This window comes from Lonchura striata, chromosome 4 (assembly GCF_050655825.1).
Source record: "Lonchura striata isolate lonStrDom1 chromosome 4, ASM5065582v1, whole genome shotgun sequence".
In the NCBI taxonomy this organism is placed as follows: Eukaryota; Metazoa; Chordata; class Aves; order Passeriformes; family Estrildidae; genus Lonchura; species Lonchura striata.
In genome coordinates, this window is record NC_140706.1 from 8303083 (window position 1) to 8591440 (window position 288358).

The following is a 288358-nucleotide window of genomic DNA, read 5'->3' on the forward strand; positions in this document are numbered from 1 at the left end:
CTGGGACCCTGGCAGGGGGTCAGGAACCCCCCTGTTCAGAGCTCCCAGAGACACTGTCTGTGATCTCTGTCCAGGGAAAAGAGTTTTCAATCTTACAGGATGAATTACAAGCTCTGAGTGTTTGATATAAGTAATAATTAAGTGTGGCATGGGTGCAAAAGTAAAATTTTAGGATTCTAGATTAGGGGTCCAAAGGGAACAAGATGGAGGAAATTGGATGTGTCTTGTCCTTTTTCTCCTTCTTCATGCCCTCCATGTTTCACTGTGGTGTTGGCATTTTTCTGTTGGTTCAGGCTGGGGACACACTGTCCAACGTAGGTGACAGATATTGGCACGTTCTTGTAAATGCAGCCCAGGGAGTTTCTGGTATTTAATGTTTGTAACATCCCACTGAGGGCAGAGCCCCACACGCTGCCCTGCAGGACAGAGCTGGGCAGGGCAGCAGAACATGTTAGAGATAAACAGAATAAACAACCTTGAAACCAGCACAGACCAATTATGGCTTCTTCTTTGGCAGCAGGGCAGAAAGACAGAGACTTTCTACAATCTCAGAATCATCAATACCACAGATTCTGACAGGCAAGAATCAAATTGAGCTGTACATTGTATTATGGACTTAAAACCAGCATTTTATAGGAACTGTGGAAGGTGAGAGCCTGGCAGAGGACAAACCTAGACGTAGCATTCCACATTTAATCCAATAGCTCCTGGTGTTAGGGGGCACAAAAAGAGATGTTTCACCAGAAATGCATTGTGGCTCCCAGGAATCCCAGACCTTTGGGGCTCCAGGGCACAGGTACAGGTGTAGCAGGGCACTGGGAATATCCTGCCCTGAAGCCCAGGATGTAACGTGAGATAAACATCACATAATCACAGTAATCCTGGGAATTTGTCCCAATTTACTCACATGAAGTGACTGGGCTGCACTTGCACTTGCTGCAATTCCCCATAGCAGTGGAGGATTTGCTGCACACCAGGGTTTGAGCTCTTGATGAAAGACTGACCCCAAGGCCAGCCTGGGAACACCATGGTCTGTTGGTCTTTAATTTGTACACAACCCAGAGCCACGCAGCACGAGGAAGGAGAGTGGATCCGAGTGGCTGCCTGCCCCCATGAGAAAGGTCTGCCTTCCTGAGGAATAATCACATGAATACTCTCAAATTTTTAACCAAATTCTAAACAGGATTCATCCTGTCTCCCTCACACGTATCTATCATTCCACTTAATTTTTACTGTTTTTTCCTCTGCAAAATATACAATAAGGCAAAAAAGTTATAGAAAGAAGTTTTTCTTAAGAGACCAATTCCTAGATTGCATTATTTTCTTTCTCTGTCCTATTTCAGGGAAAGCCACATTCTTATCCCCGCTGCTGCCAACCTCCTACTTACAAGAGAACAAATCCAAAATAAACTCATAAATTCCAGTGAAGATACATTGGAATTATTTCAATATAACTCCAAGAATAAATTTTCCCTGATACTCCTTAACCACTGCACGGATTCCTGTTATGTGCTCACATTTCAGTTTCAGCCTGTCCAGCACTCTTAGTAGCCCAATTTATGTCAAAAAACCTCAGTTATACTAGAATTTAAAGAAGGAACAAAGGCCTTGCACTGTCTTGTCTCAATTAACAGTGGGTATTTGCCTGAAAGAAAGTAAGAAAGTGTAAGGCTTTTCTTTCCTTCAATTTTTTAATTTAAAAAGAAACAGTCATTAATTCATTAAAAAACTCAAACAAAAAAAAAAAAATCCCAAAATTCCCTGAGGGAAACCAAACCAAAACAAACAAAGAAAGAAGATTCTCTAGAACAGCCTTAGATTTCAGCTTTATTTCCTAGCAAATGGCAGTGTGATGTGGGAAGATGCAGGCAACTGGACCAGGCTCATGTGAGGATAGTGAAAGAAACATTATTTTTTGAGATGTAAGTTCTACATTCTTGTATCCTCATTTTAAAATCATAGGTATAAAATAGAAATATTTCCATAAGAGTCATATTCCCAACTAAGAGAATGCTAATTAAAGGCTTTAATTTATTTGTTTTAACCTTTATCATGAAAATACATTTTTAAAAAATCAAAGGTAATAATCCACATGACCATTCAATCTAATATATTTAATTTATACTGCTCTAAAATTTCCTGTAAGAATATTCAAATATGTTGTTAACTCCTGTGTTGGCACAGGGCTCTGAAGCCCTCATTTATTTCTCTTGTGTAAAATGTTAGGTACTGAAATTTGTCCCACTTTTTATTTATGAGCACACTGCACTGCAAAGCACACAGGATACCAGCAACAGCTGCATTTCAGCCACATGTGATCCCTAAGGAAATTGGGATTGCTTAGAAGGACGTGTACCAACACACAAAGAGGATTTTTTCTTTCTAATTACCCACCCGCATGCGGGAAGGCAGGGTGTGTATATCAGTAAATCTCTGAAGTTTGGAGGAGAGGTAATACCCAGGATTAAAACTGTTACAGACACGTTATTTCTTGCCATACAATGTGGAAATATCAAAGTTCACACCCTGTTTTTTGGAAGATCAAACCAAGTGGATGGCAGAACCTGCCTGGCTAAAAAGTGCCAGTTTGGGATTCATGCTCACTCACATGCTCACTACGCTGAAGAACTTGAACTGCTTTTTTAACACAAATTTTTAATTCTTCCGTATTATCTCTAGGCCATGAGCTAAGAAAACCCAGTAACTGCAAGGACACTGCACCTCAGTGAGGATGAGGAAAGTGGAAACATCCCTCTGAACAAGTCACCATAGTGAGGATGAGGAAGATGGAAACATCCTTCTGAATGAGTGATGGGTATTTTGGGACATGCCCCCAAAGCTCATTCCTGATGCTCCATTTCCAGCCCTGCTCCACCCAAATCCCACCCAAAGCCTGTGGACAGCTGAGCATCACACACAGCATTTCTGCATTGCACTGTGCAACCTTTCCCCACTCTCAGAGAGTTTTATTTCCTCTTCTTCCCCCAGCTCAGGACAGAAGAGCAGGGAGCAAGAACATGTGATCAATGGCCTCTTACCTCAAAATCTGTAAGCTTATGTCATTGAGGCCTTGGTGCATAAAAAGGTTCTTTCCAAAAGACTGTGGAGCCTGACTGACCACCACAGTGTGTTCCCAGAGCCACTGCTAGTCCTCTTGTTTTGCATTCATCATGGTGGCACACGTGATGAGCAGCTACACACACAGCTTTGGCTGGTTCGTCTGTCACCTATATCCATTCTCCACACTTTCCCTAAGATCCTGTGGGGAAGGTGAGCTTTAGTCCATAACACATGGCTGTGCAGAGAAATCCACATCCATAGAAGTGCTGGGTGTGGTGGTGGGAACTCTCTGAAGCTCTCCTAAAGCACAGTCTCCCCACCTCGTTGTGACATGTCTCTGAAATATCTAAGAGCTTAGGTTGAGTGGGATGTCCAAATGTGAACATTAGTACTGATGCCTGTTTGAAACCATACTCCTGTCCCTGCCTGCTCTCACAATCTTGCCAGCTTTGCAGGAACACTGTGTCATGCAATCCGAATTCTAAGGGAGGCTCCCAATGCTGTCTGGGGTGAAGCTGTGGGATGGAGTTGCTCTGATGTGTCCAATCCTCCCAGGAAATAGACACCTTAATTTCTTTTAGTTTGGGGTATGTGTAGGGTTCTCTTGTCCTCCTCTTTCCCTTCCCAACCCACTGAACCTTCACTGGTGGGATAGGTCATGCTGCCACATCCCTTTTGTCTTCAGAGGTGTAGCAACCTTCTGGTGCTTCTGCATCTCCTGCATAGAACTGGATGTCTTTAAGGCGTTGGATAAACTGCTGTATCTAGGGTGGAAAAGAGAGATGGCAGAGCTTAGGGCAGGGATGGGAAAAGAAGTCACAGGGAGGCTTGTTGGCTCTTTCAGATGGCAAATATCAAACTGAGCAGCAGAAAAGGGCATTTGCCTTGCTGGATCTGCACCACCAGAATGGACTTTTGTGGGTGAGTCTGAGTTCAGGGCAAGGGTGAATAAAACCGGTGCTGGCCATGGCTTGATCTGCATCCCCTGCCTCAGCCTGCCTGGCTCCCACTCCTGCCAGGCAGGGACTCCTGCTCTACCTCCTCAGAAGAGAGGTTTTGTCTGGTGTGCCCTGCCCCTTCCCCCATGGCTGAGAGAGAGCCCCATTGAAAAGGAAGGTGTCTGTGGGGTCTGTGGGCTCTCCCCTCCCTTGGGGCAGTGGAGACTCCTTGATGCTCCTCCTTCTGGCTTGGCTCTACCATGCTCAGCTGTCTGCAGCTGCTACACTCCGACACGTCCCACTCTGCTTGCAGCTGTGTGTTGGTGGACTGGAAAAGGTTGTGGATGGCCAGCTTGATAGTCCACAGCTTCCTAGTTTTCTTGGAGGTCCTGTCCTGGATGTCAGACCAGTGAGCCTCCTGGAAGGAGAGAGAACATGCAGCATGGAGACATGCCCTAGAAAAGGTCATGCTTCAGCACCAGAGACCCTGACTTGGAGGCCCTAAGTTCCATACTCCAGACTGGTCTACCATTCTTCCTTCTCCAACCCCACGGAGGGAGATGAAATTAGGAATCTCTTCCAATCCCAGAGAAAGTTACTGGACTCTGCTGTGACCCCATTGCTGAAGGATGAGCCATCAGCCAGTCTTGACAGAGCCAAGCTTGGTGATCTTCCCCTGCCCACCACACAATTCCTTACCCAGAGGGGGAGGTCACTTTGAGCCTGATAAAAACGTAGTTTGAGCTGCACCAGCTCAGTTTTGTACTGAAGCATCTCAGCTTCTTTCTGTGCTTTGTACTGCTCCAGCAACACCTTGTCTTGATCACTCAGTTGCTTGTGACCCTGTTGTGACTGCAGAAGGTCCTTCCATGTCCTCACAAGCAACTTGTACTGTGAAGTGACTTCTGAGATGTCCTCAAACTGCAGCACAGGGTTCCTGGTGTTAGTGACTCTGCCTTTTCCTCACCAGCTTGCAGCTCTCATGTCATTTGGCACCCTGCCCTTACCTGGGCCAACGCCCCTCCCTCCTGAGAGATCTTCCCACCTTCCCCAGCCCTAACTGTTCTGAGATTCTGTCCTTCGCATGAGACTATTGCCCCAGCTGGCTCCTGAGCATTGCTGCATTCCCGGTGTGGTGGCCTCCACTGTGCCACACCCACAGCTGTCACTGCCATAAGCAAGGGGATGTACTGCACCTTTTCTCCAGGCAAGCAGTGCTCTGATAAAGCACAAAGAACAACTGCACTGTCCAGAGCCACATCCCCAGGACTTGGGAGGCCACAGCTGGGGTAGTTGGAGTATGAGTGATGTCCTGACATCCTCCAGAGAGAGCACAGCTTTTTGGCAACTGCCTGGGGACACCTTCTGAGCAGCTTTTCATTTCTCGCAAGCAATTAATCTGACCTGAAACAGTGACACAAAGGTGTCCCCATTCCCCCCAGCCCTAAAATTTTCTGCCTTCTTATAGTTTTTCTTTGCTTTTCTCAATCTTTCACTTGCTGTTCCAATTCTCCTACTGTAACTCTGCTCCCTGTGGCTCACCTTGGTTGCAGGTTGGTTTTTCCATCCCATCTGAGGTCTCTGGGTTTGAGCAAATGTCCAGTGTCCTGGACTTGCCCTATCTTCTCTAGTTTTAGCATTTATCTAAGGCTCTCCCCAAGGCCATGATCTGTCTCACTTATGTCCAAACTCACCTGTGAGACCTCCACCACATCCTCCAGGTATTTCTTGAAGATGGAGCACTTCTGCACTTTTTTGCAGAGTTTATGGTGGTTTTTTTTGAGGGTTTCCAGTTCCGCCTTGGCTCTCAAAAGCTCACCATCCTTTTTCATTTTCTCCTCTCTCTGTTTGCTGTTTATCTTCAGAGCTTGGATCCGTAACTCTTCATGTTTCTGGTGGTTTTCCCCAGCAGCACACATACAGAGAGAGGGGAAGGAAGGCTGGGTAAGATGGAGCTGGATTACTTACCAGCAGTGGTAGAACATATCTTCAGAGAGGAGAGATCAGTACTGGATCACCCTGGGAATATTTCCTCTCCCTGATTCACAGGGCCATCCCTCTTGCATTGACCCTTTAGTCCTGGAGACCAGTACCTGGGATGGCAGCCTGAATTTCATACCTGCTTGGATCTGCACCCTGGAGACATCTGGATATCAGCAGTGGGTGCAAGGCTAACACCCTTCCTGGGGGACATTTTGGGTCTGAAGGAGATCTCTCTGGTACAGGATAAGCTCTTTTCCACCCAAGACCTATCAGGGTTTTCCATATCTGTGATACAAAACCTTGTGCCCTGCCATTCCTGTTCCTCACAGCTCCAGTCTCAACAGAACAGGAGTGCAGGCCCAAGACCCCCTTCCCCAAGGGAGGGGAGGAGATGGTGGTGCAGCTCAAGGTCATTTGGTATACCTGTACAGCCCTTCCAGATCTCTCCACATGGGCTTTCAGCTGGGTCCTCTTGGCATGCAGGTCCCTCCACCGGTCAGCGATGACTTTCATCCTCTCCCTAAAGGCCTGGTAGCACCAGAGTGAGTGTGACATGGCTGTCTGCACCCAAAACCTGTCACCTGCCTCCCAAAAAAGCCTCCAAAAACCCACAAACCATCCCAACCATGCACCAGCACCCACCCATCTTTCTCACCTCTTCTTTCTCTGCCATGGCCTTTTCCATCTCTCGGGCTTCTTTCTTCTTCTTCAAGAGTTGAATAAGTGAAGACTGGGAGTCCTCCTCTGTCACTGTGAGTTCCCTGCCACAGGAGTTTTCCTTGAGGTTACACACTGAGTTGGGCTCCTTGGCAGGGTGCTGGGTTTCTCTGGATGTTGGACTGTGTCCCAGGTAGGGTGATGGGGCAGAGCCCCCCAGCACCATCTCAGATCACATCTGGCAGCATGGCATCCCCACCCTCCTTAGCAGGCATCCCCCTGGCAGAACAAGGAGGTGCTACAGGGAGGAACAGAGCTGGGGAAGAGGGTAGAAGAGGAGGCAGAAGTGATGGACATGATAAGGCATGGGAGTTTCCCATGGTGAGGGATGGGGGCATGGAGAAGGCAGGAGAAGAGAATGCAGGCTGGTGGATGAACCCCCTCACCTGAGGAAGGATGGGAGCTCCACCTTGCACATCCTGAGGAAATGGGCTGACATCTCCTCTTTTCTCCAGGTCTCCTCTTTGCTCCAGGTCTCCATCACTCCAACCACCAGCAGCAGAGAGCCCAGGTCCTGCTAGCCCTGCTTCCTTCCCAGCTCAGCTCAGGGGCTGCCCTCCAACCCTGGGGGCTCAGTGTGGGAGGCACCAGGCAGGGGATGAGCCCTGGCAGCCTCTTGCCTCCACTTTCCTGAGACCTTCCTTGACTTCTGCAGCCCCGTGGCTACCTCAGCCCTGGAGAGAGGCCCTAAGGCTACTGCAGCCACCATGAATGTTTACTGGGCAACTTAATAGTTGCTGGGCAACAGAACGTTTACTCTGAGTCAGGGGGACTGACCACTCTGTCCAGGACCAGGAGTTATTTCATTCCCTTCCTCACATTTTTTTGTGTTCTTCCTCTGCTAAAATTTGACCTCTGCTGGGTGTTTCAGTGCCCCTGACAGCCACATCCCACTGTCCCAGCCCTCAGAGCACTGGGCTTGTTCCTTCTCTTCCCAGCACCAGATGGAAACACCATTTACAGGCACATCCTTGGGGATGTTTGACCACTGTTCTGCCACGGTGCAGTGCCCTTCCCTTACAGCTCAGCTCACTGAGATCAGCTGCACAGCACTTCCCCTCTCCTAAGCAAAAACATCCTCTGGGCCCACCCTCTGTTGGGCCTGGCAGCTCCTGTGCACAGCTCTAAAAACACTGGCTGCTCACTTCATAAGACCAACAAATTTCTCCTGCCTGCTCCCAAATGGGTTATTTAAATCCTCCTAATCAAGCAGTGGCAAACTATCACTCCCTGAGGCTGGTTTTCACTTTCCTACTTCCCTTCTTCCCCTTCCTGAAGCCCAGGCCTTCCTGCAGGAGGGTGCCCAATGCTTGCCTGCCATGCATCAGGCACCAGGCACATTGATACAGCCAAATTAAACAGATTTAATGAGTCCTGCAGCCAAAGCACCAGGGCCATGTGCACGTGCTTCACTTCCAGAGTCTAACAAGGAGAATGTCTCTTCCATTCAAAAGGAATTCTTCCTCCTGTTATGTAAGATAAAAGCTCAAGCTGGAGATGAGCTACAGAGATTGGGCTGAATACTTGAAGGGCTGATAGTCAGATTAGAGAAGTTGCTTCAACAGGGAGGAACCTGGGAGGAACCAGCACAAACAGACTCTATTAGCCTGTCCTGCAAGCTCCTCTTGGTGGTTTTACTCTCACTCATCCCAGTGTAACATCTCTACAAATGTTAAGATTTGCTCCAGTGACAGGAAAAATGTATTTGAGAAGACATAGGAACAACCGTGGACATCATCTGGACTCCAACACTCTCTGCTAAAAGTGCAGTTTCTAGCCTTTTTTCGCACTAGGGTTAGAGAGACTGGAAGAGGAAAATTAAGTCTTGGAAATCTTCAGAAATATTACAGGCTAAAGACCACACACCATCATGGTGTAGCTCCAGCCTCAGCATGGATGACTGGTAGGAGTGGCTTCAAAAAATTTTGACCAGTGTCATGGTTTTTAAAATTTAGAAGTCTATAAATCTTCTGCCTCCAAAACACCACTTTTGTCTATCAAATCCTTGCAAGCAGTCAGCAAAATTAAAAGGCATTGAAGAGACACAGAACATGACTGAGCTGCTGGTGTGTTCACCTCCATGTGAACATGATGGTCACTGGAATGGGATGTCCCATGCTACCACTGGCTTTGCAAACTTCCCTAAACATCAGCTTGTCAGTTTGCTGATCCCACCTGTCCCACAGGTATTGGATCCAGGCACTTTCCCCTGAGCTAAAGAAGCTGCCCTGTGCAGCACCCCAGGGCACCCTCAAAGGACACTTTCCAATTTAAGAAGAAACTTACTCCTTAAAGCTAAAAGCAAGCAAACAGCATCCCACAAGGTGCCCACAGAACCTCAGCCTATTTTATTACCTTCCTGACAATTTTGTCTGTGCTGAATAAATAAAAGCTCTCCTGACAAGTGGAAAGGGATCTGGATGGAGAGAGCAGGTCATTCCAAGGACCAGCTGATCCTCCAAGTCCTGGTTTTCTCTCCCATGCCCTCCAGCATCTCACTGAGAAACTTCCCCAGGTGGGACACAGTCTGCTCTGCCAGGGGCTGCAGGAGAAGCTGCTCACTTGCAGGTGGAGGCATGTCAGGAAAAATGCTAGACAAGGCATTAAGCAATGACCCACAAGCAAACAAGAGTGCAAAATGCCCACCAGCTGCAGCAGGAGCAGTGTTGAGGAGCCAGCTAATATCCTACATCTGCTGTGTGTTGCAGTAACCCCAGCTCCTCCTCTGCTTTCCTCTGCCCACATCTTACACCTCCATGGGGCTGTGGCTGGGATTTGGAAATCCTAGAGGTAGGAGTTTTGTCTTGGTTTGCTCTGGTGTGCTATCACAGGCCCCTGGGAATATTTGGCCACAAGCAATGACCAGCTACCCTTGCCTGACCCAACCTGTGGCTGGCAGGCAGCATGACAGCACATCACCTGGAGTAGTTCTCACCATCACAGCCTCTTCCTGTAGCCAAAATCTCAGCACTGGCAGAAACAATGGATGGAAACCAAGCTTATACATCCCAGACACATGGTCAAACAGGCTGGGACACCACACCATGGAGATCCGGGCATGGGGACAGGATGAGTGGCCACAACTCTGCCCACAAGCTCATCCTCGTGCTGTGACCTCCAAAGAGCACCAGTCTGAAATGGGGCAAACCAGGCTCTTCTCTAGTTTGAGTTCTGCTAAAGAGCAGTTTGAGCCGGATTCAGTTGTTTCTGCCGTCTCTTCTCCACACCTTTTTTGGGAGGCACATGGACACTTCTAGGGCAGAGAGGAGACCATGGAGGTAGAGACTTGCTGTTACCATGCTTGGAGCTGAAAGTTAGAATGAAAAACTCCAGAGATCACTTCCAGCAGGTCCCCTAAATTATCCTACATTTCTAATAACTCCCCATTAGGTTTCCACCCCATACTGCCACCCTTGGCAGGAAAAGCCCAGCTCAGTGAGGACAGGGGCACGTGGCAGCCCTTTCCCCACAGTCTGGGCATATGAGGCAGGGCTTTCCTCTTAACCCCTGGTACTTCTAGAATTTCATGATTTTTTTTATCAAACTCTAATGATTTAATTCCTTCTCACATACATAGAAATCTTGCCATGAGTCTGAGCTTTTTGGGAGGGTTGTTTTGGTGTTTTTTTAACTTTATAATAATTTTAATTTTACAAGTTCATAAATCAGCTCTTCTTCCTTGCTCTGCTCTACACCTCCTGTCTAGGTGTGGCTCTAAACAAATGAGACCCTTGAATGAAAATTCACTTTTTTCTTTTTCTTTTTTTCTTCAAGAATTGCTCATGTCTCCTCAGCCTCAAATATTTAATGCAGGTTGTGCCATGTATTTCACAAGCTAAGCCAAGCAAAACACCGCCTTCCATATACACAGCAAAAAAAAATGTTTTTCAAGCTCAAAGCATTTCTGTCTTTGGCAGAATCTTTTCTCAAAGCATACCAAAGAAAAAGTATGGAAATGAAATACAAAGAGTGGTTAAAATAATATTTTGGGTAGAGATGAGCCCAAACCAAACCCCAGATTAGAGAGCCAGATACCCCCCTAGATACCATGCCTAAGATGAGGAGGTTTGTTGTGATACTTGAAGAACAACTGGAAAGCATTGCAGGACTCCCACTGAGTTTAATTTCCTAATTGAACTTATAAAAGACTTAACCCCTACCAGTCCTCACAGCTAACAGAGATCCTTTTATATTTATACCATAGATTATTTTTACCAGGCTGGTCCTGTTTGGATTAGATGTGGGTGGATGGGCTGTGGGGAGGCAGAGAGGGGTCTGGCATGGCAGAGAGGATCCACAAGGCCAAGGGGCTCTGCTGAACGTGGGCAGGGGACCCAAAGCTTCCCTGGATTTCAGTGTGGTTATTTCTGCTATTTGGATCCAGCCCGTCACTGACGTGGGCACAAACTGCGGTGTAATTTGGGGTTTCAGACCCAGCATTTAGGACTGGATCCAAAACTCAAATGGAAGAAATTTGGGAAAGAGGCTTTTAAGAGTTTAATTTGAAACAGAAAACCCATGAAACTATTTTTGCCCTGGTCTTTAATTGAACTATTTTTTTAATCCCCTAGTATGCCTGGGCTCTTCGGTCATCCAGCAGCAATGTCTCAGTATTAAATAGGACACTTTGTGCTGTAGGAGCAATGGATGACTGACAAACTCTGCTCCCTGTGAACCTGCTGTTCTTAGAAGTGAACAAACAGCATCTTACAGCTCCATGTGTGCACTCAGCAGCAGCCATAAGAAAAGCTGACTTTAAGGAAAGCCTATCTTAACAGCAGATTTCAAGAGGATAATTGTACCTACCAATCTATAAATTCTCTCAGAATCTGATAATGCCAGTCTTAGAGGCATCTTTACTTTCTGTATCTCAACAGAGACTCCAGGTATGTGACTGTAAATAGGACAGTTTAATAAAGTGTGTTTTACTCTCTAGCTTAATATTTTTATAAATCTTAAAATAACCTTAAAAATATTTGTCCTAGTACTCAACAGGATTTGGGCATGTTTTTCTATCAATTTAGTGGTTGTAACACAGGTCTTAAAATAGAGGAGGAGGGAGAGTGTTGTTTTGCTCCAGAAGCTGAGTGTGTACCCAGCACGTCAGCCCCATTGTACAGAGCTCCTGCCACCATGAGCCAAAAGGACATGCCCTGGGCTCTGCCCAGTGCTCTGTTCCATCCTGCACTGTGCCAGGGCTGCTCCTGTCTGGTACCCACAGCACAGGCTCGTGCCCAGCCAAATCCTCCCCCATCATCCATAAGCCAGGTAGCTGCACCTCTGTTCCTCCACCCTAAAACCAGCACAGGACTTGGCTAAAATGCTGAATAGTCAGTGAAGCACCTGCTGCTAGGCAAAATGAAGCCTCTTGGGCATGAAGGGTACACAGTGCAGGAGAAAAAACTTATTAAAAATCTTTTCTTTTTAATGTAAAATATCCTGTTTATAATGTTTCAGGCCGTTGAATCCTTGCCTGTCACAGCTTGACACTTGTTGTCTGCACACCCAGCACAGTCCCAGCTCTGCCCCAGCAGTGGTGCCAGCATCTCCCTACTCCCCTCACGAGATTCTTGCTGCCACTGATTCACAGGGACAGCTTCCTGTTCCTCTCTGCCTTCCCAAGCAGTTTTGGGAACTGCAGGCACCCAGGCAAACTCTGGAAGGTAGTTTAGTAGCAGAGAATGTTCCTGGACTCCATCAGCAACATCATCAGACTCAGTCACCTTTCAAAAAGACAAACTCCATGAACGCTGCTCTCATATACATACATGCACACACAAAAACAGTTATTAGCTTAATAGAGTGAGTATCAAAATGCAACAATAAATTATCTGACATCTTTATTGCTTAGAATGACAGATTCAAACAAAGCTAACCCTTTAATTATGTTTATATAATGTAATTTGGCAGAAGTCATAAAGCACTCCTTTGGCAATGCCAGATTAAATATTTTACATTTGCTTGGGCAGCACATTACAAGACTGGAAGCAGCATTTCTGCCCAATGCTCTGGAGCAGTGACTACAGTAGTGTGGATAAGAATAAGGGCACAGAGGTTCTGGTCCTGAGATCAAGGAACCCCAACCCCATATCCCACTTTGTAGAGCTCCCCTTCCCACCCTCACATCCAGGAGAATGGCACCACTGACATTTGCCAAGACTAAAACAAAAGGCACTGCTGATGCCAAGGGCACCAGGGGTGCCTCTGTTGTTGCTGGTGGGGTTTCCTTGGCCCCTCACCTTTCTGCCCACTGCAGCTTCTCTGAGTCCTCCTTCTGTGTACAACAGGAGAAGGAGTCCCACTTTATGCCACAAACATTTTGGCTAATGGTCCTTCGTACCTGGGATTTCAAAGAGAGGATGAAGTGTGTCAAGCACATTTCTCTCCCTCTCAGGATTTTTCACAGAGGTGCACAGAGAGAAATGAAAGAGAAAACAATTTCTATTTCTGCTCCTTGTTTTTCCTATGTGGAATGTGTTTGGAGAATTGTTTACCTGCAGTGAGTGCTTGATTGGATTCTGGTGAGGATTGTTTGAGCCTGATGGCCAATCCAATCCGCCTGGGGCTGGACTCTCGAGAGAGGGTCACGAGTTGTGTTAGAGTCAGAGAAAGTAATATGTAGCTTTAGTATCCTCCTTTTATATAGTATATTAATGTATTTTAGAATAGTTATAATAAAGAAATAATTCAGCCTTCTGAATTGAGTCAGACATTGTCATTTCTTCCCATTGGGTTCACCTGCGTTTACAATAATGAAGCACCATGAGCTGTTCTGCAACAGGGCAGGGAACAGAGAGCAGCCTCAATGTCCAGAACGCCAGAGCCCATTTTCCCATCACTCCTAAGTATCTTCCCAGGAAAAACTAGTTCCCACACCAGGCTTGGTGTCTGGGTTCCTCTGTAGGAAGCTCCCCAAGGATCTCACAGTTCAAGCTCCATGGCTCTGTTCTTCACTGTTGAACTAGAAATGTTTGTTGTCTGTTTCAAAAGGATGTAAATAAACACAGCCCTCACTCCCAGAACAGGTCCCATGAAACTGCCCCTCCATGGCCAGTACATCAGGAATGTAGATGGAGATGAAGGCAGAACAAAGCCCCTCGAGCTCCAGGATAGCCACTTTGCTGGCAACAGACTGGTTCCCCTTCCCAAGGGATTTTCCATGCGTCACCACCACCATGCTGGGAATCCCAGTTCACTCTCAGCCCTCTGAAATCCACATGCCTCCTCTGACTATGGCCACCTACTCCAACATATCTGAATCCTCCACTGCCAAGGACCACCCCGGCCTTGCAGGCCTAGAGAGGTTTCTCTGACTCGGTTCTGCTGCTACGGTGGTAGCACAAAATTGATTTTCATAAGCAATTACAGCACAGTAGAATTCAGTGCAGGGAGAAAGTGGTTGTATCTTTCTGCAGCCAATGGGATGGAAAGCTGCGTTCACAGTGTGCTGGAGCAGCCAGAATAACTTACTGTAGCCCTACTACTTTGTTTAAGTTCAGACCATTTCACACACACACTTGGCCCAGCATATTCTTTGTATAATGTAAAGCAGGTATCAGCTTCAACTGCTCACTATGAACATTAATTTGGATGCTGTAAGAGGTACCTAAACCTCTCTTCACAGTTAAAATGAGGTGATGTTTGTGAAGATATCAATAATGAATGAGGATACAGGATACAGCCAACAGGAACTTGAACTTCTTCAGTAACATGTAGAGCCAGATGGTATAGACTAAGATTCAAAATTAAAAAAAAAAAGTCAACTTAAAAATAATTAAAGTCGTCCACAAAACAATGCATAATATCCAATTCAGTGCAGAACTTTGACTAATGTAAAGAGACAAGACCTTTGGAGCACTAAGCAGAGCGGTTTACCATTTCTGGAGTATGTCATGTTTGCATCAAAGTTTTAATTACAGAATGAATAAATCCATGCAGACAAAATTTCTTTGGTTTCTTCAAAGACAGACTTGACTGTTTTGCCAAAGCGCTTTCCCTTTTTTACCTTCATATAAATTACGGTGAGCAAAAAAATAAGTCAATTAAGAGAGAATAGGCATTATGAAATACTTCCCTTTGCATAAGCACACAGGCTTGCAAATCTCATTGAAATTCTGTCAAGTTGCATTGCCCACACAACTTGCAATCTTAGCGAAAGCCACACAAAAGGCTTCCCTCCCCATTGTTTACAGGAGCGTTTTGGGAACGGGGCATATATTGCTACGCAGGAAGGGAAACAGAGACAGGAGTGAAATGTAATTTGTTGAGCTAATAAAACAGCAAGCCTTCCATTTGTTTCCTTAGTCCTATAGAGCCATTCCTGTCTAAGACTTACACACTCCACTGTTTGCAGGGCTGGTGACAAGCATTTTCACTGCTGACTGTTAAAGTTTCTGGGCTGGTCATGTTTTAACTATGAGAATGTTTCCCAGCCATTATTAGTGGCTTAATTCATGATTTAAGAGGTTGATATATGACAACAAAGGGACAGAAAGCCCTAAAGAGACCTGCTGTACCTAACTGGCTAAACTCCTCAAGAGATTACTGCAATCCCAGAAAAACATGAAATTCATCTGAATTCAGGGGATTCTGAAGTTTGCAAGGCATTTGGCCAAAAGCAACCCAAATATTTTCATAATCCTTTACATAAAGTTACCAGTACTGCCTAATTACATGAGTAATAAGAGACAACAAAGTCTCCTTCTCACACATTCAGAACACTCTTTCATGCAGCAAGAAATGGTATATATAAAATAATTAAGATGGACATCAATGAAAGCAAGAAGGGGCATGAGCCTGGAAAATCTGCCAAACCACTGGGGCTTCTGGCAGAACACCCTGAATGCCTGGGATCTGCTTTTTCAAATGTGGGCATCAAACTTTTCCAGGGAGACAGCCCATGCAGGTCAGCAGTCACACAGACCACAGGACAGCAGCTGCCTCCTGCTGCCCTTGCAGGTGAACTTCCCACTTCAGCTCCAAGGCAGCTATGGCAGAGAAACTGAGCACAGAGGAGACAAATTCTGTAACAAATAGCTCATAAAAAAAGGTATCAGAGATTTCCATGCTCATGTCCCAGGAACTGGGGTTGCTCCAGCTCCATCCTGCCATTTCTAGGGGGGGCTACAAATCATTTCTGAAGACACAGCTATATACAGATGGAAAGAAAAGCCCAGGTGTGCAGAGGTTTATTGTTTCCCCCTACTCCAAATATTCAGATGAAGTGAAAGAGGACAAATCTAACTTTACTTGTTTAGTGACCTCAGACCATCATGGCTGCAGCTGTGTAACACTGCTCCAACAATTTGCAATGCCAATTCTCTGAAGATTTTTGAAGGCAAAGGATACCTTCTGCTCAGCAGAAGGTCAGCTCCAAACTGCTTTTCTTGCCTTTTGGAAATGCTAGTTTAGTCCTTCACTTTTTTCAGTTTACTCCCTCACTTTGCTCCTGTTGAGGAGGAAAGAGAGAAGGGATAAAGAGATCAATCTAGACCTTCAGCTGATTTCAATAGGACAGTGATAATTTGCAAGAGGGGATAATGTCACCAACAGGTGAACTCTGGTTTTTCCCTGATTTACACTAGGGATGAGATTCAACATCAGCAGGTGCCCTACTCAATAACCAGGTGACTTCAGGGTAGTTTATTTCTGAACCCCACATTTACACCAGAGTAAGAGGAGAAGGTGTCCTCTTCTGCAAAACCTCATCTTTATGTTGCTGTGTACCTGGAGACTCAGTGAAGCTTCTTGAAGATTTTCAGGGGAAGACCTAAGAAAAGTTCTCCTTTCCACAGGAGCAAGACTTTGAACACAGCCCCAGGTAAGAGCAAGGCGTGTTGAATTCTGCAGCTGAGCTGGTGGAGGTCACAGGAGGAAACTGGGCCACTTCTTTGGGCTGTGCACTCACACACCAGCCTGGTCTTCCAATGCAGCCTCTGCAGAAAGACCTCCCATGCAGCAGTACTCAGAGCTCAGTGTCTGAACAAACTTATATTTTCTTTGTTCAGTCCTCAACTCGGTCAAACCTCCCTTCCCCTTCTTTTTCTTCACTAACTCCCACCGTGGGCCCAGCTGGTCTGGCTCAGGGCAGGCTCAGGTGGGTGGTCACCCTCTGCCTGAGGCTGTGGTTTGCTCCCATGCCTGCAGCCATGCCCAGCCCCAGCAGCTCTCTGACTATCAGGAAATCTGCAAACCAGAGGGATGAATTGTAGGACCTCTCCAGGGAAAGCATTTCTGGTGCACCCACATGCTCTTTATGCAGCTGGAATTAAAATCAGGTTTTATTTCCTCTCTGGGTCAAGCAGAGTAAATCATCAATTCCCTGGTAAGCACAGAGCCTGGGCCAGCAGTGCCCAGCAATGAGCCTAGTGACAGGGATTTGTACCCACAGCAGTGAAAGATCTCCTTTCACTCACAGTGTGTTTTAGCCTGTCCCTTCTTCCCCCACCCCTGCATGTTTTCTGCCTATAGCAATTAATTGCTTCATTGCTGAAGGCAGCATTTAATCCTGCAAGCATAAATTCTCACGTACAGCGATGTGATCAGTGAGGCTTGTGGGATTAAGTCCTTGGGTCCACCAAAAGTTTTCACAGGGGTGTAATTATAATCAGACATGCAGCTACATGAGTGTTTCAAGAGAAGCACATGTGCAATTGCTTGCAATCTGTTGCAGTTTTTAAAATCAGAAAAATTGTTCAGGATCAAGCTGAGTTGCCTGGGCAGACATGCACAGAATAAAACTGTTTAGAGAAATCATTTTTAGGGTCCTGTTGGTCCTCTGTGTGCCTTCAGACCCCAGATCCTTTCTGAAGAAGTGCCTTTTCTCCACCAGGCTTTGCCTTGTTGCTTTCCTGACCTGAGCCCCTCCTGTCACCTTCTACATTAGCCCCAAACTTGAAGTTTCAGCCAAAGATGCTAAGATTTCTATCTGCACATCTCACTGTCTTTTCCTTGCAGCCCAAAGGGCAAATAAGCACAAACATGAAATTAAGGGTTTATTAATGGCAAGTGTGTTCAACTGAGACAGCCCATCAATGCTGAAATTGGGAAGTAAATATCTTTACGTTATCTCTGAGATGTCCTGCCTGGGACAGTGTTTCCTGTGGCTCAAGAAACAACTTCTTGTCCTCTCCTGAGGGCACATATCTCCCACACTTTGTTCAGATACCTTCTGATCCCTCTGCAGCTCTGGTGATACCCCAACCTGAAGCAGCTCACTGCTAACTACAACCCAAACAAAAGGCAGTCATGGCAGGAGGGAATGCACGGGAGGAATTCCCACCAATGATCTAGAGCTTTTCATACCAAGACCATTGAAGAAACCACTCATGAAAGATGTGTTCCTCACAGCAGACCCTTTTGCAGAACCTCTTCAGCCAGCCACTGTCCCTTGTTGCCCTCTGCATCCCCAGGAGCTGCTCCTGACATGCTACCCAGCTCTGCCACCAAAAACTTCCACATTAAACTTCCTACATCACTGTCACAACTCCTGTACTTACAAGAACCTGGCAGTGCCAGCCCACGCTGTGCCTGGCTGGGTGCCTAATGCTCAAACAACCTCCCAGATGCTTTTGATCTGCATTTGCAGCTGCTTTAGAGCATTTCCCATAAGGGCTGCTCTGCAAGAAGCAGCCCTGACTGCACCCCTGGGGCTCTGGGGTTTGGAGCTGAGCTTTCTCCAGGCAATTCCTGGATGGATGAGGATGAGACATTCCAGCTGGGTAGAGCCCCACTCTCTCTCTGCTGCAGCTCTGGTGAACACTTCCTGAGACCTGTGACTATTGCTCTGGGTTCTTCTTCAGCTTCACAGCAGGAACCAGACCCTTGGGGTCATTCTTTCCCCCTAACCCTGGCATTGGACCATCAGATGTAAGCCATGGACTATGCAGTCTGTGTTCTGGTTCCCTGCACGAGGTCTCAAAAATAATCAGCTGTACCAAGTTATGCGAAAATCTCACTAATTGATGAGCTACTGCAAGTGGTGACTTCCAGGTAAGACAGACCTGAGAGGGGGTTGTAGTGAGATGGGTGTTGGTCTCTTCCCTCAGGTAACAAGTGACAGGATGAGAGAAAATGGCCTCAGGTTGTGCCAGGGGAGATTTAGATCAGATATTAGGAAAAACTTATTTACAGAAGCCTTGTGAAACATTGGAACAGGCTGTCCAGGGAGTCCTGGAATCACTGTCCCTGGAAGGGTTCAAAAAGCATTTGATGTGATACCTGGGAGCCTGTGTGAACAGCCAGCTGCAGATGGACTGAAACTATAATGGGAATAAGGGGAAACCTCCCTCCATCACACAGATTTTGCCCCCTCCTGGTGGTGTCACCATCAGCCTGTTTCATGGGCTATGGGTAAAATCTTTAAATCAGACAAGGAGCCAACTAAATTTGATTTAATAGCAAGCAATTTGCTTAATGAAACCGAGTGCCAAAGAAGGAAATATTAATTCTTCTTACAAGAAACACAATACTAATTAAAACTAGGGTAATGAAAGAGGGAAACATATATTTAATGTTTCTCCATCAGTCTAAAAAACACTTATTGTTTGGATGCTTTTAGAAATATTTGCTTCCTTCAGACCATGCTGGGTTTTAAATGAAAATGGACTGAGATAATCAGTATTTAAACATCTATATAGAAAGTTTAATTCCAAACCCACAAAAATACACTTAAATATCACCTCTCCAGTAATGCAGTGCATAAAATTTTTCCTTTCTTAAAAATGGAATTATTTATTTCTGTACTGAGTGGCAGCTGCTTGCATAGTTGATTCTACTGAGAATTTATGCCTGGTCCAGGCAGAGGAAAGGAGCCTGGAATTAACCTCTTGCTCCCTGCTACTGGTAATTACCTTTGCCAGAGTAGAGAGCACCAGGAGCAGAGAATCCAGGCAGGGCCCTGCCATCAGCAGCAATGAAATAAATCTAGCTGTGACAGCATGAAGGGACAAATAAATCACCAGGAGAGAGGTGGCATGGGGAAGAACAAGAGCTATAAGCCATACAAGCAGATGAGTTTGTGGCCAATGCCAGCTGTGCAGGAGCTGCTTTGGTTGGCATCAGTTGAACATCTGGAGCTGGGCTGGAATTGAGGGACAACCTGTGCTTTGAGGACAGGAAAAATGAGACACAGAGAAATAAGATCTAGTTCCCAAGACCTCTGAGGGAGCAGAACACCCTGTCCTTTGTCTAAGCAAAGTTCCCACAGAGAGTTAGTACCTGATCTAGAGACAGTTCAAAGGCATCCCAGATCTTCCTCTTCTGGCACAGGAATGCACTTCATCCTTTACCATTCAAATAGATCAGAAATGTTTATACAGAAAAAACTTATTGTTGACCTTCTGCTGCATTCTTTGAAGAGAAAAAGAAGCCTGTATTAAGATGCATTACAGATACTAATAAGGAAATGTCCTAAGAGAAACTACTTGCTTGGAAAGCAACATAGAGAAGGGCTCTTCCACCTTGGTGTGGGGAAATAAAGAGAAAATCTGCTTTTGTGACTTTTTTTTGATTGGTTGGTGGGTTGGGTTGGTTTGATTTTTGTTGTTGTTGTTGTTATTTTCTTTTATTTGGAGGAAGAGAGAAGGAGCAGCAGAGAGGGATTTGGCTGTCAGGGTACCTCATAGCAGTAGGTGGTAAAGATGCCTCAGTGCTCCCTTGTGACATTTTGGTGAGATGATGTGTTTGGAAGGAAAGTGAAATGAATGTAGCTGCTTCCCAGAAATAATCTCCCAAGGTTTTATCTTTAATCTCTTTCTGTCCATACAGCAACATGAACTACATGGAGAAAGCCCCAAGGTCAGCACAGCAGCCTTTGGCTGATGCCACAGTGTGCAACCACATCCCAGCCCCGCTCAGCAGAAGCATCTCCTTTCCTGCAGGGTCTGGAGCAGGCTCTGGCTTTACTCATGTCCTCCTTGCCATCAAGCCACAATGGAAACACCCACACTGGGCTGCAGGTTTCTCCAGCAGGGAGGACACAAGCCCAAGCCTGGGATATTTTAGCAGGAAGGGGCAGCTTGGTAGGTAGGGAAGAGAAATTCCTTCTTTTCTGGAAAAAGTGAACATGGGCTTGCTCAGCTCCTTTCCCCTTATCCCACCAAGGCAATGACTGGCTAGTTTTTTGTACCACCAAGATGTTTCTGGTTTGGTTTCTCATCAAGCACCTGAAGGCCAGGACACACCTGTGGTGAATAGCAAATACCAATGATCATGGCAAGGATAGAAGCCACATAAAACAGGGGAAGAAGAAACATGGCAGCAACTGAGTGAAGAAAACCCATTAAACATCTGGAGGACAACAGGGCCAGGATCCATTAAGAGGCCAACAGGGAGCCAACATAATGTAAAATATAAAACAAAAACAAATGAAACAACAACAAAAAACATTGAGTGTTTTGGGTAAGACTCTCACTTTAGTTTTGTGCCACAGGACTATTGAGATCAACAGCTCTTAAAGTCCTAAGCAGCATCCAATGATTTTGTCAGTATTAGGTCTTGAGAAGATTTTGTTAATCAGGAATGGGAGGAGAGGATGTTTTAAATTATTATTAGTTTTTTCTTGTAACTACTTTGAAGAACCCATCTCTAAGTCATAGAAGTCCCCTTGGAAGCTGGTATGAGCTAAGAACCTTAGGGCCAAAATCATAAGATGCTTCAGAAAACTGCCTGTGAGGGACACACACTTCCACACTGGAGAATACATCAGCCATTAATTATGGATAAAAGAGCATGCAGAAGTAAAGAAATCCATCTCACTGACCTGCTGCCCTGCTCCAGGAAAATATTTCTTACCCTCCCTCCAGCTGGCATTTTGGTTTTGTGGAATCAAAATCCTTCCAGACTCCAGCTTTCTATGCCCTTCCCCCTGGCTCTTTTGGAAAGAATTACAAAATGATGGGGTTAATAGAGCACAGAGCAGCTGCAGTCTATTTGGATTTCACTGAAGGGCTCAATACTGTCTCCTGAAATCTTATGCTCCAAATTAATTCAAGTTGGCTTGGGCAGGAAAGCACTGTCATGCTGGCCAGAAGCTGCCTGAGCAGACTGTAAACAGGGGCAGTGACAGGCAGCAATTCCCTCGCTGCAGCACCAAGGGGCTGAGAGCTGCCTGCTGCACTTCAGACATCCAGTGAAGGAAAAGGAGACTCCAAGGAGCACTGACAGAAAGTCCCAGATGCAGTTAAAAAAAAGGAGGTTGCATCCAATTGAGCAGAGGTCAAGGGAGTTAAGAAATGATGGTAAAACAAATCAACTTTTCCATGGGAAGAGGAGGGGGAGGAGGGTTGCATACCTGTGCTGGGATAGAACAGTGCATAAGTGTAACAGAGGGGAAAAAACCAGCAGGGAGCAGTGTTAATACCATTGCAGCCACCCAGCTGCCTGTCTTCCACAGTAATAGGCATTTTAGGGTGGAATAATTACTTCTCTCTTTCAGAGTGAAATAATTGCTCTGGAATACATTCCCTCAGTAGGGTTCAGAGAAGCAGAAACCCCAGAGCAGCTCTCTCAAAATAGAATATTCTGGGAAATTTTGGTAGACAAGACCCAAAATTCAAATACTCTTGATACACAGGCAGAAAATCCATGTGGGAACAAGGAAAAGGAGTTTTGTAGCTGATGCAATCAGTAGTCTGCTTTTCTTGGTGTCAAAATCTACTGATCCATTCCACTGCTCCTAAAGTCTAGGGAATTTTGCTGCTTTAATAGGAGGGGATTTGATTATGGCCAGTTGCATGGTTTTCAAGGGAAAGGAAGGCTTTTCATATGTTCTTATATGTTTTGTTTGTGTTCATCACACACAGCTTCCACATTCTCCAGCAGAAAATAAAACAACAAAAACTTCCCAGGCATAATCCGCACAATGTATTCCAGGCCATGTACAACAATCTCACCTTTGGATTTCCTGGTATTTCAGTTTTACAGTATCCCATGTGAAGTTCTTCATCTTCCTCCTACCCATCTTTTAGGAGAAAATCACTGCTGCTCTGGAGGAGCTGGTAACTTTTCCTGATCCTGATTTGAAATATTCACACAATGCAGTGACAGGCACTTCCCAAAGCACCCAGGTGGCTGAGGAAATCAATTGTTTAAACTGCTTTTTTTGTCAATCAGCCATTGGTGTTCTTCCAATAGGTTGTTAATAAATAAATTCTCAGCTCCATCACCTCCCTGGATTGAGCTGTGTGTCCTGGGAGGAGTTTTGGTCCCCTGTTCTGGGATACTGCTGCCATCATTATTTCAAAGACTGAGCTTAAGCCTGTTTGAATTAACTGTAGGAGTAATTCCAGTTTCTCTTTCCAAATCCAGAAGCCTTCTACTGATACCAAGGTAAGAAATTTGGATGAGGCAGAGCTGGGATGCAGGGCAGAGTGGATGGCCCCTGGTGGGAAAAAAGCAACCTTAAAAAGGGCCTGATTTTGAGTTAATGCCAGCTCCATAACCAGCCAGTCACTGGGAATGTGAGACTCAGCCTTCATCTCTTCCTGCCTAATATGAAGCAGATGTCTTCTGTTAACGAACCATTTGCTAATTAGTAACCACTTCATTTTCCTTCCATCAGTTTTCTTCTCCAGCTCAGACACAGAGAGGGCAGGCTGTGTAAATAAGGCAGTTCCCATAGAAATGTTCTGCATATAGAGCAATTCAAAGGCACTGAGATAGGGAGTGAGCAGGACAGCTCCTCTTAAAAGATGGGATGCTTGACAGGGATGTGGGACATGTCATTCACTCCTCTGTATGTCTTTTGACTCACCAAGCTGCTTTAGCCTCTGTATTTTGAACTCAAATCCTTGCTCATGCCTTATCTGTCCACATCATAAATGCCAAAAAAGGGGCATGTCTCCAATTTCAGTGTTTAGCAGAAACAAACTGATATTTTCTACCACCAGTGAGACTAATAGGGCAAAGCTTTACAGCAGTGACTTTACAATCCTGTGACTCTGGATATAGGTGGTAAAACTCAGGCTCCAGAGATGAAAAATTATTCCCAGTAAATGTCCTTTTTTCCTGGTGAGGGTTGCAGTGCATCTGGGACAACCCCCAGAACGACAGGCTGCAGCCCCTGATCCTTCTGGCACAGGATCCTCATCCCTTTGCTCCCGAGATGCTCGAGTGGGAGTGGAGAGCACCCAGCAGCTGGGACCCACCATCCAGGCCCCCTGAACTTGGGACCTCTGAATTCCAGTCCAAAATGTTGCATCCCAGTTCAATCAAGAGATATTATTCTCCTCCGGGCTCTGCGTTAAAAACACAATGATGCTTATTAATTATTTATAGGAAAGGGATGACATTTAAATTCTGTCTGGGTCCCAGCCATCACATTGCATCTTTCTAATAGTTTCCCAACAGAAACAGATTCCTGTTCTGGCTGCCTTTCTCTCCTTTCCCCTTTCCCCTTGATACTAAAGGGTCTTAAAAAGCTTAAAAAGCTATAGCCATGCTAATTTTGTAATACACTGGAACTCTCCTTTTGCATCATCCTCAGGGGGACTTACTCTAATGTGGTTCTTGGAAATAACTTCTCCCCTCATAAAACACCCCAAACTGTAAACCTTCCAACAAACTCCTTACATTAAGGCATTTTAAAGTTTTATTTCAGTAATCATCATAATAAACAACTCCAGTCTTTATAGAGCTTTTCAATCCCAAGGATCCCAGAGTGCTTCAAGCCACTTCACATCAACTACAGGCAGGGATGAATCCACTGCCCTGTGAAAAGGTGGCTGTTCCCAGGGCTCCAGCCAGCCCTGCTGTGAGAGAGAAGCTTTGATGCATCTCTGCAGCTCAGCTGGTGCAGAAGTCCTGTTTGGATGCTCAAACCTTGCCAAAGCAGGAATGGTGCATGTCCTCCAATTCTGCAGCATGAAATAGAACCAGAGTCCAGTAGCTGGTCACCAGGAAACAAGCTATTGATTGTGGGATGTAATAAGTAACAGCTGACAGTATTGACCACCCCGTGACAGGAGAGAGAAAGTGGACACAAGTTGCAATGTGGGAAGTTACAATTAAATACCATTTCTTTAAAGTCTCTATAAAAGTGGTTAAAAGAGTTGTCCAGAGGGCTTGTGCAATCTTCATCTTGGAGTTGAGTCTTTGAATTCAGCTGAAGCCTTGAGCAACCTGGTCTTGCTGGAACCTGCTCTGTGCAGGGCACTGGATGAGAGAGGTCCCCTGGCCTCATCCCAAATTCTTCTGTAGTGTAGCCTGGCTCAATAACTTAAAGCATGAGTGGTGTTGGTTTAAATGAACACATCAACTGCTGAGTTGCAGCAGCTGCCACAGCTGTGAGCTACAGCCCCAGCAACCTCCAGCCAGCACCAGAAACTGCAATGCCTCAAGGTGTGCTGGTGAGTCTGCGGAAGCCCCACTGTTCTGGCAATTTCATTGAAAATGAAGATGATTGCTCTTGTCTCATCCCAGCAGCTGTTGAGGCGAATGGAGCACTGGGCCCCGTGCAGCAAACATTTCCAAATGCGGGTGTTCCCTGCCTCCAGTCCTGTATTTTCCAGATTAAACCATTCAGTGCTATTCACTCTTCCTCACAGCAACCAACCATTTGTGATCCTCTTTAACCCAGGCCTGCTCCAGCTCACTGGGTCTGGGGCTGAGGAGCAATGCCCAAACCTGGCTTCAACACACTGTACTTCAGACCTCATCAACACCCAGTGTAGCCACCTGACGTTCCCCCCTTGCACAGCCCCCTAAATATCCTAGGCTAGCTCAGAGGTAAGCAGGCTGTGAGGGGAGGAATATCAGGAGATGGCAAAGATTTCCAAAAGAGGCTCTTACCCCAATATATGTTGGTTCAGCTCTCTTTATTCTGTGGTGTCCATGTGGAGAGCGGGGCAAAGAGGACAAACAGGAAATGTCAGGCATCTATATAGACTTTGGACAGGGTGGGCTTCCCTGGCTCTCCACTAATCCCATTGGGGCAGGAAGGAGGGGTCCAGGGTTATCTTGATCAGGGTCACAGGGTCCCAGGGAAGGGGAAATAGAGTGCCCATGAGCTCACTGTAACAGCCACTCCCTTATCTCATATCTAGCTTCCCCAGGATAGGCCCCAAAAGCTCTTTTGGGGCAGACAAAGAGCAGCACACGGTCCCACTTGGATTAGAGTCTACCACAGCTCCCAGATGTTTCCCCAGCATGCTGCAGCCTCACCAGCTGCTGCCTCCCCTAGGAATTTGTGTACTGGATCAAACCTTCTTGCTCACACCTTGCTGGTGGCAGGTTTGTGGTTAACTCCTGCACAGTAGCATTTCCTCCCCAGGGAGAGGAGGATTCCCCATGCAAGGAATGGCAGCTAGACCTCAGGTGGAAGACAGCAAGCAGGGAGACTCCACCTGGGGAGTCTGGGGGTTACTCCAATAGCTAACTTCCAGCTAAGCACTTTTCAGCTCACCCTGATACCCAGAAGGTTACAGCATGATGTAAGGGCTTGGTAGCCCGACAGCAGCTATGGGCAAAATCATTGCATAAACTGAGCCTTCCGGGGCTGGGAGCCAGGGAGTGTGGAACTCAATATGGAAGATATCATTGTATTTTTTGTTGATATCATTATGGTTTATATTCTGTTTCATTACAGTCTGAAAATACTTTTTAACCCACTGCTCTCACTGTGATCTGCAGTCACCCAGTTGCATTGTGAAATTGCATTGAAAGAAATCTTCACTAGGATCCAGGCTTGTACTGGACTTTGTTCAAGGGTTTAGTAATTTTTTTATAACCTTTAGGTATCACTGGGAAGCAAACAACCCAACAGTCCCTATGGCTGTGAGCCCTTTTTAGCAAACGGATGCTCTGAACTATTGAGGCAACATTTAAATCTCCTCTGTAGGACATAAACCTGAGGCAAACAGTGTTAAGTATCTATAGATCAAACAAAAACCCTGAAACCCACTGACTTTGGACAAAGGTCTGGCAAGTTCCAGCTCTGCTGCACAGCATTTTCTAAACTGAAGTTACCAGCTCTGATAAATACACTGAAAAATCTAGTTATAGTACACATCTAGAAAACAAGTAGGACAGAAATCAAAAGTGGAGAATTAATTGAAGAACAAGTCTTTTAGTCTTTTTTAAAGTTTCACTCCATGTAGTGTAAATAGGGAACAGGTAATTTTTAACTTGTAAGATCAGTATGTACAAAAATCACATAAACTTTTAAACTTAAAACATATCATGGTGATAGGAATGTCATTACTGTTAATCATCATAGCAACTGAACACACACTACTGCTTAACAGAAATGGGGGGTGAAAAATAAAATTTCCCACCAGAAAGTAATGAAAATAAAGTTAATACAGGACTTCCAAAAAATAGTTTTTGGACTTCAGCCAGAAAGCTTTTTGCTTGGACCTGATTAAGTCTTCCTAAGGGAAGCATTATTTTTTTGATGCAGAGGCTCGTCTCTATTTTTAGAGCACATCATAGTCGATGAATTTAGCACTTTCACATTTGAACTAACAGTTTATTAATATTTTTTCAGGCCTTCTGTAACACCACATGGTAATTTATTCACTTAATAATAATTTTGTAAATTGTCATGCCTGTCATTAAATGGGGTTTACCCCAAATAACCTCTTGGAATTGGCATGTAAGACTCAGTTATTCCACAGTGTGCATTAACTGTGTGACCTCCTTGTTTCCTTTCAAGCCTTCCTGTTCAGTGGAGTGTTCAGCTCTGTGATCACAGCAATCCTGGTGTGGGAGGGGAGGGAGAGCTGCGTGTAGAGGAGCTCAACAGGCTGGAGAACTGGCTAATGGGAGCATCATGAAGTGCCACAAAGGTGACTGCAAAGCCCATCAGATGGGAGGAATGACCCCATGCCCCAGTACATGATGATCATTGAGCAGCCAGGCAGAATCTCTGCAGAAAAGTCCTGGTGGAAGTGGCCATGAGCTGGCAGTGAGCTCTGGCAGCAGGGAAGGCCAGCAGGTCCTTCCCTCAGCACTGGTAAGGCACAGCCTGAGTGGTGGGTCCAGCCCTGGGCTCCCCAGCACCAGCCAGAGGTGAACACACCAGGATGGACCCAGCAGAGGCCACCAGGGCTGGAGCACATGGAGAGAGGCTGGGCCACATGGGCCTGCCAGCCTGGAGAGGGGAAGGACTCAGGGGGACAGCCTGGATAAGGGAAGGGAAGGCTTCAGTGGATCCTGCTGCAATCTGCAATGAGAAGTTGTGGAGAAGATGGAGACAAATTCTACCCCGAATTGCACAGAAATAGGACAAGATGCAGCAGACATAAGGTGCAACATAGAACACACCCACCAGCTTTTAGGAAAAAATCATCTCCCTGTAGGTAGTCAGACACAGGGTCCATAAATCTGTGTCATTGTCATCCCCAGAGACAAGCAAAACATGGCTGGACAAGGCAGGAGAAACCTGATCTAAATTTGGTCCTGCTCTGAGCAGAAAGTTCAATGACCTCAGGGATCTCTTCCACCCTGAATTATTCTGATTCTCTGATTCACACCTCTTCACCAAGCTATGGGTTTTTAACACATACCCAAGCCACTTGGAGCATTGCATCCAAGCCCCTGAATCACATCTGTGTAACCTACTCTAACCTGACTTATCATTTGATCCTAAAAGTGCCTTGTAGCAAAGAAAATAGAGTGGATTTTCAGTTTTTGCTGAATATTTATGGCCTTTGCACAGGAGTGCTCACCAGCACTGCTGCTTTTACAGCAATGGGAAGGTGCCAAGCTCTGTGGGGAGATGCATATCCAGATTAACACTTTAATCCATCACAAATGGGATGGGTGTCTTCCTTGGGACTTAGATGTCACCACTCTATGTGGTGCTCTGCAGTCTGCTCTGCAGTCAGGGCAGACAAAACCCCACCAGGTACAAGTGAGCGCTTGGCTCTCAGGACCAAAGGGTTAATAAGCAAATGTTATGCACTACCAGCACCGAGGGAAGGGCTCTGGGGAGGGCAGGACACAGGTCACTGATGACAGGGTCAGGAAAGTTTTGGAAGAGCTGAGCAGCTCTGGAGTTACCCACGGTAATACAGCCCATAGCAGCCCCACAAAGAAAACATTGTCAGGAGCTTTTCCACCAGCCAGATGAAGCCAATATAGAAATATTGAATAGAAACCAGTGTTAGACAAATTCACTAGAGACAGCTTGGCTTTTTGTTATTTGATTTTCCAAGGGTGGGGAGTCAATTTATTTTTATATTTTTAAAGACTTTTTCCCCTCCACAAGAAAACTTCCACAAACCACAGAGTGATAGCAATAGCAATACATAAGCACAAGAGCTCCCCAATGGTTTGTGGTGGATTCCCTTTCACTGTCAGATTTTAAACTGAGTTTGGAGAATTTAGAACTGATGCTGTGTTTTAAAGAGGGGTTAATTCTGGGAAGTCCAGTGCCTGATTATACCAGGTCATTTGATCAGATAGCAAAGATTTATTCTGGTTCACAAGAAAAGGTTAGCTTGTTGACAGAGAGATGAAACATGGGAAGAGGGAGTGTGGGGGCACCAAGCACTGAGGCAGAAACAGCCACACACCCCCTTGAGAAAACAGAATCCTCAAGGGGAGGAATGAAGGATTTGAGAAACAAGACCTGGTATTTACAGCCAGAGAGCAAATCATGTGCTGGGCTGCAGCAGAAGTGGTGTGGCCAGCAGAAAAGGGAGCTGGTCCTGCCCCTCTACTCTGCTCTCATGAGCCCCCACCTGCAGTGTCCAGCTCCAGGGTCCTCGCCACAGGAAAGCCACGGACCTGCTGGAGCCCACAGGGACCACAGAGATGCTCGGAAGGCTGGAGCACCTCTGCTGTGGAGACAGACTAGAGAGCTGGGGTGTTCAGCCTGGAAAAGAGAAAGCTCCAGGGAGACTTTGGAGCACCTTCCAGTATCCAAATGAAGCTTATGAGAAAGAGTGAGACAGAATTTTCAGCAAGGCCTGTAGTGATGAGGGAAGGTGTAATAATTTTCAATTAAAAGAGAGTAGATTTCAATTAGACATAAAGTAGATTTTTAGCACTTATTGCTATGGTCTTGTTGAGAAGGTGATGAGTGGTTAAAGGTTGTACTTGAGGATCCTGTAAGTCTTTTCCTACATAAATGACTCTGATTCTGTGATACCAGGAGCATGGTGAAGCCCTGGAATGGGTTAACCAGGATGCTCCATCCCTGGAAGCGGTCAGGGCCAGGCTGGATGGGTGAGGCTGATCCTGCTCATGCAGGGGGGTTGGAATGAGGTGATCTTCAAGGTCCCTTCCAGCAAAACCATCCTGAGAGTGTGTGAAGCAGAGCCCGTGAGGGTCGGACAGGATCCTGGGGACGAAGGAGATGCGGGATCCGGGCAGGATGAGACGGATGGGATTAGACGGGCGGGATGTGGGGGGATGAGATAGGACCCGGGGACAGATCCGGGTGGGATCAGACAGGATCAGGGCAAGGATCCGGGCAGGATCAGATGGGATCCGGGCAGGGACCCAGGGGGGATCAGATGGGATCAGGGCAGGGAGCCGGGTGGGATCAGACGGGATCGGGATCTGGGCGGGGATCTGAGTGGGATCAGATGGGACCCGGGTGGGATTGAACGGGATCCGGGCAAGGACCCGGGTGGGATCGGACGGGATCGGGGGTCCAGGCAGGGACCCGGGGGGGATCGGCCGGGATCGGGGATCCGGGCGGGGACCCGGGGGGGATCGGTGGGATCGGTGGGATCAGTGGAATCGGTGGGATCGGGGGCCGGGTGGGGACCCAGGGGGGATCGGTGGGACCGATGGGATCGGTGGGATCGGTGGGACCGGTGGGGTCGGTGGGATCGGTGGGACCGGTGGGGTCGGTGGGATCGGTGGGGTCGGTGGGATCGGTGGGACCGGTGGGGTCGGTGGGATCGGTGGGGTCGGTGGGATCGGTGGGGTCGGTGGGATCGGTGGGGTTGGTGGATCTGCCGGGGTCGGTGGGATCTGCCGGGGTCGGTGGATCTGCCGGGGTCGGTGGGATCGGTGGGATCGGTAGGGTCGGTGGGACCGGTGGGGTCGGTGGGATCGGTGGGATCGGTAGGGTCGGTGGGATCGGTGGGGTCGGTGGGGTCGGTGGATCTGCCGGGGTCGGTGGGATCGGTGGGGTCGGTGGGGTCGGTGGATCTGCCGGGGTCGGTGGATCTGCCGGGGTCGGTGGGATCTGCCGGGGTCGGTGGATCTGCCGGGGTCGGTGGGATCGGTGGGATCGGTGGGGTCGGTGGGGTCGGTGGATCTGCCGGGGTCGGTGGGATCGGTGGGATCGGTGGGGTCGGTGGGATCTGCGGGATCTGCCGGGGTCGGTGGATCTGCCGGGGTCGGTGGGATCGGTGGGGTCGGTGGGATCTGCGGGATCTGCCGGGGTCGGGCGCCGGGCGGGGACGCGCGGGGCACTCCCGGCGGGCGGCGGGCGCCCCCCAGCGGCGCGGCGGGCGCGGCGGTCCCGGCGGGACGCTGCTCCCGGGGTGAATTGAAATTGAAAGCCCAAACTTTAGATAGCCAAAAGGGTCTCGTTTTCAGAGTACAAAGGATTTTCTGGGAAGAAGATCCCAAGTGGTTCAGGTAAAATTCAACTTAAATCACACTGAACCACTTAGGGATGGCAGTGTTAGTTTAATCACAGAATTTGATGGTTGCAGAAGGCAGGTCTAAAAATAGTCACGCACATGGCTTCCTCTCAGTGTCACTCTTGATCTTGAAGACTCATCCTAGGAACGTATTGTGGCTTACACAGCTCCTGATGATAAGAGCAATGCAGGATTCAAAGGGAAGGATAAAAGCATCCTCCTCTTAGGAGCAGAGACTGCACAGGACCCATAGAGGAGCTGGCGTAGTTCTGACTGAGGAAGGTGAGAGCAGAGCTTGATGAAGGCTGCTGGTTACTGGAGTTTGCACAGACCAAGCTCTGAACGCCACCCAGTGAGGAAGGTGTTCATTGGAATAATTAACATTTCAACTCCACTTCCACCAGGGCAAAGCCAGGTTCTGAGGAACTGATGTGCAGCTCCATATATCTTTTCTAATTGGTCCTGCATATTAAGTAAAGGATAGAGAAAAGGAAAAGGTTGGGGGATGGGAAGGATGGAGAAGAAACACATGCTGATTTGTTCACTACTTTGGGATTACATCTGTGGAAGAAAACACAAGTCTAGAGTAGGCTGCTAAGATTCCCAGGTTTTCTGCACAACAGGTTGTTACTTCCCATCTTTAGTAAAACTATTGAGACTTCTCTCTCTCTCTTTTTTTTTTTTTTTTTGGATTTATCTTTTGTTGCTCATCTCCCAGTTGCCCTTCATCTCCTTGCTGAAGCTCTCTTTACAACAGAGTCTGAAAATCTTGCTTCATCAAGAACCTGAAAATGCAGTTAGAAAACACTATGAAAAAGCTTGGATGGCTTTTGGGCTGGAGCTAAGACAAAACAAGGGATGGAGAATCCAACATGCATGGAAGAGCTGACATCTCAAATTGCTGGCTGCAGCATTCCCTGGGACATAAATCAGGCCATTCATGAAGGGGCTGCTCTGCCAATATACATAGAGAGAAATACTAGACAGAAAGCAGCAAATCTGCATTAGATCCATCTCTAGCACAGCAGAAATCCTTTATGCCAGTTAGATGAGAGAAACTGATGTTTGCAAACCACAGAAGGTTTGGCAAGGGTAAAATTGTACATGTTAATGAGCCCCCAAAGAATTTTGACCTGTGAAGGATATTTAACTACTGAGAAAGATTTATATCCAATAACACACAAAAGTGGAAGTGAACACAGTGTATAGGGAACTAGAAACATCCTCCTGCTCACATCAGCATTGAGAAATAATTCAAGAAAATACCAAATATATAAGCAGTGAGAAAAGTGAGAATCCTTAGCCAGAGAAACTCCTTAGTATAACCTGTCACTGTCTGTATGTGGTATTTAAAATCCTTATTGCTACAAAATGCTGTACTAGGTCCTTGCACAGACTCTGCTCTGGAGAACTTGTCTGCCCAGTCACTATCAAGGAGGTTTTATGTTACAGTGGCACAAGAGCCAAGTGATGTATTATTGATAGACTGGGCATTAACTGAACACAGATTTCTCAAGCCTCAGGTCGATGAAACAACCACAAGGCCATCAATCTCTCACCACCACTATGCAGATGTGTTCACCCTCTAAATGACATTTCACCAAAATAGTTTGCAATCAACCTTTCATATTAATCCTTTTCAGACAGCAATGTCATGAAGCCAAGAGGTTTTCCCAACCAGTTTTCCACCTGCCTGCAACACCAGCCTGGTGCAAAAGGAGATTCCATCCAGTGAAGTCACAGCAGTATGTTCATTACCCGCCATTAGAGCAGGCAGTTGCTGTTGCCTCTGTGCATATTTACAGACAATGCACAAATCCACATCTGTAATTGCATTGAGTCTGGCTGAGCTGGCCTTCACAGTGCTGTGCTTTGCCCTGCAAGCTGGAAAGGTGTTGCTAGCACACCCATGTTTTGGCTGCTGCTGAGCAGGGCTGGCACAGCACCAGCGCTGTCTCACCATTCCCCCCATCAATGGGCTGGGAATGGGCAAGGTCCTGGGAGGCTACAGCAATTAGCAAAGAAAATACCATTGTTCCAGAGCACACAATGTCAGCTCAGCTATACAGCCAAGGAAAGGAGGAGGGAGGAAGGACATTTGTTATTTACAATGTTTGCCTTCCAGAGCAACCCCCTCACCTGCTCAAGCCCTGCTTTACAGGAAGTGGCTGAACATCGCTTGATGATGGAGAGCAGAGAATAAATTTTTATTTTCCTCTTTGCTTGTGCATGCACAAACTTTTGCTGTTGCCTTAGTAAACTGCCTTATCTCAATCTACAAGCTGTCTTCATTTCCCCCTTAGATTTTAAGTTACACACAATTGTTATAAAAATGTCATAAATATTAATTAAAGAGTATCATAACCAATCTATCTCAGCAAAGAGAACAGTGGATCCAGAAGTCAGCCTCTTTCCTGGGAGTTCAGTAAATATGATCAAGGACACTTGCCAGAGTCCACATTTAATTCACAAACTCAAACCCCAATTCCTCTGCTAGTCAGTTCGACCAGTGCTGCACACCACACCTGTTCACCCTAAATTAAGGGTCATTTAAGGAAATTCTTAAAGCAAAAGCTAAAAAGGAACAAGTTCTGCCACTTTTAAATCTTTTTATTTTGTATTTGGCTTTAAGCAGAAGGAAAAATTTGCAACACAACCTTGCTCATTGATTATTATTTTAAAAGTATGTCAAGGCAGAAGGTTGTCTTCAGCCACCTGTTGAAACACTTGACACTAGACAGCAGATTCAGCATTGGCATGTTCCCAAATCCTGTTCTAAAGCAGACAGGAGATTACTTTCATGGACACAGCTCATCAGCATCCAGCCCTGTGCCTGGCATCTCAACTGAAGAGCAATAAATTAATACTAAATAATCCAAACCAACAGAAAAATAATGGAGATATTAGGTTTAAAAATTATACTTTTATTGTAACTAAACAAAGGACACAAACTCCAATTAACATAAAAATTTTATACTGAGCTATGGCAAACACAGGACCAGTATGCTCAGAGCACAGACAAATGATTTTCAACTTAAATTTATAACACAGGCTGAAATTCATCAACTGAAAGGCAAAATTTGGAATACATACGAAGAACAGAATATGGGATTATTATTTTAATTAAGTATATCCAATTATTTGATATTAACAATTTAAAAGTATTTAAATACATGCTGAAGTAGCTAAAGTTAAAATTATTAGCAAGGTATGCAGATATAAAGTTACAAGAAGTATTTTGGAGTTGTATAAAAGATGTAACTTTTTCCCCCTGGACAAAGCCTACATTAGTGTAAGGTACTATCCTGGCAAAAGATATTCTCTACCTGCATGCAGTCCTGCTGACAAACTCCAGCTTGAACCAGCTTCCTGGCACTTAACCTGCAGGCAGATTGACTCTCACAGTATGCAGTCAGTGATGAAAATCTCTGTGAAAACCATCTTTTGGGCTAAGATGAAAAAGAAAAGTGTTTCAATAAAACAGCTCCTATAACAAGCTTGTTTTGAAGGGGGAAAAGAAATCACATCCTACTCTACTTCTCTTCCCTGTTGCTAAATGGATTTTTAAAAAAGCTTTTTGCATGTTTTACATTTTCCCCCTGAACAGTTTATAGTCAAAATTTATTTGAATCTGTAACAACCCCATCAATGCTCTTACCAGTCACCTAAGTCTGAGCTCAGAGGCTTTGCCTGTGTAAGTCACAAAGTCATCGAAATTTCACATATTCTTTAAATTATTTAAAGAAATATTTACATCTCCTGATTAAATATTCACTCAGGAATAAGTTCTGACCAGTTAATGTACATTTGTACACTCATCCTTCTCTGAATGTACTGCAGCTTCTGGTTTTTTTGGTCAACACCAAAGGCAACCAAGCACATTAGCTGGAGCCATTCCACTCTGCTGCAGTTGCCTGTATCACCAGTACAGAGCTGCTTATGAGGTTCAAAGTTGGGTAAAAGTGGATCTCCAAGGGCCTCCTAATCCTTTAAAGCTTGCAGAACATGTGTTGTTCAAGTCCAGCTGTCATGGGTTTGCCTGCTTTCAACAGAAGGAAGGCATTCCCCATGAAAGTCCTTTCTGTGGTTGGTGTGCACGTCCTGTCATTGCTTTAGGTCACAGCAAAAAGTTGGCATTTCTGACTGGCATTTAAAAGAATTTAATGTAATCTGTAAAGAGGTCACAATATGCCCTATTTCATGCAAATACAAATGTATCCAGATTACTTAAATCAGAATATTCTTCATAAAACAAACAAAAAAAAAATCTGCTGTTTTTGGCTCCCTTCTTATTTAATCCACAGAAAATTTAAGTGAACAGTAAACACAGAACAGCAGCAAAGTGTTTTAAACTCCCAAATACTGCAATCAGTCAATTTACTTTCAGGACAGTTAAAGCTCTGTAAAACTTTAATCAATAAATATTTGAAAACAGATTTTTCTGCTACTTCCCTGGTTTAAATCTGCATGCATTCAAGTGCACACAATTCTTAGGTTTTTGATATTACATGAAAGGTAGCAGGCAATTTTAGAGTATCTTTACCATGTTTCAGGAATGTCAAGTAATATTCTTATACATTGTTTTAAAATTGAAAATATGCCACTGTAAAAACTGAGCGTACTTCAAAGCCCATAAATTCTAGCTGTAGATTATAAAATGGAAAATTAGTTTCTAGATTGTATTCTTGTGAAATCAGTTTTATTTTTGAATTTTCATCTAACACAAGCGTTGGTCTAAAAAAAAAAAAAAGCACAGTGAAGTCGGATCTTCAAAAATCTATAAAGTGACTTCCTTGCCGAAATCTCCAAGGTAATCTTGATTTATGAGGAAGAGAACAGCCCCCTTGTTTTGGGATACATGAACCATAAAAATTGTACTGATTTGAAATTCCAGCTTCACCACCAGCAATTTTGCACTTCAGCTACAATTACAGTAATTCTCAGGAGGATCTTGCTGTAAGCAGCTTTCTTTGCAAACTGTACAGAATATGAACTCAATAGTTGAACTAGACACTGACTTTTTCTAGAACTGTACATCTCACTGTACATATTGCTTTGGAAACAACTAAATACAATGGTCCATATCATGCAAGCCATGAGACTGTCAAACTTCTTTTGTTCCACTAACTGCAAATAAGTTTGTACAAATAATTTAGCCAATCTAGATAAATACTGCACATGGAATTATGCTGAAATATGCTCAGGAGTTGGTATTTTCTACAAAATTATGCTACTATTACTAAAAGCATTATGTACTAACTGCCCACCTCAATACCATCATGTACAGTGCCATTGTCAGATGTGCTCTGTAATGTACACAAAATCAAGAATGGTCATACGTTTTATAATACTGGGTGAAAAAAAAACCAACAGAATAAAAACCCCAAACCGCAACCCTGCTGGTTCAAGCCACACTACATGTATTTCATAATAGATTTTAAGAAAAGTGTAAAATTTAGGCTACCATGGATTATGGGACATCCCAGAGTTAGTACTTTAGTTTTAAAACTTTAAAATTTACTGCTAAGAAGAAATATTATTGAGAAAACCTTGACCTACTGCCAGTCACACGTTTAAAGACAGTGACTATAAACCAATAATGTAATCAAAGCACTGGCAATACCAAAAATGACTTGTTGACTGCACAGTAAACAAAGCCATGAGATGAACATATTTATGTACTCTGACTATACTTGGTTAATTACTTTATACCTGAGATGAAAATTGAGAAGTAAGAGAACTAGTTATGGTGTAAATAATTATCAGATGAGAAACAAGCACACAAAGGTAGCTACATTTTTAAAAATGTATATGCAAAAAGATCACAACTAACATTTTTCCCCTTTTGATTATTTTCATCCTGCTATTCAAACACTTTAACTCACTTTACCATGTGATATATTGTGTTCTGAAACTATTTTAAAGGCTCCTGTGATTCCAATGCTTCAATAATTCATGGAGTTTTGAGTAGAAGCCACATACTCTACTCTGTAGTCCTATGAAATTTAAGGCACCCATAAGAAGCAAACTTCATGCCAAGTTTCCATTCTAAGGAAAAATAAAACTGATTTTTTCCCTTCAACAGAAAATAATAACCAGGTATTCATAAAAGTGATCAGAATGCCACATTCTCTGTCAGTGAGGCAACAGCTTAGTGATATTTAGCTTAAAAACCCCTAAATCTATAGAGCTACTACTAGAAGCCATGGAATCTCTACTAGCAGATTAGAAAATGTGTAATATTGTGATGGAACAGAAAGATCGTATTAAATTTTGAAAAAGCTAAAAGGTAGAAGCAGAGCAAGTTTGGGCCCCATGTAATGATGGAATAAATGAGAAACATTTCTCCATGATAGATACTCTTAATTTATACAGCAAGCTTCCAAGTTTAATGGATCACTGTACCACAACGAGTGCAAATACATGTTTTTGTGGGCAGGAGCACTGCTACAGAAGCCTATTCTGTTTTCATCAGTATGGAATGATACTAAATCACTTCTTTGATGAACGGAAATTTCATTCCATATGTCAGAAAACTTATCTACGATTTATTACCAGAATCAGCTCAAAACACTTCCCATAATCACAAAGCTCAAGTAATATGTAGCCATTAGACACAGAAAAATATACAGGATTTTGGTTACAAATGTGATTAGCTTCAGATTCTGAAGCTTAATTCTTTGCTTCTGCAGCTTCCTTATCATGCTTTTCCTTTGCTTTCTCTTTTTCCTCCAGTTTTTCTTCTTTTTGAAGCAGTGACATAATCTCAGCAACCTGGCTGGTGCCAATATCAATATCTTCTTTGTCAATCAATTCTACAACCTACATGAACACAAAAAGAAATTGAGAGTGCATTTAGGTTTTACATGATAGAGGTCTTTTCCTATAATAAATTTTGTTAAGATAACAAAATATTCAGTTCTCGTGTTCAAGAAAAACAGTATTTTTTCCTTACATGGAAGACAAATTCAAACCACAACCAGCATCTCAAACACATCCAGAGTACCAAAAAAACCCTAAAATGTACACTAAAAGACTTAGAATATTTTACCCTTGTGTGTGCAGCACACAAAGATACTTTAAAGCATTAGTAAAACAGACCCATGTATTTTATCTGTTTCAATGGAAAGCTGAGATTCAGTACCTGTTGAAAAAGTATTTAAGACAGTAATATAGTCTTAATAGGCTTTATAGACTTAATTTTATTTTAATATTATTTAAGATGACCTACTGTACCACTCAGACACAAATTTAGAAAAACTTAAAAGTAGAGGGGGTGGGCTTTTCAAAAAGCAAATTAAAAAAAAGTCTAGTAAATGATTCCAAATTCCTTTAAATAGCTTTTTGTACAAATGTATTCTTGGCATATCTGCTCAAGTTCCTAGACTTATTGTGCAATATATGCAGAATTTACAAGTACATTTTATCTGTGTTGCTAAATGTGCAACGGCTGTTTAGAGTAACATGGAAGATAATCACTGCTGCGGCAGCAGAGAGGAAAAATGTGTTTCAAAAGGCTGATACTGTATTTTCTACTTGGCCAGAGTTTAAATGCTATTTCTGTATCCAGTAGCAGAATGACTTGAGGGAACTAACTTTCAGGACAAATCTAAATTTACCAAGTGAAAAAGAAACAAGAAAATGAGGGTGAAAGGGAGGTAAAACCTGAGAATGTTCAGCAAAATGAGAAAAAGGACAAATCAGGCAGCAAACGTAACTTGTCTTTCAAGCACAGGAAATACAGATCTCAATTAAACATCTAAAGTATACAAATAGGCAAGAGAAGCTACTATTTTGTACTGATATGAAATATATCTATGGATGTTATGTCGAGACTTTCCCTAAGAGTGGTAGTTTTATCCCTCCCATTTTTAAGTAATGACAAAATTACTATATTTTGCAGAACTTGACAGAGACCTAGAGAAAACCCTACAGCTTTAAATGTAATCTAGTAACGGACATGGATTTACCCCTCTCCGCCCCTGCCAAAAAAAAAACCTCCCAGTCATACAGATTCTCAAGATGATGTTATATAAGATCTATTTACAATACAAACCAAAAACCTCTCTGGCATCAAGTAAAGACCCTTGCAAAAGACTGCACTATGAATTTATTCCCAAACAGGTGCAATGTTTGAGGGATGCTTAGCCTTATTTTCTTTAAGAAGTCCCTTGACTTACCTTAACAACATTATCTATATCAACTTGGCCATCCTTGTTTTCATCTAGTGCCTCTGCAATCTTTGTTAGCTTCTCCTCTGGAATCTTCTGAATTTGTTTCATTGCATTAATTAGCTCAGCAATGCTGATGAGATTCTTCCTGAAGAGAAAGCACAAACTCTACATGACAAGCAGTTACTCCAAAGGAATAAGGCTGACAAAAGGCAGAACTGGAAAATACTATACTGTAGGATGCTTGTAAAATTATAAATAAATTAATTAATTAATTATAATCCTGAACAGAATGCAAAAAAAACAAAAAGGAGTTACTGATCAGAAAGCAGATTTTTATCTTACCATTGAATCTCATTTTTCTAGTTTCCACATGTTTTACTGAACCAATATAAGTACCCAGAAGCATTTGAAATAAAGTTTTCTGTGCTTCCCAGACTGTTTATCTAATGCCCTTTGTCCCTTCACTCCCTATTTACCAAACATATAGTGCCATGTTTCTGGCATCCTTTTACATATAGAGGCTAGCTGACAGAAAATCAATGAGTCACAGGAAAACAAAAGCTGAGAACTAATCACTTGAGCGATTGAGCTGTTTTGTTAAATCAGCTTCACTTGCTCCTGACAAGGACCAGACTCTGGGGGAGGAAGGACTACCAGGTTTCAGATGTTACTCCCTGCTCACTGATCCCATGATGTTCAAGTTGTCTGCTGCAACCTAAAGCCCTTCCTTGCCTATGTATTTTGCTACTTTGAAGAAACATCTTCCAGCACAGATCCAGCTGAAATGCAGGAGACAGTGAAGCCAATAAATACTAAACAGAAGGGCTTTATCAGTGTAGTCATAGCTCTTTTGGGCACAGACAGACTTTTATGCAAGGAGCATTTCTCATGCTGCTGCTAAATATCCTGGACATGGCTTGATAATGATTGCACCATCCTGAAGGTTAAAATACAAGCCTTTGACAACTAAGCAATATTTAAACTAGTAATTTTCCAATCGTCCACAATCACCTACAAAATTATCCAGAAAACCATCCATTACAAAGTATAATTACATTCAGTACAAGCAGATTCTACATTGTATTGTTAGTTTACAAATTCAGATGGTTTTGATCAACAACTTTTCTGTAGCACCATTCATATGGCTGCCTTATTGCACAAAATTTGCCACAAATGACCGTTTGGCCTGGGGACTGGAAAACACAGAGCTCAGAAGCAACAAAAGCAGAATACTTATTTCTGTTTAGTTATGCTCTTTGGGAGCTGGCATACTCTCTTAATGAATCACATAAAATGGTGCAAGCATAAGCCAGATTAATACAGCATTCATGATAACAAACTATGAGAGTTTGTGTCACAGTTTCCAGGTATTTCAGTGTGTGCAACAAACAGTGTATAACCATTTAACATGGGATTGCCTGAAAGACTCTACAATAATATTAAGACCTGGATAAGTGTTGATAAATTAATTTTGTAACGAAACTATCAGGAAAGATCTTTCATAGAAAATCTGTGTGTTAAAAAATTGAAATTAAGTAAATCTCTTGGAAAGGGAGTGTGTAAAATGATCTCCTCACTTCCATTAGCCACATTTTCTCACTTGTCTCAAGACACCATAGATCCTTGCAATTTTTTTCCTCACTAACATCTTTGTTATGAAATAACATAAAATATGGACACGCTTACACTGTTGTGCACCTTTTCAGTCAATGGCACCGGGCAAAATTACTGTGTGAGGAACATGACTAAGGGGATGATTTCACCTGCAATCCTGTTGGAGCCAAAGACATGGACAAGATGGTAAGATTCTAATCAACAATTTGACTTTCAGAACACCCTCAGGATCTGGGGAATTATACATCCTTTTTTCCTTCACCAGTTCAACCATATTTAGCCTTAGAAGAGAGAAAATCTGCAGCACAATTTTGTTAGTTTTAATGTTTTAAAATCAATTATATCAATTCTAAGCAACAAGTTATTCACCAATTCTTTTCTAACCACACATCAGATAAAAGCAAGAATGAAGGTGAACAGCCAGAGACACATCCAGTGCTCCCAGTCACTTACCCAGCAGGAGTATCCTCACCATCCAGCTTTGCATCTACTGCCTTTTGACTGGTTTCTAATTCTACAATAATTTTGTCTATCTGACCAATCATTCGGTTCACTCTCTTTGTCAGTCGCTTGCTTGCCTTTGACTCTTCCACTGCCTCTTCCTCACCAGTTTTAGAAAGCTCCTTTATCTCTTGCAAATCCTAGAAGAAGTGGTCAAGAGAGAGAAAAGCTTTTACTGGTGTGAATTTGCAACAGACACTACTGACTTCAACCAGCACTTCAAGACAGGAGCCATTTGTAGATGAAATACAAGTGAAGAGACATACAAAGGCAGATGGAATTAGAACAATAAATTCTAACACTGCTGCCTTTTTCATGCACCCCTTAAATGTTATTTCCTACACCTTTTATAAGACTGGATAAGGTTAATTTTACTTATCTTGGAAATTTCTGTAATACTGACACCTATACTTGCTGAGAAAGAACTGCAGCATGCAGCAGTGAGCTCCTGTTACCCCAGTCCCCTGGGAACAAGAGCAGGAGCAGGAATCTCATCTACTGGGAACTACTCTAGTGATAACAATTAGGCTAACAATTAGGATTTGAACATGTTACACAAATGAGGCTCTGCATTGTCACAGAAAAGTTCATTCACTCAGCTTCCAACTTCAGACAAACAGACAACCAAGAAATATAATCTTTAAACTTGTGCATCACTGTTAAAACTAAACATGAACAGAAAAAGAACTTCCATGACTCATTTTTCACCTCATTATACTCCTGGATATCATCCTTCAATTCCTCAAGCTCCTCCTTTTCCTTTGTTAGTGCTTTTTTCTGTTCCTGTAGCTTGGTGCAAGCATCACTCAGCACATCAATCTCCTCCTTGGTGATTTCCTCACCCTGTAACAGAAAACACAGACAAATTAGTCTTCTAGCAGAAAAAGCCTCAAGATTCTTTTTACATGTTTGGAATCACTACTATCACAGTGATTTTGAGACTAATACAAATATTTTAAATGGCAAGGCAATTAACTTGCTATGGTACTGTTTTTTGAAGTGCATCAGTAGTAAGTTCAGCTAATGTGATTGACACGTGAGTTTTTTAAATTCCATACCAAATCATTTAATTTAAGAATGCTTAACTTCATTACTGGGCTAAGCAATTAAAACCACTGAGAAACAATTCATTATGTAAGGAAAAGATAAATTACACCCCAAAAAAAGGTAAAGTTTGGGAAGTTGAGCTGCAGAAAAGTTATCTTCACTAAACTTTGTGAGAATGAGGATGAACATCCATAGGTTGTCAAGTACACCTGTCTCCTGAAAAACTGAGAATAAAATATGCACAGGCCCATTCCATCTACAGACAGTGCAAATGCCCCCCAAAACAGGTATATTAACTTCAGTAATGCAGATAAAGGATTATTTGTTCTGACTTCAGCTTCTGCATTGGTGAATTTTCAATCCACTAAGTGGTTGCTTTTAGCTGATAGAATATGATGAGAGGGTTAAAAGTGAAGGGCAGACAAGCAATTTATCTTGGTTCTCACATGAATGCTCTGAATCTTTACATTCAAAATTATGAAAATGTGTGGTTTACCTTAATGCCTTCCAGCACTGGTGCTGTATCTATCAGTGCCTCTGAATGCACTGCTGCACCTGCCCGTGCCAGTTCTGGTTCAGTGTCCATCACCACCTGGCTTTTTTTAGCTTGCAGAGCAGTTGCTTCAAGATCTGTTGCTGGTTCTGCTGCTTTCTAAATTTAAAACACCTCATTAGGTTGCATTTAAAAAAACCAAAACATTAGATATATTAGCATCAGTAAAGAATGACTTGTCAAAATAGAAATAGTTGCCAAAGTAGAAACACATTTTTATGAAAAGAGGTTAAAAAACTGCAATATATTAAGTGGTTTCACATTAACATACCCTCTTGTATTTAAAGAAATACTTCTGTGAGCTCCTGAGGCTTAATTTACTAATGAAGCAGGCCAGCAGCTTTTATAGTCAAATATTATAAAGCAATGTTATCAGCTTAATGACAAATAGAAAGAGCCAAAGATGAGAACATTTAAAGTGTGGGGTGCAGAAAATTAAGAAAAAACAAACAAAACCACCACCTTTACTAGAGAAAAAGAGGTCTTCTCTTACTGCTTTAATTAAGAAGGAAGAGAAATCAAAGATAAGTAAGACTGAGCCAACATTTTACAGTAAACTTTTGTGTTGCAGGCAGTTTAAACATTCTCTCACATCTTCCATACATGGATTTAAAGTCCAGTTTCTTGCAGACAATACCCAGAGCAGAGGCAATAACTCATAACATGCTAGTTTTCACATCACTTGACATTTACTGCTCAGTAGTTGTGAGCAGAACTTACCATGGCTGCAATTTCAAGGGTTTCTTTGGCCTTCTCTGCAGCTTCAGACATTTTCTTTTCTTCATTTTCTTTTCTGATGGCTTCCTCTTCCTGAAGTGTTGCTTCCAGCCGCACTTTGTTATCTATTTTTTCACCTTCAACTTCTGCCACTTTCACTTGAGCCTCTTTGGCCTAAAAATAACAGAAGCAGTATAACGGAAGTGTGTATATCTACATACATAATGTAAGTTTAGATAGCCTGATTGAGATAGGTAGTACAGGTATGCTAATGAATAAAGTCAAAGCTCTCAAGTGTTACCCTATTTTTGCATTTCTCAGAAAAAGATGACCCTCTTTCCTGAGAAAGTTTTCCGTTTTGGTGGAAACATGAACTCTTCACCCTGAAATCATACATTCTCTTTCGCTCAAGACTACCAACAATTTACTCTGATAATTTCTCTGGCTGCATAACATCATTTATTTTAAAGTATTAATGTCTTTCTGTGGCCCAAAGCATTCACTGTTTTTTTTGTATATGAAAGGTGTATTCTAAATCTTCTTATGCTATTACTGTCTGCAGTCATGTAATCCAATATTGCCCTGTATTTGCTTTATCCTCATATCTCTCCACATACAACACAACTTCTGTGTTTGAAGGTCACTCAAATAAACCTATCTGTGATTTAGTTTTTCAAGGAAAAGCAAGGAACTGAGAAGAACATCTACTTGTCTGGATGGATTTTCAGTCATGACACTGAAAGTTAGTTACACACTATGTCCATCAATACTTACAACACTGTCTGGTAGCGTCTGAAGGGTTGTTTTGAGCTGATCAGCTGGAGAAAGGGTATCTGGAAGATACATGGCTCTGGATAAAATAAGCAATGAAGTAGGAATTTCCTGGTTCAGGTGCAGATCTAACCACTGTAAGTGCAATACAAAAAAATGAGTCTTTAATTTCAGGGTGTTTTATTCTTTCTTACAAATAAAATCAAGCAAAAGTAAATACAATTTTTTTTTAGTACTACTTATCAGTCAATATCCTAACATAGGAACTACAGACTATAAAAAGCTAAGAATTACAGCCATTGCAACGAAATATAGGAAGATGTATTTTGTTTGAAGAAGTATTTCAAGAAATACAAAATGACTATTTGAACAAGTGGTTTGTTTCCCATGCATCTTAAAATCACAGAAACATTTGGGTTGTGTTAAAGATTGTCCATCTAGTTCCACCTCTGCCATGGGCAGGGACACCTTCCACTGAACTGTTACTCAGAGCTCCATTCAACCTGGCCTTCAACATCTCCAGGGATGGGGAGTCCACATCTCTGGGCAACCTGGTTGCCAGTGTCACACCACCCTCACAGAAAATAATATCTTCCTAATATCTAATCTAAACCTGCCCTCCTTCATCTTAAGGCCATTCCCCCTTGTCCTATCACTACATGTCCTTGTGAAAAGTCCTCTCCAGCTTTCCTTGTAAGGCCCCTTTAGGTACTGAAGGTGCTAGAAGATGTCCCTTGAGCTTTCTCTTTCTAGGCTGAACAACCCCAACTCTCTCAGTCCATCTTCATACAGGTGCTCCAAGCCCCTGTAATCAACTTAGTGGCCTCCTCTAGACACGTTCTAATAGAGCTTCCCCTAAACCAGGCAACAGCAGAGACAACTGATCTACTATGTGAAAACTTCCTTTAAGCAAGATAATAACTGACAAGACAAACTTTCAAAATTGCAAACATATTATGGATACGTTAAATGTGAAGTATCTATTTGGATCATCAAAGCATCATGGTCAAAAGGCAGCAATCCACAGCTACTGCATACTTACAAAGTACATGTGACAAAAGCTTATTAAGAAGGAGGACTGTTTTAACCAAGCCTTTAATGTGAACAGAATCAAAATGACTTCTTGGATTCATAACAAAAACCAGAGCATCAGAGCTAACAACTGGAATTAGGGCTGTGTATTCAGTCTTGCCAAACCATACCTGTTTAAGCTGTTCCTTGAGACGCTCTTCTGTCACACCAAGAGCTCTCATCCCTCGGGCACGACAAGCTGCCTGCAGTTCTTTAACAGTCAGGGTATCAACTCCCTCTTCAGCAATCATCTGCACAATGGAAAGGAAATCTGACCGTGTTAGAGCTCAAAACAGAGGCACAGCCAGCACAGCACAGCCACGTGTTACAACAGCCACTAGAGGCTGCTGCGCTAACACAAAACAGCCTCAGTTGCTCCCACAGCTCCAGCATGGCCACCCAACCCCTGCTACTTCTATTAGCTCCCTTACAGTTTCATACAAATGTTTTTGTTTGTGATAAAATTATTTTCATTTCAATTAATGGTAGATTAAAAAAATATCAGTTTTTTCTTAACAAATAAGGACATTTCTGATTTTAAGCTCTTCAAGCCTTTTTGTTAGAAGTTCTCAAAAACGAGACAATTAAAACAAAAAAGGGAAATGCCTAGAAAAACAAACATACATATATCCACACACACTCGTTACTGTTATGTGTCAAAATTATTACCCAGTGCCTATTCAGAATGACTCACCTTGTCATCTGCTTTTATGCTCCTCAACCTCATTGTCAGCTGGAAGCGGAGAAAGTTGTTTGTCCCAATTGACTGAAGTTCCAACAATTTACAAAGTGCCACCAGCTGAGGCCTGGTCAGATTGTCCAGGGTCAACTCATCTTCAAACAGTTTAGAGAACCTCAAGATCTCCTCATTACTGGGTCTTTCACCAGTTTCCCTGATCTGTGAGAAAAAAACAAACACACACCAAGCTTTTAAAAACAAATGTTATGGTTGGGCATTATTTTGAATACAAACACTCTCCTCGTTTGTCAAGCTCTTTGCAACAGTTTTGGGATAAGAAATAGCACATAAGGAAGGAATGAAAAAACCTTTTAAATAAAGAAACAACTTACTTACTTTGGGCAAAAGAATTTATAGTGCTGACAGTTTCCAACAACACTGCATAATGTATTTAAGACAAAACTAGCAAAACAAAAATTAGATGTACCTGTACACTAAGAAGCAGGTCTAGCTGAATTGCACTGCCATGAGATACCTCAAGAAATACATATATATACCTCCGAGTTAATAAATAGTTGCTACAGGAGTCACGCTGGCAGATACTTGTATTGGTCCCATATTTACTAAACACAGAAACACGTAAGATAAGGACGGGAAGATAAAGTAAGAAGTTCACCCAATGGCAAAAATTTTGCAATACTAGTGTCTCTGTGAAACACAGATTAATACACTTAACTACCTACTTCTCTCCACCACCACATTTGTTACAATAGCCTTGCTTTCAATTCTGAGATGTTCTGCAGCATCTCAGTGCAAATGTTTTTGTACTTGAAGCTATTCCAAAGTATAGAGCACTGTTTGGAAAAGGACTCCTGCATCCTTTGTGATGGCAGGTTCTATGTAACTGCTTGCACAAATGCAAAGTTAAGCTCTTTAGTGACATGCTACTTCCCAATCATTAAATTAATGACTTCCCAATCATTAAATCCAATTGCTGGAAGCTGAAATAACAGTTCAAAATAGGAGAAAAATTTCCTAGTCTCATCAGGTCACAGATCAGGTCACAGTAAAGCATTATCACCTGTATAGATGTTGATTTTTTTTATTTTCAGTATGCCACCAAAAGCAACAAAAATCTACAGAACTTACAATTACATACTCCCAGTCTTAGTAAAGAAAACATAAAACTAGGTGATATCAAGTACAGTTTGAAAACCTAACATTATCTGTACTGCATGATTTATCATGCCTACCTGTTCTACCTGCAAACTCAAATATTTTAGTGAACAGCTACTGAGTACAGGAAAAGGTAAAAATCAAGAGACGAGATGGCCTTGAGACCATTAACATCCAAGATACTTTTGTAGCAGAGAAACCATCTTGAAGAAAGAAAGGTCAAAGGCCCTGTTGTTCCACTTTGCCAGTGCCTTCACCACAGGAGCCAAAAATGGCACTTCAGAAACACAGGAAGTATTTTCTCCCTTGTTTAAAGATGAATTTTGACAGAGCCAAGCATGTGTTTCTTGAAAGTACCATCTGAAGCTTTCTGGTATATCTCTAGCTACAAAGCAACAGAGACAAATTCTGGAATTATGCAGCAGACATATTAAGCCTGTAATCAATGCTTCTTGCCGCATCAAATACTTCACCACAGAAGCTGCTGTTAAAGAATAGCAAAAAGGTGAGAACCATTGAAGCTGCTTCTTGTTCTGACATTTATTAGCCGGTGCAGCAAAATGAGATCAATGAAGTTTGTCTCTGTGGCACAAATGAGAAATATAAAGCTGTAAAAAGCACACCCACACACATGAAATACAGGGCTTGAAACTTCTTTTTTAGTCATCAGAGGAACTTGGGACTTCCTCCAGCAAATGTGGAGTGAAACATAATTTATTTCCATGAAAATTAACGGCCAAATGTCAATTCTCAGTAGCAGTTCTAGAGGAAAATGAAATGTTCTGAACATGAAGCAAGAGTGGGAAACTTCCCAGAGCCTGCAGGGCAGTGCCTCAGCCACTAACTGCTACACTAACCACTTAAAATGTTCTGCAGATTCAGAAGAACAGAAACAGATGACTGCAAAGAGGCTTCAAAGTAAAAGGACTTTGCAAGAAGTTACTGACCAGCAAAATTTGCCACTATGATTATGTGAGGTAATCTATGTGGCACTATCAATATCATCTTATCATCCCACACTTTATTCTTAGCCCTGACATGCAGGAAAATCTTAAGTTATTTGACAGGGCTTGTATGAAACTGCTGGATTTAAATGCAAATACACATTCTCTCCAAAGGAGACCACTGCCTTTCTCTCAACAAAGCACTTGGTGATGTTGTTGGCTCCACCTCTTATTCAACAGCCCCACAGTTAAGAGAAATCAGAGGTAAGTACTGTCCGGAGAAGACTTAAGAATGCAATTTTCATCTCTCCAAGGAGTATCTTACTCTCACCTACAGTTTGATGAAAGGAAATTCTTGGTGAAACCTAAAGGCCATTAATGTAGGAGGCAGATGTCTGACACTTAAGCCTCTGTCAGCCACTGAACTTAAATAGAAAAATTTTGCACAGCAACCACATTCTAGCTAAACCTCAGATTATACCACATTCTAGTCAGTATAGCAACTGTGCACTTAAAAACTGTTTTTACAAGCAGAATTAAATTTGACTAAAAGAATTTACTTCTCCCCCCATTAAGTTTCAATCAGTTAATTGGGAAGGAAGTCCTCTCACAGTATTCATACCCCATGTTGAAAAAAAAAAGAGGTCAAAACCAATATGAATAACCACTGAGCACACAATGTTTCATGTTAGAGTTAACTTATTAACAAACAACTTAACGAGAAACAAATGAGCAGAAATACAGTGCTTCTAGAATTAGAAAGCAAAAGCACCAGCTAGAACACCAAAGTTAGTAATAGGAAAATTTCATCACTGACAAAAAAGAAACTTATTCTAAAAAAACTACTACATTCTGATTCTTCCAGTTCAAAAAAATAAAGGTATGTGATAATTACCATAGACCAAAAAAAAAAAAACCAACACCAAAGTCTTTTTTTTTGTGTAGGAAGAGAAAAAATATATTCCAAATTTTTTACCTTTTGAAAGAATGTTGAAAAATCTTTTGTAACATTTCCCTTGGCTGCTTTATTTTTTAAGGCCATCTCCTCAATGGTGTCTTGAAGGAATTTAGCCAATTCAAGCTTTACTCTCAATTCTTTCTTCAATCTTTCCTCCTGTTAAAAAAGTATTTGTTTTTAAAAGTTCCTGCCTGAAATACATGGACTAAACATCACTTCTGCCCCTAGACAAATTATATGGAGTAATTCTGGACTTCTGCTATAATACACACATTCCAAAGGGCAATTCACTCTTTACACTGAACAAGCTGAAGAACTCACTGTGTGCTCTGAAAGCAAAAACCTGTGGGACTCTTTTGGTGGATTTTTACAAAGCTCTAACAATTCTGAGAAAACATAACTAGTAGAAATACAGTTTAAGCTAAAAAAAGTGTAAGAAGCTATTTTAAAAATTAAGTATACATATGAAAAACCTTGTATCAAGGTTTAAGACTACAAATGTTACAATGTCTATTTCATACAAGCAGAAAAATAAAATAGCTTTATTTCTCCTTTGTAGGAGTCATAGCAAATAGAAATGAGGATGGCAGAAAAGACATGAAAGGCTTTCAACCCTGATAACTTGGCACCTGCACATACAAAAACCAGGATGGCACTGGTTCATTATTATATGTTAAAAAGCAACACCTTCAAAATAAGGAAGATAAAAGCATTACCCCAACACTGAAAAAAATTCCAACGTTTTTAGACTTTTTCTAATTTTTTACCAAGAAGTTTCTAATTTTTTAAAAAATACCACTGGATTACAAATTCAGACTTGCTTACCTTTTTAGACTTTGTCTCAAATGTAGAGGGAAGCATATTAGGGAACAACTTAAGAGCTACTGGTAGTAAAAACTCCATAAATGGGACAACAAGAAAAACCAAGAAAGGGACCAGGCGAAAAAGATCAGCACATATTCGAAGAAACTGGAAGGGAAAAAATATATCCATTAGCTAATATTTAAATACTTATTTTAAAAATACTTTATTTGATCACCTAATTGTCACTTAGACTCACATATATATATATTCACTATGAAGAAATTTTAAAATAAGAAAATAAAAAGATGTGACAAAGTCAGGTTTTAAGCTTTTTTTTTTCAAGTTGCTACATACTAGAGTGCTGGAGTTTCCACCAGTTTTCAACACTACAGAAAGTATTTCAAAAGCCTCACTGTGTCTCAATAGGATTATTGAACAAGTATCTCATTTAAACCTCTTAAAAGCACCTGAAAACAGGAGGTGGTCATTTGTTGTCATTAAAGCTGCTTAACTTCTTTTATGCATCTTTATTTGTGCTCCACCACTTCTTACATGCATGAGCTACTATGGAATAAGTAATCAAGAACCAAATGAAAGATCCCTCCCCCTCTGCCTTACAACAATTGTAATGTACATTTAAATCCAGGGTAATGAGCCCAGCTTGGCAGATTTTTTTTTTTAAACCACTGCTTTTCCAGAGTAGTAATCCTCTGAAGCAGGCGGTGTTCATTACTGAATGAAATAAATACTGCATGAAATAAATACTGTCTCTGTCATTTCTGTACATTCACAAGTATATATATTAGGCTATTATCAAATCTTTCAGTGATTGTTGAAAGCTTCATAACTCGGTTTTTATTGGGGAATGAAGATCTTGCTTGACTCTACCTCCTCCTACAAAGGAAAAAAATTGGTTGTTGGGAATCCCATCAGTTCCTTAATCAGAGATACACTCTGATACTCCACTGCCACTGCACTGTCATTCCACATCGAGATTAGATAAACACAGCTCTGAGTGGCAAAACCTGGCAACATCAACGCTACTACAACAGGAAACCCACGCTGCCCACTCCAGCCCCTCCCCACAATTCATGGCAACAAGGGGAACAGCAGCAACAACCAGCACAGATCCCATGTCCTCAGGGCTGATTTGCTAGAATACAAAACCTGTAAAACTTCATTCAGAACTTTCCTACCATAAAACCAGCCAAAATCTTAAGCACTACTGTATGTGGAAGGTATATGCTCTACAGATTCAAAGTCTGGCATTTTTCTTTGATTATAAAAAAATTCAGTTTCCCAGAAGAGATGCTTTGGTCCATTGTTTACAGGCTCAAGGATTTTTCCATTCATTCCAACAATAGAAGGCAAATGACTACCATAGAGTTAAACAACAAAAAAGAGTAAGAAAGTTTGAAAGAAAATTTCAAAACTCAGAAGAAAAGTACATTTTCCCTAAAAGAAAAAAAAAAAAAACCTCAAAAATTTCTGTAGACTACAGTGTTCCCATTTTTCCCCAGTCTCTACTCTCATACAGTGAGGGCAAGTATTTCTACAAAATCCATATCCAAGGAAGCAGTTTTACCACCAGATTAAGCCAGCTTGATGCTAACCTGAGACAAGGTATAAGGAGCCATGAAGGTGCACTGGCAGCCACACCACTGATCCAGCTGAAACTGACCCATAAATACATATACAGACAAGGGAAAAAGGATCACTACAAACCAAGCGGGGGTGATGTGTGTCACTATTGGACACAAAATGAGTACACAGAAGTTTGGTAAGGTCAAAAAAGAAAAAGAGCTAATTTTATTTCTGACCTCACAATATATAGAATTTTAAAAGTGACAGTGGATTGAAGGATGAAATTGCTACCTCTCTAACTACACTGGTCAAACTAACAACCATTAATTCTCTCCTCCCACAAAGAAGAATGCAAAACAATCATTGTTATCATGAACAAAGCATGAGAACTCTAGCAGAAATATGTAAACATCAGAAGGTATAGAAAACTTTTTTAAATAACTTTAAAACTTTGAAAATAACTATAAAAGAAAACAATTTTAAAAATCAGGGCAACAGGGAAACTTGATTAAGGGAAAACTTGATTTAAAGCACCAAGCTTTTTACAGCAGCACTGTCCTGGATCAGCTTTCACAAATCATGGAACTGCACCCTCGGCTACCTCAAGGAAAACAGCTTTATGCAGGAACCTAATACAATGGTGTACGATTACACACACAGTATTTGGCAGCACAGCACCAGAACCTTGTGACTACCCTGTATCTGCTACTACAGCTGGGTATTCCACTGTTCCCTCCTCTGCAGGGAACCGTTTGTAAAGCTGGTGGACTTGCCACAAACTCCCTTGAGTTTGCCACCTCACCATCACGTCCTGAACCACCCTGCTGCAGGAGCCAGCACTAGAGCAGTTAGTTTTTTAAAGTCAGTATCATGTTTTACTTCTTCCTGCCTTCTCTCTTAAGCGTAGATATGTGACCCTGCTGAATCCAAACCCTGCCAGCAACTGTAGGAGCAGAATTTTGGAATTGACTTTTAGTTTACATAAGCAATAGGTCCCTTTGCATTAGACATGCTGCAATTGCTTGTTCATGTGGTTAGATTACTTGGATAGCTTTCCATTATTGCCTCCAAAGAGGAAGGAAAGGGCAGGCAGAAATAACTCATTTGTCAGTCTGCATGAAGATAAGATTTCTCTAGGACTGTCAGCTCATGTGCAGCTTAATACTTTTAAAGCAGTATATACATCAATTTTTATTTTCTATTTTTTGAAGTTCAGGAGGTAATCACCACCAAAATGTTAGGACTTCTTTAAATCAGTCAGTATACTACAATTTAAGGTTGAACTGATAAAAAAACTGAGCTGTGTTGAAACAAACTTGAACTAAGGTTTAAAAAAAAACCCAAAAGGGTTTTTTCAGCTGCAGCCTGGTTTGCTTTCCAACTACCCCAGGTTCTGAGCCTACCATGCCCTCAACTCCAGAGACACAATGTCTTCTTCCTCCAAATACAGAAAACATAAAACCTAGATTGACAAACTAATATTACTGTAGTTATTAAAACTATTTTCTCTGCATCTCCTACACTGGATTTGCATGCATATAAACACATACATACATCATTAGATGAGAGACAGGCTACACCAATGTAAACATTAATTTATATCTTAAATCAAATAAGTGGCCATTTCATTTAAAAAGAGAATTAATACTGAAAATTAACATTTGCACAAAAAAACAAATCTAGGAAGGCCAAATGCTAGATCACTACTTAAACATGAGCAAGACAGCTCTATCATCACTAGATTACAAAATCAAAAAGTAATCAAATGAATAAATCCATCAATTGATTGAATATTATTTCTGTTTATATAATTTCTCAGAAATATGGCTCAGTAAACATGAAAGAGGCAGGAAAATCAATGGTTCCAATCTTCCCCCTGGAGAATTTCCCATTCTGTTTTAAACCATAAATTAATCTATCTCGCTCAGCTTTCCAAGTTCTCCAAAGCTCTCAATAACCCAGCATAAGCCAGAACTGCTACTTCAAGAAGTCCTGCAGTCCTCACCTTCCCCTATCCTCAGTTACCCTTTCTGGCACTACATAATCCCCTCTCACGTCAGCACAGACTGTTTTATTTATTGCTCAGGCCCATCTCAGCTGCCAAGCATTCTCTTGTAGCAGCCAAGGAAGATGGCAAAACTACAGGAGCCCGAAGATGCTGAGACCATCAAGCAGAGGAGTCTGACAGGAAACCACACCTACCCAGAGACAGTAACTGCTACACGTGCCTGTAACAATTTTTGTTACTTGTCTAACCTTGTGAATCTAGGAAGAATTTTCATACTGCATTTAAGATGTGATGGGTGAGGTTTTAACTACACACCAAATTGTTCAAATGTGACCAACTTTTATCAGGAAATTTTAAAAATGAGCAGATACTTGTATTTTTGATCATTTACTGGAAGTTTTGAGGGCAGAGATGCACATTGTGTGTGCAGTTGTACAGACTGCAGAGAGCCACACAGCCCACAGGCAGCACTGTGCACTCCTGCCCCAGAGCACAAACACCTTCTGCTCTCCAGCTCTTCTTCTAGAACATCTTTCCAGCAACAGCTGAAATGCTTTCTTTTTATAAAGGCAGGAAGACAGACTAGAATCTTTAATCTCTTATAAACTGCTTAAACAGCTAGTCCTTGAAAACAGTAAAAATGAGAACTGTCAAATCATCATGTTTGATATTTTGCCAGTGAACTGAAGTTGAATATCAATGCATTCTTTACAAAAAAAAAATTAAGTATACCAGCTTATCTTTTCATACATGAACTCACACCTAATGTATTTAAATACCCATATAATTTTCCATTCTAATTAAATATGCCTATTTCATCCAAAACCTGAAATTACTATTGAAATACATATATATTATCCAAATTTGAAAGCACTCACATTTTGCACTCCAGATTTCATTTCCCTTTTCTTTAAAATTATCAGTTGCATTTTTAGTTTCATAAATGTAAGTAACATGCCATAAATAAAGGAAATATATCTGGGATAAAATTATTTCAGATATATTAATAACTGAGATAGTACATCATCAAGCATGCATTTCAGCCTGCAGCTTTTATCCCATTCAAAAGAATCCCATTAAGCAACAAATGGGAACTGAACTGGCACAGATACAACCTTTATTAGCAGTATTTACTAGCAGTGTTTCCTGTTACTTTTCCAGCTGGAGTGAAAAAGCAGAGAAAATGACTGTACATGGCACATGGCTGGGAACTTGAGAACAAACCCCAATTGCTGCCCATGTGACAAAGCAGAAGAATCCTCTGCTGCTTCAACAAGAAAATAACAAATATATCTTCAATAATGGGGACCACAGGAAAAAAGTGCTGGGGTAATACCCAAAAATTTTAGCATCCATGTAGTGAGGAGGAAGGAAGCACACTGAGGAATTTTAATTCTAGGAACAGAAGACAACAGAAACAACTAACTCAGTTCTAATAAAACAGAGCACTCACTGAGGACACCCAGAGGAAATTGGTCTTTACTCAGTACCTGTCTCCGTTCCCGACGAGACAAAGTGTTTCCGTGCAGGATTCTCCAGAGCATCCTCGCAGCTATTTTTGTGTCAATCCACAGCAATCGAAACCCGTGGTAATAGTGCTTCAGTTCATCCACAATCCTCTGCCCAATAGATTTTTTTACAACTTCCACTTCTGTTGGACTATATACAGGACCTCCTTCTTCCAGCTTCTTGTTTTTGTCCTTTAAGGACTTGAGTGACTTTTCAACTATGGAGTCATCTTGAAGGGGACGTGAAGAATGCCACCACCTAACTGGAAGATACTGGGGACCTAAAACACCCACGGTTGCTAGTGGCGTCCATGAGCCAGAAGAGCTCGTAAGAGTGAAGTGTATTTGCTCAGATCCTTTAGTCCAACAACAATAATGAGCTTTTTTGGAGTAGGCGTAAACAGGAGGGACACTAGTGCAATATTTAAAGTGTACAGTCCTTCAAAAGAAAAAAACATTTAAGAATTAGCAGCAGATCATTGGCTATTTATATATATATATTTACACAGATATTTATGTATTTATAAACCACAAAATTTGAGAAATACCAACTGCATATTTAAGGGGAAAAATAATTTTTGATTATTAAAACCAATGTCTACATGAAAGGAACATTTGGTTTTACTTTATGACAAAAAAAAAAAAAAATAACCTGCAGGGAATTTTCCATTATACGACTTTGAAAAGGTAGTTTACTCCAATTAAATAAAAAGCACCCACCACATGTGCTTTCCATTTAGAAAGCTACACTTGAAAACTAATATGTAAATTCATAAGTAACATGAAGTCTCTTCTATTACTTCTCCTGTTTGTGCAAAACACTCGAGACAAAAAAAATGTAAGTTGTATACTTGGGGATAGCTGCTGAGTCAGAGATTTAGTACCAGAGGAATCCAATTTCATTAGAGTTCCTCTCTCACTATCTCCATGCATCCAGTTTTCCTTATTCAGCAGAACCTTTTGTAAACCTTCCATCACGGTACTGAGCTGAGACAGAGAGAACCAACACTCTTCTACCTTGCTCAGAACTTTGTTCTTTTCTTTAATTAAATGTAAGCTGAAGTTAGCAGGGAAGCACTGCTCAAACACCACTAGCACTCCTTATATACACCAAAGAACCACTTGTTACACAAAAGTAGGATTGTACATGCTTTTAATAAAAGATGGGACAAAAATAAAACAGTAGATAAAATATTTCATATAAATGAGGTCCATTAGTGTCCCTCAAACTGAAATACAAGTAGTAAGACATTTACAGGACAGAACTGACTGAGGTGTTTTTTTCATGGATACAGTGTACTACCAAAACAAACTCAGAATGTATTTTTGTCTTCAATGAACAGAAAATAGGTGCAAGTGGCTTTATGGGTCTTAGTAACATTTTAAGGAAAAAAAGGTTTATCATACACTTAAAAATTATAGCCTCACTCAATTTTCAGACAGAAACACTTTTTAAATTTAATTTTTACATGCTCAAATGAGTTTTAATTTACTTAAATGGTTCTGTCTACCCAATGTTATTCAAATAGAGCTTTGTATAAAAAAAAAAAGATGGAAGTTATTACTTTTTAAAGACACACTATTTTCTAGTTTAAACTGAAGTTTTAGCATCTGACCATTCAGTGGTCAGAGAACTGCTGGGACATATATAATTACACAAAACAGTCTCCTGGCTAGCTAGAAAACTACAGCTTTGCACAGATATTAACTAATAAGAATTGCAGTTTAATTACTTTATGAAAAAAATTTTATCTTCAAAACCAGATTAAAACATCTGCATAAATCAATCCAGCCTGACTCCAAGGCATCTCCCAAAAGGAGAGTTCCAGGCCTACAAGCCAAGTTCCACCTACATACATTGACACTCTTCTGCATGCAGAGAGGAAGAAAGCTCTGACAGCAGAACTGGTTCTGAGTCTGCAGGGAATAAAAATATTGCAAGAAATGTGCCTCTCCAAACATACTTTCATAAGAAGGATGTCAGACACACAACTCCTATCCCACCTGTCCTCAGTACTTATCACTAGAATCCCCTGCATTCAGATCTGTGTCATGTGGAGTGTGGGCATTAGTTTGTTATATTTTAAGCCTCAACATTATATTAATAGCAACTTTGGTTAGGGAAAAAAAAACAAAAACAAAAAAACCCTAAACCAAAACAAACAAAAAATCCCACCCCAAACTTTCTCAATAGAATAAGACTTTCTGTCCCAATATTCTGCTGCTCATACCATCAAAGAATCATAGAATGCTTTGGGTTGGAAGGGTCCTAAAGACCACACAGTTCCAAGTCCCCTGCCCCAAGGCAGGGACACCTTGCACTTTACCAGGTTGCTCAGAGCCTTGCTCAGAGCCCCATCCAGGCTGGCCTTGAACACTTCCATGGATGGAGCATCCACAAATTCTCTCAGCAACCTGTTTCAGTGCCTCACCAGCACAGAGCAAAGAATTTTTTCCTTATATCTAATCTAAACCTACTTTCTTTCATTTAAAGCTGTTCCCCCTTGCCTTGTCACTCCATTCCATTGACTAAAGTCCCTCTTCAGCTCCCTTGGAACCCATTTAGTACTGGAAGGTGCTGCAAGGCTTCTCTGGAGCCTTCTCTTCTCCATGCTGAAGAACCCCAAATTTCTCAGTCTGCCTTCATTGGAGAGGTGCTCTAGCCTAACAGGTTTTAAACCATAATTTTCCAGCTTCCTAAAAAAGGTCTTATACACTAACATGCTAAAAATAGATACTTGAAAAGGTTTTATGTATTAAAAATTAATCATCATTAATTCTACAGGAAGTGATATGGAACTAACATGTCTAAAAAAGAATTGGTTTGTTTTGTATTAGAGGGTTGTGTCTAGAGACACATCCTTATGTTAAAATGAAAACTCAGGAAATCAAAGAATAGTCCCTGTATCCTGAGCAGTTAGTTTATAAATGAACTACAGAACAGTATTGTAACATTCCAAGGAAAGGTGTTAGAAAATTCTTATCTACAAGTATGTCTCGTGAGCCAAGTCAGGAACAGAGAATGGATTCTGCCAACATTCAACTCCTTCAGCTCCATAAGGAGACACAACAGTTGGATTTGTTTTCAGAAGAGGATGCCATCATCCAAGGCTGCAACATACAATAAACTCCTTTCTTTGGTTTAACAGAGATCCCACACAGATGCTCTACATTCTTATCTGTCAGCTGTGATTTTCAACTAGCTGCAATTGAATGTTTCCTCTATGCAACTCCATGGAGAAAGTGTGCAAGAAGCTTATCAGATCCTGTTATGACACCTGGAATCACCTAAGATAGACATTAATATTCTACTGCTTTCACAACAGAAGTAAAACAAAACAGAGGAAGTGGGCAAAAAGGGGAAGATTTCACTTTCTTTCTCCCACACACAGCCAACCAGGTGAAACAAGTAAGACTCAAGCTTCCTTTAATCTGTCATTAACACAAGATGGAGCTAACATTTTAGCACTTTGTCTAGATTTAAACCTACATTCTATGACATTATACTAACTGATAGCTCAGAAAAATGTTCATATTTACTCACAGTTTGTTTGCCAGCCTCAGGGATGTACAGCTAAGACACACCCGATCTCCCAGGTTACCTAGAAAAATACCAATAATTAGCAGCAATTCTGAAATTCAGGAGAACATTTATCCATTTAGTGAACTGCACACAAATATAAGAGTGAGAAGACTGATCTTTACATAGAAATGGCTACTTCTGAATGCACAGAAAAGATGTTGCTTAACACAGAGTTGAACTCTGTGGATGTGTGAGGTTGGTTTGCTTTTCTTCAACTATCTGAAGGTTTCCAAGTCACTCAGGCAAGAAACTATATTGCAGAGGAAATTCACTGAAAGCAAATGTAATTTTTTAACAGCTCTATAAAAACAGAGTATCAGATTATCCAAATGGAGCCCCTGCCAAGTGTTTAGGATTAAAATGGCTTTTTGTTTTGTTTTAAGCTAAACAAATAAAACACAAGCAAGAAACTGAAGAGGCTTCACTAGAGAGATGGAACCATGACACTGTTTCAATATATTGCTGCCCATTTTGATTAGCACCTGGTAAAAATAGCTCTACCCCATGATCTCTCTGCAAAGGATACAAATTGTCTTGAAGGGAGGGGTGAGAGCCTGATCCAAAACATGTGGAAAGTTAACTTTCCAGAAAACACTGTATCCCTCAACATTAATTTACTTGAAACACTATATCAGAATCAGTCCTAATAAAGCCCAAAAGAAGGGCTGACACCTATATACAAGCACCCTCTATCCAAGTACACAAGACAAACAGCATCCATTCTGGAAATAAATTGAGAAATCATCAAATCATAAATCATCTAAGTCACATGCTTCAGTAAAGGGCTGTGTCTGAAAGTCTTCCAACCACAGAAGAAGCATAAACAACATAAAATGCTACCAATCTACAATCACTGAAAGTTATCCCTGATCCCACTAGAAAGGAATTAATCTTCCTAAAGCAACTTAAAAAAATAAATCTTGTATTCACACCTTGCTACAGTAACTCAATAGGTACCTACTGCCAAGAGCAAAAAGACTTCTGGACAGATCATAAAAAAAAAATCACACAAGCAAGACTTCAAACATGTTGACTCTTTTTGGCCAATCTTTTCAGAATTCACTGCAACCAAAATAAAATTCGAAGGCTGGATGGAGTAGGCATACTGTAGTTTGTTTCTCCCACCTGGAACCTAGCACTTCTGGTGAATCCTAAGAGACAGCAGGATACAAAGGTCATTTGAGTGGTCCATGGTACCCCTTCCTACCACCAAAACCAAGACAGGGCCTATGACAGAACCTAAAATAGACACCTGTATCATCTATGAGATGTATCACCTGTATGACACAGGTGAGAAAACACAGCATCCAATGCTGATGTCCAAAAGCCCTCCCCAACAAAATACCCTAATTATTTGGGGAAAATAGATGCTGCCAAAATCAGATGGGACAATCGGAAGGTATACAAGATAAGTTAACTTATCCGAGGAAAATCTTGATAATCAAGTCATGTCCCAGGCTCTGAAGAAATTACAACAAAAGCTGTGGCATTATCAAGTCAAAGGATTTACCAACGTCAAGTTGTATCAAATTCTAACACTCACTGCCATGGCAAATGGAGCCAGGGAAAACTTGTCTCTGGCTCAAAAAGCAAGTCCTGAGAATTTGTGATACTCTCCAATATTTACAGAAAGAACAGTAGCTAAATTACTTAACCCAAGAGGCCATGCCAGAAGGACATCCCTGACCTCAAGGAGCAGCTGAGCAAAGCAGAGAAGTACTGGAGAGATAAGTCACAGCACAGTAATCTGTCTCATCCAAGTGCCAGGAAGCCCATAAAGCCTTACATGCTTAAAGCAAGGGTCCTAACTAGGAGAGCACATTGCCTGCTATGGACAGTGTCCCTAGAACTAGGAGGGATGAAACTGGCTTGGAGTTTCTTAGATAAAACTTTATAGCAGCAAGTCACTTTCACTTCACTTACCTTCTTCCCAACCAGGCTCATTAAATGTTAAGGAAGGGGTCAAAGAACAAAATTCCAAGGTCACCATATGAAAACATGCTAAGCTCATTGTTGTACAGCATGTTCAGAGTGTGAACAGGCTAACAGAAAATGTTAATTCCAGCTCTGCCAGTTCTGATAAGAGCTCTTTAGGTTTTGAAGTGTTTCTTATAACCATGTACCTAGGAGTAAACCAGACCTGAAATAAAATATATACTTCCTTCAAAAAGGGGCAAAGTCCATAAACCTTGCTTCTGGGATAATACAGATATCCAAAAGCATCTGAACAAGGTGAATGTTGCTGAACCATACTCACTACTGCTTCTTAAGAAACCTACATTGGCTTAAAGAAAAGAAGGGCAGTAGTGCTCGAGAAGCTGTATGTCAATATGTTCTCAATGGAAAAGTAGTCATGGGAAACTTTATGCTTGAACTTAATGAAGCATCAAACCCAAAGTTTTTAATGTAGAATAGCCATACTGTTACTAAGTTTAGAATTTTTAAAAATAAAATGCTATCATGAAGTAAGTCCCTAGAGAAGTGTAAGCTTGCAGTACTTAACAGTCTGATCTTCACAGGAATAACATTTAGGATTCTTAGAAGCACTTAGCTTTAACTTAATCTTAGACTACTTACACGCACAGCAAAGAAGATGAGCTAAGTAAAGCAAAACAATACAAAAAAATACAACATATAAGAATGTGTTAATAATAGATTAACACCCCAAATGTAAGTATTAGTTGTATCATAACCACAGTGCACCACAGCACACTAATTATTAGATTCTATCACAGCATTTCAGCCTAGGTTGTCTAAGATTTATAACAACCAAAATTGCAGCGATCATTAGCAGTACTTTTTACGCTATGCCACAAGAATAATCAAAGCTCCCATCTAATTTGAAGGTACAAGGATGTGCTTTTCCCCCATTTTAAACAAATTGGGTGGTTAGGATACCCCAGTTTTTGTTCAGGACACTGTCCAGGCTTAACCTAAATAATGACTCTGCAACAGTAGCTCACAAAACCCATCAGTGAGAGGAAGATTCCACACTTGAGTGACTATTGGTAAGCAAGAGGACAGCTGTTCTTTGCAATGAACAAGCATCCCTACAGCTCATCATGGATGTGAGCGTGCAGCTGCCTTGCTCTCAGTGACAGCACTCCCATGACAAGTCGAGGCCCTGTGTCAGGGACAGCAATTCCTCCTTCGCCCCCTGCCATTCCAGCTCAGGGCCCTGTGTCAGGGACAGCAATTCCTCCTTCGCCCCTGCCATTCCAGCTCAGGGCCCTGTGTCAGGGACAGCAATTCCTCCTTCGCCCCCTGCCATTCCAGCTCAGGGCCCTGTGTCAGGGACAGCAATTCCTCCTTCGCCCCCTGCCATTCCAGCTCAGGGCCCTGTGTCAGGGACAGCAATTCCTCCTTCGCCCCTGCCATTCCAACTCAGGATGTAAAGAGCAGCCACAGGCCTCGCGTACCTCACAAGTTATCAATTGTTTCATATCACAAACCTTCAGCAATCAGAGATATTTAAACTGCCAAATTATCTTCACTATTAATCATTATCACACAATGTGCTTCCTTTTCATCTTCACAAGTTTTCAAAGCCACTTGGAAAAAGGCAAATTCATGTTTTGTCCCTAACATAAGACTATGAAAACACCCCCTTGTGCTTTCATAGAGAGAATAAGCACATGCCTAGTGACAACCCCACTTCGCAGCCAAGCCACGCCGAGATCAAGGCAGTCAGGACCGAGACGTAGTAACGCGTTCCTGCACTTTAACAAAAAACACGTGTTCCTCCGTTGCCCAGCCAGCCGGCATCCAGGAGACACGCGTGTCCCACCGCCCCTAGGGTAAGCCATCCCCTCCAGCCAGGCTGCCGCGGAAGCACATGGAGGAGGCCGCAGCCGCCGGCGCCCAGCGTGGGCCGGGCCGGGAGCAGCGCCAGCCCCGGCAGACGGAGCGGCGGGGACTCGGCCGCGGCCCTCCCCTCCCGCAGCGGCCTCTCCGCCCCCGCCCGGAGCCCCCGGCCGCCCCCGGCCGCCCTCCCTCCCTGCTGCCCTCCCGGCCAGGCCCGCGGGCCGCAGCCGGCGGGCGGCCCGCGGGGAGCCTCACCGGGCTGCGGCGGGCGGCGCAGCGCTCGGGGCAGGCGGCAGGCGCGCCGCCCGCAGCTCTGCAGCAGCATGGACGCCATAGCGGCGCTCGGTGGGCCGGCGGGCGGCTCCGGCCCCGCTCCTGTCCCGCCGCCCGGGCCGCGGCGATCCCCAGACGCCCAGCAGCGCCCGGAGCCGCGTTCGCCCGGCACCGCCCCGCAGCGCCGGGCACGCCGGGAGCCGTAGTCCGGGAGCGCACGGTGAGAGCGGCGGTGGCGGCGGGGATGGCGTCACCACGGGGCGGGCGCGGCTGCGGCTCTTGCCCACAGCCGCCCGAGGGGAGCGGCAGGAGCTGCGGTGGCGCTGGGGGCTGTGCCTGTGCTGGGGTTTCTTTCTCCGAGCGTGGCTCGCTTGCAGCCCCCGGTCCCCGCCCCGCCGGGAAGGCCACGGGCCGTGCCCGCTGTGGAGGGCGGGCGCCGGTGCCGCACGGAGCCGCCCCGAGCGCCGTGGCCACACATAACCCCGGCGCAAAGTACAGCGCTCCAGCGGCGCACGGTGCCTTCCTCCTTGGCAGAGGTTGGGTTGGATGATGCCCAGAGGTCCCTTCTAGCCATGAGGACCCGACCCGGTGATCCTGCGGTGGGTGCGGCCGTGCTCCCGCACGCCAAGGTTGGCGGCAGGCGTTCTGCTGCACACACGTGTTTGCTTGTGGATCTCGGGATGTGACAGAAAAAAATGGCTTTCTGGTGGAGCTGCGATGGTTTTGATAGGAAATAGCACATAAATCGGTCGTTGGTTAGATGTGCCACACTAGTGCTGGTTGATAGTTGGACTATAAACTGCATGATATTCTTCACATGCTAGCAGAGTCCTGGCCAGCAGTAGGATCTCTTATCAAATACTTCAGTACTCAGTTAATGCAGTATTATGTGGTACTTTCTTTATTTTTAACTGTATTGACAGATGCAGTGAAAAATGAGAATCAAACTGCAGAAATTATTAATTTAATCCGAGAACAGTGACAATTTTACAAACTGCGTACGTGAGGTTTGGGTGTTAATGCCTTCCTTGTTCCAGAAAAAATGGGGGAAGAGCTGCTGGGACTGTCTGTGGACAAGATGGCTGCCAGCCCTGCCAACAAGATGGCTGCCCCAAGGACAGGGCTCCAGGGGCATGAGGGAGCTGTGGCATCAGACCTCTCGGACTCACAGGTAACTCACAACACCAGGCACTTGCTCACCTCTACACCTGCCTCAACCCCAAAGAAAATACATGTTACTTAACATGATATATATAAGGGGTAGCAGAAGCGTTCAGGTTTGACCCAAAACGTGACTGAAAACAGTGCCTCATAGCAATAAAAAGCAAGTGAGTTTGCAGTTTATCTCTTCATGCTTAGGACTAGGCAAATGCAGGAAATTAGTTGGTAATTTTATGGAGTTCTTTTATTTATTTAAAGAAAATGTTCAGGGTTTCTCCAAAGTACAAAAAATTTTAGATAAAATTTGTATTACTTATATTTTAAATTCAAAAGTATTCGTGAAGATGGAATATGTGATTGTCTGAACATTAAAAAAATCACAACACTTTTCTCACTATGGCTAAAGAAATGCTAGTGTTGTTTACATGTAGTGATAATTAACAAATTAATGGGTATTACTATTTATATCCTTATTAGAGCTGCTTTAAAATGTTAGGCTCTCAAATGGACTGCAAGATTTTTTAGCCAGCTATGTTTTTTTACAAGTATTTAAATACGTACTGCATTTAAATGGTTAAAATTATTTAAAATGTGCAACTTGACAATAGTGCTTTACATTAATGGCATGAAAAAAACCAACCAAACAACATCTTCCCAATCTACACATCTCTCACTAGACTGCGTTTGTATCTTTCTCTTGTTATTCTTTTTTTCTTTCTGGTTGGCTGATAACAAAACCAAATGAAATGGAGCAATTAATGGCAGTTCCTCTAACAAAGCTGCTTAATTATGTAGAAACATTATATGAAGCCTATACAAGAAGAATAATATGCTCTGAAGTCATTAAACTATTGACAAGAGGTTTCAGACAGCAAACAGATGATTACAGAGGTCTCAATACATTTATGCAGACAAGTAAGCAGCCTTTCAATAGTTTCATTAAATTCATTAGTATTCAGGGTGGCAGACAATGTAGATGCATGGGTCTTTTCAGAGCTGAATTCGTTATGTTTTTGTACAGTCTTTTGTTCCAGATTTGTTTATACCTGGAAGTTACAGGGTTTGCTACTGTATATGAAAAGGATTGATTATACACTCTGTGAAAATTTCCCAAATAGATACAGTTTAAAAATACTAATTTATTGTGTTCCTTTAGCAAGTATTGTGAAGTAATGCTTAAGACAACACTAAGAATTTAAAATCTTCAAGTATTTGTACAAATTGCTCCCACAGAAAAAAACTGAGTGACTATAGGAGGCACATGGGGTTTCCACAGGAGTCAGTTTTTGTTTTAAAGAAAAACATCTTCTACTCCAGCCAGAGCAACAGCCCGTGAGCTCACAGAGAAAACACTCATCCCCAGAATATAACACAATACACATAGTTACTAGGGTTTTGGGGTTTTGTAAAAAAAAAAAAAAAAATGAACTGCTACATAGCCATTTTAGATCTGGTTCTTAAAGCAACCATGTTGTCTGGAAAAGTTGTCAGCCATCTTGCTGAAAAATCTGTTTTCCAGCAGGAATAGGATAAGAGAGACTAAAAGGAAGAAATACAAAGCCTTCTTTCTAGATGGATATAATAGGGATCTGAGAATCATTAAAATAAATGCAATATTTGAACAAAACGAAGATTATTATTTCATGTTAAATGTCTCTTTTTTCCCCTGGATATTAAATAGAAGCAAAAGCAAGGCAGGAGTTGTCTAAGCCAATTCAAAACGACCTCCAAATAAAAAGAAAATGTTCGTGGTTGTTACAGGATGTGTGAATACTGAAATATGTATTTTATTGCTGTATGAGCAGAGCCCAGTGATATCACAAAGCCAGGACTGTTTCACTTGTCTGAAGGAGGTATGGTGCATAAGACCTATAAAAGCACAGAACAACCCTAGGGCTCTGCACTGATTGCACAGACATGACAAAGGAGCAGATGAATCTATAATTCTTATTGAGGAAGTTTAGAAATCTAGAAATTAGGGGGCAAATGTTTATATGAACAAGGAGGAGAACTGTAAGTCAGTCACCCCTCCCCTGAAGACATGGCCCGGGAAGCTCTCCTGCATCCCACTGATGTTTTTGAGGATTCATAGCAGCTCCCCCCACTCCCAGCCTGAGGTGCCCTGTAGCTTGTGACAGTGGCTGTGTGACAGGACCAAATCTGTGACACTCGTGCCAGAGACACAGACACGGCCTGGGTTCCCCAGTACGCCCTGAGGACAAACGGAGCTGGCAGGAAGGGCCGGGAAGATGGGATTCAGGACATGGAGGGGGAGGGGTGCAGTGTTTGGTGCTCTGGGCTCTAAGTGGGAGGAGGTGGGGGCGTAATTAACATCTGATGAGCTGGGAGTTACCTTTGCCATTTCACTGCTGCAACATCGTGTTTGTGTACACAGTGTGACTCGATAAGCTACGTATCAGTACAGGTCCATTGCCAGTCCCTAAGAGTAGAATTATGCTTTTAGGCTGTAGAATCTGTTTCCATGGAAACCTCCAGGTTGTCTCCTTGAATAGGTTGAACAAAAAGGGATTAACCTCATCTTTATTCACCAGTGTTAAGCGTAAATGTGAAGAAAAAGGGGGAAAAAAAAGACGTTACTGTGTAGCAAGTTACATTAAGTTTCTACTCCAGGGAGAAAACCAACGGATTATTAGTAGTTTTTTTTTTTAAAATACTTCCATTCATTATCAGGGATTTTTAGGAGAGATTCATGGGACACTGAAGCCTGTTGCTCTGTCAATGTTACACCCAAAGGTAAAAGTTCAAGTGGTGGCTGGATTACAGATTTGCTGCATGTACGTCCAGGTCACAAGTTCACTTCTGTCTGTAAATGTGCCAAAAATAAGCAGCACTGGCTACACATTAGCACAGAAACAGGCTGCCCTGGGTGCCTATTCAAACACTGCCCTGAAAAACCATGCAGAGAGTGCCTGGATGGCAATAATGTGCTGCAAACAGTCATTCCCCATCCAAGGATAATTAGCTACCTGCTCAAATTCAAGTAAAAAAGTGGTATTTTAAAAGATTGCATAGGCTTGACCCAAATTAGCAGCACAAAATGCCATACAAATAACATATTAGGTTGTCATTAGTTAAATTTGGCATGCAGGTGGGCAAGAGCACAGCCAGGGGAGCAGAAACAGGTAATTTTGAAAATCTTTCCAAATTGAGGGAAAAGCATTTGCAGTTCAGAATGAAAACCACCGAGGTTCTCCCTTTTCCCAGCAGATGGAGCTTATGTGAAACAGGAGAAGCTGCACAAAGAGAGATTGGGGCACTGGAGGAACACATGGGGATAAATCCACAAGGTTCTGGCCAAGGCAGGATCAAGCAGAGGGAGGGCAAGCAGTGTTCAGGCTATGTGCACAACCAAAAAAATAGGTGAATGTAGCTATAAAAAGCAAATTGATTTAGACTTTGAGAACTGCAGAGAGAGGGGGGAAAAAAAAGGAGTCTCTAGTGTTACAAACACACCTGTTAGCTCCAGCTGATATGAGAAAGACTGAGATTTTGCTGCAGAATCATCAGTGCTGTATTTAAGTAACCTGTCGTGTCTCCAAATGAATCAGTTTGATTTTATGAATGACAGGCTCTAAAACTATGCATTTAGAGTTATTATTGGTCTCCAGGATTTTTTAGGCTGTAGTGTTTGCAAGTTCCTGTCTGTAATCAGAAATGCAGAAAGCCAACAATCTTATGTCATTATCTGCCTCTCAGAGTTAGGTCTTTAAGAAAACACTAAATGTTGTGTTACCATCAATAAAAGCCCTAAATCTGCCACCACTGCTTTTATGTACCCATCAGAAAGCAAGACAGGAAATGCATGCAAGAGGCTCTCTTCCACCCCATCCCAGATTTTGTAGACCTGTTCCTGCATTTCTTGTATATCACAAAATTCTTGGTGAAGTCAAGCAGTGTTATAGGAGTACTGGAAAGACAGGAGGTCCCTGCAAAACAGATACCTTTCAGTCTGTGTCCATTAAAGAAACAGCAGAAGGTTAGCACACCATTTTAAGAGAATTTTTACCTTTGTATTCTAAAAAGGAGAAAAATGTGCTACTTCCAAGGACCATTTTAATGGCAGCAATGTAACTTTAGCAATTTTGCAAGGCTGAGGCTTTTTATGGTAAGTACTGGTTTGGAGGGGAGCAGGTTACAGCCAGCACATGCACACAGCTGTATATGACTTGGTGCAGGCAAAATGCAGCATTGTCCCATTATCCCCATGGCATATTTGTGTTTTCTCAGCCTTAGAGGAGGTGAGCAGAGCTAAGCATTTCTGTTAAAAGAGAAAATGAAAAATATTGAAGATGGATATGTTCGTTTGCTGAAGCCTGATGCTTAAAATTCCTGTGTAGAATTTAGCCCCCTTGGGCCTCTGCTGTCATTACCTCTTTCTTGCTGGTTTTGCTGATGATCTTATCAGTCCTGGCTCATATTTTCCCTTACATTCAGCCTGAATAACCCTACCAGAATGTGTCTTTCCAACCTTTGAATTCACTCTCTCTTACTTACCTTTCAGCTTTAAACCTTCTACCTCTCATAATCCAGACCAAGCCTGTAACACAGATCTCACACTTTTTCATCCTGTTCTCCTTGACCTGACTGACACTCCTATCTTCTGTGCTGCTGTACAATGACCTCCCCATTCCAGCATGCAAGCCCACAGACCCTCCTTTATTCAAGTCAAAGAGCTGCTTTTCTCAAGAGGCCTCCCCACAGAGATAATGAAAAGCAGATTAAGAGATTTTAAAAAGGAGTTGGTTCCTTTGGAATGGTCAGTGCACTTTCTCTTTCTACAACCATCCTCTATACTGTAAATTTTCCAAATCAGTGTTTGTCTGGATCTCTGCACCTTGACCTCAGCAGGACCTAAGCTGTTGGGCCCCAATTCTAACAGGCATATGCATGCCATGTCCCTTTACTATCAGAGGCATTCACACAGAGTGGTAAAGGATCAGTGCAGTTATGTACTTGTAACATCAAATCCTATTTCGTGCCAGATAGCATCATAAAAGTCTTGGACAGAGATAAAAATTAACATTTTCATCTTTATTTTTGTGAGACAGAAAGAATGGTAATCTCCAAGTCAAGTGAAATGGCAGATCTGTTGACAACACTTGATTTGTAGCTATATGAGAATCTTGAGGGGAAATACCTGTTAAAATGTGATGTGAAGCTATAGAAAAACAACAAAGAGCCATCAGCACAAGTACATCCCAGTGGTGCTTTGCCAGTATCCTGCCTTTTTCTTGTGCGGCTGAATTTCAGGCACCAGAAACAGAAGATGCTTTGTCTGGGCTTTCCCATGTAATCAGCAACCTCTCTCCAGCCTGTCTTAGGCCTCTATTCACTTTATTATTATTATAGTATCCCCTAGAGACAGACTTGGGAGGCATTCACCCCAAAACATCCTGTTACCTTCAAGCAATTAGATATTTTCTCAGTAACACGTTATATGCTTTAATCCAGGTTGCATGTGTGTATAAAGCGTGGCTAACAAGTCATGTATGTAAGAAAATACAAAGTTGACATAAAAGAGCTTTACCATTGCATTTGATCAGTATCCAGGGGAAGTGCAGTCCCCCAGAGCAGGCGCTCTCCTCTGAAAACAATTTCAAGAGGGAGTTTTGTGTACAAACAAGTCTTAGCTGGGGTCTACAGATACCTAGCAGTTCATCAGCTGGATAGAGCGAGAGCAGCTCATTGAGACTAATCTGCAGCAGGTAAAAGTGAGCCATCCAGCCTGCTCATCAGTCAGGGCGGCAAGCCTCACACTCATTCCTATATGACACACATCAGTCATTTTCTTTTCTAATCACTAATCCAACAGTTGAAAAAGGAAATATGCCCAACAGATATCAACAATAAGGTGGCTTAGCCAGCAGAGCTTCCCTGTTGTGCCAAGGGAACAACGTTCTCCCCTCTGCGAGGCCTCTCCTCCCAGGAACAGACATCTAACTCTCCCTGAGCGGGAAGCCTCTTTCAGCATGCCAGCTGGGAATCAGGGCCCTGGGCACAATCCCAGCACCTGTGCCTAGTTTTCTTATAGAGCACAGCCAGCTGCTCTGCTAGGTCTGCAAATGTCCTATATACCCTATTTCTTTTCTTTGGATTGCTTTGGATAAGCAACGCAAATGTCTTTCTTTTATTTGGATTTTTGCAAATTCATTGCTTTACATTTACCTTTACCTGATTTGTTTAAGGATCATATCAGGCCACTGCTAACTGAAGTCATGCCATGTTTTTAATAATTATTAAACCAGGGTTATTGAATCAGTAGTACCCAGAACCCCCTGTATTTTTGAGGGAATTTGAAGGTAAGCAGGATGTAATCACAGGCCACTTAGGAAACTGTGACATGGAGTCTGGGAGGAAGAGGTGTTTTTGATGGCTGGTGTTTGTCAGCAAACTTTTCTGGCATTGCACATGGTAGCAGAGACTATATTTGACCCCGAGGGTTCACAGGCATTAGATAATTGTTTTGGCTCTTACTTAGTTCATGGTATTTTAGACTAGTCATTTCTATCTGTGACACCAAACTATCAACTGCAAACTTCCTGTGTGGAAATAATTATGCATCTTTTCCAAGTTCACATTATGTTCTCCTGTATACAACAGTTCTTAAGCACAAAGGCAAGGTTAGGCTTAAGACCACTTTCACTGCTCAGAGCTTGATTCTGAAAAGACTTCATATTATTCAAAAATCCTAGTATAAGTGGAGCCAGAGTGGGGTTAGAATTCTGCACTGCAACAGGAAGGGGATATACAGAGGTCTGGAAAATAATGAAGGTGGGAGGAAAGTGAATAACAAATGGTTTTTATTGCTGCTCATAAATGCCGTATTAATTAAACCAGTTTATCTGGGAGCAGGGTTTAAAAAAGAACAGAAGGAAATATATTTTCATATAAACTCATTGCCACAGGATGTTCTCAAAATATAAAGAAATAGGCTCAACAAGAAACTAGATACACTCAAGGGAGCTGGGCTTAATGAAGTCCCTGACACATGCTTGTCTAGCTGCAGTGTCCTCTTTGGAAATTAGGAAATCCCTGAACTACTGATTTTCAGAAGCAGGAATGACACAAATGGGTAGGAGCTACTTTTCCTATGATCTGTTTCCAATTCTAAGCATCCATTACTACTTCCTTTCTTGGTTTCCCTTGAGGAAAGGACATGCCTAAGCCTGCTTTGAATGTTAAAAGCTTCCTCTCTTCTGCACAAATAGAGGTGAGAGTAAGAGGCCATAAATGATTACCCATGGGCAGCCAATAAAAGCTGTGAGATGGAAGTCCTAACCTGGAACCAAGGAGGTGTTTGAGGTGGACCAAAGGGTCCTTTCAGGGCTCTCAAGGCACTTGACTGAGTCATGCATGGCTCACCCCATGCTGGGGGCCTATGGCAGTGTAGTCCTAACAAGCACTACAGCACTACACTGTTTCTGCCACCCTTAAACTCCACGTGTTCCTCTCACCAACAGAACAAACAGGTTAATAAGGGTGGGGATTTTTTGTGTAGGAATATAATGAAAGCCAGGTCAGAAAGAGAAGCGATCTCAGTCCGCTTGGTAACTTACACAGAGCAAAACTCCACCAAGGAAAGGAACCTCTATCTTCTCTTGCTTTCTTACCACAGGGTTTCCTCTTTGCACTTTATGAAGTCTAACTTCTGCCATAATCCACCTGGCAACAAGTTACAGTCAATCTCCCTCTAGTGGGTAATTAATTACCCATAAAAGCCACAGCAAGACTGAGATGTGTTAAAAATCTGCCTTGCACTTACCTTCCTTCATCTCCTTTTTTCAGCTGGCTTTCTTCTTCCTTCATCTGTGATCCTTCTCACACATGCATTACGTGTTTTCTTCATACCCTCCCTGAACTTTGTATCTGCTCTGTCTCCATTCTTGTGCTCTGTGAAGAGTTGGGCTGTTTGAGGGGTTTCTGTTTGACTTTGATGTAAGTGGAAATGAAAGTAAAGAAGCGCCAAAGAATGAATTTAAAGTGAAATATTCTAGAGATTAGTGGTATTTGCACAGAGGCACAGGGTATGCAACCTTCAATATGCCAAAGGTGTAGACTACCTCAAGTTTGTAATTTTTTTTTTATCAGGAGAAAGTCAAAGGAAATTTGCATTTGGGGTTTCTTATGCTTAAAGTTGATTTATTTGGGTTGAAAATCTTCTGATTTCTGCTTAGTAGTTTGCTCCCCTTGCATTTGTTGTTCCATTACCAAAACTATTAACAAAACACATAAGCCAGCTGTGTTCAATCTGAAGTTAGCTCTCTAACAGCAACAGTTAATTACCAAAGAGTATTCCCAGAACAGAGCTGACGTTAATTGAGAAGAATAGTGCTCTGAAATATGTGGAGACAAGATGCTATAGAAATTGATTTAACCAGACCATGCCTTTTGTGTATGGAACTGTATTTCTCTCCTTGCAGAGCATATAGGCTGGATACTATGGCTGTTACTCCATTTAGATTAATGGAAATATATTAGGGATGATTCTCAAAGGTATCTCCTTTCTCTGACTACTCTGGCATTTTTTTTGTGTGTGTGTGTGGTAAAGCACATTTCAAACAAAAAGATGAACAAGTCAGTATTGTCCAAATGAAAAATGACAGATCTGGTTGAAAGAAAATTTTAGGACAGGCTTTGATAATATATTCCTTCAGTGATAGAAGGCATCAGATTAATCATTATATGTTACCTTTTTGTTTAAATCTTTGAATTATCTAAATAAACCAACATGAAATACATTGTGCACAAATCCAAGTATTTTCCAGGTTCCTGGAGGCACTAACCTTTATCTCAAATCACTGTGGTAAATGGTGTTCCAGAAAAATCACTAATTAGAACCCCAAGAGTCTTTATTATGGCAAACTTAGGTATCACAAAGCAAATGAATAAAATGAAGATAAACTGGAATTTTACTGAAACAAAATAAGATCACAGCTCATTTATTGTGAGCAAATTCTGTGCCTAGAAACACCTATGCAATTCATATATTTACATTATTTTGTGAAACAGTATCATACAAAAATAATTTTTCTATGCAGCATATCAGGATTATCAAGTTATTTTACTAACGGGTATAAAAATATTGCAGCTTTTGCTCCCTTCAAAACTGAGTTGTCAATATAACTAATTTCATTTCACTGTAATAACAATGAAATTAATTCCAATCTTTCTCCTATATCAGTTACAATATAATTTTATTCAGCTGAACATTTCATAAACCTGCTGAAGGTAGGAATTGCAGACGGTGCTGAGGCAGGGAAGAGCTACTGCAGAAGAAATTTACAGGTTTTGTCTCCAAAGCTTTCTTTGCATTGATGTGCAGGACAAAAAGAATTCAGTGACTATCAGTTTTCAAGACCAGCTTGTAGAGCTGACAGTGAGAGAATGTTCTTTTGCATCCAAATTGAGTACATTTGTTCTAGAATTTATTAAGACACTGTAAACAAAGAAACTAACAGTGCCACATCCTGTTCTTTATTTAGGTTAGATGAAGGCTTCATTTGGCATCATGGAAACTAGAATGACTACACTGGGCTAAACCAAAAGCCTGTGAGTCCCTTTATCCAATCTCTGGTCATAGTCAGAAATGAGTGCCTAAGGAAGGAGTATGAGGAGTAGGGTGAGCACAGAGCGTTGCTGCCTGCAGCAGTGACTTGTATTTCATCGCTGCTGATAAACACACAGAGAACGGAGTCTGGGGGTCTGAGCACAGAGCAGGGAGCTGTGAATTCGCTGTTTCAGTCCTTCCTCTGTCACCAAGGTTACTTGTGCATCGCTGTGTCCCAGCTCCTGTGTGCTGGTGGCAAACCTGCCTTCAAGCCTCTGCACTGCAGAGACACACGCAACCCATGCTCAGATAGCCACACTCACATTCAGGCTGATTTTGATCAAGTCTTGTATTATGGAGAGATTTGTTCCTTCCTAATGAGCTGCTTAACATCTGTGATTGTTTCCTGAAGAGCTGCATAATATCCCAGTACACTTCTTATTGTGCCCCTTTATTTCTTCCCTATTCCTTCTGGCTCCTCTGTTTTTCACATGGCTATCATCACTGGCCTTTGTGGTCCTTGTGCTTTGTCCTAAGCTTGTCATCCCTCAGTTCCTATAATCAGGAACAGCAGGCTCGGTGCAAGGTAAAAACTGCAAATATTTTCCCTGTGTAGCCCAAGTCCAGGACAAGGTAGCACAGAGAAGCCAACTCTTTCAAATGTTCCTGCTGAAGCTGCTAGTTAAAAGGTGATGCTGTTAGATTTCCAGTAAAACCAGAAAGATAACATTGAAGACACCTCCTTAAAAACTCCTGTTAAAAATGTTGTTTAAAAGCTATGTTTCACATTGCTTCAGGGCTACCTGCAATTCCCAGCATGATGGATGATCCTGAATGGATCCTCAGAAATTGAATCCATCAGCTGCAGGCCCCCTTCTGGTGAGTTCACAGTTTCATCATTGATCCTGGAAGTCTGTCACCTCCTCCTCCACAACCATCGTTCCCACCTCCATTGATGGTGTTTCCATCTCTTCAGAAACACCAAGTGGAGGAGGACTGCAAGCTCCACACTCAGGGCACTACTCAGAACATCACAATTCATGCAGGTAAATAAGGAATTGTCAGAATTCCCTTTTCCATTTTTAACCTTGCAATGCAGAACCTTTACCAGTGTGGTACTATTGGGGGTTTCTACAAGCTGACTCAAGCTGCTGGATTGAAGGCCAGGTTTGAGGAACTTCTCCCCAGATCCTTGCATCTCAGGTTGAGCAGAACCCTGGAGAGCTCCTACTCCTCCTCCTCCTCCTCCTCCTCCTCCTCCTCCTCCTCCTCCTCCTCCTCCTCCCTGTGGCCTCCAGCTGCACTTCTGCACAGGGCAGGGGTGCACAGGAACTGGAGGAAGCCACATGGAAGTCAGGGCTGAGTGGTAACCAAATATGTCTAACCCAGGGGGAAGCTGGTGGGAGTGCAAAGCTAGTCAAAGGGAAGGGAGCAAATAGACTGGAACATACAAGCCCTGGAATATTGGCATGTCAGTGGAGGGCTGTGTATAGTAAATAAATAGACATATGCATATTTTAACAATTTCCCCAGGGTAAAGTGAGTGGGAGTGTGTTCAAAGAGTAGTATTTGCTTTATACTATCCCGTGAGCACAGATTCATATATACATTAGGAAGTACATATAGGGTGTATGTTTGATCAAGGAATTTAGACAATAACCTGAGTAATTGGCAGCATACAGCGAATTCCATCAGTCTGATTCCAACGCCAAGTTCTTTCTCAGTATTTCAATTCTGCAAGCAATTAAAATGGCTACATAGCTACATTATGTTATTAGAAGCAACATCACTTGTCAATATTTTAAGCAGGAAAAGTGATGTTAGTTATTGTGCATTATTACCCAGGTAAAAAACACACCCCCGTGTTAAGCATGCACAACAATATACCATCAACCTGTTTATCATGATAAAAGAGTGGTGTATTTTGCTTTTACATTTCTACTACAAGTCCTCTGTTATTACTTTGCACATTAAATTTTTTTCTGCTATACAGAGGATTCAATGATTTTGTAAACCAGTCTCATCCCTAGAATGCTATAATTTGACAATTTCAAGGCTTTTCAACTCAGACCCTTGCATATATGTCATATATCGCATTGCAGATTTCATCCAATGGTTGAAAATGTACTCTGAATGCAGTATCATCTTATCAGCATTCCAGCACCATAAGCTTTCTCACTGCAAGCAGGGGACTGTTCATTACAATGAAACTGAAAATGGAATAACTGAAGGATTGATTTATATGACCTTCACTCAGGAATGTTCTAATTCTGACATAATCCCTCTGACTGAAATACTAAACACTGTATAATTTTGATTTATTACCCTTAGAAGAAGGAGCCTGGATCTATAGATAACAGAATACCTGGTATGAAAAAGAATGGTGCAAAAGCTCAGGAAGACTGCAAGAAAATGCAGATTGATCATGTGACTTTACTCCAAACACTGTCTCAGCCAGCAAATCCATGAACGGAGCTGAAAGCAAGTGGAAAAACATTATGCGGATGTTTTCACAAATCCACTCTGTCACTCGGAAATCTCTCATGATTATATACATTTTATAGCAAAGATAAGAGCATGTTAGTAAGTTCAAGCATGAAACAGTCTGTTTACTGAAGGCTGCCGGGAATGTTTATTAAACCAGCTAATTTATGGCAAAACAGGGCCAGAACTTGATATACTCCACAAAAAGCAGCTTTACCAGGCAGCTGTTTCCCTCCCACACCGACAGTATAACCCACTCCATGCTACTCTGTCCTCACATCCGCTGCCATGGGAGCCAGGAGAAGGCTTGTATGAGGGCACGCTGGACCTGACTGCTCACAGGTGAAAGCTAGAGCAACCCTTCAGTGTGCTGCTTAAATTTAACAGCTGATATCTTTAAAGCAAAGCAGCTGGATCCAAATCAGGTAGAATCTTCTTATATTGAAAGGTGAATCAGGCTGGTTGTAACTTGGGTTTTTTTGGTGAGGTAAAGAGAGTAGTTAGAAGGAAGAACAGATAGTAACTATTCACAACAGGCTGGTTGATAAATTAAGCCCACTGAACACAGTCTTAATGCCCTGCAGGAACTGAAATCAACAGGTCAATTTAAAGCAGAGTAACAAAAAGAAACCTGCTCTCCACCCATGCCTTTTTTCTGTTCTTAATGTTTGGTGAAATGAATGCTTGCCTCCTTTCCTCCCACACACTCAGCTCACAGTTCCCACTTAGCCATTTCCCAGTCCTATTTTAGACAAATCTTTATCTTATCATGCTTCTCCTGCAAATCCTTCTCCTCTAGAGCACTTACATCCTCTTCTTTCATAAAATTTACCTTTTACAAGTGATACCTAATCAGTCTTATTTTATCCTAGCCAGAAAAAGGAGGGGTTTATTTTGGAAAAAATTATTGTTATTCAGTGAATTTTGTGGCTAGTATGAATGGTTTTATTCTACCAGATGGTAGTCTCCTCTATGCAGGAACATTTGTCTGCTTCACTGTACTGCACAATGCATATTATTCTCACCTATGAATGGGCCTGTTCCTTATTACTTCCAAAGATCAAACATTACACAATTCCTCCAGTATGGAGCTACAATCTGAGCTACAGCTACTGCAGCCACTGTAAAAACACTACAGCCTCAGAAAGATTATTCCTTCCTTCCTGAATACGTTAGAGTTGCTATACCAGGAACTAAATTTGTGCTTAGGGATAGCAGGAAGTGCTTGATTCTTTTTATGTACTTGCAGAAAGGGAGGGGAAAAAAGGAGAAAAAAAAGGGGGAAAGGAGGAGATAAAAAAAGAAGATAAAATAATAAAAAATAAAAAGAGAGGCTTGGGTGGAATAATATTTAGGACATTTATTCCCTGAACTATATATGGACAATTTTCAAAGTAAAACAATAAAGTATTTGTATCAAAAACTCTGTTCTATTAGAATGACATAAAGCCTTGTAAGTGGAAGACAAAAGAGAAAAAAAATAAATATTATATCTGTTATCAATTAGCATATCAACATGTAGTAATACAAGGCAGATAATATTTGATTCTTTGGACTAGAAAACTTAACTTAAAGCCCAGTTCTGCAAACCAGTCCTGGCATACTTTATTTTCAGCATGAGCCGTTTATTGAATTCTCAAATGAATGTATTTATCATTAGGAAAATCAAAATAGCAGAGGAAGTAATATAGTCTTAGATTTCCCAATGGTGAATTAATTAGCGGAGTCAATTCTGCCCTCAGCCTGGTATCTCATCCACCAGACAACACTCACTTCCCACTGTAATGACAGATGATTGTAAAAGCTTAACAGTGTTTTGCCAGTGCTGGTAAAGCTGATAGGGATGGGAGTGAAGGACAGTTTGGTATCTTCCTCAACCAATAGCAAACTATTCAGTATGAGAGGTTAAGAACTACTTTATTAGGATGATTATCATTACCCTCAACAACAACTATAAAAAGCTCCAAGTCAAATGGTTCTGACTCACTTGTTGAAGGATAATACCATCTGTGGAGGAAATTCTGGGTATGGGCTGTCACCAGTGGCTAATCCCCCTGGAACAGGTGCACAGCAGTTTGCCAGTCCCACATCACAGCAGGGCTGGGAGCCAGGGCATCCAGCTCACAAAGTGGATGCCCATTGGAAAGGAGGTGGAACAAAAGAAGAAAAGGCCTGTCTTCATGTTTCTCCCAAGTGGCTTCCTCTTGTAAAGTTTCGGTGACTAGAAAAATTTGGGAGCCATTCTCCATCCAGTGTTCATCATCACTGATACCCTACTGCATTAGTAGGGTATTGTGCATCACCACTAATACCTTACTTCTTCACTAGCAAGCTCTCCTGGGCCACTGCAGCAGCTCTAGAGTGAAATACTTTTGCAAACATGTATGTTTGCAATTGGAAATTCAGCAGGTTCTAAACTGGTGACTGTTAATATAAAATATTTTACAATAAAATGCCTAAGTACCACATCAGTCCATCCTGGCTAAGGTCAAAAAACATTTGTTGAGTCCTATCAGGACAAAAGGCAGAAATATTCCAAAATTTCCTTTTAAATGAATGAGCAAGGAATACAGACTCAAAAGCTCAACTCTGGCAGACCCTGAAGTCGGTGTCATTTGATCTGCAGTAGCACTTGGGTGTCTGAGTAGGTCTGCTGAAACAGAAGGAAACCTTTCCCAAAAAGATTGTTCAGCTAGTGCAAACTGGTTGCTTTTGAGTAAAAGGAAGACATTTTCTTACATTATAAGGAATGTAAGAAATAAAATAACATAGTCTTTTCAGTGAATAAGATACACCTATTAAAAATTACATATTGGAAAGTTAGAAAGGACCCTATAATAAGACCTGCACTAGACAGACAAAAGGACTTCTTAAAGGGATATTTTTTTCAATCAGTAATACAACACACCTTTCAATATAATAATTCCGTCCAATTAAAATTATTCTATTAATGATTAGTCGATCATAGTTTTATGATCATTACAATTTATTGTAAATTTATTGTATTCATTACTAACCTGAGCTGTAAAAAATGTAAATACTAGTAATTATTAAATTTGAAAACAATGCAAAAAAAGAAAAAAAATAGCAAAAAAGAGGGAAATTAAGCTGATTAAATGTCTGGTTCCCATTGATTGCCAGTAGCTGCTAGTGTTAAATTAAGAGGTTATTTTATTGTCCCCTACAGCCAAGCTCAGCCATGTTTCATTCAATAACCAATAATTTATGTCTTTGAGTTAATAATAATTACAATAAAAATATTCCCCATTTTCTAGCATGCTGTGTTTATTTTAGGATATTAACACAGCAATCCAAATACAACACATAAAACTCCCTCAGGGTTTTCTGTCTCACATCCCAGACCTTCTGTTTCTTTATAAGCTTTAACAGCCACAGTTAGAAGAGATATAAATAGTCTGAAGCACAAGAGAATCTCTCTTCCCTGACAGAATCTTTATTTACAAGCTGTACAAACCCAAGCAGGTCAAACAGTCCCTTGCTGGCAGGTTAATAAGGCCCACCTGCCAAAGAAACCCACCAGTGAACTCCACAGGGCCTACATAAATCCAAAGCGCTTGCAACAAGATTTTCTCCCTAGGAATCATACTGAGATGGGAGGCTTATAGTTCAAAAGGGCTCATCTTTCAAACTCCAGAGTGTTTGTCTGCCTGGCATATGCACATGAGTGTTCAAAAGGTTTGCAAAAACCACAGCTCTTACCTTCAGAAGGTATCATTATTTAACATTTATATGTTAATATTGCTTACAGGACACCCACATGCTGAGGTCTCCTCTGCTCATTCCATATGAACATGTAAAGGCTTGTAAGTCTCTGCCCTTTGGACTTTTTTTAAAGGGCAAGTATAGTTGGGTCATAAATTAAATCTTTAAAATTATCCAAGACTTAACATACAATGCAATGAAAATATAATTAATAAATATGGTAACTGGTTATTTAAATGAACCTAGAAAGTAATTCTCAGATGCCAAAATAAGTTTTTTAATGAATATTGACAATTGTCAAAGTGGAATTCCGTTCTGAGACCTAAGCTGCTCAAACACAACTCTTGGGTAAATGTTTCCCATTGAATCAATGACTTCTTTATGTTCTTTCCTGAATCAGCTAGGCCCAGCAACTATCCAAGTGTGGGCATATCCACAGACTTCTGAAGAGGCCCTCTCACTGTGTTTATATTGCATTGCAAAAAGCATCTCCAAAGCATCCTTCAGATTTCTGCTTCCTGTTCATACAGTCAGCAAAACGGTAAATTCTGAGCACGTGCCTCACAACTTATTAGGATGGCCCCAGGCAGATGAATGCAGACAATGGATCATAGCTGGCCAACAGAAGCTCTCTGGTTCAAAACACTAGAGCAGAACTCATGATCCACTCATGAAGGGAACTGGTTTTCCTTTGCACACCTGGCTGTGAACTGCAGGAATGCCTGAAATGATTTACTAACAGATATATGCCCCAGCCTTAGAGGTGGCAAAGGTAATCAGGAAGGGCAATATGCCACTGGAGAGGCAGCATGTGTGTCCTGGGCAGGGATAACAGGTCCCACTCTAATGAGCCATTGAACATCTGACAAAGTTCTTTAGTTTACTGTGAGGGACATGTCCATATCAGGTCTACGGGCTGCTTGCCTGTAAAAATCCTTGAGGACAGGTTACAGACAGATCAGGGAAAGCATAAAAAGCCTTGCAGCTCTTGGTTTCTGCGCTAGATCAGAGTCCCCACAGGCACTGGGTATTACAGCTGTGTCAGAGCATACATGATTGGGGCTGCAGATTAGTTATTGATAAGTACAGCTATTTGCCAGAGTCATTCCAATACAAGTCAAATGTAACAGTTTTACAAGCATAGGTGGAGTAAGGAACACATGTAGAACATATATTTAAGACAGTATGTTGTGGCAAAGCACTTGGTGGCACTTTGAAGGCTTAGAATGTCAGATTACCAGAGGGAATGCTCAGTTTCAGGAACCTGGTACTGCTGCTCTTGGTGATGTTATCAGTGGTGTACTTTTACTAAGAGGCAAAAGTACCTCTTCTGGGGGTACTTTTGGGGTGAGACAGAAGTTGGGGCTTTGAATCACAGACCTCTTGATTCTGAATGCCATTCAAGTGCCTATCACATCCTGTGGAACCAGTGCAAACAGCTTTGAAGAACCAGCTCAGACCCAGCAGATGCATGTAACATCAGCCCTTCAGCAAGCACTACATGCCCAGTTGCTGTAGCAATTGCAAAAGGAGTGTTCAACTCCCAGTGGTTTGTGTCCATGGGAATGATGCTATTCTTAACACAGTGGTACCACAGCCATGCCCAGTTTCAGCATGAGACAACAGAGAGTGAGTGAATCTTCATGTAGGCAGTGTCCTACACCCTGGCCAAGCCCAGCACCTTTCTTCTCTGCTGGCTACATTCTTCATTTAAATCATGGTTTAATTCAGTTGCTGTAAATGCAGCTGAGACAGCTCAGTGTTGTCCTGCTATTTGTGAGCTGGATGCAGATTTGGCACTGGAGGCAGACGTGCCTCTGCGGGGTCAGTGCTGTGTGCAGGGTTGAGCTGCTGTCACTGGAGCAGTGTGACTGCTGCAGACAGCCCAGCAGCCCCTGCTCCCTCCAGGGCTGCCTCACCAAGCAGGAGCCTCTCAGTGCTGCACGCCTGGCACTGCACACGCTCTGGCTCATTAGCAGTGACTGACACAAGCAAACAGAGCTTACAGCAGTGAGCACATCCAGCTCGAGTGCAAGAACATTGTAAAACGTGCAAGAAACACATCCCACACCTTTCAGTTTTCACAGCACTGACAGCATAGGTGGTAATTTAGCAGATAGGCCTGCATTTGCAAACCTGCTCATCCTGGCCTTACATCCTCATTCGTCAAGTACTTTTCCATATACTGTACACCAATGTAAAACAAGTGCTAAGCATCTTCTATAAAGTGTCCAACCAGATCTTGAAATTAGTGGCAATTTCTGAAAATGCCTGTCAGTGAGCATTTTTCTTAAGGCATATACTCAGAGTAAATAGGATATGACCACAACTACAATTTCTCAGTACAGGAAATTGCCAGTCACCAAAGTAATTAGAAACAGTTCATGTGATCAAATTAATCATTCAAAAAAGAGCAATTACTGTTAACAGAATAATGGTATGCCTTAGAAAAGAATGAAATTACCCTTTAGGACCAACATAGTTACCCTCACCACTCTGTACTGAGGCAGCAAAGATCAATACATATGCAAAATAAAACACTGCATTAGCATCTGCTGAAAACAGTAGTAGCATTATCTATCTGGCCTATTCAACCCTTAACAAACTTTATTCTTCAGCCCTGGCAGAGAGTGAAAATATCAATAGTCACTTCTCTGCCAAAATGAAAAAAACCCCACTCTTCAAGGTTTCCATTGCTATACAACTTACCACATTGTGATTATCGCTAACCAATAATTACATGAAGATTAAACGTAAGTCAGCAATTTGAAATGAAGAAGAATTTAATGTTCAAACCTACATTACAGCTCCTCAAAAGCTAAGACTTGGCTGGTTAAGGCTAAAGCTTAAATCTGTAAATCTTAAATATGCCAAACATATTGCAAAAGACTATATTTTTGCTCTGTTGTGCTAAACATGAATTCTGATTATAAATGTATTTTGAAATTTATACTTCTAAGTGAGATTAAGTTTATGTTTAAAAACACAGAAATACTATAATATCAATAGATAGCAGAGTTAATAGGTTTGGAATCCTCCAGCTGTGTGTTTCTACATAGATTAGATTTATTTTATTCTGAATGTCAGCAATGTTTAAATTAAGTCATACTGATGGGGAAGATAATTAGAGACATATAACTTATATAGATAAATTTATTGATTCACTGAAGTTACTTATACCAAGCTGAAGCACATTAGCTGCTGAGAATTGGTATACAGCTGGTTTTTATCATCCCAACACTGGAAAACAGCAGGGACATGATTCTCAATTTTCCTTTCTCATGGCCTCTGTCTTGCCCTGAAGATGTATCTTACTCCCTCATGTGTTCAACTTTCCTCTTCCTTTTGCTCCCTCAATTACACTTCCCTTTATTCTGCTCAACACAAATGATGCAAACACAAATAAGTATTTGCAACAAAAGTGACATTTACTCCATTCTTCTCCTATCTGAAAATGTACCTGGTAAGCAGGCTGGTGTAACTTGTAGTATGAAGAAGATTTACATTTAACTATTTTTCATCAGGTAATCATATTTTACTCTGATCAGTATTTAAGCCCTAATTTAGACAGAGACTAATTCTATTTAAAATTCTTTAAGTAGATTATTTTTTCTCAAGGAATCAACTTTTTATTAAAAAATACCATTACTCCATTTTTATATATCAGTGCAAAGGTGATGCCAGCATGAAAGTGTCATGGTAATAGTAGGGATAACACTAAACAGGTATCTCTGCATCAGTGCTACATCAAATCAGGACAATGGGCAGCATTAACTTTACCAGTGTATTTATGGTTTGAACTGTTAATGCCTTCAGTGTTCATCCCTAATACATGGAAAAGTCTGTGAAACAAGAAAAAACTACATCTGCAGATTCTATATGGCCTATTACAGTACTTATTCAACACCTTAGTACAATAAACACTGCAAACATGCTGTGCTGTTCTGCTAATTTGGGAATATCTGATTAACACATGGACTAAACTCATGTAACTTCACCTTAGCACTACTTTGAGTTAACATTGCCAGCAAGAAAACCTGCATGCAGGAAAATATACACTAGACAGGTTCTTATATAAAATCCTAAAACAAAAGCAAAAATGGGTACAAGAAAGGATTTTAGAAAGCAATCCTTAGCATCCACATAGAAGAGAAACATAGACAGAAGGCTCCTGCCATGGAGATCTACCTACAAGATTAAACATGCTCATGAACTGCACTGTCTTTGTTATTTGCCTTTGCCAGGGGAATGGCAAAGCTTCAGCACAGGGACTGCTGGTCCCCATCACATCTAATGGCAACAAGTACCCCAAAATGTGCCCCATCCCCTTATCAACAGCACTGACCCAGCTCTCCAAGAAGGGAGCTCTGCACTGAGTAATGCCACACACGCTGCCTGCTCCTGACCTCTGTCTAACACAGTGGAACTCCAGCAAATGCAGCACAAGGCCTCGGCTTGTCCAGCACTCACTGTCCCAGCTGCAGCAACAAATAAAACTTCCTTCACCTTCACAATTCCAGCACATGCCTAAAGCCAGGGGCACTGAATTCAGTTACTGCTGAATAAGTGATCTTGAAAAAGTGCCTGAAATGAAATTATCTTTTGGCCGAGTAACTAATTGATAATATCCAAAATATTTAAATCTTTCTAGGACAGCATGCTACCACTACATCTATTAAATGCCTTTGAGTTGAAAGAGGGATATTAATTGTGATACTGTGTTACACAATAAGTAACAAGTAATAAAATTTTAGACACCAAATGAAGCAGGAATCACTAATAAATGAATACTTTTATTTGCTCTAGTTGTGCATATTTGATATTTCTTTGATAGGCCATTGAAACCAAAACTGCTAAAAAATATTGACTAATTAAAAAACACAAGGAAATACAATGAAAGAACAAAATCTCCAAGACGTTCAGCCTGGGAAATTGTAGCTACTAGAAAGTGATTAGAGGATGTTTCCTTCAACTCCTTCAAAGCTATTGCTCAAGTGTAATGCAGCATGCCTGTGATTTGTCAGCACAAGCTTACTCTGCACTGCATATGCATTTACACCTTGAGAAGTTACAGCTTTTTTGAACTCAGTTTTCAGAAGTGTCACGTAACTATACCCCCTTGCAAAGGACCAACCTCTTTGTGTACTTCAGTGGAAAAATGAGGTATCCACAATAACAGCTCAAGGAAATGTCCGATTGTTTTGAAAATTAAAAAGCCTGCAAGCACAATTTTTATTTAAAGGGTCAAGACATTGGACAAGTTTGCACCATTGCCTATCTACAATATAAACTGGTAGTATTCCAGTTAAAGGTGTTAAGTCCCAGCATAAGCTTTCCTGGAAATCTGCATGGTGGGTTTATCAGGAGGTAATTACATGGTTGCAAATCTTGATCTCGCAGACAAGGCCAGTGATCTACAGGAATTGTAAGGACTAAGGAAGATTTGTCACCTTGACCATGATAACAAAATCCTTCCACTTACACCTTAAAGACCTGGCACCGATGTCAAACATAGGAACTGTGTTATCTGTAGGATATTATGCATTAGTGATAAGTACAAAATGAAAATATTTTTCTCTTTTTAAGTCATGCATAAAGATAAATTTATAGCATTGGGCCTGCACAAAGTTTATTCCTAAGAGAAAGTAGATAAAGTATTTGTATCATGCAAATTTTTGATAATGTTTTTTTATGGAAGTTGGGGTGGGTTTTGGGGGAGGAGAACAGAAGACACTCCCAAATACATGGTATGCTTTGTACTTTTAGTATGTTATTGTTCGACTATGAAGAAAAGCAAGCCTGTCTATTCCCTTAAACAACAGGATTCATATCCTTGCACTTCTATTTATTTGTATTGATACTGGTGTCTCTATTTTTAATTAGAAAAGATCTTTAGCTTCTCTGTGACTGCATTTAACTGAACTTCAGAAAGGAAGCTGGATAAAATTTTCACGACTCCTAATCCAAATTAGCTATTTTAAAATGCAATGGCACTTTATCTTTAGTGCTGTAAACATTGACATTCTGAAACTAAATCTTGTTTGTCTAACACCTTAAAGATAATGTATTTTCTTTTTCACAGAAAGGTTGTAAAACAAGTTAAAGTACCTTTATCACTGCAGACAGATCTCCTCCAGCCACCTTCAGCCAAAGGTTTTAATCAGCTAATGATTAAGATTTTCACTACTAAGTACTTAGCACTAAATTTGCACTGTTCAACTGCTAACTGCCGTGCAGCCACCATTAAACACTCACGTAAAAACATCAACAAACTTTAACATATGAAAGTAAAATAACGATCACGTAAAAAAATAAACAGTCTGAGCCTTTCTGTAACAGATGGCCTAATTTCACCATTATCCATGAAGTATGATGCTGGTGTGTTCCCCTCCCTCAATTATCATCTGTTTACCTTTGGCAGGAGTTGCGACAGGTCGTTAGCTGCCAGGTTAATACAGTATCCATAGCACCGAGGATCTCTATTCTCTGCCTGGTACACAAACACAGCTTCTCAGTGCTCCATAAATCCTTTATTAAACCACTGAAAGCTTGAAAAACCTGGCCATTACCTGCTTTATATTATCTGGCGCAACGGTTCATGAGAATATTTGTTCCTATTGTAACATGATGGCTATTTAACGATTTGACCTTAAAAAAAAAAAAAAAAAAAGAAAAAAAAGCTGTGTTTTCGATTGACAAATTACAAGCACATGCACTTATTTTGATGCAAGCTTATAAAAAAAAAAGCAACCCAGTCCATACTTCCAGAAGAGGCAGCCCGGATAATTCGCAGCCAGGCACACTCCGGCTCTTACAACCATTCGACAGCCTCTAAATTGTGTGCAGTTGTACGGAAAGTCAAAACATTTGGCTTAAATCAGGATTTTCAGAAAGCGCACGTGTACGGTGGCTCAGGCCAGCGGTGAGGAGAGCACTTTTCAGCCGGCCAGGAGAGAAATAATAATATAAAGATATTTAAAAGTAAACCTTTTTCACCAACCCCTGTATATTCCCTTCCGTGAGGGAAGGGTGGGTTCAACACGTTCTTGCGCACCTGGGGACGGCTCACGGCCACATCCCCGTATCCCAGGGAAGAGAAATAATAACAACAAAAAGATGTTTTTAAAGAAAGCGTTTCCCACCGGGGTGGGCGGGCTCTGAACGCGCTCTCGCCCACCTGGGGGCGGCGAGCCAGGCTCCCCCGAGCGGGTCTGGCTCCCCCGAGCGGGTCTGGCTCCCCCGAGCGGGTCTGGCCCCACCTCGCCCCGTGGCCTCCCCTCCCCTGGCAGCCGGCCCGGCCTCCCCACTCTGCCGGGCGGCCCCGCTCCCGGCCCCGCTCCCGGCCCCGCTCCCGGCCCCGCTCCCGGCCCCGCTCCCGGCCCCGCTCCCGGCCCCGCTCCCGGCGGGCGCCGCTCCCGGCGGCCGCGCGTGCGGGCGGCTCCGCGCGGGGGGATTTGAAACGGCCGCTCCGGGGGCCGCGCGGCGGCGGCGGCCAATCAGCGCCGCCGATTTTTCGCGCTGGTTCTGGCCGGAGGAGGGGGCGGGGCCGCCGCGCAGGACCCGCCGGAGCCGCCGCCGCCGCTGTGTCGCCTCGGCTCCCGCCGCTCCCCGGCACCGTGATACCGCCGCCGCCTCGCCCGGCTTCCCGGGGAGAAGGATGCGCTAGGGCACAGGTCGGTAGGCCGGCAGCGCGGCTGGCTCTCCCCCGCGGGAAGGGAGGAGGCACCCGGGGCACGTTCCCGCAGGCCCCGGGCGGGAGGCGGGAGCGGCGGCGAGGCTCGCCCGCCCGCCCGCTCGCGAGGATGCTGCCGCCCGGCCGCGCGCCTTGCCGCGGGCACCGCGAGCCCCCTCCCGGGCCGGGACCGCGAGCCCTGCCCGGCAGAAACGTAGCGGAGGCGGCGTGGGGGACGGGGGGTTCCGTGGCGGGGCATCCGCGGCCCCCCTCCCGCCCCGGCGCTTCTCCCGGGGACTCCCCCTCCGCCGAGACTCCGCTCCCTTCAAACTTACCGTCTCCATCTGCCCGGGCAGCCCGCAGCTCCCGTTTCCCCCTTCCCTGGAGGAGGGCTTTTTGTTCGCTCCCCCCTCCTCCCCCCGCTACCTGGCCCTCGCTGCGGGGCCGCGGGTCCCCCGCCTGCCCCTCGTCCCCCCCCAGGCTGCCGCAGGATTTGTGCCGCTGCCTGGGCCTGACTCCTGGGTGGCGGAGGAGCGGAAAGGAGCGATGCCTAGCCGGAGTCCCGGCTGTTGCAGCTTCATCCTTTCCCCCCGACCGCCTCCTCCTCCTCGTCGGCGCTGCGGGAGGTCGGGGGCAGCATAAAGGGGTAAAGGAGAGGTGTCCACCCGTCCCACCTTCCTCCCGGGCAATGGGGGATCAATCAGTGCAAATCAGAAAGAAAACCGGAGCGGGGGGCACGACCGATGGGAAGGGAGAAAAAAACCCTCCCCAGGATTTAAACCGCCCCCTTAAGGGGTAGTGAGGCTGCAAATGTCCCCCCGTGGCGGTGGGGGGAGGTGGAGGCTGCTCCTGCCCCTTCCCGCCGGGTAGGACTGAGATTGTACGGCAGCAGGAGTGAATGTAACTCTGGAAATGTATGGAGGGGGAAGCCATGTTTGATTTATTCCTCCACTAAACACTGGTGTGATGATCCTTCTACTTACACCCTTCTGCAGTCCATCCTGGACCGGCATGGGAGGAGAGCCTTGTTAGGAAAATGGAAAGAAAACATTCCTGCGAAGGCGTGCGGGCTCATTGGCTCAATATTCATTAAGTATAAGGGGACAGGGCTCTTGTAACTTGAATTGATATTTGTGTGGTAAAAGAGCCTGGGGAACTTGTATTCCCAAGGCCATAGTTACAGCTCATCTGCTGTGGCTTTACCGCTCTGGGGGTGGAGAAGGGAATTTGCCATACTTCTTGAACGTATTTATACTTGCTTTTTGGTTTTGGCTTTTTTTAAATATGTCGGCTGAAAGGAGGAGTAAACACTAGTAGAAGTACAGAGACAGTAAACACCATATTTAAACACATTTCAGAGAAAAATGGGCTTCTTGCTAACAGACATAAGGCAAGTAAGAGGCTGGTACCAGTCATTGCCCGTGTATTTTATGTGTGAGTATTTTCATATTGGCATTTACATTAAAATTGGTTTGTAATGGTTGTTAAATTTAGGAGCTAGTGTACCCCACACTGAGTAAGCTAAATAGGTCTGCTTAAAAAAAAAAGAAAAAGGAAGATATGTTTGGCTTTTAGCCTTTGCATACATTCAAGGAAGGTAAACACTGGGGTGGAAGTGAAGTTTGTAATATATTTTGCCAAGAGTCCTTGCTAGTGACTTAAGCAGACATATATTTATATATATATATATATATATATATATATACACATATATATAAGGTTACTAACATTCCTTACACATGGAATGTGTGGCTTCAGCTGCAAGAATAAATTGGTTCTTCACCGAAATGTTGGTATGTTAGTTGAATATCTGCAAACTTATTGCTGAAGCTATTATTTGCTTGTTTGCTGTGGGAATTTCGCTTGGGAAATGCAGCGTATCAACGTTAATAAACTCCTCAGTTTCACAGTGTGGTGAATTTGACTGTGGATTATTTGACTGTTGGATGAAATAATTGAATTAAACCACTGTTTTGCAGGGCTACTCAGGGCTCAGTACTTAAAGTATATGCAATTTTTGGTTGCTTCAGTAACTATCTATATCCTGTATATTAAATCATACAGTGATTTTTGTCCAGTATGCAACCATCAGAAAATCTGACCCTTTTTTTTCTGTATGTGATAAAAAATGCTCTTAAATATTACTGGAGACAGTGTGAAGGTTATAGGACTGTCCACCCTCATGCATGCTTGGAAAAATCCAGATATTAAAAGTACAGTAAAACCTACTACTTTATTAACTATTATTTTAAAATGCCCAAAGAAACTGGGTCATTATACTTTAAGGGTCTAGATTTAAAGTAGTTTAGAAGATGGAAAATAAAAATAAAATACATTTTTTTTTAGCTCAATATGAATCCAACAAATGGCTGGTAGGAATTAAAAAAAAAGTGTTTTATTGTCTGTAGAGCTATGTGCCTTTTCTGAAGCCAGTGGTAGTTTTGCAGGTGAGATTATTGCATGTAAATTACTGCCTGCATGCAATAGACTGGATATTACAGCAAAACCAACCCTGCTTGGGTTTAGACTGGAAGCAAAAATGACTGTTGATGGGTGGCTTTCTAATATTTGGGTGGTGCATGTACACATATATGTGGATTTGTGTCCAAAACACTGCACTAATAAAATAGCAAAGGAGTGGCAAGAAGAGATTCCTTTTCAGTGTCCTGTTGTTTGTGGCCCTTTCACCTCTCACTGTTGCACTGAGCCTGCTTTTTGTTCCACCAGTGTCAGTGCATTTCCCCAGCGAGGTCTTGTTTCTGCAGCCTGATAAATGTGAGTGTTTCCTTGTGGTCGATCCAAGCCTATTGACTGCATTGGGGCTCCATGTGCATAAATGTTCACCTGCTCTGCTCCAGATTCCTGTGTCAAGGATCTGGTGTGTGATGAGTAGAAGATGCAAAACAAGAATTCTCACAGTGATTTGGTTACTGCTGGTCATCCCTGCTTATATAACCACACACCATTTCTTAGGTTTTAAGCATAGAAGATGGTTTAATGCATGAAAATTATTTCCTGTACAGAGCAAGGTGAAGGGCCAGGCCTTTTCTAGGAAAAAAAAATTAAACCTCTCCTCGAGCGCAGTGTGCTGCACAGTGAGAAGCATCCATTAAGTGGAATTGCTGAAAACAACAGATTCCCTAACAGTCAGTAATCAGGCATGATAAAGAACTGCTTGGGTGGGACTAATAATAATGCTGTGGATGATGACTGCATGTTTTAGTGCTGTGTTTGTGGCTATACTATTTGAGTTCTTTCATTACTTTCCTGCTAAGAGAATTGAAATGGTCTTATGACTGAGTAGATGTGATAGATCTGGTATAATTATCAAATCCGGCCTTGGGATGAAGCAAGAATGGAGATCAGAGAATGGTGTAGGTAAGAAAGAACCTTAAAGATCATCTAGTTTCACCCCCCTGCCATGGGCAGAGACACCTTTTACTAGGGCAGGTTGCTCAGAGCCCCTTCTCAAGTGGATCAGTAAGTCCCATGTTTCTAAGGAACATCACTTCCCAGTTGCTGTAGCTTTGAGAAATGGCTTCACTTAGGATGTACTAGAATCTTGGTGGTAAATGAGAAGTGGAGATGGAACATGGCACCAGGATAAGTGCTCAGGTGGTGAAGAGAGAAAATAATTTCTCATCAGAGCTTGACATGTGAGTCCAAATTTGCTTTGGTGCATAATTGCAGAGAACTTGGGAGAAGAGTGGGCTAGTAAGGACAGCCTTGTTGATGTGCCAGTAGAATGGGTCAGTCAGCTATTTTATACAGTTAATACAGTCCCCTGGAAGGTTTTGATTCTGAGAACATTTCTGAAGGAAGAGAGAGGAACTTCTCTCTACTTTAGAGGAACCTAAATTTTCTACCTTCATTGCACCTTGAAATTAGCTTCTCTATGACCTGCAGTCACTGGAGGTAGCTGTATAAATGTATTTGCCTTTTTCCTGTCACTGACAGAAATTATTAAAATGACACATCAGGTGTTTTTTTTTTAATATTTTAGCCAAGTTTGTTAACATCTCTAATAGTTAATTTATATTTTCTAGCATCAGCAGGAAGAGAAGTTTTTGGAATCTGTAGAAGGAAAATGTAGACCATATTCCTTTCTGGTGCCCTTTTGATTGAATAGCAAGCTACAAAAATACTCAAAGTTCATGGTGAGCAGGAATATATACTACTGTATATTCATACCTTGTGATGATAAGTAGTGCATGATGGACTATGCATTAACCTTCCTGACAAGCAACTCTAAACTTTAGCACCAGGTAATCTGTTGACTCTCTGGTACATTCAACAAGCAACTTCTGTCCAAAGCATATAGTAGATTATAACATAAATGGAATTTTTAAAAATGCATGTTGTGTGCAATAAACAAATACCTGTGAATCATGGTTGAACTAAAAGCAAGATTTGTACTATCCTTGCTAATAAGAAAGGAAATTTCATATTAAGAAATTATACCATTAAGAAATAATACCATTGCATGGAAGTTGTTCTTAGGGTACCATGGTGTGGAAATCAGGTGTTTGAAAATGTATTTGAATGTTTCACAGCAATCAGATTGCACTTAGTGAGTATGGAAGAGTGAAGTACTAACCTAATGTACTTCACACTTTTCATATGTTGGGCAAAATGCCTTTGCCCTGGGGCACCACTGATCTCGTATATGACTTATTGTGAAACTAGTGAAGTATATAAGAGACTTAAAGCATGTTTTAAATTGCAAGGATTGCTCAACAGGTGATGGCTCTGTTTCTAGTTTTGTTCCCATTCTTTTAGCTTGTCCTTTTTTCATCTTGGTGCAAGATAGGAATTTGATCTTCTTTTGAACTTTGGTATTCAGCTCCCCAGCACAAATTGGAGCTATTTGGGCTGAGGATACATAAGTGGCAAATGACTGGAAAACTGCAGTATGATGTGCTATTGAACTTGATTTTCATGGAAGCTTTACCATTTTTCCTCTGCTGTCTGTGAAGGATACTGTGTCTCTTTGGAGAAGCACAAGGATGTCTTGTTTGTTGGCTGACAGAGAACACCATTTAACTGTCTTTGTGACATCTCTTTGGCATGTGGCTTATACAAAATATTAAAATACTAGCATCTCTTTAACACATCCATGCTAAAATACACATTTAAAATGCATTTTATATAGAATCATAGAGTATTCTGAGTTGGAAGGGACCCCCAAGGACCATTGAGTCTAGCACTGAAGTGAGTGGCCTGTACAGGGACTGATGTTAATAACCCCACGATGCTGGGATTATTAACACCGTGCTCCAACCAGCTGATCCAGACTCAGGGTATACAAATCATCTTCAAACGTATTTGGCCTTGAGGGCTAAGATCAGAATTCCATGTTTTCTTTGCCAAAGTCAAAGAACATAACAGGAATGAGTTCTGTTCTCTGAGTTCTGCCATAGTAAACAAGAGATACACAAAGGAGCAGATGAGATATTCTGTGAAAAAAATATCTTTAAGAGAAAAGGAAGGCTGAGGTTAGGGAAGATCTCGTTAGAAATGTGATTTAAATGGAATTTGAAATATTTTGAAAAGCTACTGATTAAAGAATAAAAGAAACATTAGAAAGAATATGTAGTAATGCAGCCTTCTGTCATGGTGTTTGGGAACCATTTCACATATTTACTCATTCTCATAAGCAGAAGTGCAAATGTTCATGCTGTGGCATGGGTTAGTCTCCAGAGCTAAGGTTCCCAAGATCACATATCAGATAAATTAATTGTGCAACTTGCCAATCTTTTGGTGGGAGATTCCATTGGAGCAGAGATCCTGACTGCACTGGCATGAAACATCTGAACTGGGGAGTTAGTTATCTCTGCAATAAAGAATACCTAGATTCTAGTCTGATGATAAAGTCAGAGGGATTTAAGCCAAAGTATGAACCTTGTAGAACAATGTAGGGTAAAAGATGTGAATATGGATCATTTCCCTATATGAAGTGGTTGCCACCAACTTTCAAGGAAATACTTCAGAATGAAATTAATGTTGTGATTTTTCTGTGAGTGCAGAATGCAGGCTATCAAATGCTGGTTTGTAGTAGCACTCCTGAGCAAACTAGAAACAAATGCTGGGATTAAATGTGGAATGTGACTGAAATTCAGCAGCAAAAAAACAAGTTCCAGTCATAAAATGTGTAGCTGAAAGTGCATGTGCAGTATTTATTCATCAGGTGAAAGCCTGGCTCAAAATGGTAGTGATAGCTGAGCCTTCAGAAACTGCAAGTAAGGAGAACAACTACAATTTCTTAACACTAATTTCTACAGTCAGAACTCGATTTTCCCATGAGAAGTATGTACAACAGAATTTGTCCAACGAACTAAATTTGATAAGACAGTGAAGTAATGCACAAAGCTAGTACTGTGCTGAAAGGAAAGCAAAAAATTGCAGGAGATACCCACTGCAAACCTCTACACAGAAGTTTTGGAAAGTGGACAGGAAGGAATTGGTTTGTTAGACAGGGAAGTGTTATATCTTTCTGTCTTCAAGTGGAATGGATGAGGTACACTATATCTACAGAAACTTAAAGCTCAAATTCCAGACCTTTTACCTCTAACAGTTACATTAATAAATTGCTGAGAGATTTTTGATGTAGATGTAGCAAAAGAAATAAAAAAGGAATTAAGAACTCTGAGAATTATGGTAATGCATTTTGACAGGAGCATGGTAAAGCTCCAGCACAGGGAAATAGTTCAAGTAATGTCCAAACCAGAAAGGCCACTTCATAGGAAGTATTTGGATTTGTTTGAAGAGTGTCTAATGTTTGAAGTCTCAGGCCTTGCTTGAGTGTTCCTGGCATACATCTGCCAGTTCCCTCTGTGTGTTTTGCCCCAAGGTAATACATTGATAGAATTATTAATGTAGTTGCATGTAAATGGTTATGGTCTGTGTTAAGTAGATCAGAATTAGCACAGTATGGCCAGGATCACATTATAGTCAGTTATGTTCAGATGTGGGTATGTGCAGTTTTTAGTGAATGGTGCATAACTGTGAGTTAAACTCCAGCTGTGGAGTCAGGATTAATTACCTGTGACCTCCACCCTCCAGATCTTTTCCTAATGCTATGAGATGTGAAGCTGAATGTACTGGGTGAAAGAGATCAGCTATTTGTACACATTACCTGTCCACATCAGAGAGGTGCATTATGAGTGCAATGTGTTGCTGCTTCTGTAAACAGAAGATGTGGCCAAATGCTGCTCTAGGATTATTTTACCCTCTCTACAGCTGGGCCTTCGTAGTGTTGGCAAAGCCTCACATATCTCCAGTGTCACTGCCACTTCCTAGAATGATTCCAGTGCATCAAGTGTGCTTCTGGCATTTAAATGCACCCACTTGGATGAACAAGTTTTAATGCTGTGATAGACAGAGATAGCACACTTGTCAGGGTCTAAACAAAATGGTTGTAGCCTCTGGATTAGAGTTAGCTGCTGTCTGGTCAGATCTGGGAAACACTGATTTCTGTAGAGGTGTAGCAGATAACATCTTGTTAACGTTGGCGTTTGATTCACTGCCTTTAATATTTTGTGGTGTTATCCCAGGTTTGATCTTCCCTTCCTTGAATTCCCTCAGAATTCGAATGATTAGAAATTTTCATGATTCTCTTGGTGAAGCTTCAGGCAATTGCAGTGCTGTCACAATTACATATGGGAGTAAGAGCAGAATCACTGGCCACAGTAAAGAGGAAGCAGATTATAGTGTGTTTATCTGCTGCAGTGAATATTATGTAAGCCAGAGGATCCAGATCCTGAAAGTGTGGTGCAAGGAGTAGAGGTGGGATGCTGACAAAATAAAGGCAGTGGGATGGGATTAAAAAAGGTATGGGAAATTAAAGTAATGTTAGACCAGGTGAAAAAGCAGTATAAATAAGGAACTCTGCACTGAAGTGCTGTGCTATTTGAGATTGATTGATTGTATTTGGTTCTTTGTTCCCAAGCTATGTAGATGCCAGATGCACAACTTTGGCCTACCTGAAAGATAGGAAAAGACATTATTTCATTAGTGAGCAAAGATATAAACTGAGCAAGTACTAAATTGTTGAGTCCTATTTTGCTAGAGAGGGACCATTCCCTTTGGAGCTCTCCAGGACACAGAAGAGTCTTCGGTTTGGGAGCTGCCTTTTTGTATTTATTAAATATTGCTGGTATATTCACTAGTTCCTACCATTTTAGGCACCAGTGTTCCTCCCTGCTTATGTGCAGAGGAGAAGCCTTTCTTTTCTGTTTGATCTGTGGTCCCACCACAGTGGTATGTGTAGTCTCTCTTCAGACAGAATTACAACATCTTAGAAGAATTTGATTTTACTCAAATATATCTCATTGCTTCACCCACCTCCAGCAGCATGAGTGGAACTGACAACATTAAATTTCTGCAGCAGTGGAAAAGAATATTTCTGTAATTTTATGTAAAGGAACTCATGCAGAGGAATCCCCTTAGAGGATCTTCTAGCCTTGTCCACAAAAAAGGGTTGGTTGCAAAAGCTTTTCCCAAGGAAGAACAAGAAAGCAAGTCCATCCATTTTGTAAGCTTGCTTTCTGCAGTAGAAAGTGACATTTAATGGGAAGAAATTTCTTTCTATTCTACAGCTGCTAATTGTACTTGATAAAAAGGCAGTAAATACTTGTTTTGGTTCATGAAAATAGCCTGTGACATTGAATTTAGAAATTTTATCCATCAGGGGAAAAAAAGCAAATCCAAAACAAATTTTAAAAGATGGATACTTTCTTTTTCCCCCTCAAAAAATTTGGTGACAAGTAGTATTAGGTAGTAAGTGCAATTGTAAGTACACTAACTTCTTTCACAGAGTTTTCAAAATGTACTTTTTCTTGTTATATCTACTGCAAGATTAATAAAGTCTTCAGGTGCTTTTACATTAAAAATAATCTCCTTTGGATAAACGGTTTTTTTTCAGAAATTTTCCTAAGACTCATAAATTTTTAGAACAGTTTGGTATATTTATTTTCAATTTTATCTCAGCTACTACAGTAGTACAGAAAACCTACTACTACTATAGGTTTTCTTCATGAGTGATGCTGCTTTTAAATTTTCTGGCTAGAACTGTTTGTGACAACTTTTGGCCAATCCTGCAGTGCAATTTTTAGTTGTGTTTTCTTCTAAAATAAAATTCTGTTTAGATCCTGTATTAATTTTTCATTGTTTTAATGCAGGGAAGAACAGTTAACAGTGTACTACACTACAGTAAATATTCATCTACTCCTATTTGATATTTTAGGAGTTTTATACAAGATAATATGAATAAGTATACTCAAGTTTTCAAATGTATTAGCAAAAAAGTTTTGTAACATGTTTAATCTCATTAAATATTTTCTCTGATTCTGATCTGAAAATACCAATAACCTTTTGTCTTAAAATTGATGAGACAATGGAGAACACTTCTCAGAAAGCAATCTTAATGCAAAAAAGCAGCAGCCATCTATTAGCTTATTAGTGCCAGCTGAAAGCCTGATTTGTAGGTAATAAAAATAGCTTTTGTGGATAAAGTTCTCTTACTGTGAATTTGTATTGAGGTGTGTCATTCTCCCCTTCTTTCTCCCACCTTCCTGTGCCTTCCCCAAGTAATTCACCAGAGTAAAAACGCTTGGATGAAACAAAAGTGATATTTAATAGAGATACTTGTTGATAATTACTTACTCAGTTCCCTCCCTTTGGCAGAATTGAAAGGAATGGAGTACTCCATTCTTTCTGACACACCAGAAAAGCATCTCTGAAATTACAGCAGATGTGGAAGAAATAGCTAATAAATATCACATAAAAGGTAGTGGCTTGGACAGTGGAGGAGGAATCTGACATGCACAGTAACTGTATTTGACTCATGACTCCTGTCAGATGATGAAGTTTCAAGTAATTAATGCATGATTTAAAATGTCTGCAAGATAGTTTGCCTTATATAGAACCTGTTATTTTAGTATGAAAATGTGTACAAAGCCATTGCAAGGATTGTCTAGTTGACATTGTTTAAATTAAAAATTCTAGAGACCGTCATCTGATAAAAAATCTTCTCTTCCATACTGAAAGCTATTTGTTCACAAGACAAAATACCATGTTTATTCAGCAGACTCCTGGTTATAATTTTTTTCCCCTTTGTTAGTGAAAATGGTACTTGTTGGGTCACCAGACATTCAGTATGGGACGATACTGGCTTAAGCTCATTAGCTGCTACTAGCGTGAGATGCTTTTGTCCCCTTCTTTTCCCTGCCCTCCCCCTACTTTCCTTTTCAATAGATACAGAGTCATCTAGAAAAAGATAGGGGATTGCTTTTGCTTCTGTGTGATGCTGTGGTCCAGCATGAATGCACTTGATTTTAGCTACCAAATCTAATTGTATGCTCAGCTGCTTCAGGACCTTATTCTTACAACCTGAATCAACCAGATCTTGTCTGTGATCTATCTTATTTCATTCTTTCATGTCTTCTAGATCTCCTTGCATTAATTCTAAACTCACAGCAGCACTGCTTGGTTGGTGGTTATTTTCTCCTTGCCCCTTCTTTTCTGCTCTGTGTCCTCCTCTCACAAAGGGCCTGGTCCTTTTTCTTCTTTTTCTTATAGTGTTACTGTGAAGTTATGTATAGTTAAGGTGGTGCAAAATGTACCTGGCTTCAATTTTGATCTTTCCTGAAACCCTTTTTGGTACTCCCATGTGTAGATTTTTCTAACTTCTTTATTTTACCCAGACCCCACAATGTAGCTTATTTTTTGCAAGGAGGACTGAGATGTGTATCACTGATACCCATCCCACTGGTTGTCCTAGAGATGGTGACTAACCTGCAAATTGCTGTCTACATGTCTCATCTCCCCATGGGATTATATTTTCTGTTCAGTAATCACATCTGTTATCTTAGCCTATTATTCTGCCTCTTACTTTAAGCCTCTACTTATTTGGTTCCATTAAATCTTTGTACAAACATGGTCTATTTTCCATGTTTTATAATCTGTATCTCCTTGTTCTGATACCTTACAGTTTCAAATTACTGCCTTTGTCTTCATTTCCCCATTTACGATTGTTGTGGGAACATTAACTTCCTTTTACCAGTATTACTCCTGGATTTGTTGTCTCTAGGCTCCAGTGATTTGAGGAGCCTTTTTCAGTACTTTCAGCTGTTTTTAGTGACCTGTATTAGTGAGAATCATTAACTGAACCTTCACTCACTGAAGTTCTTGAAATCTGTATTTTCAGATGGATCGGGCAAATCAAGGTAGCTGCTAAAAGGTTCAGGGTCTTTAATTTATTGTTCTTTTTGTTTTGAGGTGGTTTTTTTTGTTTGGTTGGTTTGGTTTGGCTTTTTTGTTGGTTGGCTTGGTTTGGTTTTGTTTTTTGTGATATGGAGCGCATACTATTAGTTGTATTAGCTAGAAAGAGAATAGCACATTTTTTTTTTTAGCTGTAGCTTTTAACTTGGTTATCTATGAGTCATTGTTCAGATGAAGCTTTGAGAAGTTTGATCTGTAAGAGGTTGGAATAGATGATCTGAGGAAATCCCTTCCAGCTTAAGTTATTCTGTGGCTATGGCGACTTTTATGTTTTGACGTTCTTAAGATACCCATCCTAATTCATCAGTGTCCTGAAATTGAGTGCACCAGTAACACAGACTAACTGATTATCTACTGCTTTTTGGAGGTGTGCCTCCAGCTTGATGGCTTTGTACCTTCCAGACGTATGCGACGAGAGTAAGAGTTGTAATTCAGCAGCACAGAACGCGGCGGATGAGGAAATGCAGAGATCCTCGCCCTGCGCCGCGCAGGTCGCGGAGCCGGCCCAGAACCGCGCCTGGGCCGGGGCGGCCGCGCCGAGCCCGGCGCCCGCTGGAGGGCGCTGCGGCCGCGCGGGCCGCTCTGCCCAGCGGGACCCGGGAGCCTCCGTGCCCGAATCCAGCTCTGCTTCTTTGCTCCGTGCGCAGTCCCTGCTAGGAGCTGCGCACTCAGCAGCAGCGCGCTGTTTTGGTTGCTCTGTTCTTGGTTTTGGCGGTTTTTCTAAGGAATTTTGCACTAAGTAACTGTGTGAAATGCTTCCCAGCAGGTTTGCCTTTTGCCCAGGGATTTATAGAATTTGTTACTAGTTGTTGCTTAAGAGAAATATGATTTCAGTTAAATCTGCTGAATCACAGCTTAAAACACTCTCATGTTATTAATTGGGTTGAGAGTTTGTCTCATGTCCATGTTTTCAGAGAAGGTATTGTGAAAGGTTCTCTTTAGGTTTAGTCATTTATTCTGTTCTTGTTGAGTTTTGAGTTTCCTTTTATCTCTGATTCCTCTTAAGAAGAGTTAATATAGTTGGCTGCTTTCTACTAATTTTATCAGAGACTTTATTAGTCATTCAGACTTCATCTGGCTAAAGAAAAATTAGAAATTTTATTCTTGCAGATTCACTTGGAGTTCAGGTACATTTGCTGTCCCTGCCTTGTTTAATGCCAGATTTTCAGCCTGGAGTGAAAAAGGTTTTCATCTCTCAAATGAGTTTATACAGCTTGTGTAGAAGGATACCGTTTTATCTTGTAGATATTTTAGAGCAGGCTGTTGGGGAGATGGGAGCATTTGCTAAGGAGTGATGGAGTTATGATTTGTAATTTTTTTTCCTGCATCTTTGTAAATGAAAAGGTTTCATGTTCGTCAGCTGCTTTGAATTCAAGCTTGACATCCTTAAGAAGCTTTGCCAGGCTACAGCAGTGCTCAGTTATGAACGTGTTTACGTTGCCACTCCTGATATTGAGCTATCAAAAATGCAAGTTGGAGGAATATGCCAGGTGTAAGCATTGTAACCGTGTGCTTTAATAAACAAAGTGGGATTCAGAAATTATTTCTACCATAGCAACTGATAATTCAATAGTTATTCATCATGGTTTTTACTGCACTTTTTTGGAAGCACATGAGACTAGATTTGATGAAATTTTGATTCGATGTGTTAGTCCTTGGACTTAATCATATATGAAATTGGTTACCTTGAGCATGGATATGATGATTATTGTGCTGAGCTTTCATAATATTTATGATAGTGTATTTTTCTATATCATGTATATACCGGACCTGGTAATATGAAGAATATATGCATGTGAATTGTAAAAATTGAAACCATCATATTGCCTGGTCTAGGAGCACAAAGGAATCATTCTGCCAGATTGATTTGTTTGCTACAGTGATATGATGCTGAAATAGGCAGGGTTAGTTTTTAGAATCCTTGGAGAAGCTGTTAAAGGCAGAAAATAGTGCAGTTTTAGCTTGTTGCATATTTGCAAATTTCTGTATGAAAAGTGGGTGTAAGAGGATATTGTTGCCATGAAAAATCTAAAATTCCAGGAGTTGCTTTGATTATTTAAATTTGTCCAGTATGGTCACTGGCCTGGAGCATTAGCTGTTTCCCAGTGGGCTGGTGGCTGACCCAAAAGACTCACTCTTTAGTCATTCTTACAGCCAGAATGCTTTGGGAAATGTGTGGAGACTGTCTGAGCTGTAGTGTTTCTGCAGGGGGTGTGTTCTGATGGATGACTGGAGGTCTGTTTGTAGAGTGAGGAGGGGAAGTTTGTGATGCTGCTGTCCTTAGTGTAGGTGCTATAGGAACACAGCTGTGGGGTTTCTGTGCTGGCACAGCCTCTTGGAGAGAAACTCATCTGGTTTATGTTGTTACTAATGGTATTATCTTAGGTCTAATCTCTTACTTGTTTTATATAGTGCAATACCTTTGTGTAATTATTGTAGGCAACACTCATGCTATAGATGGTTAACAAATGGTTAAAAAGAAAGCTGTGATTTTGCTTTCCACTTTCGCTTTAATAAAATTGATGATTCATAGATCTGTTTTTCTCGAATTTTTTTTGTAATGCATATTAACAGATACTGAGGCATTTTGCCTCTGAAGATTGTAAACAAAGCTTTTTTTAGTAAAACTAATGAAGTACATTGAGTTTTACATTAGTGCTGATGTCTATCTGAATACTTAATAGCTTTTGACATTTCTTATTAAAAATATTTTTTGTCTTAATATAGCAGTGTAAGACTGGAAACATCTGGGCTGAATGGACTTTAGCATCAAAAGAAGTTCTCAACTGTTAACTCAAAAAATTAACTGCATCAAAATGAAGCAGGTACCAGAGATCCTTGGAAATACCAATGGGAAACCTCAGAATTGTGAAGTGAATCGTGAATGTTCTGTCTACTTGGGCAAAGCACAACTTTCTGCCACTCTACAGGAAGGTGTCATGCAAAAATATAATGGCCACGAGACTCTTCCATTTATTCCAGCTGATAAATTGAAAGATCTGACCTCTCGGGTGTTTAATGGCGAGTCCGGGGCCCAAGATGCCAAGCTGCGCTTTGAACCTCAGGAAATAAAGGGAGTTGGAACACCCCCCAACACTACTCCTATCAAGAATGGCTCTCCAGAAATAAAGCTGAAAATCACTAAAACCTACATGAATGGGAAACCTCTATTTGAATCCTCCATTTGTGGAGACAATGGTGCAGATGTGTCTCAGTCGGAGGAAAATGAACAAAAGCCAGTAAACAAGGAGAGGAGAAGCAGAAAAAGAAGCATAAAATATGACTCCTTACTTGAGCAGGGTCTTGTTGAAACAGCGTTAGTATCAAAGACTTCAAGCACCACTGAAAAGAAGGTAGTACCTTTTAAATGTTTTCTGTGTTTTGTGAAATTGGTTAATCATACAGTAATTTCAGTGTTTGCTCATCTTCAGGCGTTTAGTAGGTGCCCTCACAAACAGGAGTAATTTTCTATGCCTCTCTTTGTCTCAACAAAGGACAGATGCACTCTAGTTCTGGTACCTGTTTCTTCCCCAGGATAGGAATACCCCATAAATTCAGCTTCCATATCAGTAAATTAAGTCTCCAGAGCAAATCAGGGCATGTGGAAGTGCAGGATGCATGAAACAGAAACTTCCTCTAGACATGTAGCCTAGACCAAGTCAGGATGTGCATCCGAGCAAGGGAGCTCAGGACACCTCTACATTTAGAGATTGTCTTTAACTCCTGGAGAATGAGGTATTTTGGCTTCTTAATGAGCAGATGTTTCAGAAAAAAAAAAACCAAAACCCTACCTTTTTTTTCTATTTCTGGTTCTGAACTAAAACAAAAATGTACTCAGCAGTCAGTTGGCTGATCAGCCAGCCTCTTTGCCATCAGATTTTGGTGATTGGAATGTAGTCCCTATGCCTATTTGTCATCTGAAAAGAGCTGTTTTTGCTTGCTATAATCCAGTGACTTGTTTTAATTTAAAATATCTTGGTCTTGTATTTGGTGTCATTAATTTTGTGGTCAAGCTCTTTGGTTTTTTACTTCTTTTAAACATTGACATAAATGTTAATTTTTTTTTTTTTAATTTGCCTTACCAAGCTGTAAATAAGAATGCTGCTGGGAGCCCTTTCCCCCCTTTATTTAGCTTTTGTTGCTAGACTCCATTTAAAGGAATGTGGTTTGCAATAACTTTATCTCAGAGGAAAAACCCTACATAGCAGGCATACTTCTATGTATATTAAGTTTCTCAGTGAATAATTCAGAATGGTGTTGTATAACAATGGTGAATGTTGATGAATGCTTTGGATTGTTAAAAGGTCCTGGTTTTGCACACCTTAAACACGGAACGTATGTTACGGTTTTCTGTCAGCTGCAATTAATCATGGAATCGTGGGCTGAAAAATACCTCCGAGACCATCCAGTCCTACCATTAACACAGCCCTGTTGATTGTTACTTTCTTTCAAGGTTGCAGGTACAGAGAAGAAACACAGCGTCTGTATTGCTGATTTTATTTACAGTTCTTTTCAATAGAACTAATAAATGAGTACACAGAACTGTGTAAATGTGTTTCTGGGTATCAGAAATATTTATCATTTGTTTATGGTTTGAATGTATAATTTATCCTAAAATTATCAATACTCAGGTGTCAGGAATGTTGTTCAAGAGTTTGTTTTCCTTAATTTAGTTAAGGAGAATGTTTTAATGCTAACTGGTTCAGGCTTTTCTGAATCATTACTCAGAGGTAAAAGGTATGGCCAGCGTCAATATTTCGAGTAATTCTTTGTCCAGCTCATTGTTAATAAGGACAAATTGGACTAAAAGGTGGCATGTTTAATAGCATTGACAACTGGAGCATATTTGTGTGAGTTTGTTAGTTTGTTTTTTTTTGTTGGTTTTTTTGTTGGTTTTTTTCAGAAAGAGGAGGTGATATTTAATGTGTCCACCAATGCATTTGTTCTGAAGCCTTTTACACTGGTTGTCCATTGACAGTGGCCTTTAATTTTTCCTACTGCGCAGTTAATTTAAAATGAAAAGAAAGGTTTGTCTGGCTTCTTTGAGTTGTCTTTTGGGCAGAAATGATCAAGAGAAAACCACATCAACACTGTTTCCCAGAGTGGTTGGGGCTCAGTGGCTGCTGAGTGATAGGGTTATTTTCTCCTGTGCCAAACCCCTGAGTTACCAAACCACCTGCTTGATCTCAGACCTTGCAGTATTGCAGCCCTGTTCTTTTCAGAGGGTTTGAAACAGAGAGTCACATTTCTGCCTTCTTTTTTTCCTAGCATGGTGCACTGTAAAGCACAAAGGTCAAAAGGAGAAGCATTTAAAGGTTGCAAGATGTTATAAAATAACTCCTTGATTGTAAAAAACCCGGGGCTTTTCTTTCTCGCATAGGAAGGGTTTTGCAACTGTGCAGGTTTAAAATAAGGAAAAACAAATACGAGGGAGCATGTGAAGGAGATTTTTCAAATGTTTGTCCACATGTACTTGTCAGGCTTGTGACATACATGTGTTTTCTGTGATAATAACTGTAATGTCTTAGTATCAGTGTTCTTTGGTTTCAGGCTCTAGCTGTTACTCCATGGCCAGCATCCAAAGCCTTACTGTTAGCGCATCATACTGTGGTTTCATGTAGCTGATTGTGGCTGCAAAGTGGAAGTTGGGTAGATATCCTTTGAGTAAAAGCTGATTAATTTTGCTCTCAGGTACCTGTTTATTGTAGGTTACAAGTTAATGCAGAACCTGTTTGGTTTTATTTTTCAGCTGGTTTCTCTCTCAATTTCATGTTGTCCAGCCTATTACCCTTTTGATTTAGCAAAAATCACCATGTTTCAAATGCTGCCTTTTGTGTAGGGTAATTATATCTCTCTCTGGTGGACACAGCAGATTACTATTGCACTGAGGTGAGAGGCATATCATGTAACAAATGTTCCAGTGCTCTGCTGTTGGTGTTCTTCTCATTTGGGCATTTTTTGTTAACAGAAGTGAAAGCTATTTAAAACACTGTCTGCGAGTCAGTTTTCAGCTGGGGATAAATGCGATCTGCCCAGCTCTGACGTGAGTTAGATTTCTGTTGATAACCACCCGCTTTTCCAGGCCTCTGAGGAACAGCTGTAATGCTTTCATTTTCCCAAGGTGAAGGAGATGAAGTGGGAAAACCTGTGCCTCTTCCCTCCTCCCCTCCCTCTTTTCACCCTTCTTCCCTCCACCCCAGTATCTCTCCCCCTGAGGAGTTTACTTTAAAATCCAGGCCTCTGGTGATAAGGCTTGGTTTCACAGCTTTAAAGCCAAGGCAGTGCACCCCTGGCTGTTCTATGTTATGGGTGGTGGGTATCCCATGTTAGAGGTTCGAATCAGTGCCAGAATTCTGGGCTCCTGTAGCTGCTCATGTGCCAGGGTGCCCTGGGACTGGGATTTGTTCTGACTGCTTTTCCAGTCAGTTTCCACTACCAGTAAGGAATGAGATTTTCTTACTCATTGCTTGTATTAGAAGTGAAGCAATCCTGTTTGCATTGCAGAGGTTTATTTCATATATTAATGTGAAGTAATCCCAGTATGATCCCTCGAGCAATGCAGAGTTTCTGTACAGGACACAGAGAGTACATACATGTGCAGCTCTCATGCTGGGGGTCCCAGGGTAGGTCAATGCTCTCTGTCCATGGGAGCAGCCCAGTCTGTGATCCTGGCACATCTGAGCTTGTTCTGCAGAAGCTGGGATGGGCCTACAAGTGGCAGTTTGCCCTTTTGGCTGGGCTTCCTGGCCTGGCTTCCCAGCACGGGTGCAGTAGTTCACAAAAGCAGCAGCACTATGTCCAGGACAAACCTGGAAGTCCACACTCTGCTCTGCTTGCTAGTTTGAGGTTTCCAGCTGTGTGATACATGTACATGATTCAGAAACTATACCTTCCACATAGCTTCCTATCCACTTTTCTTGTAGTTCTTTTCTAGTATTGTACCAGAAACTTGGCAGGTTTTTGCTCTCTCTCTGCAGGATATGGCCTATAACGACCTTGCAGTAGCTACATGGGGAGAAATTGCAAATTGCTGGAGAAATTCCACTAGTCCTTGTCATATGTTTATGTTGCCATTTCATCTTCATAGAGAAAAACTTTCTGGCTAGCTGCATTATATCCAATACCTACATACTGGCAAAGATTTAAAAACCCAGTAAGGGTAGAACTGAAACAGTTTGAGGATGATCTAATTGTGTCTGTGGTAACTAAATACAGGAAGTTGGGGACCAATGAAGGTGATGATATTTCTCTGATGTTTGCATCTAAGCAGTAGAGGCCAGCACAAAGCAACAAGTTCCCTTTGTTATATTAGAGAATGGAATTCATTGAATGTTTTATTATCCCATTGCAGATGGTACAGATAGATCCCAAGATTGCTCATTTTGTCTTAATTTAAAAAATAAAAAGAAAACCAAGTAAAATAAGTATGTGTTTTCAGGGGAAGGACTTGATTGTTTCTTATCATCAGTTGTTAGGAATTCCAGGTAAATTACAGTTACTGTACTTGTTACAGAATGTGCAGCTAAGCTACCACAGGAGTCAGGATCTGTAGTTGTAGGATAAAATGAACTCAGTTATGTTTTCCTTTTTAATAGACTGTCTTGGGGTATCAGATCCTGACTTCAGGCGAGTGATAACACAGGCTGTCTGGCTGATGTCACCAGGATCCTAAAGGAGAAGGAGTAATTGTAAAAAATCTCTTCTGGGTGATCCCTTCAGGAACAAGAAAAATAACTTCTCATCCTTTTTGGAAGAGTTTCTGAAACACTGTTTTGCATTAGCCCTTAGTAAAGGATTAAATTTAGCTAAGCCTTGAGAACTTGTTAGTGCTAAGCAGCTCATGATGTGCAACAGTAATTGTTACTTCAGTACTTTAAATTGTTTTTTTCTTAATGCCTCATTGGAAAAGTATCTTAAAGAACCACTTGTTCTTTAAGAAGCATTAAAAAGCATCCAGCATTATAGTGGTTTGAGGGGAGATTAGAAGCTGTGAGTATTCCCAGAGTAGCTACAAAATTAATTGCAGAAAACCTGAGTATTTGTTCAAGCTTTCCATACCAGACTTCCTGTTCTTGTGTGTAAAAGTGGCCGAATTAAGTGCACTTTTTACGTAAAACTGTTGTCTCAATCAGTGTTACCTAAATAGTTTTTGTGCTCTCTCTTCATAAACATACTGGTGGGAGAATCCAAATCGAGTATGAAATAATACCTTGAAGTGTTGACAAAAATACTATCTAAGAAGAGCACTACCAGGTTGGATCAAGGAGCCATTTAATTCAGCACCTCAGCTCGGGGTAGGGTTCAGTGGGGGAGGCATAATGGAGAGTACAGATATCACAAATCATAGAGGGATGCTCCTTTTGGATATACTCAGCCTCCAGCAGTTTGTGACTCAGAAGTTTCTGGAATTGGTCATTTTGTATTTAATGGCTGTGGGTGGCTAAATTCATGGAAGGAGACCTCGGGTTCTTTTTGAACCAGTGTGAGCTTTTTGCATCCTGTACATGAAGTAACAGGGCAATAAGGCACCTCTTTCACCTTTTCAATTTGCTACCTACTTATTTTGCTAGATTCTCTCATATTAATAGAAACAGGGGTCATGGGCTTCTGTTACTGGTCATTGTGTAGTTTTCTCACAAACCTGCTCTGTTTTGAATTCCAGCTTGTCCAGTACTAGTGTGTAGTTCCATATATTATAGAAACAATTCCAGAATGCTGCTTTGTGTTATCCTTTTTCTGCACTGTGCTGCCCTTTGGGTTCTGCTGTCTTGTGGTGTTTGTTTAGAATAAGGAACCAGAACAGTAGAGGACATTCAAAATATAAATGTCGTGTGAATGCATACAGTGGCATGTTAATGATTTTCTATATTGTTCTCAATTTCATTATTTTTCATTATGAATGACACTTAGGATATGATTGATTTCTGACTGCTGCTGAACATTGAGCCAGCTTGAAAAGAGCTGTGGAAAAGAGCTGACCAAGTCAAATTGAAAGAATGTCAGCATCTCTTGCATTTTTTCACATTTATCATTGGTTTGTGCATTCCAGATATTTTTCTATTTTATTTTGGTCTTTTGGGCATTATGGTGGACATGACAGATGAAGTAAAGTGGTGAGTAAGCCACCTTTTGAAGAACTAACTTCCCTTTACATGTCAGCAGCAGATGGTGTTGAGAGATTAATGGCAGTTTCTGGTTTTATAAGCTGACCAGATTTATTCTCAGTTGTTGCACAGGTAATATCATTATTTAAATGATTTAAAATCTCGGCTTTTCCTTTTCCTCCAGCTGTATTGACCACTATGGGTTTGTTTGGCAAGGAATTTGCTGCTTGTTTCACAGTTTTTGTTGTTTTTTTTTTTTTTGTCTGAGATATGGCAGAGCCTTTCTGTTGCTCTGCTCAGTGTTCTGCTTAACCAAAATAATGCATGTCTAAGTCTCACATGTAGCAAGGAGTTAGATCTGCAGTTCAGGGTTATGTTATTTGGATGGATTTACAGGCAGATATTTGGGAAACATTAGTGATCTGTACCAGATGTAATTTCTGGCCCTTACAGCCCCCCTTCTGTCAAGAAAGAAAGATATTTTGTAGTAACCCTTAGGCAAAGTAGCAAAAGCAAAATATTTTGATCTGTCTTGGAGCAGTGGATTCAAACTCCTTTACAAGTTTCCTTGTTTTAGAGTAGATTTTATGTAGGGCAGATGAACTTTAGGTTCTCCAAAAGTGGTCTTTGTCCACAGACACTAATTTTATGTATGTCTGTTACCATCTTTCATCATCTATATTATAAATAAAGAGATCCAACTGGGCTAACTTATATTTTTGCTTTTTGTGAATACCTAAAGAACCTACAGGAGTTGTGCTCCCATGCATCATAAAATACTAGTAGCTAAAAATGTATGTTATCAATAATCAGAAATTAATTCCCTTTTCAGAAGGACTGTTTTTAGAAATTACTATTTTGAAAGCTTACTGGAAGAGGGAAAACTGAGTCTTGTATATATTTTTGTTAAACAAGCCCTGCTGTGCTTGTGTGAGGAAGGGAATTTGTGACCTCATAGCAGCAACTAATGCTATAAAAGCTTGATTTTGTTTATTTTTTGCTGTTTTGTTTGTTTGGTAAATAAATGCCAGCTTAAGTGTATGTTGTGAATGCTTGTGATAAAATGAAACTGTTTGAGATCTTAGTTCTGGTGGAATTGGCAGCACTTTGGTTACATGCATCATGATTTTGCACTGCAAAGATTGCCCTGTTTTAATATTCATATGGGGTTGGGGTTTCCCAGGTTTTCTGTACATTTTTACTGCTGCAAATAAGGGATGTTTCAGAAATAAGCTTCAGCATTGCCAAGTTAAGGTAACATCTGTTCAGGATTTTCTTGGTTGTCTTCCCCCACCTCTCTTAGTCTTAGAAGAGCAGGACCTGCCAGGTGAATCTAAGAGCAGAATTTGTGAAACTTCTTGTGCCTGCCTTTAGGTATGGGAATTCATTTGAAAGGTCTGATCTCTAAAGCAAGGTAATACTTGGATTATGTCAAAATATTAGTTAACTAACAGAGTCCTTTTATGCCAAGTAATTGTTCTGTTTAAGCTTAATCAGCTGCCTTCAGAAGTGTTCTTGTTTAAAACAAACAAAAAAAAAAGATAGAGATAAGTCTCTGCCTTCATCAGAAAACAGTGTCCTGTAAATCTAGTGGCCTTTTGGCAGTGCTGTCTGGACTTGGGTTTTTCATTATTTTAGCAATATTAGGATTCAGAGTATATACCCATGCTGTCCTGGATGTTTGTGAGCTGCCAAGAGGAGGGATACCTGTTCAGAAAGTGTCTTGGAAAAACTGTAAGGGTGTAGAAGAGTGCTAAAGTCCTGTTACAGATTCTTAAAGAATGTGAAACATGGTACATACAGATAACAAGCTACATATGGATATGGCATTCTGAAAATCTGTAGGTATGCTGAGATGATTTAGCTTTCACTCTGTTATCCTGTGTGAAGTTCATATGGAAATTGTTCAGAAATAATCATTTCTCATGCCAGAGTTCCTCATGGCTCTACAGTTATGTTTTTACAGGTTTCTGTAGCATCTTGTATCCACACTGTCTTATATACCCAGATACCACATCAAAAGTTTAAACCTGTGAGGGTGAGTGAAGGTTAGATACACAGGATATAGACAAAAATCTTTTTCTAATACTCAGTATAAAAGGTGGGCACACTCATTATGATCAAACATTATCTAGTTTAAATTTCTGAAACATGGAACCTTTCATTAATAAGCCAGTAACTTAAAATTTAGGAGGTCATCTAAATGAAAATGCAGAAATTCTGTAAAACAGCTGAAAGAAACTAATCTCCATATTTTTAAGAAAGACCGAGGATTGGGAAGTGCTCCAGATCTCACATTTTATTGAATCTGTGAGCGATTGAATCTGTTTCTCTTCAGCTCCTTACTCTGAAAGAAGAGTTGTGTTCTAGTTACTAAAATACCATGTTAAGTTTATGTCTGAAATACTTGCTTATGTAGTGTTTGGGTAAAGGAAGACTGCTGATTTGAGTAGACAGATTTGCTTTTAAATGAAATTTTCTCATCTGCTAAAGATTTGCTAATGAGGGAACCAAAGCCAGAAAAAAAAGAAAAAGCTGAAATGGAACCAGGAGTTTACTGCTTGATTTGAAAGACAAATTTGAACTTCTGTCTTGTTTTAAAATCCACAACCTACATTCTGAATCCCTGTCTAAATTTATATGAATTTTATTGTCTTTTGTTTGCTTTCCCTCCTGGAGAGAAGGGTCCTGCATGGTGATACTCAACCTGCTGTTCACAAACTGCTTTAGATGAGACAGTGGAAAGAAACTGAGGAAACAAACCCATTGTGATAAAACTTAATATGTGCTTCAAACAGCCTCAGCCAGCACAGAAGAGTTTTCAGATCTGTAATGGTTTTCTTCAGCTTGTTTGACAGTATTTTATAGCTTGGCATCTAAGCATGTTGAGGGGGAAAAAGTAATCTGGGTTGTGGCAGGAAGATAAGAATATACTGTCTTCTGCAAACATAATTTTTCACACTGTCAGATTTGACCCCCTTTTAGTGATAGAAGAAATTAAGTGGTTAGTAATAGAAGAAAGTGAAAGATAACTTGATGAAATACATTTAATGTCATTGTTCTCAAAATTTAATTTCGAAGATTTTAGTTAAATCTCTAGTTCAGTATAAAACAATTACAAATCTGAAACACTTAACAAGCCAATTCAGAATAGAGTTTGTTTGCTTTTCTGTTTAATGTAGTCATTTCATGTCCTTTTCCCCCTCAGTAGTCTTTACCTCCCTGTATATTTTATGAGGTTGTTGCAGATTTAATTGTGCAGATATGGATGCAATGGCCTTTTGGGAGCTGCAGTCTTCTGAAAGTTCTGTTGTAGTGTCCTCTTCTGTTTTACTGAAGATGGAACATAAAACTTTGCCAGTTCACGGCATCTTTTTTTGTTTCCTCATCCTTCTCCATTTTGTAGTAATAATTCCACGTTTTTTCCTTAATCATGTGAGGTTCTGGTTTACTCTTTACTCTTCTGCCTGAAACATTCTCTCTGTAGGCAGTGGTTTGCAAGTGTGTAATTGCACAGCATTCTTCCAATACAAATTGAACACAATATAACAAGTGAAAAGCACTTCAGTTTTATTCTTAATGTGTTCAGTTATTTGTCATTTACTATTTAAATATATTCCTCTACATCCTAGAAGGTGGGAGATACTTGGACAAACTTAGGGCCTCTCAGGCCCTTTGGGGATAAACAGATTCACTATAGTGTCTGAATTATAATCTTAAAAAAATTAAAACCACTTAGGCAGCTAGGGTTGTGAGGCTACTGTATTTTTATAGGCAGAATCACATAGAATGAGCTCTGGCCATTTCTTAACAGACTTAAGTGGCCACTTTCTATTTGAAGCAATAGTACATAGAGGGGAGTTTGCACTGCTTTTGATCAGCTGTAGTTGTAGTTTTGGGTTTTGAAGTGATTTGATTTAATGAGACTTTTGTCACGAGAAGCAGCCATTTCTCTGTGGAATGACAGGGCATCACTCTTGGGGACAGTACCTGCATCCCTGGGTGCCTTTGGCTGAAGACTGAATGTGGATTTGTCTTTTGGCATATAAAATTACTGAATTTTTCACAGAACAAGAGCTCTTCTAAGAACATAATTATTCTAGTGGTTTTCTGAGGAAGGAAGGCATGGGGTTGTTATCCTGTTACTTTGTTTTTTCGTGTTTTTAGGTCATGATGTCCTTTGTCATTGGGGAATTCAAGCTGTAAAATATTACAAAAATAATATTTTCTGTTCTGTTGCTCCCTTCTCCAGACACACCAACCACATCTCCTAAATCTCTGAAAGGAATGAAGTTTTTTCTACTACCATTTCCTTAGCTCTCTATCTGTGCTGATAGACAGGGAAAACAAAACAAAACATTTTCACTTTTATTTTCATTACACAGGTCCATGAGGGACAATAGGAGTTTAGCTGACAAAGCACAGCACAAGTAGATAGCAGGAAGAGAAAAATAATGTGTGTTTGGTCAGCAACCAATCTTAGCTTTTTCCATAGGAAATAAATAGGTTTGACTTAAGTTTGTGTGTTCTAACTTCAATTCAAAATACATTTTAATTGTGTATATTCTGTTTAGGGGCCTTGATTATTTTGGCTTAGTTTCTTTGTAATGTGAGGAGCTTGGTTTTTATCCTGGTTTGCAGCTGGACCTCCAGCAGTCTGTGTTTGTAGCAGGGCCTTCTGTTATAGTGAAAGTGGAAGTTGTTTGGAACAGAGTGAAACTCAGTTGAAAATGAAAATGGAAATACCAGATATATGCAGCGTAAGCTGTTCAATATGTACTTCCTAGTTAACATTACACAGAAAAGAACATTTACTGTCTTCACTTGTCTTAATGGTTCATACTTTTTTTGTTCAATATTAAATTCTTATGATGTTGTGAAGAGTTGAGAACTTCACCAGTTATCAACATTGTTCTTTGTATAATCCCATTGTGACAATTAGCAATGTTTTTTTATTGTTATTGTTATTTCTATAGCTTTTCACATTTATAGTGAAATAGTAGCTCTTTGATGCTCAAGGTAATTTGCAATAATTTTGAAGGGTTATAATTCCTTGCATATGTGTGCACATGAGCATATACACACAAAATAGTTGAAATACAGACAAAACATCACTGTGTCTTTCAAAAGAGTTAAAGTAATCTCAATCTGACACCACCTAATACGCCTTCTAGGTATTTTTTAAAAAATTACCTTACTCATCATGGTGTCTTCATAGCAGAGTCTACAACAAACCTAAAGCTCTCAATGGAGTAAAGATGCTGTCCTTAAATGAGTTTGGTTTTGGTCAATTTAAGATACTTTTAAGCTTTGAAATTACATATTATTCATTATGTGTTCTTGTCTCATCATAGTCATGCAGATTAGAACTAAACAAAAGTTGACTGAATTCTTTAGAGCAAGTGTAGCCAAAGTTAATTAAATAGTAGTGTTTTCTATGGCCAAGCCACTTCTTTGGGCTGGTAGAATGCTGACAGCAGTGTTGTGAATTCTTGTCAATCTGCCTGTCACTCATTGCATGTGAAAGTGCTGAGAGAATGACAAACAAATCTGTCATATGTTAAGGAAATAGGAAAGGCATGTTAAATTTTATTTTATTTTTCACTCCTTCTCAGCCTATTGCAGCTGCTGGCCCAGATGAGTTTTTGAGGATGCTGCTTCTCCGCAAGTTATAATTTCTCAAAGGAAAACTCAGTTGCTGTAAAGAAATTACTCAATTTTCACACTCCACATCCTCCTGGACAAAATTAATTTGAAATTCATCTAGCTGCCTTTCCAAGCAATTGTTTCATTACTCCAGAAAGTCAGGAATTTCAGTGTCTGCCATCCTGAGTAGTGCAAAGCCAGTGGAATGGTTTGTGTATCCAGTGTTAGGATTAGTCTGCGTGGCGTCATCACCTCCCCCTCAGCACTGCCCATCTTTGTAAATTCTCTGCAGTCTCATGTTTGAAAGGGGAACAAAATCCTCAAATTCCTTAAAGCAGAAAAGTAATCTGATCCCAAGTTGTTTCCTTGTGATGTTTAGTGTGACTGGTTTCATGTTTGGAGCTATGGTGACTGAGTTGGGAGTTCCTCAGGCTGCAGCGCTTGCCTATAATTAAAGATGGAGAGGTGAAGGAAATTGTATAATTAAATGGTTTTAATTCTGGGAAAACTGCAGTTAAAGGTAATGGGATGCTGCATGTGTAGGGCAGTCCAGACTTAGCAGTGGCAGAACCAGAGGGTGTTCTGTGCTCCTCTGCAGCACAGGAAGCCTGTTGACATTAATGGATAGGAGATCTAATTACAAGTGAGAACAATTTCAAGAAAAGAGAAGTCATGAAAAAGACACAAAGGAGCCACAATTTAAGGGGAAGGTATTTTAAAACAGTTTGATTTTGTGTGGTCTTCCCTTTCTTTACAGTTGGGCTCTAAACCAGGAGTTTCCCATCTTAATTTGTTTGCTTAAGTATCATCTCAGGAAGAACTGGTCAGGCTTGGCAGGAGATGTTCCCTGCATTCACACAGCCCACAGGACTGTGCTTCTAGTCCTGCCTCTCCATCTTCATGGGTGCAGTCAGATGCCCTGTGCTGACTGACCACATATTGTTATGAGTTCAGACTTCCCTAATCAACAATTTCTGTTTCCTTTGGGAGGAAAAAGAAACTGTAGGACGAATTACTTTTCTTCTATATCATTTTGTAACTTGAGATTGATCTCCTGTTCTTTAAAAATGCGGAGAATACAAGTGTCTTATAAAGGAGCTTCAGTCCTCAGAGGAGATAGCATGAGGGGATTGGGTGGCAAATTTGTTTGGAAATTATTTCTTTCCCCCCCCTCGTATTAGTAATTAAAATAACCCTACCTGGATACTGAAGTAAAATCTATACATGTAACTGCATTTGTTTTGCAAAAATGTTTCTGAGAGGAAGTATTGAATAAGCTGCATGTCCAGGAATTGCACCTCATTGTTTTCTGTTGAGATACCTATTTAACACATCAGGGCAATTCCCAGAATAAGAAAATCAAACTAAAGCAGAATGGTGCAGGAAAGTAAGATGGAAGTGAGAAAGTGGTGATATTTTCTATAGACTTCTTAAAAATCTAATATGAGAGCTCCATGGATATAAAATGCTGTGCTGTATTTTGCCATTCTTTTCAAGTATGAATGTTTTATCAATAGAAAAAAAAACATAAGTACTTCAAGCCCACTACAGATAAATCTAGCAGGTTTTGTCAGAGTCTGTCATATTCAAGTTTTTTATCATGATCCAGTATAGTAAGAGAATTCTGGACATTTCTAAAATTTTGTGAAGTGCTTGTAGACACATTGGAATGCAAAATTCACCCCTGTACTTGCCACCCTTTTATATTATACTGCAGTTAGAAGCACTGCTAGAGCCTTTTCATTATTCCAGCCAGCTCCCTCTCAGACTAGAGTCATAAATCTTTGTAGCTTACTTGCACTTTCTGAAGAATGCAGGGAGTCATAAATTAAAAGTGAATTTCAGGCTTCTGATTAACTTTCACATTTCTGAAAAGTTGACTTATTGAAAAAAGATTCCAATGTATCTCTTCAGCTGAAATGCTGAAGTTGGTTTGTTGTGCTAGGATTAATGTTTTTCCAGACCTGCCCCTGACATATGGGCTTCTTAATTTTTGCCTTTTAAGCATAACTTTTCACATCATGTTTAATTGCCAGAAAGAGCATTTGATTTTTCACAGCTGCTTGGAATCTTTTAGGTCTGTTAAGAGTGATGGACTTGTGGCAAGCTTGCAGGAAGGGTTCTCTGACAGTCTTAGATCCTTAGAGAGCCAAAAACCTTGAGACATGAGAATGTAGCTCCTCCTGGAGTCACATGAACCAAGTCTGTATTCATCAGAAAAGTTGAATCACTACATGAGTAATTGTCCCTAGCAATAAGAGGACATGCCTTCATGTATATTTACCAAGTAGAGTTTTAAAAGCTTTGAGAATGGATTTCTGAGTACATTGAGTTTTAGGGATTTTGACTGGTTGTGCCTCTCTGTGTTTGCAAGTAAATCTCTATGCAGTTGCAGCACATGAAAGATTTTAGTTGTTTGTGTTTGGAATATAATGTGTAATTATTTATGGGAGCATTTTCTGGATTTGTAAATCTATACAATGTGAAGGGACTTACTCTGACTCAGTGTAATGCTCCAAGTACTTGTTTCTAAAATATCGATTTCTACTTTCTTAACTGTCTCCTTTCTTTCTTTCCTCTTGCCTCTTGTCATTAATTTTAAGTGCCTTCTGAATGATGAGCTGGTACTGTACAAGATGAATGACAAATGTTGCATATAAATTTAGTACTAGAAAATCAAAAAGGAGGTTCAGAATGCGTGATTTTATAAAATACGTGATATGTCTTTAATAAGACACCTTCTGTGCTTTTTTACAGTTAGTGCTTACCTAGATAAAGGTGCACTCTATTTATATTAAATAGAACAGATGAAGCCAAAGAGACAAAATGCAGCTAACTCTGTGAAATGGTTTAATGGTTTTATTTGGTAAATAGATGTCTGTGTTGCTGAACTTTGTTATGATGTAGTAAAAATATGTCTGTCATAGGGAAACATGAAACACCCTTGTAGCTAAATCTGTCCCTTGAAGTGGAAATAGTTCTGTAATCATTTTCCAATAGCTAAAATAGCTTTACAGCATCAATGGAGCACTCACAAACTTTTACTGATAGAGCTGGAACATAAAAAAAATCTCAGAAAAGTTATGTGGGGAATGGTTCATGTTTACAAGTTCTCTGTATGTGAAAAAACAGCTGAAAGATGGAGGGCTTGGGGTTTTAAAACTGTTTATTTTTGTAGTTTCTATTCAGACATAAAGACAGTATTTCAGTCTGTTCTAGTCTGGAGATTTTGTTTGGTTTTGGTTTTTTATGTTGTTGGGTTTTTTTTTTAATCTGATAGTACATTTGTGTGTATAGCACTTAACTGGATTAATAATACTCAATACAGAGGGAGGTTGACTTTTCCACATCTACATCCAGTGCTCAGGTAATGTATTTGAAATCAAATTAAGCCTTCCTGATGGTCTCTCAGAAGTTATTTGAAAAGATAAAGGTAAACCACAGCTTACTTGCTAATATTTCAGATTAAAACAAAACTGTAACTGCAGTGTGGATTTTTTTCACTGTTAGAGAACAAAAGCTATGACTTAAAGTTTGAAGTTTTCATGACACATGAAATGCAATTATTGTTTGCAAACATGACAGCATTTTATTCTTATGTACTATTTCTTATTTTCCTCCTTCTATTACCACTGGTGCATATCTGAATAAAAGATGATGATCAGTTTGGCTTTTCTTTTTTTCTTTTTAAGGCTCCTGCTAAGAGAGATCCAGCTCAAAGTACCATCAAAGAGGAAAAAGTCCATCTGTTGAAGTATAATATAGGAGATCTAGTTTGGTCAAAAGTGTCTGGCTTCCCATGGTGGCCGTGTATGGTTTCTGCTGATCCTGTTCTCCATGCCTACACTAAACTAAAAGGTATGTCATTCAGATTTCTTCAGGTGATAATAATAATAATAAATAATAAATAATAATGATAATAGGATTCTGTGGGCCAAAAAATTAAGTTTCCTTATGTAACAACCAATAATGAATGCCATTATTTTATCAAGGAGCACTGGTACAAATTGAGCTCTCAGAGGATACCTGAAGATTCACCACTAGGTTCAGTGACTCTAGTGGCAGCACTAAGTCTCCTTAATTAGGCAATTACAGCTGTCCAGCAGCACAGTGCAGAAGGAGCACAGTGCCTGTCTGCTTGGCAAATGGGCTCTTGGCAGATCTTTAAGGAGGTTGGAAATGTAGGCTCTGGCATCTCTGTATGCAGCCAGGCATCCTGGTAAAATAGATTAAGTCAGAGATTAAGTCAGAAGAGCTCTGTAGTCACTACTTAAACATTTTCTTGATGAGCCCAAAGTAATTGCTGAGCAAGAGAATTGATCCTGGCTACACAACACTGGAACATATGTTAGACTACAGATTGGATGTGTGATGGTTACAATCCCAAGACTTTCCCTCTGCCCTTCCTCTAGATTCTCATATCTGATCTCAGATGAGTCATTATAGTTCTTTCAGCTCTCATAGATGTTATTATATATAGTGTAAGTTTGTAATTGTTACAAAACATTACATGTATATGTTAAAATTTTTGCCCATACCTTTAATTAGGTTGATTTCATATTACCCTTCCAGAAGCCATATTTTACAACAAGATTAATCCCCCTATTAAAGTAATCACCATTATTGGCTGAATCACCATGAAAAGAAAGTTCTTTCTAACTCTAGAAACTCCAAAAATGGAGTATGAAGCCATCAGCTAGATCTGTTTGGTGACTAAGTCTAAGATATGCAGTGTATTAATAACCTAATGGAATCTAGACCTAGTTTGAAGTCACCTGTAACAGAATTGTGGCTGTTATTTGTACCTGCTGGGTGTCCATCCTGACCTGAGTTTGTCCAGTCTATGTGTTGGACAAAGTGGTGTGGTGACACTGGGGGGGAACCACAGGTACTGTAGGGAGCATATTTGATCTAGCAGGATTGAATTGGCAAACACAGAAGTGCAGGTTAAAACCTTTCCTGTTTCTAAACAAGACCATAATTTGAACACTTAGCAAACCTACAAGTTCATTGAACAAGGTGTTGGAGGACATCTTAAGTGTGATCTCTTACCCTCTACCTTTTAGAAATTCATTGTTAACTATGAACCCTTTGAGTTTTGAAAGTGGTTTCTATCTCCATCTCTGTCGAATAGCTGAGACCTTTGGAAGGCAAAGGTTATATGCCTGTATTGTGCCACAGTGAGACAATATTCCTCCTGTTTTTCTAGGGGAAAAAAGGGAATATTTTTAGTTTTAGAAGAAAAAGATGTTTCATATTTAGATGTCAAAATGGTAGTCTTCATTCCATTCTCCCTTCTGCCAGACAAATCCTTTAGTGATTTCTTTGATTCCTGAAAAATCTTGATTACTATGAAGCTTTGAATGCAGAGGTTAAAACCAGATGAAGTATGAGTCTCTGTTTAAGAATATTAAAAATAAAGTTTAGGAGACTTAGAGAGGAAGCTGAGTGCAAAAGCTCTCCCAGCTGTGGAACTTTCTCAGTGTTCATTGAGAAATTAATACTAAATTCATTTTCAGAAACACCCAGACCTACATGTAAAGTTAATATACTTGGAAAACTGGCAGGTGATTGTAACCTCGAATTAATTTAGCCAAACATGTTCTTGCTGGGAATGAAACCATTGAGATTTTGGGTCAGACTTCATACATTATATCTTAGAGACTTTCAGGCTGGTTTAAGTGGGTTTTTGAAAGGTTATCTAGTTTTATTGTGCTTTTGTTATGGCAACTGTAGCAGCTTACAGACTTCAAGTCTGAAAGTGCAGAGGCTTACCAGAGTCTGCATCTTAAATACATGTGGTTTTTTTAATTTTCAGGACAGAAAAAGAGTTTTCGTCAGTATCACGTTCAGTTTTTCGGAGATGCCCCAGAGCGAGCCTGGATATTTGAGAAGAGCCTGGTGCCCTTCAAAGAAAAAGACCAGTTTGAACAATTATGCCAAGATAGTGCAAGACAAGCCCTCAATAAAGCAGAGAAAATAAAGGTAAGAGGTTATCAAATCAGACAAGATTTGGAGCTTTTTATTTTAACATTACGGTATCTACAGCTTTAACAGATATAAACAGGTATTATAAAAAGCTTAAAAACAGCTTGTTTTACAGGGGTCTTACATTTCATTTGCAGATGCAAAGGATGGGGTGATTTACCACTGGTTGTTATTCAGCAAACATTAGTACTCTTCTGCTTTGTCTTGGATTCATCTGTGGTATTAGAGTTATCAAATACAGCTCCATTTGAACTCTGAATTACAGATCTGCATGACAATTAGTCTCCTGGGGGTTTGTTTGATGTTACTGTCAACATTTTGAAATCACAAGTGGGCAGATTGTTCACGGAGCTGTCTCCTCTTGCAGATGCTGAAGCCGGTGTCGGGGAAGCTGCGGCCGCAGTGGGAGATGGGTGTGAAGCAAGCCAGTGAAGCGGTGGCCATGCCAGTGGAGGAGCGCAAGGCCAAGTACACCTTCATCTATGTCAGGGACAGGCCTCATCTGAATCCTCGAGTGGCAAAGGAGGTTGGCATTGCTGTGGAACCCTTGGAGGAGATGGATGAGTCGTGCTATTCAAGTGAAGAAACCACTCCCAGTCTGAAATCAATGAAGGAGTCTGGCATTCCTAGCAAGAGGAGGAGAAGGACATCAAAACTCTCTGCTGCTGATGATACGCAAGAGAGCAGTCAGTTGCAGGATAAGAATACTACTCCTCAAAAGTCATCTGAACAGGCAGAATCCAAAAGAGGGATAGGCTCCCCTCTCAATAGAAAGAAAACGCCAGCATCTACTCCACGAAGCAGAAAGGGCGATGCAGTATCTCAGTTTTTGGTCTTTTGTCAGAAGTACAGAGATGAGGTTAGTCTCTTTTAGCTGTTACTATTGTTGATTGCCTCTTCTCATTTCTGTACTTGAAGAAACTACTTTACTTTGGTAAACAAAAATTAAGTATTACTGCACAATCCATAATATTCTGGGTCTGACTAGTTAAGCCTGCATCAAATCTTACTCTAGACAGAAATGGAGAAAGAAGGGAATGCAAGTGAGCAATATAAACAAGATGGTGATAACTGCCTTTGTATTTCAAGCGAAAGTTATGTTAGTATCTTCCCACATAAACCAGTAGTCCTTTGTATTAGCCATATTTTGTCTTTAATGTATGTACAATATAATACATACACATACATATATGCTCAGGCAAATATAACAAAGATTATGCTGTTCATGGCAATCTGCTTGTAGGTAGCTTTTACATTCTTTCCGAGGACATGGCTCAGTTGATTCTGTGTGTTTCCTTATCTTTGAACACCTCAAAACTTAATTTACTTATCCAGAACCTTTTGCTGAGCTTCGAAAGAAGCTGCTTACCAAAGCTTGTAAAAATCACTGTCAGTGTGTACAATCTTCTGGGACAAAAACTAGGTCCTCTTGAGGCACTTATACTCCAATACAATATAGAATAAATAAATATCTTATTATCAACACTTTCTAGGAAGACTTAAAAGTGTAAAAGCACTACTGCTTGTGTAGCTCATTACTTTAAAATCAGGACTTACCATTTTTCTTCCTTACAACCTTTTGCTCCATTTACAGTACTGTTCCATGATCTGAAACTAGTTTGATAGCTTATGTTTTCTTGTACTTGTACTATTACACATTGTTCAGAGAAGGATCAGGAAGTTAGTGCTGACTTTGTCATACTCTTTAGCTACTGAATGGTTGACATCATTGTAGCATATTTGTATTAGAAAAGAATTGATAGATGTAAACTTTATGAAGAAATACTGGAAAGCAGATTCTGTTGGATGGAGGTCAATTAGTTGTGGTTCAACTTGGGATCTTATTAGATCATTGAAACTTAAGGTAATATTGAGAATGAAAATGAGCACAGTGTTAAATAAACCTTTTAGTGGCTTTGGAGAAAAGTATAGGTGTTGCAGTTTGCTGGCTATGGAAAGGAAATAGTTTTGTAGCCATACCATTAAATACAGGTTTTGACATATTAATTATGAAAAGCTGTGTGGGTAAATCATCTGTCTCATGTTGGAGACACGTGAGTTCTATTCACAGTTCCTCTGTAAGTGACATTGCAAGGAGGAATTTCCTTGGCCTTCAATGTAAGTAGCAAGAAGTCTTTTGCAATATTTAGGGAGGTACAATTGCTTCTCTGGAAGAAATGAGATTATGATGGCTGGCTTTATGGACTCTTAGCCAAACACACCTGGCAGAGAAGAGATATGCTGAATCTCTGATATTTCTATTTTCTGTGCCAGTTGTCAGGCTTTGTTCCCTACTGTGGTTATACTGTAATTCTCAAATTAATAGCTGGAAAATATGAAGACTATTCAAATATATGAAATTGAGGAAATACTTTTTCTTTAGTGTAATTTCAGGAAATTGAAAAACTTTCTTAAACTTGAAATTCTCACTGATGATAGTGGCCAATGTTGCACAAAGTTTAAGTAGAACGGAATAAGTTTAAAAATATTACATATTTTTAGAGAGGGGTCATCCTACCATTTCTGCCTAGAATACCTTTTAATAAGATCTGTCATGAAAACCCAAATCTGCCTGAATGTGTGATCCATTCTAACAGGTACAGAAACACTTCTGTGGGTAGAACAGAACTAGGTTGTGAAAGCTGCAGATAACTCTAACTGATCATGAGAAGAAACTGTCTTCCCTTTGTCTTAATTGGAACTTGACTGGCAAAGTGAAGAAATATCAACTTAGATATTTATGCTTTTGGCCTTTCGTGTTGTTTTTAAAATGGCAGGTTCATGCCATTGGTGGAAGGTGGAGATTGTATCCAATCTAGTATTTGGAGTGCCCCTTCCTTTAGGCTTATCTGGTTCAACTTGCATGACTTTCACCAAGAGTTTGTTTTGCTGTCTTGTAGATGTTCTGATGCTTTGGAAAGAGTGAAAATGTTGGCTAAAAAACAAGCCTGGTTTTGAGCTGCTTGTAGTGGTAGCATTGGAGAGTTTAGTGTATGGCTTTCTTAGGATATGCATGTAGAGACTGGGAAAAAAGGAACATTACAGATCCAGAAGAGGCTCTTTGTCCCCAGCCTTGGGAAGGGATGGAAGTGAAGGGGGTGGCTGAAGACTCACTCCTCTTGTGGGGCCTCTAATAATAACAATCTCTCTTAAAAGTAGAGCCATTTCTGTAGTGTTTTGCTTGGAGTCTTGCTTTGTGTGGTAGTGATATTCATATATTTTGATTTTATTATTATTTAACTGGATAATGTTTTTAATTATTTAAGAGACACACTTCCCACATCCCTGAGGGAGGTGCTGAAAGCTTGGAGCACTTTAGTGGTTGTAGTGATGCATTAAGTATTTTGTGCTGTTACCAAAGGAGTAAAGATGTATTTTGTACTATTGTATTGTGTGCTTCCCCTGTGAAAAAATACAAGGCTAGTAAGCATTGGAAGGAAGTGTCTGAGTGGAGATAAAAGTATCATTCAAATGAGAGGCAGAGAGCTACACTGTTTACATTAATTGATTTGGGCCTTGAGTCTGTTGTGAGGAAAATTAAAGAATAATTTCATTAACATGGAGACTGGAAAAGATTGCTGAGCATTTTTCTTGGAGGCCTTACTTTCAAGGGTCCCTTCACCATTAAGAATTCTGAGTGTCTTTTCCTTGTCATTTCACAGTACTGCTAGTCAGCTGAAAGTTATTTTTATTCTTATTTTGTTGAGACTGGAGGTTATGATAATGTGTATCTCATTTCTCCAAATAAATCTAGTTATTTCTTGGAGAATTAAATGGCTCTGTGCCCTTATTGAGCACAATGACCTGTACATTTGTGACAACAGTGAAAATTTATGCTAATTTCATGTTCTGAAGAAGTGAGATTTGTGGAAGGGAGGTGTCTTGTGGGTTTATGTTCCTCCCTTTCATTAATGTGAATCCAGTTGTTGAATTTTAATCAAATTTTGAGTAGAGGCTTTTAAAGCTAGTTGTACTCCTCAAGCTTTATGCAGATGGATTATGCCAGATAGAAGAAGCAAGACAATTCTTAGTACTCCGCATGGATTTCCATACTAAACACTGACCAATGGAAGGGAGATACTGCAACTATTTTAACACCTGGGAAAGCAACAGTCACACTTGCATCCTGTTTGATAACAGGAAATGTAATTTCAATACCCTAAATTCTATGAAATTAGGTTTAATCATTTCACCTTACCAGAAAAATTGTTTTTGTGTTCTGTTGAATGGTGTTACTCTTTGAACAAATGGCTTTCTTGACTTACTTCTTACTTTGCTCTGTGTTTTTGTGGTATCAGTTGCATCACTTAGATAGGATTCTGGAGAATGCTCGTAATGAGATGAGGACTGTTTTTAAACTTACCGTTTCACTTCTGTAAAAGCGTAGATTTTTTTTTTTACTTGTATGATTAATCAAATCTGATTTCCTTTAAGTAGAAGTCAGAGTATGCTGAAGGAGTTTGGGAGGATTTTTTCTTTCTTTTTAATACTGGATTTTTTTGTTGTTGTTGTTGAATATACTCCTAGAAACTCAATTATAAACTCCATGTTGATGGATATTATGTGTCCTCCTTATAACATTAAAAAAGATGCACAGCTTGTGTGTTCCTAGTGTTCATATGCCTAATACAAAAATGATGAATCAATACAGGAAAATGTTGCATCAGATGCTAACTTTGTAAATCTCTCTGCTGAGTTAGGTGTACTGAGTTCTATGATTAATGAGTTTTGCTCTGAATTGATGGGGCAAACGTATATTCCAGTATTGCTAACCTGTTGTTTGTGGGTCTATATTTAAACTTCATTGAGAAACAATACCTGGGTTTTTTTAGTGACCACAGGACAAGATTTATACTTACTCCACTTACTCCATTTTTTGAATGGTAAAAGGCAAATAGATACTTCCAAAATTAGTCTTAATACCTCTGAATAAGCTAGTTAATTTTTTTTAAAGACACAGAGAGAGAAGTGGTTATTCAAAGCAAAACTGGATGCAGTAGGTTTTATTCTAGTTCTGTCTACAGCAGAAATACTAGATATCATATCACTTTCCAAAATGATGGAAGTGTGTACACCATTCTTTCCAATGGTCACTCTTTTTTAATTGAACCCTATTTCTGCATGTATAGGTGGTTGCTGAACATCCAGATGCTTCAAGTGAGGAGATTGAAGAGCTGCTCGAATCGCAGTGGAACATGCTTAGTGAAAAACAGAAAGCTCGCTATAACACAAAGTTTGCCATAGTGACCTCTCCCAAATCTGAAGAAGACTCTGGTAAACGTAAAACTGTGCTAGTGTACTCTAACTAAATTTGATATACATAGTGGCGTTAAACTAAGCACATATTTGAGACCCTGTAGGGAAAACAGCTTTCACTGTTTTCCAGTTTTAATTCTTGGTGTTTGTGCCAATAGCAAAGGAATGCCAATGGTTACAATAAACGCAACCCACGAAGTCTACATTTCTTGCTCATTGTTCTGAAAAGTTGTTATATGTAAACCTTCTGCTGTTTAGACATTGCTGATTTCTCATTCTTCTTCTGCCCATAAGCAGCTGCCATTGCATCCACTGCTTGTTACAAGTGGATGGTGGGAAGGGAAGATGAAATGTTAACTGCTAGTAAAATTTGAGATGTTGTTTTTATAGAACAGTTAGAAATGGTTTAAAAAATTTAATCAGTGCTACACCTTTTCTTCATATAAGCCTAAAGTGTATTACTTCACATCATCATGAACTCAGGAAGAACTATTCCAAACTTTATTCTGTACCCTTCAGCCATTTGGCATTTTACTGTGCTACTCAAAGTTTTTAGGACTTTGTGAAAGTTTGCAGATACTTTATTTTTTTCTCCTTGTATTTTTGTTGCTTTTTTCTGGTGTTTGTTTTTGATGAACAGTCTCAATTATTTTCCAAAATATATGAGAGGATTTGGAGTCGCTTACTTGAGAAAGGAGGAGGAAGAAGATAGTTTTCCATTTGCATGAACTTTATCAAATTTAACTAGCTATCATTTTTCAAATTTAAATAGCTTTACAGCACTGTAAGAGGACTTACTATGGAAGTATTAGAAGCCAACAGGTGCTGCTTTGGGCAATGACAAGAATGAGAGGGAGTGTTTGAAAGTTTGTGAGATCTGGAAAAACTTGTATAAAATGGCAGTCAGTTTTGTTAACTATCTCTGTGTGTGTGTGTGTGTGAAATAACATCATTTTGTGGAAAATTGAAAAGTTTTTAACTTTAAAATTTAAGTGTTAAATATTTGGATATCAGTTTAAAAAAAAACCACGTTCTGTATCTCTCAAGGTTCATCATTGAAGAATATTGGAGAGGCCAAACGTAAAGTGTTTCAAGACTCACCTAAAAGGAGATCAAGATCCAGAAGTAATTGAAATTTGTGTTCTGTGCAAATAGCTCATCATTATAAGTAGCTGTTGAGTGTATTTTTTTATGTAATCGCCCACGTATCATAATCTCTTTATTTTATCTCAGATGTTGTCTTCCTTGACGTTAGAACTTCAATGGATCCCAAATTAAATATCTTAACACTGTAGTGCTGAATTTTGTTCACCTTCCTCAGTGTCATATTGCAAGAAATGTAATTGAAATTGTACCTGTACCAGGTGTTTCTAGTACATATATTGTGTAAATTTATAGTTACCTACAGATGAAAATATGTCAGTTCACTTGTTCCCCATCTCAAATCCTCTTGTCTTAAACTTGGAAGAATGTTGTGGGATTTCTTTTGCTGGCTTTTTGTAAATAGCAGGTTCTCCTGGAGCCATTTCAGTCTCCTTTGTGGATTTAGTTGGTTCATAGAATATTTCTTAGATTGTTTAGATAAGAACATTAATTTGAAAATTATTCATATTTTCAAGTTTCTTTATTTTTGATATTTACAGACATTTTTTCCCATTGGAAGAGAATGCTTGTAGATGTAGGGCAATTTTCAGTTAACATATTTGTGCCCATGGAGCTTGCAGTTTTCATACTAATAATACTCTGTAGCTTCATAAACTAGAGAGTACTGGAGAGTCTAATTATGTTGTCAATTCATCTTGATGAAACAGACCACTTCCCAAACCCTCATCTATCTTTTTGAGGTGCAGACAATAGTGGAACATGTGGCAGGGTTATGTAGATTACTCACTGACCTTTTGTATTTAGCAGCTGCTTGAACTTTACAGTGAACAGCCATCTAAATACATGAATAACTTTGTTGTCTAAAATGGCCAGTGTGGTTCTGTTCATAGGATTCTGGTCCATAAAGGCAAGGGATCTTATGGTCTCATGTAAAATAAAATCAGCTTGTTAGAGTCTGGAATTGCCATACCAGAAAGAGAATTAATCTGTACAGTTGGTGATATCTTTTTAGAGGCCCCTTAATAGATGTCACCACTTAAAGTAGGCTTTAGGAGCAGACTTAGAAAGTAATTTTAGTGGTAAGAACTGTCACAAAGTGGCAGGAGAGTTAAAAGCTGCATAGCTCAGTCACATGCAGTCTGATGATACATAATAAATGTTGGGCAGTAGCATTCAGATCTTAAACTAGTGTTCCTATAGGTAGACTCATCTTTGTAAAATAACTTGAGTATGAAGCAGTTGATTTAGATTTGTTCTAGACTTAGTCTTCAGCATCAGAAACCGGACCCTAAGCATTAAGAGGTCATCAAACTGTGTTAATGTTTAACCATGTTTTAAAAATAATGACTGAAAGAAAAGTACCTTAAATAACTAGATCAGTTCAAATAATTTCAAAATGGGTTTTAGATTATTTTTCATATGAGTTTCCCCCATCCCCCATCCCAAGGTAATTTACATGGAAATAAAAGAAACCAAAAAAAGAGGACAAAGGAGCCTACAGAAGATTTTGAAGTTCAGGAGGCACCTAGGAAAAGACTCAGGATGGATAAACAGAATAATCGGAAGGTAATTATGTCGTTGGTTTGTTGGGGTCGATTTATAGCAGCACCAGTCACATTGCTGTAGTTAAGTTTGTCAGCATTTCCATTTTCAGGATTAAAAAAGAAATGTCCATATATCATACCAAACTGTTGTCAGTATTCAGAGATCCATGTGAGCTTACCACTGTGGTATTTTTTCCTTTGATTCTGAGGATGGAGGTATGACAAGTTCCACTTGCTACTTAAACTATTTCCCAAAGGAATGTGCAGAGGGAGGCATGACCTCTCTGCATTGTTATGCTCTGTAGTTATTTTTCTTTCCTCCTGATGTGGAGTTAGTTTTGCCAGACTGTGAAAGAAATACCTTTAGTCAATAGTTACTTTAGACAAAAGTCAGAAGAGAGGAAAGCAATTAAAACAAATCAGAAAAACTACTTTCCACAAACAGGAAGGCTATAGGACGCGTTAGAGTGGCATGCTGACCATTTTCTTGGGTTAGGAGACTGCAGTATATTTATATTTCTGCAGTAAAAGTATGTTTATCACACAAATTGCAGGCTCCTTTTCTGGTTAGCTTGCTTGTGAGAATGAGAATTGCCCTTACATACGTCACTGTGTATGCAGACACAGCACAAACCTTGTGGAGACTCGGGCACAGGTTTATGGTCATGCATGTAGAGCAGAGAATTTCATGGGTTTTACTTGTGTAAAGCTTAGCTCACACATGTGTTCAGATGTGTTAGTTGAGTACCATACTGTAGTGTGAGTACCATAGATCTAAGCTCAGAACTTCAGTGGTGCAGTAATCAAAAGAAACAACCTAATAGAATGAAAGGTAGTAGATTTATATTTTAAATAAGTTGTGGAGGACTTATTTGTAAGTGTCAGTTTGTTTGGTGGGCTGGTTATTTTGCTACTTCTGTTGATATTGTAGATATTAAGATAACTTTTTGTCTTAGAGTTTAATATTTAAAAAAAACCCCAGAATTTCAGATAGGCTTAATGAGCTGATTAGCAAGGGACAGAAATAATTCTTAATGTTGTTACCTCTGCAGACAGAAGGGCCAAAACTGGTTTTTGCACTTCTTGCTGGAATGGGTTAGTCATTGCATATTCATGTGCAGTTTTTCAAACATTTTAAAACTTGTCTAATTGATCTGAATATATTATAATACACTAGATGCATGGAATAATGAAGTTTACTTATAATTAATTTCTCCTATAAAGTCCTTGATTTGACTGTTCTGAAGGTACTTTCCTGTCCCACCAGCATTTGCACACTACAGTTAGCCTACATTCTCAGAAGTAGGATGAAAGGTGGTTGCAGTATAGTTCATGCTTGAGAGGTTCTGGTATCTTTGGTGCTGTGACTCAATGTGACTATACCAGCAGGAAAATAAATAACTAAATGAGATTAATGATCCCCATAATATTTATGGCACTAATGGTGCTGACTTTATAATGTGCATTTTAAAAATGTTGTTCTCTCCCTGGTCAGTTTATCAGAACTTCTTACAAGGGGTTTGTTGAGTGTATATATTAGGTAGTTTGGAAACTCCTAATTGCATATAGCAGGGTTGTGCTCCACCGAAAGGTCACACTTTGGTGTGACCTTTATGGTTTACACTTTGTTTTAGGAATTCTTTCTTAGTCTTTTTCCTGCCTTCAAAATCCCAAGGCACTTCCAGGTATATATGCTGCTGCTTAGTAGAACATTCAGTGAATGACAGTGAAAATATCTATGTAATGATTCAAAAAGGCAAACACTAACCAGACATCTTCTTTCTGCTGTTCCCAGTTACCTGCAGGTTTTTGTTACAATCATTTGGATAGGAGGAGCTTTAATTTCATGACATTTTAATTCTTGCACAAGAGTTGTGGGTTATACTCCCTTTGTCCTTAATTGTTATTTACAAGATCAGAATGTTTTCATATTAAGTAACCAAGCCATAAGTACCCATATGGAAGTTTTGAAAAACTAATTTATTCGTTGTTGCTTTGATGATGTATATAAAATGCACATTAACAAAATGGGGGTTCTGTAAAGTGTGCTTTAAGAATGAACTATCCTGTACATTTTCACAGAATCACAGAATCCTTAGGATTGGAAGGGGCCTCTGGAAATCATCCAGTCCAATCCCCCTGCCAAGACAGGGTCATCTAGAGCAGGTTACACAGGAATGTGTCCAGGTGGGTTTGGAATGTCTCCAGAGATGGAGACTCCACGACCTCTGTGGGCAACTGTTCCAATGCTCTGCCACCCCAAAGTAAAGAAATCTTCTCATGTTGAGGTGGAGCTTTGTGTGTTTTAGTTTATGGCCATTGCTCCTTGTCTTGTCACTGGGCACCACAGAAAAGAGTCTGGCACCATCCTCTTGACATCCTCTTTTCTTTCATTTCTGCCCAGAAGTGTAACAGCAATCTTAGCAAACCCATACTGGTGGCATTGGTGGTAGGGCAGCTTAGAGCTCAGTAAAAGCACAGCATGGCACATCTGTAGCCATTTGTGTTTATTTTTACAAAGGAAATCAGTTCCCTGGCCTTTGAGGTGTTCACCTGCACATCTTTGGTAAAATTGATTGTCAGATGAAGACTGTGAAAAAGCATGTAAAGCATTGGAAATGTGTGTAAAGCTTTCTGTTCAGTAGAGTTGTGCTTATTAATCAGGTGAGCATGTGTCAGGGTTAAGTATTCTAAGCTACAGTTTTAGTAATTTGAATGAATTTGTAATGTAAGAAATGGAAAAAAGTGGCATGTGTAAGGAGCAGCGTTTTAATTTTGACAAAGATTTGATGAAAGCTTCCCCAGTTTTTTGCCTTAACTTTTAATAATGAATTCTCAATCTGGAGCAAATTTAGGTGCTGTTCATTCTCCCTTGAAAATAGTGGTTTTATTTTGGAAATGCTGAAACAATCTTAACCATAGTAATTTAAAAAATGGCACTGCTATAAGCTGTAGAGTTGGAAGCAAGCCTCTTTGAGACTTAGATTTCTGCACAGGGTTTGCTATCAAATTTCTATACTAATTCTGCAATTTACCTTTAGTAATTAAAGGTTTTAATTTGACCAGTTTGTACAAAGAGCAGTAAGGATAATTTACAAGTTTTGTGTTTAGCACGCCCCCTTTTGATATGCTGAATTTGGGATGGATAAGTGGGATGCTGAAGTACTGTGTTCTTTAATATTTCTAATTTGTTTATGGGTTTGTACCCTGTGCTGTAAATGAGTTTAACTAAATTACCATTCAGATATTTGTAGAAACACTTTCTTTTTAATAACATAAATCCAGAACTAATTGCCAGTTGTATCCAACCACTCATAAATTAGGAGTTTTTTTATTTTTTCATATTTTTTTTTGTGACAGAGGGAGACAAGCAATGACAAAACAGCAAAAACAAACTCTTCTAAGGTCACAGAAACCTCCTCTTCACAAAAGAACCAGTCAGGTAATGTGGTCAGAATAAGTTTTAATGTAACTTTCAATTAAATAATTTTAAAATGCCCAGGTTGTCTGAGGCAGACAGCTAAATTCTGCTGACTCAGTGAGCAGCTGCAGGCACTGTGCCACAGCTGGGGGGGAGCCCTGTTCTGCACTGCCCTCCTGCAGCTCCTGGACTGAAGTTGTGCATTGCTGGCTGGGAGCAGCAGTTCACAAGTTCCCCGTGGGATGGCACCAGATTAAAGCTGGTGCCCAGAGATCTTGGTGAGCAGGGAACGAACCCTGCTGCTCCTGCTTGCCCACTGCACTGCCCCAGTAAAACAAGTGCAGTGGCCATCAGTGTCATCTGGTACTTTGGGGTTTTAGTCCTTCGAAATGGTGCTTGATGGGAGGCAGTGTGGAGCATGAGAGGGAATTCTGTAGAACCTTGGATCAAAACACCAAAGTCAGACTTGTTAATGATGCTCAAGTTGAAGGTAACTGCTATCAGAGCATGTCTCTGCAGGTGTTACAGTGATTTGCCAAAGATAAGCGAGCTTCAGCAAGTCCTGCACGGTGTAGAAGTGGTGATGTGCTACAGCTCATGTGTGGTACTTGGCTCCTGCATATAAATTTTCTCTTAAAAAGTGTTAGTGCTACTCAGATTGTGATGAGCTCACGTAGGCCTTCTCATATAACTGCTACCTCTGCTTTAAAGAGGTCTTAAGTCACAAGATACTTTGATTTTAATAGAAATGAGACTATAAAAAATGGGAAAACATTTCTTAGCACATACTTGATTAATGAAAACCTTTATTTTTAAAATCAAGCCAAAATACATGGCTTCAGAAGCTTCATGTTCACTCAGTCCTATGTAGGTGCCCAGAAGATGTACCTAAATAATTCCTTCCTTATCCGAAGGAATATTTTAAATGGCTTCAGGGAGATAACATTTTAAAGATCCAAACTTCACTTTGTAAACCAAAATTATTTTACAGCAACGAAAAATCTGTCTGATGCATGTAAACCTCTGAAGAAGCGAAATCGGGCTTCAGCAGCAGAATCTTCAACTCTTGCTTTTAGCAAGAGTTCATCTCCTTCAGCTTCCTTAACTGAGAATGAGGTAAAAAAAAAGTGGTGTTTGCACACAGCCATTTAATTACCGAAATTATCAGGTGTGAATCTTGTTTAAAAAAAAAAACAAAAAAGCAAAAATCAAAGGCGAATTCTCTAACGTTGGTGCTCTAGACAAGTTACAGTTTTGGCCTCTGTGAAACCTGTTACCATGTGCATTGCAATCATTTATTGTAACACAAACGTCTGATTTGGGGACGTCGAGATATTATTGTGGTTTTTAATGTATTTACCAACAACGTTTTAGAATTGTAACCTTCTATTAGAGGCAAAGTAAAATGCCAGTGTGTTCTGTATATTCTTCTACAGACTTTTATGTAAGTGTACTACATTAGTTACATTATGTAACTCAATATTGTCATGTTGCCATAGCTTTTATATCGAAGCAAATTTCCTAATCCTCTGTTTGATCTAGAACTGGACAGTTTTCTGAGCAGAGCCCCTTTTAACTCAGTTTTCAGGCTGTTTTAGTGCTATTTCTCTGTGATGCAAATAGCTCCAACCCCAGTAGAGTTAAACAGGCAGTGAAAGATGGATCTTTTTGATACTTGCTAATCATAGTCTTAGCTCTGCATATTTGGAACTGTAATTCTTCTCAGTTGACATACAATAAATGAAATGTAGGTACCAGAAGTGCATTCATACAATCCATTAAACCATTCCCCAAGTCATCTACACTGTTAAAACCAATCAGCCAAAGAGTGGCAGCATGAGGGTGAAGTATGCATGCTGTTTTGCAGGTGGGTTTGGATCCATAGTTGGTAGGATTTAGTAAAATAGCCATAGACGAACAGCTTCACCCAATCTGTGTTACAAAAACTGTAGAGAAAATACTTGCCTGCTAACAAGGGATTAGGGCTTCCAGCTCTCCTAGAGACTTTCATCTCCCCTAACAAATGCATGAGGTGCTGTAATGAATGCAGTTAAAATATCTAGGCAATGTTCAGTAAACAGTTTACCTTTGGGTAGGGGAAAAAGATTGCATGTTAATGGCTGTATATCTTAACTGTAACTGGAAAAACATTTTAACTAAAAAACCTCAATAAATACTCCCTCCTGTACCCCAATAAAACAAGCAAAGGAGGTCCTACAGGAAATAATGTCCATAGCAGCAGCCAAATAAAGTAATGCTTACTTTGTTTTCTCAATTGAGAGACTCCCATCTTTTGGCTTACCAGCTTCTGCTGGATTGCTTTTGCTGGTAGGACTTGCTGTGTAATGGTCTATTTGGGACTCTCTATTCAACCAGAGTAGTTTAAGGAAAAATCAGGGGGGTTTTGACTCAAAATATGCATCTCTATATATTGTGCACTCAGGAGAAAGATTCTTCTCTTTCTCGAGATTGTGATTATAAAATGAATTATCCAGAAGTCTTTCTTAACAAAAGACTGTTTTTTCTAGGATTGTGGGTTGTAACATAATGGTTCATATGTAAGCAAGGATATGGTTGTATCTTACATATGGCTGAGATGGAAATTCTAAAACTTAGCACTAATTTACCCAGCTACTGCTGAACAGTAAAAGGTCTGAGAAAAATTACCTTTATACACTGCTTGCAGAACACAGATAAACAAACTAGAAAGTGAATTTAATTGTTTTCAAAGGGTTAAAATTAAAAAAAAAAAAAAAAACAAGTCCCAAACAGCATAACAGAAAATACACCTTGTTAAATAATTTTTGGGGACTGGGTGCAGGGGGAAGTAGATTAATGGACTAAATCCTTGGATTGGTTAAAGCTACACTGACCTGAACTTGGACCAGCTAAGGATTGGGCCCAGTTTGTTTCCTATATTAGCTATATTTTTGCTGTTAAATAAAACAAAAATGTCAGGCATGTGTTTCAGAAATTAATATTGACCTGCTCTACAAAGCAAGGAAAGACAGGAATTCTGGATTGTGTGGGTGGCTCTTAAAAGTTTTTTTTCCCTTTTGTATTTTTATTTAGCACTTGTCTAAACAGCTAAATATGTGTGTGTCCTGAGAGCATTCATCTGGAGAGAAACTTTCCCAGTACTAAGGGGAAGTTTTTTAAAAATAAACACAGTCAGGTAATGATGAAAGCCTTGCACAGCTGATTGAGTAGGATGTAATTCTTCTCAACTTTAAATAGATTTAATGATTAACTTTCACATTTCTGTGTTCACTATAATACATCTAAGTGTTGGTTTAGGTGCTCTCTTAACAAGTATAGGAAAAATTCTCTGTATTCTTCATGAACATACATCTCCATAAGGTGTATATATGAGGATCCTGGTCTTTTTTTTCCCCTTCTCCTTTCTTTTTCTTCCATACTCTTTGTGAACAGCTTGTTCCAGAATGGAACCTGGATGTGACTGTTATTTGGCAAGAACTGTTGTTAGCTACACATCTCTTAAATGTCTGTCCTTTACAACCAGGTTCTAGGAAAGATGTGCTCAGTTCTTTCTTGTTTGAAAGATGCATCTTATTTGACATTTTAAAAAATATTTTTAACAATTTTTGTTGTTATAAGGGGATATTTTTAAAATGGAGTTTATTTGAAATACTATAAAATCAGACAAGGCCAAATTTTCAGTTGATAAATTACTTTGGGAAGGGAGATAAGAGTGGGAGTGTGGACTTGTTCAAACAGATTTATAGATGTGACATATTAGAGATTAAAGGTTCACTCCCTTAAAAAAATTGGGCTTTGAAGTTGTTTTAAGAGGGGTGGACAGAAGCAGTGAAGTGTTTATACAGGAATAAATGAATTTCATACGTACATTTAATTTTGAAACAAAATAATTTACTTCTAGGCACTTGACTCAAATCAGTTATGTGAAATATGATTTTGTTGAAATATAATTCTTAATGAGAAACTGGTAGGGCCAGATGTGAAAAAGATACTCAACACTTTGGAGTCTGCAAAAGCTGGGAGTAGTTTTTTACTGGCTATGTAAGACTTGATGTAAGCATCCAAAAGCACATATTTGTGAGAAGAGATGCAGGTGGTGTATTTTAATTTCTTTTTTAACCTTGGCCCTCCACCCCCCCAATAATGTAGTAGGTGCCAGTAAGAGTGTCACCAGTATTTTTTTAATAAATAAAAAAGACTTTACATTACCATTACTCCTGGATTATTGGCACACTTGGTGTGTTTGCATGAAACATATCTGCTTTAGCTTTTCAATCAATTTTTGTGATTATTGTCTGGCTTCATTAAACTGGATGAATCTGTTGACAGCAGATAAGTGTCAAAGTATAGTGCAGACCGTAGGTGCTGCTTACAAACTTTGTCAAAGAAACTGTAATCTTTTCCTAAGAGAGGACAAAATAAAGCACATGTAATACTCTCTAAGTTAGCCAGCCTGTCGTTCATCACACCCTAGAGTCTGAGCTGACCAGCAGATGGCAGCTTAAAGAAGCCTGGGAAAGATTTGAAGAGGTGCTTTTATTTTAATTTCATCACATCTTCCTTAGAGGAATTCTTTCTTCCTTCTGTAACAACCAGTGTCAAAACAAGCTCAGTTCCTGGTTATAGCTACAAATTCTTGTGTTTCCAAGGCCTAACAATGCAAATTACAATAATGCAAGCCTTTATGCTCTTTTTCTGCACATTAAACAGTGGATTTTTTTCTCATTAGTGATTTGAGACAGATTTCATTTATCTGCATTTTTAATGGACATTAGTATGTATACACAAAGGAGAAAACACGTACAGCTCTTAAAAGGTAAGGTGTTTGCTTGAGGAGGCAGTCATGAGACATACACAGCTTGCAACTCAAAAAGTTCATCAGCTCCATTTGTCAGCCCTGGAGTCTAGTTGTCCTAGAATATGCAGCTAAAAACTCCTACTGAAGGTGAAAATAACTGACTTTTTGGTCCTAAGAACAGGAAGGAAGGAAGAAGGGAATTCATGTTATTTTAAGCAAACTATTGATCTAAAGAAAAAGCAGTTGCTGTTGACCTTGCAAGTTGTTAAACAAAATCACTGTGCTTCTAGCATTTCATTCAAGCTTCCTGCAAATATAATTCTCTTTTCTAACCATTGCTTAAGGATAACTTAATATATAGTGCCACCTTACATCCTGTGACTTAGCAGACAGTTGTTTCCTGTGTTTGTTTCTGTATGCGTATGATTTTTTCCCCCTTTTTTTGAAAGCACCAGTAAGCAGTCAGGTGTACATTTTTATGGAACACTGCAAGTAGTTGGACTTGTTACTTGCTAAACCTCTGCTAAAGCCTCTGCCATTTTACATGACCTGCATCACCCACCAGACCATACAGTTTTGTTACAATGGTTCTATTTTCACATGGAAAAAAGTTCAAAGCTTCACTTTTGTTCTTTGACAGCACATTCTGTGTAGAAAATTAATTTTCTTGTGTTATTCTCCTCTTGTGTGTTACTTAGGCTTCAGAGTGCAGAGAATCTGTTAACTGAATGTTTACATGATTTAGGTTTTTATTCTGCATCCCCTACCAAAATATCATGAGTATCTGTAGGCCATTTTATACTGTTTTAAAATGTTCTCATAGTTTTAATTAACTTTCCAGGCAAATTCAGAAATGCTTAATATCCTTATCTGAAACGTCTAACTCCTGCTAATAATAAAAATGAAACTTGTCCCAGGCTGTCTTTTTTTTGCTATTATAGTACTGTGTACACTGTGGCACCGCATACTTAAAGAATTTATCTAGTCTAGCAGTATGGGCCAAAATATCACTCTTCATTCAGTTCAGGAATTCTTATATGAAATAAAGGAAATGTTAACTGTAACTCAATTGGCTCTGTCAGTTTTTCTGTCTCTGTGTGGGTGCACGATAGATTGTCTTTTGAATACAGCCTGACCTGTTTGTATGTTGCTTATTGACTTACTCTTACATAAGTTGTTCTTAGGGTAAAAAAAAAAAAAAAAGAAAACAAGAAAAACCCAACCCTCTAGCTGTTCAGCTTTTGTTAATAAGAAAAAAATACGTAGTTGGGTTTTATCTGTTGGAAAGGTGGAAAAGTTTATTTATCAGAACATATATAATCCAAGCTTTATAGAGAGAGCTCTTAGCCAGCCCAGCCCACTTCCTTCTGGGTGACTGTGGTGTAGAAATCACTGACTCTAAAGCCTTGTCAGGAAGTCTGAGATTGTAGCTGTGTCCTGAGTATTAAGGAAAGTGAAACTTAGTGGGCAAGAGCATTCAGAGCTCATGAAGATGTGCCTCTTTAATTGCCTGTGAAAAGATGCTGTGTATCTTTTGCATATGATATGTTAATATCATATGATGGTAATATATATAATGGCAAGTGACCTGAGATAGGATGCTGCTTAAGACATCCCTGTAAAAGGTGCAGGTCACTCTTTGTGGGCCCTTTCTTTTATGGATCCTGCTGCTCCTGCACTGGAGGAGACTTGCCTGCCAAGCAAGCATGAGGAAATAATTTCCTGCCATGCTTTGTTTTCATTTTATATACCCCTAGCTTTAAGATGAGTGTACATAGTGGGGTGTGTTTCCTTTTGATGTCCTACAGCCTGCATTATAAAGCAAGTGATGCTCAAGTAAACCAGTGGGAAGTGGGAGGGTCTTTGGATCTCAGAAAATTTGCCCTTTAGTTGTTTTTGTTACTGCTTAAACAGAACGTGACAGAAGAACATCGTTGTCTTGAATGACTAAGACCAAAGCTTGTATTCTTAAGGCTTAAGAAGGCTGCTGCACAAGCATATGTGAGTAATACAAGAAGGGCTTTTATTAGACAGAATGAATTGATAAAGTGAGTTTTCTGAAGAAGAAATATTTTTGAACAAAAATTACACTTTGGTAGCTGGAAAAGTCTAAAGAGGCGTGTGACTAGTGGGGTAGCAACTGTTGAAGTCTGTTCCAGTGTAGGCACCATAGATGCTCAAATGGTAACAACTTCTTCAATCTAAATTTCCAAATTCATTTTGAGCCTTCAAGCATGGCAGGAAAGCCTTGTCAGAATTGGATCTAGGAGAGGGGAAGTCCCAGGGAAGCTGATGAGCACAGAAGTGTTGTTGTTCATTCTGCAATTGCCAACACACAGTGAATAATATTTGGGACTTGATTCTGCTCCATGAGACAGAAGTTTTTGCCTTAGCAAATACTGATGCTGGTCCTTGAGGACAGCCTTTAGCTAGGAAGTAAGTACTTCAAGGGAAGGAAAAAAGACACACCATGACCCCCTCCCCACCTCCTAGGATAACACTGAGCCAGTAAGGATGCTTTCTTTGATCAGCTATTTAAAATGAAGACTTAATCCGAAATCTAAAACAAAAGGCACATTTAATAGCCATGTCACCAGCTGATCAAGCAGAATGTTTGAATTCTTTTGTTCTTACTGTCATAACTTCTTAAATTCCCAGGCTCCAGATTGCATGAGTACAGACATTTTATTTTCAGACCTAGAATTTCTGAACCTTTTTTCTTTGAAATTACAGAGCAGTGATTTTGCTGGCTCTGGTGTTTACTCTGATTTTGGAGCTGTCGGAAAGAAGGAGACAACTATAAGTGGAAAAAAAAAATATTCAAGTGGGTGGAGCAAATGTCTACATGAGTATTTGACTTCATCTGCTTCTTTGAACCACAGCATGATTTAATTTTTAAATTCTAGTCTATCCTTTCACAGCTTATATCATGTATCAATATGATTGGATGCCAGCTGAGAATATATCACTTAGCTTTTTTTTTTTTTCCTAAATAAGTGACATTTCAGCCACCCAGATATGGAAGGAACAATGCCACTTGCAAAGTTCACCCACGTGGTTTTAGAAATATGCAAGCTGTGTGTACATACCAGCTAGCATTTAACTCTTCCTTGTAAAAAGCCAGAGAGAACGAAGAATTGCCTTGCATTTTTGCTGAGGTGTGTGGCTGAGACTGGAATCAGGTACCTGGTTGTAAAAAATGCTTTAAAAATTATAGTGGAACTGGATTCAGTATTTAGAGGTACTGTGAGAAATGTTTCCCTATGTCAGTGCTTGTCCTTTCACCTTTAGTTGGTGGTGCAGTGAGCTGTGCAGTTAACTCAGACTCAGTGTTGCAGCTGCAGGACTCGTGTCACAGCTGGAGGAAGTCTTGCAGGAGAAAAACATTGAGAAGTGATTTTGTACACAAAATTAGTGTATAGAGTCTTCTGTCAAATTGACTTCCTGCCTGCCCCCCCGTAATCATTTTATAGTGCTTCAGACAAAAGATAAAATTAAGAATATAAACATATAAACTCAGAAAATGCACATAGCTGACTCAGTTTAATTCCTTTCAGTGCTCTAGTGTGTTTTCTTATTGTAACTATTGTGTAGAGTTGCAGACATTTCCTCCTCTAAGCCTGCTTGGCAACCTGTGTGAAAACCAAACACTTATTTACTCTATATAATCATGCCAAGGAAACTCCATTATTCCACCAACAGTCCTTGCATCCGTATGCACATGTAGGTCCCTTTTGCACATAACAGGTAAAAGTAGTCCAGGAAGCAGGAAGAAAAAGTAAATCTCATCCTTGTGTTTAGCAATTAAACAGTTACCCAGTGTTCAGCAACGCTTGCTGATGTAATCTGGCTTTGTACAGCAAATATTGCAGTATGCAAAGCATGTTCACTCAGTTATGAATTAATGCTGAAGATGGCTTTTGCAAGCATTGTTACATAGTCTTTCTAAAAATAGGTTGACATTTGTCAGAAAGAATCCTTTGAGCACTTCTTTTGGTTATTGTGAACAAGGAATTTTAGCATATAGTTCAAAAGAAAATTAAAAATACTTTAGGGGATTTGAAGTCCTTAGATGCTGATCCCTGTACTGTTGTGGACCTGAGTAACTGTTCCAGAAATACAGTAGTAGTATAAAATGCATGCTCAAAATGGCTTGAGTTGAGTAAACCCAGTTGTTTAATGACCCATTGCTACAATTTCTGTCTTTTGATGGGTAAAAATACAATACTGAACACAAAGAATTTACAGAGATGCCAAAACTTTGTCCCGGTTTGACTCAGTAGTTAAGTATTTTTTTCAATAATAAAGCTATGGGGAACTTGGAACAATGCAGTAATGTGTCCCTACATGTTCCCTTTTGAGTTTTATATGTGTAAGTAGTGAATAATGACTGAGACACATGGGAAAGGAAGGATTGCCTTGGGAGCCTGATGGGAAATTGGTCATTTCTGTGAGTGGTAATGCTATTTGGAACCTCACTAACCCCTGAAGTCAGTTCTGGCCTGCCCCACGTGAAGAGCATTAATTGGTTTTTAGGCTGTTCTCCTCCCTTTTTCTCACTTGTGTATGCAGGCGCAGAGTTTCCAGTAGAAAGAGCTGCATTTGATTTCTAAAATACCACTCTGCTCAGTGTTCAGGCAGTGAAGTGTGAAAGCCTCTGCAGGTGAGTCCTCACAAAATCATGTTGGTGTTCAGTAACTGAAGGAAGTGAGAAGGAAAGCCTGACTGATGTGCAGTGATGGCTGATGGTGCTTGCACTGATCCTCACTTCAGCAGAGGCAGGGTGGCTTCCATGTCACAGCAGCAGTAACTGCTAAAGAGGAGATGGTGGCATAGTTCAGGTACAATTTCAGTTGTACAAGTACAATTGACACTTGCTAAACGTCTGAAGTGAATAGCCTTGGCTTTTTTCCCTGCCTAAATTTATGCTCTTTAAAACAGTCCTTTGCCTTTATGAGAAATAAGAAATTACTCCAAATGTAAAGCAGGATAAAATGGCTACAGATTGCCAATTAATACATTTTGCCACTATTCCAAAGGTTGATTACTTTGAACTTCAGCCTGAATTTCAGAAGAGTTAATTATATACCATTTTCTTTGCTAGGAGGATTATATTACAAAAATAAGGACAAGACAAGCTCTGGTATGATTACAAGGGAAAGATGTATATTTGTAACTTAACAAGAAAAGTAACAAGCCCCCCAAACCTGTCCAGATTTGTATTGAAGGCTGTTTTGGGCTCTGGTATGTGAACTGTTAAAAACTTCCACAGAAGTGTTATGTTTCATTGCAGAGGTGGCTGTGTCACGTCAGCATGAGCTGATTTCTAGCAATCTTCTTGTAAATCATCTTTCCTTAGTGACTGTTTCAATCGACACGTATTTTAATTGCCAAACTCAGCCCCCCAGATGAATCAGAACCTGTTAGGGCTGCTACAGCTTGCTGGGGGTACAAATACAGTTTTCCCAACCACCTCGTGCTGTTCCTCTCTTAGGTTCTGGGTCATTTCTGAGGAACACTGGCTGAAGGGTTGTCTCAGCCTCTTCTCCACAGGCCTCAAGGAACAGATGCTCTTTTACTTCCCTGATATTTCCATTGGCTGCTCTGGGATTACTGCAGGAGCTGAGGTGTTGAATTCCAGTTCTCTTCATAGAGGGAGCTTTACTTAAAGATGCCTGCTAGACAGCGTGCCACCTTCTGCAAGATACAAATAAGGGTATCCTAAAGAAATGCATCCCTTTCTTACGACAGGAAATCTGCTAGTCTTCCCTTTCATTAGGGCCCTAAGCTGTGAAATGAGCTGGTGGAGTGTGTGTGAGCTGTGTGTGGATTCTGCCTGGTGGAGAGGATGGTAAAACCTCTGGTCATGGTGGCAGGGATGAAGAGGTTCTGCAGCCTGCACCAGCCCACAGGGCTGTATCACTGAGCTGCTTGTGCATGGAGTGACTCACAGGAGTAGAGAGAGCCAGGAGCAGGTATCTGGTCTTATCTGTGTAATACAAAACTGGTGCTTGATAGAGCATTTGATTTGTAAAGTGTGTGAGACTCCGACAGCTGTAAAGGAGAGATTTTGAGAGATACTCTCAGCCTGGTAGCCATTCAGTTGATGAACTGAGGGTACTTTGTTCATGCTCCATGTGTCGGTATTTGTGCTTGAAACCTGGCAATAATCTCTAGGTGGAAGTAAATTGCCAAGTTTTCTCTTGAAATGGGCTGATAGAATTTGGCTTTTGTGGTTGCATTTGTGATGTCGGGTTTGATTCTTGCCAGCACTGCTCCTTTTTTTGGCTCAGCAACCATTTAATTTAAATAAAGGGCTGATGCATTCATTCTGAGGCAGTAAAATCTCCATTCTGTAGGAAAATTGATATCAGCCTGAGGTTCACAAAGGCTGAGATTTTGTCAGCCATATCTAGGGGGATTCTGAAAAACTGCCTTCTGCCAATAGGGTTCCCTTTCCATATAGAGGCCTGCGTCTTTTGGTTGAATAGAGTGTACAAACCAAGGAAAATCTTGGGATACATTGCTTTGACTCATTCTCTTAACTAAATATATTTATCACTGGGTATGTTCTGTTTCTCTGCTCTGTTTCCAAAAGCAGTGAGCAGAGGGAAGAGGAGCACCTTCCTCAAGGGCCAGGCTCTGCAGCTCTTGCTGCTGGAATACTGTGTTAACTCAAGAGGTGCTGCACAAATGGCCTTTCTCTGGGTTTAGGTATTTTTTAGGGGAAAGGTGGGAAGCTCAGTGTCAGGCTACAGCAACACTGCTTGTTTTGCTTTGCTTTGTTTTGTTCTGTTTTGTTTTTAAGTGGAAAACAAATGCAGATCTAAGACCTTCCAGCTTATTTTTCCTCTTTTCTTTTCTAACCATGACTAATTCTGGCTAGTTCAAACAAGAATATAATGAGGTACTAAAAATGTTAGAGCAGTGCGCTGCTTCCACTAATTAATGTTTCTGTGGGAATAGTTTAAACAGAAATGAACATGTGTGTAAGTTTACTTAAACCATGAGGGAAATTGGGTTTGTCTTTCTGCCATGCTCCCACACTGCCTTCCTTTATCTGCCCCTCTCCAGCAAGAATTTTGCAGTTCCCTATTTCACAGCTCCTTCCAGGAGACAGAGATTTCCTGGTACCTAAACAAAGCAATGATTTTACCTGCAGTTTCTTTTAACCACTTATGGAATGGTCAGGCAGAATCTCCAAATCACTCCAGTTGTAGAAATTTTCATAGGTGAAGTGGGGGTATGAATTTTCACAGAGGAAATGAATTTATACCTTTGCAAGTAATGTGGGGAAAAAAACCCACCAACCAACCAACTACTGTCTGATTCTATTTATAAAATATTTTTAGACATGATCAAGGAAAGCAAATGTTAAATGGAGGAATGCAAGTTAGCTGGCAGCAGCAGTGAGAATTAATCACTCAAAACCAGTGTTTCTAAAGGGGTTTTATAAAAACTAAATCTAGACCTGGTTTGGTCTTACATTTTTCTTTCTGATTTCAAAATAATCATCTCTAATAAATTTGCACATTACATGGATTGGTTGATAAGGAGATTGCATGTAGCTGTCTCCAGCATGTAGCTGAGCCATTTTTAGGAAAAGGTAGTTTACTGTAGATAAATATGAGATTCTGTGTCTGAAAATAGAGAGTAAATTCTTCATATAAAGTGAGGTGTCTGTGTCCTGACAGATGGCTATTGGCAAAAATGATCTCTAAATAGCACAGCAAGTCAGAGTGACTTTCAGTGCCGTATTGAAGAGGCTTGGGGAGATTCTTGCACAGCAGAAGTGGAGAAGAGTGGTATCATGTTGGCTTGCTTTGGATATGGTACTTACAAGGCTTGTAATGGGTTATTGCCTCCAGTTCTCATGCTTGATTTTTCAACAACCTTTTTAAAGCACAGGAAAGGTTTAGAGAAACCCCACTAAAATGCTCTAGATGCTGGAAAAAGTCCCCTAGGGAGAAAATTAGAGGGCGGAACAAAAAGGATTGAAACAGGCTTAATTGCAGCATGCTTCCACAGGAGGAAAATGTTGGCTTCCAAGGGGCTTTTAATGTAGCTGAAATGCCTGGAGAAGGCATCATCCACTGTGAGCTGCAGTTAGACAGCCCAGAAGGGACAGGAGGCAGTATTTTTGATGGTATGTGTGAATAACCATTAGAATGAGCTCAGTGAGAAATGAAGGCATCCTTTTGCCATTCCAAATTGTGATCCTCTCCTGGAGAATGTATTTAGTGAGGCACAAGTCACTGAGTATCATCTGGGGGCAACAGCATGAAATTCTGCATCTTCTGGTGTAATGTGAGATGAGACAAATGACTTGGTTGTCCATTAACCTCCTTAAATTCTATTGAACTGAAAACTACCCTGTATTTTCTTTTAAATATGTTACTTAGGATGGGTTTTCTTAAAGTAAATTACAACTATTTTTAAAAACACCCCATGTTTACTACGTCTAGATCTGTTATATGAGATTTATCCCTAACAGGACTATCTTCTGTAGTATTTTGAGTTTATTGTTGACTGTAATGTTCCTTAAACATATTGTGAGCTGCTTGTTCTTTTCTTCCTCTCTTCTATACGCTGTTCACATTTCCTTGGAGAATATTTGGGTCAGAGACTTTTATATACAGCTTGGAATTTACCAAGTTTCTTTTTAAAAATTGACTGTTACTCTCTCATAAATCACACGCTCAGACTTTAATCAAGGGATTTGAAGATATCCCTGTGTTATGGCTAGGAACTTCTTGCTAACTGTATTCTAGAACTGAGTATAAATAAAATGCCATATTGCAAAGTTTTGGTGTTCTGTTTTGGCTGCCGGTGAGGGGGATTGTTGTATAATCCTTTTGATGAGACTTCCACAAATGCATATTCTGGTTTTAATCAAGGTGGTTTTTTTGAAGGTGGGGGAAACGAAACCAGAAGAGCGTGCCTAAATCTGCTAGTCTGAGTTGCAGTGTGTGTACTTCCATCAGTTCTGATGCTGTGCAAAAATCTGTGCCTGCTTTCTCTAACACCTGTGTTTAATCTCCAGATCTCTGATGGCCAAGGAGATGAACGCTCAGAGTCCCCCTATGAAAGTGCTGATGAGGCTCAGACTGAAGTGTCTATATCATCCAAAAAATCTGAGCGAGGAGTGGGAACAAAAAAAGAATATGTGTGTCAGGTGAGAGACGTTAGCTGGGCTGTGTTTCCCGAGCTTTCCTAGGAAAGGTCTTTTTAAATATGAAAATGACAATATTAGGCCAGAAACAGGTTTGTCATGTGTGTCTGAGATGTCTGTTAGTGATGAGGTTGCCATGGCAGTAAATGGGATTCTTAATACCTAATTATTTTTTCTTGACCTCCAGTAAATGACTTAGCCTTTCTGCTTGAGTTTCCAGGTCTGTAAGATAAGCATAATTTGTAGCTCAGAAGAAGCACAGGAGTGTTGCCAGGTGACTGGCCGGGTGATGCAGAAGAGCTGCTGGTTTCTGTGTTAGCACAGAGGAGAAGCCCAGCCCAGTGGGGTTTGTGCTCTGTGTACAGCAGAGATGGCAGCACTGCCCTGCTGTGGTGTGTGGCCAGGGAGCCACTGAAAGCAGAAGCCTTTCCTCAAACTGTTCTAGAAGGGCTCTCAGGCTATGAAATAACACAGTCCGGATCAAATTTGTTTCTATGAGAACAAGCAAGCAGTTACATTTCCATTTTTTGTATATAGTAGGAATAAGGTTGTATCTGTCTATAAATATTGGGTAATCCTCAAATTCTGCCAGCACTGTTGTTCAGTTCATTTTTAGTTATGCATGTGTCACTGCTAACCACTCAGACACAGAGGCATCATTGTGCCAACTGGTCTGATTGCCTTTTGCCAAAGAAAAGGAAAGGAAGGATGCTTTTTAACCCTACTCAGATGCATCAGTGTGCTCAGGGAATATTTCTTACAGCTTTTTTTCTATTCCTTTTTTTCTGTCAGATTGTATTTACTCCTGAAGCATGGTCTGAGAGGAATATTTCTTGTAGGTTAATGATTCTGTTACCTGTTTCAGCTTGAAGCTAGGGCATGTGACGATGCTTGTAAAATTATCTTTCACTTGATAAATTTGATTTCAACACTGGGAAAAGATATTTTGAGAAGCAGTATATGAAAAGGAATAAAGAAAACAGGTTTTTTCCACGTATGAACTTTTCTTTAACATTCAATGCCTTTGTGTTGTAAAAGCTGTGTGAAAAAACAGGTGATCTCCTGCTGTGTGAAGGACTTTGCTATCGAGCTTTTCATGTAAGCTGCCTTGGGCTCTCTGGAAGACCAGCAGGAAAATTCATTTGTAGTGAATGTACATCAGGCAAGTTTGTCCCTTTCTATTAATTTTAAAAAAAAGTTATGCTTTTTACACACATTGTTCTAGGACATCCTCCTGGACAGAGTATGTATCCTCAGAGAACCCTTTCTTATCCCTTGGGACATGACAGGGTGGGAGTCCATGGAGTACCGCTAAGTGTGCCACGTTTTACAGAGTTCACTCTTGTTTTCAGTGAGAACTCTCTTGCAACATGGCTAATTTAATCAGAATTCCATTGCCTTGATAACTGCAGATTATTTGCTTTCTGAGTGCAATTAGAGATGAGGTTTAAAGTCTATCACAATGACTTAAGAATTGTAGAAAAAAGAGCAGCGAGTGGAACATTTTAAGTTCTTTTTCAGTCTTTTGTGTGTCTGTATCAGTCTTTTGCTTTTCCTGTTAAAAGACTACCTTATTGCTATTAATTTCATTTGCTTTTAATCCTGTAATAACTTCTTCGAAGTTCTTAATTTCAAAACTTTACATAAGGTTTGTGTTCTTGCTCATAAGCTAATTTCAGTACATGCAGTAAACCTTGTTGGAACTGCTGTTTCAAAATGAAGCTTTTCCAACTAGTCCAGAAAAAAGATTAGAAGATGGTCGTCTTTGGTTTGTGGTCCTGCTTCAAATTTCAGAGGACCACAGACAAGACAATCATTCTGTTCCATTGGTTTAAAAAAATTTGAAAATTAAAAATTCCTACTTGTCCTGGCATACTGAGGCTTATAAATAAGAACATAAAATCAGATTGGTGAGGCTTTGGGTGTTGTTGTGTATGCTTCAGCTGCAAATGGGTTTGCTTTATTTTATGTGTATCTGAGCAGATCAGTATTTAATACTAAAGAGCTAAAGTAAATAGATTGCTGCATCAAGTAATGCAATTGAGTTGTTGAAAAAAACCTCCTCCACACTACAAAAGCAATTCCCTCATACATAACATAAATGCATGAGAGAGGTGTTTTAAATTCATGTGTTTGCATATTACATTCTGTTTATCATTTTGCCACTAGGTGTGCACACCTGTTTCGTGTGTAAGGAGAGAAAGGCAGATGTGAAACGCTGTGTTGTGTCTCACTGTGGCAAATTCTACCACGAAGCTTGTGTGAAAAAATTTCATCTCACTGTGTTTGAGAACAGGGGGTTTCGATGTCCTCTCCACAGCTGCCTCAGTTGTCATGTTAGTAACCCCTCACATCCACGAATTTCAAAAGGTAGTTTCATTTTATGTTTTTATGACTGATGAATTCATTTTATTTATGGTATGTTAAGGTAAAGAATGTGTCCATTTGAGAGCTGCTAGCTGCATTTTTGTTAGGCAGAAATGGACTATCAATTCAGAATTTTTAATTTAAAAAGTTGTAATAGAGTAGGTTTTAGTCAGCTTTAATATTTACCTTGTTTGTGCTCTTTTTTTAACTAGCTTTCAGTTAACCGTAGTTAACCATGTTTTCTTCTCAAGAGAGAATGAAATCTAGAATGTATAGGTGATGAGGAGAGAGGCAAAGCAGTGAGGGCAGGACCTGAGAATGTAAAAACACTGCAGCAAGGCTTGATGAACACGGAGACACTTTGATTCTGTGTGCAGTTTTTAGCTTTGGGCAACATTTGCAGACAAAATCGCATGACTCAGGAAGACCTGATCTACCCTGATGTGCATAATTAAAGCTTTAAATTGGGCGTAGGACTCTCTAAAAACCTTTATAAATTCAGTATTGTTGCAAACACAATGGCTGGGGTTTTGTGTGCGTGCATGTAGGGTGTCTCAGCATTTTTTTGCCCAAATGAGGAGTCAGTTTTGTGGCAGAGCAGCTGAGCAGCGCTGTGCTGGGCCAGCTGTGGCCCAGGGTGACGTGTGAGCCGTCTTTGCAGGGAAGATGATGCGCTGCGTGCGCTGCCCCGTCGCGTACCACACCGGCGACGTCTGCATCGCCGCGGGATGCGCCGTCATCGCCTCCAACAGCATCGTGTGCACCAACCACTTCACTGCCATGAAGGGGAAAAGCCACCACGCCCACGTCAATGTCAGCTGGTGCTTTGTGTGCTCCAAAGGTAAACGGCCGGGGAGGGAACTCCTGCAGAAGTGCGGCGTCAAAGCGCTTCGTTCCTCAGCCCAAGTGTTGTTTTCCTAACCTGTTCATAGCAAATAGTCACAAACGTGGCACGTTAAGTTAGGCTTTGTTAGGTTATGCTATAATGTGAAGTTGGCTTATGCTGCTTCAGGGTTTTAAATATCCTTTTTTTTCAGAAATAATTTATTAAAGTATGTTTTTACTTGGGCTTTACCCAACACCAGAAGCCCAATTAATTTTTACAAGAGACACCTAGTAAGTATTTTTCTGTTCTTTCCCCTGTGTTCAATGTACTAAAATGCTTTTTGTGTTTCTTTATTGCTAATATGTAATATTACACCATAAATATTTGAAGAGTTGCTTTTAGTTTAACAGCAGACTGCAAATTGAATCAGTATTAGTTGTTGCTGCATTTGCCACTAATTAAGAGTGTTTTGTTTTATCTTGTACAATAAATCTGTTCCTTATTGACAGCCACAAAATTCATAGTGCTGATTAAACTTGTAGCAGTGAAACTACCTGATTTGTTAACAAATTAGCATGCAGCATAGCAGCTTTTAAGCTGCAGCCAACTTTCCATTTGATAATTCATGGAACAAACTAACAGCCTTATTCCTTCTGCCCCCTGAGGGGGGGCAAAAAAAACCCCAAAATCATAAGAGAAATCTGTTGTGGTTACAAATTTTCTTACATATAAATGTTAATATATATTAAAACTATGTTAAACATATTTTAGTCATTAAAGTACAGCAGAGTAATTATAATTTGTGCATTATTCTGGCATTTTTATCACTAGCTTGCTTGTTACTTTGCATGTGTTACTAACCTGAGCCTGCCAGGCATTCAGATTAGTGAGGACCTTTTGGCTGGTGTACCCAACTAAGTGATGCGTGTGTTAGTTGCTGAGGGTCAGTGTGTTTTAACCATTTATTTTCTAATTGAACCTACCACGTGTATCATTTCTAAGCTGTCTGGAATGCCAAATTTACACTCTGATCTTGATGTTTTCCAACCTTTTTTCCTTTTTCTGTGTCTGTGCAGGTGGAAGTTTGCTGTGCTGCGAGTCCTGCCCAGCAGCCTTTCACCCTGACTGCTTAAATATCGAAATGCCAGATGGGAGCTGGTACTGCAATGACTGCAGGGCGGGCAAGAAGCTCCATTTCCAGGATATTATTTGGGTTAAGCTGGGAAATTACAGGTCTGATTGAAGGAATTTGTGTTGTTTTACAGTACTGCCATGTTTAACTAAGGATCGTACAACTGGTTGCTCCCGTAGGCCAGCTGCACACTGATTTCTGACTCCCCTCTGAATGCACCTTGCTGCATATTGATTTCTGACTCCCCACCTCCTTGCAATATTCATATTCAAAGCTTGCAGCTTTGCTGTTGCTCCTGGCCAAGGCATTACCCACACAGGACCCTTCGAGTCTTCTGACTTCTGCCTCCAGTGTATGAAACTTCAACCCCTGTTTGTGTCAGAGATGTCTGCCAATAAATTGGTATAGCTGGTAACTGGCTAAATTACTCCCTGGCAGGCTGAGACATCAGTCACTCAGGTTGTTGGTGTTTCACACTTGGATGGGATTTAAGTGAGATAGAGGTAGCTGGGGGTTATCCTTGAAACATTAATAGGAGTTATCAGCCTTTGCTTGATCTTTGACAATTGCAAGATTGGCAGGTCTTATAAAGAGGATGGTTTTGCTACCCAGGCACAGGGAGTCCTGTGTTTGTGATTACCTTGCAGGCAGGTGAAGTCCCACAGATCTGAGTGTCAGGCTTTACTTGTCTAGTCTTCTCTCACTCTCTACTAAGAGAGGGGACAAAAGGATTTTAAATCCTCTTGGATCCTGGAAATAATTATCAGTTACTGCTGTTTCAAGTGATTTTGTTAAACCGTCTCTTGCAGAAAAAGCTTGACTAAAATGCTGTATTTTTTTATTTGTACTTCTGTGCTAGATGGTGGCCTGCAGAAGTTTGCCATCCGAAAAACGTTCCCCCAAATATCCAGAAAATGAAGCATGAAATCGGAGAATTTCCTGTGTTTTTCTTTGGTTCTAAGGATTACTATTGGACGCACCAAGCACGGGTGTTCCCTTACATGGAGGGAGACAGAGGGAGTAGATACCAAGGGATCAAAGGAATTGGAAAAGTCTTCAAAAATGGTACACAGCTAAAAGTAAACAAATTTAATCCTGGGATATGCATGCTTTGTTTCTTCACACATAGCCTTGGTTTTGAAATTCTGTTTTATAATATTGAATTAACGAAATTTGTGGTGTCCTGGGCAACAGTCACTATTACTGTCTTTGCATGAAAACATTATTTTAATGTCTTGTAAAAGGCTGGCATCAACCTGAAATTTGATGTGATGATTTTTACTTTCTGGAAAGCTAAAAAAAAAAGGACTAAGAGAGTAAATTGTTTCAGACTAGGAGACTGAAAGAGTAGAATTAATAGATCTATTAAGAACAGTAACATTCCAGAAGCATTGTTTGGAAGAAAATTAAATGGTGGGACTAAGAAGTAGACAATGCTTTGTTTTAACAAACATGGGAATGAGCAAGTGAGTTTGAGGGGAGTAATCCTCTTTCTGGCATTTCTGTTGATTCTGCAATCTTTTTCAGCATTGCAAGAAGCTGAAACTCGATTTCGAGAAATAAAACTACAGCGAGAAGCCAAAGAAACCCAGGAGAGTGAACGTAAACCTCCCCCATACAAGCATATTAAGGTAAAGTTTGAAGAAGTGGGTACACAAAGGTTTGAGCTGAACAGTGAGATAGGATCAGGTTGTAATGATGATGGGAACTGCTTTTACAGTTATCAGATGGTAAAATTTTGCTTTCGTTGGAGCATCTAGTAGTGCAAAACCAAATCAGCCACCACTGTGTAGCACTTGCAGTAACACTAACTGTTCTAAAGTCACATTTGCTCTATTTTAATGTATTCGTCAGGTGAATAAACCTTGTGGCAAAGTGCAGATATACACTGCTGACATATCTGAGATCCCCAAGTGCAACTGCAAGCCCACGGATGAAAACCCCTGTGGCTTTGACTCGGAGTGCCTCAATCGGATGCTGATGTACGAGTGCCACCCGCAGGTGTGCCCGGCGGGGGAGCGCTGCCAGAACCAGTGCTTCACCAAGCGCCAGTACCCCGAGACAAAGATCATCAAAACTGATGGCAAGGGCTGGGGACTGGTTGCCAAGAGGGACATTAAAAAGGTAGGAATTGTCCTTACCCTGCAGAGAGTCGGTGATCTGCCATGCCGTTTGTGGGTTTGGGATATACTTCACTAGTGATCCTTGGTGTCTTGCAGGGGGAGTTTGTCAATGAGTATGTGGGAGAGCTGATTGATGAAGAGGAGTGTATGGCAAGAATCAAATATGCACATGAAAATGACATCACCCACTTCTATATGCTTACTATTGATAAGGTAGAGTACTTGATGGTTTTTGCCATAATTTACTTACAGCCTTATTTTGATCTCTTCTTCTGTTGAGCACCTTGGCAGGGCACTCTGCTACCTTTGACAGTCTGCAGTTTCACATATTCACAGGGTTGCATCTTCTGTGCCTGCTCTCTCCATTCTACATGTTCATAATTAATCTCCTTAGTTCTGTGTTATGTAATAAATTACATATTAAGGTTTATAAGGTTGTGCTTTGTTGCTTGAAATAAAGTACAGTGCTTACCTGTACCTGTAAGTACAAAGTACTTACCTGCCTAGTCTTAAAATGAAGGAAAATTTTAAACATATGGGAGAAAAGTAGTGATACAGTGGAAGGAATTGCTGTTAACAATCCTATTACTAAAATTTCAGCAACAAACAATAAGATTCTCACTTGAGAGAATTTGGAATAGAATTGTGAGGCTGTGTTCTATATAGAGCATTTTTTTTTTGCAGCCATCTGTCCCTAGCATTGTTTATGGCAAAACTAGGCTTGTGCTTTTGTAGAAACTCTTTTCCAAAAGCACTCTCTGTTAGTAGCCAGCCAACCCTCCACAGATTGATTCACAGCAAATTATTACAGCACATTAATGAACGCACCAAAGTAATTCAGCACCTGTGCCTCTGTGCACACCTCTGAGTATTTTCTTCCTCAGGAGAAGAAGAAAGTGAAGAACCTGGACAGCAGGAGTTAAAGATTTTCTATATTATATTGCTTCAGTCCCCAGACAGCTAGTTAGGAGAAAAACAAGAGCTGGCTGCCAGTCCTGCAATTTTTTCATCCCAACCATCATTCTTTTTCCCAAGGCTCTTGCTCTGTATTTCCACAGCTACTGTTTTCATGAGTCCTGTAACTGAGGAGTTCCTGCACAGGATGCACCACCACAGAATGGTGAAACCACATTCTCTCCTCTACTAGATTGACATACAACATCAGTGTGTTAAATATCTGAACTGAACATGTATTTGACTCTATTGTCATGAATAAATGCTCATTGTGGGTCTGTCTTGCCAAAACTGCCATTACTGGCTGAGCTGGCCATGCAGTGAAATGTGTGCACATAGGCATGACAGTCACACATGTGCATTATAAAAATGAGCTAGAAGGAAACTGAAATAATACTTCATAAATAAGCAAAGCCTTCTCAAGCAGCTCTGCAAAGAAACAGCTCTGGCAGTTTCAAGCTTTGTCTTGTTTTGTTAATGTCTGGTATATTTGGTGGAGATAGAAATTTAAGAGCAGTTGTTAGTAGGAATGGGATGTTTTTAGCTTACCAAGAGCTTGTTTTCATTTAAACTAGGCTGATTTGGGGAAAGAAATCTGGTGAGAAACTGCTAATCCCTGCAAGTAATCATGCATTTGGTAAATACCATAAAGTACTTGCAGATTCCTCACAGCTCCATGAATGCAGAGTAAATGGTGAAGGACTGAGGCTGAGTTTTGAAACTTCCTGGGGAAGGGGGTTCCTTAACATGCCCACCAGGATGCTCACAAGAACACTTGTCCTGCCCTGTGGCTGTGGTGGGTGCTGGAAAAACGTGAGCTAGAGCATGAGTATTGCTTTGGGAGTGTCACACTCCAGGCCATGTGGGACACTACAGTTTCCAATACAACATGTACCAGCAGTTGGCTGTGTGCTCTGAATGCAACTATTGAAATCAATCAGTTATGGATGATTTTAATATTTTTTTTGTGAGGAGGGAGAGAAAAGCCCTTCATCCTGTTGCTGGTTTGTTCTCCAGGACCGTATTATTGATGCTGGCCCCAAAGGAAACTACTCCCGGTTTATGAATCACAGCTGCCAACCAAATTGTGAAACTCTGAAGTGGACAGTGAATGGAGACACTCGTGTTGGGCTCTTTGCTGTGTGTGACATTCCTGCAGGTACCTCAGCTCGGGCTGGCTTTGGTTTCATTCTCTAAGTTAAACCTTTTGTGCATTTGTTGGTGGGACAGTCATGGTTTAACTGATCCAGTACAAATATTTTTGTAGAGGACTCGGCACACAGAGGAGATGTTTGGTGATTTGCCTTTTACTTTAGTGTTTCTTAATTGTGAATCTCATGACTGCTTCTTGTTATTTGCTTCTAGGGCAAGTATCCCTAGTAAGTTTTTGTTTTGGAGCTCTCAAATGTATCTTTTCCGAGAACATAATAAGCAGGAGGGGTGAATGTAGGAGGCTGTTCAGAAATATCTGTTTTCTGGTTTGTGCCACGCACATGCTCACACACATACCTATCTATCTATAGCTGTATCTAGCTGGATAGATGGATGGATATAATACGTGTGAAGGTCAGACACAAGCACAGTTTTGTGAAATCAAACAAATTTATTTTAAAATGTAATTGCAAAAGACATCATGATATATTGGCATCTAGTTAATCATTGTCAGTGCTTATAAGCAGTAAAGAGAGGGAACATCCTGTGACAATGCACCAACAAGCAGGTCCCAAACCAGCAGGCAGATAGCAACAGCTGGATTTGTTTGCAATCATTTTGATAGAAGTTGTTACCTTGTCCTTTTTACACCAGGGACAGAGCTGACTTTTAATTACAACCTTGACTGTCTGGGCAATGAAAAAACAGTCTGCAAATGTGGTGCCCCAAACTGCAGTGGATTTCTTGGGGACAGACCAAAGGTAAGTAATATATCAAGTAATACATCAAGAGATTTTGACAGTCTTGTCAGGGGAAGGGTTGTAGAAGGTTCAAACTGACTAAGAATGTGCCTGACTGTGGTCAATGAGATTATTCTGACATTCTAGTTCATGCTTCCCCATTTAAACCTTACAGTATGATTATTTTGCTAAGATTAATTTTAAAAAAAGAGTTGAACTGAAGAATAAAAAATGTGAGTTTTGAATGTGGAAAAGAATCATAGTATATCAAGAAATGATCTGTATGATTCCTGTCCAGGTTAGTTTGGAACTTGTAATCTAGCAGAAGTTGATGGAGCTTCCTGAAGGGCTGGCACAGGAGTGTGGGGGAAGGCACAAGTACCACCTGTGGATGTTGAAAAGCTGCACTTTCCTCTGGTCCTTCACACTGCTCAGTACCAGCCACTTCAGAGGCTGGACTGGGAATCTTCAGAACCCACACAGCTGGTGTTTGTTAAGAGATGAACTTAAATGAGGTTTCACATAAGCTTGTGAACATTTACACAGACAACCATGAAGAAATTAAATGTTTCAGTTTCGTTTTTTGGAGCTGTCTGCATTGGTAGAAAGAATGGGCTAATTTAAAATAAAATAGATAGTGATTACTGGGGTTAGAGGGAGGGAGTGATGGTAGGGACGTTGAAAAATCATCCAAAATTTTTATATTATTTGGTGAAGAAGAGTTAAAGTGCATGCAGAATTTGAAAGCTGCTTCTGTGCATACAGCACAGAATTTAAGTCAGTTTAAAATAGGGATAAAGTTTGGTATATTCTTTCTGTCGTTAACTACACTTCCTGAAGTACTGCTGTTTGTTCCTCAAAGAAAAATGGGGGCAGGTTTTAGTAATTCCAGCTTGAGTATTCACAACTGGAAGACAAAAATGGATATTGAAGTGATTGGTGGTGCAAGTACATAATGAGGGTAAATTAGCCACAAGTAGATTAGACTGGATATTGGAAGGCCTTTTGTCAGTGACAAGAAAATGAAGGGTTTTTTTAGTAGGAAGGTCCTGCAGGGAGAAATTCTGGTTTCAGGATAACTTTTCTCAAGGGTCAGTGTGGGTTTTTTCTCAACACAGATCAGTACAGTGAAGCACTGGGCAGGTCTGCCCCGAGTCAGGTTCTTGGCTCCATGCACGGTCTGCCAGGTGTGCCAACAGCTTGGCAGGGTTGTGTAACATTTTTCCTTTGCAAAACTGGCATTTACAGATTTATATCTTACTCTTTTAGAATTCTTCCACTAATGCCTCAGAAGAAAAAGGCAAAAAGACCAAAAAGAGAACACGGAGACGCAGAACGAAAAATGAAGGGAAGAAAGAATCTGAAGATGATTGTTTCCGTTGTGGTGATGGAGGCCAGCTGGTGTTGTGTGACAGGAAATCTTGTACTAAAGCCTATCATCTCTCCTGCCTTGGTTTGGTGAAACGTCCTTTTGGTGAGTCAGCCATGTCTTACACTGGTATAAATAACTTGTGCAGGTACCTCACTTATTGCACTGAAACTCGTCTGGGGTGTCATCCTGAAAACACTGGGTTTGCATGGCATGAATTTTATTTGTGCATCATGTGGGAGCAGCTCCTCTTGGATTTGAAGATAAAATGGTGGCCTCCTCCTGCCTCTCTGGCAAAATTAGTCATTTGTTTTACAGATGTAGGTAATTGAGCACATCACCTGGTGGGAGCACCATGGCCCTGCCACAGGAAAGTTGATTATATCTAAGACATGCATGAAGCCCTTTGAGTTCAAGCCAGAAGAACAGCAGCAGCTTCTGAAAAAAGGCAAGTAGGGAAATTAGGAGCAGCAGACATCAGGTTGCAGTTCCAGATATCACAGGAGTTACCTGGTTGCAGTCAGCCATGTCAGGTGAGATGTGAGGAAGGGAAGCAGGCAAAGCCTGTTATCCCAGAAACAAGTAAAACAAGGACTGGTAAAGCATGCTGGGGCAAAAGAGCAGCTGTAAGTGAAGCACACCAGATATTCCTGAGCAAGACTGGCAACAGAGAGGACAGCTGACCGGATGTTTGGATGCTCTGCCAGCCTGCAAGTTCTGTAAAATGCTATTGAGTGAAGCCTGAGTCATTTCTTCTAGCTGGAGCTGAGTGCTGTATTTGAATGAGAAGTGTCAAGTCTGCTCCTTGCAGCTGCCAGCTGAGCTTTAGAAGTATGATGTAGCATTCTGAGTGTTGAGAACAGCCCCGGTAGTTGCTGTCATTTGCTTTGTCAGGAAACTTGTGCCTTGTTCAGCTGCTACAACACAAAGCTCCTTTAGGAGATGATGCTGTGTTTTACTCCCCACTAATGGGCTCTTTGGTTTTGATTGCAGGGAAGTGGGAGTGTCCTTGGCACCACTGTGATGTTTGTGGCAAACCTTCTGTTTCTTTCTGCCACTTCTGCCCAAACTCTTTCTGCAAGGAGCACCAAGACAGGACAGTGCTAAATTCCACGTTGAACGGACAGTTGTGCTGCTCTGAACATGTTCTCGGGGTGGATTCTGTTGAAACTCAGAAGACTGAGAAACCCCGCAAAAAACTGAACAAGTTCAAGCCCAGGAGAAAGAGGAACAGATGGATGAGAGCTGAATGCAAATAGTCATGGACTGCAGTTTCTACTGCTAACACTATCTTGTAGATAAGTTGTGAATATGACCAGGGAAGGACACAATTTTACATATATTCTGTAAAGGTTACAATGTGGGGGGGGGGATTTTTTTGTTTTGTTTTTTATAAATCCACTGAGCCAACTACAGCAGTCTTCTGCTGCTTCTGCACTGATAACGAACTGCATAGTTCAGCAAACTTCAGGACAAACCAAACTTATTACTCAGCATTACAGTTACACTTGAATTGTTACGAATGTAAAATGTTCCCTCCAAAATACTTGCAGGTTGGAGGTAGGTTAAAATCAAACCAGGTAGGCGTAAACATAGTTTTTTGAGCTAGTGTTTGTCAACCAACAGATGTTTAAAATAGTATATCCTTGAAAGAAGTTGTTAGTTCTCAAGTCCTTTTGAGTAAGAAATGGCTTGGTCTGTGGTCCCAATGAGATTTGCTTGCCTTGTGTGTTTTTGAGCAAGTGCTTGAATGCCAATCATGACCCAGGTGTGTCTCTCACTACAGCCACACACACAGCAATTGGTTTGTGCTCTTCAAAAATTGTTCTTAAACAATCATGATCATAAATATCCTTCCACCAAGAAATGTGGTGCATGCTGGGAAAGGCACGCCCTGTACCAGAGAGGAGGAATCTGACTTTGTAGATTTTTTTCTATACTGTTTTTTCCTGTATTTCATCCCATATGAAATTATTTGATCTTGCAGAGCTGTACAGGTCAGGACTTAAAGGGATATTGTCTTGCAATCTAGGCCAAATACTTTAGGATTTTTATGTCTTAATAAAAAGAAATCTTTCAAAAGCTATTACTTGGAAAAAATTACTTGGGTTATTTTTTTATTTTTTCAATGGCAGGTAAAATGCAGAGGAAAACTTTCCTTTGGAATGCTTGGAGTCCAAGCATTTCAACTTTGTGATAATGTAAGAAATGCCCAACAAGGAGCAAAACCACCCCCATGAATGAAACAGAAAGTGAAATTTGATTGGAGTGCAAAAAGTAAATTCAAAACAAGTAAAAGTGAAATGGGTTTTTGAAGCAGCATGCAAGAATTTTGATGTGAAATTTAGCCTTGCTCTGTTCCTTTGCACAAAGTTTGTATAAAACTGGCTACTTGGTTTTCTTTGTTACATTTCTAGGAGCTCTGCTCTTGACTATCCTGTCACCACTGTGTTGTGTCAGCAAAGCTCTTTTGAATTCCTCATCCCCATTAGCATTAGGTCCTCACTAATTCACAGTCAGGTGAATATACAAGACTTAGTATTGACAGAAATAATACTAGAACTAGGAAAAAACTGTAAAGAAAAACATCTGTGGCAGTTTTCTTCCCAGTGCACATCCTTGGTGTGTGATTAGGCAGCGTTCCAAGCACATTTGGATTTTTGCCATTGTGACCCACCCTCCGTAAGCACCATGTGCACCTCCATGTCCACTGAGCCATTTCTGAATGTTCTAGCTTAGTTTGCCCTTAATAGTGCAGGAATTCTGTGTATCCCTTTTGAAAATGAAGCCTTGCTATATCATGGTTTTTCCCCAAAGTGTTTCTTCAGGATTTGATTTAGTTCATGGAATTGCCAAAACCCCCATTCATTCCCAGCACGTAAAAAGTTTGGTTTTATTAGAAGATACTAATTGAAAGAGGTTATAAATGTTGCATTGCCCTATGCTGAACACTTTGGTTTCTGTTTTGTGACCAAAATGCTTTGTTTTTTATATCAGTTTTTATAAACACTGTTGGAAGATTAATTTTTTTTTCCATATAATTTTGAAGAAATAGCAGAGTTCAAATCAGGGGAAGTGTTACATGTTTGCATTGTTTAAAATGGTATGCCAAGCCTTGCACTCAAGTTAAAATTCAAGATTCTTTAATTGATTTTGAGGGAAATTTTTCTCTGCCATGGGGCTGAAGAACAGTCCTGTGCATAAAATCAAAACTAAAAAATGGTATTATGAATGTTTCTTTAATATTGGGTTTCAAGGGAAGGAAAATGAGTTCAGGTAGTTAAACAGAAATAGTTTCCTCATTGCTTTAAAACAAAATGAAGGAATTTGATGTCATTGGGACCAGTCTTTGAATACTAAACCGTGTAAGGAAGGCTTTGTAAGAATACCTTTAAATAAGTTATTATAAAATTTTTCCTTTACATTCCATTGCTTTCATAATTTGTTCTTTATTTTTGGGGGGGGGGGTGTTTTGTTTTTTTTTAGTTGTTTTGTTGCCTTTTCCTCTTCACGTGTAACAGCTCTGTCCCTGTGGATGCCCCAGGTCCCGAGGCAGATCCCAGCTGAGCAGGCGCCGTGTGTCCTGGCAGGCAGCGCTGCAGTGCCAGCGCCCCGGCTTTGGGCACGGCAGCTGCAGGCCAGGCACAGGGGGACCCTTTGTTCACACAGCAGATTTGAGCTTCTGCTTCCTTCTGCCTCTCCCTGCCATTCCCTGCTCCTGCTGAGGCTCCCTGGGAATCCCCTCCTGCTGCTGGGCACGGCTGCACTGAGCTGAGCAGTGTGGATCAAGCTCCCCTTGCTGCCTGCGTGAGCCCAGCCCAGGCACTCAGCTGTGATGTGGGAGAATTTTTGGTTTCTGTGCCAGGACAGGTGGGGTTTAGGTGCTCTGTGATGAAGGCTTCTGTACCTTGCTCTGCAGCCTGGGAAAACAGGCTAAAGTTTTGTTTAGAAAAGAAGACAGAAGAGTTGTGACATTGTTTTCCTTCTCCCACTGTTCAAATACAAGGTAAAACAATCCTTAAGACTTGAGCTTTCTCATGATGCAACTCAATACCTTTTAGCATTCAGCAACTTGAAGGATTTTCTGTTATAAATTAATCTAAACAACATTAACTGTGGCATATTATGTGGCCTTAAATGATGTTCTTTGTGTCTTGCCCATCAAAGTAGCAAAATGTCTTTCCTTTTCTAACAAAAAGCTGATACATGACTGCCAGTTTCAGAATTTGTTGTTCTTTTATCACATGAGCAAGCATGGAAACAATTTTCATTTGAGTATGTTAGATGTATTTTCATACAACCTAGGAAAAATAATCAGAGTAAATGTCTGTTTTGTTCAATAGCTTTGTATTTATGGTCAGGTTTTAGGAGGCTTTTTATTTGAATTACTTGGAAAAGCAAAATATCTTGAAAGACATATTAATGGGGTTTTTCCACATTGTTGAGTCTCATTATTCCATGTCTGACTGCTTGAGAAACTTCAATGTCTTATTAAATGTTGAATTTTATTCCTAGTTATTTAAGAAGTTGCTAAGTCTCTTTTGTAAAACAGCTCTATATATTTACTTTGGCACCTTTTTTTTTTCTTTCTTTAAAGAAAAAAGTGGAATTGATACATACTAAGCAAGCATGGTTTAGCAGTGAGGGAACAGGGTTTTTTCTCTCATAGGGAAAACTTAACTTCAGGCCTTCCTAGAGATGCCCTGGAAATACTGTTTTATGTTTCCACAGAGGAGATAATAATTCTGCTGTGGCTTGTTTTCACACTGTAGCTTATCACAGAACTTCTGACATTTCTTGCAGTCCAGTTTTTCCAGTGCTGCTCTCTTGCTCATAATTTTACAGTCATTTGTGACACTGAGCTGGGGCTACCCAGCCCAGCTCCCTCAGGGTCCTTTTGGTGTTTTCACAATGCTGGTCCTGCTTGGTCAGGTCTGAGTTTGACTGACTTTTTCAGACAGGTTTTCTGAGTCTGGTTTGGCTTCATGTGTGAAGTCTCCCACATGTGACAGCAGCTACGTTTTTTAAAAAAGCATTTCAGAGATTTGCTTTTATACTGGTGGCTGATACTTCTGCTGAGGTCAGCTGGTGCTGTGCATCAGGATTGTGTCCCTCTCCTCCCTGAGAAAAACCACAGCCTTGGGCCAGAGAGAAACTTCATGTCTCTCCTAAATCAGCAGTGGGAGAGACTGCACGGAGCTCTGGCCATGCTGGTAGGTAACATCCCTGCTGCTGCTGATCCAAATTAGAATCACAGATGGTTTGGAGTGGAAGGGACCTTAAAGACCATCCACTTCCATTCCCCTGCCATGGGCAGGGACACCTTCCCCTAGACCAGGCTGCTGCAAGCCCCATCCCACCTGGCCTTGAAAACTGCCAGGGATGAGGCAGCCACAGCTTCTCTGGGCAACCTGTGTGCCCAGTGGCTGATGTACCACTCCTGCACCCAGTTACTCATCTGACAGAGCTGAGACACATCAGAGAACTGATTTATTTTATTAATCCTTTTAAACACTTTCAACACCTTCCCTGGGGAGAGGAGAATGAGCAGGAACCACTTAACCCCCCCCCAGCTGGGTTCCTTCAGCCATCTCTGCTGCTGCAAGATTAAGTGAGAGGAGGCAACACCTGCTACCACCTCTGTGCAGAGTCATTTAAAATCATGGCTCTTTTGATAGAGATTGTGTTTTTACTGGCCACTGAGAGCTGGTGAAGCACAGCACTGACACAAAGGGTCACAGCTGGCTGGGCTGGGTTTACACAGCACCTGTGTGGGAATGTCACTGCAGGAGGAAAAGGAAACCAAGGTGGGAAGGTTAAGAGGCCACAGGTATTGGTTTCATGGAGCAATTGACACTGGCTCCAGTACAGGTGATGGGCATTTCTAACTGCCTGGAATGCTGGCTAAGCATTGCCCAGAGAAAAACATAATGGGGGACATAGAGCAAACAACAAAAGTCAACCAGGCACACACAGGAATCATCTCTGGAAAATACAAATCCCATTAGTTTAACGAGATGGTTAAACTGGGCTGGGTGCACAGAAGAGGGCTTGGAGTGCCACAGCAAATGGATACAAACCACTTGTGCTGCTCTCCTGGATGGGGGGTGCAGTGTCCAGCATCAGGGGTCAGTGTCCAGGATCAGGGACAGAACTTTGCCCAGGCATTTAGGCAGTGGGTCTCCTATAGCCCCTCTCCCCAGCATCAGAAAGGTGCAAGGCATCTTCTGTGCCTGCACCATGCTGCTCCCTTGTAGCTCCACTCTGAAACACCACCTGACAGCAGGAAACAAAAGGGACATTTGTCCAGGAATCAACCATTCCTTTAGTTGCAAATGTTTGCCCACAGCTGAAAGGAAGGGGAGAGTTTTAGGATCCCTTCCTTTGATTTGTGCTTATGCTAAAACTTTGAGAATGGGGGAACAAAATCAAAAATTGCATATTATTAAAAGGAGGTATATTCATGTTAGTTTGTGCTTGGGTGGAAGTGAGTGTAGTATCAGAGGGACCTCAATAACTGGAGCAGTCACTCCCACTCTGTTGAGCGGACTACTAAAATTGAGAAACAGATAGGATTGATTGCTTTTTGGAGGGTTTTATTCCCCCTGAATAAAGGAGAAAAGTATTTACTTGTGAAGGAAGACAAGAACTGGAAGGGGAAGACTTCTCCCATCAGCCCAGTGCAGCAGAGCAAGGAGCTGGGTTGGTTTGCACAAGTAGCCACAACTCAAAAACTGGATTTTATTCCCCACCTGATTTTAGCTATACAGAAATAAGTTGCTCATGGTTAAAGACCTTGCCCAGAGCCACATCTGTGTTGCCCCAGGGGAAGAGAGGCTGCTGGCCATGGCCTGTGCTACCAGCCAGCATAGACTGGCTCTGTGTGCTCCGTGCCCCCGTAGGTGGCGTGTCCCGAGCCCCGGGGCAGCAACAGCGACTTCAAGGATTTCGTGCCATGTTCTTGTCGCCTTCTCAGAATTATTAGAAAGACAACAAAGATTCCACCTGGAAGGAAAAGAATGGTAGTTATTCCCAGAGGGGAAGGTAAAGTGTCAGGTGATGTTTAAGGCTTCTCAACTCAGGTATTCTCTTCTGATAAAATAAGGGGCTTTTTCTCCTACATATTCTGTCCCTCTCCAAAATAGAGGGGGGAAAAAAGGTTCCACTAGCACTAATAACACTCAGCTTCAGCAGTTCAGCTTAACTCTGCAAGGAATAACAAGTTTTAATGAAATCATTCAGTAACTTGCTTTCCTATTCCCATTTACACTCTACTCTCTGGAACTGTTTTTCACTTGGCGTCTTATTCACTGCAGACCCCACCAAAAGTATCTTGTTGAGAAATTAGTTTCCTCTGTGCAGCACTCACACTGAAGCACAAGATGTAACTAAACTAGATTAACTCTGAGTCTAGACTGAGAGCTGTCAGGAAAAATTACTTTTGGATTGGGCATAGACTTGGAAGTAATTGGCAAATCTCAAGTAGTGCGACATTCTGTTCGTTTGTTTCTGGCAGAAGCACCATCAGAGAAAATTGATCTGAACAGAAGAGCACAAATCTGTCGCTGTGATGCAATATGGCCAGACAAATACACCCAAATTTCAGTTGTGTGAGCAGACAGCCTCATGGTAAACACTTCATCTGTGAGACCAGCCGTGAAAAACTCACGGGTTCCTGCATGGGCTGTTTCCTTTCCCCCTCTTTGCAGCAAGCTCTGGGAGAGGCAGCAATGCTGTTCCCTGACCCTCAGACTTGTTTATCACAAATGCTGGTTAATGGGCCATTGTCCCTTCTCTGGGCAGTCTTTTCATACCCTTCAGTTTAATCTACTTTTTCAAATTAATACTCGCTTCAGATGGCATCTGTTTTGGCAGATTTTTGGACAACAGCCTGGCACGAGGGGATGGGGGTCAGTGGAGGACCTTTCTCATGGCTTCAAGCCACAGTTTGTGAGAACAACCCTCATCTGCTCCCCCCAGGCACTCCAGCCCCATGGAGACAGCAGTCAGAGTGCTGCTAGAGCTCCTGCAGACCCTGCTGTCCTTGTCCCCTCCTCAGCTGCCAGGACACAAGTGTGATGAGAACACTGCTTCTTGCTGGAGAAGCAGCTTTGCTGTCTCTTGTTCACTGTGGGGAGTAACACATGCATTTAATCTTTCCTCCCTCTCCTTTTAACAGCAGCCAGCCAAGTGGAGAATGGGTCTTCAGGAAGTACTTAAAATACACTTGAAACACAGCAACTGTGAATATGAGCCTTGTTGGATATTCTTTATCCTCTGATGGCTTACTCATCTCTATGACTTAGCTCTCTTGACACAAGATTCTCATCTCAGGTAGTGTAAGTGGCACTTAGGGATTTCTCTTCATCTCTCTGGGCACAGGAGACAGATTCCTCCTCCCAGCTTCCTCATCTGCCCTTTTTGCAATCCACAGCACCAATAGTTGCTCATTTTCATCATAACTCTCTGATTAAACCTCCCCCCAACTTTGATTAAAAATGAAGTAACTCTGTTTTTCCCTTTCCTAAGACTAAAAATGCATATTCATTGTTTTGGAATGATTATTCATGGTGCAGCTTCCCAGTTGAAAAGCTCATCCACTCATTAGTTACCCTAGTGAGCTAATTTACAGCAGGTGGCATCTGGAGGGATGCTCCCCACACTCAGCAGCTCCTGACTCTCGGATACAAGGAACATTTGGCATCAATGCCACCAACACTGCATGAGCCAGCAGCTCCCCATTCTGCTGTGGCATGACTTAAGGCAGGAATGCTTTCAGGAAACAAAATCTCATAGCAAAAGGAAATTGTCCTTTTTCTTACTTCTGTGCAGCCAAGGACTCCCTGTTTGAGGGTCCATACACATCCCTGCTTCCCAGGGACAAACAAGAAGCATTCAGCACTGTGCCACCTTCCTTCAGAGCAGGGAAAGGACTGTCACTGGCAATGAAAGCAGCCAGAAGGACTTTCATTAGAAATCCTGCTTTCCAGAAACACAGAATACACCACCCAGAGAGTGCTTGGTTCAACACAGCTGCAGAGGGGTTTTAGCAGAGGACAGAGAGGAGCCAGACTGACCTGCTGAGAAGGTGGCCAGGACAATGACGGTGGCAGGGGTCAGCTGGCAGGACTCCCCTGCCTTGTACAGGAAGAGCTCCATGCAGTAGGAGGGCTCCACGCTGCCCCTGGGGCAGAAGGCATCAGGAGGGCACTTCACTGGCTTCACATCTGGGCTCTGCCCAAGAGAAGAAGTAATTCAGCACCAGCAAAATGCAGAAGGCAACCAGGGCAAAGGGAGGTAACAATTCATCATTAGGGGGGGAAAAATAAATAAAGGAATGAGCCTGCCATTATTAAATACAGCCTCATCCACCCCTGCAGTGTTAGAGGGTGGGGAAGAGCAGAAGGTGTTACACAGCAAGTCCCTACCTCAAACCCCCTCATTAATGCACAGACCATCCCCTCGTGCCCCAGTCAGAGTAGGCAGAAACCACAACCCAGGCACAAAGCCACACTCCTGGAGTCATTTTAATCATCTCCCTGCATCACAGCCCTGCCTATGTTTAAGAGAAAGGAAGCTCAGATTACAAGAAAAAATAAAGCGTTAATTGAAGTGTATTTGGCTTGTCATGGGACAGCTCTGGCTAGCACAGGCTGTCCCTAGCTGGTGGGGACTCACAGGGCAGTAGTGGTTTTCTGGGCACAGCTCACAGCTCTCCTTGCCCCGCTGTAGCTGGTACTCTCCTGTCCTGCAGGCCTTGCATCTGTTGTCACTGGGGCCTTTGAATGTACCTAAATAGAAATAAGCACAATTTAGTCTGAGACTAAACCCCAGGATTGTTGCAATTGTATATGGATGGATCAGCTTTCAAAGCCACGGGGAGAAAGAGCATCAAGTGCTCATGTGCATAACAAAAGCTGAGCCTGGACTTTGGTCCTGGTTCGGTGGCAAAGGGTCAGAACAGAACAAACAGGGATAGAGGGACTAAAGAACATTTGGGGTCAGACCGTGGCATAAAGAGTAGTGTGAGTAGGAGTACGTGGGAGAGGGGTGTAGCAGTGAGTTCTGACTTCAATGTAGGGGAAAATGGGAGCTGGAGGTCAGCAGTGTTTCATCCTCTCCAATTCTGGATTCAAACACCTTTTCCAGCTGTTTGAAACTCACTGAGCAGACTTCAAAGCACAGCTCAGTTTCCCGAGCTTTGTGGGAGAGACAGGTCACAGAAGTTCCAAGTCTCAAAGTGGTAAAATGCTTTCCTGCACGTTTAAAATGCAGCTTGGCTGTGAGACACGCCTGGGGCTGTGTCCAGACCGGAGGCCGGTCCCTGCCATGGAGCGCCGTGCCCAGCCCAGCCGGCTCAGCTGCGGCAGCCTGGCTTGTGTTGGACAGCAGGGCCCTGTCCCTCGCATCCCTGCCCGTGTCCCTCTGCCCCAGGCTGCTCCTGCAGAACATCCACCTCTGGCAGCAAGGCTGTGCTTTCCTCAGCAAAGTCACCACCACCGACAAAGCTGAGGATCTGGGCTCCCTGGCATGCTGGGGACCAGCACAGCTCCAAGGTATTAACCAGCCTGGCGGGAAGGTCTGGCACAGCACCCAGCCAAACCTCCCGGCACTATCCCTCCCTGCCAGGGCACAGCTCTGCTCTGCAGGGCACCTGCAGCCCCGGGGCCAGGTGAGGAGTCTGCAGTGAGCTGGAGCTGGAGCTGTGCTCAGCCTCGTCCCGCTGCAGTTACCTGGCGGGCAGGACTCGCAGCCCTCCGACGCCTCCCGAGGAGCCTCCTGCCCGCCGGGGCAGGACTGACAGGCCAAGCAGCTGCTGGTGCTGGCAGGGGAGAGGAGGCAGGACACGCTGTAGGATGAGCATTTCCAAGACCAGCCCAGCCCACCAAAGTCAGCTCTTACAAACTCGAGTCTCCAGGAACCTTTGCCATTTTGTGGGTGTGTTTCTCCACCGCAGCTTCTCACACAGAACCACAGAATGGTCTGGGTTGGAAGGGACCTTAAAGATCATCTCACTCCAACCCCCTGCCATGGTCAGGGACACTTGACCAGGTTGCTTCAAGCCCCAGCCCACAGCTGAAATGGCAGGTGACTTGTCTTGGGGCACTACACTGGTGGTTCCAGCTCAGTGGCTAAAAGGAACGTCCCCATCCCTGCACATCTGAGATCCTGCACCCCAGGAGGCTCCTTACTTGCAAAATGATCCTGGCTGGCAAGGCAGACAAAAAGCTGCATTTTGCTTGGAGCTAAAATAGCCTGAAAAAGAGAAGGGTAAGGCTTCAGGATCCTACCTCCACATCTTGCCCCACATCACTGTGAATGTGCTCATGTACATTTTACAAACAACCAAACAACTCCCCACAAAATGCTTCAAGTGGCATTTCAGGGCATTTGGGGCTATATTTGTCAAAAGCTCTGAAAGAGCAATGGAAGTTCCCTGCTGTCCTCTGCCATGTTGAGGGATGCATGGAGGGCTCTGGCAGATTCCCCTGGTGAATCTCACATCACTCAAAACCATGCCAAGGAGACAGAGAAACCTGTCACCCTTCCCAGCACCACAGGCTGAACTGGAATGAAGCTGGAACAGGTGATTCCAGTGCCAGCTCCCAAGTTATTTAGCTGGAGCAGGTCTCTGGCCAGGAGAAACTTCTCTGTTCACCCCAGTCCTTCCAGGCCTTCCCCCACCCCAGGAAGTCTGGGGTGCATCTTCTTCCCTGCCAAAGGAAGGACACAAGACCCACCAGCCAAGATGCAGCAGAGCCTCCCTCCCTGCACCACAAGGAGCAGGATGGGCAGGAGGACATGTACAGACCCTTCCCAAAGCACAAAAAGGAGTGAAGCGCCCCAAAGTGCCCAGGGGCCAGCAAGACCCAACTTGTGAGTCCCACTACACCACTAGGAAAGCTGAGAGAGCAGCACTTGGGAATCCAGGTGGGTTTGGAGGTGCCTGATGATGCACAATGTGGTCAGAGTTAAGGTTCAGAGAGGAGTTGGACGTGATGTGGGTTAAGATCTGCCTCAAACCTGGGTTTGCACCGGGCAGGAGAGGCTGTGGCACAGCAGGATGAAACCAAACCCACCTCCCCTCTCCCTGAAAGCAAAAAGGAACTTTTTACATTTATACTTGCAGTATTTAGGGGCCAACCCCACAGAGTCCCCTGTTGTCTAACACAGTGTTTAAATCTGCTGAGTAAAGGGACTGACAGACCCCATCGCTGTCACCAGTCAGATTTTGTTCCCAAACTCAGCAAGTGACAGCCAAGGTGAGGTACAGCCCAGCAGCTCAGTGGGTGGATTTTCAAAAGAACAGTTGTGCCTGTTCAAGCAGGACCCCACTTTGGGTGCAGAGGAGCTGCTGCACTGCATGTGTTAATTAGGGTTTTGCATAGGTAAGTGCTATTGTGTTCTGCACATGCTGTTACCCCACCTGCAAACACATTACACCAGGCTTGAGTGGCATTAGCCAGGTGCAAAGCAGCTCCTTTTCAAAACCCCAGTTTTAATGTGTGGAAAATAAGGAGAGTATTACACTTAATATTCAGACTGCAGAAGATTGTCTAAATGAAAACAAAGATGCTTTAGACTCATTTTTGCAATCAGAAATAGAGAATATTTTGTTTCCTGACAACGCTTCCCCCTTGTGCTAAAACTGAATTTCATAAAACTTTTTTCCTGACTTCCATTGCAGTTAGCATTAACTTGTTGCAAAAACAAGCATGGCTGAGATCTGCTCTTTTCATTTTAATAACAACAGAATAGGGAAGAGATCTGCTGGGCTATTTTTAGCCTGTTTACCCTTCAGTGCTTTTAAGTTACCTGGCAATTGCATCTGCCCCTGGGAAAAAGCATCATGTGATGAAAATGCATTTGGGTTAAACACAGACCAAAGCCTACCTCGCTCACAGGCTCTGCAGGCTGCAGCCCCAGACTCATTAGCAAAATGTCCTGGTGGGCAGGGAAGACACACAGTGCTCCCTGGGAAGCTGGGAGGGAAGGGAGCAGAGTGGAACACAATTTTAGGTCACCCAAGCCTCTATCCATTTGGAGAAGACAGAGCAGAACATGACACTGACTAGTCTAGAAATAGAGAAATTATGAAAAAAGAGTTTAGGCAGAAAAACATTGGTTTGAACTCACCTGAATGTTAAATGTTCACTAAAAACCTGAAGTTTTCTGTATTATTAACATTAGAGATGCCCTTTGCCTGTGGGCAATATGGAAAGGGACCGCCTGAATTGAAGATCTTGAAAAATACGCTGTGGTCAGACTTAAAACCCTTGGCTTAAGTCAGACTCTTAAATTCACTCTTGAAAATGGAATAGGGAAGGTGTTTGCTGTTCAGCATCCATTTCAAAAGGAGCTGCTCCATTGCTGGGAATCAGGAGCTGAAAAAAGGACCTAAACCACAGGCAGTGACCTGTGAGAGCCCTGACCTTAAATAGCAGGGCCTGTGGGAAAAGGGGGGCAATATGTCAGACCTCCAGGAGGAGGGGGAGGAAATGAGGCAAAGGCAGGGAAAGTGGAAGCTCTTACATTCATCACTAACAGAGCCAAATCCCCCTCAATTCCTTATCAAAGGAATTTGATAAAATACTCAGAGATGCTTTGGAGGAAAACAAGGACATACTCTCTAATTCATTCAGTAAGGCTGCATGAGATTTGCAGGAAAAAAAAAAAACAAAACACCAAAAACCAACAAATCAAAACCCCAAAACCAACTGGAAACATAGCAAATGCTTTGCTGAAAACAAACCAACACAGGGCCTGCACCAGCCAGAGCTGCTCAAAGCTGCAGGGAGGCCAAATTCTCCAAATACCACAGAAACGTTAAATGGTCCCATCGAAGCCCTGAGGCCCAGGCAGCCACCAGGAGATGGCCAGGCACACACTGCACCCCCAAGGTCCCCTCCAGTTCCCCCCACTTTTGGTCCTGCTCTGGCACACACCAGCCCAGCACTGCTGCCTGAGCCTCTCTGCTCCCTGGCCCTCTCCCCCATGCCAAGAGCAGCAGCTCTGTGTGCCCTGGAGACTGCTCCTGGCTGCTTTTTAAAGCAATTTGGGGGTACATTTTTAAGTCAAGTCCTCACAGCACAACTGCAAGGGCAGAGCACAGAGGGGAGCACAGAGGAGGATCCTGCTGGCACCTCAAACTCAGGGGCTGCTGCAAACAAACTGCACAGCCAGGTCACCCTTCCTACAGCCCAGGACTGATCCAAATGGAGCTGCCCTGCAATGGGCACAGTCCTGGGGGGCTCTCCTCACCCCTCCTGTCCTTGTCACCCCACAAAGGGCACAGCCCACCGTTTTCAGACATGGATACAGCAAGATAAAATCTGATAGGAGTGGAGAGAGCAGCACATGCACATGTCCCCACAGCCAGAGGACACTTGTACAGCATCCCTGGATCAGACAGCCTGGTAGAATTGCAAGACTGGGCTCCTGGCTGGGATGTCTTGTCAGCTTTTCCACACTACATCAGCTGAGGGTATTGCTTTAGATGTCAGCAACACAAATGTAATGAGATGTCTTGGGGGCAAGAAAATGGGGATTGAGAAAGTAATTGGGCAAAGCAGGGAGATGGAGCCTGTTTGTCAGACACATCCTAGAGAAAAGGCATGAGGGCAAAAAAGGGAAGCCCACAGAGGAGCAGTCCTCAGCACAAGCATATCCACACCAAGCTTTCCTGATGAGGAGAATTTAGCCTCTGAGAAAAACAGCCCTGGCAGCACTTCTCCTACAGCCCAAAGGAAGAGATTTTTCTGGCTGGGAAGTGTTTTGTGGTTTAGCACCCAGTCCCCATGCTCAGGGGCTCAGTCACTCACCTGGTGTAATACCCCTGTGAGCAGGGCAGGCAGGATGGTTGCCCACTTTGGGGCTGGTAGTGGCCAGGTGGGCAGGGGCTGCAGGCACTGGGGCCAATGCACGAGCCCCCCGCGCAGCACGAACAGCTCAAGGTGCCTAAATTGGGACAAAAATTCAGGGTCAGGATTGCAAAACTTGACTGAAACCCCTGTGTCTGCAAGGACAGGTCACTGCCACAAAGGCAGAAGCTTTGGGATGCAGCTCCTCTGGCAAGGCACTCCTGAAGTGTAGAAACTGCAATGTTCATGCTAATTAGGCTGCTGCCCACTGTTAGCAAACTGCAGAGAAGCCATAAGATGATCTAGGGAGTCAAGGCTATCAGTGTGGATCTCCAGTAATTTAGCTGACTGCTTTTTCCTTCTTTAAGTTGAGGGGCCAGGAAAATTTTCCTTGTTTTCCCTCCAACACACACAAAAAAAGAGACATGCAAAAAAAGAAGAAACCAATATAGTTCTTTAGATTACTGATAATTTAAGCTTGTAGGAAGCAGAACTGATGAGTAAAGGCCCAAAGTCAAGGATCTGCCTTAAGCAGCAACAGCTTTTCTTTGTGCACAGGTACCATGGCATTCCCAGCAGGCAAGTTCTACCCCTCTCTGCTCCACAAAACCTGTCCCAGCCACACAGAGGAACTGGGTGGGATTTATTGCAGCTGCACCACCAATACAGACAAGAGGAGAAGGCCCTGTCAAAGATCCTTCACAAAAGGGAAGTGGAAGATAACTCCTGTCCTCTGCAGATTCACCCTAAACCATCAGAGCAACTTTTTAGAAGTGCCCTGCAGTGAAGGGAATAAGCAAAAAGTGTGTAGCTTGTATTCTGGAGAAATATTTTATTTTTTTGAGATTTTTTTTTTTTTTTTTTTGCAACTGAGTGGTGGTGTTTGAAATCAGAACTCAACCATGTTACAACAAGTAACTTCTGGGAAAAGGTTATATTATGCACTGCTGACCACAACAGAGGTTGATCAAGTATTTTCTCAAGGCCATGGAAAAAGGCTGTCTCTATAGCAGAGATTCTCTTTCAAACATTTGAGACAGCTGGAAATTGACCTTGTATTTGGCCCTGGAGCCCAAAATTATGTTCTGCTAATAAATCAAACTGTACTCGCCTTACACTTTGTGCCACAATCCAACTACTTTGTCACCCCACTGGGGAAGCCTCAGAAGGACCAAAACACAGCACAAGGCCAGGAAAGACCAAGTCTTTGATTTCAGAAGGGTGAAATGAATTAAATCCCTCTCCTGCTGCCCGTCCAAGCTTCCAACACAAGAACAAGTGCTGGCTCCACCTCCCCTGACAAATCCCTTTTCCTCTAACACAGAAGGAGGGAGCAGGGACCCTTACCTTGGGTGGGGACAGTCCCTGGGAGGCAGGGGGCACAGGCTGTCACATTCACTCTGCTGCAGTTGGAGGGCTGGGGGGTGCTGGGGAGCCCAGGGGATGTGGTCACTCCTGGAGGGGACACTGGGGCACTGCTGGATGTGGCCGTCACTGCTGAAGATGCCTGAGAGGTGGCCCTGCTGCCAGAGGTGGGGACGGTCCCCATGCTGGGGGGCAGAGTCTGGGCAGGGGTTTTTGTGCTTGGATCAGCAGATGGAGCTGCTGTGGATGCAGCAGGGTTTGCAGTGGTTGGTGTCAGTCCAGCTGAGAGTGTTGCAGGAGCAGTTGGGGGAGAAGAGGCCGTAGCAGTGGTTGCACTGGGAGGTGCTGGGGTGGATGCAATGGGAACCTCAGTGCTGGTTGCACTGGGAAGTGCTGGGGTGGATGCAATGGGAACCTCAGTGCTGGTTGCACTGGGAGGTGCTGGGGTGGATGCAATGGGAACCTCAGTGCTGGTTGCACTGGGAAGTGCTGGGGTGGATGCAATGGGAACCTCAGTGCTGGTTGCACTGGCAGGTGCTGGGGTTGATGTAACTGGGACCTCAGTGCTGGTTGTCTGGCCAAAAGCAATACCTAAGAGAAGAAAAAACAATTAGTGGCTGAATTATTGTTCTCCCTTTAATAATGTTTTCTCATTTAGGTCTTTATCAACTGTTTAAACCGTGTATCCTTGTTTGATGTCCACAAACTCCCCTCTGCTCTGTGTTCCACTACAGAGCAAAGATCTGAAGCAGCATCTGAGCATGTCTGGCACACGAGAGACTTACCAAAGAAATAAATTAGTGTGTCCACGAGGCCACAAATAAGTAAATGCCAATGTCTGGGAGGTCTGACTCATGGGTGTGAGAATTGCCTGAAACAGTCAGTTTTGTTAGCTCCTTGAGACTGTTTGCTCTGAGATCTCATGACAATCTGATTTAAGATGTTTGTCAAGTAGCTGACTCCTTTATCCCATCTCCCTTAAACAGATCAGCCAAAAAAAATACATGGGCTCAGGGCTTTTTAAAGCTGTTCTGGTAGTACATCCAGTAACCAGAAAGGAATCTGTGGGCCAAGACTTGCTTTAATTCTAAAATCCCTCATCAGAGTGAGGATTGCTGAAATCTGTAGAGAAAGGAGGTGTTACTGCAGCTCAGGTGGTTTTGCTGTGATACAGGGTGGACTGGGATATCATCTGCTGATGGAAAGCAGCAGGTTATTTTTTATTTAGCAGTGTACTACCAAGCAAAGGAAGAAAAGCAAAACCAAAGCAGGCAGCTCCTGCCCCAGCAGCTGTGCCACCAGCTGGATTCAGGAACTCGGGGAGGACAGGGATTTCCTCAGTATTTACTGCAACTTCTGAAAACACCCAACCTTATACAGCTCCAGTAGGCAGCTGCAGCTGAAACTGTGGGGTGTAAATGCTCTCTCAAGGAGCACACACCTGCTAACCCCCCTTGCCAATCCATGCCCAGTGGCACAGAAAACACAAGGACTCCTAAGAAATTGGTTTACGGTTTTCCAGGAGGTCAAAGAGTGCAGCTGACACCCAATAGTAGGATGTAGGTGAGGAAGGACAGGGCAGGGTGACAGCACAAGCTGTCAGGTCTGAGACCCACATCCCTGCAGGCTTTCCCTCAGCCCTGATTCACCCCCAGCCTTTAATTTCTCTCTTAATTTTGTACCCACAACGCAAAGCTAGGCACTGTGGGCACCAGTGCTCAGCACTACCATGGTACAAACATCAACATGCAGACCAAGCTGATGGCAGCTCCTGCTGGAAATTCTGCACCAGGATCAGGACACTGGATAAAAGAGTCTTTATAAGGTTGTGATCACATGGAAACAGTTTGCTGGGAGTGCTCCCTCCTGTTGTTGACTGCCTGCTTTGTGCCAAAATCCATCTTGGTGTAACTACTGAGTAGATGAGCACCCAGCCATCTTGCTTTAATACCTGCCCAGGTTTTAAAGAATTTACAGAACAGTCTGAATTGGAAGGGACCCAGAGAATCATGGGCTTCAGCTCTTAAAGAGAATAGCCCATATGTGGATCAAACCCACAACCTTGGCATTATTACCTGTGCCAATAATGTTCATCACCAACTGAACATATCTCATTTTCTTGCTGTGGCCCTAAAACAGAGACACCAAATCTAACAGTGATCATTTTGTAACACACTGATTTGCCCCAGGCTCAAATTCAAGGGACAGAGGTGCCAGCATTGGTCCAAGGCAGGGAGAGCAGCTCCATGGTGCCCACACAGAACACTACTACTGTGGTCAAGCCTCCACCCAGCACCAAGATGCACAATTCCCCTCCTCTGACTCCTGTGCCTGAGGGGTTGAAGCCAGTCTGCTGGCTTTTTCCTCACCTCTGGCAACAGAGTCAGTCCTGGGATCCATTAAATGAATCCTAATGTAAACACTAGAAGTAAGGTGAGGGCAATGCCAAATTCCCAGGGAAAACCTTTCAGAAGGACCTCTGAGATCAAAGTCTGATCTCCCACAGCTCCATCCTGACCCCAACAGATCAACTCTGCCAGCCAGGGTTTCAACAACTTGGACTGTCCATTAGTGGATGAATTTTGCTGTTGTTGGGTTTTTATAGCTGAATATGTTTCATTGGTTGTTTGGTTCTAATGTCAAATGGTGGTGCTCTTAAGAAGAATTTTTTAAAATGGAAAGTAGTTTTCCACAAAGCGTTAACCAAAAATAGTAAAGTTGTTCCCAAAACTTCAGTAGCCATCAATAACCTTCTGGAGGAAAAAAAGAAGCCAGAAGGCTGAAAAAAATAGTGTTTGTGTATTCTACCAGTCATAGTCAGTCACAGATGTCACAAAACAGTACTCAAACAACATCAGCTTCATTAGACAAAGCATTTTCTCTCCTGCACTTACACTGTCTGTCATGGAACAGCGATTTTGCTTTCTAGAGCCTTTTTCGTGCTTTTTGGGGGGATTTTTTCTTTTTTCCTTCAAGGAGCACTGTGAATCACCTGAAGTATCTCCAGGGGAACTTGAAGGATGTGTTATTTTGCATGTGACACCTTGGTACGAACAGGAGCCTCGAGGAAATCAGGGAAGGACAGAGAGCTGATCTTTCCCGACCCACCAACAGGCATCCTGCTCCTTGGGCTTTAAGATAAAACCTCTGCAAATCCTCGCTATGCAGAGTAATACAACTATTTTTTTTCTTTTCTTCCTGTAAAAGCAAATGTTTGTATTTACCAAGTGTTTGATCACTTCCCTCCTTCCCCCAGCCCTGCCCACAGCCGCACCCACGGCGGAGCCCAGCGCTCCTCAGTGCCGTGAGGAGCGCGTTCACTGTGCTCAGCCAGGGAACAGAAACGCTCTGCCGGGAGGCCTTACCTGCTAAACACACCGCGGTGAAGCTGCACAGCACAGGACAGAGCCAGGCGCTCATTTTCCCCCGAGGAGCAGCAGAGCCTGTGCAGAGGCAGGAAAGCAGCCGGCGCCCTCGCCCCGCCGCTCATTCTCCTCGCTCTGGTGCCCAGCTGTCACCTGACGGATCATGCGGCTCAGCCGGGTCATCTCGGCCCAACAAAGCGGGGTTTATGTCGGGAGGCTGCAGCAGCTCCGAGGACGGGCTCCTAGAGCAGAGCAGAGCAGCCAGAGGAGCCGCCCAGAGCTGCAGAAATCCTGTGAGGAGTGCCCGAGGATGTGATGGGCTCCCGGGCAGGCACTGCCAGAGCAGCATGGCAGCCCAGCCTGGCTGCGGGCCAGCCCCCCGTGACCTCGTCAAGTGAGAGGATTTCATTTCTTACACCCACGAGATTTCCTGAGAGAGGAGAAACAAGAAGAACAACCCCGAAGACTTCCCATTTTAACTGGGGCCAGCCACGCTGCAGCCTCTGGTGAGCACAGAGCTTTCCCAACCAGCGTTTCACTCCCCCTCCCTCGCCCACTGCCCCACCGTGTCCAGCTTGATGCATCAAGTTGTTATCAGGATCAAGCTCACAGATCCTGATGATGATTTTGAGGAGAGAGCATTAAGTTTAATGGGGCCCCACTCCATTTTCCATGTGTTCCAGTGTCTGTACTGCCTGCTGGGTCACACGAGGACACAGATGTCCCCATGTTTTCCTTACCTTGCAGCCCTGCTTTGAAAGATTCCCCCCTTTCCATCTGCCCCCACTGTTCAGCGATCAGCATTGTCAGGCCCCCACTGTGAGAAGATTTCCTTTAGCATTCAGCTGAATGCCACATCTTACATGTCACCTCCTTGCCCAAATTGAGGGAACAGAGGGCGACTCATACAGGATTGTGGATGCTCCACACGCAGCCCCCACAGCTGCACATTCAGGTCCTCTCATGCACTGTTCGTGCCCCTTGTGCTCCAGGATCCTCAATAGGGCCCAACATGATGAGCCAAAAGTAGCCTGCTCTAACACAAACCCTCAGGCTTTCCTCACAGTGGCCCAGGTGGGGTCAATTTGGAGACAGGGACAATTTCTTGTCCTCCTGTCTCTGGCAGTGACAATCCGCCTAACCATCCTGCTTCATGGTAGCTGCATGGAGACAGGGCAGCCTCCTCCACTCTGCTATCACCAGTTTGGGTGGGTGCAGGTCAGACTGTGACCAGCTGGCTCCTAACACTGTCAGAGCGAGCCTTAACCTGAACTGATGACTGCCAAGTGATCGCAAGCAAGCATCAGGCTCAGCCCTGGCAGCCCCTCAGAGACGCTGCCCAGCAGCTCAGGACAAGGCAGGGGTGGGTTCAGTGCTGCCCCTTCCCTCAGGCAGGAGAGCTCTGAACGTGACACTGCTCTGCTTGGCTTTACAGGTTGTGCAAACCTTTGCACAGGATGTTTGATCTCAGTCTGTGTGAAGAACCTGTTCCTCCCAGAGCTGTGCAGGGCCATCCACTCCCCAGTGGGCTGAGGTTCTGCAGTGAGAGACAATTTCTGCAGGAGCAGCATTTGAGGCTGGAGCAGCTCTGGGCACTGGTAAAACACTGCCAGCAATTACCCAGTGAGACTGATCCTGCTAGGGAAGCTGGCAGCAGACCAGTCCCCTCCATCCCACAAGCTGCAGCCCCTGGTTAGTGGGGAGCTTTCACACACTCCCCAGTCCCAGAACCACATCACACCTTGGCTGAGCAGCTACAGCACTCATGTACACACTGGGAAAACATTTCAGAACTGGATGTGGCAGCACTTTCACTGTCAGTTTCAGCCTTACACATGGAAGAGAAAGGGAAATTGTGCATTAAAACCCTTCCTGTGCCCTCAGAGCTCCCTTTCTGGGTGAGCTACCAGAGCTCAGGTGAGAGATGAGATAGGCTGCTTTCTTCTCAGCTGTTTTAGCAACAGGGCAAGCTGGAAATACACTTCTGATGGGGAAAATCTAATGCCACTTCAGGGCAGAAAAGTACAAACAGACAAATTCATAAACTCCTGACCTGCCTGGGCCTGTCTCCATTGAGATTAAATGCTTTTGCTAGTTGGCTCACAGAGAACAAAAAGCAGTGTCACGGTTTATCAAAAGTGATGTCCTAGGCTGGCCCAGGGCCCTGATCTTGTCAGTTCTGTTGCTCTTCCATAGTTGACAGACCTTGTGTCCCCAAACAAACCAGACAGTGCCCTCCACCCGCAAAGCATACAAAGCAGAGACAGGAACACGGATGCTTCTCCCCAGAACACAGCATCCTGTGCAAACACTCCTGCAGCTTGTGCCAACTCCCTGGCTTTGCCCAGCCTGGAAAGGACAGCTCTTGTCCAAGGCTGTCCTGATCCATCCCAGCTGAGCAAGCAAAGGATGTGCCATAAGAAGTTTTGTATGTTGAGGGCAGACTTGGACTTCTGAGCTTCCCAGGCTTTAGAAACCCAAGGACCACCACAGTGCTCTGCATTAACTGCCTGCAAGTCCCCTGGGTGTTAGATATCCAAGTGAGCTGTTTACAAGCAGAGCTGCCTGCTTAGTCAGAAACACTGAGCAGGAAGACTCTCAAACACCAGCATTCTTTGCAGTGTCACCTGTGACCTGCTGCTGCCTCAGCTTAGTCAGCTGGGATGTGACTAAGTGCTGTGGGGGTGAAAATCCCCAGGTGAGGTCCCACCTGCAGTGGGGACAGTGCAAAGGAGAGGAGTGTGTGAGCTCACAGCAGACTGTCCCATCCATAAGCCTGGAAATGGTAGGTCACCAGGTGAAGGTCAGGAAGGTGTTAACTACAAGCAGAGGAGAGCAGAGTGGTTTGGCTTGACAGGTACTGCTAAATATCATCTTCTTTCAACCTCTGCCATGGATAGGGACACCTACTAGACCAGGCTGCTTCAAGACTGATCCAACCTTGAACACTTCCAGGGATGGTGCAGCCACAGGTTCTTTGGGTAACCACTTCCAGTGCTTCACCATCCTCACAGTTAAGATTTTACTTCCTTAATAACCAATATAATCCTGTACCTTTTCAGTTCAAGCCATTCACCCTTGTCCTATCACCATGTGTCCTCGTGTCCCTCTCCAGCTCTTTTATAGCCCCTTGAGGTAGCAGAAGGTGCTGTAAAGTCTCCCTGGAGCCGCCCCTTCTCCAGTCTAAACAACCCCAATTCTCCCAGCCTGCCCTCATAGCAGAGGTGCCCCAGGCCTCTGAGGACCTTCCTGGCCCTCCTCTGGACTCAGATAATTTTATCCTTGTATTCTTAGGCTCTGTGCAGTTATCCACCACTCCACTGCACTGCTGGTGTCCTAGGCTTAGCAGACACCTGTTGGAGTAGCAAATGACTATCATGCTCCAAGGCCAGCAAGGTGCAGCAAAGCTGTCCTGTTTCCATGACTCTGGAACAATGTGGTTCCTGGTGTGCTGTATCCAGCCATTTGACAGGACTGTGGTCCTTTGGCAGTGTTGCTGAGCTAGAAAATGGGGGTGGACCGAGCTGCTGCTGTTGCTGGGAAAAAGCAACATATTCAGGCAAAGTGCAAGCTGGATTCTGACAAGGGCTTTTTCTTGGAAAAGACTTGTCTTCAAGCAATATAGGTTGTGATTCCTACCCAAATCTAGCTGTGTGTAGAAGAGGTACCAGCTGCAGGTATCACTTGCTCCTCCACAGACAAAAAAGCAGAAGAACTCCTGACGCTGCTGGGATGCACCAACCCAAGGGCTGTGCTGGGAAGCCACAGTAAATCCAGAGCCCTTTTAGGTGCAAGGTTATTCCAAGGTATATCCACTGACTCCCATCAAACAGGACAGGTGGCCAGACTTCAGGGATGCAGGTCTAACAAGCAGTCAACAGCTTTGCGCCCAAGAGGGGGCCAGGACACTCCTACAGAGGTGAGAAGAAAAAAAACAACAAAGCAGCACCACTGTTCCCAGAGGAACACACAGGGGTTTGTGCTCTGGACGGTGAAACCTCTTCGTGAGAGAACGGCCACGCGATGGCACCACAGCGCTGGGCAGGGGACCAAAACCACCTCACCCAAAATCTGCCTTTGGGAGCGGCTCTTCCCAATCTGCGCCCGCAGAAACCTCCGGCAGCAGTGGCTGATGTGGAGGTGGAATAACGAAACCCACAAAAGGGAGCTGGAGGAACTTAAGTAAAAAAAAAAAAAGTTATTACAGTCAGTTTGAAATAAAAACCTCACACTTTTTTTTTTTTTTAATGTGTTTCTTCTGTGTCTGGGTTTAGAAGGAATAATAATAAAAAGAGCAGAGCTAGCTAAAGGAAAGGTGTTGTACTGCAGCAAGGAGTTGATGGTTTAGCCAGCCATAATCATATACAGAGGCTAGAAGTTTATTTTCTCACAAGCAGCACAGAACATTTAATTTTTATTAATTTTTATTTAATTCCCCCATGAGTTAAAAAAGTGGTCTTAAATGGACCAGTGTGATTTGGGTGTCAGTCAGTTCTAAGAACACAGGTCAAACCCAGCTGGTGCTTTAGGCAGAAGAAGTGCAGGGAGTGTTGCCTGTGCTGTTCATGACTGCAGCATTTGGGGAGGGAAGGAGGAAACACCTTCCATTGACCACAGCTTGTTCCCCCCTAGACAACAGCTCTGTATCAATGGATCAAAAGCCAAAATTCTAGCACAAGAGCAGCTTGTCTTGCCAATTCTTCTATCTCAGGAAATGGCCAATTAAAAAAAAAAAATAATTGAAAGATGAAAATGAAAAAGGAGAGAGACTATGGATTTCAGTGACACCAAATGGGGCAGGCACTAGAGCCAGGCTTACATGCTAGTGAGGGGTTCAAGCAACTATTCAGAGAAAACAACTGCTTTCTGTTTTCATTAAATTTTTACCAGGAAGGAATAAGTATATTATAAAACCAAATACACAGGAACCACATTCTGAAAGCCAAATAAAGGAATCTCCCCAAGTTCCTCAGGAAAAGGTCACAGAATCTCAGAATGTTTTCAGTTGGAAAGGACCTTAAAGATCATTCAGTTCCAACCCCCTTTCATGGGCAGGGACACCTTCCACTAGACCAGGTTGCTCCAAGCCCCATCCAACCTGGCCTTGAGCAATTCCAGTGATAGTACAAGTACCTTGAAACACAGCACATCCTGGAAACAGTCACCTCATTTCCTTTAGAACAGTCAGGTTTTGCTTCTTGCCTCATTTTCCCTTTCCTGGTCTCAGGAGAGCCTGTACACACACCTGCGTGGCAGGGAGAGGAGTGGGGGCTGAGATGTCCAAGCTCTGTCTAAAAGGCACTTGGAACACAGGACAGCATCTGGCACAGGTTTGTCCAGGTAGGGAAGATGTTTGGTCCATCATCAGCCTTAAGGGCTAGCACTAGAGCAACATCCTAAACATTAAATCCCCTACAGTCTTGTACCAGCTAAGCCTCTCCAAAGTGTCAGGAGCACAGAGATTGCTAAAAACAGCTGGGTCTGGTCTGCCCAGGCCAGCCTCAGCAGGCAGGTGAAGTGGCACAATCTTGTTCATGTGGAGTGTATCAGGGTCTAGGCACCAGGAAATCTCAGAGAGCAAGTCCCCTATGAAATAACAAATGAAGTGTGGATCTCAGCCTCTCCTAAAGCTTTTGTCCTAAGCATCCTACCAGAGCATCTGACCTGGAACAGAATTCCCTTCCTGGCTATTTGATAAGGTCAACTTGACACAGAAAAGAAAAACTTCTGACTATGTCTGGCACCGCCCCAGCACAGGCAAGTGGAACAGAGCCATTACATACAGCTGCACATAGGGAAATTGGGATAAGGCCAGCCACACGTCTCCACATAACAATGTAAGACAAACCTTCGTGCTTATCACAGAACCAGACCCTAGGAACAGTACATGAGCATGAAAACAGTTGCTAAACACCCACAACAAACCCCACACTAAAAACCACCAATGCCAAAATACACTCACCTTCTGCAGCACTCGAACTGAGAGAAGCCACCATTGCTCCAATTCAGATAAAGGTGGCATTGGAGAGCAGGGTTTATTTCACTCTTCCATACCCATCCACAGAACCTGGGCAGATGTTCTCACACCATCAGATCTCAGCACAGGCACACCCACACACTGCAGACACAGCACCCAGGGCTCACCAGCTTTCAGTGAACCCACACACAGAGCAGAAGCAGGTATTGCATTAAATCTACTCACAAATATCCTGAACCAGCAAAACCAGCACTTGTCAGCTTTGAAATGCTAACTCTGAAATGCACCTACAGAAACAATGCTACAAATCTGAAAGATACACAACATCAGGCAGTTTGGCTGTTTGGTCTCAGGCTGGTGGTACCACTGTTAGTACAATGAACAACTTGATTATTAAGAAGAGCATCAGTCAACTTCCTTAGAAAATCTAAATTTTTTATTATACATACTGTATTACACTGAAAATACGTACCCAAAGACAGAATATTTTGAATTTACATCTGTACAAAAAAAAAACCAAACAAAAACCAATAGAAAACATACGGGCTATGCTATAGATGTGACATTTTACAAAATGACAGTTTTTGTTAAAGGCACCAGATTCCCAGAGGACTCTGGCTTAACATTTTTTAGTCTTTTTTCCAGTCAGATCTTACTATGAAAATGTGAATCACTCGTAAATCATATGATGTCAAAGTCTCAAGATTCTTTTATCTAGACAAGTGGTCTGCACTTTGAAAGAACTTAGTGAGAGAAGTGACTAATTCCACATGGAGATGTCAAACAACTACCAGAGGCTCCTCTCCACTGTATCCAGGATCCTATGGTATGGAACTGAAAGATTCAATGGCAAAGCCAGCACTGAAAATCAGGTTAACCCACAAAATACCAGCCCAATACTAGAGTGTTAACTGTACTAAGCCTAGACTGGATTGTATGGAGGTAACTACAAAGCATTAGAGTAGCAAAAGAATGAACAGAAAGATGGAATCTGTGATCTCAGCATCCTTCTTGGGCTCTCTTCATTACACTCATTTCACTCTTTCTGGTCCTCACAGCACACATGAAAGAAAATGGAGCCTTCAGAAACCCAGCACTTCATATAGGACAAGCTGTTGAAGAACCCTGGGTAAGATGAATGTGCTCTTTCTCCCCTAAAAACAAAGTCTGGACAGGACAGGGAAAACACACACCACTTTCACTGCTTCTTTCTCCAGTATTTCATACTCAAATCAAAGAACCTAATTCACATCGTGCCTAAGCTTGCACAGACAGGAGCTTCTCTACAAGAAAGGGCAAGAGAGACTGGGACATCCCCCTTGATGAGGTGTAGTTCAAGCCAAAAGTTCTTAAATTTGGGCTTGCTATTTCCTAAAACTTCATGCTTGGATGAAGGCATGAGGAAAGGACAAAAGCAAAGCTTTAAGAAAACTCTGAATTACTTTTTTGGTCAACTCAGTACATCTGCAAATCATTCTAGAATAAAGAAATGCTTTTGTTTAACCTTACAGCACACACTGAGCCTCACTGAATAGCTTCACATCCAAGTGACTGAGTATTCAAGACAAAAAAAGTCAAGTTCCAAGGCCAGATTTTGTTCTGTATGTAACAACTCCAATATATTGGCATTTCAATTTGAAGTTCCCCTTTCTGATTTGTCTGGCATTATTCCTACTTTCAGACCACAGATTTGATGATTTCATTCAATGAACTAAAGAACTGCATGTAGTTTCATTTCTCACTGTATCATTTTAACAATGTTGCAGAAACTTCCCCTTCTTTAGGCATTTAAACACTTTATACATTCACAGATCAAGTTGAAGCAATCCTCTGGTATTGAGGGTCATAGAGTGACTTAAAAAAATTAATTTTGCAGTGTTATATTGTCTTCTCCTAATGAGTTAACAGAATTAAAAATATACTATAGTTCTACTTTAAATTTCCATTTATTGCCTATGACTGACTTTAGACAAACAGGCCTGGAGATGGGCTGCACTATGCAGCAATTACAAACAGCAGCACAGTTAAGCTTCCTACATACTACTGCACTCAAATTACTCCACTGCATTCTAGAAGGGCTTCTTGAAGAGCAGAGGGACAGCTATCTCCTCCCAAAAACTGGTCTGAAATGCAGACTAATGTGGCCGCAGAAAGTTTAGTGAGGGACCAACCATTAATCTCAAGGAAGTCAAAAGAGCCACCACACAGCAGCTCCTGACCATGACTGAACTGCACAGGTCTGGCATCAGCAGTTTACAATACATGACAGTACACACCCCTCAAGCCAGCCAATTCTCTAAATGCTCATTTTTAACAACTGTATCTGATACTTGCAGCTCATCTAGCAAGCAGGAACAGTTAAGGCAGAAGTATCATACATGTGTACCAAAAACTGGTCATCACAAGGAAACTTTAAAATCTGAATGCAGACAACAAAAGGAATGTCACTTTTCTTTAAACCTTTTTCCTAGAAGATGAATACTTTCATGTCCTATAATTAGCCCTCACTGTGTAACACTCTAAAACCAAATAAGTTATAACCATAACACATTCTACTAAACTCTAAAAACTAAAACTCACTACTCACCCTCACTTGTCAAGCTGTTTTCTAGTTGTTTAAAAAGAAAAGTTGGAATCAAAATTGCAATCTACATTGTTTCTGAAATGGGTAATTCTGGGGAGGACAGCCCCAATCTGACAGTAATATGTGAGCAACTTTCACACTAAGACATGTACAACACTCTGTAACAGCAGCAGTTACCATCAAATACCCTGCCTGTTACAGGAGCTAGAACATTCTGTGTATTTGCTTAAATAAAGTTAAGAAATCTACACTTTTGGTCACATCTTAAAACACTGCAGAATACAGGGCATTTTTAAAAATAATATTTATACTTGCCCTGTCCTGTTGGGTAGTTTGATTGAAAAACAAAGATTAAAATGCAATAAAAATTTTCCCAATAAAAAAAGATTCTAACCAGACATCTAAATGTCTTTATAAGTATACAAGTGTACTATGGGATTTGGTCTGCTTTTCAGAAAAAAAGGAACCAAAAAAAGCCTCATTTAGTCCTAAAAGTTCCACTTCAACATGAATCTTTAAGTCAGCCTGAGGTACCTCCTCAACACATCACCACTCTTTTCCTCATCTTTGAATTTCTTCTAAGTAGCATTCCCAACCAAACACAGCTCCACACACATGTACTGGCAGAAACCAGACACTGAATTCAAGACTCCTTCAAATGATGAAGCTAAGTCTCCCAAGAAGGAATCCTGACTTATGTACATAAATCCTCTCAGTAAATGCCAGCTTTGCTTGTAGCATTAAAGCCAGATTACACCAGTGGTATGAACACAATTACAAAGATAAAAATGTGCTTCTACCAGCAGGGGACAAGTACAAGGCACATTTATATGCCAAAATAATTGTGGTCACATTAGTAATTATACTGATAAAACTACACTGGTAAGAACCACAGCTACAGTCTTTAAAAACTTTTTGGGTCAGGGTTTGGCAATCAAGCAGCTTTTGACTGCTCAACCAAACATACATTAAGAGTTCCTCAAGACAACAAAACTAGCTCTATTCAGATGTGTCTCAACCATTTCTGGGGCCATTTTTAATTTAAGCTCCAACTAGTTTTGAGATGTAGTTGCTTCCCTTCCTCCAGGTAAGTTATGCTGTGCAAAGGGCTTCTTATGCAAAAGCCATAGATCAGCTTCTACCCCAAAACTCCTACGGCAAGAAACTATCATTTCCAGGCAGCAACAAGCCACAGTTACTTTTATAAATTTGATGGACTTTTTTCCCATGAAGTTATGATATTCAGTTTCTGTCTGTCTGAAATAATGCCAAATAAAGATTAACTTGTGTTGGACATGTACATTGACAATACAGAGAGGTAACAAGATGCAGGCTATGGGGCAATAATTACTAAGTGGTTAAGGCTTATGCTCCCCAGAAGGCCCCATGGCAAAGGCAGAGCTGCAGGCTGGAGGGGTGGGAGCAGTCAGGGTGAGGAGAGTCACTGAGTGACAGCTGGAAGGGAGGGTGTGATTGGCTGGGGAACGCGCGGACAGCGTGTGAGCAGGAAGCTGATTGGATGACCGGGCGCGTGGGCAGCAGCACGGCAGCTGAGCCAGCCAATGGGTGCCTTCGTCCTGTTCAGCTCTGCTAGGTCTCAGTTTGGTTTCACTTATGCCAGGTTTAAAGGTTAAAGAGATTAAAGGTTTAAAAGGATGCAATTTCTACAATAAAGCGATCTCCGTTGAACACGTACCCCACTGCTGGCTGGCCCAAACAGGGACCTATAAAGGTGATGCAGGGTGTGCAGCCCATTCCGGTAGCAGCTCCCACTAGGTCAAGGAACCGGCCAGGCAGGATCTGGGAAGACTTTGGAAAGGAACTTGGGAATTTAAAGTATGCACACCCCACTGGGAGGAGAAAGTATGGGAGGTGGAATATCAGGGGAACAAAGCAGGAGCTTAGGCCAGGCCAGGCAGCTCCTACTTCAGCAATCTATTAATATGGCTGATGTGAAATTAAGCACCCTGCTGGACTGAGTGTGTAATAAAGTTAAAGATTTTCCCTTTAGTGGGCCCCTTTGATCAGAAACCTGGCAGGCAACAGGGCAGAGACTTTTTGATATCACCAGGGACTGCAATGCTGAAGCTTGTGAGCACGTTGCTACATGGGGACAATCATGGCAGCTATCAAAAGAAGTCACACAAATGTCAGCCATTACACGGCTTCAGAAGTCAATTCTCCTGAACCCTCAGCACCACCAGAACCCATACACAACCCCAAGATGGACCCAAACCTCAAAGAATTCCCTTATCCCAAGCCCCACGGAACTGCCTTACCCCAATAAAAAACCTTGTGTCTGGACGCTTGGGCGCAGCATTCCCACATCGCGAGCGGGCGGCAGATTCATCTCCTGCCCAAGATGGCGACGCAGTAGTCCAGCACTGGCAAAAACGCGGGAGGCCACCATGAAGGAGGGCGACTTGGCAGTCGCTTTGGCCTGCCCAGTAATATAATACAGACACTGAACCAACATCCAGTGTGCTGAGAGCTGGACTACAAAGTAAGTAAAGAACTGAGAGCGCTAGTAAAAGAAAGCAGCATATCCTCCCATTGCGCTCTAAGCTACCTCAAGTCTATCAGTACCGCGTATGTCCTCACACCCCACGGCTGGAAAAGTTCCAGGAAAATGATTCTAACGGTGACTCAGTTTGCAGTCTGGCTCACCAATTGCAGAGAGCTGTGTACAACCCAGGCAGAAGCGCTGCAGGACAGAAATGCACCAGTTGCCATTGTGCAGCTGACCAGTAGAGGGTCCCTTTGCAGTCCCTGCAGCTCAGGCAGGCTACCTGCCTGATGGATGTAATATCATCACTCACCTAGCCCTGCAGCAACTCCCAGGGATGGGTATCAATTCTAGTATGTATTTTGCTAAAATTTTACAGAGTCCAGTGGAGTCCTTTGTGCAGTTCCTGGACAGACTGCATGCCACGCTCTCCTGGCAAGTTGACACTGATGAGGCCAGAGTCATTCTGTTGCAGCAGCTTGCACTTACAAATGCTAATGAAGACTGTAGAAAAGCGCTGCTTGCTGTTCATAACCCACATATTTGTGATAGAGCAGATATGGTTATAGCCAAAACATGGGAACTACTGCTCATAATACTAACTCTCTGGCAGAGGCTTGAGCCACGTCCAGGTTTTGGACACATATGTGGGGGGTCCTGGCTGGGTGTGGGTTGGGGTGGGCCTGGTGGGCACACTGATGGTGCTCAGCTCACTGCAGGTGGTCTGTTGGCCAGCCACAGGCACATCAGGGACTGCCAGCCCATCAAGTATGGAAACATCATGCACAAAGCATGGCCCAGCGACAACAGCACAGCTAGCCCAGTGGCTGTCACCAGAACACTTGTCTCATACATTCACCAAGAAGTGGCAGTGAGGGCATGGGGCCACCAACAGCAGAAGCAGCCAAGGGGCATGGGCTGCACTCTTCTGGGGCACAGGGCTGCCAGCAGTAAGCAGGTGGCTCCCATGGCATGGGCACTGCCACGCTGCAGATGTCTCTGAGTGGCCTGAGTGAAATGGCACAGATATCTCTACTGTGGCTGGATAAACTCATGGGGCTGTGCAGCGGCACAGCCACGCAGCCCTTACACAGAGCCCAGCATTATTGCTGCTAGCCACTGGGACCTTGTACCTCTGCCTTGCCTCCTCAGATAAGCAAGCCTGCCTGGCGCCTGTAGGTTTGGCTGAGACAAAGAGATGCTTCCTTTGACAGTTTTGAATTCGTTTGTGACAAAAAGGTAAATAAATGGTACTTTCAAAGGAGTTGTATATATATGTACACAGTTATATTTACAAGTTATTTATGACAAAGCTGGCTGTTCTGTGAGTTATCATGGAAGATTTCTTTTAATCATATGATAGGAATGTCTTCCCAGTCTAAGCCTTAGCTCTGGCCAAGCTATGGCCTTGACTGGCAAGGAAAAGTTTGCTACCAAACCCAGGTGTTTCTGTACAAAAAAAAAGATTCACTGATTTAGCTTTGCAAAAGCTAGACCACATTCCTTTGAGGTAAACATAGAAGCCTCATCTGGAAGAGGCCTTCCAAGTCCTCATTTGTGAAAAGAAGGCTCCTTAGCAGACCCTGGGTGATAGCAAAACATATAGGCAGTTGTAAGTTTCACCTTATAAATTTCATTCAAATAATGAATGAATAATTGAATAATGTTCCTGTTAAGTGTTACTGCTCACACAGGAGAAGTCTATGTTACAGTTTTTGAAAAGTTGTTATTATTGTCACCGTTACTAATGTCTTAGGAATTGTTTAGGCTTTTCCTAGTAGGCTTTTGCTGCTTAATAAAAAAGAGGGGGGATATGTAGGCTATAGGGCAATAATTACGAAGTGGTTAAGGCTTATGCTCCCCAGAAGGCCCCATGGCAAAGGCAGAGCTGCAGGCTGGAGGGGTGGGAGCAGTCAGGGTGAGGAGAGTCACTGAGTGACAGCTGGAAGGGAGGGTGTGATTGGCTGGGGAACGCACGGACAGCGTGTGAGCAGGAAGCTGATTGGATGACCGGGCGCGTGGGCAGCAGCATGGCAGCTGAGCCAGCCAATGGGTGCCTTCGTCCTGTTCAGCTCTGCTAGGTCTCAGTTTGGTTTCAGTTATGTCAGGTTGAGATTAAAGGTTTAAAAGGATGCAATTTCTACAATAAAGCCTTTGGATGCATAAAGGGGTCCATGTTGCTTTGTTCCCACTGCTAAAACAAAGCTGCTCAATTTCATCCTATGACCCAAGCATAAATAAGCTAAACATACAGTGGGTACCTTTAGACAATGACAAATACCATCTGCAATAGTTATACTGCAGCTGAAATACAAAATTATCAAGTACTGACCTGTGGTGCTTCAAATATCGATTCTTATGACAGAACTCACGTTGCCAAAGACAATGTTTTTATGATAAAGATCTGTGCCCTCAGTTAACAGTAAACCGTGAGTGACTGTGCAGTAGTCTTCTCTTCTGTAGTTAGCAGTGAACTACTCTCACCTGTAACCTTTCAGCTGTGATCTCCTTTTTCAGCATCCTGAACTTCCAACACATCATCCTGAATAAAAACACACCAACAATGTACCCCCAGCCCCCCCCCAGGATCATCTTTCCCTCTCCCAAGATTAATAAAAAAAATTTAAGTGAGTTTGACACCATCAAACACTTCTGTGTTCACTGAGCTCAGTTTGGTTGAAGAGCACAGCTTCTACTCTGGAGGGTAATAAGAAATGTACACATGAATGCCATTTTGTACAGCTGACATACTCTATGAGCTGGTTGACTCTAAACTTGATTTGGTCCAGTCTGCTGCTGCTGCATCTCTTAGGAAACATTAGTTATAGGTTTGTATTTCTTGAATCTGGTCCATTCACCAGTAGCATAGTTCATTTCAAAGACTGTGTCAACCAACATAGTGGTGCTGCCTGTGCCATCTGCCTTTGGTAAATCTTCTGTATGTTCACTCAGTTTAATTTGGATGATATCACCTTGCTCTTGGCAAGGATTCTCTGCAGAAACAAGAAGAGACACACATTATACATTTCAACAGTATATTACTATATACAACAGTATATTAGACAAAATTAATTAAATTATATATTAGTGTATATATATTAGTACATTACACAAAAACAGTTTAAAAAAACTCCACAAAATACAAACAAGTCTCAAACACAAAGCTGCGCAAACCACAAAGATTTTCCTCTCTCCATACTCCTAAAACTAAGTTTTAAAAATAACAAAACCAGACTCCAACAGACAAAGCTCAAGGCTAACATAATTGGAAGAACAATAAAAGTGGGAGTAAAGCCTGCCAGCGTAATTTCTCTCTACCTCAAGAGTCAGAAGAGAAGATTATATTTAAATTAAGTTGGTAAACTTGAACTACTAGAGTTACTTTAGTTGGGAGACATTTTGTAAATGCCTCAAGAAATTTTAGCTGTTAAGGAAGCCTGGAAAGCTTCACTGATGTTTGACCCAGACTCAGGCCCATGCCAGTAGAAGTTTTAAATGTTACCCTTCAAGGTACTGGAATGGTAAGTTTTAAACGTTACACTTCAAGGTACTCAAGTTGGCAGTTATTTATCCAACCTTCAGAAGGTGCTGACATTATTACTAAAAGAATTCATATTAATATTTACTTTACTATATATGTATACGTGAATCTATATCACACACACTTTCAAATAATATTTTACCTTGCATTAGAGAAAGCTGTCTGTGTAGATATTGAAGTACAGCCTCCCAGTGCAATTTGAAGTAGCATTGAGTACTGAGAATGCCGTCATTAATGCAAGATGCACCAAACTTAAAAGCTCAGGGATCACCACAGTAACTCTGCTCTGGTCATTCTCACCAGTGTATTGCATTACTCCAAATGCATGAGCCACACTTAGGCTGCAGGACTCTGGTGGTAAGATCCCCCAAATACCAAATTAGAAACCACAGCTAGTGCAGATGATGGAGTTCATTTAAGGACTCTTAAGCCCTGTCTCATCTTACATCCAATAATCTTCTAGGTAAAACAGCTTTGGTCTATCAAGGCCAGCACATAACAGTATCCAGCTATGAGACAGCTTATCTCCCTGTGATTCACAGCACCAGCTGTTATCTAAAGTCTCTGAGATAACAATTGCCAGTTTCCAAAGCAAGGAATTAGCAAAAAGGTTCTGTACCACCTGACTGGTACATCAACTGGCCACAGAAAAGTTTACATTCCTTGGTCCTCTAGGCAGAGCAGTAGCACCCAACCATTTTATTCATGGCTTACCAGCTGCTTTGTTTCTCTTCAACCCTAAGCCATGATCCTACAGTGAGTTAAGTTATATTGTGGTCAGCAGCTTTTCTTATAGACCAGTGGAAATGGACCCTAAAGACCCATTTCCAGGTAGTTAGAACTATAATTTGTAAAAGTATGTAGAGCCCAGTGTAAAGCAGAGTCCAACACATACAGACAAAGCTAAAGCAATGGACACTCATATGCACATTTAGAAATGCTGGGCTGTATTTCAGATTTGTGTATTCAGAAGCAAACTAAATTAACATCAATACATACCTCTGGATCCTGCCATGAATCCAAGTATAAGAGCCTTTTCTGGCCTTGTAACTTTGTTTGCAGTCTTGAACATTTCCTGTGCAGCATACATTTGCTCCCTCTGTAACAGACACAAGAAATGTCAATTCAGTTGAGAAAAACTCTGCTAACAGGGACCACATTAATACCACAGATAAGTAAAAGAATAAGGTGAAAGTTTGTAGGACCTACAAAAAGTTAACAAAAAAGGCATCCTAACCTCAAGGCTTCTCCTCTGCAATATTTATACCCAACATGCACAGCAGTGACAACTGAACTCAGGACATTGAAAAAAACACCCCACCTTCAACTAGTTACAGAAACATGTGAGAGGCTTAATGTTTGTGTTACCCATTTTGTGTCCTTTATGACATTATGGAAAAAAGAAAATAATCCAATGCTTTCTCTACAATCTAATAAACCCAGGCTTGCAATAATTTCAGAGTATTTCTTTTCCTTTAATAAATGCAGTAGAGGTACTGAAAAGAAGTCATCCAGCTTGCAAAAGTTCAGATCTTGCAAGCCAGGCTTACACATCTGCTTAGCAAAATTTTCTGGTCAGCTGCATCTTGAACTCCAAGCATGCACATAATACATACCAAAGCAGCAGGAATAGGAAGCTTCAAGATATATCCCCACTTTCAGGCTTTGAAAAATGTGTAATTGGGGGATGAGGTGGATCAGAAATAAAATCTTTTACCTTAAAATATTGACGTATTTTCCCCTACTATAGCCATGTCAGGATAATTTAAACCAATTTATATTGGTTTAAAGGAAGACAATTATATTGGTTTAAAGGAAAACAATTTATATTATGTGCAATTTCTGCTGGAAATACACCCTTCTCCCAAAATTCTTTATAACGAGCAACACATTCTTTTACATAACAAACAGCATTAAGCAACAACATCTTACTGCAACATTAACACTGCACAACTAAAAATATTGTGAATAGCATTAAGACAGCAATGCTAAACCACAAAGTATTTTTGCAATCTTTGGTTATAAAAATGCAGCCTCAACCACTCCATAATCCAAAGGCCAAGAAATGCCAACATATAAACGAGATCCAATCAGCATCAAAACCATCAGTCAAAAAGAATATGTTTTTACTTACTGTGAGAGAGAGGCTTTTCTTCGGTGGTGGCTGTTGCTGAGTTTGGGCGGCCACTTGTGGTGCCTGTGCCGCAGGGGAGATGGCAGGAGGTGTGGTGGGTGTTAGGGGTGAGGTAGGTGTAGCTGCAGGGGGATTAGAGTTACTGTTGTACATGGGTGTTCTTTGTTTGAACTGTGCAGGGAGAGTCGTAGTAGCATTTGGAGCTGCAGGCTCTTCTGTCTGCCTGTTGGTCTGCAAGGCCTCTCGTGCAGAACCAGCTGCAAAAACCAGTCAGGACAGTTAAAACATTATAATCTACAAACAGGGATTAGCATCACCAGTGGCCTTTAAAGAAAACTAAAATCTCTGATGAATCCATTTGAGCACCCCGATTCGATATGCCATCCAATATCTGTATGAAAAAGCTAAGAGCTAATGCTCTTTCCACTCCATTATCTTTAGAAATAATTAGACAACAGAGTAACTAGCTGTTCCATATGGATACACTATATTTAGCATCAAATCTAATGTTTAGTCAATATCCAATTTATTAAATGGAAACTGTAATACTTACTTTTCAGTTTCTATAGCTATAACAACTGCACTCTGATCCTACCAGGATAGTTCTATACTATTACATAGAGCAAGTAAAAAAATATTTCATCAGTTTTATCTAATGTAGCAGCAGCTTTCAAAGCAAGTGCCTTTAAGATACTAAAAATACAAATATACTTTAACAGATGTCAGAATTAAACACAGTCTTCACAAATCACATGCAATTTAAACACTAACTGCTAGAAGTTAAAATGCCACAAGGCTTAACTGTTCTTTCTCAAAGCTGATCCATTCACCTGCAGTAAGGAACTTGTACTATTCCAAACCTGGCTGCAGTTGGAGGCAACTCATGAAATCACAGCAGCCTGACCACACAAGTTACCATCTGTCCAGCCAGTGGTAATTACCCAGTGGACACTATCTAGGTTTTTTTGCAGCTCTTGGACAGAGGCACAGCTGCTCAAGCACCCTTCACAAACCTCATGAGCTTTAATCTGACCTGTTCACACCATGTTCATAGAAGACTACAGGCAGACACGGATCAGAGCTATATTGCCCCTTAGAGCAGATTTGAAGAAATGAGGCATCTATGGTTCTCCACCTTGACACAGACACAGCAATGGTTTTGGCAATACTAGTATTTTTCATTAGATGTGGAACAATTGAGAGAATAAACAGTTGCAGTATGAGTTATTCCTTACTCCTTTACAAGTTTCATTACTGGCTTTGTTTCTTGTCAGAATAACTGACTTTCATGAAGTAATGTCTTAATTATGCAACCTAAGATTATGTGAGGCCAAGTCTGTGGATCTTTTGTGTGCATCTTATATCAACCAGTTTTATGTTCCTGGTCCCTAAGAAAAGCTATATACTCCTAAAGGAAAGCATACAGAATAGAGAATTTTAAACTAGACCTTTCCTGCTGCTGAACACAATGCCAATACTCTGGAAAATAGTACTACAGCTGCTGACACTGCTGTGTTCTTGGCTGCATTCCTTCTGGAGATGCCAATTTTCTGCCAGAGAAAGATGTGCATACACCTTCAGAGAGATTCTGAACAAGTAAAAATAATGTGTTAAACTGAAATGTTGGTTCTCTGTTAGTGGACAGATCTGGTAATGAATCCCAGTCACGCACATCTGTTAGCACAAACTGATACATTCCTTTAAAGACTTCACACACAACAGGGAAGGAAAAATAAAATCAATCTGGTTAAAATAAAACTGTAGGAAAAAAGGAATTGTACAAACTATTTTTCCTATTGGCAATTTTCTAGAATTGAAAATAACAGCACTTTTCAAAATATGCAGTAAGTCAGCTATTATTTTTTTTATACAAAAGTAGAAGAAAAATGGATGGCTTAATCCCAAACTGTGTGAAAAGTAATATGCACTTGCCTCTAGCAATAAAATTGACTTCTGAAAGCAACTGTTTTGTATCTGCATGGAATATATACTTCAGACTTATTCTCATTACTCTTTGGGGATTAAAAAGCTGGATTTTCTATTACTGTGTAAGGAAAAAAAAATGGTTTCACTTCCTTGACTAACCTAGCAGTCACTCTAAAAATTTAGAGCCAACAATTATTTTCTTTATTTAGGTTAAATGATATGTCTGGTTTCCTCAAACTCAAAGGCTGGAGTCTTGCAATGGATATATTGCTAAGGTGGAGTTTCACTCAAGTTGAGGGACAGTAGGTTTGTAAATAAAAGAGCAGCCAGAACAGTAAAACTGTACAGAATTGCAGTTATCAGCAAGAGCAAAGAAGTGTCTGTTACCTGGCTGTGTTTCAGAGCTTGGGATATAGGAGGAAGACGGCACCACACTGGGGGTAGCAGGTAAATAACTTGTAGAAGGTAGTGCAGGCTCATTGTTCAACGAGCCAAGTTTCTACAGAACAGAAAAGAAAGTATTAAAGCCACACTGCAAGTATTCATGGGCTGTTTTTACATTTTAAATACAACTTCAAGATTAGTTTTACTAAGATATTCCTTTTGGGAACTTAACTGCAGACTCCTCTGTTAGGAGTCCTAACACTGACTTTCTAGTTCAAACATCAGAAATTTGTGCAGAGGGCACTCTATGAAGAATTGCACTCTAGGGCTAAGTCATCTGCCAGAGGAAACATGCTCTTCACCACTAGCATGCAGAACCATGTTCATCCATGAGCATAAGGCCTACTAGGGTATCACCCAGGAGAACCCAAAGACCTCTGGGACATAGGCTAGCAGAAGGCAGCAGTAACAGCACAGGCAAAAATGTCATTCCTACTGAAACAGGCAGCCAACACCAACATGACTGGTGCCATCTAGGATGATTAGGTACAGAAGAAGCCTCATTGTGTACCTAATTATACATGACACTGCATACACAGCATGAAGACAGCAGCATGGTTGATGATTTAACTGCCTGATCCAGCCTTTGAACATAAGGGAGTGAGAGAGGAAAGAATTCTGGGGGAGGAATGTCTAACAGACAAATCATTTAAGGCAGCCCTGCTATATAAAAGATGGACATTCTGTAAAATGTGGAACCTTACTAAAACAAAGATTCTCTTAGCAGAATCTGAAAGAAAGAGAGGCAATGACCTTCACTCCTGACTCTGGCCTACCACAATCTGCCTGTATGTTTGCCTTGGCTTGTCAAACATGCCCAACAGACAGTTTCTCACTCAAAAACAAGGGCAGGACATTCTTGTAGAACTTACATCCTGACTGAGGAGACAAAGCTGCACCATAGTTTCTAATATGCTGTATCTGAAATAGGAGAAAAAAGGCCTACACATGACTGGTTCTTCCTCTCCCTATCTAAATGACTTCTAGCAACAGGTTTGCTTTTTCTTTGGTGAAAATATAACGGAATTTAAAAAAAAAATGTAAAAAAATTTTACATAAAGAGATATGTTTCAACAAGTAAGCAAAATATCATTACAGTGTTTAAGTGATTTAGAATAGGACATGTCAAGACTATTTTTTTTTGACTGGCTGGTTTTTGTTTGATTTATTTTGCTTGGTTTTACCTGTGTAGATACAAGGCCAGCAGCATAATCTGGGGTAGCATTTTCTACTACTGTTTCTTCTTTGGCTTGCTTTTCCACAACTTCCGTATCTATTGCATAAAAACACAAGTGAGTCCAAACATTTTTTGAGAGATATTGAATATACTTTTTAAACAAAGATATAAAAATGCACTTCTCAAAGTGTGCTGAAACATGCTTGAAGAGGTATATGCTGAAATAGATACAGTAATCTCCAAACATAGTTTTATAATTAAACAAATAATGAACTGAACAACAATGTACAGGATACATAATTGAGTAATCTGACACTAGAAAGCATGAAAGCCCAAGCACATTTTAATTGCAATTATGATTTTGTTCTGAGGTGGTATTCTCTTTTGTGACAAACACAAAAAATTGTTTTACGACAAATATATTGAATAGTTTATCTTCTTGATATGGTTAAGTAGGGCACTACCCTGTCACTTGCCTTAAAAGCAGGTATCATTCACTTGAATATCAGATATTATTCACTTGAAAAGACCTCTCAGTCAAAATTTTGAACATTGCTATAAATTTTTTCAATATTACTTTCACCTAATTTACATGGCCATACAGCCAGTAGAAGTGAGCAGATGAAAATAACTCAGAAAAATTCCAGTACTGAAGCCAGCCACACATCTATGGGCTGCCAAAAACACAACTGATTAGCTCAATCCTTTCACACGATTGAGTTATATTACCTAGGCCAAGGCAATATGAGTAGGAGTACTGAAACAAGTGAAAATGCTCCTTGAAAACCTATTTGGGTTGCTTGGTATCACATCCCCTAATTTTTTAAAGTTTAGCTCAGGCTAAGTTTTAGTAAATTAAGAACAAAATGGTACTACAAATTTTGATCCTATTTGCAGGTGTACTGACAGCTTTCATTAGTAGAATGCTGTACCAACCTAATGTCTTTCTTCTTCTCTTTGCTTCACGGCCAGCACCTACCATATCCAGCTCAGAGATATCTAGAAGCTAAAAAGAAAGACCACAGAGAACTTAATAATCATTGCTAAGTGCACGTAGTTTATCTCTAAATATCATCCTCTGTTTTTTTTTTTTCCTTTAATATATTGATTCAAAGCAGCAGCAGAAATTCACTTTAGGTGAGAGAAGAGTCCTGAGCAGAAAAACAAGGAGTGCACCTACCTTTACTCCTCTTTCTTTGCGTAAAGGTGTTCTTGAAGGAGGAATAGGAGTTCTGTTTCCAGAAGGACTAAAAACACTGGGAGCTGAAGTACTCCTGAAGGGAGCTTGTTTTGGTATTCCTTTGAGTGGTGCTTAGGGAAGAGCAAAGAAAGCAACAACTGAAATATGTATTTAACTGGTTTTGAAAAATGCTTTAATGAGTTTTTCAGCTCTTCCCCTTCTTAATGCACACACTACTTGCCCTTTAAATTAAAATCTTTATTATAAACATTAATATTCTAATGTGGAATTGGCTATAATACTACATGTCCCTCAAAGGTCAGATTAGGTTTTACTTTTCAAAAAAGGTGTAAGAGCCAATCTCTGACCAATGCTTGCAACCAAATTCTACATGAAGTAATCAAACAGGTGCACTGCTAACAAAGTCTGCTTTTCCTATACACACAGATGCTTTCCTTACTTGTAAAAAATAAACTCTGAATATGTAAAACAGTATAGGATGTAGATCTTTTGAATCCAATTATTGCCAAAGTTGCTCTTTGATTTTCACAATCAAATTACTTGATAAAACTGTATTTAGCCAAAAATCTTAGGCAAGCTTCTTCAGGGCTAAGGGCTTGTGATGCACTGCAAATGTTTTCACCATAGGACTATGCTCTGACCCATGTGAGTACCTTTCAGTGAACAAACCTCAGTGGATCTCCAACTTTTTTAGAGCCAACTGGCTCTAAAGGCCAGGTCTAACAACTGGCCTTTAGCAATTCAACAGCAACACAGAATGAGTTTCCTTTTCTATAATGGAAAAATTTTAGTTCAAATTATAACTAGACCTTTTGCATTTCCTGAAGGAACACAAGGCCAAACTTCAGTTGTCAAAGTGACATCCTAAATAGCATCAACACAAAGTACTTAATAATACTTCATAGCTTCTAGCTACAACACCAAGAAATCACTCAAAGGTTCACACCTCACAATCAGGAATGTGGCCAGGAATGTTATACCTGTGCAGTGACTTAAGAGTATGTAACCTGTGCAGTGACTTAAGAGTATGTAACTAATTTTAAACCCTCTTCAGCAAACAGCTGAAATGCATTAATACAAAGCTGAAGGATCATTCCACATGTTTGCCGTATCGAATTCAATGCTCAGCCTCGGCTGCAGAGAACCCACTGTCCCCTCTTCTTTCTCCAGACAGGATTATACAAACACAATATAGTTTCAATCTACTTCACAGCATTTCAAAGAGCACAGCAGACTACTGTGATCAACTCTGCTCTCTTTTGGAGCAACATGGCTTAGTCAGGAGTTATTCCTGGAGTGATGCAAATTAAATTCCTACCAAAGTCTAGAGGCATGATTTAGCTGCATACACTTTAGAAGCATGGCAGATATACTTGCCATTTGAAAATCCCCACACACTGTTGTTCTTTCTGACAAGACATGTCAGAAATATTTAAGTATCAGAAGAGAGGGAGGCAGAAAGGGAGAAATCCTTTGCTTCAAAAAAAATTTAAAGCTTTCAAAAAAACAGATGGTAATTTTATTCTTCATCAAGGCTACTTTATCAGGTTTTCTTTCTGAGAACTGATGAAAGTGAGCCATACTTGTTGTATCTATCTTCTTGACCAGTCCCCTGCCTTTGGCATGGAAAGGCACTCCTGCAGTCTTCTTGAGCTGTTGCGCAGTTTCTGTTGCTAAAAAGAAAAATGGCATTAGTACCTGTGCTGAAAATATACAACACATTGCTCCTTACATAAAATGTTATTAACTAATACATAAAGAGATAGGAATACCAGCAAATAAAGAATTATATTTTAATTAAAACCCAGGTCATTTATGTGAACTAACCAAAGTATTTGGAGAAAATGCAAAATCAATATGAATATGTAATGGACAAGGTGGCCTAAGCTAAAAGAAATTACCAGAATAGGCAATTTACTCAATGGAAATGTAAATAATTTTTTAAAGTTATATGACACATTATGAAAAGTTCCATGCTTTGCATTTAACCAGACCAACTCAAGTTACATGCAAGAAAGCAGCAAGCTGCTGCAACAGAACAGCAGCTGCAGCAAACTATTTTGAGATCACTTATTTCAACCAGCTACCAATACATACATGTACACATACTGCCTTTTGTTAAGGGAGAACTCTCTTGGTTTTATACAGCCATACTGAGTGAAAAAAAGCATTAATTAGCAACCCTTACTCTCTGCTCCAAAAGCACATGGCAAAATAAAACTCTTCTGATTTTACTTTTGCTCCAGGAGCTTTAGCCAAAGCTGTGCTCAGAAGTCTTCCCAACTGACTCTTACATATACTCAGGAGAGGACCTATTTGTACTTTATGAAGCTACAGCTCTTTGTATGCCTTGAAATCTGAACAGCATTTAAATCAATACTAGCATTTTAATGCAATCCTGGCTGGAATGACCTGCACCTGCTCTTCCACACATCAGTCCATCCTCATCCAGGAAAGCTCTTGTAATAGAAAATTTTAATGTGGATCACAATTCTGGAGAGTAAGACTGAATATACTGAATACAATTTGTCCTTTCATAATTTAATTTGTACACAATCTTAATACTACTTACACTTCTGCAAGAGTTCAGCTCTGAGAGTGGCACTTTTAGGTTTCCTTTTCAGCTGGAAATGTTTCACTGGGGGAGTAAGTGGCCCAGCTAGTGTTGTCAAGGCATTTTTGTTTAAGTATTGGCATTCCAACGGCAACATAGCTGAAGTTTCACATTCACTTACTGCATAAAGAGTTAACACAGTACACAGGGGTATTAGCACCTCTTGGCAGCTAATGACAAAACATTTTACAACTAGACTGTACAGGTGGTTTTAAATTTTAGATTACTTGTATTAACAACAAGAGCAATTTAATTCCAATTATTACACAATATATAACCAGTTATTAGTATGTTTGGTTTTCCCATTAGCTTCACAAAAGCTTCCATTTTAATTATACCTAGTCAAATTATAGGTATCTTAAGTACACTGCTGTGTCAAAAAACAGATAAAAATATTGAATTCTCAGATTCCTTAAAAATTACACATGAAAACCGAACTACTGAATCAAAATCCAACTCAGAAGTGTGGAGAGACAAGTGGCATTTGTTTATAGAAAGAAAACAAAGTGTTTCCACCTCCAAGTAATTTAATTATTGTTTGCTGCAATCTCCAGCCTCGAGATTGCATCTGTCCATGGATGCCTGAGGGCTTTTTCTAGACAATGTGCTAAAATAAACCCACTGGAGTAGGAGTAGTTTTGCATCACCATTTACTGCTTGAAGCAGCAACTGTGCAAGTGCCTGACCCCATATTTTCAGCTGCTGGGCAATCTCTAGCTACTTGGCCAGCAGCAGCACAACTCTTCCCGAGATCAGCCTCCCTCCAGCACCTGCTGTCCAGACACTTCCAGCAGAGGCAGCCCCTGCCCAGGACAGTGGTGGTGCTTCCACACAAGACAGACTTGCTGTAATCTTGAGTACCACAAATGGGAGACAGAGCAACATAGAAAAAGCCTTTACTGACCAAGCTGCAGCACAGCCTGTGATACTAATGAGTCCACACAAACTTTTGCGCTGCTCTTCACACTCTGGGCGATAACTGACATTAAATTCTGATGATAAGTGAAAAGATAATTTAAGAAGCTACCATTCTCAAATACCACAGTTCCCAGTCCAGTAACATTCCAGGTCACGAACTGTGGTATTTCAGAGACACAACAGTGCTTGTTCTTGTATCTCTACTTTAGGACAGCAAGGCTGCCAGTGAAATGGCAGGTTATTCCTTAAAAAAAGGCACTACATTGCTGCAATTTTCACCAACATAAAAGGCTTACCTTTCTCTCTAAGTTCTCCTAAAATATCTTGAACATTGGGATTCTGTTCTTCAAGATCAAGGTTAAGGGAGCCAGTATCTGGAAAGGATTTTAAAATATCAGCTACCATTAAGACCCAGGGGTCTGAATCCAAGGTAGCGAGCTGGATAATTTCAGTCAGTGCCCCTTTCATCTAACAAAAAAAGAAAAAGAAAATCAACCAATTGGAAACAGTTTTAAACAGGTTATAGTTGGATTAATTTTAAAAAGATACAAACATGCACAATATTTTACTACTGGGGGAGGGAAGAGGGAAACTGTTTCCATACAGTTATACATTAACTCTAGAACCAAGCAAAGAATGAAACAAGGTAGTTTTTTTATACTGCTTTCAGCCAATCTAACCGAAGTTTTGTTTTCAGCTTTTGGAAGCTCAAAGCTTTGTTTAGCACTGGGCATTTTTAAAAGCAGCAGCAAGTTTTATATTACTGTCTCCTTCTGTTTTACATTCATACTTTCTGTGGACCCACTCCTTCTATTCAGTGATGGGAATATGCAAATACAAGTTATTTAGAACAGGCATCTAAATGAAGATGTGTCCCTTGCCAGCCTACAGCATAATTACACAGACAGATTGTATCTGCATCATAATTGTCTTCAAAATATTACTTAAGCTGAGGCCAAAACAACGTAATCAATACTCTATTGTTTGACAAAAAAATATGTATTATAGAAGTAAACACAGCCCTCTTAACATGCCCCAAGCAACAAGAATTTCCATCTACCCAAAGTAGCCAGAAAAAAAGTTATTTTTCTATTTTGAAAAGTGCAAAAAATTAAGTGAAATAAATTTTAAGTTTCATCTTAACAGCATTTTTTTAATTACTGACCAACATATCTGTTGGCACTGGTACGAAAATCAAAGGTGACTACAGTCAGGGGTTTACTTCATTCACAAGTAAGTGTAAACCCCCCAAGACTGAACTTTCTTTTTTACTAAGTAAATTTTCATGTAAGCGTGACAGCATTAGCTTCAGCAAACTAAGATGTTTGAGATATTCAGCATGTCTAACAAGCCACAAAACACAACAGTAAAATCACATAAAGTAGTTTACCATACTCTATCTGCATTGTATTAACACTGAAGAATGTACAAGCAAGTATAAGGAAATACGTTCATTTTGATTTTTCACCACCCATTGTGGCACATATAGCTTAGTTACAGTCATGTTTCTGAGCACAGGAAAACAAGCAAGAGACTCATCTTCACCTTCATGCTGTTTCTTTTCCTTTATTTATTTATTTTAAGCACTCTTACATGAAAAGGTTTAAAAAAATAAACTTACTCTATGCATACAACTCTAAATAAAAGAAATAAAAATTAAAATTCTGCTCCCCATTCCTCTCCCATCCACTTTTAAAGCTCAGAGGCAAACAAACATTGACATTTCTCAAGTCCTTTCATCTGCACAATGTTATTGCCCTCTCACTTTGAAAGAGTTTACAAGTCCACTCCAAAGTCAGTTTGTCCTTTACCCCCTGCATGTTTTAGGGCTCACACATTATGTGCTTGTGAAACAAACTGCATCAGTCCATCTGACCCAAAATGAGCACCTCCGTAGCTTTAAGCTTGACCAGCTCCTTAGAGTGAGTGACTGCAGTCACACAAACACCAGAACCACAGAGAGGAGCAGAAATAGGACACTACATGGGCCAGTTCCCATCCCACAGTGCCATTGATTTGCTTTGGATTAAACTGAGCACATAACCAGGAGCACACACTGTGTAATGTCCTGTCAAATTTAACCAATGCTTACCCAGTGGAAAGAATCAATTTCTGAGGTTCTACTCTTTGCTGATTCTCCATTGCTCATTTATTCCTCAATAAACATAACCCCACCACAACCTCCACACACTCATCCACCTCTTTATTCTAACCATGAACTCCTTAACAAAAGTCACTTAGGCAGTGGATGAGGATGACTATGAACACTATCAAAGCAAAGTCTTTTGTTCTTTTATCTATCCTAAAGGAATCAAGGTACTGATTTACAAAAAACACCTAAAACATCCCAGAAGAGCTGATGAATGCATAGCTTTTACAAGCTTTTCTGTGGACACCACTAATGCAGGCAAATGTACAGAAAGTCATTTCCTTCATCAAAGCAAAGTCAGGCAATAGCTAGAGGAAAAATGTCTCTTGCATCCTCACAATTTACCCTTCGTATCTACTTCACAAAACTCCTATTTGTACCAAAAATTCACATAGCTACATGCCTATACTATGAAAGTTCCTATGGAACGCTGGTGTGGGCACATTGCATCCCCTCTGCTCTCAGGGTTAAAGTTCAGGCAGCCTATTTATGCCCAAACCCACTGCTTAACAAGCTTTTAGTTCTTTCAAGAAAGCAGCCCAGAAACAATTTGTTTGCCTAGCATGGGGCAAATAACATTATCACAAGGCCTCATGACAGAAAGAACATGGTGAAATAGCAGTCACTATCACACACAGGGAAGCAAAGCACACTAACAAGTACTATGAGCTAACCAGAGACCTTGCCTGAATATGGGTTTGAATTTAACAAGCCTGGATTCGAGTTCTGACTTGGGTTTGTCTTCAAATGGATATTTAAATACATGTCCCCACTTCACTGTTCAACTGGCAGCTGAAAATAAACATTTTATTTATGCTTTGAGAATGCATAAAATGCAACTCATCAGGGAATCCTAAATGCAGTTTTCCTGTTACTTTACAGGGCACAGCCATAATCCCTAATTCTTAATTGCCTATGATTTCAACACTGGGTCATTAAGACTCTCATCAGTTCCAACCAGCATCTTGTTAAGCATGAATGTCAAGATCTGACGTAACATGTTCCAACGTCTTTCTCATCTAAAACTTAAGGATCTTAAGTATTTTATCAGCTTGCTAGCACACAAGGAAAAGCATAGGCCATGACTAGAAACATCTAGCAAATAGGGATCAGGCAGAATGGGAAGTGTCTGGGACACAGGCAGATTAATAATGGCTGTGCAGGAAGGACAAACAGGACTGTGGGAAGGTATTTAAAAGGAAGTGTTACAAGTAGCACACAATGTGACAGCTCCAAGATGATTATTTGCAAATATTTCACATTTATTTGTTTTGTATTCTGTCTAAGTTAATGTGTATGAAAATACTTTTAGACAGCTGTATCAACAGTTGGCTAATAAACCAAATGAAGCTTTAATCTTTCTGAGGCTATAGAAAAGATGATATTTAATAGGTAGCTGCTCATTATAGAGCATTTTCATGAAACTAAAAGCACTGGATTGAAAACACAGTATTAATATTTACACAATACAAACCCATGACAGGTTGGTACCACCACACTATTGTATGCATTTAAAGAATGAAAAAGAGCTAAAGTGGCCAAGGGAACTATTGGATTAAAATATACCATTTTACATCACAGAATAATTATGAACCCTAAGTGCAGGCCAGAAAGGTGCACAGCAGCCTGTGTGCTCTCAAGACAGAGGGAAATGCAAGTGTCATGTCCCCTCTTATTCCTTTGCACAGTACAAAGACACAGTTTTGATTTCTACTGTAATAAACAGGCAAGTCCCTGCTGGGCTAGGAATCCTCCTCTCAAGACAATTCAGAGAGCACAGAAGCACAGTCCTTGTTCCAGACTTGGTTGTAACATCACAGTCTAACCCTGAACAAATAAATTAACACTGGCATAAAAAGAAAATTTGCACTTGCCATTGTGAATCAGGTTAACAAGAATATGCAAAATAAACAGAAATAACAGTTCTGCCAAATTCACAACTGAAACTCTGGTCAGCACTATACTGAGCTTTAGGCATCATTTCAAATAAGTGCAATTATCTAGAAAAATATTAGCAGATGAAAAGCCATAAGATTCAAGAGTTTGCAAGTCCTTCCCAGAGAATTACAGTGGGAAAGGAATTTTTGATAACTGCCTACAAGACACAATTTAAAATGAAAATGAAAGCCAATTATTCTTATTAGTCAGCAGGAACAAACATGCAGCAATGAGGTTCACAGCATGATAAAAAATTAGTTTTATTACCTGTCCCACAAGAGTATTATGAGGATTAAGTCACTTATATCTATATAGTATTTGGAGTGTTGAATGAAAACATTATGAAAATTGAAAGAGCATAAAACTATTTAAGCGAAGAACTGAGCTTTCAAGAGGGGTCACTGAAGATTCACTTGTCTAGACTGAAGCTTTCACAGAGATTTAGAAAGGACCAGGAGCAATTAAATCCCTTTTAAAGCAAATACCACCAGTTTCCTTGATTCCCACATTGTTTTACTCAAATGTCTGCTCCCAAATAGTTTCCGCGTTATTCTAAGCTTTCGTGAAAATACTTCTATACAGAAAACAGAAAATAATTTATTTTGAAGAGAAAATAACTCAGTTTAATCTGTTATCTAGAGAGGGGAATATCTTTTAACAGGTAACATATCCTGTAGCTGCTATTGAGATTCCCAAAGCTCTACAAAGCTGATGCAATACATTTTCCAATACAATTAGGCTTCCAAATGCCAGCTCGGTGCTTCTCGCACTCGATCGATACAGACACAGGCACATGGCATGGCAAAGACATATGACTTTCCAAAGAGAATAATTAAGCACTCTCATAGTTCAGTTTAATCATTTTCAGACATGGGGGTGACTTCCAACACACAAGCAAAGGCTGCTGCAGAGAGATGTGCACAGCACAGCCATTCTGGACACAGACATATTTATCTATCTGCTGGATATTGTGTGCAAGGTACTCTCTGACAATTAAAACACTGAATATTTTGATACTAAGTTAGGTGACAAATTTGCACAAATAAAACTATCTTAGCAAACTAACCACAAATGATGAGCATCTGATAAGACAACAGTCCTTTCTGTCAGCAGTTTGGTTACATCAGCTATTTTTACCATCTATAGAAGGAAGCCTGTAATAATAATAACAGGCCTACCAACAATGTTAAGGGTTTCTGCCTCAGGAGTTTTACTATTTTAACCTTTATTTAAGGCCCTTCACCCAGTTTAAGGCAAAAAAATCTCATGTTCCTGAAACAATTAAAGATGCTAAGGGTAGATCTCAATCAATCATCATCAGTTTACAATAAAAGATTAAGCTTATGATTGAATTCATTAACTCTACCAAACTGAAAAATCCCACAGTATTTTCTTACAGCAGGAACAAGAGCTTTACATTTGGAACACAACAGATCACTTTAAGTACACAGTAAAAGGCACACTGACTGGCTTTTCTCTACACACACTTCATCTCCACGGCTAACACAATCACAGATCCAGGAAAGCTGCAGGCAGCTCTTCCTCGGGTTTGGTTTAAAACGTTCACCTAGTGAACACTCTTGAAGCATCTCAAATTATTTCAGTTTGTTTGTTTGAATGCTGCTCCCTCAAAGAGTTGCCATGAGTGCTATTTATGAAAGTCCTTAAGCTCTTTGAAGCTCTTTTCAATCTAAAAACACCACTGATTTTTCTAAACACTGCCATACTAATTTGCTACTTGGATGTTCACACTAAGGTCACAAGAATTTTGCAAACTCACAAGTTCACACGAGCTCCCATCCCCCTTTCTGGCCTTGATTATTTTGTTTGTCCAGAACACAACCCCATTTATCACCCACAAGGATGACAGCTTGTTCACTGGACAGGCACTAAACATGACTATCATATTTTAAAAATTAGCATAAACATGCTGAACTAGATTTTTTTTTTAAAGTGACACCAGTGTACCACAGTTAAGAATCATACAGATACATGTGGCAAGACAAACACTGTCATACACTAAATTATTTATTGAAGGTGATGCTTGCCCATTTTCAGCCTAGAAGTGCACAAAAACTGAGCGCACATCAATCCAAGTTACATACTACACCCTGCCTGGTATACATGTATATTAAGCTTAAGCAGCAGCTGTATCTTAGCCAAGAAAGAGACTGGTGAAAGCACAGCTGAGGATACTCTACAGAGGAAGGTGAAAACTAACCCCACACCACTTCCATGATCGTCACAAGGAAATACTACTTTACATGATGGAAGCAGGAGAGGAATTCCTCCAATCCGGCTAAAGAAACCTGAGATTTTCAGACATTCTCCAGCTATTGCCCCAAACATCTGCAGCTGCCTACCGGTAAGAATAAGCCAGGTGCAGATGAGGTATGGTCCAGGGCCAAGTGAAAAGCCTGCAGAGCCAGCTCAGATTCGAGCCAGCCAGTTTATTAACTGGGGTAGGACAACAGAGGAAAGCACCAACTGTTCCCAAAAAGGTAAAGGGAGGGAAACAAAAAGCATGGCAATTTTCCCCAATCAAGACCTGACTGCAGCAGGGTGGGGAAAAGCACTGCTCAGTGCAGACCCCAGATCTTCCACTCCCAAAGTTTCAGCACTTGCTGCTGTCCTCCCTGAAGCGAGATGCTCGACCTGTGACACCTGCACAGCTGCCAGTACTAAGGAAGGAGTGGAGGAAGCTGAACACATACACGACTGCTCCTACACGATCCTGCCTCTCTCCCAGCCACCGCACAGCCACTGCCTCAGAAAAGCCCTCTTCCCTTAAAGGCACCCCAAACACAGCCCTACAATGAGTCCCTGTGGGTCGCACAGTGGGTTTCATGTCCAAACTGCTTTCAAAAACCTAGTGCCAACCAGGGAATCCCCGAAGAGCAGGAAGAGGAGGAGCAGCAGCAAAGCTCCCACTCCACTCACTCCCTTATCGCGGGGAATCTCGGCGCTCTTCCTCGCACCGAGGAAGCGAGTCGGGAGACCTTCTTCACTTACTCCTGCCCCTGCAAGGAAGGCTGCGAGGGAGCGGCGGGGAAGGCTGTGGGGACCAGCGCTACCCCACGCCCCTGCCCTGAGGGGCTGCGGCCGCTCGGCTTCGCCCCGCGGGCAGCCCGGGGCTCGCCCTCCCCGCAGCGCCGTGTGGAAAATAAAGGGCGGGCGGGGGACTTGTGCCGGCACTGCCCCCCTTTCTCCCCTCACGCCATCCCCGACCTCTCCCCCTCACACACACGCGCGCCCCGCTTCGCTGCGACTCCCCCCCGGCTCTCACCTCATCCACCGCCCGGCGGGGCAGGTGCAGCATCCCCAGGAGCAGCTTGAGCTTGACGGCCGAGGAAAGGCCGTGGAAACAGAGACGGATGTTGTCGATGACCGAGGCCGTGAGCAGCGAGGCGATGCTCGGCGGCGCCCACAGCTCGTCCGTGGAGCCCAGTTTGTTGTGCAGCCACAGGCCGGTGTCGCTCTCCCGCATCGACGCCATCTTGGGAGCGGGGCGAAAAAAGAGGGGATTCTCGACGGGCATTTTATGAAGGCACCTAAAGGGAGGAAGGGAGGGGGTGAGGACCCCTGCGGGTCGCCGTCTTGTTCGTAAGCCAAAATGGCGGCGCCCAATGAGGTTGCGCTTGGGAAGGCGGAGGCTATGCCGTAACCTAAAATGGCGGCGCCCAGGAGGCGGAATGCAATAAGGCGCGTCTCATCTCTCGGCCAAATGCAAAATGGCGCCCGCCATAGCTTTCCGTCCGTAAAGCAAGATGGCGCCGCTTCACTGTAGAGAAGCTCCTCTGTCAGCCCCAACTCATTGTCCCTCACAGTCCGCCCTGACTCCTCCTGGGCAGAAATGGGAGGAGAACCGCTTGCGGGCCGCCGAGCCGCGGCGGGGTTGGAGGCAGGGCTTCCTGCCCGAGGTGGGCTGGCCCCCGCGCCTCCCGGCGCAGCGCTCCCCGGAGCACCACGTCTGCTTCCCTCACAGCCCCGAGCCCCGGCGGGGCGGCCGGCCCGCGCTCCCGCCCAGCGCCGCTCCCCGGCGCTAATGCCCGCTTAAAAAGCTTTCAGCCAGGGCTTCCGAGAGAGCCGCCAGCCCTGCCCGCCCGGAGGAGCCCGGAGGAGGGGCCGAGTATCTCCTCCATGGTTTCCCCGGAGATTGGCGTGCTGGGTGCCGCAGCCATGGCGGGCTTCCCTCGGTGGCTGCAGCGCCGGGGGTAGGCGCGCAGAAACCCGCACCGCATGCATTCGTATTCCCTAGCGACTCGGCTCGTTGTTATTTAAATATGAAAAAAATGAATCAATTTCCTAAATCCCCGAAGATTCAGGGGGCTTTCAAGTGCAGCATAAACGGTTCGTTTTAGCGCTTCTCTGGTTGAAACTAAAGTACAGGAGTTGCAAGAGTGCGGAGCATATTCTGCTGATCTTTCTCCTACGCTTTAGAATGAAAACGTTTTCTTTACAACATTCCGCCGTTAAAAGACATTGTTTACAACCTGATTTCTCTGGGAGAACAGAGCAATAGTTGCCGAGGTGCTCTATGTTTTCTCATAGAATCACATAATCCTTCAGGTTGGAAAAGATCTCGAAGATCACCGAATTCAAACATCAACCCGGCCACCGCTAAACCATGTCACCAAATGCCACATCTCCAGACTTTTGAACACTTCCAGGAATGGCGATTCTACCGCTTCCCTGGGCAGTCTTTCCAATGCTTAACGACCTTTTCAGTGAAAATGTTTTTCTTACTATTCAATCTAAATGTACATCATGGAGTCTTTTTTTGTTCATGCTACTGAGTGACTGCAGCTCTTGGGTGCTATAACTTCTGTCAGTGTGGAAGTATTTTGAGGCAAAGAGTTTCTGTGTGAATAAATTCTATATTAGTACATTATGACTTTTTCCATACCTAATAATGCATTTTTTTTGTACCATCAAACAATTTATACTCAAATCTGACTTAAGACAGAACTTTTGTATGGAGTGAGCTGATATTTTAGAACAGCAAAATCAAAGCTGAGGCAGTGTAGCACATAAATATCCAGAATTTCTGTTGATTTCTCAATATGTAAGTTCACTATGTAGCTGGGGGGGGAATTACTTCTCCACAAATACCTATGTATCTGTTGGTTTGAACAGAAAAAACATTGTATCTAAGACGCTGAGCTAAATTACTAAATTTGCTACAGAATATTTATATAAAGGAATATAACCTCATATAACAGGAAAGTAATTAAAGCAAAAGGTTTAAAAGTAGCTGTAAAGGAATTGCATTCACTTAGTCATATAATCAACATGTAATTATCACTAGTAACCTTTGCTCTCCATTAATTACATATAGCTGTTAAAGGTAGGCACCAGTATTGGTAAGTCTTGGGTACAATCTTATCTATCGGGTAAAATCCATGAGATAGTATAAAAAATCTAATTAAGCAAGGAAAACTAGTGATTATCTCATCTTTTAATTGTGCAAGAAAGTAACCAACCCCTTTTAAAATTGTTTTGGGGGAGGTAAATCAGAACATGTTTGCACAGCTGGTTGTCTTCAAGCAGTGGCTGTAACAGAGTTAACCTGGTTCTGTGAGATGACACAAACTCCACCAGTTCAGATGGCTGGACTGGCTGTCTTTGAAAGGGTAGCTCTGATTCCCTAAAGTTATTCAAGTTATTCTGGGATTTGGTGCTGCTTTTCTCAGGAGAGCCAAACTGCAGGCTGATGGAAGCTAAGGAAGGTTATTACACACACACCGTTCCTGTGCTTTCCTCGAGGCATCTGTTTTTAGACACTGTCAGTGTTAAGGCACTGAGCCACATGGCCATCTAGTCTGAGCTGCTGTGATGACTTTTGTGCTTTTATCTGAAGTGTGACTTGAGAAGGGAGCCTATTCTGTGATGTGTGGATTTGCATGGTCAGTTTGGCTCCAGCCCTATCACCTGCAGATTTGTCCCTCTGGCTCTTACCTGAAGAGGTATCAGACACTCTGGAGATTAAGACAAAGTGCCAGCCTCCTGTAAGAGCTTTTGTTGTGCCAGCTACTTGTACCTTAAATTTCTGTTGGAATTAAGTGCTTTTTTTTTTTTTTTTTTTTTTTAAACCTAAATTTTGTTTAGCTTGGGTAGTGATTTTCAGAGTGATATGCCAAATATAAAAAGGCTCATTCCTCAGGGATTTCTGGAGCTGGAAAAGGGGTACTTGATTTCTCTGGAATGTTTTGTATCCCTCAAGATGTTGCATTGCACAGATAACTGTCTGCAGATGTTTTTTCCTGTAAGTTGCAGGTCCCTATTTCAAAGGAGGTGATGTTGAATATGAAATTGTTGAGAAAAGTTGGGAGTGGAGTGTGCCACAAAATTGACCAGGGGGACACCCTGGAGTCATTCACTCACCCAGTCATGACAGTATTGAAAAAAGAGCCAGGCACAGGCAAGAGTTAATTTCTTTGAATCTGCTTTATAATACTTTTAACAAAGGTGAAGCTTTGTCTCACACCAAAACCAGTGCTCCATGAATTTCCCAACCTGCAGTTTTAGCTTGTTACCTGTTGAAATATTATCTATCTAGCCCTGTGCTATCCAGAGCAGAGTGCTGTGTCAGATTCAACATCATTACTTGTACCCAGCAGGATGTTGAGGGGTAGAGCCTGGAGTTCTCCTGGCTCGAGGGAAAGCAGCACAGCATCTGGTACACTCATGGGCAGAGCTTTCAGTTTGTGTTGGCTCTGATCTCTCAGTGAACAAGAAGCTGCTTTGCTGTTTTTAAGGAAGTGCTGAGGCATGTGCAGTAAACACGGCGTTGGCATGAGCAGTGGCACTGCATTCCCACTGGCACCTCATCCTGCAATGGCAAGTATGGTAGTGTCTGAGCCAGCAGGGCTTTAGGCTGTGATTCATGCCATGCTCACAGGGGCCAGCCCAGGAAGGGAGACAGAGCAGTAGATTGTGTATTATCATATAATTTATCCTTCTGCTCCCCCAGCATTGCCATCAGGACTGAATAACAGCTTTTCTGTGAACTTTTATATTTGTATCTTGAGTTCTAAATACCGCATCTTTTCAATAGGCTTTTAAAGCACTGTTTCCTATGTTTTCAAAGCAGAAAAAGGAGATAAATTTTATCCTTTGATATCAGGCTGGCATATAAGTTTACTGTGGGGTTAAGCATTTAGAGGTATCAGGGGCACTAATGGAGTAACTGGTAGTAGTACAAGTCTAATATCCTTTATGGTAACTGACAACAGAGGTTTCTCAGTGGGTCTAAGGTACACAGTTAATTGTTATTAAGCAGGAGATGATTTTATAAAATGGTATTTAATATCAGTTTAAAGACAGTTATAATTCAGTTTGTAAAATGCTGCTTATTATGGGTTAATGCAATTGTGTGGGTGCATCATTTTGTGTGGGAGTTTTATTTGACCCATTTTAAGACTGCTGTAGCAATGTGATCTGAAACAACACATGGGCTGAGAATTTACTCAAATAAAACCAGATTATCTGACTTCCTCAAGTCTAAGGCAAAGCTTCATTGTGGGAACCTCCTCTGTTAGCTGTGACACAGTCAGCTCCTTTCTCTGGGAGGCAAAGCCTCCAGCAGAAATAAAGATAAAAGCTACAAAAAATGTCCTGGTACTTCTTGTTGTGTGAATTGGCATGGCATGATGGGCAGTAATTGTTTCAATGTTTTTTTCAATGCTGCTCCATCCAGCTGCCTGTGTCCAGGATTATGCTTACATTGCTGTCATACCCTCTTGCAGCACAAGACATATAGTCACATGATTTTATGATTATTTTCCCTCTGAAATAAACTTCAAAATGATGCAGTGACTTAAAGCCAATGATGAAAAAGGCCCATGAAGAGGAAGAGGTTGAAATCAAGACTACTTTTCCTTCTGTCTTGCTCTAGAGCAGTTAAACTTGGTACACTCCTGCTCTGGGCTCTGATGTGTGGCTGATGGGGCCTGAACACTGAGGGTCAGCAGTGATAAAATAATTTCATTAAGGTCTCTGTACCTGAGACACCTACCTGAGAGGTCCCATCCTTGAGGAAACACCCATCTGTTTGGTTGCCTCTGCCACCTCTTCCATTGTCTTTCTTTTACTCTTGATTTTAGTAAGATTTAAGATAGATTAATATAACAAAAGGAAGAATTAAAATTGTTATTTAAAACATGAAACTATGAATGCAGAGCTCAATTAAGTTCTCAATTACTTCTAATAAATAAGAACACCATCACTGTGAACAGTCCAAATACCATTAATTAGACCTAACAATGTGTGAAATTAAAGACCATTAGAGGTTTTGAAAAACCCCTAGGACCTAAAACACAAAGTGTTGCACACAAATAAATTTGTTGTTTTAAATCCATATATTTGCCCATGCACTGTGCTTCAAATTGTCTCTGCTTGTGATGATATGGCCAAGTGGTAGAAAGGCCTTGCATTGGATCATCTGTTACTTGACATCTCATGGTATAGAATGTGTAAAGCATCCTATTCTTATTTTGCTGGAGGCATAATGCTTTCAGTAGCTGTCATAATGCAATTGTGCTGAAATGAGGGGTATTACAGGTTGTGACATAGGGCACATTGAGACAATGCTGTGATCTTCCACAAGGAAGTCATGAAGTTTTCAAGGAAGAATGCTTCCCTTTTCATAACCCCCTGGGACTTTGTTTGCCAATACCCATAAGTTTATTTCCTTTTTTCTCTCCCTCTTTATTATCTTTCAGAAACTATTCTTCATCTTATTTCATTTTTTTATCACTCTTCATGCATGTGGAATTCAGGAATGTAGGACTGGATGAGATGTCCTACGTGACCACTTGCTGTCATGTGCCATGTTATTACATCAGTCTTTTTATGAGCTATTAAACTCCATGTTGCAACTGGCTTGACTGTTTTATCCTGCTGCTGAAGGCAGAAGAGTATTTCAGAAACTCGGTGCTCTGGCAAGGATTGCTACCTTCTAATTTCCCAGCTAGACTACACCCGTTTTTATGAACAGCTTCTTCTCTTCTTTCTTTGCAAAGTGGATGAATTTTGAATTAAAGTAGAATTTTTCAGCCTCTGTAACAATTTCTTTGCTCCTCATTTATCTGTTTTAATGATATTTAATACTTTCCTTGCCACATCTCTTGATGGAGTCCAGGGTGCAGTTTGAATTATTTACAGTGAGAATGCACTGTTGGCCCAAATGGGCTTGTGCTCAGCCTGACATTAGCGTGATCCCTTGGTCCTTCTGTTGGGCTGATGCTCAGCCAGTTTCCTGCCTGTCCTCATGCCTGGGGTTTTCCATCAAGCCTGAGGTGTCTCTTGGCCTAGTCCTCAAATTTATCAAGATCTTTCTGGGTTAAGTTCTGCCAGTCCTCATGTCAACACTCCTTAATTTGGCATCCCTAAATGTGCTCAGGGTGCCCTCTGTGTCATCATCTGACACACACTGTTCTTCATTAGCTGCATGTCAGCCATTCCTTAAGCCAGTTTTCAAACCATCTGACAGACTGGCTGCCCAGCCCTTGCTCTCTTAAAAAAGGCTTTTTTTTGTGTCATTGTATAAATAAAAGTAGAAGATAACTGGGAGGTAGAAGAAGATAACTTCCATATAACTTTTTCTTTGTTAGGTTTTTTTTTTTTTTTTTTTTTTTTTTTTTTTGTCATAGATCCCACACTGAGCACTTGAAGGGAGTTTAAAGCCCAGGAGCACAGAAAGGACACACTAAAATATCTGGATAGGAATTACTTTATCTATGTCTTAACCATACAGCATTGTGTTACATATGACCTTTTCCACTGTTTGAGACACTCCATGTGTGATACAGCTGGATGTTCCAGGTATGATTTGGGAGATGTAGGTATCTGGGCCTGAAACAATATGAGTCAGTGGAGAACTTGGATTTCACAGCCCATCTCTGCCTGCTCTGAATCCTGGTCAACAGTGGTAGCAACACAAGATAGAAGTACTCAAATTTAGAAGTTGTGAACTCTCATAGACAAAATTTCCTGCTTTTAATGGTAGCTTCTGACCCAGTGAGCTTTCCAGAGCTACTGCTGATGTATTTCTTACCCTAATAATTAAAAGAGAGATTCCTTAAGATGGTATTTGCTTGAGTTCCAAGCATAAAGTCAAAGAATCTCTCATACACACAAAATTTGATGCAAATCATTAATCAAAATATTGTAAAAATTTCACCCTGCTCTCCAGCTTGTCTGAATAAGCCATAAATACCAGTTAGTACCTGACAGTTAAGATCTCTGGTGTTAGTTCTCTGCTATGACAAGTGGAATCTTTTTTGAAAAACACAGATTACAGTAAGGAAAAAAATGCAGACATGTCCAATAAAATGACAAGATAAACGTATCTGAGGAATCTGGCTGAAATCAAAACATCTGTCATAGTTTAAGGGATACTATGAACTTGAACTATAGTCCCTTAAAGATAAATGAACTGAAAGCCTTTCAAGGTTTTTTATGCCAGTGAATTCTCTCCACCTATTTTTGTTTTAGCAATAACACTTAAAAGTGTTTTATTTTTGCTCTTTTCATTGCTATGAGAAAAATCCAAATAAGCAGGGGAAGATTACTAGCCTATGCCACAACTTAATAGGTATGTAGAGAACAATGTAAATTATAAATCTTTTAATCTTTTCTCACTTGTAATTTATTTTAAGCTTTATTTGCTTTATTGTACAAATGTTTCTTGCAAGTGTTTTACTTTTAAAGTAATACTTCTGTAATCTGTAAGAAAGGTTATGTTTATAGCAAAACATATTTTATCAGATGTAATTGGAAAAATAAACAATCTTGCAGGCTTACACTCCTTGTATTTGGTCTGTTTTCATCTAATAAAACATATTACCTCTCCTTCCAAACTCTTTTTTCTAGCACAGATTTTCTCAGCATGGCTGGATTTCCTCCAGAACTGAAATAAAGAATAACAAAATTGCAGCTTTTGGAGGCAGACTTAGAATATTTGTATGTGGTTGTTCATGAATTATTGAGACATTGCTACTCTCAGAACATACTGATATTGCATATCCATTATATGGATACTCAGATTAGTATGATGTGCTGAGAATTTTCTTTCTTTTTAGAAAAAGTTATGATTTCAGCAAGACTTTTTTGTATTCTAGTAACTGAGGAGGCATCCTGATGAACACATTACAGGGATCTTCAGATGGCGTAAATTTAGTTTACATGTACTATTGGTATCCTTTGGTGTGGTTCTGCTTGCCAGTGGATTGTATAGACTCAATCCCTGATAAAAATTCTTCTCACCATTTTATGAGATTTGTACATGTGTTACCCTGTTTAACAAAGAGGCAGCAAAGGAACAGGGTAGAGGAAATTCTGTGCTTAGGTCCAGGTAAGACAATTAGATGAGGCAGGTCTTTAATTCGATTCTCCAGCATCTCATTGGTGTTTTTTACTGAAGAATGACAGGATGATAGAATGGTTTGGGTTGGAAGGGACATTCCAGATCATCTTGTTCCAACCCACTGCCATGGGCAGCCTTCCACTAGACCAGGGTGATCAGAGCCCCATCCAGCCTGGCCTTGAACGCTGCCAGGGACAGAACATCCCCAAATTCCCTGGAAAACCTCTCCCAGTGCCTCATCACCCTCTGGAATTTAACTCTTCTGAAAGAGAGAGAGAGAAACTGGGTAAACCAAGGAGGAGAAAGCTGGAGATAAAAATAATGTTGCGCTCTTCCCAATTTACAGTTGTGTTAATGAGGAGGATGTTTCAATCCAGTTTAGTGTGTTAATCCGTTTTTTAGTGTTGGGTGATGTAGCTTGCAGGAAAATGTTCTGGAGTGGATTGAATTGACATTTACACAGAAGAGTTTTTGATCTAAAGCTCTTAACACCCTTTTCCAAGGTGACATCATGGACTTAGCTTTTCCAGCTGATGGAGGAGGGGAGTGAGAAGAGTGAAAGAGGAAAGAGAAAATGAGAAAAATTAAAATCCTTAGTAATTAAAAAAAAAAAGTAAATATTTTGTAAAATGTAATTATATAAATTTTTCATATTATTTTTTAAAGTAACTTCAAATCCTGCTTAGGAGACCATCATTAGGAGGTCAGGCATAGTAGGGAGGCACTAAACAGGGAGCAATCTGGTTGTCAGATACAACAGATTCACTGGCACTGAACTGTGTCATAGGGGGACAAAAATAATATAAAAGCTTTTAAGGCTGTGAAGTCAAACATTCTGCAGTTAAAAAATTGCCAGGATTTGTGTTGTTTTCAGAACTTTGATTTGCCTTCTGTTGTATTTGATTGCAAGGCAGTCATTAATGACAGGAGCTCATTAGTGGCCAGAGAGGACAGTAGTCACTTAATGAGCCATTCTTCAATATTTTGTTCTCTTTTTGAAGCTTGATATGGGACTCCATGCCTTACTACTTACTGTTCAAATTCTGCTGTGAAAGCAGAGTTACCAGTTTTGTTATGCATTTTTCAGTGATATACAGGAGGGTAGGAGCTGAGAGCTTCACAAATGGAATTCAGTGTATTTTGATAACATCCTCATAAATTAGGGAGAAAATAGCATTACAGCATTAATTACATTACATTGTGGCTACATTTTTAGCCATAAAAGCAGAAGATTAGAATTTAGGCTTTCAGCAAAACCCTGTACCCAGTTCATGTCCAGCCATGAAAAATGGGTTTTTAAGTGGCTAATTCAGTAGTCTGTGAGAAGGATAAAAATAGAATCCAGTCCTTCTGAGCTGCATACAAATGCCTTAGCCTGGAACCACTTTTTTCCTCCTGCAATCGTAGTGTTCACTGTCTGCAAAAACAAGCCAGGATTCTCTGGACACGATCTGATGCATCACACAATCCTGACTCATCTCCATACCATGGTCCATTCTGTTCACTGAGTTGCTAAAGACAGCTCTATGCCAACAAGCTAGATATGCTTCCCTAAGCACGATGGAAAAGTGGTAGAGGGAGAAAAAGAAAAAAAAAAAGAAGATAAAAAAGACCACTCCTGCAAATTTTTCTAGCAGTCCCAATGGTCCTGGTATTCCTCTGCCTCTACACTGATGTGGCTTCAGTGTGTGTCTGTGCACATGTAGGTTAAATATATAAAAACCCCTTTATTTGAAAGATAGGTTAAAAACGGCTCATGAGGTGTTTGGAAGACAAGTGCTGAGGTGGAGAGGAGGAATTCTGGTTGCCAAGAGGCTTAGGGGAATTTGCTGGTAGGAAAAGGAGGCCTCGTTTAGCTCTGGAAGGATGTCTTGCTGTTTCCCATCACTGGTCCAGATGGTTAATGTGATCCTGACCTGTGAAAGATAACGGGATGCCCCTCACCCTGAGAGATTAAGCACTGTAATTCATTGCACCACTTCCCTCCTTAAAAAGAGCAAGATAAAATCAGTTCTTATCCTTTTCCTGATGTGTGATGGAGCTAAACCCCTTGAAGAAGTGATAACACATAGGGGAGGGATTGCTTTGCCTTTCAATTCCTATCAACAGACTTCTTGTAGGTCTCCTTCAGCTTCTTGGTCTCTATATGTGAGTGTCTGGAAGCTGTTGAGTGGCTTTGCTGGGACTCTCTGTGGGTGATGAGTGCATAAACAAGATAATTCCTTGTGGTTTTCTCATGTCTGTAATCCTCTGGGTACTCTTCCAAATGGCAGGAGAGCCTGGAACTCCTCAAGATTAGCCTGGAACACCTCAAGGTGCAGCAGAACAGTGGGGGATGTGCAGCAGACAGGGTAGGGAGGCACCATTAGTGTATTACAGGTCTGCAAGTCTCTGCTGGGACAGGGACATCTTGCATGAGCACCCGTGTGTGAAGTGTAACAACGGCCTGAGGTGGCAGCAGGGCCAGGTTTGGGTCTGCTGCACAGCTCTGCTCTGCTTGAGTGGCTGCAGCTGCTCCAGGTGGGCATTACAGGCCACTACACAGCGTTGGTAGTGGAGAGAGAATTCCTGTTCCTTCTGCATACAGGCAGACAGGATCCCCCTTGACATTACCCTCATGTCAGGAGAAGAGACTGAGCACTCAGTGCCAGCATTGAGAAAGGAGAAGTCACATGCTTGATGGATTTTTGTGCATGAGGATGCAGCATGCTCAGTGCATCTATACGTGCAGAAAATGTAAAGAGCCTCTGGCTTACAGGAGCAGAAAGTAATAGAACATTCATGGACTTGAACTCACAAGCTCCCCTAAGTTTTTACAGAACACTTTTAAACTGAGGCTGTCACAGGCTCATCACTTGGCCCAAATTTGTACAGTGACTCATAGGAGAAGTGAGAAGCTCATCCCTGATACAGAGAATTTCCCTGGAAAAGTTTGAGGCTCTGTATCAAACTAGAGGTGTACAAACATTTTAACAGAGCAGCCTTGCATTCCTTTTATTAAGATGGCCATTCTGTAACCTTTTATTCTCATAAACAGCTCAACCAATCTTTTAATCAACAAGCAAACAAAATACACTTCAGGTCCTCAGCAGTCAGCCAGCACAGAAAATCTCATTCAAACAGTTAAGGCTGAATTTTTAAAGTACTGATGACAAACCTAGTAATGAAAGTGTCAGAAGTCATGACATGCAATCACTTATTTTTACAAGCTACTAATTCATGAGATCTTGTACCTTCTATTTCTTGCAGCTATGTTCCTCAAATCAGTTTAGTGATGGAAAGGGTTAGTTTTAGGTGAGAGAACTCAAGCCTTTATGTTTTAAATTAGATAAATTATTAATTATTGTTTGATAATTATTAATTAGTTCAAGCAAGACTGAAAAAAGGTAAAATAGGTGAGCTAAGCTTGTAGCAACAGTTTAGAACATGAAGGGATACATCTTGCAAGATCTGGCCTTTCAGGCTGTTTTATTACAGAAGATAAGCATAGATGTCTTAATTCCTCCTTGAGAGATCTGCCCATATCATACCTGTTCTCATTTCTGTAACCAAAAGGTGGCAGCATATTGTCTCCTTTCCCTTTCCATCCATACCAGCTCTGAGCTCCTGAATAACCTTACTTGCTCAGTTTGTTGGAATGCCAGGAAGTCCAGAACAATCATGCTGACTCAGGAACACCGATGAGATCTTATGTAAAATCAACTCTTTATCACCTTTAAATAGAAGCAGGAATAGATCAAGGTCTGGTGATTTTATTCCATTGTTTCAATGACAGCCTGATTGACTTTTGGAAATGAGAAAAGTGTTAAATTTCAGCTCAGTGGTGTAACTTCAGAAGGGACATTCTACATATAGAGCTGAACACTTTTGTTAACATTAATGATAGTTAAAAACTCTGAGGCAGATAATGTTGGTATGTGACATATACTATTGCTGTGTCAGACTTTAACTCAGTTTTGTTCCTACTTAGGTACTTCCTGCTTTGGTAAATACACAGAAGGCCAGTGGGCATCCAAAGGTGAGCAAAGGTGAGGCACATACTCTATGCAATGCAAATACCAAGGTGAAAAGTACATGAATGTACCCATTGAGTTTTGCTGCATGAAGGCATGAGTTCAGAGGCTCCTGGAAAGATGCCCAGAGACACCCATTTCCCATTTGGCTGGTAAAGAGATCTGGAGGTGGAGGAAAGCATTCTGAAACACAAGCTGCTCTCAGATCTACAGGGGTGCTGTGTACTTGGCACAATGCCCCATGTCCTCAGGAAACACAACTGCTACAGAGCTCTGCAGTGTGTGTCCTCAACTCAAACATCCCAGTGCAGGTCAAACTCATTCCTGCTCTCTGCACTGGTTTCCCATGCTCAAATTCCAGGTCTCAGTCATTATTTTCCTGCTGCTCTGTGGCTTGGCAAGAGAAGTGTGGGTGACACTCTCTGGGGTGTTGGGTGGAATTAACAGTGCCTGAAGCACTGGGTAGCTTTTTACCACAAGGGTAAACAAAGCCCTTCAGCTTGAGAGAATTCAGAACTTCTGTTAGCCCCAGTTGAAGAACAGGTGTACAGGAAGGAGAAGAAAATTTCTGGTAATTACAGAAAACTTGAGGGTCACTTTCAATCTCCAACTCTGTAGATGCCTATAAAAGAAAATCCCATGAGTACAAGCCTCAGCAGCCGTTCATCTGAGGCCAGAAGCTTTTCTGAAGTTATGTGATACACTCAGTTCATCAGGTTGCTGCAGCTGGCAAGTGTGGGGTGTGGTAAGCAGCAATCCCACATGGCATTGTTCCTCCTGTCCTTGCTGTCCCCACTAGAGATCAGAGCTGGATGGAGGTCTGAGGAGAATGATGTGGAAGCTGGTGCTGACAAGCGAGATGCAGATGCAGAGGGGGTTGCTTAGGTGGCTGAGAACAAGGGCTCCTTTTTTCCAGTCATAATTGCCAGTGTAGATGCATTTTGGGGAGTAGCTCACAGGCTGAGGACACAACTATTGCAGAAGTTAAGGGTCATTCCTCCAAATGGAAGATAGTCTTTGGGCATCATTCATTTAACTAAGAAAGCTCTCCAAATGTCACATTCTCCTCCCTAAGAGTAGAAGAGGAATAACAATGCTTAATGTGATGTTAGCCCAGCACATGAATGCAAAGTACTAATATAAACTTAGCAATGAGGCCGTATAAAAGCACACGTGGAGGAGGATTTCCAGGCAGTAGTCTGGCTCTGTCATAAGCAGAGATGCCTTTGAGGGAGGCTGGTGGATTTTGGTATGGTTGTTGTATCCAGCTGCTCCTCAGCAGCACAGCACTGGGTGGGTGGTTTGATGTGCAGAAATTCTTGTTGTTGGCTGCTGTGTGACAGCTGCTCCTGGCTGGACAGTGCCTGGAGCTTGCCTTCCTATTTAATCTATCCTCAATTCAGCCACCTTTCCACAATGTCAGCATTGGCTCTGGAAAGAGATGATAACCAACAAAAAGTGGCACACATTGTCCCTGCCCACAGCAAGGGGGTTGGAACTAAGTCATCTCTAGGGTCCCTTCCAACCCAACCCATTCTGTGATTCTGTGGTGAGCCCCAGCCACTGCAAGTCTGTTACTCAGATGAGGGATGCCTCTCACCAGTCACACTTGGTTTTATGTCTATCATCAGAGAGACAGAAAAAGGATAGTATCATTAATATTCTTGTATGTACTTAGAAATGCACAGGTGGGGAAATCCTCTGTGAATTGTCTTATATTTTACATGCTGTCAGCCAGGTGATGTGTTAATACAATTCATCCATACCAATATGAGCAGATTTCAAAGTTGTTTGTCCATTGTTCCCTTTATTTCCCACCTCTTGTTGAACAGCTGGTCTCTAGAAACAGAGGAGTTATTTCTGTTTGGAGGTTTCAAAACCAGCTTTAAAGATAAAGAGCAGAGAGCACCTCATTATGTTCTCTCTCTCTCTCGTTAGCACAGCTGGAAAATTGTCTGTATTACTGTAAATCTCAGGGGTTTATTGGAATAGACATTCAGCAGAGGTTCTGTATTGAATGAGAATCTGTTTTCCTCTATGCTATATTTTAAAAACATCTGTACTTCACAGCTATGATCAAAACTGAAAAGTCTGCATGTCAAATGGAAATGTCAACATAGTATGGTATGATATGAACAGTGTCCAAACATTTTCTTATGGCTTTTATTTTTGCTGGTGCAATAAAGGTATTTTTTAACATTTGTCTGTCTCAGAAGATAGGGTCTTAAAGTGTTATTTTCTTTATTCTGGAAAGTTAGCATTTCTGCTGCCTTTATACCCTTCTCCTTTTCTCCAATGACATTTGTAATTTAACACTGGTTAGAAGAGCCATAATTCATGGGTTGAGAAACATCCCCAACCACAATATCTAGCCTCTTTTCCACCTAGATAGAAAATGCTAGCCAAAAAAAGTGCAGCCTGCATAAAATTTAAATAGCTGATCTCAAGATAACAGATGAGTCATGGTATAATCAATCTTCAAAGGCCATTCTTATGGAAAAGGTGACAGTTTAATCCTCTGGTAATTTCAGTGTTTGGAAAGTGGCAATTTTCAACTCCATTTTGGAAGAAATTAATTGCCAATTAGGACATTCTACAGCATGAAGATGAGATGTCTAAGTGCAGTATGTGCCTCCACTCTCTAATATACTTTTACGCTTATATCTAGACCTGGTCTATAAAAATACACTTGTTTTGGTATTTGCTATTAGTTAATGAGAAGCAGCAGGATTTTTGAATAATCTAATGACTCCTGACAGTGCTTAATTACAGCCTTTAAAAACATACATCTGACATTTTCTCTAATAAATAAAATAGTTGACTAAGTAGAAACAGTCCAACTAATAAAATAATTGATAGCAAAACAGCAAATATTTTCTTCTCTGTCATAATTTTAAAATTCCAGAATATGCACACGCTTTAATTTTTTTATCTTTCTTTTTTTTTTTTTTCTTCTTTTTAAGAAAAGAAAAGAGCAGCAAAGCAGCTTGGCAGGTCTAAGTGAGGGGAATGAGGAGAATAATGAGGAGAAGCACTCCTGAGGTTCAGGATAAGGAGGGCTGTACTGTTTGTCTGGAACCAGGCAATCCAGGGAAGCAAGGTCCCACAGCTGGTTGGATGATGGGAGGTTCTTTGCCTGGAAAGCAACAGCTCTTGCTGAGCTCATAACTCCATTTAAGCCAGGAGCTGACAGCCTCCCAAATTCCTCTGTAAGGGGCTGTGGCTCCTGGCCCTGCTGCACTGTTGGCTGCCATGGGTGTCCCACACCACCAATCTGTCTCCTAAACCATGCATAAAGCCCCTCCAGTAGCATCAGTGCAACGGGGCAGTGAATCAAATTGTGCACATCAAGGGAAAAATGTTAAATACTTCTAGCTTTAAAACTGCCAAACGGATGCTCTTTGGTTTTGACTCAAAACCATTCAAGTTTAAATACAAAAGCAGCTGAGCCAAGTGGGAGCATTCAGACTCAAAAAACCCACTGGAACGAATAGGGAATGGTAGGCTTGTTTTGTTCTCACACCAGTACATAAATTTTTTTAAAGTGCTTTCTCTGAATTAATTTCTGTTCCAGGACAGTGTATGAGAGGTTAAGTGAGGATCACAATAAAAGTTGTAATTCAGCTTTAACAGCCCAGGATGCTGCAGCCATGTTGCATAGTGCATGCTTTTTGAAACCCTTTAGAAAGCCTTGGTACCTCTGTCAAAAGGATACTTCATCTAATGTTACTAGAAAATCTTTCTCAGCTGTATTGTAAAGATTATACAAATCCATGAGAATTCTCTTCTTTTTTTTTTTTTTTTGTCTTGAGAAACTATTTATTTCTAATTGCTTATTAAAAAATCTCCTCATATGACAGCCCCATTCCCTGGATGTGGACCCATTACCCCACAGAGATTCTGGGTCAATAACTCTGGAGAGGTGGCTGCCCATGGTAGCAACACCAGCCTATCACAAGGGCACTGTTAGCACAGCCATTGCAGGAATTTATGCTTTGAAAAATTGGGTCTTTTAAATCTCACATAATCTCCTTTTCTTTGTCCTGATGCTATTTCCAGAATGTAGTGGGAAATGAAGTTAAAGATATCTTTTTTCTGTGGAGAGGACCCTGCTCTCAGGGATAAAAATGCAGGATGCTGGTTCAGAGAAGATTCCTTGTCGATAGAAGAATATTTATGCAACCAAGAGCTCTCCCTTGCTCTTTCCATTTTTGGGATGTGGACATGAGAAGTAGCTTGTGCATTATCTTGAATTCAAACAGCACTTAAAATAATGTGGCAGGGTACTGTGGACTGCTCACATTTCTGGGGATAGGATGGTCTTCCCTATTGCAGACTCCTCACCCAGGAGAAATGAAGATAAATAACCAGGTGGTTACTGCCTTTTCTTTCCCATATCCCTAAAATTAAGTGGAAAGTTCTAGAAAAGGCAAGATGGGATTCAGTGTGAAAAAGACCGAGAACCTCTAGAGAGGCCATTTCCAGCACTTGTACAGCCTCCTGTTCACCTTGGAGCCAGCTGTTATTTTTGGGAGATGGATTGGGCAGCTTTTTCTCTCAGCCCTCCCCTGCCTATAACATTCTCCTTTTAAAAGACGCATGTTTGTGTCTTGCTGTAGCCAAATATCTGATAAACACTGGCTGAGCACAGGCCCAGCACCCATACTGAATTACTGACTGATCTCAGGGAACCTGTGCCACTCACTAGTTCAGTATTTTCAGAGGTTCCCAGGCGTGTTTGGAGTTCTCAGGGTGGTTGTGTGACTTTTAAGAACAGGAGTCTCCCTTTGTTCTACATTCACCTCAGTGTTTGCAGCCTGCTTGGCTGTAGCTGTGTTAGGAGCTGATGATGCTGGTTCTGGCAGGTGGGACAAGTGCAGTGGCACTCCAGTGCCCTTTGCAATGCACCCTGTGGTCCCTTGTGCCAGACTTAAGGGGATAAGGAGCCAATGTGCTTCTTCAGCCATCTTTCTAGAGAACAGCAGTGTTTTGGCAGAGGGATAAGGCAGGGGAGATGTGCAGAAGTAACTATTTCTTTGCAGGGTTGGTAAAATGCACTCAGAGAGCTGAGTGCCCAAACATGGATCAGCATTCAAACACTGCAGCTGAGCACTGGAGAATAACAGAGCCTGAGAGACAAAAGATGTCAAATGGGGACAAGGAACTAAAAGCTAGAGAGAATGAGTAATTGCAGCAGAAGTTATCTAAGAGACAAGAGCAGTATATGAAAGGAGCAGAGGCTAAGTAAGAAAAGGAAATGCTCAGCTGAGACACTTCTTTCTTTTTCTCTCAAATACCATGCTGTCCTGGGCACATCTCTGAGCACCTGGTAAAATATCTTCTGTGAGTTCTCTTCCTCCTCACCTTGAGAATTTGGCTGCACTGTAGACAGCCCATTCCTGATCTTAAGCATAAGCATTGTTTCAAACTATTAAAATTGTATAAGCTCCTGTCCAACTCCCACGCAGGCAGTGCTGAATTTTGGAAGAGGTGTTTGGCTGCTTTGGCAAGCAGACTCACCTTTCAGACAGAGCTGCTTACAGTATCCTGACAGCTCTGGGTTCCACCACAAAATCACCTTTTTCTTTATTTGCTAAGGTCTAAATTTCTAAAACCAGTAATTTAAAGAAATTATGGTAATGGGACATGACAAAGTGAGCAAGACTTTGTAGTTCATGGGAGCACAGAATCAAGTAGTTGAAAGGTGCCTTTAAAAGCCAAACCCCCTGCAATGAGCAGGGACATTTCCACTAGATCAGTCTGCTCAGAGCTCTGTCCAGCCTGACCTTGAATGTTTCCAGGGATGAGGCATCTACCACTTCCCTGGATAACTTTTTCCAGTGTTTCACCATCCACCTTTTCTTCCTTATATCTAAGTGAAGGCTATACTTTTTTAGTTTTAAACCATTACCCCTTATCACAGCAGGCCCTGTTAAAAATTTTGTCCCCCTCTTTCTTGCAAGCCCCCTTCACATACTGCCATCTGTTTTAGAGTTTTTCAGTACACCTCTCAGCATGGCATATTTGTTTGTTTTCCTTCTGCATCCTCAACTCCTTAAAAAAGCACCTACCCTCCTCCGCCCCCTCCATAATAGGGACTTCTGTTGCTTTTTAAGTGGGCAGATGTGAAGATGAGAAATTCAAGAGGAAAAGAAACATTTCAATGGAAAATTTCAGCATTTCAACCTCCCAGGAGGTTGCCAAGTATTGAAAGGCTTTTATTAAGAGGAAGATTTTGCAGCATTTTCTAATTCTGGTCAGACTCTGCATTCACCATATTTCTTCTGAAGCTACTCATGCAGACAACTGTCCTGAGCAAGACTGATTTGTCCTCAGCTCTCTTAAAGTACATTCTGCATAATCTCAGAGCTGCAGGATTGTGTTCTGTAAGATGAATTTGATACTGCTGGGGCATGAGATACTTAAGTGCCACTCTTTCTACATACACTCACGTGGGTTACAACCATGTGCAGTGAAACCCAATAATAACAAAACTGGGAGCATGAGTGTGGAAGAAAGCTGAGATATTCCCCTGGGTGATAGGAATGAAAGGACACATTGCTTAGAAACTGAGTCTGGGTGTCAGAGCACAGAAGGCATCAGCTGCTGTGTGGGACATGCCCTGCAGGCCATTTGGACACCACTGGGAGTTCTAACACAGGTCAACAGTAGTTGCTGCTACAAACTGTAGCTTAGTAAATAAGACTGACATAGGATTCTTCACAATCTCAACATTATCTGTTGTTTTGAGGGTTGTAGACCTACATTTTTTGGCCAACAGTTGGAAATTAAGTTCTCTAGGGAACAAGTAACCCATCCTGCCCTAGTGACCACCACTGTGTATCCCTCCAGAATGACAGCCAGATGAGTTTGAGGATTTGGGGATTGTAATCTAATATTGAGTGTGTGTTAGAACTTGATCCCTGCCTAGACCTAGTTCTGGACCTCCTAAGGATGGGAATCTGTCCCAGCTCTGATCACTGATTCTTGACTCAGTTACTTAGACTCCAACTAACCATGCTTTTAACATTGATGGTTCTTGTCTGTTTTTCTGGATTTCAGCCAAGATTATGGCCACTATAGTGATACTTACAAAATTTTAATTGCTTATTTGCCTTTGGCTTCAGTCTAAAAACATCCCAGGATCACAAATGAGGAATTAATTTACAAGGTATTTTAAAGGCAGACATGAGTAAGCTTTTAGCTGAAAACTGTGCAGTCACAGCTAGTGCAACATCAGGATAGTACTGCACTATCCACCTTGCAATTTCTAGCACTGTCATTCTAGAAAGGAGGAAAAAATGCATAAAGGAGAAGCTACATCCATCAGCTTGCAAATACCTTGTAAATATGAAATCAAGTTAGAGATGCAGTTTTCAAACACAAATGTGAGCGTACATCCATCTTTAAGCTATTAAATCATCGAGATTATAATGTCAGAATTATTGATTCTCAATGAGATCCAAGTATTGGTGTCATAAAAATCATCCTGAATCAGTCTCTTGGCTGTGAAAGAGCTGATTCATAAAGCAGAGAATGGATCTGGAGCCCTGTGAATGTGGGTGTTCTGATTCCTGGAGTTTGAGAGCCCTGATGCAGACTGTGGATAATAAACACCTTTTTGAAGGAAAAAAAGGTCATCAATAAACTTACAATTTTAGCAATTTCACTTTAGTTTCCTCAATTGTTCGTTCTCCAAGAAGCCTTTGCAAGGAAAGTGGCACTGTTTGTCAGCTGAGAGATCTCTCCAGTGTTAGAAGAGGCTCCTGGACTCTGAAGTCTGGTTCCAGGCTGGGAAGCTTGGGAGGTAAGAGGTTTGTTCCCCTCTAGTTCAAAGCCCATTCAAGTGCCTGCATATTTAATTGCTGCAGAGTACTCAAGACATCCCTGTGGAATTTGCAAACAAGTCAAAGTTGCAAGTCCTATATACCCTGAAATAGCTCCAGCATAGCTTTATTCCCCAGAGATGTGTGTGCAGGAGGGTGCACAGGGAGAGTGCAAGCCAAGGATGTCTCAGTTAATGATAACCCTTCCTGAATATCGCCATGGGATTTTTAGATGCTTCTCAGCTCCCAGAGAGATGTAGGAAGATATAACCCCAATTTAGCATCTCATCCAAAAAGCAGTAAGTAGTTCTGACAGTGCAGGTCTCCCTAAGATCTGTGTGGGAAAGTCAGACTTGGATGTGAGCCCAGCCTTAGGGTTGTGCTGAAACTCAAGATTTTTGGATCCTAGAATGACTTCAGGTGATCTATACTCTGACAGATAGGGACTGTGGGATTTGGATTTAGTGACAAGGAAATTGTTCCTAAAATTACTGGTGGGGAAAATGGAAGAAGGAACAATTGCAATTATTTGCTGCTACCAAGATAGGTGAGACCTGTTCAGGGAACAAAGGCAGGCTTTGCTTCTTAATTCGGTCACTCTGACACATCCTGAGAGCTTTACACTGGAAGGAAAAGAATCAGAGGCTTGCTCTGTGAATAGCTCATATATCAGAGTGCTGGAGAATTAGACCAGCTTGAGGTAATTTGACTTTATTACACTTCACACGTGCCTGCAGCCCTCTATCACCACTCCAGCCTTGTGGTGCTGTACCAACAAGAGCAAACACGGCCCCTGCCCTTGAGATAGCACAGCCAGGACTGAGGGGGTGACAGGGGTGACAGCCAGAGGTGTGGGGCAGGGACATCCTGCTATGACAAACACGTTTGCATGGCATCCACAGCCCCAGCCACATTCATCCCCAGGCTTTCCTTTGTGGGATTCATGGCAGAGGTAAAGCATAAAAGTGTGCTTGATAGAAGACAAGATGGTACCTTGTGGGGAGATTTTTTGCCATGATTTAGGGGGCAGGCTATGAGAAAACATAAAAGTGTCTCCAGGAGAAATGACAGAATCTGTTTTCTTTAGTGAGGGAGAAAGTTTTCTGTAGTGACAGGATATTAGATTTAAGAGCCAAGGAGAGACCAAGCAGTGAAGAGGCTTAGAGGTAAAGGCTTGAGCTTTTCTTCCAATCCCACAGACATATTTATAGTATCAAGACATGTGCTATCAAGATGAAAAAATGAAATCTCAGTAACAGTGCTTTGATGTTTCTTAGCTGGTGGGGATCTTTAAAAAAAATTCTATTGTGTTCAACTTCATTATAGAAAAGAAGCTATAAATTCTCTCTGCTTTCCTCATGGAAAGCAGCTCTGGAGTCAAGTTTTCCAGCTTTCACACAAATGTCACTTTTCACACTCAACCCATGGTGCCTCATGAGCACCACTGCAATTTTGGGCACATCAGTGAAATCACCACTGAGGGTGTTGTGCAGGTGCTGAATAGTTCCAGTCCTGGTCTGTACTTCCAGTTTTCAGGTGTCCTTGGGCTAGCACATCTGTGGCCTGTGCTTTTTGCATGAGGGATATAAGAGAAGGAAAGCTTTCGTTGGGTTTACAATGTTCTGTTGGGGTTGTGCCCCAATAACTTTAACATGAGAACTGTTCCTACTCTGCACTTCCATGAACAGACCATGCAATGAATATTTATTGTGTTAATCTTAGTTTATAAAACAAATAATTCTGAATCAGAAAGGCAGAAATTATCAAAATTTGAAAATTATCAGAATAATATTTTTAAAAACATTTTCCAAATAAAAATTTGAAAACCACAGAATTTTTCAGTGTGTCCTGGCAGCCAGGAGAGCCAACCATGTCCTGGGGGCATCGGGCCCAGCATCTCCAGCCAGGCAAGGGAGGGGATTGTCCTGCTGAGCTCTGGACCGGCCTCACCCCAGTGCTGGGGCAGCTCTGGGGGCCACAATGTCAGAAAAACATTAAACTATCAGAGAGTGCCCAAAGGAGGGCATGAGGATGGTGAGGGGCCTTGAGGGGAAGCCGTGAGAGGAGAGGCTGAGGGCACTTGGTCTGCTCAGCCTGGAGGAGACTGAGGGGAGACCTCAGTGCAGTTACAAATTCCTGAGAGGGGAAGAGGAGGGACAGACACTGATCTCTGCTCTCTGGTGACAGGGACAGGACCCAAGGAATGGCCTGAAGCTGTGCCAGGGGAGGTTTGTGCTGGAGATCAGGAAAAGGTTCTTCCCCCAGAGGGTGGCTGGGCACTGAACAGGCTCCCCAGGGCAGTGGGCACAGCACCAGCCTGGCAGAGCTCAGGGGGTGTTTGGACAAAGCTCTGGGGCACAGGGGGACTCCTGGGGATGGTGCTGTGCAGGGCCAGGAGCTGCACTGGATCATCCTTGTGGGTCCCTTCCAACTCAGAATGTTCTATGACTCTATGAAAAATGTCCTGAAATGGAATCTCTACCTCCTTTCTATATGGAAGATCTCCTCCTTGGTAAATTGATATTTTCCACTTAAGAAAATTTTAGCTTCAGTAGAGAGAAAAAGTGGTGCTTAACAGAGTGCAGAGTGGAGAGAAGTGAATAAAGAGGAAATGTATTTAAAAAACTGAAATTAAAGTTGTTCCTTGAAGGATAAATAGATCTAAGGCAAGGCTAAAGAAGAAACATTGCAATACTTGGTATGGGATGCTTAGAGCAAGCAATTTAGCATCTCAATGGCAGAAACAGATTTTTTAAAGTTTATTTAGTGGAATTGGAAGCCCATTGCATGGGTCTAGAAGAATGAATCAGTGATAACACCCAAGGTACCAGGACTGGCTGCTTGGTGTTACTGTTGTGATAGAGGAAACACGGGATTCAGGAGAACATATTTACTGGGAACGATCAGGCTAAGAAAATCCATATATGGGGAGGGAGGCAGGTGGTGTATGTGTGTCTATATGAATATCTATGTTATTTATCAGGAAGACAGGCCAAGGCATGAGATTAGGGAGTGGAGAGTGATCATGAATAAAGTTTAGCATTCGTAATTTATGTATAGGGAAATACTAAATCAGACCAAATGGCTATCTCTGCAATGCTAAATCCTGTTTTCCCAAAAGAACAGTCTCTAAAAATTATTTTCCCCTGATTTCTGTTTTTGTGATTTATAAAGATGGCACTACTATAATGAATCCCCTCTTGAGTCTGCTCATGTATGCTGTAACATCATACAGCAGCACAGTTACACACTGAACAAGCTGAGATTTTAGCTTCTTACTTACTTACCAGAATTAATGGGAGCAAGCCATTCCTCTTGGGCTATACAGGACAGACAGGTTATATAGAGCAAGTTGAAAAGAAAAATGTTAGCCAGCAATTCACTCATAATTCTGAGGAGTTTCTCCTCATGAAAAAAAAAGGTTGTGTGCCTGACCTTTCTGGGCACAGAATGCCCCCAACCTTCACCATGAAATTATTGAAGATTGAATCTCCACTGAACCAGCTAAAGCAAACACAGTGCACAGTCCTTTTGATAGTCTGTGCATGCTCCTCAGTGCTGTGCCTGCCCTCAGCTGGGTTCATTCTCCCTGAAACAAGCACTGCTAGTGTCCAATTTGTGATGGGAAATATGGTTTTCGGGGGATGATGCAATCCCTGAACTTAGCTTTAATTTGACAAAATCACTTTTATCATCTTCATGCCATTGCCTTATTGCACACAGAACAAGTGCAGTCAGCATTGTCCTGGAGTGCAGCTCACAGGGCACTGAAAGGGGATAGAAGTGCAGGCTGGAAAAGAAGGGTTCTGAGTTTGGGCTCAAGCTCCCACTCAGTTTTAGTGGCTGCAGCTGCTCCTGGCAGCCCTGGGACTAGAATCACAGAAACACCTGGGAAAGCAGGCATGAGTGCTTATGCCCCCTGTAAGTCAGAACCACTCAAATGGCAGGCAGTGCACTGAGCAACTCCTGAGTGCAATCCCTGCTCTCTCCTCCTCTCCCATAAAGCAGATGTAGTTTGTTGTGGTTATTTTTGAGCTCTAGGGAAGCAAGTTGCTGGAACCAGGTGCCCCATCCAGCTGCTCAGACTTCAGGAAAACCACTCAGCAGACTTCAAGAGAGATTAATCAAATGGCCTGGCTTTAAAAACCTTACCCAGAGCAGGTGAGTCACTGCTGGATCTCGCATGTCAGAGCAGGAACATCCTTTCCCAGACATGGGCTGCACAGCCGTGCCTCTTTAAATCTGCGCTGCGTGCTGCAGTGCTCTGCATTGTTGCCATGGCAGAAATCTCCCCATAGTAATAACCTCTTTCAGAGAAGGTTAAAAAGAGACAGTGCACATGCTCAGAAATGCTGCACTTGTTCTCGTAGCAGTTTGCAGCGGCCATTTCAAAGAAACCATCACAAAGACAAGAGAAAGATCAGGTACTGATATTTTTTCCTTTGTTAAAGGGGGTGACTTTTCTCTTTCTTAGAAGTCCATGCATAGATCTGTCTCTGTTCCCAGCTGCACGGCAGAGAGCGACCACCCTTGAAGCCTGTCGTGATTATTCCTTGCAAATTCCCATGCAATAACTAAGAGGCAGGAGTTAGGTGTGATTTAAGATGATTGCTGCCCTAGAGGAGCAGTTGTTTTGTAGTGGGGCTCACGTACGAAGCTGAGCTGACTCTGGGGTGGGTGATGGGTAAGGCACCCAAAGAAAGTTTAACAGTGTGTCTGTTTTGTTTAGCTGAACCTTTATTGTACTCATAGTCAACCATGAGAATAGCCTCTGCTCCTACTGACCAGAGGCTTCTTCATCAGGTGCTTCCAAAAGAGGCTGGTGGTGTCCTAATTTACTATTACTTGGAGACACTCTGCTGCATCCTATTGCAAAGACTGGTATTTTTGATTGTACTTGTTTTGATTGCAGGTTACCGTTAATTAAAACAGAAAACCAAGCCACTTGTAGTGATTTTAATCCCTTTATTTTAGGGATGGTAAAGATTAAAAAAAAAAAAAAATCACATCAGCTCTGAATAGTGGGTGCAACAGGAATCCCATTATGAGGGTATAGAAATTATATTACCGTATCTTTTTGTTGCCTTGGGCTCAAGTATATCTGTGACTCTACTTGTACACGGTTATCTCTTGCTTCTGAACCATTCCCCACTCTTGTGTTTAGGTTGAGGTGCACAGGAAGGGGATGGGTATAATGTTGCTCCTTCCCTGGCTGAATTGCTGGTTTGCACATGCTGCAAGGGTTCGTGCAGAATTTGCAGCTTCACTTTAGCTGTGTCTGAAAAGGTGGATTGCACATATTGAAGAACAGTTTTGTTCTGTGTTTGTGGCAAAATGGGGAAAACCTTTCCCTTTCCTGTCTCCCTCTACTGCCTTTCTAAATGTGAAATACAATCTGTTCTGGGGAGTGCTGTACTCTTGCATTCAGTACATGCAGATCTAATGCTCTTATGCAACATCTTTTGCTCAGTAAGCACCAACTTGAAAATCCAAAAGAGGCAGGATGCTGTCTTGCTTTACCACAGTTAGGTGAATGGATTTTTTATGTGGATTTTATTGTATTGCCCTTACTTTAGTCTGTATTTCTTCCATTTTGATATACAGGAATGAAAGGTAAACTTGGCTGAGCTAAGGACCTGCCTAGCAGTGTGCCAGAGTCCTTAAGGCTTGGATTGAAGTCTCTAACAAGTGGCTGCAATCTGTTGGGCCAAGAGAATACTTAATTTAAAATTTATAAAAAAAACTTGCCTCTGTGTGAAGGGAAACTGTTGCTGGACCAAGCTGTACCAAGGTCTGGGCATGGTGTGGCCTGGCTGTGGTGTTCAAGAATAAATGGATGGCTGCAAATATTGGCCTGAAGCCCAGATTAGGAGGGGAAACAGAAGGCCAAAGAGTTTTGATGGATTTACCATTAGAAATTCTACCTATGAATTTGTGGAGGTTTAACAAAAGTCTTTTCCTTCAAATACTTTCATAAAGGAGTTTTTATAATTAGCATGCTGTGTAATGCTAGTGGTTACCTTTTGTTATTATACTTGTGAGAAGATGATGCAGTAAAGCAAGCCAGAGGCCAAAGACCTTGTTTCCAGGTTCTGTTTCAGCCAGCTCTGTAATCCCTGAAGTTTTGATCTCAAAGTATAATAGTGAACCAGCTCTCCAGATTCATGTCTGTAACTGTATAGTTAGAAAAAATTTATAGATCAGGCAAAGCTGCTGGCATCCTTACCTTCAAATGAAACCAAGGACACTCTAGGGACTTCTTATCTAGTGTAGGGATGTTCTCTCACAGTTGAGTTTTATGTACACTCTGGAAATGTGCAGAGAACTTTTCTCCATGCTCTAAACCTTCTGGTATTTTGTTGTCTTTCAGAGGAAGACTGACAATGCTTTAGTCATCGGGGACATTAAAATCTTTGTAAAAAAACCCTTGTGTATCTGTAGTGTTCCTTCACTAACATGTTTATGTCCCTTGACAAGGAGAGAAGCACCCCTTCCCAAGATGCTGTCACCCTGCCTTCTGAGGAGAGCCATCCTTACAGTTCCTTTTGTTTTTGTGGTTGCACTACTGGTCACGGAGCCTGTCAGAGCTGACCAAGAAGCAGGAACAGCCATACCAGCTGAAAGTATGTACCACCCTGCAGTCCTCTGCCACAGCCCCTACTGCAGTTCTCATGTTGCAGCACCCTGAAGTTTGCCCAACTAATTCAAACTATTTTGGATATGTCTTGCCTACATTGTTTTAAAACCACAACCTGATAATCTACCAGTGCTGTTTTGCTCCTGCATCCAAAGCTCTTCACTCTCTGCTTGTTGCTGAAATCTGCCACTGTTCTGCACCTTTTCTTCTGCCCATTGTGTTAGCCCTTTCTGTACCAGCAATCACCATGTTTGCTTTTCAGAGACCTTACTGAGGCTTGTTCTTTTTCAACTGACATTCTCTGTTCATTATATTTTGTTCTTGAGAATGTTTGCTGTTTTAAAGTCATGAATTTTTAGTAGAAAAAATTCACGATGAAGATGCCAAGAAAGCATTTTTTCAACACCTAGTCTTGGGGCCTTCAACCATCTAATTCTCCGTTGTTGATCTGTGTTGAGTTTATTTTACTTTATAAGCATAATGACTGGCCCTTGCAGCAAGTTGTTGATGTGAAAAATTACTGTCCTTTCTTTTGTCCAGTGTAGATACAGTAGCACTGAAGTTGGGTGATGGTACAGCAATGATGGAGCTGGTCTTTAATACTGTTTAGTGTGGGGGTTTTATCTCTTTTTCTTTTTTTTTTTTTTTTTTTTCTTAGCCAGTTAAAGAATTTGGCAGGCTCCCTTTCTCCAGCAGGCAGAATTCCTGGCTGCTGGTTAGCACTCAGATCACTGGAAGCTCATTGTCCAGCATGTCAGAGGCATGTACAGTCCAACAACAAGTGTTGGCAAAATGGGCTTACAGACAGGACACAGGCACAGCAGCATTTTCCAACGTTAGCCTGGATTCCATCCTTTCATTCACACCAGACCCCAAAGAGCAAACTAAACCTGGGCTCAGAATTTCTCTCTTGTGCAGTATCTCTGGTGAGGCTGTCAGCCAGGCACAGGCACGAGAGGCAAACGAGGGCAGATGAGCCTGATGAGTTCAAGGTGTTTGGTGCTGTCTGCATTTGCTGCCTGCTGGGGCACAGATCTGTGTTCCGTGGTGATCAAGGCAAAGCAAGCCTTGTGCCCTTCAGTCTGAGTGTCTTGATCTGGGAACACTCCAATAAATCCAGGTTGCAGCAGTTCTGCTTACCAGCAATGCCTGCTGAGAGCTTGGGCAAAGCTGTATCGTATTCAAAGCTAGAGGCTGAAGTAGTCTGTCTTTATGATATTGTCAGTTTTATTCCATTAGTTTTCTTTTTAGAGCTCACATTTTTTAGATCAGGAGACAAGATTTCTCTAGGGAACAGGTTCATGTTTTCAGACAAAATTTCTGAAAAATCTGATGATAAAATCGAAAATTTAAAGTTGAAAATTTGATTATAAAGTTGAAAAACCCAGGGTTAGTGGAGCAAAATGAAAGGCTCAAGTTAAGGGTTTAATGTTTCCATACAATGAGCTGTGGAAGGAAGAGAGGAACAGCAATATAGCAGGAAGAAAAATATTAATGTAAATTTGAAGTAATTCTTTTATAATTGACAGACTGGGTGGACCATCACAGTGAACCAGTTAAAATTATCTGTGCTGTTCAGGAGTACCAACATCAGTACTTACCATGTGGACTCTTTTCTGTAGCTCTTTCTGATACTCAAAATCACTGTTTAATCCTTCTAGTTAATTCTTCATGCCATATAGTCATGATTCTCTGCTGAATGCTCTCCTAGGCCGCCCCTGTGTTGATTGCCATGCCTTTGAGTTCATGCAGAGAGCTCTGCAGGATTTAAAGAAGACAGCATATAATCTAGACACAAGGGTAAGGAAACAGTAAATGTCTTTTTTTTTTTTTCTTCAATGTAAAAGAAAATTCTTGGATAAAAGTAGATAAGGTGGATAGATTTTGCACACTTGGTGAACTGTGCTGTCCTGTGTTCTAAGGTGAGGCTGTTTAATTACATTTCTCCTCTCTATGAAATAATCCATGGAATTCTTCTGCTTTGGGGTATCAGGGACAATACAAAGTATAGGAAAGTGTGAACTAACTACCCTTCTCTTGCCAAATTAGAGCCATTAGTGCTGCTTTTCTCACTCCAAATGCTGAGCACACACCTTTGGTTTCATGTCAAGGGGCATAAGGTGAGAGTATAATTTATATTTATTACCCAAAAGGAAAGCCTACTAAAATAAAATATTCCCCTGCACATACTTTTATCTCTGGGGAGAAGCTAAGGGAGGAAACCTCATCCATAGAGAGCTTTTACATTTTTCTGATTTCATAATGATGAAAAATGCCACAAAGTAGAACAGCATAGGGGATGAAACTTGTTTGGTGGTAGTCAGTGTGCAGAATCTGCCAGGGGTGGTACCTGCCCTCTGTGGGGGATGTTGAATCTGTCTCTTGCTGCTGCAGCTGCAATCTGTGCCTGCCTGTGTCCAGCTGCTGTCAGATGGAGGTGTCCCAGGAGGGTGGCTTTGTCCCCACCTCCTGTGTGCCCTTTAGCTGAAGGGCTATAGATGCACTCCTGCACAGATTGCTAAACAGAAGGCACTGAAACTTTTCTGCTTTTCTGATTTATGGTCAAGGTTGTTCACAGGTCAAAGGCTGTGAACTGTTGTCTTTGAGGAACCGTTTGAGGTTACTTCAAGAGGGTCCTTGATGTTTAGTGAAAATACAAATGCATTAATGAAGAGGCTTTGAATTGTGACCTACTACAACAAATAAACAAACATTCCAGCAGAACCAGATTGGTATGTAGCACATTTAGAGCTAAACAAAATCTGTTCAATAATTACAGGTCAAATATATTTTGGGCTTCATGAAGAAATCTTGCTAATGAATCTGCTGAGCACTTTTTGCAGCCCAAACAAGATGTTCAGATTGTGCTGTAAAGTGGTTCTAGCATGCCTCTTCTTTCTACAAACCTTTGAACTTCTCATTAGAACTTCTACATCTTGATGCAAAATCTCCTGAAGTTTTCTCTGGGTGTCTGGCTATGGCAGTGACCTTTATGAAACTTTCAGCTTGCAGACCAAGAGAAAAACTTTATAAAACACAGATGTCCAAAACAGAAGTAGCAACAAGAACCCCAAAGATAGCAACTGTGTTTTAATACTTTTCAAAAACTAAAAATAAAAGCCAAAGAGATAAAATGACGCTAGAAAAAAAGTCAGCTGAGATTAATATCCTATTATTGGCTTTCACACTTGTAGACTTGACAGCAAGCCTGAAAATGTGATATATTCCCATGAAAACAAACCTATCACTTTAAAATCTAAATAATTAAATTCATATTGAAGTCCTTCAGCTCCCCATGACTGGAACAGACCTATTCCAGTCACTAAGCTAGGAATTCTGCCTATGTCCTCAAAAGACATGGAAATGTTTAACAGTTGAGGACTTCTTGGAACTGTCTTCTAGGGCATTTTAATTCTTACTTTTATTATTCAGCTGTGGCACAATTTAATGCAAACTGATGGTTTTAGGACCACTGCTTTCAGCTACATATATTTCACATTTGACTATTTTAGTCTGTTTTGCTGCTTTGTGGGGTAAATATTCCTGTCCCTGAAAATACAATTCCCTTTGTTAATATTCCCACTGGAGACATTAATTTCCTTGAAAAACTCTCCTTTGTTTGCAGGCAAGATTGTTAGATGATGACTAAGCAGCTCCTAACTGTGTTGGAGGGGGAGGGATTCCCAAAAGCTTAGAGAGGAAATTCTCATTTAATTCCTCCTGCACATCTTACCCTGCAGTTCTGTACAGGGGAAGCCTGTATATAATTTTATTGCACAAGAATATTGCTCAAGAGCTTTCACACTTCATTTGGCCCTGGGTTGATCTACATGGTGTCTCACAGCAAAGTGACTCTGGCATAGGTCACAGACCCTTTCATGAAGGCCATAGTGTGGATCTCCTTCCCTTTCCAAACTGGCTGTGTTTGTGACCTGCCCTGGTGTGATGGTCCCTCACTAATTGTCAGGCTGCCTGCATCATAAGGGTCACAGACCTCTTCTGACAGGCTGATTTCTACATTCAGATCTGTTTACCCCTCTCTGTCCTGCATTTTGTTGCTGCTGGTCCCTCAGAGCAGACTGGAATAGTTGCTTTGGCAGTGAGAATTAACTCTGGGCAGTATTTTCTGGGAATATCTGTGGTTCACCACTCAGCCAAAGTGCCCTATGTGATCATGAACTGGGGAGAGGAGCCTTGTGCTGCTGGGAGGGAGCTGCTCCCACCACAACCACTGCTCTTTATTGCTTTACAAACTGTCTGTGGTTCTTTAGAATGCTTAAAGCACAGTAAGCTAGATGTGTCCCTGAAAATAAAAAGAAAGGCTTGAAAACATTATTAAAGATATATAAGATGGTAAGCAGCCTTGGGGCTCAGCTCAAAAAATGTTGGCATGCTGTCAACCTCCCTTATTCAAACCATGGCAAATGATGTCAGTGAGTTGGTGACAAGGTGGTGATTGAATGTCTTTTCAATGATTAGAAAAGTCTGATCAGATCTTTTCAGCTTTGCAGGGCAGCTGAAACAATCAAAACGATACCTGATTTAATATAAAACCACAGGGTTGTGGTTTTTTTCCTGAGATTTATCATCTGGGGAAAAAAAAAAGAAGCCTGAGCAGCAGATGGCTTTTCCTGCACTAAGAAGGCAAGTGCAGAGCAGGATGCTTCAGCCCAGCTCTGCTCTAAGTGCCTTTAGCTGATGTGGGCCAATGGATAACACAGCTTTTAAAACACAGCCTTTGATCACCTGGCAACTCCATCTCACACAGAAATCGCAAGTCAGGCAGATTAAGGATGGGTTTGATTGGCATTTAGAGCTGGTAGTCTTCATAATGCCTTTTTTTTTATTTTCATGTGTAGCTGGTTCCACCAGTGGGGGTTAATTTGGTGAGTGGACTTCCCACAGCTACTGGGGAAGTCCCAGTATTGTCCCATGACAATAAAGGGGGAATTCTCTTGGAACAGCCTGATTTTCAGGTACAGCTTCAGCTCATGATAGACAAACTGAGGTGAAGATATGATGTTGATATCAAACATATCTGCTGCATCATGCTGCTACTGAAGCAACAAGTGCTCCAGACAGCCAGGAAAACCCAAGTGTGTGTGTATGTGCTAGACATGAAGGATTCCCAAATTTCTTTATGTACCCTGCTGTCCCCTCCCTGGTCCCCAACCCTCTCTCACTAGGGAAGGCTGAGAGCGTGCAGCCTTGCAGATCATGCCCAGCTCCAGCTCTCAGAAGTTCCCAAACCACCCTCGTTGCTTCAGAACCAGGGATCTGTGGGCAACAGAGATCTCCTGATATTGATGAACCTCTGTTGAACCCAGAGACTTCTGCTTTCACCAGTTTGGGACCCATTTCCTTAAAGAAGCCAGGAATCTCATCTCGTGTTTGAATTGTGATAGCTCCATGCCAGCTCAGCACCTCTCATCTGTTTTAGGCTCCAAAGCATGTTATCAGCAACTACTGAAGTTTCGTATTATCAGGAGAAAGTTAAACATGAGAAGTTAATTTCTTCAATGACAGTCACAGTCTAATTTTAAATTTGGAGTCTGTTTTTAAATAAAATAAAACTTCTGACATTATTTGGGAGGGGTGGGGAGGGGGCTTAAGCCTCTAATGAATTTCTGAGCAGTTTGTGCTGTTGAAATAAGATTATAAGAAAGAAAAATAATTCTCCATGTCAAAGGAAGTAATGCTATGTTGGTATGCCAATTAATACCACAAAAGCAAAATCATTTTGTAGAGCAGTAAACAATAAGTCTGATTGTTACCCCAAAATTCACCTCATACCACTAGTTCCAAATTGTAGAATAAAAATAAAATTGAATTTTCTTTGGGAGCTAATTAGTTTTACAATGCTGACATTTGTTTTTTGATGATGTTGTTCCTCCCTCTTATAGACAGAAACTCTGCTTCTTCAGGTGGAAAAGAGAAATCTGTGTGACTGCGTAGCTGCCAATCTGCTGAACTGAATCCTGGAGACCCCTGGGGAGGCTCACCTGTCCAGCAGTTTTTAAAATGCAGCTGTATAAAATACAGCTTTATGGAGTTCATGTGGCAAGCATGTATGCCCCAATGTACTGAAACTGGGGCCTGTGTCTGATGTATTTGTCTGTTCTGTATATTTTTTTTCAAAGTACCCTCTTTTCACATCTGCTGGATTGCCAGTAAGGGCTCAATTCAGCAAATCTGTTACTTGATATTAGGGGGGGGGAGGGGGGGGGAATGTACCTGCTTTGATTTTTAAATCAGAATTTGCCAAGTGTATCTACTGGAGATAATTTTGGAGGACAGTGCCCTAGACACACGTGCAGCTGTTTTTTGTCTTTAATATGAACATATGTCTGTGGCAACTTACCCAGTTACACTGAGACATGACACTGTAGTCTCTGTAGGCTTTGCCTGTGCATTAAAGAGGATGAAGTCCTTTCTGTTTGTTGTCTGTGCTGTCCCACCTTCAGGCACGTTGTAGTTCTGTCAGCTGTAATGGGGTGTGTGTCATGAGGAGCTACACATCTGCTGCCCTTGGGCCAAAACAGTTTAAATCTCACTGCTGAGCCCTCTGTTGTCCTGCAGAAGAGTATTGTGTTCTTTAATTAAAATGTTTGGTTCTTCCCCTCCTTCCCTGAACACCCCATTCACACACCTAGTGAATTTCTGACTACCTTTATTTTAACAGGTCAAATGGACAGCATAAAAAGGAGAATCAGGGTATGACTAGGCAGCCTGGCCAGTTCCAGCTGTGCCAAATGCTGCCACCTGCAACTGCTCAGCATCACATTGAAGGACAGCTCTGTGCAGTGCCAGGAAGTTTCTTTGTGAGACTTGTGCTTTATTTTGCTTCAAGTGAAACACAGAGATTATATCACACATATTAAGTCCATCCTACAACTGTTGTACCTGAAAGCTGAGATTGTTTCATCCTCACCTCTCCCCCTTTATTGTAAGATACTGTGTCCACACACAAGTCTGAAATAGGCTGAGTGCTGTGAGGAGGTGCTTGGCATTTGTCTGATGTGATTTAGAGCTGTCTCAAATTATTCCAACATTGAGACTTGACTTGGGAATGGGTGGGACATCTGAAGGTAAAACTCTCTTCAGCTGAATTTGGAAGAAAGTTCCTGCCTGTGGCTGTGCTTCTGTAAAGAAATTGGTGTGACTTTGCTGGAAATGGATGGGAGAGGAAGCACAACTACTGCTCTGCAGCTGTAGGTATGGTAACAGCAGCTGGGGGAGCAGGGGAACACCACAGGGACCTGAGTGCCTTCCCAAACCTGTCCAGAGCTGGGAAAACCAATCCCTGTACACTGAGAAGTGCAGTATGCCCTTCTGTGTGTGACAGGACACAGGCCAGCACAGAAGCCCAGTCTGAATGGGAGAGTGGATGCTGATGATATTGTCCCACATTCCCTCAGGGAGCAGCTGTGCTGTGTTTGTCACAAAGTCCATTCACACAGCATGGGAGCACTGGCACTGCTCATTTTGGGCTGCTTGGCAAAGTCAGTCAGTGCAAGCCTCACCTGCAGCTCCCCTCCCAGAGAGGGGGAAGGGGCAGCAGTCCTTATCCATGGCACAGCACTCTCAGCATTTCTGGGAGCAAAGCCTCCTTTGGAGGGCTTCGTCCTGCCCTGGCTGCAGCACAATTGCTTCTCAGAGCTCCTTGGCTTTTGCTGCACTTGGCTTGTCCCCATCTTGTTCTAGCTTGGCTTTGTTCCCCTGCTTTGCTCTGAACCTGTCTTCTCTCTTTTCCCTTTCAACCTCAGTTCCCTCTTCCATTCTGGCACTGCCCTCCCCCTAATCCCAGGGATTTCTCAGGGCACTCCAGGCCCCTCAGTCTGGTGCCTCTGCAGGTGAGGCTGGTGAGGCTGACACTCCTCGGGTCAGCAGCCCCTTTAGTCCAGCTGGCAGCACTGCCAGAGCAATGAGTGACACCAATTTACCATGGGGTGAGTGACTATGGTGTGAGCAACATCAGCATCTCATTCCCAGGGAAGAGGAACTTGCCTGTGCAGGGAAGACATTGTATGGAAGGACCCCTTTTTACCTAAAAATTAACATTCCTGTTGCAGATCTTGGAAAAAGTCCCAGAACAGCTCAGTTTCAGATGAATTATTCTGTGGGCTGTCCCCCAGCCTGGCATAATCTCACTGGCTTGTTACAGGTGTGGACAAGAACCCAGCCATGTTTGCCAGATGGAAACACCTATAGATTTTAATGAATGTTTCCCTTGGTGATTGCTCAGACATTGGCTTGAACAAAAGAAAACCTGACCATTTGGAATTCCTTCAGTCATTTTGCTGCACCTCTACTTCATGATTCACTTTGTTGGAACTGGGAAAGTGAAACACGGGACAGAATTGGGCTGTTTATCCAGCCAGGATGGGGATACATGGGGAAAGGGGAATAACTTTCTCATTTTCTTCCTCAGAATCTGAAAAACTTAAGGTTCCTTTCAGTCTGAAGAAGCTCCAATACAAGCAGGATTTTCCTAGTGGAGATTTTTGCATGCTCTTTTGAAGTTCACCTTACCTATTCTCTTTTAATTCAATTGCTGTTCTGTATTAATTCTTGTTCAAAACCACCCAAATGACAGGAGAGCAGCAAATATGCCACCAGTGCTGAAAAAGCATCGGCAGGGAGGTGTGGGAATTGCACCCAACAACTAGATTATCTGTTCTGGGCAAGTGCAAATGGAAACTTTTGGAGACTCTGAGTATGTAAAATCAGGTTTAATATGACAGAGAGGCATGACTCAAGACCATTCTTATAGAGAAAAAGAATACAGCAGAACCATATGAAGTGCTGACAAAGGAGCTAGGATAAACAGAAGCAGTGTACAGACTGGGAACCTTCAGTCTAGTCAAGAGATGGCTGAAGAGGGTGACAGAAGCTTATAAACCATAAGTGACCAGAGAATGGCTGTTTGCTGTCCTTTTGCAAACCAGCAGTGGGATGCATTGAACAAAACCTGCTGGAGGCAGGATCAGAGCAAACATGAGAGTGATGCTCTTGACCTACTGTGAGTTCCAGGTGCTGGAAATCTGCTGCTGTGCCTCCTACAAGATGTGCATTTTTTAATCCTCAAAATTCAAAAGGTTCCTGTTAAATCCAAACTGTTGCACACAAATATAATGTGCTCATCAGAACACTCATGAATCCTTCTAGCTGTAAACCCTGTCCTGTTTTATTCCCTGTTCTATATTACGTGGTGCCTCTTGCTTTGTGACTGCACTGAAAGCTGTCTGGGGCAGAGAAATTATGTCAATTGTACTTTCAGGTGCCCATCACACTTTCAGGTATTGTCAGCTTATTAAATAAAAATCACAATGTAAAACATTTTGGCCTGTTGCTCCAGTTTCAAGCATAGAATTCATTTATATGTGTTTGCAGTTTAATCTCCATGTAGATATTCCTTAACCTTCCAACTCCATCTTGCTGCTCCAGCTGTGGCTTTGTAGAGTTGGGAAGTGGCAGAGATGATATTTTCATGACCTCTAAACACCTGGAGTTTAAAAAGTGACTTAAAACGTAAGAACAAGAGTTCCAGGCATGGATGCCATGAGAGAAGAAATGCAAATATCTGCAGATATTTTATTCTTACATTGATCTGCTTGCAGTTTTCCTTCCAGTCAGGGCTGTCATCATTTGATTCCTGCTCTGAACCATGAACTTTCTGAAAACCTGCTAAGACATCAGCTTGTCTTCATTAGCCTTGAGCACCTTTTGCTGTTTAAATCAAAGCAAGTGACACTGCACTTTTCTGAAAAATTTAAGTGACAAAACTATAGATTGTTCTCTTTGTCAAGAGAGTCTAAAAATGGGGCAGGACTGGCAACCCTCCCATTATTCTTCATATCTTCACTTTTCTTTGAGAGTCCAAATCAGCTGGAAAGACTGGTGATGCAAGTTAGACCATTCCACAGAATAAGAAGGATGCAGATTTCAAGGGAGAACAATGTTCCATTTCTTGTTTAGATGTGGAGGGATCTGAATATTCTCTGTGTGTGCATTAATAGCTGCACTTAATGTTCACGCTCAGGCAAACAGAATGGTAGCCTCAGCCCCAAGCTACATCTAATTGTTAGATGGTTTCTAAGAATTGATGCTTTTCTTTTAAAACTTTATTTTTACCCAATTCTTTTATTTTATTTCTAAAGTCTATAAAGTATTTGGCTATGCAAAAGCAACGCAGGCAGAAAATGTGGGCAACACAGAGGCACAAATGAAGGAATCCCAGCACAGGGATTTTTGTGCAGTTAGGGACCCATATGAATTGTTAAAGAGAAAAACACAGCAACTATCTAGCTTTAAGTGCTTAAAGTGTTTATAACATGACATTTTGATCTATATAAGGATATTAATCTATGAGAGTTTTCTACAAAATAGAAAGTGTAGGAACGTTTCTTTATAAGAGAGCTTCATCTTGTCCAAATTAACGGACAGATCTGCTAACAGAAAGTAGCCTTTAATACTAATCTGCACTTACTTTTGTGAAGTTGATTTAGGCAACTATGGCTAACAAAATCTGTTATTTTGTGTGGCTCCTGCACTGAACCAGATTAAATTTAGCATCTTCCTTAGCATTAATTCCAGCAGGCTTTAAAGTCCACAGGTTTAGTGAGGTTGTATCTATGAATCTTTTGACTGCAACCTATAAAGATGAGCATGCAGTTTCACCTGGCAATTTGAGTTTAATATGGGGTCTGGGGAGAGACACAAACTCCAGGACAAAGCCCAGGAGTTACCAATATTTGTGACTGCCTAAAGTCCAGGCTTTCATGGGGGTCATCTGCAGTCCTAAAACTGTCTCCTAAAGTTCTGGGCATTGTGGGCTATTTTTTTTCCTCGGTTAAAGAGCAGAACTTCATCCATGCACTAAATTTGTTCCACAAGGCTTCTTGCCTAAGCAGCTCTTGCATTCATCCTGAACTATATATACACTGTGACACAGCATGCAGCCTGTGAACCGTGTCTGGTTTCAGCCAACAGCACTAAATTTAACTAATGCACAATTCCACAATTTGGGCTTGCACCGAAGCAGGACCTGAACAATGTTTAAATGCCTTTTGACAGCTGGTATGTTGCACATTTGTTTTATGTACAGTTTTACACCACATCCTAGGAAGTCAATAGTTTTCCTAAGCTATGATAAACCCTCCCCACCTGCCCTTTCTGTAAGCACAGACAGGCTGTGCAGAGAGCTGCCAGTCTTTAGGCACTCCAGTTTTGGTAGCTATGGAATAACCTGCCCAAATCCCAGCACTTAAAATATCAACCAACAGCTTCTTCCCAAACACAGAAATTCAAGGAAGGATTTTTACACACAAGGCAAGCAAGTAAATAATGACACGCCTATGTCTTCTTAGACATGGATAAGATTGGCAATTGCAAGGGAAATACTTCAGCTTCATCCCTGGTTGCATTCAGAGCACACAGCCCTTGCCTATGCTGTAAATTGATCTCATGTCCAGCACACTGATGCCTGCTGGATTTCCAGCAGTCCAGTGGAAACCTCACAAATAAGCTAGGAAATATGGTATTTGGCCAGTGGTTCTTACTTTTTCTTGGAACCAAAAGTCAGTACTGACCTTAATTTCACAACAGCATGACACAACCCCTCCTGCATAGCTGAAAGTGTTCTAAGCTTTTGAAAGTGTTTAAAGATGCTTGTCACACTTGGCTTTAATTGATTTTTGGAGAGCTGATCAAGCCTGGCTGCTTTCCCACATCTCACACTGTGGTGAAAGAGGCCTCTTGGAGTGGACTTGTTCCCACGCTGGAGGATCTTGGTGCTAAGTCTCCATCACACTCCCTGTTTGCAGCCACATCCCTGTTTGGCAGTGTCACGTGAACTTTGTTGGGACAGCTTCAGTGTCTCAAAGCCTTGCAGTCTGACCAAGCTTCAGCTTGTGGTCAGACTCTTGAAGGGTTTTCCAGGAAGTTCTAAAATAAGGAACTTGTCAAGCAATGATGCCAAGAACAAATTGATCATTTCACGAGGGAGATTTTACCCCTTGCCAAACCTCTGACTTAGTGTTTAAGGAAAATCCTGAGCCATCAAGCAAAGGTGAATCATTCTCTCGTAGCATGAGGGAGAAGGTAAGTATAAGGTAATTTTATTTTCAGTCCTTCTCAGGCTTGAGAAGGCTGTCAGAAAAAAAAGACAATATAATTTATTCTGTTTATGGGCTAAAATGTCAAATAGTGCACCAGCCTCTCACCTCTCAATTTATTGGCAAGGTTGTGGTTTACTTGTTTAAAGGCAGATTAAGAAACTGTGGGCCCTGCCAGCTGCCCTGCAGCCAAATGTCTCTGAATTGCCTTATCAGTGACCCATCCCAGAATGGGAATGTTCTGACTTCATGCTTGTTTAAATGAGAAAAAAACATTTCCTTTGCTCTGATAACTGAAGAAGGAGAAATGATTAGTCTGAATTTCAGATGCTGCACAAGGGCAATGAATTTCTCTCAGGGGTATCTGTGTTTGTGCTGGAATTACAACACAGAGAACTGGAGTGACTGCCTGGGGAACAAAATTATTCTTAATCACAGAATTAGGAGAGAAGGGAAAGGGAAAAGTATCAATAAGAAATTGCTCAGTTCTTCCCTTGTCTTTATGCAGGGCCACTATCCCAATGCTATTCCCAAGTGATGTCTAATTTATACCTGCAGGCTTAAATATTCCCCTGTCTTCTGCAGGAAATCCATCCCAGTGCCATCCTCATTATTATTAAGTTTTCCAGGGGCTTTGGCTGTGCTTCCTGGATGCCATATAAATGTGGTTATTTCTGCTGCTATTGGTGTATCTGACAGTTCCTAGTACTGCAATGACCAAACCAGACCCAGCACTGCAACTCAGGCCTTGTGCTGAAGTCAGCCTAAGCTCTTGCTCTTATTTTTTGTATGTCCCAGTATAATTGTATTTTTGGGGGGAATGACAGAATATTATAAACCAATTTCATCTCGTGACTCCCTAGCTTTACCACACAAATGCCACTTAATGGGCCATTCCCCATCCCAAATATGAGCTGTTGATCAATCCTGATGAAGTGCAGCACCTCGTTCTCATTTTTATAAAAGTTCATTTGATTTTTAGACCATTTTTACTAGCTTGTCTGTCTGGTTTAGAATTCTAGTCCTCTCCCCCAGGCTTGCTTATAACCTCCAGGCTGATGTTACATCTTTAATAACCACTTTGCTTATGAATTATCCAGTTGTTTTATGAAATGCTGAGTAACCCCTGATCTGAGTCTTTGCAGTCCTGATGTGATACATCTCCCCATGGGGACAGTGACCCACTGCTAACTCCCAGCACTGACCCAGCCAGTTTTGCTGGCCTCAAAGGTTTTCTTTAGTTTGCTTCTGACAATGCTGTGTGACACAGCCCTGAAATTGATTAAATTTGGCTTTCCTTATCTGCAAGGTCTGTTACCCTGTCACAAAAGGGCACTAAACTAGCTTGGCTTGATTCTTGACAAATAGCTCTTATTTGCAATTCCAGTTATTGTTTTTCAAACACTTACAAAATGTTGGTGGGATTATTGCTTCAAAAACATTCTCGGGGTGGATGGTAAATTGGTTTGTGTGTAGTTTTTCAGTTCTCTTCCTCATTTTAAACAAAGCCACTTCACTTATCCTTTTCCAAGACTGGCATAAGTCACATCTTCCCTGAGCTCTCAGCAGTAATTGCCAATGGTGGCTGTTGTAGGTTCTTCTTTCAATCTCCTGTGGTATGTCTAGTGATAGCCCTTAGTAAAGAGAGCTTCAGGCAGATCAAAACGTAGAAAATGGACTATCACAAACCTACAGACATCAGTAAACAAAGTAAATTTCTGCTAAATGCTTTTCCCTAAAACATTTTCAGTGGTATTAGTTGTGTGATGCTAGCTAGCTTGCCTTATTTTCATTGGTATATAAAAGAGATGCTTAGCTCTGTACCACTTTTCAAGGCATCAACTTGATTAACTTTCCTCTTCTGCTGAACAGGGAAGAAACTCTTCCCTTGGGTTTTGTCTTCCTTATTTTACTCCCCTTGTACCCCTTTAGGTGGTGGATACAGAATGCCCTACTGCAGATATCACAGTAGTTATAATTTTAGAAAAGACTACATTGATAGCTTGAAAAAATATTAGAACAAACATTGCTTTCTACCTCATCAAAGGTTATTGCACCTGTAGGTAATTCCTTCCTGTCCCTTTCTTGAAACTCATGTATGAAAAGTAGGTTATAGCTATGGGACCATAACGAGGGTACAGGAAAGAAACCCATATACCAGGGTGAATGGAAGTGTGAGGGTTTGGATTTTGTGCCAGAATTTCCATTTGATGTTATTTGAAACTGAAGATCATGGCTAGACAGTGTGATCAGCTCTAGATGACTGCACAGTCAAGCTCTATAATGTTTGTTCATGCCCTGGCTCTTGTGGAGCTGCTCCTTTAACAGGCCAGGGAGGCCTGGGATGAGACAAACAATGTAAAACTGGTCCATCTCACACAGCTTCACTCCAGGCATCCAGCAGCAGAGCTTGGATTAGGAGTCTCAGCTTCTCATAAAGCCAGTGGAGACATTTTGGTGGATATGTGTGCCCAGACTCACCTGATGAAGATCCCAGTGACTGAGACCTTTTTCTGGACCTTCCATGCAAAGGAATTTGAATTTCAGTTGCACTGTGGGTTAAAAATTTGCCAGTGTGTCATTCTTGTGGGAATTACTTCCATAACTCTGGGCTGCCCCCTAGCAAGAGAGCATGTCCACTTTGTCAGAAAGTCCTTAGAGAGGACTTTTAAACTAACCTGATCCAAAAGGATAAGCACTGAAGGCAGGGCTGTAAGAGGTGATTCTGAAGAAGTCACAGGAACAAGTGAAATAGAAGCAGAGGGCAGTGCTGGTGAGAGTCTCTAGGGCTGAAGAAAGTCAAGGATAAACTATATCTGTGTCTGAGAGACTGATCCTTCCACAGCTTGGCCGGGTGGCTATTCTGTAGAAGCCAGGAAGGCTGGAGCCTCTCCTTGGTGAGAGGAGATGGAGAGTCCTTCTGTGAGAGCAACAGAGCCATGAATTGAACAGTTATGTTGCAAAATGAGCCTTTAATCATGCTCTGGGGCAAGCAGGTAGGTGTTAGAGCACCTCTTTCTCTTTTCCAAAAGGTATCACCTCCCCTGTCTGAATGCTTGGTGTTTACACAGAATACCTGTCCAGGAAGCTTCCTGCTTTAACTTTGTCAGGACACAATAAATAGATAAAGAAATAAACAAATAAATAAAGATCCCAGATCAAAAGTTGAGCTTGAAGAGAGCATCCTTAAACTTATGCAGTGTGTAGGTTTTGGCTGGGTTCTTATCATGGTTACCCTAATGTGATGCTGTGCAGGATCTGTTTTTGTGGTTGGTCCACGTGCCAGGGGTGCTGTTGTCCCCAAGGCCTCATTTTTATTGTAGTTAAACAAAGACCATAATGGACTCTTCCTCAAAATACAGGGTACCATCAGCAGGCCCTGCAACTTCATCTATCCAAGCAAACTTCTGAGTTTTTCTCTCATTTGATGCCTCGCAGAATGAAATCTCACTTTAAGTGAATTACAGCTGAAGCAAGGGATGAGAGCTGTGTATTTCAGCACAGTCCCTTCGGGAATCACAGCAGCAAACACAAAAATTGCCCAAAACCCTCTTACGCGGGTGGCAGCAGCCAGTGTCTGCTGAGGAGATGCCACGTCCTTTGGGAGCAGAGGAAGAGCGCAGCAGTGACCATCCATCACACCGTGGTCCCTTTAAATCTTCTTCTCCGCTCGGCAGCTCCAATTTTTCCGTGTTGCTATAGCAAATCTCCATGGCAATGACCCCAGTCAGGGAAGGGGGATGCTGGAGGGGCGCATGCTCCCAGGGGCTGCTGGAGCCGTGCCTGCTCCCCAGAGCTGCTCCGAGGGTTTGGCACGGCGAGGACCAGGCTCAGGTACGGGCGAGCCGCTGCTGGGGCAGCGCTGCGTGCGAGCGGGCTGTGCGTGCGCGGGCTCTGGGCTTACCGCATCTCCTCCAGCCCCTTGTGAGGAGCGTGCAGGGAGCAGGCTGCCGGGTGCTCACCGCTTCTCCTCGTTGCAGGCGGGGAAGACCGCTGGAATTGCCGATGAGAGCGATGGCGCTGCCGCCCTGGAGCGAGGCGCGCGTGGGGATGCTGCTCCTGTCGCTGCTCGGCCTGCTCGTGGGCGCCGGCCGGGACCCCGGCGGTGCCATCCCCGCAGAACGTAGGTACCTGCTGCCCCCTGCCCTGCTGCCCTCCCCCGCCGGCCCCAGCACCCCTCTGCTCTGGGGGAGCCGGGTTAACGAGGGACTGATGATGGGTTTGTGCCACGGCAGCAAAGCACGTGAAAACAACGCCACAGCAGCAGCGTGCAAGCAAAGGATCAGTAGTTATTTAAGGAAAAAAAATGCTAACTGCATACTCCTAATTTTCATTTGAACTTGTGCTCATGCTCTTTGTTTGTAGGTCTTTTAGATCTGCTTCTTGAGAGTTTCATTAAAATAGATAATTTTAATTGATAACCACGGATTTGCCACAATACCTATGATGTCCTTACTACTCTGAGAATTGTTAGAAGAAAATGTCTGCATTTCTGCTGGGGCATTGCATCTTGTTTATTTTAGTATTTGGTTGGAACAATAGGTCAAGTTCAACTTTCTTGTAGCTGCTACAAATCAACACAGGGATTGTTTACCCAAACAGTACATTTGGAAAGCAAACATAAATTTCTGAAATCCTGCAAACCTAAAAAATAAATAAATATGACCGACTGGATTGAGCACACCACAGAGCTGGGAGCTCTTGAATTTGGATGACAGCTCTATATGAGCCTCCTCTGTCATTTTCAGTAAGTCTCTAAACTCTCTCAGCTCCAAAATGAGACAATAGTTCAAAGTTATTAGAGAATGGAGTCAATGTTCTCTTGGTGACAGCAAGTGGGAAATAGACACTCATTAGAAACATAAAATGTCCTCAGGGGAAAAAAAACACAAAACAACAAAGAAAGATAATTGCATAAAAACAAATCTCTAGTTCTTAGTCATGCTTACCTTGTATCACAGCTATCTTTTTATATGATTATCAAAATATTTAATATGAAGTCTTATTTAGTCACTGCATTTTATTCTCAATTAATTCCATTAGATGGAACTAATGGAACTTAGATGTTGAATTTCCTTCTTCTTCCATTCTTTTTTTTTTATTAGGGCTAAGTTTTGGTCAGTTCTAAACCAGATCTCACTGCTATTTTGTGTGTCTGTTTCCTAGGAATTCATTAATTCTAACGGGTTTTGTGATAAGTAGTCCATTTTATCTCCTCAAAGAGAAAATCAGGCTTGGAAAATAAATTGTATGTACTCTCTGTGTCAGCACAGGCAAGTTGACACATTTGGGAAAATGTATACAAAGGTTTCTTGTTCTACTTGTGTAGTGAAAACTCCCATTTGAGCTGTAGAACAAAACTCTTGGCTAGGATTTCTGACCCAAGTCTCACAGAATTATAAAACCATAGAAAGTGGGAAGGGCCCTTTAGAGCTCATCTAGTCCAACCCCCTGCCATGGGCAGGGACATCTTCAACTTGGTCAGGTTGCTCAGAGTCAAGTTCAACCTGACCTTAAACATTTCCTGGGATGGGGCTTCTACCACCTCTCTGGGCAGCCCATGCCAGTCCCTCACCACTCTCACTGTAAAAAACTTCTTCCTTAACTAATTTAAATGGACCCTCTTTTATTTCAAAACCATTACCCCTTGACCTGTCACAACAGGCCCCACAAAAAAGACTGTCCCATCCTTCCTACAGTATCAAGGAGTCTTTTTACCATCTTGTTACCACCCTCTAATGGGGCTATGGAGTCCCCTGAACAGCCCCTGAGGAAGATTCCTTCTCTTGTCTTACTCCTGAACGTAAGAGTGTGGAGTGAAGGGCAGGTCAGAGAGTTTCTGTGGCAGTGCTAACATGGCCCCATCCCAAGGAACAGAGGCTGTGAGCACTGCTACAAAAGCAAAATGCTCTTTCTGTCTGAGACCAGGCCAGGAGCTGTCAGCTGATCAGTGAATTGAAAATTGTTTTGGGCTGCTGCAGGGACAGAGTTTTAAAGCCACAAGAACTCCTGATACTCGTCATCAGCCACTTGTTTGGAGAGTGTTGCATAGCTGCTAAGTGCTCCAGACACTTTCTTTTGCCTGTCAAGTTAACCTGATGAAACTCTTCCTGCTGGTTAACCTGTGAAACTCTTCCCTTAGGACATTGTGGATACTGAATGTTCCTGTGAGGTTGCAGAACCAGTTGGTTAAATTCAAGGGAAAAAAAATCCTAGAAAGGGCTGTTAGATACAGTGGCATTTCTTCTGGCTCAGCATATTCCTGAGACCTGGCAGGGTCTTTGGGAATGCATCCCTCCAGACTTGTCCTGTTCTCATGCTTTTCCAAGGCACCCATTGTTGCCATGAAGGTCTCACCTATAACAGTGCCCAGGAATGCCCTGGCACGGGGACCTGGCTGTACCAGTAACCTGCTAGGATGGAGCCTGGCACACTTGTGTCCATGATAGGAGGCCAATTGTCTGGAAGACAGAGCTGACTGTTCCAGAGTGGAGCTATCCCATGCCCTTGAGGCTTGGGAATGCTCCCAGACTTTCAATATTCCTCCAGAGATGTAGATAATGGGAGACTGGACACTGGGTCAGGCCCTCACTTTGGTGTGATCTGGCACAGACACTCCTGGATCCTTTCGTTCTTGATGCTCCAGTGGCTACATCTGCTAAGGAGCTGATCCCCGTGGGCACTGCCCCTTTCAGAGGGCACAGCACGAGCACACACTGTCCCTGTGGCTGGCACTTACATCCTTACTGCTGCCTGTGGGACTCTGGGTGGCCCCGAGGGGAAAGGAGTCTCCAGTGCATGTTCCCAACAGGGATGTAGGATGGACATGGCCATATTTAGTGTCCTCCTGCAGGGCAGAGCAGTGCTCGATGCTTTTCTCTGTCCCCAGGTGTGTGAATGGCACTGGCAGCACGCCCTTAGCGCGGCATTCCCGCATGGAGCACAGAGCCTCTCCCCACCCGGCAGGGGGACTGTGTCCCTGCTGCAGCATCGTGAGCAGGACAGCGGCAGCAATGCTCCCCACCGTGTGGGAGGTGCAGAAGTCACAGGAGAGGAGCATGAGAGTGAGTCACAGATCTCTTCAGCAGTGCAGAGATCCTGTCCTGTGTGAGGCACTGAGACCTGCCTCAGACACCATCCCCTGCTCCCTGCCAGTCACACAGCCAGGCACAGCTCTTTATGCATCATTCTAATTAGCAGTGATTAATTGTGTCCTTATACTTTATTCACAGCACTTAGCATATGCAAAACACTGTTCAAGTTTGAAGTGGTGCTGCTAATACTCATAGATTATTTTCTTTAAATTTTCTGCAAACCACTAGGGAACAAAAAAAAGTTATTTCCCCAACCTCCCATTGCATTTATAGCCCAGATCACCCACTGTGAAAGCTAAAATATGGGATGTGAAGACCAGAAGCTGGTCAGCCTGTTTTCATTAGGCAAGGTGCATGAAATACAAAGAATAAACACCAAGTGTATGCAAGAGAAAGTAAATTAGACTTACACAGTGCTTTCAGTCCCAGATCTTCCCCAAGAAGAAGCCAAGAAACATATTTTTTCTCTTCCCCCACTTCTCCCAAAACACAAAGACACATACAGTCTTTGTGCTGACAGGACCCATTTTAAGAGTTATAGCTGACTCTTGGTAATTCTCATTATGTTAATCCACAGACCTGTTAAGTCTCCCTATGAATGATAGTCTGTTTCCAGCTGTCAGCAAGGAATTAATAGCACTCTGCTATACTTCGCTGTTATGTGACTTAAGATTTGGTTTCATGACTGCTTTAAGCTGATGTAAGCCTGTGCTGCCTCTTCCCTTCTCCTCTCCATAACCTGTTCTCCTCTTCTTGCACTGTTTCTTGTCCTGGCCCCAGAATTTGGGCATTCAGGATCTGCTCTGAGGGAAAAGTCAGTGATCCAGCTGATGGAGGAGCTGCATTGTCACTCCTGCTGTGAGCAAGTGGAAGTGTGAGATGCCATAACCAAGGACAGAAAGCACAGTGGGATTGCTCCTATTGGCAATAACACATATTTGGATTTTTTTTTTTTTTTTGGCAAAACAGCTGCTTAGACATATTTCTGTTGGGGAAATGTCTCCATGGGCACCATTGCTGAAAATATTGTGGGCATGAAGAGAGATCAAATCCATCTAGATAAGTTAGCTTAGCAGCTCAGCTCTTCATTCTGGAAAGCAGACCAAGGCAGAGAGTGATGGAGAACATCAAAGTCATAAGTGGGACAAAGGTGGTGATTATTTAATAACTGTCTCTTCCACTGCAAAAATTAGAGGCAGGAAATGAAAGCAGCAATGTCAACTTCAGAGCAGACAGGAATGGTATTTTGTTCACTCTGTGAATAGCTGAGCTGTGGAACTCATTGCCACAGGATGTTCCAGATGACAAAAGTTTACATGGATTCAGGAAGCAACAGTGCAAATTAATGTGAGAAAAATTCATGGAGGGCTTATCAGTTGTAGAAACCCCAGACAGACACAGGATATCCTCCAGCCCCCTGGTAGGCTAGAAGAACATTGCTAGACACTTACTCTTCTATCTTCCTCAAGTATCTCCCATTGGCTACAGGCTGCCAGCAGGCAGGGATGGTGACCTGACCCACAGACCCAGAGAAGGACCCTCCACCACGGAGCACAGCCCAAGAAATGACATTAAAGAGTGAATAAGCTGTTACGTGGTGAAACTGGCTGCATGTGCACTCTGACTTTGGAGGGCAGTGCTGTGTTAGGAGCTTTGCAGGTGCTGATTCAGGACACCCAGAGCTATGCAGGCAGGCAGAAGATGCTTTAATATCAGGGCAGCTGCTCTCCCAGGACTGGCAGAAGTGAAATAACCACTTGGCATGGTCATGCCATTCCACTAGGACCTCCCTGTCCACACAGGAGCACTTGGCTGTCATACATACCAGTGAATGATCCCACCCAACCATCCCATCACAGCTTTCACAAAGCCCTGGGAAGACTTCCTGCATGACAATCAGTGACAGATTATGCATGGCTCTCCTCAAAAGTGCTTTCTCCCCACTGCAGAAGCAGGAGACATTAATTTATCACCTGATTTTTTTTTTTTTTTTTCTCCTTGAGGTTCTGATTTTGAGAACATTTTGGTGCTTGTCAGCACTTCAGGGCATGCAGCACCTCCTCGAGGTGGAGCCAGGGCAAACCAGAGCGAGGGGAGGGAGCAGAGCATGACACTGAGCGAATGATGGATTTGCTGACAGCAGTCTGAGCATGCAGGTTCTTTCTAAGGGCTCTGTTTCATGCTCTGAAGTGGAAACAATTAAATTACTGCAATACTGAAATCAGGAGGAGGTTGAGTATCTTTAAGCATGCTCAAACCCATCCTGCCACTACTCCTGTGCCTGGAGAGGCAGTCTTTGTGAGCAGTGCTGTTGTGATGGAGGCTGGGAATTCGCATCTCCTCACAGCTTGGGAATTAAATCCCTAGCTTGATCCCCAGGTCTCCCTGAGGTGTCACTTGCATGGAGGGGAGATGGAGAAGGACAGGTGGGAGAAAAATTCCTCCTGAATAAATAAAACCCCTCAGAGGCTTGGTGAGGGCTGACAAGCACTCTGGCTGCTCCCTCCTCCAGGTACAGCTCAGAAGGCAGTGCTGGCAGCAGAGTGCCAGGCACAGATGGGTGCTGCAGGGCTGCTCAGCAGGTCCCTGGCTCCAGGCAGCTCCCCAGCCATCTCAGCAGCAGCTCTGCACCCTCTTTGCTTTGCTAGAGCAGCACAGGTGGCTGCCTGAGGACAAGGATTTCAACACTCCCCCCACCATGGGAGCTCTGTGATCAGTAAATGTCATCTTTCCCCATTCTCCCGGCATCTCCTCCAGGGTCTGCAATTTCTTCTTCTGAAAACTCGCACATCATTAACTTCAAACTGTCAGAGACTGGTGCAGGGTGAATCCTGGCAGAGCAGAAATGCCCAGGTTCAGAAGTGAGCCATTTTAGTTGTCAACTCCCCTCCTCCTGCACTCTCTGCCTTTTCCCTGCCCTGCCCCTCTGTGCATACACACTGGCAGCAGCTGCAGAGCCAGTGGGATGCTTTGCATTCCTGGCAGAGAAAAATTACAGCAGCAGGTGAAAGGAAGCAAATACAGATCTGGTATTGTCCCTTGCCAAGCTGCTCTGTAAGAGCTCCTGTGAAAACAGACCTGCCTGTCTGGATCCTGAACCACTGCAAACTGCTATTTCCAGTGTATCTGTTGAGAATTAACCCATATCTGAGAAGGGGTAAGGATTTCGGTTTGGAGGGGAGGGCTGGGGGCTGAAGCAGCAGGAAGAGTCAAGCGTGGGCCACGTTCAGAAAAGCGCACGCAGCAAGGTGCTCCTCTGGCATTTGCACAGAGTCAGGTACGGGCAGCCCTAGCTTGGCACACATGCAGGTGTGGTGGTGGGAGTGGAGCGTGTCCTGGCCAGCCGAGTGCTGCTGCCGTGTGCTGCTGAGCGCCGTGTCCCGCTGTGACAGCGATGTCCCCCGGCTGTCCCCGCAGGCCGGCCCTGCGTTGACTGCCACGCGTTCGAGTTCATGCAGAGAGCGTTGCAGGACCTGCGGAGGACGGCGCGCAGCCTGGACACGCGGGTACGTGTTCCGCGGGATGCTCTCCCTCCCTCCCCTCCCTCCCCTCCATCTCCCGGCGGCCAGGCCCGCCTGACTGCCTGCAGCAGACCTGACATCCCTGCTGACTCACTCCCATCCCGGCAAAAGGGTTTACACCAAGCACAGGTTATTTTTCACAGTCTGCAGAGGTTCGGGAATGATGGTCTAGTCTGACTGCTTGCATAACAGCCCAAGGAATCACCTCAGACATTCTCTGCAAAGGGAAAAGGAAAGAAAATGTACAAAGGAGAGGCAGACAAGACAGATAATTTGTTCTCTGCCTCACAACGCCGCTCCCAAGCTGTGGGCTGACCATTGGCTGGGCAGGGGAGAGAGAAGGCTGGCAGGCAGGGCTGGCAGAGGAAAGGGAAACGCACACCCCCCTGCTCCTGGAGGGATGCTGTGCAGAAAAGGGGAAGCACATTTCTTCATGCGTTTGTCACAGCACACAGGGGATTGTGCCACTTCATAGTTTCCAAAAGTCTCAGTGAGCAAAATGAGGGTGTGTTAAATCCCCCCATTTTGGTAATTCATACAAGTGTGGGTTTGTAAATACGCGCAAACTGGCTGGGGTAGGATTTACCACAGTGGTTCTGTTGCTGAAGTTTGCAAGAGGCAGGAGGTCTCTCCCCTCTAATAAAGCCCCTCCATGCATGTCTTGTTCTGCCTCTCCTTCCTTTGAGCAGGACCATCCCTCTTGGCAGGTGAGAGGGCTCCTTGCTCCTCTACAGTCACACTCAGCTCAAATTGTCATTCCCAGCAAAGCCAAGCAAAGGGACATAAACCAATGATGTGTCTCAAACCATAAGGCAATTATACAGCTTTGCCTTTGTTTCCTTGTGACCTTGGGCAGCCGTGTCAGGCCCTACACAATAAACTTGGAATGACTTCAGCTTTCTTGAGCTATCAATAGCAACCTGATTAGGACAAAGTTCTGAGTGTGGGTTACATTCCAAAAGTTTCCCATGCACTTGAGTAATAATAAATAACTCTTAAGTGGTAAAGTGTCAGTAGAGGATCTTTACCTACAGCAGCTGTGCTGGGCACTTCTTGTGCATAGCAGAGTTCCACTTGTTTGGATTAGGGTCAACTGAAATGTTTTGTACTTGCACATGACATGTCAAGACCAGGTGCAATTGCAGCTGTGCTGGTTCTTATACTGCCAACAGTATAGTTAACTTCCCAACTGGGAAGTTAAGGATTTTTTTGAATGCAATGGAGGCAGCACAATTCCTCAGTCCCACCCACAGAGCTATTCAGATGTGTCTGTGATGTCTGTTCTATCTGGGGAGTGGACTGAGGGTGCAGCCCACCAGAGAGCTGCGCTGTGGTGAGGTGAGGCAGAATATAAGGGGAGGAGCTGGTGCTGGGGTGCCACAAGATGAATTTCTGTTTCTGTGAGGACCTGGACAGGCCTGGCATGCCAAGGCACGGCCTGAGACAGCTCCCAGTGTTACAGAGCAAGGGGCATAGGAGCAGTGCATCACAAAACCAAACAGAACTTGTTGTTTGTAAAATCACCCATCCTTGGACAATTGAACTTAACACTACTAGTAAATAAAGGCTGTATTACTGTACACCTTTCCCAGACTTTGGATTGATACTCCAAAGGGCTTTCTATCAGAGATGCTTTGGTTAAACAGAAATTATTGAGAGATGTGGAGATATTAAAGTCAAATATAGCAACCAAGGTCCTATAAATGGCACACTATGGCCTTCTATACTCTGACAGGTAGAGCTTCCATATCCTTACTCCACTGCTGTTGCTTGGCTCAGCTATAATTTCTCAAGTTTGACACAAAAATAACTTCGCTGAATTACTCCTGAGTCTTGGAAATTGTTGCTACAAGGGCAAGCCCCATGCAGGATTGCTCCTGCATATCAGGGACTTTCTAAGCCAATGCCGTCAAGGCCACAATTAATTTTTGTAATTGATATCTCTCTTTCACAGTCTTTCAGTTTGCAATTGAGTGCTCCCAGAGCTGCTCTTCCTGCCTGTAAATAGTCCTGAGTGACGCCCAGGCAGAGTTTGTGGTAGCAGTGGCAGCTTGTTGGCATTACTGTGAAATCCAATAAGCCTGTTTGATGTTCAGATGATTCTATGATTTCTCCTGGGCTCCCAACAATGGGAGCATTCACTCATCCAGGATTTCATTGTGCAAGCGGGGAGCAGTGCTGAGCAGTGCCTGCTGTTGCTCTAAGCTGATAAGTGAAAGCAGGCAAGGAATGTGAACAAGCCCTCTTTAATGCAAAGGTGGATGTCAAAAGTTTGAGATGAGGAGGATATAGGGCTGTGGGGGAGGGAAAGCTGTTCTGAAACAGCCTGTCCTGCACAAGCTGGCAGTCTGAGAAGAGAAATGAATGACAGAGAGTGGGCACTGCTGGGGGACAGGGGGACTGCTGGCCCAGCCAGGCAGGAGGGGAGCAGGAGCCACACAGGGGTGCCCAGCTTCTCCTCTGGGAAATGCCTTGGTTAATTAGCCCTTTGCTGTGTCTAATGTGTCAGGAGGTATCAGGACAGAGGAGCACCAGCAGGCTGAAGACCTGGTTGTTTCACAGAGCTTTCAGATAATTTTTTAACAAGTGGTTTCAACCTCTAATGGGTTTTTGCATTAGAAACTCATTCACAGTGAATTTCAGCCCACTAAATTAATTTTTTATCTCCTCAAGAAACTCTTCAAAGCCAGTCTTCAAACTGTTTGAGGGACCACAGGGTGAAAACCACAAGATATGCTCAGGAAGAAATTTCTCTTCAGTCACAATTGCACTTGCTGATGTGAATTCCTTGCACCAACAATCTTGAGACTCATGAGAAATTGGCTTCTGAATGGTGCCATGCAAAAGATTCAGCTTTTTTTTCTCCAAAAATGTGACAAGAATCCACAAAATATTTAAGTTATTTTATCACAATTAACTAAATGATACTTGAATATTTTTAAAGATCTAAAATTATTTTCCCCCCTGTATGCAGAGGAAAAAAAGCTTGGAAATGCTTTTCCACTAAGGAGCTCCAAATACAACAGCAAGTAATTTTAAATTATGTATATTGGAAATGGTTTTCAATGTTTTGCTTGAGTACTGATAATAAAGCAACTGTCAGTAATTTAACTCAGATTGAAATAGGAACCACACACTCAGAATTAGATCTGCCTTGAAAGATGAGTTTCAGACAACTGGGTTAGACTGACAGCTGGATTCAACTCAGAGTTGTCCTAGAGAAACAGCTCTCAGTGTAACTGAGAGCACAACTGGCTCTTCAGCACTTGCTGTCTGGTGCAATTAAATGATATAGGACTGAAGGCATCGTCAACAGGAAGCCATCAATCACCACGAAGGAATTCAGAGCAGTGCAGTTGAAAGTAGAATCTGTCGCAGTGCTTATAAAGGACACTTTAATAATTTTGACAGCCTACTCCCTAGAAGTTAACCGTGAAAATGAAAACATTCAAACTATAAAAATACTCTCCCTGCATCTCAGTTTTGAATATACTCATTTCATCTCTTTTTCTGGATGAAAACCAGCACTAACTACTATGATTTTTCACTCAGCAGAGCACCTTGGCTACTGCTGTGCAGAGGGATTAGATTTAATCAATTATATACTCTTTTAAAGCAATATATTCAGTTCTTTGATTTCATGGGTTTTTGTTTGGTTTTTTTTTCAGACAGAAACCCTCCTCCTGAGAGCAGAAAAGAGAGGCCTGTGTGATTGCTTCCATGCATTACACTGAAATGAGCACTGCGATTTGGCCAATGGACATATATTCATTTTTAATATGCTGTTCAGTAAATTACAGGAAGATACAGAGTGCAAGTTGTGTCCCACCATAAGGAAAAGTATTTCTATCAAAACAGGTATAGCTCAGATTATTTTTGCTTTGTTGTGGTTTGTCATAAGTCTATGTGATATTGCATCAGCTGAAATGCAAGGAGAAGAAACAGTGCCGAAATCTTGCTTTTGGGTTTTATGCAATGATAGCATCCTGCTTTTTGGTTATTTCATGCCAAAAATTGTCCTTGGACTCTCAGGTGAACCTCTTGGCTTATGTGAATTGGCATAGATCTGTGAAAGCCAGTGAAGTCAATTTTTTTTTATGTATTTATAGAAGAATAGCATGAAAAGGAAGCTACTTTGCCATGATGCATAGATAAACATTTACAAACAATCAGACTTGTTATTATATAGAAATTAATAGTTATCACTGATTGCTTGGCGGTCCAAGGAAGGGATTTGTTCTCCAATTGTATCAATAGTCCAGTGCACAGCAAACACAACAATCTGTCTCACAATTTCGATTTCTTCAGAGCCACACAGTAGCTGTGATCTTTTTGGACAGATTTATTAAGTATCTAATGTGATCAGTAACATTTGTAATCACATGAATACTGCCTGGCAGTTGAACTGATTGCATCTGCCAAAATCTTCTGGAGAAGTGTCTTTCATTAAGCAAATCACATGCTGGATTGAACCACTCAAAGTGGCCTCTACAGAGAGTTTTGGCAGAGAGCCTACACGATGCCTGCCTGCTCAGGAGTCTCTTGCAAACTGTATTTTGGGAAATACTTAAATTCTATCAAAATGGTCCTTAGCTCTTGCATGGACTCTGCACTCCACCAGGGTGGGTTATAGTGCTGATGTTATTCGTATTCCTGCTGCAGTGGGAGACAAGGGACAACAAAACAATTTAAGCAGTGTAGTAGTAGTAGATAATAAGATTGTGCCTTGTTACTCTTTAAAAGAGAATAGCAAATCCTTTCTCATTGTTTGCATTTTTTTCCTTTATTTTGGGAAGCAGAACAGAAACTGGCCCCAGTGAAAAGTTCCTATTGATAACAATACATTTTTCATCATTCCCAAAGTAGAGATCTGTGTATCAGCTCGAGCATCGATGTACAGGCTCAAAACTTTTATACAAACCAGAATATGGGAGCAGGATCACCAAAATAAGTAGTTTTCAAAGTAATTTTACTAATTCTTTTCAGTATGTCTGTTTTTTCCATAGGTGGCTGGCGGTTTTGATATTTTGCTCTCAGCCTGCTCAGTAAGTTTGGATGGAAGCTATCTGTATGTTTCCAAACTGCTTCTCTCCCATTTTGTCTGCAACATCAAACACAGGGAAATAGGGAACTTTGACCCACTGCCAACTTACTATTTCATGTGCAATCGTACTCAGTAACACAAAGGAGCATGTTGCCATGTATTTCACCAAAGTTGTTTGAAAGGCATGTGGTTCTCAGCAAGGAAAACCTCTCTTGAACCTGCATTTCAAATAAGAAATCCCCTTTGTCCTTTGTAGTATCCCAGCAAACCCCTTTAGAGGTCCTTGGGACCTGTTTTGTGTACAAGAGAAGCAGCATGACACAGCACCAGCTCCCTTCTGGTAGCATCACACTGCTGTGGCACCGGGCAATAGAGCAGTAGGGGTTTTCATCATAGACCAAATTTTATTGTACAAAGAAAGCAGTAGGATTAACACAGCTTCCTTGCAAAATACCAGCCTTTGGCTTCTTTACTCTCACTTATATTTGGACCAAAGTAATGCACAGCTTTTGAGCCAGCTTTTTGCAGGAGATGGAGTCCCAGCACTGAACCTGTGAATTTTCAGGTTTAGCTCAGCTCCCCTTTCACGGGGCAGCACATCTATGGTTTGGTATTGATATTGTGCATGCTTATTCTGCTGGTACCCTAAAGAGCCTTGCAAAGTCCTGTTCCAAAAACTGGGTTTTTTTGTTCATGCTTTCATTTAGAAATATGGTTGCTCACAGATGAGTTTTGATATATGCAGCTTGTAACAATATAAAGGTGGAATTAAGTGGATGTTGTCTGACTCCCAAAGGGATCAGAGTGACACTGCAACTTTATGGTTGTACCAGACTGATTATTCTGTACTTCTCTTTGTCTATAATACAACACAATAAAAGGGCAAGATGCATTATAGTATTTGGTGTGCATTGTTTCTGATTTGACTAATTGATGGTGATTATGCATTAATTAATGTCTGTTTGTTAATTAGATGGAAAATACACAGAAAACAATTATATTTTTAATACAAAAATAAGAAGACCTTGTCTTTGGGCTAAATGTATTAATATATTCTTATTTGCTGAAGTATAAAATCCAACTCACTCTTATTTGAAATAAAGGTACAGCAATGATTCTTTGTGAATTTCTTTAAGGACTGCTTATTCTATACATGGTGGTTTTGATAAAGTTCCTTATAATTGCAGGATGGAATGAAGAAAAATTGGAGCTAGATAGTTTTAATTTATTTTTGCTCAGGAAGTTAATTGAAATTCAGAACCCCTTGAGTCTCCACTTACTAGAAGAAAACATGTATTTTGCAGAAGGATTTAATTGCAAGAGTGCTTAAAGCAGAAAGTTTTTTCTTCCACCCAATGCTTTTTTTGCTGCAGAGTTCTCATGACCTTTTGAAGCCAAGCTGTGTCTTCTCTTCTCTTCTCTTGGTGCAGTGCTGCTGCTGATAGCCCTGGGCACATGGTGTTTGTACACAGGGTGGAATGCAGGTGGTAGCCTGGGAAATTCACAGCCAAGTCCTCCCTGGAAGAGAAATGGCATAATCATGGTAGTGTGTGCTGTCTCTGGGCAGGCAAGGTGACAGAAATCCTGGTCATGATCCCCACATCTCCAGACCTTCTCATACCTGAGCCAGTGCCTTCTTTGGGTGTAATTTTGTGTGTATTCTAAGTCAGTAGTTTTGGACTGAGTCTCAGAACAACTCCAGGAAGACATGCCTGGATTACATTCTGGAAATGGAAACACATTTTACCTGGCTTGCAATGTAGAATCCTGTTAGGTAACATCAAAGCTCAGTAGTATTATTGCTAGCTGAATCTAGCTGGTGAATTGACTCTCTGGAATACTCTGAAAATCCTGTGGAATACCCTCTTCAGATGGAAACCTCATATTTAGAAACCAGTTATGTCTCCGTATCCTGAATTGTCTGTCAGTAAATCCTGGGTGATCTGAGCATCTGACATACATTCCCCAGTTTCAAAGAAATAAAGTGTGGAAGTAGTTCCTTTGAGAGTGACTATGTAGTTTCTGTGCCCTCCTCTGACCTGCCCCAGGCTGGAACCCAAGAGCTCCTCCTGTAGCAGTGGGACTCATGCTTTGCACACAGATCTCACCCCCATGAGTCAAAGCACTTGCTGAGATGAAGGAGGCTAACAGGAATCCCAGCTCACTTCAAAGTTTAGTTCAAGGGTAATTTAAAAGCAGAAAGGCTCTAAAGATGTTGAGGCTTTTGTGAGGCAAAGAAGAATAAAGGATGTTTTCCCTTTGGAACTGGTGCAAGGGGCAATTTGCCTTTGCCCTCTTGGCCTGCAGATGGAGACCCCCTTATCTAAAGCAATGTTCTGCTCAGTCCTTCCCTGGCCAGGACTCAGTGCATGAGAGAACGGGGGAGCAAATGTGGAGGGGAAAACACACCTGCCCTTCACAGCCTGGCTGAGTTCCTGGCAAATCAGGGCTCCTGACAGAGAAACCAGAGCTGCAGCCTCGCAGGGATTTACGTGCTGAGCGTGGTTAGCAGGGGCTGCAGCCCCTCTGGCTGAGGGCAGTGCTGCAGACAAAGTGTCACAGCAGCATCAGAGCCAGGCTTTGAAAAGGGGAGCCCAGAGGTGTTGTGTGCATTGGTGCAAAGGAAGGGATCAATCCTCACACTCTCATCAAGTACAGCATGTGAAATTTCCAAACTTTCCAGGACCTGCTTTTGAGAGCTGTGCAATGAAACGCAGATGGAAGAGGAGGTTGCAAATAACCCCTGTGCTCCTCAGCTGAAGCTGTGCAGAAGATGGGAAGTCTCAGGGAGGCTCTGTGCTCTATTTGTTCCCAAAGAAGATACAGAAGAGTCGGAAGCATCTTTTGCTAACTGGTACTTGCTGATTTAAAGATTAAGGGGAAAATAATTTGCATGTGCTTTTACCATCTAAGGAGAAAGACAACATTCACTTAAAGAGTGTTCTTTGCAGCAAACATTAAATAGAGGTGGAAAACTAATATCAATTGCAAATATATAAGACATTTAAATATTTAGCCTCATTTTTTCTGTATTAAACATTTTGGATAAATAATTCTTGGCTGCAGTGGATGAAGCAGATGGGTCTGCCAAACTTCTGAAAAGTCACCATGATTTTCCAATGTCTGATTCTGTTTCTGCCTTGAACTGGCTTTGGGGTTCTGTTCAGAACATGCACCTCCACACAGGCAGAGGACGGAATTTGTTTTACCCCATATTCCCATGATCATTTGTTGATTGCTGAAGAAGGATCCCACAACAGAGGGGCCTTTGGTCCAATGTGTACAAGCTTCTGTGCTCTTGCTGTGCTTTTTATGTATGTGGCTAGAAACAAGTTGAAGTTATTAACTTGCTGAATCCCAGAAGGGAGGAATGAAAAACACCAGGAGGTTCTCAAAAAGTCACTTAATCATTCTCATGGTTCTTGAGGAGACTGAAGCACATGGTGGGCTTTGCAGGAGTCCACTTGCCTCAAACCTGTGTCATTCCCTCCATCCCTGAGCTGGGTGGCAAAGGGGAGACAACTGGATCTTTACATCATGCCATTGCTGCTGGCCATTGAGCTCAAAGATGTTGGAGAGGAAAAAGCAAAAGGCCCAGTGGCAGCACAGAGCAGCCACCCATACACTGAGGAACCCCAGGTATCTGCCTGCCCTGTCTGTGTCCCTAACATATATAAAAGAGTTAACATGGATGGTGTTCATAAATGTCTATTATTAAATCTGTATCCATCATTATCTTTCCCGTGCTCCTTTCAGAGAAGTCTCTGTTGTTCAGCCTGGCTTGTCTCAATGCATTCTTTGGACTCCATATCATGGTTCTGTTCATGCTGAAATCATCAGAGCTGTTTTCTCAACACTGTGGCCCAAAGTCTACCCTTATATGCCCACATGGGAATCTCCATGATCTCCCTGAAAACCACATGGGATGACCCAGGCCTGTTTCACAGAACACAGTGTTTTGTTTCCTCTCTTGTGTAAAACAGCTGCCTTTTGGATCTCCTGCTGTTCCCTTACAGTGCTATAAAATTTTTCCTGGACAGAGCAAAGCTCCTGTTCCCCATCCCTAGAAATACAGAACAGGGGGCTGAGGGCAAAAGGAATTTGATCCTTATTATAAATTGTGTTTCTCAAGCTAATCACAAGGCCAAGGTTAAATATTACCCATAGTTCAAGTACTGGCCATGTGAAATATCAAACAGAAGCCCAGCCTTTTTATAGTGGTGCAGAAGGTATTTCATCACTTGAAAGCATTAAGATACTAAAGATAGATGGTGCCTGCAGCACGGATTCCTGAATATATCTGTTTTTTTTCTAACTGTTGGTACACCAACCTGCTTTTACCAGTTTGTACATTATAGATGGGGACAGAATGACACATCTCAAGGGGACAGATTCTCTTTACATCAGATTTCATTCCATATAAATAAATTAAAAAGGAGAGGTAAAACTATGGATCTACAATTTTTTTTTCCTCACAGAAACTCAATAGCAATAACAAGTCCATCTTCCCTGCTGTTTAATTACTTTTCTTTTTAATTGCTTAAGAAACTGTGCCTGTAGCTCAGTACTCAAGGTGTATGTGGGAGGTGAATGTATAGCAGACTGTAAAGCATGTCAAGCTCATCAGTAGCAGTTTGCACAAGCCTGAAGAGGAATTTGGAAGTTAGGAATTTTTGAGCTGTGATATAGCTTTGCCACTTGAGTGCTTTCAGGTACTGCCAATGTTTCTTTTGTCATCTCTGGCCTTCAAATTCATCAAAGGAGAAATATTCTTTCCCTAAGAAGAATGCAAGCCACCATGCCTCAATTGTGGAAGTATTAAAGACAAACCTTAATATGAAAAATAGCAAATTCTTCAAGTTAAAATTGTTTTAAGGTGAAATCAGTAGACAGCATAACTCCATCTGATTTCTGGCATTAAAAATGCAAAAAAAAAATATTGTCTGTCTAACTATTGGCTGTTTAGCTAACACTTGGTTAATATATGCAGGCAATAAAGAGATAAGTGTATACATTTAAGCCATTTATCAAATCACTGGTTTTCCTACTTGGAATCTAATAAAAAGCTTTCAAACTCTGGTGCACATTTCTAATGTCTCTTCCTGAGCTGTGTTTTTTATAATTCCTTCCCCAAAACAATCACATCAGTAAGTCTCAATACCAAGATGTGCAAGAGAAAGGAAAGAACAAGGTTATTTTGTGAGCATTCACGAAGGAGGACAAAGGAGAAGGTTATAAATTTCTGTTCAAACACTCGAGGTAAGATGTGATGTGCAAGGCCCATCATAACATGACCTCCTCTCTCTAAATAGATGGCTGTATATTGCTTGCAAAAGAAAAGTATTCAATAATGCATTGAATAATTGTGAATATTCAATTATTCTGAAGAATGGATTGTAAGGATACTTCATTGTTGTGCCAAAAAAACCCATGCAACAAAAGCCAAGGAGAAGTGGTAAAATTTAAAACCTTCTTCATTGAAAATAATCAACTATTTCCCATACATACAGTTATATAACAGAAGCAAACAACTTCATTGTGATGTAGTTTGAGTTGGATCTGGATGTAAATAAATTAATTTGATTTAATAAGTGTTGTGTGCTTGCCACAGTGTTGGACCTTGGTCAGTTCTCTAACTGCAAGTGCAATGATGCAACACTTGAGGGAAAAAAAAACCAAAATAAAATAATAGCAAAAGTTTGAGAAGACAAATATGATAAACTTGGGAAAATGCATTTAACCACTTTCCATTTGACATGAGGTCTGATTTACACCATGTTAAAACTTCAAATGCACATGTGAGCAAGTTTTTTGTATTGTCTCTTCAGGGTCAATGCTGTGAGCAGAAAGAAGCTTTGGACTAAGTTTAGTGGAGAAGCTTTTCTGTTGAGTCACAAGGTGCAGAAAGTCCCTGTCCTTCTAAACTCCTCAGAGAGGAGCATGGATGTGGCCGGGTCCAATCCTAGTCCCAGATTTAGTCAAAGGGCTCTATAGATGCAATTGCAGCTTTGTACTACTTTGTTCTGTGGGATTAAGGATGGCAACCCAGATATACTTGTATTAATAACATTAATCATTTATTTTATTGATGATTCTAATAATAAACATTAGAATACCCTAATCAGAATTATTTACTGCACTGTATAGACAGTTATAGTTACCAGCATAGTGCACTGTTTTCTGAAGCAATATTGAAGCAATGATATTAAAGACAGTAAAATAATTATTAAGTAGAGACTGGACGTTACTCTCCCATACCAACAACTGTGGGCAAATCTCTTTCACTTGGCCTTGAGGAGCATCCCCACTCATGGAAGAATGTCACAAATGCTCTTAGCAAAGGTTTGTTTGAAGTCCCTGCCATTAAAATGTGGGATTTGATATAAAATTATTGACTCTTGGTGAGATGTTTGTGTGCCAGATCTGTCAGCTCAGCAGCCTTTAGCTCAGCAGCTTTAGATGAACTATCAGTACTATCAGCTGGTTCCCTTATCAGTAATTTGCCTGCTACATCCTCACTGGTGCCAGTTTCTGTCAGGAAACCTTGTTCTCCACATCCTCAGAATGTCTGACTTTGGGATTGATGAGTCAGGCTGGTCTTGGCGTTCTTCAACACCAAAAGCAATTCAGTGTCCCTTCATTCTCTATCTACCACTGATAACTTCTACAACTAGGATAAAATTCCTGCTGTTTAACCCCACGTAACTGATTATAGCAACCTGCTATAATCAGTTGCCATGTAGACAGACCCACAGTGTATTAATTTAAGGTCACCTGATGGCTCATGTACATCAGTTCAGGAACTTTATAATCAAATTCAGTCTGCAGTTAGCCAGTGTGGGGTTTTCTGTCTGAGTCTGGCACACAGCTGGTCGTTCTGATGCCCATAAACTCCTGCCAGTCACTGAGAGCCTGGAGAAAGCATCCAGGTCCTTCTGCCTGGGTCACTGACTGGCTCAGTGGGGAACAGTCCTCCAGGAAAAGTGTTCTGGCACATGGAGCCTGGGAGGCTGAGTCATTTCCCTGGACTTGTCACTTCCCCAGGGTGTTCACTAGAACTGCCCTTGGGCCCATCCTTCCAAAACAGGGTACAGAGACACCTCTGCCTTTCTGCTGGGTGTGAGCCAAGTGTTAATGGGGAAAAAATAACCTTCATATTCTGTAGGAACAGAGACCCCAAATTTAGTTTTGCCTGAGGCATCTGGCCCCTCAGGAGGGGTGTTCCCCTGCCCTGCCCTGGCTCCCAGCAGCCTTTGACAAAACCTCAGCCTTGTACTTTCTGACATTCATTGCTCACAGCCACCCCTCCACCTTGAGACAGCCATACTGCAGGATTTGGGATAATCCCAGCATAATCCTTGTATATTGTTTGTTTGCAAGGAAGGAGCAGATCTAAAATGCAGCTTGCTACTGTGTTACCTCAAAACCACCACTGTGATAAAATAACATGGGAACCACTGAGTGAAAGCCTCATGGTCAGTCACAGAATCTTCCAGGCTATTTGGGCTGACAAATCCAGCAGTCCAGAAGAAGAAATAATGGGATTTGCACAAAAAGCATAGTATGAAATTAATACATCCAAATTAGTTCTCTTAATTTTGAGCCAGCCAATTTTCATGCTTCAAGTCATGCTAGCTGGAAATTACAGCAGGAAATAGGGCAGAAATTGTATTAAATCTGAAAATCTGATAACTCCAGAGAGCTGAGGTTTTTAATGAGTTGCCTTTCATTGTTTCAGTAGATAAAACATGAAGAGTCCTACCTAAAGACCCCAGCAGCCTGTAGTCAAAGAACTCCACCAACCTCCTCAGAGTTCAGCTACTGATTCATTTACTGTGGTGAATCAAATATTGCTTCTACATCACGTCATTCATTACATTTTGATGTAGATTTGGGTGAGTTTGATGTGCCTCATTAAGCAAATCAGATACTGGGCTCACACACACAGATGGCTTCTCAAATGCTTCCCAAGGAAGTGACTGTGGAGCTCAAGGGCCCTAGGTGTGATCTCAGAATCAAATCAATTTTGAGTGTTTTGCGAAGTTTTGCTTGGAAAGCAAGGCAGGAGAGATGTGCAAGGATACCTGCAGATGCACAGAGGGAGAGAGGCTGCAGCAGCAAGCCAAGACACAGTGCTCCAGATCTAATGCTCTAGAGGTTCTTCCTGTAACAACTGTTTCAGCTCTGCACATCCCAGGAATCAATATGTGCCACCAGAGTACAAACAATAAATCTTGCAAGGTGCTACAATAGCAGCATGCTTAAAACAACATGCATCCATGCTTAACAGCTTTGGAAAATTGGACCTTGAGGGCTCAGCATGCTTTGGGATTCATTGCTTAGTGAGTTTTACTCTGTTCAATGGAGCCATTATTCAAGCCATGACAGTATTTTCCATTATCCATCCATGTGTTGGGAGCCTCTGAGAAAAGATCTTTCCCAGATGGAAATGTAGTGTGCAAACTACCCAAATGCTATTTTTGGAAACCACATTTGCAGAACAATTGTTTGGGACTTTACAACAGGCCCTGCTGAAAAAGTGACACTTTGGCTGGGAAAAGTTGAAAGAAAGAGAAGGGGTCCAGCCCATTCTTTGGGGACAATTATTTCAAAAAGATATTTAGAAAAGCAAGTTGGGGGTTTAACTTGAAGAACTTTGGGGATGAAACATTTACGTCTGAATTTTAATAAACTAAGAGATAAGAAGGTGCTGCAATACTCAGCAGCCCAGGTCTGTCCACCAGGAATCTCTAAGAAGTGGGAAGGGGCAAGGTTCAGGCTGACTGCTGTCAAACCTGGCATGAAGAGCTGTAAACTGGGGCTGGAAAAGTTGTGGAGAGGGGTTGAACAATCCAACAGCTTCCTTAGCCTGCAAATTTCATAGACAGAGAAGGCATTCCTTAGGGTGTCCTTAAAAGGGTCTTCTTCTAGGGACTGAAAATTTTTTGGATGAGACAAAAAGGGTCTTGGCAGATCACAGTGGAATTTAAGCTGTGTTAAACTGATACTTTTTCTTGGAAAACAAGTGCTCTTTGTATCATTGTAAGTTAAACTGTTGGCATTTGCACAGCTTAGCTGGAATATAAACCATTTATTTTCTTTATTGTCTGGAAAAGCATGACTAGGCTATTGCCATTTTGGGCTCTGGAGGCCTAAAATTTGGGATGCTGGGAGTGGTCTTGTGAAATAGATTAAGCTGTACTATGAATCTATTCCTTCACCATGCTTTTAAGATAACTGTAAAGGAATAAGCTCCTTAGTGGAAAGATATCTGAAATATTAGGAGCTTCCAGACAAAGCATAGATACCAGTGACTGCCCCACAATAAAGCACATGCAAGATCACTCAAGAATTTGTACTGTGTGAGAGGGGCTCGAGGCTGTCAATGTATAAATCTGGTTGTCAGTCATAGTCTGGTTTCTTTTTGGTTTAGAGTGATTTGTTTTGTCAATGTCTTGAGTACATTTGGACCTCTGAGTCCTTCCTGTGCCTGCTGTCTCTTTGGCTGCCACATTTGTGTAGACAACCAGGCTGAAACACTTGCTGACAATTATTTTGTTTCCATGCATTTGTTAGCTTAATGCAATTTCATATTGCCCCCTGAGTTTTTACTACATTTAAGTTAGAATTTGCCTCCCTTGGAGTTTGAAAACCCCATTCTTACAAATTTCTAATGGAAAATAGGGAACCAAATCTTTCACCTGTCTTTTCTTTTCCGAGTCATCTAACTTTATACCGAGGCTCATCACTGTGTGGAACCTGTGAAACTTCGACTTTCATTGATTTCAGTTTCTTGATCAGCTCTTGTAATCAGATTTCAACAGAAATGTAAGTGCTGAGGTTGGAAGTCTGTCACAGTTGTTCAAGGCTGGCTCGTTTTTCCCTTAGGCTATTTTCTAGAATATCTTCTTATACATAATGTATCTCTTTCTCTGTAGGCTTCTGTTTCACAGCTCTCCAAAGCCTTGGCTCTTCTTAGTCAATAAAGTTTGGCATGCTTTCAATCACAGTGCTTTGGAGCTTTATTCTTTTGTGCTGAAAGAGTCACTGCTAGAAAATGCCTGAGGAAAGCACAGCTATATGTGATAAGGAAGGTTTATGTCATTAGAAAGGGAAGCTTATCTTAAACAGTGCTCTAATAATTAGGTTTTGTTAGGTTTTGTTGTTTCTGTCCAAGAAGAGTTTAACAGTGGTGGTAAGGACTGAACTGGAAAACACAAATGGAAGTGCAGAAAGAAGATGGCATAGGTTTGCTCAACTTGCTGGAAAGGGCATGAAGAAGCTGAAAAAGAAAATTTGGTCAATGTTTTCAGCTTTAGCAACAACTTATATTTTCATTGAGGAACATGATTTTTCAAGTTGACAATGTTCTATTGAGTTTCTGCATAAATAATAGTTAATGATCCAAGTTACACAGCATTAATGATCCATTGTGGTTGAGGAGGAGTAGAAATGCCAGTGGAGGAATGTCCTGCAAGCAATTGCATCTGAGTAACCCGGGTGCCCACCTGCTCCTGGAATAGATGAGGAGAGAACTCCGTGTTCAAAGAACAAAATGCCAGGAGGCAGTGGAAGTGATTGAAATTCCTAAGAACCTGTGCTGTTGCTGAGGAACAGAATAGCAGCAGTGGGACAAGTGGAGTCCAGTCCTTCAAGGCTTTAAGTGGGCATGACTCATCAACCACATTGTTTGTGTATCAATGTTGCTGTCCTAGATGCTGCAGCTACACTGGGACACCCACACAAGAGGGGCAGCCTGGAACATATTGAAATCCAGGGGCATGGAGGTAGAAAAGAAAGGATACAGAGATCAACAGTGCATTGTCCCCATGCTGCCAGTGCTCCCAGCACTGGGAGGTCAGGGAGGCAAAGGAGCACTCCAAATTCTGTCAGGCTTCTTCAGCAGCCAGTCAGTACCATTCTGGGCTCTCCATCCTGCCCCCTGAATGGCCAACACTGACTGCATGAAAGCTGGAGCAAGGAAAAGGAAGAGCTCAGCAATCCTGTGCATCTCTGTCCCTGAGCTTTACAGTATCTTGAGAAAAAGAAGGTACCAGCTTCTATGGTTTTAGAAGAGGGAGTTGTCCCCCTTCATGGTGAGGAGGGACAGCATTTTACGTGCTAATAAGCTGGGTTGTTACAGTGCTTCCCCATCACTTATTACCATTGCAGAAAATGCACATCTTTTAACACCTACTCCATCTATAGCTGTCTGAAAATTGAACTAATTTTATGACACTGACATCCAAAACTATGGGGCCTTACAGACACCTAAGGCACAACTGTAGGGCTCATTTCAGAACTTGGTGTGTTAGTTCCTCTAAGGCAAGTGTGGTCAACAATCAGGTTCAGCCTCTCAAAGAAGAATAAGTGGTAGGAAGAGAAAAAAGTGTATCCCTTTGGCCAGCAGGGACCTCTGTGGAAATTTGGGATGTCAAGTGCATTGTTTAATCTCAATGCTCAGCCTCAGAGAGCCAGCAAGACCGAACTGAAGTACAGGAGGGAATGACAGTAAGTATGTCTGTGTGTTTTGGATCTGCAAGCATCTTTATATAAACATAATTCAGCTGGTGGAGGATTGCAGGACATTATTTTTGATAGTATTATCTCCTTTGCATATAGGATCTGTTTGATTTCCTGCAGAAGACATGGGGGGCTGTGTCAGGCACTTAGTCCCTGCTTCAGAGCCATTAGCATGCTTGGAATAATTATAAATGCAGTGAGCCATAGTTCAGACCTTATGACATTTATTTCTTTCACTCTGGCAAACTTTCAGACATAGAAGTACAATATTCAGCCCCACATCTGAATTCCTGGAGTGATCACTTTTTTTTTTTCATGGCTGGAATGACATTTTCAGCAGGATCTGTGTCTCTTCAAGCAAAACAAAGAGAATATTAGGTCAATAGCTCTTCAATTTGCAAATCTCAAACTTTTGCATTTGTTTTAAGGAAGAAAGCTGCACAAACATGTATCTCAGCCAATTGCTCACACACCACTGTACTGATACAGCGTGCTATCTTGAAGTCAGCCATCAGTTGTAAGTAGATTTTGGCTTACAGGAAAATGTCTGATTTGGTCTTTGAATTTCTACTTCTGGCTCACCAGTATCTGAAACCTTTGGAGTTTTTCCCCCTGAAGTGGTAAAATGAATAGTCAAGGTCAGGTTTGTCTTGGATACAGTCCTGTTTGCTTTACGAAAACTATATTTAATGTCCTTTCTCATAATCTGTTTTTAATGTCCTCTCTCACTGAGTACTGCAGCGCTGTTATAATTCAAGGCCTTTTGTCTACTGCCATCTTTGAGCACCAGCTCCACATCTTCCTGTTCCCTGGATAAAGAGCTCTGTTCATCTGTGAAGTTAGTGAGTAGAAAGATCCATTTGATGGGTTGCTGAACCCATAGTAAAAACCACACTTCAAATCTGCTGTTTACATTACTTTAATTCTAGGAGGGTTACAGGAAGGCTGCAGCAGAAGACAGGAATGGGAAAGATAACACAGCTGATGATTCAGAAGCAAAATTTACCACTACAAAAGATCTGTATGCATTATTTATAGGGCAGGCTGGCACTGCTGCTTTGAAATCACTCTGCCCTCATGTTTTGGCTGCTCTTCTATAAGTCTGCAGAGAAGTGGGAGACAAGATGATGCAGCAGAGGGGACGTGTGAGAGTCTGGGCTGAAGGCCATTTAGATGGGTTACATGAATCAAAGGGAATAAACCCTGGATATTTCCTGTGTATTTCACCAAGTGCCATTTCTCATGGTCTACCTGAGGTTAGTTAACAACCTGGTCCCTGCACATAGAGTTGGAGTTGGAGAGGTACATTTGTCTTTAGGCAGGAAGGAGCTATGCCTGGTCTCGTGGGATAGGTGTGTCCATAAATTCTTTACACAAGAAGGCAAACCCAACTATATATAAGGCTTGCTTTCTGTGCCATGAGTTCAAACCTGCCAAACTCCCTGCTCATCAGCATTTTCCCTGAGGTCAGCCCATTTCCTGCTGGAGGTTCTGTGCATGTTGATAGGAACTTGCTTTGCAGCTCACTTGCTGTGAGAGGCACAGCCTCTGGCTCTCTTAGAAGCATGTACCTGCTATGTACAGTCATTTCACTTGCCCTCCTGTTTGATTCCTGCGTTGAACTCTTGGTGTTGTTGACCTGTAGCAATTAGAGAGTTTTCTGCCAATTAGGCAGAGGAGATGAGCAGCAATGGGCTCCCAAACTGCCCTTCTGACACTCTGGCTGCTCGGTATGCTGCTGGGCTGCCGCAGGCTATTGCAGAGCTGTTGGCACCAGCATTTTTCTTCTGCTCGCTGAGGGCTTTTGGGTCAGCCTGCAGCCTCACAAAATCTATTCAAGGAAAAATTAGAGTTGAAGCTAGTTCTTGCATAAAAGCAGCAGAGAGAAAAGGGCCAAAAAAAAAACCCATTCTTCTGCAGCAATTGTCAGGAAAGAGGAATTTTCTCTCTACATTAAAAACACCATTATAGCTCACTGGGGAACACGATGTGGTGTTCTTCACTTATATAGGGCTCACAGATACATCTTCTGGGCTTATTAGAAGCCAACTCAGACTCCCGAGCAGTCTTGGCAATACCTGTAATCCCCATGTGCCCCACTTCCCAATCAGTTGACTGAAACTCAGATCCCCTTTTTCTTGGAAGCAATTTGGGTTAATAGCTGCCCTATCAATTTGCAGTGACCTGTAGAAGGAGGGCACCAGATTTCAGGTAGTAGTCAAAACTTCTGGTTTTCAGTAATAGTACTAAAAGTCACTCTGCTGCAAACCCTGGTATAGACCAGTTTCTTCTAAATGCCAGGAGAAGTGCTCACACCCAGCAGAACAGAGTACAAGGGCTACCAGCAGAGCCCTGCACCATCCTGCCTGCTCTAGGAAGTAGATCTTTATGTTATATATTTATGCTGTCTTCTTTTGATTTTTAGGTCTGTAGAGTCTCTCTCTGTCACCTGACTTAATCGCCTTTCTTTTCCTTTCTTACTTTTTCTCCATCTTGGCCACTGTTGACAGTTCCAGTAAAGCAGAAGTTTCACAATTCTTTATACTGTTTTGCCATGTCCTGCTGGAGGTATCTCTCCTAGATATTAACTGGGTTTTGTGTAGCAAAATACTCACTTTACCCATACTTTGTTATCTGCAATTAAATCTGCAGATAAGCTTTCTTTTATCTTTTGATAACTTTTGTCTTGAGACTTGCCTGGAGAAGTCTTTTAACTATAAGCACAAATGAGGGCTGGATTTCCTAGGAAATGGCCCCTCTCGTGTAGCTGGTCTTGTATTTTTTCAGTTATGCCCATGATGTCTTTTATTGAAACATGCTTAAAAAAACTGATGTGTCAGTCACCATATACCAAGATTGCAAAAATCCCAACAAGGCAGAAAAAACAAATTCTGCCCAATATCAGGACGTGGAGAGAGGAACAGAGCAGAAGAAGGTTTGATGGTTGTTGCATACCTTGTGATGCATAACTGAAGTTGACATACATTACAGAACAAGCCAGCTGCTAAACTCCTTCTGGAGAGGGTAGGCACAGACTAGATAGGCTTGTGGTGGTAGGGAACCTTCCTGTGCACATCCTGCACTCAGAGCAGGGCCTCAGACTTCCTGCTGGCACTGCCAGAGCTGTGGAACTGTGCTCTCAGGCAGCAAACTCCATCAACAAAAGGCTGAGCTAAAAATCACCCCAAATGCATCTTCTGGATGCTTTTCCCAGTCTTATTAGGTGCCATCTCAGCCACCTTGCCTTCTCTGATAAAGCTCTGCTGTCCTGATTAACCCAACGAGCCAAGCCAGGAAGGTCAGGAGAGGTGGAGACTGTGAGCACTGTGAGAAAGGGTTCCTCAAAAATACCTCAAGGGTGTGCTTAGGCCAGGAGAACTTTCTAACACTGCTAGAACCAGTAATGCAAGGGTTCAAGGAAAAAGAACATGTAACTGGCATCATCCTCCATGAGACAAGTAATGGCAAAATTAGAGAAAATAAAAATAGTGTCTCCCTAACTTTGTGGCCTCCTCTAGTTTGCTTTTAGAAAGATCCTCTTTAAATTCCCTGTCATCCTATAAGCCATTTTCTGATTTATTATGAATAAGAAGTAAAAATAAAGACCTCCTTGATTTCAGTGCTCCCTTGTGGAATTTCAGCACTGACATCAATTTCAGTGGCATTGCATCTTCCAAGGACATGAGCCTTTTCCAGGCTCCATGGTGCAGATTGGATCTACTCTGATCAAGGCTGGTCCTTCATCTCACTTATCTCCATACCAGCTCACACCAGTTAAGGTCAAAGTCAGAAAGATGGTCCAGACAACTAATCCCCATCTAATGACACTCCTATGACTTTTTTTCTAGTTCAGCCAAAGCCTGCCAAAGGGTCAGTACAGTCTGCAGGCAGGCTTCTACCTCTGCACACACTTCAATCCAGCACAATGGAAGTGTTTGTTCCTCACTCCATGCTTAAATAATGTCTGAACTCTCCTGGACCCAAGCAGGGTAAATTATCAAGGATAAAGTACATTTGATAGATGTAAACACTCCATGCAAATAGATGTTCCTGCTTACAAGGGCTCTTGGCTTTCTCCCCCACACAGGTAGTTAAATTTCACTCCTTAGAAGACAACAGTGAAACATGATACTAGATTTTAAAGCTTTTATTCATTTTAATTTTCCACAAATTGCTTTCACTGTAACAATCTCAACAGGAAGCAATAACACATGTAATCACAAAGCCCTTGATAATGATGAAAGTAGATTCACTGCCAGCAGCTATTATGCTCATTTGAGAACTGTGAAAAACACCACACACACTTTTGTTTGGGTGAGATAAAGGGCAGTTTTACCCTGAAAAAGGGATGTTAGAATGGCATTTTCTTATTCAGTGGCTTTGCTCCTTGCTCGTGTGAGATGTGCTGATGTTAGGGGAGAGAAGTAAAATTGTACTACCTCAGGGTTTTAACTGTCTCTACCTTGCAGTGTCAGATCCATTCCATGCTTCATTATCATCCAAATTGATTCATTACCACTCTCTGCATGACTCCTCAGACCCGCACCTCAGCCCTCAGGAGAAGTGCAGTGGATCAGAGGAGCTGGGAAACTCCAGCGAGTTGTGTCCAGCCAGGCAGCTCCCCCCTGCAGCCAGCAGCCCACAGGGGTTAGCAGGGCTGTCCCTGTCCCTTTTCTGCACTGTCACCAGAAGGAGTGACTGTCCCCACGCGTGTCAGGGACAGCTAGGACAAGGAAAGGCAGCAGTGCCCCCCTGAGAAGTAGAAAATGTGACTCTCTGCACCCTCATGTGTCATTTGGACAAAGTAACATCTTGGGGGTGGATTAAGGTGATCAGCTGCTGGTTTTCAGTATGTACCTAAGTGTTTTCAATATGTACCTAAGGCCCTTAGCATGCCCATCACTCAGCTGTCTGAGCCACCTGCTGATTTTCCTCCTAAAACACAGACAGAGAGGGAAGTGCTGGTACTTATGTGTTCTGAATAAGTGTTTGACAGGAGAACCAAAAAGTGATCATAGTCCCAACTTTCTGTCTTCATCATCAAGTTCATCCTTGTAGACCTTTAAAATTAATCTGGAATGTAAATACAGTTGTGGGTATTCTCAGTTCAGTCAGAGAGAAAACGAAGGTTTCTAACCAGGAGGAATTCTGGGAAACTGTTAGAAAAGAATGTAAATAATTCTTTATCTCTCTTGTTGTTACATTGTTTATAAATAAGTTCTACCACTGTGCCCTCATTCACTGCACACCAATGGTTGAGTTGCTTTCACTCTGAAGTCCATGTCCTGGCTTGTAAGATAAGCATGTATTCTATTTGCCATCTGTTGGAGGCTGGGCAGTTTTCTTATCCCTTCCAAGAACAATGTCTCCCTCTGGGGAGATCTCTTCTGTCAATGGGCCATTGAATCATTCACTGCATGACTGGTAAAGTTCCATCATCCCATTGTGAGATGCTCCACCCAGAGGGAGGAGCCAAGCATCCCTACCTGCATTAAAAAAAAAAACAAACATTTTTTGGGACACCAGAGCAGCCCCTTTGCTGGATTCCAAGAGGAGCAGTTTTCTTCTCTGCTGGATTCCCAAAGGAGCAACTGAATCCCCAGAGGAAGACCAGGCCCATCTACTCCATCACCAGACCTTCAGAGAAAACTCCGCCCTTCTACAGATCACCACTTCAGCAGCATTTCATCTGCCACTCCAGGAGAACAGCCACCATTTAACTGGACTATTACCAACACCCTGACTCCTCAGGGTATCAGGTTTCCAACTCTATCACTAGTTTTGTTTGTACTAATTACATTTTTTAAATTATTTTTATTTAGTTTTTTCCTAGTAAATAACTGTTATTACCATTCCCATATCTTTGCCTGGGAATCTTTTAATTTTGAAATTGTGGTAATTTGGAGGGAGGGGGTTTACCTTTTCCATTTCACAGACTCCTGTCTTTTCAAACCAAGACAGTCCAATAGAATTAGTCTAAACAAAGCTCTCTATAAAAGAGCAGTATATTTAAAATAAAACAGAGTTCTACTCTCTCATGTTCTAATCTAGAGTCATTTCATACCATCCTGCCTCAACAGCATCATACAGTTGTGCAATATTTACTGGTCTCTAGTGCTCATGGGCCAAAGACATTTTAGGGATAAGATAGAAACAGAATATCAAAGCATTAGAAATCATCCTTCCAAGTAAGTTTTTCATCTCTTTACTAATACATCCAAAACCCCATTAATTTTATTGTCAGCCAGAAGCAAATTTATTTAATAGTCATAAACTCATCCCTAGACATTAGTGATCTGGGTTTTTACGTTTGCAATTTCTATTGAATTCACTGGGAATTTTAAAAACTCAGAGCTTCAGAAAGTTCAGACTATCAAATTGTAAACATCTTTACATGTAATTATTTTCTTCTGGCTTTCATTATATAAAGAACAAAGCCTATTAATTCAACATCTTTTGTGGACTGGAACATCAGAAATACAGTAAGGACAAAGTTACATCTAAACTTCTGTCACTTGAAGAAACTGCTCATTTGAAAATTAAAACCTAAGTGAAAATACAATTCTTAATATTTTGTAATTTCAATCACAAAGACAGACAAAATACTACTGTATTTTTGATGGGGGAAATTCCATAAAACTAAGAAAGAGAATAAAAGGAACAAAGGACATTCTATAAAACCTTTCCCCCTTTTTCCAGGTATTCAATAGAATGAAAATTGATCTGCCTTAGGAACAAAGGATCACAGTAAGATAAAATCGGCAGAGGCAGTACCTAATAATAGTGTAAAATAGAAGAGGACATTTAGAAAAAAAATCAGCAGCATCCAAATGCTGCATCTGTATTTGTTTCAATAAACTTCACCCTGCTATTTCACATATGATGACCTAGAAGCAAAGCCCACTTCCTTATGTCTGCCAAGCCTTTGTGTTCAGGGGAGCCTTAAAATGGTTCTCACTTGTAATGGTAGAGAGCTCTGAAAGCATCTCAGCTCACAGCTCCTGCCCCACAGTTCTGGAACTCACCCTACACTGTGTGTGCTGTTCTTCAGCAACTGCACATCATTATTGACAGCTGTGGTACACAAATAAACCAGCCTGGTAGTGTCTAGGAAACCTGTCTGCACAACTCACAAATTCTGTTTGATATTAAGGACTTGCTATATGCTGCTTGAATTGCAAGCTCTCTTTTGAATGTAGAGCAGATCTTACTTTTCTGTCTCTGCATCTCTTTATAGAACAAAATAGTGTCCAGAGGGCATGACACAGTGCCAGAATTTGGCAGTCACTGAATCTTGACAATCTTCTGATTGGTATGGCAGTATCCTTCCTACAATAAGTAATCTCTGAGCAGTCTGAGTGTTACATGTATTTTCATGCCATCCTCCTTGAAAGCATAGGATCACAACCAGAATGCCACAGGGAACCTGTAATCAGCAGGACCCCTCTGAGCTGCCATGCCCACACAATATTAGGTATCACTTTCTCCTGATGGCTGAAAATTGCCATGAATGCCAAGCCAGCACACCCAAGCACAGGGCTCAGTGCAGCACAAACACTCTCTCTTCTTTCTGTAATTTAAAGCAAAAACAAAAACTAGCTGCTTTGCTTCAGAGGTAGCTCCAAGTATCTAGCTTTAGACAGCTCCAGAAATGTAAGATGATTTGGGTTCAGCTTCATAGTGTGAACATCCCTGGCTCAGTGATGCCAAGAATCAAAAGAGCATGTCTGCAATAAAACAGATCCAAAAAAGTCTGCTCCTGGCGATGCTCTGCTGTCACACCAGCACCAAATATCTTTTCCATTGTGTTTGAATCAGTCTCATTAGTTCAGTCAGACTTCATTTTTACAATGCATGGGGTCTTTTTGAAGTAAGACACATTAACTTCATCCTGATTTATAGCCCATGGGTTGGTTTCACTAGTTTGTAAACGGAACTCCTACACATTTTTCCTTCCTTATGGCTGTATTTTCTGTCCTCTTCCCTCCAAGAGCTGCCTGTCTGATCAGCCCATGTGCTGTGTAGGCTAGTTAAAGATTAACACAGCCAAACTGTGGCAGTGTAAATCTTGAACATGCATGGAAACATAGAAAACAATCTTGAGAAACAAGTTACACAAGCACTTCATTAAAAAAGTTTGCTTATAATTATTTTTCTTTGTTTCTATTAACAGTCAATGAACAGAGGTGTGGGCTGTTGGCAATTTTACCTTCTTGTAATTCAGTGTTAAACCTAAAACCCACATTGAGAAATCAGAATATGTTCTCCCCAGTCATGCCCTGTACAGGAAGCAGGGGGATGGAGAAATACCTGTAAGAATTTCCCCAACACTAGACCACAACACTTAAATAGCCCCAGAACATGTTTTGCAGCCTGAAGAGTAGGGTCAATCTTTGTTCTTTAGAGGTTAGAGAATCAATCCTAAATGCTTAGAGCAAGATCCTATGGGTAAAGCCTATGCTAAGATAAGATACTTGACAAGGGTGCAACATTTTATAGTGAGGTACAAGCCTGTAAGGACTGTTAACCATGGCACTTGGACAGCACTTTTGCACAGCCTTGGAAAATCCAATTCTTCTCTGTGTTACATCTGTGCAGCAGGAGATACTCGCATCTGCCTCAGCAGGAATCCCTCTACAGATGTTAGAAAACTTGGCTGGAAATGAAAAAATCTGGGTATTTTTGAGTTATTCTGTGTTTTATCATCCAGCTGTAGTAAGTAGCGTGTCAGTTTTTGGCTTTGCGCTGGTAACCTCAGAGCAAACATGGCCTGAAATGAGAAAATCTGGGTATTTTTGAGCTATTCTGTGTTTTATCATCTAGCCACAGTAAGGTGTCAGTTTTTGGCTTTGTGCTGGTAACCTGAGAGCAAACATGGCCTGATAGGGTGTCATAGGAGCTGTTTTCAAGACAGTCTTATTTCTGTTTGCCTGCTCAAAGTATGTAAAGAATTCCCAATGATTCCAGCATGTAAATCCACATTTTTTTCTCCACTGGTGAATTGTCTAAAGTGCACCTGTACTTCTGTGGGGCTGGGTGTTCTGCCTGTAACCACTGGGCTAAAATCTTCCCCCACAGAGAGACTGGGGCAGTTGGGGTGAGTCCTATGGATTTATGTCCTACAACAGCACTGCCGAAACTGGGAGAAGCATCCATGAGAGGGGAATTGGCTGATGCAAGGACAAGTCTGGGTCAGGCTGTTTGCACTGGGTTTGTACTGTGGTGTTGCTGAGCTCCAGCTGCTCCAATAAATGTAAGAAAATTCCATAACTGCAAATCCAACATAAGAGAACCTGCAGTTTCTTTCACCTGGACATGCCATGTGCAGGACAGGACACGAACCACAGCATCTCCAGCAGTCCTTCATCCACCTTGGCAGAGGTTGAGGTGGGCATGGATCAAGAGAGATGTCAGGAAAATGGAACCAACCAATCTCTGACCTCTCCTGGGTCTGGAGGCTGCTTACCCTGGAGGCACTTGCCCTTCTGGCCATCTTTCCTCTCCATGGGATTTTCACCACAGTCTCCATCACCCCACCTGGATACCTGCTGCAGAACCAGGCAGTTTTACCAGTGTTGTAAGTTCAACTAAGCAATCTTCTTCAAATTCACAGCCTATTATACCAAAAGGGAGGATGCCAGAAGATCTCATTTTCATGCCAGTGGGGATGAGCTATGCACTACAGAATATACTGCAGAAAAGGAGAGAGGGATTGGACAGGGATTTCAGTTCCCAAGGGCAGAATTCCATCAAGCAAGGGTAAAATAGCAGTGTACAGAGACATGAACTCCCTTCAGCACCCAGCTGGAGACCAGGTGAATTGATTTTTCATCATTTTGGACCCTGTCAGCTACAAACAAAACAGCACAAATCTCAAATTTTAGTGGAAACCTGCATCTTTCCAAAAGAAGCCCACAGCCATTTCTCTGACAGTGGCAGAACAAATACAAGTAGTTTTACTGCATGCCAGTTTCTCCTTAAATCTCTTCCCTCAGGGAGCTGAGTGCTTAGACAGTATTTAGGGGGACTGGAAGCTTGCCGGATACTCAGCTAATGTAGGTCTTGGAATCTCTGATGATGCTCCAAAGAATGTCAGGCTGCATTGATGGGCCAAGTTCCTTTAGATTAGGCAGAAAATGTTTTGGCAAGAAAAATAGAGCTCCAACCAGGTGCCTCTGGAGAAGGAGGATTTTATATTCATGCTGTTTGTCACACAAATCCAGATAGGGTCATCTCCAGAGCTGTGTAAATATTAAATTCAGCCTACAAGCTGACAGAAGCAGTAAGTGCCTGCAGAGTGGGCGACTCTCCAGGAGGAGACAATGGTTGGCTTTTAGCACATCCCTCTTTTTTTATTTCCTTGAACAACTTGACTTGTGCATGCTGCCAGTTGCTTGTACTCAAACCCCTCTTTATATTCCTGCATCCACTGAGACTTTCCATTCTCAAGGGTAGGATGTAGCAGAGGTGGTTTTCCTTTCTCTCCTGCTCTGTGCATATGGGGGTAAACTGTGACAGTTAATGATGTTGAACTTCTCAGTTGATGCTTAGGGCCTTTCCCCTCACAAAGGTACTCAGATGCTTTTCAGTACAAAATTTAAGCAAGTTTGGTTTGATTTTTACATAACAGCTTGCTGAGACATAGGAAGGAACGAGCTGCAGCAAGTAAGTGAAGCTGTGGTATGGAAGAAAAAAGTATTTCCTGTGTTTCAAACTGGATAAAACTTGCTGTCCCCCTTATATGGCAAAGGTTGGCATCCTTTGACCTCACAGGGTTGTTACTTAGGAAGTTTGATTCTGACTTGTAAATATGAGAGATGGTTCCCAGGGTTATTGCTGACAACTCCATCCAAAATATTCTCTGGCTATTTTGTAGAATAGAAACTTGGTGGTAAGACCTGATCCAGCTGCCACTGTCCTGAGAAAAAGAGCTGCTCTGATTACAGAAAGAAAAAGATACTTGGGTCTGAGTGGATTTCTGTCTTTGTGTCAAGGTATTTGTAAATTTTACTGCTGAGAGTGCCGTGGTGGACACAGCTGGTCACAGGTGACAAGCAGCTTCTGGAGTGAAATTCAGTCTTTTCAGTAAGGAAAACATGATATTTTGATGCCATCCAGGAAAACTAAAGAGCTGTCTGTCTGTTAGCACTCACCTGCTGAACAAGATGGATTTTGTCAGATTGAGAACACTTTCACTTATCTGACTGATGACAGACAAATCAACCCCCTGGTGATAAACCTACTTTGTGGACTTCCTTTGCAGGTATGTCCCCTGCCCATGTGTTATCTGTCAACATTTTTCTGCTTCCAGCAGGCAAATTACATTGTTTGTCTCTTTTTGCAGTTAGAAAATCAAAGCACAAAGACCTCAGAGTTTAAATCCGCAAAGTCACTGTGAGGTCTGGTTTTGGTTTTTTTTCCCCTGTGGCTGGAGCTCTGAGTGCTTTACCTGTAGTTATGAAAGAAATACAACAAGAAAGAACAACAAGAGAAGCACTTTCTCCTCTGAGCATCCCTCTTCCCTAGACATGAGGGTTCTCATTCCTTTCTCATCCCTGAGAAAGTACCATGGGGTCTCTGAAGCTCCCAGCACAAGTACACCACTAATACAAAGACAACTAAATGCAAACATTTTCTGAGTGGGGTTTTGCCTCTTATAGCTCTGAGGTTCAAGGACACCTTGTAGTTTATGCATCAATATCCATTTTGAACTGCCTTCTCTTTTGACACATTTTGTACTCAGCACAGTCAGCCTGCAATCCTTGCTTGTCACTTCCCTCTCCTTGTTGCCACCTTTAATAAGAGAAACCATTTTCAGTGTTTCATCACTGCTGCTTGCCTCTAAAAGGTCAGTGTTGCTCACATTGAAAAGTATTTCATAACCACTATGATTCTACAGCTAACAGTAAAGCAGGGAAATACTTGCTTTCAAATCAGTGCCCTGCTGCTGGGATGTAGTTGGTGTTGAGGGCCTGAAAGTGAGATGAGCGAGAATCAAAAATGGACCTGACTCATTGATTTTTATCCTTTAAATATAAAGAAAATCAAACTAGAATGGAAACATCTGCCTTCATTACGTGTTTGGATATTTAAAAGGAGCTGTAGAAAACCAGGCTGCAAAGTGCTTTTTGTGACCATTGGTACGGGTTAAGGGGCAAGCCAGGGTCCCTGCAGGGCTGGGAGTCCCTGTCACTCTCACTCCCTGTTGCCATCCCGGATTTCCTCGGACTGTGGTCTAGTTGAGGTGTTAGGGCTGTGTTGGACTCGATGGTCCTGAAGATCTCTTCTAACCTAGAGATTCTGGGATTCTGTGACTCTGTGATCCTGGAATTTTGGGATTCTAGGATTCTGTGACTCTGTGATCCTGGAATTTTGGGATTCTAGGACTCTGTGACTCTGTGATCCTGGGACTCTGCGATTCTGTGATTCTGGGACTCGGGGATTCTGTCACTTTCTGAATCTGGGATTCTGTGACTCTGTGACACTGTGACTCTGGGATTCTGTGACTCTGGGATTCTGGGATTCTGTGACTCTGTGTCTCTGTGACTCTGTGATTGTGTCACTCTGTCCCTCTGTCACACTGTCACTCTGTGATTCCTGGATTCTGGGGTTCCCAGATTCTGTCACTGTCAACTCTGTGATTCTGTGATTCTGTGATTCCCGGGTTCTGTCACTGTCACTCTGTGATTCCGGGGTTCCCAGATTCTGTCACTGTCACTCTGTGACTCCAGGGTTCCGGGGTTCCCGGGTTCTGTCACTGTCACTCTGTAGTTCTGGGGTTCCAGGGTTCTCTCACTGTCACTCTGTGGTTCCCGAGTTCTGTCACTGTCACTCTGTGATTCCGGGGTTCTCTCACTGTCACTCTGTGATTCCGGGGTTCTGTCACTGTCACTCTGTGATTCCCGGGTTCCCGGGTTCTGTCACTGTCACTGTCACTGTGATTCCGGGGTTCTGTCACTGTCACTGTCACTCCGCGGTTCCCGGGTTCTGTCACTGTCACTCCGCGGTTCCGGGGTTCTGTCACTGTCACTGTCACTGTCACTGTGATTCCGGGGTTCTGTCACTGTCACTGTCACTCCGCGGTTCCCGGGTTCTGTCACTGTCACTCCGCGGTTCCGCGGTTCTGTCACTGTCACTGTGATTCCCGGGTTCTGTCACTGTCACTGTCACTGTGATTCCGGGGTTCTCTCACTGTCACTGTCACTCCGCGGTTCCCGGGTTCTGTCACTGTCACTGTCACTCCGCGGTTCCCGGGTTCTGTCACTGTCACTCTGTGATTCCGGGGTTCTGTCATTGTCACTCTGTGATTCCCGGGTTCCCGGGTTCTGTCACTGTCACTGTCACTGTGATTCCGGGGTTCTGTCACTGTCACTGTCACTCCGCGGTTCCCGGGTTCTGTCACTGTCACTCCGCGGTTCCGGAGTTCTGTCACTGTCACTGTGATTCCCGGGTTCTCTCACTGTCACTGTGATTCCGGGGTTCTCTCACTGTCACTGTCACTGTGATTCCCGGGTTCTGTCACTGTCACTCCGCGGTTCCGCGGTTCTGTCACTGTCACTGTGATTCCGGGGTTCTGTCACTGTCACTGTCACTCCGCGGTTCCCGGGTTCTGTCACTGTCACTCCGCGGTTCCGGAGTTCTGTCACTGTCACTGTGATTCCCGGGTTCTCTCACTGTCACTGTGATTCCGGGGTTCTCTCACTGTCACTGTCACTGTGATTCCCGGGTTCTGTCACTGTCACTCCGCGGTTCCGCGGTTCTGTCACTGTCACTGTCACTGTGATTCCCGGGTTCTGTCACTGTCACTCCGCAGTTCCGCGGTTCTGTCACTGTCACTGTGATTCCGGGGTTCTGTCACTGTCACTGTCACTCCGCGGTTCCCGGGTTCTGTCACTGTCACTCCGCGGTTCCGGGGTTCTGTCACTGTCACTGTCACTGTGATTCCGGGGTTCTGTCACTGTCACTGTCACTCCGCGGTTCCCGGGTTCTGTCACTGTCACTCCGCGGTTCCGCGGTTCTGTCACTGTCACTGTGATTCCGGGGTTCTGTCACTGTCACTGTCACTCCGCGGTTCCGCGGTTCTGTCACTGTCACTCCGCGGTTCCGCGGTTCTGTCACTGTCACTCCGCGGTTCCCGGGTTCTGTCACTGTCACTGTCACTGTGATTCCAGGGTTCTGTCACTGTCACTGTGATTCCCGGGTTCTGTCACTGTCACTGTCACTGTGATTCCCGGGTTCTGTCACTGTCACTGTCACTCCGCGGTTCCGCGGTTCTGTCACTGTCACTCCGCGGTTCCGCGGTTCCGCGGGTCAGCGAGCCCGCCCGGCTCCGCCCGGGGCCCGCCCCGCCGCCTGCTGGCCGCGCGCGGCACTGCGGCCCCCGGCCGGCCCGCCGCGCGGCCCCGCCCGCCCCTCGCTGCTGAGGGCATTTCTCCCCGCTCTTGGGCAGCGTTTCGCTTTCAGCGCAGCCCCTCATTGCCCTTCCACAAAGGCTTGCCGGGCGTCAATTACCGACCTTACAAGGAATTTTTGATCTCGTGGCCGTTTTGCGACGAGTCAGCTTAATTAGTCCCGGCAGTCAGTCTCATCTCTAGGCTGTGCTTGTATTAGTGAGAGTCCTGGGGACCGGATCGCTTAGTCAGCGCTTCCTGATGTCATCCGAAGGCTTCGCTTCATACATTTCAGATGAGGCTCGAAGCCTGCTGGCTTCTCCCTCCTCTGATCTATTTTTAATTAGCAGTCTGGGCCTCAGGAAGGTGATCTCGGTGGCACGGTCTGGCTGTGTGTGGATGCTGATGCCGGCGCCGAGGGTAATTCGCAGTTGTCCAGGCAACAGCGAACTGGAGAGAGGAGTGGGAGCCCACGGACAGCTCTAGGGAAGAGATTGCTTGGATGCTCCAGAACAAGATGCCAGGAT

At 42.0% G+C, this 288358-nt stretch overlaps 6 protein-coding genes and 2 long non-coding RNA genes across 25 annotated transcripts; 5 read left to right on the plus strand and 3 right to left on the minus strand.

Moving 5' to 3' along the window:
- Nucleotides 1–28392: 28392 nt before the first annotated feature.
- On the plus strand, nt 28393–36342 carry LOC146767518 (uncharacterized). 2 transcript variants are annotated; one of them, XR_014955059.1, is made up of 4 exons: nt 28393–29972; nt 31200–31241; nt 31381–31528; nt 31965–36342. It is a non-coding gene; the product is annotated as an uncharacterized LOC146767518 (long non-coding RNA). The 2 variants fall into 2 exon arrangements; XR_014955058.1 differs by lacking the exons at nt 28393–29972; nt 31200–31241 and having other exon boundaries at nt 31248–31528.
- Nucleotides 34150–63156, minus strand: LETM1 (leucine zipper and EF-hand containing transmembrane protein 1). The gene is made up of 14 exons (XM_077782720.2): nt 62998–63156; nt 58900–58957; nt 55338–55794; nt 50277–50420; nt 49470–49607; nt 46389–46592; nt 45826–45945; nt 44627–44758; nt 43856–44026; nt 43079–43234; nt 42244–42378; nt 41488–41675; nt 39427–39565; nt 34150–38068 (listed from the first exon to the last, which is right to left on the minus strand). The coding sequence occupies exons 1-14, from the start codon at nt 63074–63076 to the stop codon at nt 37919–37921; spliced, it is 2271 nt and encodes a 756-aa protein (XP_077638846.2). The 5' UTR covers nt 63077–63156; the 3' UTR covers nt 34150–37918.
- NSD2 (nuclear receptor binding SET domain protein 2) lies at nt 63112–160115 on the plus strand. Of its 9 annotated transcripts, XM_085578481.1 has the most exons (26): nt 63112–63235; nt 64053–64186; nt 74542–74790; nt 101631–102256; nt 117346–117511; nt 119472–119638; nt 120009–120500; nt 124771–124915; nt 125945–126022; nt 127449–127567; nt 129628–129732; nt 130906–130987; nt 131958–132082; nt 144808–144939; nt 145975–146098; nt 147106–147306; nt 147965–148144; nt 149206–149362; nt 150121–150326; nt 150789–150892; nt 151116–151385; nt 151481–151597; nt 153356–153497; nt 154145–154251; nt 155500–155704; nt 156593–160115. In XM_085578481.1, exons 4-26 carry the CDS (start codon nt 101660–101662, stop codon nt 156856–156858), a joined length of 4287 nt encoding a protein of 1428 aa, XP_085434607.1. In that variant the 5' UTR covers nt 63112–63235; nt 64053–64186; nt 74542–74790; nt 101631–101659; the 3' UTR covers nt 156859–160115. The 9 variants fall into 9 exon arrangements, with proteins under 9 accessions (XP_085434607.1, XP_077638840.1, XP_021391336.2 ...); XM_077782714.2 differs by lacking the exon at nt 74542–74790; XM_021535661.3 differs by lacking the exons at nt 63112–63235; nt 64053–64186; nt 74542–74790 and adding an exon at nt 87503–87624.
- Nucleotides 160116–162326: 2211 nt separating this feature from the next.
- LOC110473270 (uncharacterized) lies at nt 162327–175564 on the minus strand. Of its 2 annotated transcripts, XM_085578486.1 has the most exons (10): nt 175191–175555; nt 172337–172416; nt 171808–172192; nt 170422–170557; nt 168494–168582; nt 166792–166855; nt 166333–166421; nt 165278–165390; nt 164677–164833; nt 162327–162604 (listed from the first exon to the last, which is right to left on the minus strand). In XM_085578486.1, exons 1-10 carry the CDS (start codon nt 175243–175245, stop codon nt 162456–162458), a joined length of 1317 nt encoding a protein of 438 aa, XP_085434612.1. In that variant the 5' UTR covers nt 175246–175555; the 3' UTR covers nt 162327–162455. The 2 variants fall into 2 exon arrangements, with proteins under 2 accessions (XP_085434612.1, XP_077638847.2); XM_077782721.2 differs by having other exon boundaries at nt 171808–172416; nt 175191–175564.
- On the plus strand, nt 175560–183778 carry LOC146767519 (uncharacterized). Its single transcript, XR_014955061.1, has 2 exons — nt 175560–175696; nt 176626–183778. It is a non-coding gene; the product is annotated as an uncharacterized LOC146767519 (long non-coding RNA).
- Nucleotides 181582–209294, minus strand: NELFA (negative elongation factor complex member A). The gene is made up of 11 exons (XM_021535660.3): nt 207586–209294; nt 200509–200680; nt 199253–199414; nt 198264–198353; nt 196660–196790; nt 196416–196485; nt 195487–195575; nt 194246–194357; nt 191933–192189; nt 190798–190897; nt 181582–189250 (listed from the first exon to the last, which is right to left on the minus strand). Exons 1-11 carry the CDS (start codon nt 207835–207837, stop codon nt 189066–189068), a joined length of 1620 nt encoding a protein of 539 aa, XP_021391335.1. The 5' UTR covers nt 207838–209294; the 3' UTR covers nt 181582–189065.
- Nucleotides 209295–231521: 22227 nt separating this feature from the next.
- LOC116183539 (NELL2-interacting cell ontogeny regulator 1-like) lies at nt 231522–240574 on the plus strand. Of its 2 annotated transcripts, none has more exons than XM_085578494.1 (4): nt 231522–231667; nt 233984–234129; nt 235855–235943; nt 240047–240574. In XM_085578494.1, exons 2-4 carry the CDS (start codon nt 234006–234008, stop codon nt 240116–240118), a joined length of 285 nt encoding a protein of 94 aa, XP_085434620.1. In that variant the 5' UTR covers nt 231522–231667; nt 233984–234005; the 3' UTR covers nt 240119–240574. The 2 variants fall into 2 exon arrangements, with proteins under 2 accessions (XP_085434620.1, XP_031360451.1); XM_031504591.3 differs by lacking the exon at nt 231522–231667 and adding an exon at nt 231858–231930.
- Nucleotides 240575–243469: 2895 nt separating this feature from the next.
- Nucleotides 243470–263044, plus strand: NICOL1 (NELL2 interacting cell ontogeny regulator 1). 7 transcript variants are annotated; one of them, XM_085578490.1, is made up of 5 exons: nt 249679–250093; nt 250240–250382; nt 253149–253323; nt 256771–256859; nt 260543–263044. In XM_085578490.1, the coding sequence occupies exons 1-5, from the start codon at nt 249971–249973 to the stop codon at nt 260559–260561; spliced, it is 549 nt and encodes a 182-aa protein (XP_085434616.1). In that variant the 5' UTR covers nt 249679–249970; the 3' UTR covers nt 260562–263044. The 7 variants fall into 7 exon arrangements, with proteins under 7 accessions (XP_085434613.1, XP_085434615.1, XP_085434617.1 ...); XM_085578487.1 differs by lacking the exons at nt 256771–256859; nt 260543–263044 and adding an exon at nt 243470–246245 and having other exon boundaries at nt 249105–250093; nt 253149–255349; XM_085578492.1 differs by lacking the exon at nt 253149–253323 and having other exon boundaries at nt 250052–250138.
- Nucleotides 263045–288358: the final 25314 nt, after the last annotated feature.

Bases quoted from the DNA above. Each gene is read 5' to 3' on its own strand.
- LOC116183539 (XM_085578494.1), top strand. From the start codon at position 234,006: ATGCTGTCACCCTGCCTTCTGAGGAGAGCCATCCTTACAGTTCCTTTT. The intron at 234,130-235,854 runs GTATGTACCACC...ATGCTCTCCTAG, and splicing joins AACAGCCATACCAGCTGAAA to GCCGCCCCTGTGTTGATTGC. The intron at 235,944-240,046 runs GTAAGGAAACAG...TCCCTCTTATAG, and splicing joins CATATAATCTAGACACAAGG to ACAGAAACTCTGCTTCTTCA.
- NICOL1 (XM_085578487.1), top strand. From the start codon at position 249,971: ATGGCAATGACCCCAGTCAGGGAAGGGGGATGCTGGAGGGGCGCATGC. The intron at 250,094-250,239 runs GTACGGGCGAGC...TCCTCGTTGCAG, and splicing joins ACGGCGAGGACCAGGCTCAG to GCGGGGAAGACCGCTGGAAT. The intron at 250,383-253,148 runs GTAGGTACCTGC...CTCTGTCCCCAG, and splicing joins CGGTGCCATCCCCGCAGAAC to GTGTGTGAATGGCACTGGCA.
- NSD2 (XM_085578481.1), top strand. From the start codon at position 101,660: ATGGACTTTAGCATCAAAAGAAGTTCTCAACTGTTAACTCAAAAAATT. The intron at 147,307-147,964 runs GTAGTTTCATTT...CCGTCTTTGCAG, and splicing joins ACATCCACGAATTTCAAAAG to GGAAGATGATGCGCTGCGTG. The intron at 153,498-154,144 runs GTACCTCAGCTC...TTTTTACACCAG, and splicing joins TGTGTGTGACATTCCTGCAG to GGACAGAGCTGACTTTTAAT.
- NELFA (XM_021535660.3), bottom strand. From the start codon at position 207,837: ATGCCCGTCGAGAATCCCCTCTTTTTTCGCCCCGCTCCCAAGATGGCG. The intron at 200,681-207,585 runs GTGAGAGCCGGG...TTTTTTTGTTAG, and splicing joins CCCGCCGGGCGGTGGATGAG to ATGAAAGGGGCACTGACTGA. The intron at 196,486-196,659 runs GTAGGTGCACTC...CTTTCTTTTTAG, and splicing joins GCAAAGAAAGAGGAGTAAAG to CTTCTAGATATCTCTGAGCT.
- LOC110473270 (XM_077782721.2), bottom strand. From the start codon at position 175,245: ATGAGCGCCTGGCTCTGTCCTGTGCTGTGCAGCTTCACCGCGGTGTGT. The intron at 170,558-171,807 runs GTAAGGGTCCCT...GTCCCAATTTAG, and splicing joins AGGGACTGTCCCCACCCAAG to GCACCTTGAGCTGTTCGTGC. The intron at 165,391-166,332 runs GTAACTGCAGCG...ATTTCTATTTAG, and splicing joins CTGCGAGTCCTGCCCGCCAG to GTACATTCAAAGGCCCCAGT.
- LETM1 (XM_077782720.2), bottom strand. From the start codon at position 63,076: ATGGCGTCCATGCTGCTGCAGAGCTGCGGGCGGCGCGCCTGCCGCCTG. The intron at 58,958-62,997 runs GTGAGGCTCCCC...GTATTTTTCTAG, and splicing joins GCGCCGCCCGCCGCAGCCCG to GTAACCTGGGAGATCGGGTG. The intron at 55,795-58,899 runs GTGAGTAAATAT...TTTCTTTTGAAG, and splicing joins CTGAGGCTGGCAAACAAACT to GACTGTACACTTTAAATATT.